Below are 243,793 nucleotides of genomic sequence, written 5' to 3' on the forward strand. Positions count from 1 at the left end.
TTAAGAGCATCCAGATAGGAAAGTAAGAAATGAAGCTCTCACTGTACGCAGATGATATGATGCTATATTTAAAGCACCCTAAAGACTCTACCAAGAAAATCCTAGAAACAATAGACTTGTGCAGTAAAGTCGCAAGCTATAAAATCAATAACCCAAAGTCCATGGCTTTCCTATGCACAAATAATGAAACAGAGGAAAGTGACATGAAAAAAGCAATCCCGTTCACAAATGTGCCCCAGAAAATCATGTATCTTGGAATCAGCTTAACTGAGGAGGTAAAGAATCTCTACAAAGAAAACTATAAAAGACAACTCCACGAAATAAAAGAGCACATGAGGAAATGGAAACATATTTCCTGCTCATGGATTGTGAGAATTAACTTTGTCAAAATGGCAATACGCCACAAAGCATTCTACAGATTCAATGTGATCCCTATAAGGATACCCATGCCATTCTTCAAAGAAATGGAGCAAACACTCCTGAAATTCATATGGAACAACAAGAATCCATGAATAACTAAAGAAATTCTTGGGAAAAATAAGATGGCAGACATCACCCTCCCCAACCTTAAACTCTGCTACAAAGCGGTAATAATTAAAACAGCATGGTACTGGAACAAAGGCAGAGCTGCAGACCAATGAAACAGGGTGGATTATCCTTACACACAACCCCAATATATGTAAATCTAATCTTTGATAAGGGGGCAAGAAATGTGAATTGGCACAAGGAAAGCCTCTTTAAGAATGGCACCGGCATAATTGGACAACTACATGCAAAACTTGGCTTAGACCTCTACCTAACACCATGCACAAAAGTCAGATCAAAATGGATTAAAGACCTCAACATCAGACCAGAATCCATAAGGTACATTGAAGACAAGGTCTACAAAGCCTTCCACGACCTTGATGCTAAAGGTATTTTCAAAGATGCCACTCCACTGACCAACCAAGTGGAAACAGAGATTGGTAAGAAATGGAACTATATTAAATTAAAAAGCTTCTGATTTTAATTCATTCTTGTATTCGCAGCACTGCACTGCACTGTCATCCCGTTATTCATTGATTTGCTTGAGCAGGGACCAGTAATGTCCCCATTATGAGACTCGTTCTTACTGTTTTTGGCATACCCAATATGCCAAGTGTAGCTTGCCAGGCTCTGCCTTGCCAGAGAGTTCCAAATAATCTCGGGTAGTTTTCCTAGCTACCTATGTTGAGAGGGACTGCGGAATCAAACCCGGGTTGGCCGTGTGCAAGGCAAATGCCCTGCCCACTGTGTTATCACTCCAACCCCTTGTATTAGTATGTTGTTGATTGACTTGTGTATATTAAACCATCCTTTCATCTTTGGCTTGAATCCCATGTGGTCTTGATATGTGATGTTTTTGATAATCTGTTAGATTGAATTTGCTAGTACTTTGATGAGGATTGTTCCATCTATATTCATCTGGGATATTGTTTTGTAATTATTCTTTCTTGTGTATTTTCTCTGTCTGCATTTGGTATCAGGGTAATATTTGCTTTATAGAAACTGGCAGTGTTTCTGTTTCTTCGATTTCCTGAATGAGCCTGAAAGAAATTGATAGTAGCTCAATTTTAAAGGTTTGAAAGAACTCTCTAGTGTGCATAGATTTTTGTTTTGGAGGTAAGTTTTCATTACATTTTGAGTTCTTCAACAGTGATAGGTCTGTTCAGGTTTTCCATACCTTTTTGATTCAAACTTGGGAGGTTATAGGAGTCCAAGAATATATCCATTTCTTCTAGCTTCTCTTGTTTGGTGACCTAGAAGTTTTCAAATCTTGACTTTTTTGGTCACACCCAGTAATGCTCAGGTGTTACTCCTGGCTCTGCAATCAGGAATCACTTCTGGCGGTGCTCGGGGGACTATATGAGATTCTGGGGATCGAACTAGGTTTGACCATGCGTAAGACAAATTCCCTACCCGCTGCCCTATAGCTCTGGCTCTGAATTTTTCAAATCATACCTGATGATTACTTTCAGGCTTTTCTTTCATTTTTTTGGTGAGTTTTGTTAGGTTTACTAATCTGGTTTGCATTTTCCAAGAAACAGCTCTTGGTTTCATTTTTCTTGTAGATTTTGTTTTGGGATTCAGTTCATTAATTTATGCTGTATATTATATTATTTCCTTCTCAGAGTCTGCTTTGTTGTTTCTTTTGTTTGTCATTGTCTTGTTTCACAAACTCTGTGGCTAAGGTATTTATGTGTGCCCTTTCTTCCTTCATGATGAATGATGTTTCAGAGTCATGAATGTTCCTCCTAATAGAGAAAGGGGATGAAATATAGCCATACTTATATTGGATAACAATGACCTCAGACCTAATACTACTTTTGCTCTGTTCCACAAGATTTGGTAGTTAGTGTCCTCTGGTTTCTTTCTAGGAATATTTTTATCTTTTCCCTGATTTTCTTTCTGATCCATTGGGTGATGAGAAGCAAGCCATTAAATTTTCAAGTGTTTTAGTTATTAATTTATTTTTGTGATTAACTTCTATTTTCAGTGAATCATCACATGATAACATAGTTAATAAATTTATTATTCTTTTGACTTTATGGAGGTATATTTTTGGCCCAGCATGTGGCCTATCTTAGAGACTGTCCCACATATGATGGTCCTGTCCTCCATTTCATCTTTCAACTTCAATATTTTCATGATGAGTTTTATTCTATTGGATTTGTGAAGTGGTGATAGGGTAGTGTTGATGTCTCCAACTATCATTGTTTTGCTATCAATATCTTCCTTCAAGTCTATCATTAACTGTTTTATGCATTTTTATGCTCTCTGATTAGATGCATATATTTTAGGAGAATGTGGTGTTGTTGATGATGTACATATCCCTTGATCCTTAAGAAATGATTCTGTCTCATAATTTTTTATGCCTGAGGTTGGTGTTATCCAACTTAAGTATTATTATTCTGACCTTTATGTGAGGGTTCTTACTTAAGATATTGTCTTCCAACCTTTAACTTTGAGTTAGTGCTTCCTTTTACAGTTAATTATGTTTCTTGTAGGCAGCAGAAGGTTGGAATAGTTTTTTAATCCAGATTCTGTGTCTCTGCCACCCAATTTCTCAGAGAACCATAGAATCAGGATGGGATGAGGAATTGCTCTTTGCAGAAACACAAAATCAGTCTTAACCTTATCCAGGTCTTTTGGTTTCATCCCCTTTCTCTCACAGAAAATCATTTCTGGACTAGACAAAAGTGAAGCATATATAGCACGTTTATTTTTAAATAAAGGAGAAGGAGGAGAGGTAAATTAAGATATATGCTCAATAGAAAACACAGAATTTTCTAGAATGAAGAGAGCCCAAAGTTCACATCTACAGAAGGGATATTTGTGAGACATGTGCATGGGTAACATCTATCAGGCAACAAGGGCATGGGCAGCAATGGCAATGCAAACAGATGGTCCAGCATCATATGCACACAGGCCACATGGACACTGGCAACATGGGCACCAGTGGTATGCGTTAACAACACATATGTTCAACACAAATAAGTCTAGAATTGACTGAAATTTTCTGAGAAATCACTCATATATAAGTAATCTGCAAATTATCATGCTAAGAAAGGAATTTAAACAATACTTAGTACAATAAAGATTCCTCACTCTGAAAAATGCCTCTCAAATCTAATCTACATCCATAAGATATAATCTTCATCCCATGTTCTTGTCATCATTATCCTTCAAACCATTTACTGTGCTATATTAGCACTTGAACACTTAGCAGGGTCATGAGAGGGGATATAAAACATGTACCTTACAAATAATTTTCTGCATCTATATAATGCCCTCTGAGCTGCAAAAAAAAGCTCTTACACACATTATCTTGGCACCACGATAAAGTTTTGGGATTATTTAAAGAGATGAATATTATATCTATCAGAATATATAGAAATTGAACATGGCTCTAGGTTTAAATTATTTATTGCAAAACTGCTAAGGAAATTTAATAAATATGTTAGCCCAGATTTTTTATAGTATTTTCTCTACCATCTCTCCAATGGGAATGAGTAATCTTTTTAATTTTTTTAGATTTATTTTTATTTTATTTTTAAATTTAGTTTCTATGGTTTACAACACTATTAATAATATTTCTCATGCAACTAACTGCAACACCACTCACATCATTAGTGTATCTAGCTCTCTCTCATAGGAATTCACAGCAACTGTCCTCTCTTATCTGCCTCCAACTCAATTGTGTAGATAAATTTTACAATATTTTTCCTTTGAAACTTTGTTGCTACCTCACTGTGTATTTTTATGCTCCACATGAGAGAAAGAAGCCCTCATACAATATTGTTGGGAATGTTGTCTGGGAATGAGTCACTGTCACTGTCACTGTCATCCCATTGCTCATCAATTTGTTCGAGTGGGCACCAGTAACGTCTCTCGTTGAGAGACTTATTGTTACTGTTTTTGGCATATCCAATACTCACAGGTAGCTTGCTAGGCTCTGCCGCGCGGGCTCGGTACTCTCTGTAGCTCTCCGAGAGGGGTGGAGGAATCAAACTCTCGGCCGCATGAAAGGCGAAAGCCCAACCACTGTGTTATGGCTCCAGCCCTGGGAATGAGTAAATTTTTTAAGTCGGGTTACTGTGAGATAAAGATACAAAGCTTTCATGATTTATTTTCAGTCATACAATAATCGAACACCCATGCCTCCACTAGTTTACGTTTTTGTCCACCAATGTCCCCAGTATCCCTCCTTCCACTCTCACCCAACGCCAAGCCATGCCTTTGTGGCAAGCACTCACCTTCTTTTTCTCATTCTACTTTAGAGCATTATGGTTTGCAGTACAGATACTGAGATGCCATCAAGTTTGGTTCTTTTTCTACTTTCAGCACACATCACTGTCCTGGCGATGCCACCAACCATAGTTGACTTTGTAACCCCTTCTCTATCCCAACTGTCTTCTCCCCCAGCTCATGAGGCAGGGTTCCAAACCATGGTTCTATCCTTCTGATCCTTGTCTCTACTAATATGTTATGATATATTCCCCAATATGTTAACCTAATATGTTACGATATATTCCCCAAATGAGAGCAGTCATTCTATGTCTGTCCCTCTTTTCCTGACTCATTTCACTTAGTATGTCGATCCACTTATAAGCAATTTTTATGACTTCATATTTTCTAACAGCTACATAATATTCCATTGTGTAGATGTGCTAAAGTCTCTTTAACCAGTCATCTCTTTTCAGGCACTCAGGTTGTTTCCAGATTATGGCTATTGTGAAGAGTGCTGCAATGAACATACAGGTGCAGATATAATTTATCTATGCTTCTTTTACACCTTCGGGATATATTCCCAGAAGCGGTATTGTGGGGTCATATGGAAGCTCAATTTCTAGTTTTTTTAAGGAATGCCCATATTGTTTCCTAAAAGGCTATACCAGTCGGCATTCCCACCAACAATGAAAGAGAATCCCTTTGAAAAATACAAACGGATGGGGCTGGAGTGATATCACAGGGGGTAGGGCGTTTGCCTTGCACACGGCAGACCCGGGTTCAATTCCCAGCAACCCAAATGGTCCCCTGAGCACCGCCAGGAGTAATTTCTGAGCAAAAAGCCAGGAGTAACCCTTGTGCATAGCCAGGTGTGACCCAAAAAAAGCAAAAAATAAAAATACGAATGGGCACACTCGAGGGATGGGGTGATGTGGTGTGTGTTGTGTTGTTCACGGGCTCTCAGGCTGCGCTCTCTCTCTCTTTTTCTCTCTCTCTTTCTCTCTCTCTCACCACCCGTGTTTGGTGCTCTTGATCTGCTGTGTATGGACCGGGTCAGGATAGCTCCTCCTTCTTCTCTGCTTCTGTGTGTGCTGCTGTGCTCTCTTCTGTCTGTCTTTCTATCTCTGTCTCTGTCTCTGTAGTCTCTCCTCTGGTCTCTTATGACCTCTCTCATCTCTGCTTCTGTGTCTTCTCTCTTGCTTCTGTGTCTTCTCTCTTGTTTCTGTGTCTTCTCCTGTGTCTTCTGTCTTGCCTCTGCGTCTTCTCTCTGCTTCTGTCTCTTCTTGCTTCTGTCTTACCTCTGCCCTTCTATCTTGCCTCTGCCTCTACTTGTCTTCAGTCTTAGTTTATATAGCAATCATATAGGGTGGTGACACAAAGGTGGGCTGAACATTAACAAATCAACAATGAAGGGTAAGATCATTTCTCCCAGAGATTAACAAAATATCATCTAAGGAGATTACTCCAGATTGCTAGGAGATCCGCTCAAGGGTGGGATCCAAACAAGGGTGTGTCACTTTCTTCCTTCCTCAGCTAGTAATTCACTTAAATGGTTGTAGTAAATCTCCTTCAAATATTTCTAGCAATGCCATTCTGTATGGGCACAGTAAGAGATATATTAAACTTAAAGTTTGGTTCTTTCTGAGGACATCTCACTATAAATTCCAGATCACAGTCCTCAGACCAGGTTAGTTTTCCTAACCCCAGCAGTGTCTTAGTCTTGTCGTTACTTTTAGATCATGAGAACATTTGTCTATGACCATGCTCTCAACTTATAGTTGAGTACTGCGGTGCTTTGGCCTGGCCCATTTTGATGCAAGGGTAGCTCACAGCTTGCCCTGGGTCCATTCTGTCCCTCGTTGAGACCCTGATTTTGGGGAGCTAGGAACTAAGGGCAACTGAGTTGAGAAAGCAGATGCCTGGAAGTAAATATTATTGGAGTCAATCATCTCCCAAGTTACATAACTGTCTTCCTGTGTCCATACAGAAAGGACATTGCTTTAAGGTAAACTAAATTCCCTGCAGCTAGGCTGAAAGGACAAACACAATGTTATCCTACAAGTCCTTATCTCCCCACATCCGCGCCAGCATTGGTTGTTCTTGTAATTTTTGATATGTGCCAGTCTCTGTGGTGTGAGATATCTCATTGTTGTTTTGATTTGCATCTCCCTGATGACTAATGATATAGGTCAGTTTTTTATGTGCCTTTGTCAATTTGTATTTCTATTTTGGAGGAAACTTCTGTTCATTTCTTCTCCCCATTTTTGATGGGATTGGAGTATTTTTCTTGTACAATTCTACTAGTGTCTTGTATATCTTAGATATTAACACCTTGTCAGATGGATATTGAGAAAATATTCTTTCCCATTCATTAATGAATCCATCTGGACCTGTGCTTTTGTTTTTGGGAAGACTTTTGATTACAGTTACAATTTTCTTGATAGTAATAGGTATATTCATTACTCCAAAGATAGCTGTAGCTCTCTCTTATTTAGACCTCTGTTAATGACTTCTCTTTCTCTTTGATAGTTGGCATTTTCATCAAAGTCCTTTATTTAATTTTTTGCAAACTCACATTCATTCAAAGATTTCTAGCTGCAATATAGAGAAAGAGATTTTTAAATAATGGTGATTTAAAATGTGATTGTTGAATCTTAGACATACAATATTCCAAAACCAATCTATCACTAGAGTCAATTTACTACCCCATCCTGCCTCTTCCAATCTCCCCAACCCTGCCTTGATAGGCACATTTGAACATTCAGTGGTTGTATTTCAGATCTCACTTTTTCACTGCTGTTGTGTTTCAGTGACATATCATTCTCCCACATCACCAGTACAACAGAGGTCCCTGACTCCTGTTCCCTCATCACTTCCCTTTCTCATCTTCCATATCCTTTATATTTCTTTATTTCTCTGTCCTCCTCCTTCCAATATTTTGTCATCAAGGATGGTCTAAGTATCCCCCTTTACCACATTACATTTCCACATCCAGTTATTTTTTATATAGCACAGATATATGAGGCCATCCTGGTTTTCCCTTCATCTGGCTTACTTCACTCAGCATGATATCTTCAAGTTCCAAAAACATTGCAAGAATAATGGCGTGTATATTTTATTTTGAATGAATTTCTTTTTGTCGTGGGGTTGATGCCCATAGATGGAATTTCTGGATTATATGTCAGCTCAATTCCAAGTTTAGTGAGAACATTTAGGAAGAAAATTTTTATAACAAAAGTTTTTAAACTTTTATAAACATTATAAAGACAATGTCAAGAAAATCAATCTTATGTTATACATATAGATATAGTCCAGTACATTTTGCCAAACTAATCCTCAAATTCAATCTTGATACTTTATCCCAGTGCTCATAATTAAAGAGATGTTTGTGATGTTTGCGGTCTGTGTGTCCATTAACTGAGTCCTCTTTTGCAGTAAAATTATCTAAACTATCCACATAAACTTTTCCTGGGCTTCATCCTAGTGCAATGTTTTCTGGTTCTATCTTACTGCATAAAACATTTGGAAAGGAGGAGTGATACTGTGCTAACCTTGTACTATTTATATTCAATCTATCTTCTGTAATAAAATTTCCACCTCATGGTGAGAATATTTGCCTAATTATATGTCTTTGATGACACCATTTTATCTGAATCACTATCATTATTTCTCTTACTGATGCACATAATGCAAGAGTAAATTTAAATGATCATGGTGCTTGTGTAGAGGCTTAAGTATTTAATTACTCTAAACATTGTGTAACCAAAATGAACCCGAAATTTTTTCATTAATAGACTTAACAATTGTTATTATGGTAGTCAATTTAGCATTTTTTTTAAACTGAAGACCTGATAGGAATTAGTTGTTCACATTTATCTTCTTTGTAGCAGCAATATGATATAGAATTTATCTTCCCTTTTAGCAGTGTGGATAGGGCATATGAGAATATTATTGCAGATAATTGCAGTTATTTTCATTCCTTGACCACATGTCAAGTGCTTATAATATCCTTACCTGTTCGCTTTTGTCAAATTTGTATATCTCTTTAAGTTGTGGCTTATACTGTAGAATTACTAATAAGTGATATAATTTTAAAAATAAGCGGATAAGGACTTGCATTGCATGTAGCCAACTCAGGTCCAATGCCTGGTACCCAATATGATTCCCTGAGTCTTCCGAGAGTGATCTCTGAGCTTAGAGTCAGGATTAATCCATGAGCACAACTGTGTGTGACCTCAAACCTCCCAGATTTCAAAAAAATCCTTCTCTGTATCAATTGATATAACCGTTTGGTTTTTATCTCTTTTTTTTGTTTACTGATGTGGTACATTAATTGATCTGTGTATATTGAAACACCCTTGCATATATGGAATGAACCCAAGTAAATAGAGGTATATATTTTGTATGTTTCTCTGAATTTGTTGAATGAGAGTTTTATAATGGATCTTAACATATATATACACATGAGGGATATTGGTCTACAATTTTCCTTTTAGGACTGGAGCAATAACACAGCAGGTAGGGTGTTTGCCTTGCATGCGGCCCACCCAGGTTCAATTCCTCTGTCACTCTCAGAGAGCCTGGCAAGCTACTGAGAGTATCCTGCCTGCACTGCAGAGCCTGGCAAGCTAACTGTGGCGTATTTGATATGCCAAAAACAGTACCAAGAAGTCTCACAATGGAGATGTTACTAGTGCCCGCTCGAGCAAATCAATGAGCAATGGGAAGATAGTGCTACAGTGCTACAGTAGTGTCTCTATTTTCAGTGTGAGTGTGCTATTGTCTTCATAGAAGGTATTTCAGAATATTTCTCTTTCCTTTATATTTAGGAGCTTCTTTAAAGTTATGGTAGAACTTGCTAGTGAATCCATCTAAAACTGGGCTTTTGTTCTTGGGGATATTTTTAATTACTACTTGAATTTGTTAACTTGAGATTGGTTTATTCAGGATTTCTGTTTATACATAGTTCAAATGGGAGAAGTTCATATGATTCTAAGAATTCGTCCAATTCTTTCAGGTTCTCAGGCCTGATGACATAAAGTTGTTTGTTAATAACCTCTTTGAGAATTTTGTATTTTGAGGTGTCTGTTGTGCTTTTTCCCTGTAATTTCTGATCCTTAACTGATTAATTAATTAATTTCTGATTCTTACCTTCTGATCCTTATTTATTAACAAAATATTTTTTCCTTTTCTCTTTTCTTTCTATCTATTCATTTCTTCCTTCCTTCCTTCCTTCCTTCCTTCCTTCCTTCCTTCCTTCCTTCCTTCCTTCCTTCCTTCCTTCCTTTCTTTCTTTCTTTCTTTCTTTCTTTCTTTCTTTCTTTCTTTCTTCTCTCTCTCTCTCTCTCTCTCTTCTTTCTTTCTTTCTTTCTTTCTTTCTTTCTTTCTTTCTTTCTTTCTTTCTTTCTTTCTTTCTTTCTTTCTTTCTTTCATATTGAATCACTGTGGGATACCAGCTACAGAGCTGTTCCTGGTTAGATTTCAGTCATACAAAATTCCATGACCCATCCCTTCACCAGTTTACTTTTTGAACCACCAAGGTTCCCAGTTTCCCTCTAGCCCAGGCCCTAAGCCTACCTCTATGGCAGGGACTTTTCATTATCTCTCTGTTTCACTCTCTCTTTACTTTTGGGCATTAAAGCTTGCAAAAGAGGTACTGAAAGGTTATCAAGTTTGTTGCTTTACCTACTTTCAGCACCTAATCCTTGTCCAGAGTAATAATTTCTGGCTATATTTGGCATAGTGGTCCCTTCTCTATCCTAGCTGCCCTTCCTCCCAAAGCACTTGTGGGAAGCTTCCAATAATGGACCATTCCTCCTGGCCCTTGTTTCCAAAACCTTGGGTTTGGTCTCATAATGTATATTTTTATATCCAAAAATGAGTTCAATCCTTCTATGTATGTCTCTCTCACTCTGACTTATTTCACTCAGCATAATACTCTCCTTGTCCATTCATTTATACATTAATTTAATGACTTCATTTTTTCCTGGTAGTTTTGTAGTGTTCCATTGTGTAGATGTACCATGGTTTTCTTATACAGTCATGTGTTTTCAGGCATTGGGTTGTTTCTAAATTGAGGCTATTGTCAATAGTGCTGCAATGAACATACAGGTGCAAGTGGTTTATTTGCAGTGTTTTGTGTTTTTTTTGGGATCCTGGGATAAATTCTGAGAAAGGGTATTAGTATGTTTTTATTTAATCACCATGAGATAGTTACAATGCTTTTATGATTGAGTTTCAGTTATACAATGATCAAACAGTGCTCATTTTTCTGTGACTCCAGTATCCCTCCTACCACCCCCACCCCATCCCACCCCCTGCCTCTATATCAGGTATCTTTCTTCTCACTCTCTCTTTACTTTTGTGCATCATGGTTTGCAATACAGATACTGAGAGACCATCATGATTGGTCATTAATCTACTTCCAACACATATCTCCCATACCGAGTGATCCCTCTAACCTTCAGTGACTTAGTGGTTCTTTTTCCATCCCAGAAGCCTTCTCCCCCAGCACATGAGGCAGACTTCTTAACCATGGAGCTATCCTCCTGGCCAAAATCTTCTTATTGATTTTTCATACCAATAAGAAGAGAAGGAAAGTAGAACAAGAGGATAGATTACATAGTGATTGAAGTGCTACTTTAAGTTTATAGGACCACAAAAATCCTAGGGAAAAAATTGCTGGCAACCTGAGTAACGGTGTGTGTTATGTAAAAACAGTGGAGAACTTTTCTCATAAGACAGTGTAAGTGAAATATCTATAAAAAGGCAATAAATTTTCAGTGAAGACGGAGGAAAAGAAGGAACAAAAAGGACAGTGTAATGTAGGATTCCTGTTTTTCATTAGTGACCTAATTTTTTGTTTGGGGAGGACAGAGAAATAGATGTATTTATTGACTTAGAGGCTTCCTTTCCTTAAACACAATTTTCCTTTTTAATTTTTTAGTTTAATTACTATGAGATACACAGTCAATTTTTTTCATGATTAGTTTTCAGTCATACAATGTTTCAATACCCATCTCTTTACTAGTGTGTGTTTCCCACCTCAATGTCCCCATTTTCTCTCCTGCCCCCTCATCATCCTGCCTCTATATCAGATGTTTTTTTCTCTCCATCTCTCTCACACATTCACATTCTATCATTCCTCTTAACCACTGTGGCTTGCAATACTGTTACCGAAAGGTTATCATGATATCACTTGATGAACAGAAACTTTCTCAAAGAATAAATGCAAATGGACAAAAGGTGTATAAATAATATTCTACATCACTGATCATAAGGAAAGTGAAAATCAAAACATTGAGATATCATCTCATGACACAGAGATAGGCACATTTTAAAGAACAAGAACAAGCAGTGCTGGCATGGATGCAGGGAGAAAGGAACTCTCATTCACTTACTGATGTAATGTCGACTGGTTCAGTCTTTCTAGAAAACAATATGGATGTTCCTCAAGATATTAGAAATAGACCCTACATACAATCCAGCAATACTGTTCCCTAGGTCCCCCAAACCACAATACAGAAAATTTATTTGCACTCATATTTTCATTGCAACACGTTTCACAATTTCCAGAATCTAAACCGCTCAAGTACCAAGAATAGTTAACCTGATTAAGAAACTATGGTATATTGACACAGTGGAATACTATGCAAACATTAGGCAAAATGAAGTCATGAAATTTGTTTATAAATGGAGGGACATGGAAAGTTTCATGCTGAGTGAAATTAGCCAGAGGGAGAGAGACAGACATAAAATGATCAAACTCTTTTGTGGGATATTAAAAGAATAGTATTAAAATAATATCCAAATACAGTAGAAATAAGGAACAGGAAGACCAGTCCCATAGTAAGGCATTTGCCACAAGTTTTCAGAGAGTGCTGTTAGGACACAGAAGGGACCACTATGGCAAGGATAATTGGAAATAGTTACTCTGGAATAGAATTGAGTGCTAAAAGGAGGTAAAGTGATATACATGACAGGGACCTCTCCTTACTTAAGAAATTTTGGCAAGATACTTGTTATACTGTTATACTTAATATTTTACATAATAAAATATAAAGAAGCTATGACATAGCGAGCTAGGGAAGAAACAAGTGATGGGAAATTAGAGATAAGAAGATTTAGGACATTTTAATTAGTGTAATGATAAATGGTGCTATAGTCTGCTGTTAGGATAACGTATAAGAGAAGAACAACAGTGGACAACAAGAAACCATATAAAATGCTTTTGCAGTAGTTAAAGTTATAAGTGATAGTGACTTTAACAGGTACAATAGTAAAGATTGCTTAGATTTGGCACATATTATGAAGTTACAAGCTATATTTTTGATCAGGAAGATAAATTTAATTATTTCTTTTTATACTCTGGTTTCATATATGTAGTCTTTAATTTTTGGACAAAAATATACCTAACTAAGGTCACCTTTCCCTATATTACTTCAGGTGAATTAATGTGAAAACTCATCACAGATTGGTAAAAATCAAAAGGAAGTTTTTCCTTTTTATTTCTTCTTTGAAATATTTCTAACTCAGCCCTCACTCTTCCCTGCAATCTGAGTCATCAGTGACTTTTCATGTGTGCCTGGACAGAGAAAGCCTCTCTCACAGTACTCTGGACATGCCCCAAGGACCCAGAAAAATGATACTTGCCTCTTTAGGATAACAGAATGAGGCAATGCAATGTTTTAAAGAAGGGGTGACCTAACCAACATTGCGCCAAGAGTATAGTAAGGAGAAGGAAATAGAATGGAGCACAAGGGGAGAAGAGAAACATGAGAAGCAACAAGGGTCAGGAAAGGGACCCAGGTGCAAGGTGGTACTAAGAATTAATAGAACCAAATATACAAACAAATGAATAAACAATAAAATAAAGAGACCCAAACTTTAACTATCAAACTTCGAAAGGTAACTGTCAAGAGGGCAGACTGGGGGGGGGGGTTATGGTAGTGAACCTGGGAACATTGGTGGAGGGAATTTGACCCTGGTGGTTGGATCAGTGCTGCAAGACCGTATATATAAATTTCAACTATAAATAGCATTATAAATCAGTGCTTTAATAAAACAACGTGGAAAGAAAAATATATATATTATATTTTGGCAATAACGTTCCTAATTGGCCATCAATATATAATCTTTATTGATATGCATTGATATGCATATTTGACCTTTTCTCCAACTATATGCATTTTTAGTTTCTTTTAATTTTTTAGTTATTTAAATAATTTTGATATTAATCCATTTATAATATATACTTTAAAATTACGTCTCCCTTTCAGTCAGCCACTTTCCCACTTTAATTTTTCACTGTATGCAAACTTTTAAGAGTAATATAGTCCATTTTTGTTTGTCTTCTCTTTGTTTCTATTGCCTCTGTAGATGAGTTCATAATGACTCACTTATGCCACCTCAATGAGTTTATCACCTATGCTTTATATATTGCTTTACACACACACACATATATATATGCATATATATGTATATATATATATATATATGTGGGCTGGAGCGATAGCACAGCATGTAGGGAATTTACTTTGCATACAGCTGACCCGGGTTTGATTCCTCTGTCCATCACGAAGAGCCTGCCAAGCTACCGAGAGTATACCACCCCGCACGACAGAACTTGGCAAGTTCCTCGTGGTGTATTCAATATGCCAAAAACAGTAACAACAAGTCTCACAATGGAGACATTACTGGTGCCCACTCGAGCAAATTGATGAACAATGGGACGACAGTGCTACAGTGCCATATATATATTATCACTGTCACTGTTACTGTCATCCCGTTGCTCATCAATTTGCTGGAGCGGGCACCAATAACGTCTCCATTGTGAGACTTCTTGCTACTGTTTTTGGCATATCGAATATGCCACTGGTAGCTTTCCTGGCCATATAAAATATATAATCTATATTATATATAATATAGTCCATTACATGTAATATAGATTATATATATTATGGTTTGAGGTCTCATATTCAAGTACCTAGTCCATATGTATCCAAACAAAATTAATTGTAGTATATGATTCAAGAAAGTTGTCTAGTTTAGTTTCATTCTTTTGCATCTGTCTAGTGTTCACAGATATATTTGTTGCAACTTTCCTTTATTGTACTTTTTACTCCCTTTTCAAAGAAACTTATTGTCCAAGAGCCTCAATAAATTATTTAAAATAAATCAGTTGTCCTTATATATACTTGCTTCTTGGCTTTTGATTATGTTCCATTTATGTGCATAACTTTTCTCTCACTATCATGCTGCTTTGTTTGGAATGGTTTTATAATACAGCTTGAAGTCATGGAACATGATGCTGTCATTTTTAATTATTTTGCTTTTTGGATTACACCCAGAAATGCACAGGGGCTGCTCCTGGCTCACTCAGGAATTACTCCCTGGCAGTGCTCAGGGGACCATATGGGATGCTAGGAATTGAATCCGGGTCAGCTGTGTGCAAGGCAAATGCCCTATCTGCTGTGCTATTGCTCCAGCCCCGATGCTGACGTTCTAATTAATTAAATTATTTTTGGTTAAGGTGCTTTATTTCTTTATACTTTTATTATTGAATCTTAATTTAATAAAGTCCCATCTGTTTATTTTTATTTCCCCTTGCCACTTGCTTGGCTAATGGTGCTGCATTCTTAAATATGCATCCATTTTCAACAACTTGGAGAGTATTGTTATGTTTAACTCTATGCAGCTTATGAATTCACATCTGATATTAAGGTGTTTAGTCCATTTTTAGTTTACTTTTGTATATGGTATTAGAAAATGGTCTGAGTTCATTTTATTGCACCTGACTGACCAGGTTTACAATCACCACTTGTTGAAGAGGCTTTCCTTGCTACACTTCATATCTTTTCCCTATAACACAGATTAACTGAACCATACTTGATGATCTGCTGTGGGTTCAAACTGTGGTTGTGCTATGTGTGAGTTCAGGGCTGAATCACCATTCCTTGACCACAGCCAGCTAACGGTAATGGATGAATGACAGAGGTAATGGGTCGGCCAGGCTGGTTGGTAATCAGTCAGTTAATTCAAGTCTCACAGTGTTAGTTATAGAGAAATCATGAAGGCATGGGGGTAGCAATTACACATAGGTGTGGTTGAACATTATCTCAAACAATGAAAAAATATAAAAACCTTCCCTCAGGGGAAGTTCTAAGATATACTCAAGGACAAAATCTCATCCTGCTAGAAGATCTGTCCACGGGCAGAATTCATTGTAAGGGTGTATTACTTTCCCCTTTCTTAAACCAGTAACCATTTTTTTAAATTTATTTATTTTTAATTAATGAATCACCGTGAGGGTACAGTTACGGACTTATACACTTTTGTGCTTATGCTTCCCTCATACAAAGTTCGGGAACCCATCCCTTCACCAGTGCCCATACTCCACCACCAGTAAACCCAGCATCCCTCCCATCCTCCCCAATCCCATCTCCCCCCACCCCACCCTGCCACTGTGGCAGGGAATTCCCTTCTGTTCTCTCCCTCTAATTAGCTATTGTGGTTTGCAATAAAGGTGTTGAGTGGCCACTGTGCTCAGTCTCTAGCCCTCATTCAGCCCGCAACTCCCTTCTCCCGCATGGCCTTCGACTACATTATAGTTGGTGACCCCTTCTCTGAGTTGCCCTTTCCCCAGAATGTGAGGCCAGCCTCCAAGCCATGGAGTCTACCTCCTGGTACTTGTTTCTACAATTCTTGGGTGTTAGTCTCCCACTCTGTTATTCTATAGGTTCTCCTGTTTCTATAGGTTCTCCTGTTTTGTGGCATATAGACTTTCGAAGTAGTCTCTAATGATCTTTTGAATCTCACTGGTTTCTGTTATGATGCCCCCCTTTTCATTTCTGATTCGATTTCTTAGGGTTCTCTCTCTTTCTTTCTTTGTGAGTCTTACTAGCGGTTTATCAATCTTATTTTCTCGAAGAACCAGCTCTTTGTTTCACTGATCTTTCGGATTGTCTTTTTGGTTTCCATGTCATTAATTTCTGCTCTAATTTTTATTATTTCTTTCCTTCGATCTGGTCTGGGTTCCTTTTTCTGGTCCTTTTCTGAGGTCTTGAGTCGTGAAGTCAAGCTGTCTATGTAGGCCCTTTCTTCCTTCCTGAGGAATGCTTGGAGAGCTATACATTTTCCCCTTAACACGGGTTTAGCTGCGTCCCTTAGGTTTTGGCAGCTCGTGTCTTCATTCTCATTTGTTTCTAAGTATTTTTTTATTTCTTCCTTGATTTCCTTCCTGACCCACTCATTGTTCAACATTGAATTGTTTAATTTCCAAGTGTTTGATTTGATTCTCTGTGTCAGTGAGTGGTTAGAAACCAGTAACCATTTAAACAGTCATATTAAGTGCTGTTTCATCCTTAAAGATGCTGAAGCTAAAAGCATGATACAGCACTAAACTTGCAAGTGGGAGCAAACATAAACAAATGGGACTACATCAAACTAAGAAGCTTCTACACTTCAAAAGAAACAGTGACCAAAACACAGAAAAAGCCCACAGAATGGGAAAGAATATTTACCCAATACTCATCTGATAAGGGATTAATATCCAGGATATACTAGACACTAGTAGAATTGCATAAGAAAAAACCTCCAACCCCATCAAAAATGGGGAGAAAAAAATGAACAGAAGTTTCCTCAGAAAAGAAATACAGGGGCTGGTGCGATAGCACAGCAGGTAGGGCGTTTGCCTTGCATGCGGCCAACCCGGGTTCGATCCCCAGCATCCCATATGGTCCCCTGAGCACCGCCAGGAGTAACTCCTGAGTGCAAAGCCAGGAGTAACCCCTGTGCATCGCCAGGTGAGACCCAAAAAGCAAAAAAAAAAAAAAAAAAAGAAAAGAAAGAAATACAAATGGCCAAAAGGCACATGAAAATATGCTTCACATCACTAGTCATCAGAGAGATGCAAGTCAAAACAACAATGAGATATCATCTCACACCACAGAGACTGGAACATATTCAAAAGGACAAAAGCAACCAGTGCTGGCGTGGATGTGGGGAAAAAGGGATGGTCCTTCACTGTTGTTGGAAATGCCGACTGGTCCAGCCTTTCTGGAATAAATATGGACAGTCCTTCAAAAACTAGAAATTGAGCTTCCATATGACCCTGCAATACCACTTCTGGGAATATATCCTGAGGATGCAAAAAAAGCACAGTGAAAATGGCATCTGTACCTATATATTCATCGCAGCACAACCCGAGTGCCCTAAAATAGATGACTGCTTAAAGAAACTTTGGTATATCTACACAATGGAATACTATGCAGCTGTTAGGAGAGATGAAGTCATGAAATTTGCTTATAAATTGATAAGAATGGAGAGTATCATACTAAGTGAGATGAGTCAGAAAGAGAGGGACAGACATAGAGGGACTGCACTCATTTGTGGAGTATAGGGTAGCATCACATGAGGCTGACATCCAAGGACAGTAGATACAAGGGCCAGGGGGATTGCCCCATTGTTGGAAGACATGAGAAGAGGGGATAAGGCAGATGGAATAGAGAAGGTATCACTAAGAAAATGATGGGTGGAGGAACCAGTTGGGATAGGAGGATGAGTGCAGAAAGTAGATAATGGACCAAACATGATGACCTCTCAGTGTCTGTGTTGTAAGCTATAATGCCCAAAAGTGGAGAGAGAGTATGGGGAATATTGTCTTCATGGAGGCAGGGGGAGGATGGAAAAGGGGGGATATACCTGGGATATTGGTGGTGGGGAATGTTCACTGGTGGAGGGATGTGTGTTTGTATCATTGTGTGATTGTAACCCAAACATGAAAGCTTGTAACTGTCTCACGGTAATTCAATAAAATTTTAAAAAAACAATACCTTTCCATTTCTTCCCCTTTAAACTTTTTATCTACTGATCAACAACTGTCTCAAGTTTTAACTGCTACATGGAACATTTTATCCAGCATTCTCACCTCACCTATGTCTTCAGTACCAAAAAGATGCATTTTACGATTTCATGGCTGATCACATGATCACATACTTTATTTTGTTTCTGCCTGTAAGTTGTAAGTTCTCATCTGAATAATCTCATAATTTCTGTTATAGCAGAGAAAAATTTATTTGGTATCTATCATATTCTGGAAGGTCCTTCAAATGGGTGATAACTGATATATAATTCAAGGCGTTTTTTCATGTAATGCTATAATTGTGATCATTCAAAAATCTTCTTTCAAAAATGTGTAAGTTAAGATGAACAGAACCCATTATTATTTTTTGAACCCATTATTTTAACTTCTTTCTTTAGTCACTAGAGTTATCTTGTTACATATAACAACAGGACACTGGATCTTATTGACAAATTCTAAAGGCTCTACAGACATCATCTTGATTTGAGTTAACATTGATTTTTTTTTTCTCATCTTAACACTGATCACAAAAGACTATCTGCATTTGTTAATTCGATTCTGGCAGTTGGTAACAATTTTGCTGAATGGAAATCTCAGATTGGACGACTAAGCAGCACCTGTTCAAATGTCTGACATATAACTTGCATAGTCACAAGGATGCTGGGCATTCAGAGTTTTTTTAGTAAGGAAGAGTTACAGAAAGGCCAGGCCTTGATTGCAGCTGATTAAGAAAGGGAAGAGGCTGCCCCTATTCAGCGGACTCTCTCTCCTCTTCCCCACACCCGCCTGCCACTTTTGGGTTCTGTGCTGAGGGCAGGGACTGTCCTGAGCTGATCTCCGGCTCCCATTGGCCGCTGTCTTTTGTGACGTCACGATCATGATGAGAATTGATGATCGGACACGCTGATTTCATTGTTTGAGAAGGCAGTGAAGAGCCAGGAAAAATCTCAGTGGATCTGCCTGCCCCAGAACTGGCCTGATTTGGGATTCTGTGTTCCCTTCAGTGACAGCACCACGCCCGAGGTAAGTACCCAACCTGGCTGGGAGTGAAGCGGTCGCGGGTGGGGTGGGGGGCGAGTAAGGGACTGAGCTAATGTGCTCTGGAGCCCTAGGTTCAGAGGCCTTAAAAGACTATTCATAAACTGTTGCGGCTTTTGAAGAAACAACTGCCCCTACCTTCGGATCGAAGGCTGACTGCAGCGTGAGCCGACAGCGGAGCGGAGACTAGAGGTACAGTGGGCACTGTCAGCGAGCAAGAGATATTGTTCTAAGAGAAAGCAACATTTCACACTCACTTCTGGCCGGAGTAAGAGGAAGTGCCGCCTCTGCCTCCACCAACACCCGCGCCCCCCCCGCCCCCCGCGCCAAAAAAAAGAGGAGGAGGGGGTGAATTCTACCGCTTCTCGATTTCACTGGACAGTAGATTTCTCACAATCCTATTCAAACACACAGAGTGCTGCGCCTGCGCATAAACGACCGGGGGGTGGGAATGCGCTGTGTGTGTGGGGGGGGGCGGCGGGGAGGGCTGTGGGGAGGGGAGAAAGATCTTTGCAAGGAGAATGGGCTCAGAGTATGCGCAGGCGCTTTCCCCCTTTTCTCCGCATGGGGTGGAGCTAAATTCTAACTAGGCTGAAGAGAAGGTTTGGGAGTTGACCCTGGGATGCTTCAAGAGCCACTTCATGCGGCGGAATCTGCGAATTATTTGCATATTCTGCCCACACATAGACCCGATGAATTTTAGGCTAATAAGTACTACGAAATCTAGGATTTAGAATGATGGGCAAAGCTCTCTTAAGGAGAGTGTGTGGGTTAAAAATTGCTGAAAGGAGTATCTGGAGGGAAAAAAAAAACTCCATTATTCAAATGAATTCAAACCCTTACCCCGCCGCCGCCAAAGAACTCTGATTTGGAGTACACTGAATGATTTCGAAATATAAGTCCTTAGGTAGACCTAGGATTTGCATTGTACAAACGTAATGTTAGAAAAATTTCCTTTCTGATTTTTTTTCTTTTAAGATGTCTCTTAGAATGCCTTAATTTCTACTTCGTGTTTGATGCGAATTCCTTCCTTTGTTTTCTCTGTCCCTGATAGAATAAACATAATTAAATCTTACTTCAGGAGACTCTCCAACTCTACCTCTTAGGAGGCTGGTACTGGGGGAGCGGGTATATATTACTCAGCAACGGTAAGGAAAGAACCGCCTGTCTTTGGTGGAGCAATAGCACAGAAGTGTTATTAATTCTTCTCAACTATCTGACCAAGAACACGCACTATTTCATAGAGAAATCTGGATTTTTCCAGGTTGTTGGAGTCAAGGGATTATCAACAGCTGATTTCTATTTTGAACATCATCATTATTATTATTATTTTATTTCAGTCTAAATTCTCTTCATCAATTCAACCATTTTTGAAACGTTTTAGCAAGTTCTCTCTACTTTAAATCTCTAATTCAACCTGTCAGACTAATTGTTTTATTTCTCTTCCAAAATGTTCTTGATTTCATATTTTTTATTGGTTTAAGCCAATTTCCACTGGTATTTCCTGGTATTCTGGTTTGTATACTAAAACCGGGTTTGCTTTATTTTTCAATGTGTTGTTCTTCTTTATGTCCCTTGCATTCTTTTCTCCTTGAAACTCTGCCTCCAGAACTTAGCTACTGGAACATCCACCACACTTTACATTAGGATTCCCTTTCTTTTCAGACATTACCTATGTTGGAAGTTCACTCAGGCAATATCTCTCCACGATTGCCCTATTTTTGTTAAGCTCACCTTTCCTAGAATTCCAACATTTATTTTTATGTTTATCATTTTTGCATAGGCTACTTTATATTGTTTTTCTATTGTGTATGTATGTTTTTTGAGCTACAACTGGCAGTGCTAAGGGGTTACTCCTGTCTCTGAATTCAGGAATCACTCCTGGCAGTTCAGGGTAACAATATGAGATACTAAGGATCAAATTCAAATTGGGCATGTTCAAGGCAAGCACCTTACCCGCTGTACTCTCTCTCTGGTATCTGTGCATATGTTTATGTACTATACTAGACTCAACTTTTAAGGAATTATACTATTTTTTAAAATTTTCTGCCCACAGTACTTAGATAAGTATTTGAAATTTGTATGGCCATTTATGGTCAGAAAGCAATATCCTGAGAAATGAAATCGTACTATTATATAGAGACCGTGTATATGTGAAAATTTATTTCTCATTTGTCAGGTAAGGAATTTTTGTAAATATACATGAATACAAAGTAGAAAATGTGGAAAAGGAAACATTTGTGTACAATGGGTGACCTCCAAACATATTTTGTTCTTTATAAGCAATATCAAAGGAACAGTATTTCAGAAATGGGCCTATGTAATTCTCTCAGCTTGAAAAATACTGAGATTTTTAAAATTTTATATATTTTCATGACACATATAACTTCTCTTTAAAATCTGTTATTCACTTTTATTTAATTATCTATTGGTATTATGCTGCTTTACATTGACTATCACTGATAGTTTTAATTCATGTTTCTCCTGACTAAGAAAGAGCTAATTATTGCAATCACTTGATGACAACTAGTGTAAAAGTAAATCGATTGTCATATTCCCACCCTCTGGGCTTCAAACTACATTATTCCTTGAAGCTACTTTTTACTTGAAAGATAGTGTCATCATAGTTTCAGATAGAAGATTTACACAGATTTTATTTTTATGCTCTATGTTGAGGCATCATCCCAATATGACATCAAAGTTTGTAATTTATGAAAATTGATAAAAACAGTCCATACGATAACAAAAATTAGCAATCAATAAAACAAAAATAAAACCTGTTTAGTACTATAAGCTATAAATTTGAAAGTGTTTGGCATGCATTATTATAAGTGAATCATGAATGTCACTGTAAAGAAAAATCTTTCCACTTTGACATTATTTTTTATCTACATTATGAGTATCTCTCAAAGTTTCTTGGTGAGTTTGCATAGTAAGTAATAAGATTTACCTGCAAATTTACATATATGTCAATACCGGTAACAGCTCAAAAACTAGACATAATGCAAATCTACTTATTTTGAAAATCTTTACATAGGATACTTTTAAAATGTGTTATTCTTGTTTTATGGTTTCTTAATGCCTGTCTAGATGAGAGAGTGATATTGGACTTTCTTAATCTAAATAGTAAGTTTCTTCCTTAGATATTTGTTTTTCTACATTTTAATTGAAATAAAGCTGGTTGATAAGACAATATGATTTAGTCGTACAATTATGCAGTTACTTACAACATATGTTACCACTTATACCTGTAACTGAATGGATTACTAATATTCATCTAATTCTGTCCTTTGTATATTTCCCTCCTATAGATACCTCAGTTTTGTGGCCTGGATTAGTTTTTTTTCTTTTTGGGTCATACCCGGCAATGCTTAGGGGTTACTCCTGGCTCTACACTCAGGAATTACTCCTGGCACTGCTCGGTGGACCATATGGGATGCTTAGGATTGAATCCAGGTCGGCCACATGCAAGGCAAATGACCTACCCACTATATTATCACTCTGGCCCCGGCCTGGATTAGTTTTTATGTTTTTCTGCTACTTGCTTTGTTTTGCTATAGAACACATATGAAAGAGATTGTACATTTTCTCTTTGTCACTTATCTTGCTTAGCTTGACTCCATCCATTTTCATTCATGTTTTAGCAAAAGTCAGAATTTTATCTTTTCTAATGGCTGAGTAGTATTCCATGGTACACATATAGCTCCCATCTGTTAGTGGTCACTTGGAATATTTACAGATTGTGGCTATCCTACATACCACTCCAATGGATAGAAGTGTGCAAACTAGTGCATTGGGTTTCTTCGTATAGATACCAAGGGGTGAAATTAGCAGATCACACTGTATTTATACTTTTAATTTTTAAATAAATCTCCATATCATTTCCCATAGAGGCTATATCAATATCAATTTATATTACACCAACAGTGAATGAGGATTACTTTTTCTTCACATTTGTTGTTTCTGTTTTTTTTATATAGGCCATTCTCAGAGGTTGGAGGGAAAAAAATCAGACCATTTGCATTTGCATTTCCCTGATAACAAGCAGAAAATTCGCATTTTTATACAACTGTTGGTCACTTGTTTGCTTTCCTTGGTGGAATGTCTATTTCGAACTTGTCATTTTGTGTGTGTGTGTATACATTGTCAGGGGTCAGGGACAAGTATGCTCCAAGTGGTGTTCAGAAATTTCCAGGAATCTTACAGGCAATTCTCAGCCAACAATGCTAGAAATTCAGTACAAGGGCCCAAGAGTTTAGTGCTGCACAGTCCTTCAGGACACTGAGGACACCCTGGTGGTGCTGGGAACTTCCTGTACTGCACATGGTGATACTTGGGGTGCATTGAATTGCTAGAAATTAAAACTACTTCAGTGCATATGAGTCTGAACTTCTGTATTATCTACTGGTCCCATTTCTCATTTTATATGGAGCTTATATAATTTAAAAAAAATATATTGTTGTTATTGTTTGGCTATATCCAAACTTCTTCTTCTGGCTCTAAACTCAGAGCTCCCTCCTGGTAGGGGTCAGTTTTATTCTGGCTTTGCACTCAGAAATCCCTCCTGGCAGGGCTCATGTGGTCCTGTATGGTGCAGGGGGTGAGGAGGACAGTGAACCAGAGACTGTTGAATGCAAAACAAGTGTCTTACCAATTGTATTATATCTTCAACCCCTTTTTGGATATTTCTTTTCTTGTAGAGATTTTAGTTCCCAATTTATATTTACTATGAATGCATATATAACTTACTATGCATGCACATATATTTATCAGATGTATGATGTGTGAATATTTTTCTCCTATCCAATAGATATCTTCTCATTTAAATGGTAGGCTCTTTTTTCCAGAGGCTTTTCAGATTTAAAAAATTGAATTTGTTTATTATTGTTAGTCAAATAGCAAATGCACCATGCAAGTCAAAATCATGGAATGTTTGCCTGCATTTTATTCAATGCATTTAAGTGGTTCGGTTTTAACATATAAGTCTTTAATTCAGCTTGAGGTAATTTTTTAGTGCATGGTGTGGGATAGTGATTTCCTTGGTTAACATGTGGATTTCCAGTTTTTCCAATACCATTTATTGAAGGGAGTTGTCTGCTGTATTTGGGCCACACGTGGCTGTGCTCAGGGCTTTCCCCTGGGTTTGCTCTCAGGGATCTCTTCTGGTGGGGCTCAGAGGATCCCCTATGCTGTGCAGGGGATCAATCCTGGGTTTCCTATGTATCCTACCTGCAGTACTGGTAGTACTGTAAGGCCTCTGGAAGGAATTCACTACAAGTCAGCCTTCCCAATTTACATATGATGAAGGACAAAGAAAGGAAGTACCTGACACACATTAGTTTATCTTAAAATTCTAAGCATTTAATGCCAGACTTTGTGCTAACAAATTTATATATATATACACATATATAATCACATCTAAACTTCACAAAATTACACTAATATAGTATCTAGAATTATTTCCCATTTGTCAAATAAGTGACTCAAAATAGTTGACCTTTCCAGAATCAAAAGCTGCAAAATATTAGTCAGGATATAAATAAAAGTTTATTAGATTCTTAATCACAAAACTATACATGTCCAAAGTAATATGCAATAAATGCTTAGCAGAGCTTTAGTGTGTATTTAAATCTCTGTAATCCCAGCCAAGTGCAGTGATCTCTATGTGTGCACAAATTTGTATATATATGCACTCGTTTGGGTGTCTATTTGTGTGTGATATGCCATAATGTGTTCCATGGAACACCATCTTCCTTCTACAAAATAAAGATAGTGGAGGAAACTAATGGATATTTTGATGGTGGTAGTGTGCAGTGATTCTATATGTCAATACTATAATCCTAGATATTACTTCAATCTATATTACCTAAACATATAGGCATATAAGTATATTGCCTATATATACTCTAAACTATAATTAAATTCAAATTAAAAACTAAAACACAAACATAAGCAAAACCAAACAAAACCAAAATGTCTCTAATTTATCAGATTTCTTAGTCCAAATAGTTTAGACTTGGATTTACTTTTATGTGTTTTATTAAAATACAAGTTCAGTTGCAGGGTCAGAGTACAGTGGGTTAGGCACTTGTCTTGTACGAGGTTGACATGGATTTGATTCCCAGTATGCCATATGATTCCCCAAGCTTACCAGGAGTGATTCCTAACTACAGAGCCAGGAATAAGCTTTAAGCATTGCTGAATGTAACACAAAGACTTAATTTTTTTTTGTTTGGAAAAGGTAGCGTATTTAAACACATTATTTAAATAGATATACAATTCTACTTTTTATCTTACATTTTCAAGGGGAATTAATTTCTGTGTAGTGTAATACTCAACAAAATAAGCTATTTGAATTAGTTTTGAATTTATAGTTGAATCAATTAACCTAACATGAAATTAGTGCTGTCTTAAAATAATTACATTGAGTATACCATAAGCAGATTGGCATGGAAGCAAACATTGAAAATTCTAGCAAAATATATTCTGCATGGGTAGGGAAATAACAAAGGAAACATAAAAGGGCTTCTAAGGACTAGAATACATGAATGTAGAAACTCTGGGTTCTATTCCAGTCACCATTTAGTCCCTGGAGCACCACTGGAAGTGGTCCCCTGAACAATGAAATGGGAGTACATCCTGGCCAATGTTAGGTGTAACCCCAAAACACAACAAACATAAAAAAGTAATTGGAGAGGTTAATATATTCCTATGCTATCATTGACTCTGTGAAAACTTTGTGGTATAAATAAAATTTCAAGACAATAAATGAAACCTCAGTAAGCAAATAAGCCATCCATTTGCTGTTATCAAAATTGCCAGGAGTAGTGAATGACTTAGAACAAACTACTAAATAAGTGAGATATTATTATGTGCTGAATTTTACATCTGACATCTATAAAGAAATCTACAAAAGCAACTCTCCTGCGATCGTGGTCTCATATTTGCTGTAGAATCATTAAACATATTGTTGTCAGCATGGCAAAACTTCCAGAAAACATTTATATTTTCTTCCCTTTGAGTTGGAGGTGATTTATTTTAATAGTCTTAACATAGAAACATAAATATGTGACTTACATGCCTCATGTAGGCACTTTAATTCTTGTAGACAAGCATTTATACAAGATGTCTGCCAAAGGTCTTATGAGCAATAAGACTAAGAGCTAAGACTTCAACCGTTATTATCTGAAGGCTGTACCCTTAATTACCAGGTCATAGTTTAGAGAGAATGGAGTTTGTATTTTTTAATGTGTGTGTGATTTCCCTTTAATTCATCTCTCTGAGCATCTGGAGTTTATGGCACTTTTTCCTGAGTGAAGAAAAAGTATTTTTGAAAGTCTGTATTTTTAGAGTGATGGATCCTTGTGTTGACCTCTACTAACTTCAGTGACAGAATAAGATGTAGTATTCAGCTATGCTGATACAAGGAACAGTGAGATCATGTAATTTGCTGAAAACTGATTGAAACTGGAAGATACATTGAGGGAAGTAAGCCAGAAGAAAAATAATTTCACAGGATGATCTCAGATGTCTTTGGTATATAGAATAACTGGATGAGGAAATGTATTGTAAAGGGGGCATACCTAGATAATCCTTTACCCCAGAGTTTAGAGAGTAGGAAAGAATAGGAAAGAAATCAAGTGCGGAAAAGAGAAAAGAAAGGGAAATAATGGTTGAACAAGGGTTAGGGCATTAGTTATACGGGTGATGTGGAAGAATACTATAGCTATATAGGTAAAGCACAGACTCAGTATCACTGAAAATATATCTAAGCAGCAATCACCAGAACTTTGTAATGTGTCTGTTAAGTTGTTGGGGTATAGGATAGGGGACTGTTGTTGAAAGAGGGAGGGAACGGAATATGGGAACACTGGTGGAGGGAAGTTGAAACTGGTGGTGGGATTGGTATTGAAATATTATATGCCCCAAACTCAGCTATCAATAACTTTGTAAATAATGGTTCTTTAATTAAACTAAACTTAATGAAAAAAGTTTTAAAACGTATTGAGTGGCAGTAGACATGTGGAACATGAATACAGCATTACTTGAAAATTACCAAGGAAAATTACCATGTGAGAAAATATTTAGTGTGTTTTGTGAAAAGATACCTTATAATTTTTTAATTCCACTAATATAGTCCTTTACATATTTCTTTATAATTTATTATGTTTTCATATATGTTTGTTCTATCAACAAAATACCTGTAATACTTATGAAAGTAATTAACTGATAACTATTTTCCATATAGTCATAACCTTTCTTTTCCCTAATTTGTTTTAAATGTATTGATGCTGAGTTAATATTAGTTAACAAGAGTGCAGATGTTTATAGGTCCTAAGAGTAAATGTTATATCACCAATCAATCTATGTCAGCATTCCTATATCCTTCCACCACAGCCCGTTTCCAACTGCCCATGGAAACTCAGTTCTTGATCAGAGTGTGAATATTTTCACGAAACATTGTTTTCTTGCTTCGTTTCTCTGTAGTCAAGATGTGAATGAAATAATCTTGTTTTCTATCTTTCTCTTTAATACTTCATTTGCTTAGCATGCCACCTTTTAGTTATATCCATGTCACAGCCAAAGGCAGCATTTCATCTTATCCAAGAGCGAAGTATTATGTCAAGATCCCACTCTCCACTCCTTCTCTCTAGATAATATATACATACATATAATCACTCAGTTATTATAGATCTGCATATATATATAGTTATGTACATCACTCTGTCATGACACCCTGTGATATGTGGTTAATCACATGAGTTGTTTCAAGATTGTAGCTATTCTAAATAGAATTGCAGTTAACTTAGGTGTGCTGTATCTTTAGTAATTAGTGTTTTTTGTTCTTGGAGTATTTATCTAGAAGTGGAATTGGTGGATAACATGGTATTTTACTTTTATTATTTTTTAGTATCCAGGTTGTTTTCTGTGGAGACTGGGCCAATATACATTCCCAACAATAGTGTATGAGTATTTCTTTTAACAATTATTGTTTATGTCCTTATAAACAAAGCTCATCTCATTTATTTCTTATCATTTTAATTTGCATTTCCCTGACAATAATTATGAGTATTTTCCTGTGGCTGTTGGCTACTTGTATGTCTTCCTCAGTAAAGTATCTGTTTATTTCTCTGCATTTTATGTTACTTTTTTATTTTGGGTCACACCTGGTTATGTTCAGGGATTATTCCTGGCTCTGGGTTCAGGGATCACTCCTGTTAGTACTCAAGGTATCATATGTGATGAAAAAAACAGATCCTATAAGGGCAAAGCAAGTACCTTCCCTGCTGTACCAGCTTTCTGGCACTCTTCTCCATATTTCTGATGGGATTTCTTGTTTTCTTGAGGTTTATGAGTTCTGTACATATTTTGTATATCATCATTTTCTCATATTTATAGTGTGCAAATATTTTTGTTCATTCAGTAGGATGATGTTCTTTGGTTGTAATGATGTCTCCTTTCAAAATAAAAAAAAGCTTTTTAATTTAACATAGCACTGTAGCACTGTTGTCCCATTGTTCATCGATTTGCTCGAGTGGGCACCAGCAACATCTCCATTGTGACTTGTTGTTACTGTTTTTGGCGTATCGCATATGCCACAGGTAGCTTGCCAGGCTCTGCCGTGCGGGCTCGATACTCTGGGCTCTCTGAGGGATGGAGGAATCGAACCCAGATTAGCCGCATGCAAGGCAAACACCACACCTGCTATGCTAGTACCAATTATTTATAGCTATTCACTTTCCCTCCGGCCAATGGAATTAAAACACTGAAGACAACACATAAGTCAATATTATGGAATTTTTTGCCTGTGTTTTCTTCTATGTTTGTTATTGATTTGAATCTGATAGGTAACTCAATCTATTTTGAGTTTATGTTTATAATTGTATGAGATAGTGGTCCAATTTTATACTTTAGCCTGTGACAATCCAGTTTCCTAATATAGTCTATGGAAGACATTTCTATATCCTCACTTTATGATATTGTCATTTATAAATTATCTATATATCTGAGGGTTTATTTCTGCTCTGTCATTTCTATTCTATTAGTTTGGATACGTGCCTTTTAAACTTATATGGCAAGGGATAATTTTGATTTCTGTATTCCTTATATTTCTTTTAGTAGCGATACAGCATTTTAGATATTAATCTGTGACTAAATTGATTTCTTGGTTCTTGATTGATTTTGATGCCATATAAATGGTACTGTTCTCTTGATTTCTTTTTGTAGCTTGGTGTTTTCATACAGAAATACAACAGAATTCCTTTATATTAATGAGTTATCTGCCATTTTATTAAATTGGTATACTGTTTATAACAGGTTTTTGGTTGAGTTTTTAGGGCTGTCTATGTAAGTTATCACATCATCTGCAACAACTGATAACTAGACATCTTTGCCAGTTTCTATACCAAAAAGTAATTTTTTGCTTGCTTAATTGTTGTGATGAGGTCTTCTAATGCAATATTAAATAATTGTGATGAGAGAGAGTTTTCATGTCATGTATTTTGCCTAATCTCTTAAAGGAAAAGCCATCACTCTTTCACCATTGACTATAATCTTTTTATTTTCTTTTTGAGTCACATCTGGTAATGCACAGGGATTACTCCTGGCTCTGCACTCAGGAATTACTCCTAGTGGTACTCAGGGGACCCTATGGGATGCTGGGATTCAAATCCTGGTCGGCTGTGCTATTACTCCAGCCCCCATTGACTATAATCTTAACAATGAGTTTTGCAAAAGGTCTTTCCTGTACTGAAACATGTTCCTTCTACCCTCATATTTTTAGCCTTTTGTCATAAATACATAATGAACATTACCAAAGACTTTCCATGAGATAAACTCATATGTTTACCACAGGTGGTAAACATGAGTTTATATTTCCTTTTGTTGATGTGGAATTTCCCAAAATGTTATAAAATGTTATTTTATTAAAGCATAGTGAGTTACAAAGTTACTCATAGGTGGATTTTGACATATGATATTCTATCACCAACTCTAATGTTAACTCCAATGTTAACTTCCCTCCACCAGTGTTTCAGGTTCCCTTTCCTACCTGCCCCACACCTCCACCCTGCCCCAGCCCCAATCAGCCATCTTGATGGGCATCTTTTAAAATTTTTTATTTTATTTTTATAAGATTGTTCACATAATTTCTACATCCAACATTTCAACACCAATCCCATCACCAATACACCTACCCACCACTATTATTTCAAATTTTCCCAACTACCATCCAAGACTCCGCAAATTGCAGGCCCTAAATAATTTATTTTGTATTGCTTGCTATGAATACTTATCTAAACGTGATCAAAAAAGATTTTCTTAGAAGAAAGTGTGTGAAGATTGTTGTATCTAACCCTGGGTCCGTTGAGCCATTGAGCCCTTGTATAAGAGTTTACTAAGATGTTATTACAGGTTGAGACTTATACGATTTTACTTTTTAAATTGAGATTGGTTGCCTTCTACCTTGCATTCTATCCAGTGTGTGCTACTCCTGGTATATCAGTGGTATATAGTATGAGATATCGTGTGGCCACAAATGTGGTGGTGTGCTCCAGTAAAATTTTAAATTGTAAAATTTTAAATAAGGTGATAGAGTTGGAGTTAAATTCTTAACTGGATTGTCATTTTGGGGTCTGAGGCATCTCTGCAGCTTGTTGATCTCTTACTAGATTTATTTGTGAGTCTCTGTATCATGGCCAATTAATGAGGTTATATGGCTCCAGGGGTAGTTTGTGGGCATGAATGCCAGGCTAATGGAAGAACAGAGGTATGTGGGGAGATCACCCAGGCCACTGGAAGAACAGAAGTATATTGGAAGATCACCCATCTCCAACTCCATGAGAGCCTGAAGATTTTAGCCACCAAACCTGGGTACACTAGTTTTTCAATAGATTGATTCATGGATGAGCCCTATGAAGATTGGCTGTGAGCATGGGACAGATAGGGTTCTTGAGGTTTTTGGCTGCCAGGGCTTTGGTTGGGTGGGTGGTAGGACTTAAGATGGGTCTCTTTTAAGTTTGATTGTTAAATTTTGGGTCCCATGATATTCCAAGACCAAAAACCCCAGTATACCTCCCACCCCCACCCCCCACCCCTGCCTGTATAACTGATAAATTTCACTTCATTTTCTCTTTACCTTGATTAAATTCCATATTTCAACACAAAACTCACTATTGTTGTTGGAGTTTCCCCCCCAAAAAAACAGCCCTACTGACCAGGAAGCATTTGATAATTAGTTTTGCATTGCTGAGAATGAAGAGATATGATTTTAGGATTTCTGTATTTTAGTATTTTAGTAATTAAGTCCAGGGAGATTTATGTTAGAAATTGCATAATTTCCCTTCCTGGGGCAGTATGGGGCAATGGCTTAGATCACAGTCTAGAGACATGGCTGCAAGCAGTTTCTGGGACCAAAAGTAGTCTATCTGGCCTCCCGATCGTGGTCAATCAGCAGCAAAGCGACCGCACCCAAGTGTGTCTGCTTGGGTTGAGTCTCAGCAGATTGCGAGCCGGTATTGGCCCCGGCTCGAGGCTGCCCAAGCATCCTGCTGTTCCAAGTACATAACTCTCTATTTTTTTCTCCTTCCCGCACCACCAATTTCATACCTGCTTATAATCCTCATAATATGGCGGATGCCACACCGCTTCTCCCCGAAAAAGGAAAAAAAACGAGAAAGAGATATTTCCCCTCATCTGCCGGCATGGGGCAATGGCTTAGTTCACAGTCTAGAGACATGGCTGCAAGCAGTTTCTGGGACAAAAAGTAGTCTAGTTGGCCTCCGGATCCTGATCGATCAGCATTAAACCGGCCACTCTTTGTGACCACCTGGATCGAATCTCGGCGGAGCGTGCACCGGTATCAGCCCTGGCCCAAGACTGCCCAAGCGTCCCGCTGTTCCAAGTACATAATTTTTTTCTTTTTTTTTTCTCCTTCCCGCACCACCAAGTTTGTACCTGATTAATAGACCTCATAATATGGCAGACGCCATGCCACTTCTCCCCGAAAAGGGAAAAAAAACTGAGAACGAACATATTTCCTCTCTTCGGCCGGCATGGGGCTATGGCTTAGTTCACAGTCTAGAGACATGGCTGCTACTTTGATTACCTTCAATATTTCAACAAAAAACTCACTATTATTGTTTGGAGTTTTCCCCCTAAAGTCAGACCTGCTAAAACGGAACCATTTCACATTGCTGACACTTAAGAGATATTAGGTCACGTGGCCGCTGTCGCAGCTGTGCGGTTTTGGATTTCTGTATAAAGTTCAGGGAAAATTCTGCCAGAAATTGCATCACTGCAAGCTTTTACTTTCCTTTTGTGGTGCTCATAAGATGGAAAAGCCTGGAGAGAAACCCTTCCCCCCCTGGTGCCACATGGGGCAGTGGCTCAGTTCACAGTCTAGAGGCATTTCTGTGAGCTGCTGGTGTCCAAAGTAGTTTAGTTGGCCTCTGGGATCATGCTCGTGCAGCAGTGGAAAGGCCACACACCTGTGACAGCTGCGCTTAAATCTTGGCAAAGGGCGGGGCCGATACCTCCCCCCCCCACCCCCGGATCTCCTGCGCATCCCGCAGCAGCCAGCTGGTACCTCCATTTTGTGCTCAAAAAGCGGTGATCGCCATGCTGTGCCCGGAAAGGAAGGGTTGAGAGAGAGAAACCCTTCCCCCCTGGCGCCACATGGGGTAGTGACTCAGTTCACAGTCTAGAGGCATTTTTGCGAGCTGCTGGTGTCCAAAGTAGTTTAGTTGGCCTCTGGGATCATGCTCGTGAAGCAGCGGAAAGCCTTTAACTGTTTCTTTTTCATTGGGGTTGCCTCCCTGTCCTTCTCGTATTCCTATGATTCTTATGTTGTTCCTCTTGAGTTCATCCCCTGGGTCTCTGACTTTCCCTAGATCAATTTTGAGGACTTTTCCTACTGTATGTTGTTGCCTGCATGTTTTCTTCAGCTCATCTTCAAGCTCACTGATTCTCTCTTTGGCTGTTGTCATTCTACTGTTAAGGACACTCACTCTGAACCTCGTGGATTTGATGATAAGATTATAAGATTATCAGAGTTTTTTATTCCATCTACCAAGTCCTTTATTAATGATAGACTATTCTTTGTTAGATGTCTATTATTCAGCACTTTGGATATGTAGAGTTTTGCACTTTTGTGCATGTACAATTTCATTTGGAAAACCATCTGTGAGACTATAAGACCAACACCCAAGAATAGTAGAAATAAGTACCAGGAGGTTGTCTCCATGGCTTGGAGGCTGGTCTCTCATTCTGGGCAACTCAGAGAAGGGAACACCAAGTAAAATGTGATTGGAGGTCATGTGGGGGAAAGATGATGCGGGCCCAATATAGACTAGAGACTGAACACAATGGCCACTCAACACCTTTATTGCAAATCACAACACCTAATCAGAAAGAGAGAACAAAAGGGAATACCCTGCCATAGTGGCAGGGTGGGGTGGGGGGAGACAGGACTGGGGAGGGGGGGGAGGGATGTTGGGTTTACTGGTGGTGGAGAATGGGCACTGGTGAAGGGATGGGTTATCAAACTTTGTAAGGGAGAAACATGAGCACAAAAATGTATAAATCTGTAACTGTATCCTCACGTTGACTCACTAATTAAAAATAAACTATTAAATTAAAAAAAATAAAATAAATAAAAAAGAAAAACCATCTGTGAGATTTATGGGTTATATATATTAATGGGTTTATATTACATATAATTATGTTATATTCACTTTTCTTTTTATGGTTTTAGGATTTATCTCTATCTTTGATTTTCACCACTTCAATTATAATTTATTATATATCTGAGATTAGTTTGTTTTGTTTTCTGGCTACACCAGTGGTGTTCAGGGCTTACTCCTGCCTCTGCAACCACAGGCAAGGCAAACACCCTACCCACTTTACTATTTTTCCAACCCTACTTTCAGATTTTTCTTTTAATAATTTCAGTGTTATTGACCTTGATATCCATGTTTTTTCTCAATTATATAAGTGCTATGCTATCATTTTAAACATTTTTTCTTTCCTATTCTCTCTTTTCTCTCCTTATATAAAATGCATTATGATAATGCTTTTCTTCTTGGCATTGTCCCATCAATGCCTTCTGTTATCTTTATATAAAATTCATTTTTTCAATTTTATATGCTTTTTTAATTCCCTCAGCCTTACTCTGAACCTCGCAAATTTGATTCTAAGAATATTTTTGAAGTTGATTCCCTTTAATATGCCTTGTTTGCAGCTCAGTTACCGTAGTCTTAGTTTAATTTCCGTTTGGAGTTGTCCAATAATTTTACTATCCTTGCTGAAATTCTCTTTCACTAACTTCCTTATTTCAATATACATTACTAAGTTATTATTTTGAAGTTTTCACTAGGAAGTTTAAAGGGCTTTAATGTACTAAGTGTTCGTCCCCGACTTTTGTCTTCAAACACAATTACAGGTGAGTTAATTTTTTTCATTATGCTTTATGATACCTCAGGGCTATGCTAGAGATTTTATGTAACATCAATTATGTAGCATCTATTAGGGGTTCCCACTTCCAAGCATTGAATGTGTCTTTGTGCTTCTGTGTGCCTGGACAAGCTCTGTAGATTTGTGTGAATTTGAGCTGCTACAGCTACAGTAAAGCAGCCCTGCTGTCCTGTACAATGACACAGTGATTATGGTTACTAAAACCTAACAATAGCTGTGATATATAAGTTAGTTGCTGGAGCAAGATCACAGTGGATAGGGCATTTGTTGTGCATGCAGCTGACCAGGGCTCAGCCCCCAAAACTACATATGGTCCCCAGAGCCCTGCCAAGAATTATCTCTGAGTGCTGTGTCAGGAGTAAGCTCTGAGTATCACACGTTGTATCCCCCAAACCAAGAACAACATAAAAAGAACTCAAGTACAAAGTTACTGAGGAGCAAGTAGATGTCACAGCCATGAGGGGTTTACTGCAACAACTACACTGAGTTATATGCATAGCTACCTGGGAAGTTGCACTGGCCAGAAATGTGCAGGAACTCTAGTGCTAAAGTAATGGCATGAGGCCACCAAAAGGTAGCAGATTGAAGATCAAGATTAAGATGTGATAAATCTAAGTTTCAGTGTAGATTTTGCAGTGATTGCAGGCAGATACAAGACACAAGTTCTCCCTATTTGGTCCTCTTGGTTCCACATGTTGCCCTTATGTAAGGTGAAATCCGGGAAATACCTGGAGGGGCTTGAGAAACCATATGTGATACTGAGGACTCCAGCCAGTGTTTGCTGAATACAAGGCAAGAACCTTACCTCCTACACTATATCTCCAGCTATCTTTTGTCAATCATATGTTAATTTTAAATTTCAAAAATGGGGCAACAATTTAAAGAAATCTGTTGGGACTGCAAAAAAACACAAGAATAAGTATATTCTGCATTAGTTTGAACTTATACATTTGGAATAAAGCACTCAACATTGACTCATTCCCACCATTAAGAGTTATTCCGTAAAATCTGCATTAGGTATTAAAATAGTAAAACATTTTTATTTAAAATGTATAAGCTAATTTTTATCACAAAAAGTGTTTAAAAGTGCTATAGTTTGGTGTGAACTATTTTTTATTTTGTCAACTATTAGTACTTAAGACTAATTATATAACTATGAGTACTTAAGTACTTAAGACTAATAGTTGAAAAAAAAGAACTAATTGGATTAGTACTTAAGTACTAAAGACATTTATGAGCTCAGCATGATCTGTGATATGGATCCTATTTGCTTTTCTGATAGGGTTTAGTGCTTCCATTATTTATTAAATCCTTGCTACACAAAGTGTGTTTTGTGAAGTTGAAGCATAGCCATCGCTTGGAAACTTCTGAGAAACTGCGATCTCTGCCACTAATCAAAGGCTACTGAAATAGAATTTACATTTTAACAAGATTTATGGTCATAAAAAAAATCCCTGAATTCTGTTCATTTTTACATAGGAAAAGAAACACGTGATCAAAGTATTCTCTAATACACACCAGTTTTTCTCTATTCTGGAGTTTACATTTTTTTCATTGAAAGTGTGGTTATAATATGATTATAAAATTGTTAAAGATAGAGCAAATTTACTTATTTTGGTGAAATAATGTTACTATTCAAATACTTACCCTCACTACTCCATTTTTCAACAAATTATTGCAGAACAGTATTGAAGCATTTGGGTAACTGTTACTAACATCTGCAAGGGAAACTACATTAGTTTTCTATTTGCTGAAATAACAAAGTTGGTGTCATTAAACAATACATTTACTATCTTGTAGTTTTGGTTTTTAAATTTAAAAATAGACATTACTGGGTTAAAAACAAAGGTTAGCAAAACTATATAGTCAGATGATTCTATAATTGAGCAAAAGAATATGTTTCCTTAGGTTTCTAAGCTGCTAGAGGCCAATCAGATTCCTTAGGTTATGGCTTGCTAGTGTCATCAAAATTAACAGTGAATGATTAAGTCCTTCTCACATTGCATCACCATACATGTACTCTCCTGCCTATATCTGTCACATTTAAGAAATCTGTGACCAAATCTGGTGGGTCCACTCAGAAAACCTAGAATAATATCTTTATTTCATGGTCAATTTATCCAGACATTGAAATAGAGATAGTATTCTGAATTATTTGTATTCTTTATAAGAGTATTGAAATGTTTATTGCTTTTGCAACTTTACTTTTCTTTCTGATTACTTCACGTGTTCACATATACTTTTCTTTTGCTGTGGAACTTCATATGTTCACATATTTCCATTTTTAAGATGTAGACATCTCTGGCAGAGGTGAAAGTCCAGGAATGTACAGCCTTTTTGATAATAAAAAAATCAGCTTCTAATATGTCTTTTGGAATAAACAATTGGGCAATAGTATAGTTGAGTTGTCCCCAACACTGCCATCACCATATATACATACAGTAATGTGTTGAAGTTCTAAAATCTAGTATTGCGGAGTGTAATCTTATTTGAAAGCTGGTCAGTGCCTATGTAGTGAATTAAACTCAGATGAGGTTATAATAGAGCAAAATGAGCCTCTAATCCAGTATGAATGGTGACTTTCTAAATGCCCACTATGTGCAAGGAGAAAATTTGGATACCAGCATATGTACAGGAGGAATATAATGTGAATATAAAGTTGATCATTTACAAATCAAGGATAGAGAGATAGAGTGAGGATTTATTTTTTGCAGTCTTCAAAAGGAACCAAATATACCAACATCTTTATTTCAGACATCCAGCTTATAGAGCTACAAGACAATAAATCCCTGCCTAAGCCATTCAGTTTTGGGTATTGTATTATAACATACAGATTAAGCTACTTGGGATTGTCCTTTTAATTAATATGTAAGTATTGTTATCCTCAAAAGCACTTATTCATTAATTTCATAATATAATAAGCTATGTATTCAACAAAGGGAATGAATGCGTATTATAGAAATTATAACATACATTAAGAATTTTCATTAAGGAAAATTTCACTCAAGCTGCTCATCTTCAGCCTTTAGTTTATTCAGCTGTCAGATGAGATGATATTGTTCATTATATTTAAGGTATTTTAGGCTAAGGATGCTATCTTTAATGTGGACATTTTAATAATTATTGAAATAGTGAAATTTCATTAAAGATATTTCAAGATTCATTTATAAAAATTCTATTACTATTTTTACTAGGCTTAAAAAAGAATCAAATGCATATATTCAAATATATGTAGGCAAAGATCTCAAAGTCGTGTTAACTTTTCTTCAGGAAGTGACATCCTATTATCTGCTGCAGTTTATTTCCCAGTCAATTTTAACTTTAACCCTTGTAGAAATAAACACACTATTGAGAAACGACTTTGTTCTTTTGACTCTTTAAATTGGCTTAAGGCATATTCAGGGCACAGTAAATTAATATATACAATATGTTAATACAGTTAAAAAACTAATGAATTATCAGAATACATCATTGATAAATTTATATATTAGTAATGTTTAAGAGCAATGACTTGGAGAGGATTGTTTTGCAAAAAGTATTGCTCTATTATTTTTATTACTCAAAGCATATTGGAACAATGTATGTTTTTCCAATTCCTATTATTCCTAAGAAGTCTTTGGAGTCATTTTGTGAATGGTTTTCAGGTTAGTTAAACTAAATGTTAGTTGTAAAACAGCAATTACTGATTATTGTCACAATTAAGGCTGTAATAATATATTCTGAATATATGACCTGATTACCATCATTGGTATAATTATATAATACTCAGAAGATATTGGTTGTATAACACTCTCTCCCTTTGTGCATCATACCTACATGAGAATTGTTACTATGCAGGAAAAATGCAGTGCAGAAAAAACAATACAAATATAATTCTTCAAATATGTATATGTCTATGATTTGGCAATAAGTCTTCTATCTTTTTCTTTTTTTAAGCCAAAATTCATTATTTACTTCTTAGATTACAATAACCAGTGATAAATAATTTCTAAAGACCTCATTAACAGTAGGAGTAAGTAAAATACAGAAACATAAACTGAGTTTGAAACATCCATACTAAGAAAATCTCAAAATATTTCTGAGAGATTATTTTTGTGTGCTTGGTGGTTCTGTATTTTGCTTTCCCCCCACCCCTGCCTGTGCAGCTGATAAATTTCACTTTACTTTTTCTTTACTTTGATTAAGATTGATTCAATATTTCATCAAATGTCTTCTATATTAATTTCACAGGTAAAACGCAATGCCACTCAGATTGAGGTTTGGAAATCTCTACCTAGGTCAGGTCTACAAATTTTAGGAAAATTTTTCTCTTGTTGTATTTTTATTTTACTAGAAACTGGAAGGAAGTTGACATTGGTGATGGGATTGGTGTTGAATATTGTATGCCTAAAACCCAACTATCAATAACTCTGTAAATCATGGTTCTTTAATTAAAATTTTAAACAGAAAAGAAAAATCCACAATAGGCTCAGACAGTCTTCCCAACATATATTACAATGAAAATCCTCTTTTCTAATCATAAATCATAGTTGAATATTTGGTGAATTGGGGAAAATTACTTAGAGACCTAAGTATAAATGTTAGCAATATAGGAAAGATTATGTTTCTGCTTCATTTTTTTTAATGAAGAGGAAAGAAGGACTTTATGCCTATAAGACTTGGCTTATACTCCATTAGGATTTAAGATATTAAGCATTTTCTTTCTTTACATATATTTTATGTAAAATATTATTGAAAGGATACACTCTGTGCACTATTTGATTGATTAAATATAGTTTATATTGGTTCAGAATTACTTATTTGTGTATCTTCATATATTATACCACCTTATTACGAGGTGATCTGCTTTGAGGAATATTTTTATAACATAAAGAACTGATTAGTAAAAGATAGGAGTAATTTATTTGTGCAGTTTGCTTGGTGCTAGAAATATAAACCAAAATACAATTTATTCAATAGATATGTGTGGATCGAGTTATTGTTTAGTTTATCAGGAAATGTGACAGTTGCAAATATTCTATATAAATGCATGCACATTGAATTGTATGAAAGCATTACTAAAGACAACAAGAAATTAATTGTCCAATTGAGATCTTGTTTGTGCTTCCAACATTAAACTGTTTGAAACTGGTCTTTTGATTTTTTTAAAACTGAATTATCTGAGTTACTATATATTTGCTGTTTAAAGAAGTTTTATTAGTTTAGCCCTTTGATAATAAAACCAAGTATCATTAACTGATAAAGCAATGTGATCTAGGATATTTACTTTATATTGGAGGAGTTTAAACAGATATTAATTCTTCTTGAATTCAGAAATGAAAATGTAGTGTAAACATATTTCTCTGTAGAAATATATCTGTTCATATATTTATATGTAGGATGCGTAAAACTGTCTCACAGTTTTTGCCTTTTTCATTACGAATATATAGTTTTTATACAGAAGAGACATATGAATATTAATTTAAAAGATTCTAAAATTCTTTAATATTTAGCGTGTTCTTGCTTTTGACATAGGGGCAATACCAAAAGATGCTGGAGGCATCCAGTGGTGGTACTGATTTACCTAGACTCTCATATTTACAGGAATTTTGCTCTATATAGTCTTAAACTAATAAGAATATTTTAAAATCAAAACTCTTATTGCAGTATCATGATTTACAATAATATTGATATTAATGTTTTAGGCCTTTATACATACTATTGCAACAGAGATACCACCAGAGAGATAATATCCATCCCTCCGTGACTGTTTATGGATCTTTTTTGTATCTACCTCCTGACACACTGGCAGGCTCAGTTATATGGACAGACTCTCAGGCGTTTCCATTGGTCATAGACTATTCCCTTATGCCCCCCCCCTTTGCAAGCATATTACAAATTTATTTCATATTGCTTGCAAAAAAACTTAAAGAAATGACAAATGAAATTATCAGAAAATAAATCAAGATAAATCAATTTGTAGTGATTAATTGCAACAAGATTTTAACCAATGTAAATTAGGAAATTAAATAATGTAATACAATATAGTATACTGCCTACTCTCATTTTCAGAATGTTCTTTTTTACCAAAACCACACCAGTACACATTGTTTCCAGACTTTTTGTGATTTACAAAGCTGTTCATAGTAGAATACAATGTTGTAACATCAATCCCACCAATAATGCTCCCAAATTCTCTGCCATCTCCTAGCCTGCACCCTTTCTTAATCGAGGATAGTACATCCATATACACCATTAAAGGGTGCCATATTCAATACCACATGATGGGAAACTTCTCTTGTGTTTTAATGGAGCTCTTTTAAAGCTTCTTGCAAAAGTAGTTTCAAGGCAATAAATTCCTTTAGCTACTGCCTGTCCATGAAGCTCTGTATAGTTCCTCAAAATATGAATGATAATCTAGCTGAATAGAGTATTTTTAGTGAGATATTTAAATTATTTTTGGTGAGATATTTAGTTTATTTACTTTTTTTAGTTAATTTACTTTTTGCAATAGTTCTTTCCATATTCTTCTGGCTTTTATTACATTTGATAGATCTGCTGTAGATCTTATAGGCTTTCCTTTGTATGTAGGTTTCTGTTTTCATTGTGCTGTTCTCAATATTCTGTATCTATCTTAAGATTATGACATTTTGAGTATAACATATCTTGAAGTTTTCCTAATTAGATGTATTTTTACTGGGACCCCTTGGGCCTCTTAGATTTCAGTGCCTGTAATGCTCAACTCTGCAAAATTCTTATTGATGATTTCTTTAACTATTATTTTTTCACATTTGCCTTCTTGTTCTCCTGAGACGTCAATGATACTTATATTGTTTCTCTGGAACTCATGTCATATTTCTCTGATGTGCTGAACATTTATTTTCAGACTCTCCATTTTCTGTTTCCTAGCAGTTTCCTCCTCATCTTGGAGTTCCTCAAACTTTTGCTCAGCTCCTGTTGCTTTTTTTGTTTGTTTGGTTGTTCTTTTTTGCATTTGGGGTCACACCCGGCGATATTCAGGGGTTATTCCTGGCTCTGCACTCAGGAATTACTCCTGGCTGTGCTCGGGGGACCATATGAGATGCTGGGAATTGAATCCGGGTGGGCCGCGTGCAAGGCAAACACCCTACCAGCTGTACTATCACTCCAGCCCCTAAGAGCTTCTACAGACTTTTTAAATATTGCCTACCATGTTCTTCATTTGTGTCATTTCTGACTGTAATAGCTTTCTAGTGTCAAATCTCATACTTTCATGTGCTTTGGTGATTACTTGTGCTGTCATTTCTTTGAACTCATTGAACATTTTCTTAATAGTGTTATTAAAGACACTGAGCATTTACTGTCTCATGTGATAATTGCTTTTGCTCATTGGACTTGCTAGGTTTCTGTGTGTTTTCCGCATTGGTTTTCTAGTGTTCCTGTGGCAGGGGTGAATTTTTGTAGTTAAGCCCCAAAGATAATGGTAAGGGATTAGCTAGAAGTTGTTTTGCTTGTCCTCACAGAATGATGGGAATATAACTGTGAGCAGCATGCAATTTGTTGAGTAGATCTACACAGTCGTGTATTTCTGGAGCTGTTTTGTGGCCCTTAATATGACACAGGCAGGATGTGGAGGCTTTGGGGACTCGTTCGGGAGGGAGTGGGTCTTCCTCCTGCTAGAGCTTTGTCTCTTGCTCGGAATAGGCAGAGTGGTATCCGCCAGAGGCGAGACTCACCTGGGATGGTTGGAGCTGCAATAAGGTCAATAGGCAAATTACATTGTTAAAAAGTTGGAAGAAAAATTACAACTTGTGATGCTTTTGAGTAATTACTGCCCAATTAAAAAGTATTTAATATCCTATCATAGTATTAGAAGAAATTATATTACTCAACTTGTGCATAGAATGTGGACAAATGTATTTTTCCAATGTCTTCAAATTCTGGCAAACTTCATAAAATAAGTAATGAGAACTACTTGTCAAGACTACTAACATTACAGATTAAAACAACTGCTTCTAAAGTAGATTTACAAAGTTAATTATTTTGCACATGTTAAAATGTTATTTCACTGAGTTTGTGATTACACTATTTTATAGGCTTTGTTTAATCACAGTTTTCAGTGGAAAAATTCAACTAGTTTAATATGACATTCCTTTATTTTATATATTAAGTGTGTATGCAGAATGTTTCAGCAATATTCATAGTTTTAGACACTTTGTCCATTGGTGTTGTGGTTAATTTTTCCATCAAACATTTAAAAAGTTCAAATTCTCATCACATAGAAGGTGATTCACATAGAATTATTCTTATTTTGCCATGATAATGTAATAGTATATAACTCCTTCGCTTGAGATTTTGGTACAAAATGGTTTGTGAATGGATTGGAATATGTCTGAATATTTCTAATAAGAAAGAGCAATTTGCCACATAAATATTAATGGTTTTTTAAAAGGGGCTAGAACAAAGTACAGTTGGTAAGGCACCTGCATGTGGCTAACTCAGGTTCAATCCCTGGCAGTCCATATGGTGCCCCAAACACACTGTCACTGTCATCCCGTTGCTCATCGATTTGTTCGAGCAGGCACCAGTAACGTCTCTCATTGAGAGACTTATTGTTACTGTTTTTGGCATATCCAGTACGCAGGGTAGCTTGCCAGGCTCTGCCATGCGGGCTCAATACTCTGGGTAGCTTGCTGGGCTCTCCGAGAGGGGCAGAGGAATCGAACTCTGGTCAGCCACGTGAAAGGCGAATGCCCAACCGCTGTGCTATCGCTCCAGCCCCAAACACAATCAGGAATAATTCCTGAGTGCAGAACTGGATGTGGCACAAAAAAATTTAAAAAATTTTATGGGCTAGCTCTCTAGATAGCACAGTGTGTAAGATGCATGTAGACCTTATTTGCTGATGACTGTAATTAAATTCCCAACTTCACACAGTCCCCTAAGAATCTGTGGATACAGACCTGGAGGACCCTGATTACCCAACACACCAGGTTGACTCAGAAAATCCCATATACTTCAGGGCCCAATCAGTACTTTGTTCTTGGGCTCTCACTTTAAACTAGTGGTTCAGTAAGCCTGGAAGTGGCTTACTACCTCACCCTAAAAACTAATTTCAGTAACACCACAATGCATTTTATATAGAACATTGCAGTCAGTCAAGTATTTTATGATTTTAGCTCATCATGTGAAAAGTGCTGCATGGCTTTGTTTCCCCATCTTCCATATGAAGTGCCTCAAAGCCAACAGGTAAATTATCTCTCTTAAGATAGTAAAAATATAAATAAATGGTTTGATTCCCATTATAACTTCATTATTTAAAAAAAAACAGCTGATTTTTTTACAGCCAAAGTGAATTTAAAGGAACAAGATTAACACTCATTATGTTTGTTTCTGGGACATACCCAGCACTGGTGGAGAATTTTCTTGTCTCATTTTGATATTTATGTAAGAAAATTATAAGCTAGAACAAAAAGAAATTAAAAAGACAATTCTTTTCACAAAAATATCACCCCAAGACATAAAATACCTAAAAATCAATATCACAATGGAGGTGAAAGACATATATTCATAAATCTATAAGGCACCACTAAAAGAAATAGAAGAGGGAACCAGGAAATGCAAAATTATTTTATGCTCATTAAAAATTTCTTAAAAGGTGGGCCAGAGTGATAATCCAAAGGGTAGAGTCATGAAGCTGACCCAGGGTAGATCTCCAGCATCCCACATGGTCCCCTGTGCACCACCAGGAGTAATTACTGAGTGTCGAGCCAAAGTAACTTTTGACCATTTCTCTGTGTGGCCCCAAAATAAATGAACAAATTCTTAAAGCATCCAAAAGGGAAAAGGAGACTTCTTATGTACAGGGGCAAACATTCCACAAAAAGAGTTGTATTACTGAAAGCTAAACACCCCAAGAGACAATACGGTGGTATTCTTAAAGTACTAAAAGTGACAAAAATGCACATTTTATTCTATAATCAATAACAAATTAAAGGCATTTCTGCTCATGTGTAAGAAGAGACATGTTGTCAGCATATGTACACTATCAAAAATGTTTACAGAACCAACAGACATATAAAAATGCATTTCAAGCAGAAAAAATAACTAATTCACATTCAGACACAAAAGAGTAAAATGGACAATAATAATATTAAACAGGTTAATATAAATTACCTTTAATAATTTTAAGTTATTGGGAGTTTTATTGCATATGTGAAAGCAAATTATTTAATAATTTAATTATTTTAAATAACTAATATATTATTTTAACAATATTTAACAATAATTCAGAGGTCTTTGAAGATAAATAGAAGTATGATATTGCAAGAATATTTTTATATATGAGTTATACATAATGTCACAGTAACTTTTTTTTAATAAATTAAACATGTATCTTATGTATCTTATGGCCATGAAAACATTACTCAGTCAGAGATAAAGTACAGGGATTTAGGTGTTTGTTTTACATATGTTCCCCCTAACATTGCCATAAGTTATCCCTGAGCACAGAACAATAGTAAGGCCTGAGTACAGCCAGGTTTGGCCCAACACACCTTCTCTTAAATAAAATAACATGATAGCAAACCTGGGAATAGTGTGACCCTTTTGCACTCTTTAGTGGTAGTATGAATTGGTGCAACTATTTTAGAAACCAGTATAGATGTAATCAAGACACTATTAACAGTTACCACAATATCCAACGACCACACTGGTTGGTATTAAGCAGAAAAAATGAAAATATTAACCTCAAATTTACATCTATCCTAATAGTTATTGCAGTGTCATTAATAATAGCTAAAATGTGGAAATAACTGGTGTCTGTCATAAATTATTTGAAAAAGAAGATGTGGAAAACATGGAATAAGCTCATTATCACCTGTAATCAGGTAAATACAAATAAAAGAAATAATTATACATTATTTTATACCCATGAGAATGACTTGTATAAAAAGATGAGAATTAATAAAAACTGTGAGTTTGTGAATAAAAAAGTGTGTACATATTTATTATAGTAATGTAAATTCAGTTTCTATGTAAAAACACTGGAGATTTCTCAGAAAATAATAAAAATAGGTGTCAGAGAAATAACTCACTTGACTGGAATGTAAGCATTGTATATTGAATGTCTAGATTCAACCTGTCATTACATGGTCCACCAAACACCATCAGGAACAGGAACAGCCTCCAAGCATAGATCCAGAAGTAAACCGCTAAGCATTGCTGTGTTTGCCCACCATCAAAGTGAAAAAGTAAATATATCATATCATCCAAAAATTCCACTTTTACTGCTATGCTTAGAAAGCACACATTGTATATGTATGCACACATATATGCATACAAATATTTACATGTATAATATGCATATGTACATCTATGACCACTGCAGTATGGTATACAATGAATAAGCTTTGATAATAGCCAATTTCCAGGGACAGATGAGTACTGTATACAATATGGAGTATTGTTTTCTGTTAGAAAATATGAAGTGATGCTTTTTACTACAACACATAACTGAAGAGGGTGATAGACCTTGATAGAAGATGATAGAAATGGAGGAGATCCATTCTAAAAGAAGCAGCCTGAATGGGGAAGAGAAATACTGGTTAATATTACTTATAAATGGGATATGAAGAACTAAAACAAGGAATCAGAAAGTGTCTTATGAAAACAAACTCATGGACTGACCACAAAATTGAGGTTACCATGAGTGGGAGTGGGATGAAAGTTTCCAATGAACTGTGGTAGAGTAATATTGGTACTTTTATGGTAGAGATTATTTGGTAACATTGTGCCCTTAAAACAGGTAAGCAATTACATTTTTTATAAACTAAGTTAAAACAATAAAAATAAATTAAAGTGATATATATACATAATGGAATGTTACTGTGCTATACAAAAGTAAATCAAAGAAATACAGAGACTATAGAAATTTTCATTATATTATGAAAAAATGCTACCAAATTCAATAACACAAAAGTAACAGATAAATTCTTGGAGTTGGTAAATTTTTGTACTCCTAATGTGTTAAAACTGAATCAGGAGGAAATGGGGCATCTGAACAATCCAATTACTAGAAGAAATCAAAATTATAGTAAAGAATCTTTCCCAAAACAAAGTCCAAGTTCAGGTGTGTTTATTAGTGTTTCCCAGTATAATTTAAGATAATATGCAGATTTAAGAACATCAAGGTTTTTTGAAACAAAACAAGCTCATAGAAAACTCATTACTAATCATATCATGATTAAATTAATGGAAACTAGAGATAAATAAATGTTTGAAGCTGCTATTATATATAGAAAATCTTAAAGATACCACAAAACTATGAAAAATGATAAACAAAGATGGAAATGTGGTGTGCTATGAAATCAGCATACAGAAATTAGTTACATTTCATTTTTATCAGTATTTTTGGTTTTGAGGGCATACACAGTGGTTTCCAGGGCTTACTCCAGGCTCTGCATTCAAGGATCACTCTTAGTGAGCTCAGGGACCATATATGTTGCCAGAAATTGAACCTGGGTAAGCTTCTTGCAAAGCTAGTACCTTACCTGCTTTACTATATCTCTGGCTCAGTTATAAGTTTCATTTCTAAACACAAGATATAAATGAGAAAGATATAACACAATGCCATTTATATTTATAAATCACCCAAACAAGTATCTAGAAATAAATTGAATAAAGGGTGTAATTTGTTCTTGGAAAACTATACCACTGTTAAAAGAAATAGAGGACATAAGGGTATGTAAATGATATCCCATGCTCATGAATTGGAAAGATTAACAATGAAAAAGTAGCTATCACATCAGAGCATTATATAGATTGAATATAATTGTTATCAAAATGCCCAATACTCATCGAAGGACCTTTCCCTAATATAGTCAAAGCCATCTACCAAAAACCCACAGCAAGTATAATTCTCTATGGGGAAAAACTAAAAGCCTTCCCTCTAAGATCGGCTACAAGGCAAGGTTGCCTGCTTTCACCACTCCTATTTAATATAGTACTGGAAGTCCTGGCCATAGCAGTTAGACAAGAAAAAGATATCAAAGGCATACAGATAGGAAAGGAAGAGGTCAAGTTATCACTATTTGCAGACGACATAATACTATGCTTGGAAAACCCTAAGGACTCCACAGAAAAGCTCCTAGAAACAATAGGTCGATATAGTAAAGTGACAGACTACAAAATCAACACCCAAAAGTCTATGGCTTTCTTATATACAAATAATGAAAGAGAAGAAAGAGACATTAAAAAAAATCCCGTTCACAATAGTACCTCAGAAAATCAAGTACCTTGGAATCAGCTTAACCAAAGAGGTGAAGGACCTATACAAGGAATATTACAAAACACTACTTCAGGAAATAAAAGAGGACACTAGGAAATGGAGACACATCCCCTGCTCATGGATAGGGAGAATTAACATTATCAAGGTGGCAATACTGCCCAAAGCACTATACAAATTTAATGTGGTCCCTATCAGTATACCCATGACATTTTTCAAGGAAATAGACAAAACACTCCTGAAATTCATATGGAACAATAACCCCTCATGAATAGCTAAAGCAATCCTTGAGAAAAAAGAAGATGGTTGGCGTCACCTTCCCCAACTTCAAACTCTACTACAAAGCAGTAGTAATTAAAACAGCATGGTATTGGAATAAAAACAGACCTGCAGTCCAAAGGAACAGTTGAATATCCTGTCTTCACTGGGGCCCCTCGGAGTGAAGCGGGTAGAGTTTTCCTCCCCATTATGAGTACTGCCTGGGTATCAGAAGACCTCAGGAACCCAGGCACAGCCATGCTCAAGGCCCCTCTCCACACATTAGGACAAGCCTCACGCATGAAGGAACAGGCAGAGGAACCCAGCTGTGCGGAACCTGGGGCTGAGATTTCCAAACCTGCTTGGATCAGGACTGAGCCTCCTCCACACAGAATCCCCCATTTTCCTGTAGCTTGGCAGCCACACCCACAAACTGCCTCTGGCGCTGTGTAATTCCATCAGCGGCCAAGATCCGTAGACTATAAAACAAAGCTCCAGAAGTGACCTCTTATAGCCTAGTTCTCTCGGAGAACCTGGCAAGTTACTGAGAGCATCCTGCCCACACAACAGAACCTGGCAACCTCTCCATGGTGTATTCAATATGCCAAATACAATAACAATGATGGGTATGATTCCCCTTACCCTTAAAGAGCCTCCAATGTGGCACTGCTGTGAAGAATGAGTAAAGAGAGGCTGCTAAAATCTCAGGTTGAATAAAGAAATTACTGGCACCCTCTTGAGCAAATCGATGATCAAAGGGATGGCAGTGATACAGTGAATTAAAATAAGCTGACATGCCCAATTTTGAAGAATGGATGAAAATATTCATACACCGTACAACTGAAAAACGGTTAATACAAGATCAACAGGGAACTCATAAAACTGAGCACAAAAACAACCTCAAACATGGGAAGGGATGCTGCTCAGATACATTACCAAATAAGATTATTTGAAATTTACAGAAACAGAACTCAACAAGACTAAGATAGTTGTGCTTAAAAAATGGGGGAAAGTGATGATGCTCAGACATTTTACCGCATAAGATTTACTTGTGCCAAATAGTCACATAAAAAAACTTGTTATCACAGTACTCCAGTGAAATGCAAATCATAAAATCATGAAATGTCATTTCATGTCTGTTAGAATGAGATTTGCACACATCATAAATAACGAAAACAACTATTGTGAATGAGTGGGAAAGAAACCCTTCATCCATTGCTGATTTGTATGTGGGCTGGCTAAAGCTTTTTGGCAAACAATACAGACACTTCCCAAGAAATGAAGAATTGAGCTTCCAAATGTCTCAGAAACTCCACTTCTTAACATCTACTCCAAGGGCTCAAAACATTCAGAACAAACATCTGTAACCCTGTGTTTGTTGAAGCATTGTTCACAATGGCTAAAATCTGAAAATAATCCAGGTGTACAAGAACAGATGACTAAATTAAAAATATATATATATAATGGAATATTACTTGCCTATAAAAATGACAGAATCATGCTATTTGTCAATATGTGGATTAAACTGTTGGGTATTATGGTGATTGAAATGAATCAGAAAAATAATGCAGATAGATATCTCATGTGTGGTATATGAAAAGGAATAGCAAGGGAACAACAAATGAACCAAAAGCAACTGTATCTGAGACGAGGTCTACAGAACTGAGCTTATTATCGTGGAGGGAAGGGTAGAGGTAAGGATTTGAAGTGGGGACCCGGTGAAAAACAATGCCACTCTCATTGTGTGTGGAATGTTGGAACATTTTACACAAAAAACACTTATTAACAGTATTGTAAATCATGGTGAATAATTTTAAGAGGCCATAAATAATAGGCATATTAAGTAAAAGAAATCATCAGACATTGGTGGTGGATATATATAGTTGATCAAATCTCTATGAAAAACAATGGAGATAAATTACAAAATTGAAAATGTGTTTACTATATGGTCTTTATCCTAAGGACAGAGAAACATTAATCTGAAAATGTATATGCACACCCTTGTCTGACAAAACCCTATTTGCAATAGCAAGATATAAAAACAGTCCAAATGCCTAGTTAAGGGTAAATGTATAGATGTAATGAGTTATGTAACAACACCCAAGAATAATAAAAGATGACATAATGTTTTTGCAACAGTATGGATGAAAGTGCTCAGAGTAATGTTAACTGAAAAAACTCAGAAAGAGAAAGATGGTTATCAGATGAATTTACTTTGATCAGAAGTGTGGTGTGGTAACAATATTTTATTTTATTATGTTATTTTTTAAAACCTTTTTCTTTTTTTAATTTTATTATTTAATTTTCTTTTTTGCTTCACACCCGGCAATGCAGAGGGGTTACTTACTCCTGGCTCTGCACTCAGGAATCACCCCTGGCAGTGCTCAGGGGACCATATGGGATGCTGGGAATTGAACCCGGGTTGGCCGCCTGCCAGGCAAATGCCCTACCCGCTCTGCTATTGTTCCAGCCCCAATATTTTATTTTTTAATTAAGTAATTTTATATTATTATTATATTTAAAGTGTTAGGCGTTACTGATGCCCACTCGAGCAAAGTGTTGGATTGCAATATAATTCAAGTTTCTAGTATTTACAAAGTGAAAAGCTCTGCCATCAAATTTACCTTTTACTCTATCTCTGAGCCACCTCTAGTTCAACACTTCTCCCCAACCCTGTCCCCATTATCTGTTGATTATCAGTTATGGTTTTATTACATGTTGGGTAAGATAGTTTATAATAAATCTGACTTTAGATTGTTTCAATAACATTTCCTGTTCCATGCATGAATAATAGAGTGTACCCAGAAACCACATTTCTACTTTTGGATTTCACGCTAAGAAGTTCACATCATTGGTTTCTAATGAAATCAACCAGTGATTTTTAGTGTTCTTAGACACATTTGTTCAAAAACCACCAATATATCGTGTTTCCAGTAACCTACTCTGATATCTGAGTTTGGCGAAAAAGCATATCCTTCCACCACTTTACCACTTGCACCTTACATGAAGTAGAGATAACTCTTGCCTATAAGAAAGTATATTAATGTTGACATTGACCTAACTCCAAATGCCAAGTCTGCCAGCTACTAGCACTGTAATTTTAAATAAAGTAAATAATATTTCTGTCTCCATTTTTTCTTTGTAGAACGAGCAAACTCATTTGCCTCTCAAGATTAGTTGGGAAGTAGAATAGTATGGGGAAATGGGCCATGTGATTAATTATATACAAATAATTATATACAAATAATTAATTATATACAAATACAGGTTTAATACAATAGAATTCAACATACTCACTTATATGTATATGTATATATATATAAGTACATATATATATCACTGTCACTGTATGATTGTCATCCAGTTGCTCATCGATTTGCTCAAGCAGGCACTAGTAACATCTCCATTGTGAGACTTGTTGTTACTATTTTTGGCATATGGAATATACCATGGGTAGCTTGCCAGGCTCTGCCTTGCGGGCAAGTTGCTCTTGGTAGCTTGCTGGGCTCTCTGAGAGGGGTGGAGGAATCGGACTGGGTTGGCTGCTTGCAAGTCAAACGCCCTACCCGCTGTGCTATAGCTCCAGCCCATATATACATATGTATATATATGTATGTATACATATATATATACATATACAATAATTTGATCGCAATGGGGGATTGGCTTTCTAGGCAGTCTGTTCTAAGAAAATAAATATAAAATCTGTGATAATCAAATATCTCTAAAGGTTTTGCCTTTGTCTGTTTGTAGTTGCCTTAGTAATTTTTCCCAAAAAAAGTAGTGTTAAAAATCATAGAATTCCAAGTGTTAACAGAAATCCTATGTAATCATTGAGGTAATTTCACCTTATGTTTTGAATTTTTAGTAGTAAACCCTGAGTTCAGGGAATAATGCTGATGGTAATTTAAAAAAATAGTTTTTAATAGGTTTTAATTTATTTTCCTAAGAAATATATAGCCATGTACATAACTATTATTTTTTTGTTTTTTAATTTGAAAAATCTGACTCTGACCAAGAAAAAGAAATACAATTGACTGAAAAAAAATCTTCTGACTGAAGAATTTTTAACAAGGCTTTGGTTTAGTTTTAAAACTCATTGTATGAGCCAAAAACCATTGTGTCCAGGATGCTGAGGGCCTCCTGCTGGCTGATCCCAGACCCAAGATTAGGGAGTCTCACTATTCTACTTCAACTCTAATTCTCCAAACCCAAAACTACCTATTTATGAACATATCATGCAAGCCTATTATTGCACACACATCAGATTACTGCCATTATACAGGCATAAGTCTCAGTTAACTAAACAAATGACTAGTTGGAGACCCCTTTATCATACTTAAATAGCACTACATGGTTAGATAAATAATCTGAAAAACAGAGAGATTATCATTAGCGCTCTGGTATGAATAACTGAACAGATAAATTTAAGTAATTGGAAGTGTAAACCTCCACAATTAATCTATATCAAACTTAAAGAAAAACAAAGAATATAAGGAACCCAATGGCTCTATCAAACAATAATTAATCCTTTTATAATGGTTTATAAAGACCTAAAATAAACTCACTACATTGGAAATAGAAATTATATAAGCACTGGCCAGTGAAAATAAGAATCATTAGATGAGAAATTCAACCATCTCAAAGAATAACTGATTCAGATGATGAGAGATTTCATACAAAATGAAAAGAAAGAACTAAAAAATATAACAGTTGGGGCTGGAATGATAGCACAGCGGGTAGGATGTTTGCCTTGAACGCAGCCAACCTGGGTTCGAATCTCAGCATCCCATATGGTCCCCTGAGCACTGCCAGGGGTAATTCCTAAGTGCAGAGCCAGTTGTAACCCCTGTGCATCGCCGGGTGTGACCCAAAAAGAAAAAAAAATACAACAGCAAGCCATACTTGCAGAATTACAAAGGAAGAGAACAGTATAGACAAATTTGAAGACAAAATCCAAGCTGGCATTGATAAGAAACAAGCAAAAAAATAGAAAACAAAACATTAGCATAGAAGAAAATGTAAGATAATTAATGGGTAACAGCAAGAAGAGTAATCTTTGAATTATAGGAAATTAGAGGAAAACAGGAAAGGGAAAGAAAAAGTGGAGGGAGAGATGATAGCTGAAAACTTCCACACTCATTCAAGAGTCTTTAGGTGTACCACGTAAAATAGACCATACAGAACAACATCAAGACATAGTAATCAAAATGGCAAAATCCAAAGAGAAATACAGACTTTTTAAAGCTTCTAAAGAGAAGAGAAACCTTAAATATAAGGGAAAGAACATATGAAATAGAAAAGATCTCTCATATGAAATGGTTGGTATAAAAGAGAAAGAAGCAAAATTACATATTAAAATTACTAACTGAAAAAAAGCCTTTCAAAATGAGCCCATTATGCTGAAAAGCTCTCATTTAGACAGAAAAAAAGGATAGAAACATCCTCAGACCAACAAGACTTGAAAGCATTTCCTGTAACTAAAGTGCCCCTGAATGAAATGCTGAAAGAACATTTATATATATATATATATATATATATATGAAATAGTCAATTGTAGAAACAACAATCCAGTCATAAAATGGAGATATAGCCCTTTACATGAATAATTTCTCTGGATGTCAATGGACTGAACTTCCCATCAAAAGATACGGAATGGCCACAATAGAATTCTACTCAATTGTCTGGAATTATGATATGCAATATGCTACAACATGTATGGAACTGGAAGATAATATGTTAAATTAAATAACTCAGAAGAAGAATAAATGCAGGGTGATATCACTTATATGTGGTAGTTAGAAATGTAATTTTCAAAAGGGGGGAAGAAAGTGCCTAGATCAACTTTGGTCCCAAAGGATGGAATTTGAAAAACAATGAGTTAAAGTAAAGTAGAAGCAGCAGATGAGTAGCAACTGGGGTCAAAGATCAGGGTACATCAGTGGTATTAAGTAATGATGCAGCTAAATATACACATTGCAGATACAACAACACTGAAATCAACACTCTTTAAGTTTGGGAACTTAAATAGACTTTAAAATGTGCCTGTCCAGTTGGCTGGCTGGGGTGCAGGATAGGAGAGGGAACCTGGAAACACTGATGGAGGGAAGATGTCTAAAACCCAAGTATGAATAACTTTTTAAATCAGTGCTTTCATAAAATGAAATTTAGGAAAAATGCATTATTTAACTTAATGCATAGCAAATTTATTTGAATTTATTGTTGATTAGTTTTATTTATTCTTATTTAGTAGAATTTTACATGACACACAAATGTTATAGTTAAGTAAAATTAGCTACAGGGTAAACACGTCAAAATTCCATTTATATAAAGTAAATTATTGTCAAACTCACACAATTAGATAGCAGACTAGAAAAGAACTGGATTAGTGATAAGAGTTTAGTAGGCATACAGTTTCAGTTATGCTGAATGAATAAATTTTAGAGATTTGTTGTAAAATGTACTGTTCATATTTAACATTACAGTATTTTACACTTGAAATTTTGTGGAAGGGTAGATCTGAGGTATTCTTACTACAGACAATGGATCACAAGGACACATTGGAAGGTGTTCCATTTTCTGATTACTTAAATTATGGTGATTTTATCATGGGTTTTTGCATTAGATTAAACTCAACTAATTATAGACATTAGATGTTTAGCTCTTTACATATCTATTATATTTCAGTATTGATGTTAGAAAGGAAGTCTATAAAAATTGTAGAATGGTCCCAAAGCAGTAAATTTATAACATTTTCTTATAATAAGGGAAGAAAGTTTCTATAGAAAGAAAATCAGACGATCAAAATAAATCTAAATAAAAATAATGAAAAACAATAGTAAAGTTGAGAGCAGAAATGCATGAAAATGAAGACAGGAAGCAACAAACAAAAGTCATTGAAACATGCAATTTGGTTATGACATCATCCGGTATGTTGATAGGTGTATAGACATTTTACATATGCCATATATCTATTTATATAATACACACACACACACATATATATATACATACATACATATAAAACTATTTGTGTCAGTGGGGAAGGATCTACTGTAATTTTAAGGATTTTATAATACTTTGTTAAGCAAATAGTAATAACCAAAAATATTCCTATATTATTGTTACCCAGCACCCAAGGTATTTCACAGTAGGTATAATCATGTAGAGAAGTAGTAGTCATTGCTCTTAATCTATTAATGAATTAAAATTTACCACTATACTTATACCTCATTCCAAAATAGTGTTATAAACCCATAATAAATGAGATATTTCAGGTATTTGATCCCGAATTTCTGACTCATCTCTTAACTCTAACTGAGCCTTTAAGCAAGAGATTTAGTAAAAGTAAGAAACAGAATTAAGGAAAAGTAAATAAAAGTGTAAACTTGATTTATAAAATAAGTATCTTAAGTAAAAGTAAGATAGACAGATATGTGGTTCCTGCCTTTTGATCCAAACATTCTTGAAAAATCAGTGTGGTCAAATATATAAGGTTGAATGATCTCCTTCAATACATCAGTGAGTATCTAATCTTTCCTGAGTCTTCATCCACATCTGATATTCTCTAATCACATTTCTTAATACTACATAGTATCACTGTATCACTGTCATTAAACTCAACTAATTATAGACATTAGATGTTTAGCTCTTTACATATCATTATAGACATTAGATGTTTAGCTCTTTACATATCATTATAGACATTAGATGTTTAGCTCTTTACATATCATTATAGACATTAGATGTTTATAGCTCTTTACATAGGCGTTTTCTTTGGGACAGACTTTATTTCATTCTGTTATTTTTTTTCTGAATAGCAATTTCAGTCTGATATGTTTTATAAATAACTGTCATTCCATTGATCTTCAATTTGCTCGAACAGGCCCAATAACGTCTACATTTATCCTACCCTGAGATTTTAGCAGCCTCGCTTTACTCGTTCTTCCCAATGGTGCCACATTAGAGGCTCTTCAGGGACAGGGGAATGAGACCCATCATTGTTAATGCATTTGGCATTTAATATGCCACAGGGAGCTTGCCAGGCTCTCCCCTGTGGGGGCAGTAAACTCTAAGTAGCTTGCCAGGTTCTCCAAGACGGAGAACTAGGCTATCAGATGTCTAGTTGAAGGTGTCCTGGTGAAGGCAGCCAGGCGCGAGGACTAGAGACTCTGTGTCGCTCTCTTCTGGGAGCTTAGTTTTGTAGTCTCTGGATGATGGCCATTGGTGGGATTACACGGCACTGGGGGTAGTTTCTGGGTGTGACTGCCTAGCTACTGGAAAATGGGGAATCTGGATGGAAGAGGCCCAATCCCGATCCGAGCAGCCTTGGAGGTCTCAGCCCCAGGTCCCACACACCTGGGTTCCTCTGCCGGTTCCTTCATGCATGAGGCTAGATAGTAAGAGGTTTTATTAATTGTCAAGAAAGAGATATTCAACTGTCAATAGTTATGAATAATTTTCTTGTTAGAGCTCTTTATTGCCCATAATGTACATAGGGAGAGGGCAATTATACTTTATTTCCATGTTGTAGTACTAGCATGCTTGAATTTCTGTTTGATTTGGCTTGTTGTGTTTTTGGTTGCAGTTTCCTGCTTTAAATAGGCGTTTTCTTTGGGACAGACTTTATTTCATTCTGTTATTTTTTTTTTCTGAATAGCAATTTCAGTCTGATATGTTTTATAAAGAACCAGGTTGCATTAATTTATTCCATGAGTTATTTATAAAACTCAATATGATAATTATGTTGTTTCTTTTTTAAAAATGTCTTGAAGCCAGAGTCTGTAGTGGGATCTTTCAAGCTTTCAACCTTCTTATGTTTCCTGGCACTGCATATGTTCCCCTGATCATGACCAGGAGTGACCCCTGAGCATCAGAAGTTGGTCCACATGCCTTCCAGATCTCAAAAAAAAAAGATGAGTTTCATCTTTATCTGTGACAGATTTAGTTATTTTCCAGTAAGAGCAAAATTTTTGCTCATTAGTATGAAGAGTGATCTTGAAAAAAAATCTTTTATGTTTTTCTGTGATGTCAATTAAATTAAAAGGTACATTAATTTAATTAAAAAGTGCAAAGTTCCATTAAAATATGTTTTAGTATCATAAGTTAATTGTAATTTTAATAAATACTTTATTTAGAAACTTATGTGAAATATTTTTTAAATAAATTTTCATAATGACTACACCTTCCTATTTATTTTTAAACTTTAAGAAGAGGTTCTGTTCTGATGTATAAAATGAACTCCATTGTCCCAGAAAGGGAAAATAAAAGTATCTTTTCGTTCCAGAGCATAGCTTCTGCTGACATATGTAAGATGTTTTGTATGACAAAGAACAGTGAGTATCCCTGTTGATAATTGACCGTGTGTGGTTACCACTTTCTCAGAATTTACTAGACATAAATATTTATTTTGTTGGAAGAACTTCTTCACCCCCATGGTGACACTAAACAAAGACTTCCTTCCCTTCAAAAAAATTGATTTTAAAGTTGTCATTTTTTTTCTTAACAAAATTAATGATTGCATTATAATCTATAGCTTTCAATGAGAATCTGTCTTCCTGTTAGAAGACACATTATTAGCCATTACTGGGATTCATTTACTTAAGGAAAATTTTGTAAAAAATTTTAAAAAATGAAAGCATACAAATTCTACATAATCTCAAATTTTACTTAAGATTTCAGGGTATCTTCTTTTATTTTTAGATGAATCTCCGTTCTGTATTTACTGTAGAACAACAAAGGATTTTACAGCGTTATTATGAAAATGGAATGACAAATCAAAGTAAAAACTGCTTTCAGCTCATTTTACAGTGCGCACAAGAGACTAAACTGGACTTCAGTGTAGTTAGGGTAAGTATTGAGGTTTTACACTCCTTCTAATACTTTTTATTACAAGTATTAATTGCCTTATACAAGAAAACCTATCAGAATATTAAGCCATTATCTTTATAAATACCCTTATTTCCTTGATATAAACACTAGTTTGTAATAACTAGAAATAAAAATAATATATACATATTTGTTTATATGATTGCCTTGCAAGCATATATGAGTACCTTTAAGATATGCTTAAAGGCATTTTATGCTTTCATTTTATTATACCATTTTCACTGAGATTTTTTTAACTGACATAGTTCTTAAGCTGTAAAAATCAGAGCTCTTACAGGTTTATGAACATTATAAGAATATGACAGCGAGGAGGCAAGAGATAAATCTAAGTGAGTCAGTAATATATTTTGACTCTATAAGTTCTTTTATGTTGTTGAAAAATGCTCTAAATAATTTTGGCATGTAACCTTAGCTATTCAAGGTTAGAAGCATTCTCATTCCTGTCATTAGTTAGGCTAATTTGGGAACAAGAAAGACATCTGTTTTCAAGTTTATTTTTCCATCCAAGTAACCTTCAGAGACTCTAAAGATAAATATATCTTAGCAAGCAGAATTCTTTGGAAAATATATTTCTTAAAGAATAAAGTAAACAGTTGCTTTCAAATAGAGAATTATTCTTTTAATGCTTGTCGGAGAGTAAGAATATTTGTTTCTTGTTTGCTGAAATCAATGATCATATTCAAGATTAATATAAAAACTTAAATTATTTATACTAATAGAACTAGTTAATGCCCCCTTTCAAGAAACCTTAATAAAACTAAAAAATGCTTAATATCATTAGAAAAATATGATTTATGATGTGTAATATTGAAATTTGGTAAAAGTACACTAGTTTGCACTCATGCTATTTTTTCCTGTAGTGATTTTACTTTCTGTATTATTATGACATCTCTTAGTTAATTTTTAACAGAAAACTGCCTTATAATTTCATTTAAAATAAATTCAGACATGTCATTCCAAAAGGAAAATGACATCATATTTATTCATGGTCTTGCCAGTACAAAAGTCCCAATCCACAAAATATTCCAGTGGTACACAAGGGCTACTCAAAGTCAGGCAATCATATATATATATATGATGTTGATTTCTTCAAAAACCGTGGGAAGTCTTCTCATGCAGCTGTACTTTGTAATGACCTTTCATTTTTCCACTGTGTTATTTCAGTCTTCCCTTAGTATTTCAGCTTCCTTATACTAAATAGAGTATTGAATACAAAAGTTATATCTGAGCCCCAATTGGCATAACTTAGTATAAAGTTATGTAAATCTTAAGAAATTGTGTGAAATAGATCTAGTCTCTCTGATCTAGGAGCATATAAATTGTATAGAAATTCAGTCTTCATCATTTAGAAGCAATTTTGTTGACTTTTATAGTCCTGTGAGAAGGAGCTTGTTTATAGACTCATGAATCTAGACCCTCAATCAGCACTTATGTTTTGCTAATTCTATAAGTTCCACCGAAAAGAACTTTATTATTTATTTTTAGTAGACTATTTATTACTATAATATTTTCCTCAAATTAACTTAAATCACACTGTAATAATTTGTTCCAAGTATAGAAAGAACTTAAAATATTAAAATGGAACCAGGAATTTAGTTTACATGGTAGAACATATTTCTTCCACGTGCATAGTCATGGGCTTGATCTTTAGTACACAATGGTATTCTAAGAACCACCCGAAGGATTCCTGAGTCCCAAAGTACCATTGAATGTGGCTTTTCCAACGAAAACTTTTATAATGTAAAGAAAACAAGTATAATTGAGTAAAAAAAAAGAAAAATGATGAGGTGCAAAATGTAGAAAGATAAATAAAAGGAAGCAATAAAAATAGAAGAGAAATTTATGTACATCAAATGCTAATGAACCAATGTATTTTATCCTAAGTAGTACCATACATTTTACAAATCTCAAATCCTCTTTTTTATAAATATTTTTAAATGAATCACCATGAGATACAGTTACAGACTTAAAAACTTTAATGATTACATTTTGGTCATATAATGATCATCATAATATAAATTTTTTATCCATTTTTTATTTTACTGATAGGTGCTTGGAATAAGAATAACTTATATCTTATAAGCATTGGTAAATTTTGGAACCTAAAACTAAATGTGTTTAAGTAAAATTTTATTTAGTTATTCCTACTCAGGAGATAGCTCAATGAGTTGAAACATATCTGGCTTGCTTAAGAACCTAGGTACAATCCCCAGCACCACACAGTATTCTGAGCATTCAGATGTATCCCAAAGGCCATAAATTATAGAGAAACATCAGACAATACACTTTATTTTATCTTTATTTTAATCATTTGTGGGGTGAGTGGGAATTGACCTATATCTAGTTATTCTGAGGACCTAATCCCTGGCTATGTGCCAGAGATCACATGTAACAATGTTTGGGGTGAGCATATGCAATACCAGAGATTAAAACAGGCCAGCCACATGCAAGGCAATTCCCTCACCCTCTATACTATCACTCAACAACTACTTTCAATATTTTAATTAGAAAAATGGTTTAAGTATGTGCTTTTCTATTTTAATTCAAAATAGTATTGAAGTTACTGAAGTTGGAGAGATGATTAAGTGTTCTTAGGGGACACTTCATATGCACAAGTCTTGGATTTAATCCCTAGCATAACATAGTTCCCTGAGCATCAGTGGTTCCCATATTACTGTCTAAGGAATATCTTCTGAATACTGCCAGTGTGGATCAAAATCTGCAACACACACATACACACATATTGAAAATAATTGATCCTTACGTTTCGACCCCATTCAGCACAGAAACCAATTGTTAAACTGTGCCTTAAAATGTTTGCAAAACAGTAGAGTATATAGAATAATTTTTTCCTTTACCAAGAAGCCCCAAACTATTTATTGATTTCTCACATCAATTCTCCTGTGTTTTTACTTTCTTTTTTTTATTTTTTTTTTTTTTATTTTTTTTTTTATTTTTTAATTTTAAATTTATTTATTTTTAATTAGAGAATCACCGTGAGGGTACAGTTACAGATTTATACACTTTTGTGCTTATACTTCCCTCATACAAAGTTTGGGAACCCATCCCTTCACCAGTGCCCATTCTCCACCACCTGTAAACCCAGTGTCCCTCCCACCCTCCCCAATCCCATCTCCCCCCCACCCCACCCTGCCACTGTGGCAAGGCATTCCCTTCTGTTTTCTCTCTCTAATTAGCTGTTGTGGTTTGCAATAAAGGTGTTGAGTGGCCGCTGTGCTCAGTCTCTAGCCCTCATTCAGCCCGCAACTCCCTTCCCCCACATGGCCTTCGACTACAATGTAGTTGGTGATCGATTCTCTGTGTTGACCTTTCCCCGGAACGTGAGGGCAGCCTCGAAGCCATGGAGTCAACCTCCTGGTACTTATTTCTACAGTTCTTGGGTGTTAGTCTCCCACTCTGTTATTCTAAATACCATAGATGAGTGCAATCTTTCTATGTCTGTCTCTCTCTTTCTGACTCATTTCACTCAGCATGAAACTTTTCATGCCCATCCACTTAACTACAAAATTCTTGACCTCCTTTTTTCTAACAGCTGCATAGTATTCCATTGTATAGATGTACCAAAGTTTCCTCAACCAGTCATCCGTTCTGGGGCATTCGGGTTTTTTCCAGATTCTGGCTATTGTAAACAGTGCTGCGATGAACATACATGTGCAGATGTTGTTTCGATTGTACTTTTTTGCCTCTCTGGGATATATTCCCAGCAGTGGTATTGCTGGGTCAAATGGGAGCTCAATATCTAATTTTTTGAGAGTCGTCCAAATTGTTTTCCAGAAGGGCTGAACCAGTCGGCATTCCCACCAGCAGTGAAGAAGGGTCCCTTTCTCCCCACATCCTCTCCAACAGCGGTTGCTTTTGTTCTTTTGGATGTGTGCTAGTCTCTGTGGTGTGAGGTGGTATCTCAAAGTTGTTTTGATCTGCATCTCTCTGATGATTAGTGATGCAGAGCACTTTTTCATGTGCCTTTTGGCCATTCGTATTTCTTCCTTGGTAAAGTTTCTGTTCATTTCTTCGCCCCATTTTTTGATGGGGTTGGATGTTTTCTTCTTGTAGAGTTCAACCAGTGCTTTATATACCATTGATATCAACCCCTTATCTGATGGGTATTGTGTAAATATCCTTTCCCATTCTGTGGATAGTCTTTGTATTCTGGTCACTGTATCTCTTGCGGTGCAGAAGCTTTTTAGTTTAATGTAGTCCCATTTGTTGATCTCTGTTTTTACTAGATTGCTTAGTTCCGTGTCACCTTTGAAGATACCTTTATCTTCAATATCGTGGAGGGTTTCGCCAACCTTGTCTTCAATGTACCTTATGGTTTGTGGTCTAATGTTGAGGTCTTTAATCCATTTTGATCTGACTTTTGTGCATGGTGTCAGGTCAAGGTCTAAACCCATTTTTTTGCATGTGGTTGTCCAGTTGTGCCAGCACCATTTGTTAAAGAGGCTTTCCTTGCTCCACTTCACATCTCTTGCTCCCTTATCAAAGATTAGATGGTCATACATTTGGGGTTGTGTGTAGGGATATTCCACCCTGTTCCATTGGTCTACGGCTCTGCCTTTGTTCCAGTACCATGCTGTTTTAATTGTTACTGCTTTGTAGTAAAGTTTGAGGTTGGGGATGGTGATGCCTCCCATCATCTTTTTCCCAAGAATTGTTTTAGCTATCCTTGGACGTTTGTTATTCCATATGAATTTTAGGATTGCTTGATCCATTTCTTTGAAGAATGTCATGGGTATATTTATAGGGATCGCATTGAATCTGTATAACGCTTTAGGGAGTATTGCCATTTTGACAACATTGATTCTCCCTATCCACGAGCAGGGTATATGTTTCCATTTCCTCATGTCCTCTTTAATTTCATGGAGTAGCGTTATGTAGTTTTCTTTGTAAAGGTCTTTTACTTCCTTGGTTAAGCTGATTCCGAGGTACCTGATTTTCTGGGGCATGATTGTGAATGGGATTGCTTTTTTCATGTCCCTTTCCTCTGCCTCATTGTTTGCATATATGAAGGCCATGGATTTTTGGGTATTGATTTTGTAGCCTGCAACTTTACTGTATAAGTCTATTGTTTCTAAGAGTTTCTTAGTAGAGGTTTTAGGCTTCTCTAGATATAGTATCATGTCGTCTGCAAATAGTTAGAGTTTGATTTCTTCCCTTCCTATCTGGATGCCCTTAATCTCTTTTTCTTGTCTAATAGCTATCGCAAGTACTTCCAGTACTATATTGAAGAGGAGTGGTGAGAGTGGGCATCCTTGTCTTGTGCCCGATCTCAGAGGAAAGGCCCTTAGTTTTTCCCCGTTGAGGATAATGCTTGCCGTAGGCTTGTGATAGATGGCTTCGACTATCTTGAGGAAAGTTCCTCCAAATCCCATTTTGGCGAGGGTTTTCATCATGAAAGGATGTTGGATCTTGTCAAATGCTTTCTCTGCATCTATTGATATGATCATATGGTTTTTATCTTTACTTTTGTTGATATGCTGGATTATGTTGATTGATTTCCGAATGTTAAACCATCCTTGCATCCCTGGGATGAATCCCACTTGGTCGTGATGTATGATCTTTTTGATGAGTTGTTGGATCCTATTTGCTAGTATTTTGTTGAGGATCTTCGCATCGGTGTTCATCAGGGAAATTGGTCTGTAATTTTCTTTCTTAGTGGTGTCTTTGTTTGCTTTTGGTATTAGGGAGATATGTGCTTCATAGAAACTGTTTGGGAGAGTTCCTGTTTTTTCAATTTCCTGGAAAAGTTTGAGGAAAACAGGCAATAGGTCTTCTTTAAATGTTTGGAAGAATTCGCCAGTGAAACCATCTGGGCCTGGGCTTTTGTTTTTGGGGAGGTTTTTGATTACCGTTTCAATTTCCTTAACATTGATGGGTCTATTCAGGTATTCCAGGTCTTCTTTCTTCAGTGTTGGGAGATTGTAGGAATCAAGGAATCCATCCATTTCTTTTAGGTTCTCCTTTTTTGTGGCATAAAGACTTTCAAAGTAGTCTCTAATGATCTTTTGAATCTCACTGGTTTCTGTTATGATGTCCCCCTTTTCATTTCTGATTCGATTTATTAGAGTTTTCTCTCTTTCTTTCTTTGTGAGACTTGCTAGCGGTTTATCAATCTTATTTATTTTCTCAAAGAACCAACTCTTTGTTTCATTGATCTTTCGGATTGTTTTTTTGGTTTCGATGTCATTAATTTCTGCTCTAATTTTTATTATTTCTTTCCTTCGGTCTGGTTTGGGGTCCTTTCTCTGGTCCTTTTCTAGGGTCTTGAGTCGTGAAGTCAAGCTATCTATGTGGGTCCTTTCTTCCTTCCTGAGGAATGCTTGGAGAGCTATAAATTTTCCCCTTAACACGGCTTTAGCTGCGTCCCATAGGTTTTGGTAGCTCGTGTCTTCATTCTCATTTGTTTCTAAGTATCTTTTGATTTCTTCCTTGATTTCCTTCTTGACCCACTCATTGTTCAACATGGAATTGTTTAATTTCCAGGTGTTTGATTTGATTTTCCGTATTTGTGGGTGGTTAGCTTCTATCTTCAGTGCATCGTGGTCTGAAAAGATGGTTGATACAATTTCTATTTTTCCGATTCTATTGAGGTATGTTCTGGGGCCCAGTACATGGTCTATTTTTGAAAATGTTCCATGTGCACTGGAAAAGAATGTGTATTCTTTCTTTTTGGGGTGTAAGGCCCTGTATAGGTCTATTAGGCCTCTCTCTTCGATTTCTTCATTCAGAGTCAGTGTTTCCTTGTTGAGTTTTGTTCTTGTGGATCTATCTAGAGGTGATAAGGCCGTATTGAAGTCTCCGACTACAATTGTGCTGTTAGTGATGTCCTCTTTGAAGTCTGTTAGGAGTCGTTTTAAATATTTAGCCGGTCGTTCGTTAGGAGCATATACGTTTAAGAGTGTGATTTCTTCCTGTTGTACATATCCCTTGATAAACAGAAAATGACCTTCGCTGTCCCTTTTGATCTTTTTCATCCTGAAATCTATGTTGTCGGATACCAGGATGGCCACTCCAGCTTTTTTAAGGGGGTTGTTTGCTTGGAGGATTGTTTTCCATCCTTTGACTTTGAGTCTATGTTTACTCTGTTTGTTCAGGTGTGTTTCTTGCAGGCAACAGAATGTTGGGTTTAATTTCCGGATCCATTTAGCCACTCTGTGTCTCTTGATAGGTGCATTTAGGCCATTGACATTGAGAGAGATTATTGTGATGTGGTTTTGTGTCATCTTTCTGTGGGATTTGTTGTTCTTATGGGGCTCCTCCTTGTCTTACAGTAGCCCCTTTAGACCTTCTTTCAAGATTGGTTTTGAGTCTATGAAGTTCCTGAGCTGTTGTTTATCTGAGAAATAGTGTATGGTTCCTTCGAGTTTGAGTGAGAGTTTAGCTGGATAAAGTATTCTTGGTGAGGCATTCATTTCGTTGAGTTTTTTCACTATGTCCCACCATTGTCTTCGGGCTCGGAGGGTTTCTTCTGACAGATCGGCCGTAAATCTGAGGGGTGCTCCTTTGTATGTGATTTCCCTCTTTGACCTTGCTACTTGTAGAATTGTGTCTCTATCTAGAGCATCCGCCATTCTGACTATGAGATGCCTTGGAGTCTTTTTGTTTGGGTCTCTTTTTGCTGGCACTCTTCGGACTTCTTGTATCTGGACGCCTGCCTTCTCCAGCTCTGGGAATTTCTTAGCGATGATGTCTTTGACTATGTTTTTTTCATTGGCGTTACTTCCCTGTGGTTCTGGTACTCCAATGATTCTTATGTTGTTCCTCTTGAAGTCATCCCCCAGGGCTCTGATTCGCTCTATAGCCATTTTGAGGTCTTTGGCCATGATTTGTTGCTGTCTGTAAGCTTTCTGCAGCTCATCCTCAAGCTCGCTGATTCTGTCTTCGGCTGTAGTCATTCTGCTGTTGAGGGCATCTAGTGAGATTTTTATTTCATCTACCGATTGCTGTATTTGTGAGACTTCCGTTCGAAGGTTTGAAATTTCTGCTCTCATTTCTGCTCTGATTTCTTCCTGTATTTTCTTGGTAGACCGTTCGAGCGCTTGATTCATCTCCTCCCTTAATTTATTGGATGTCTGTTCCATAGTTGCTTGGAGTAGGTCGAATCTCCTCCATATTTCCTCTCTGAATTGTTTATCTGAGAGGTCGTAGATGTTGGGAGACTCTTTTGAGGTTTCTAGTATCTTTTCTTCTCCCTCTCTTGGTGGAGGGGATTTTCGCTGTTTCTTCATATTGTCACGGAAGTGCAGAGTTGGAACCTTGTAGTTATTTATTCCTCTTCCTTTTTGTGGGAAGAAGGGGCTCCGATTGTGCTAAACTTCCGTTATTCCCTGATAGCTTTTATAGTGTCAGCCTAAGCTAATGGCTATTTTACATAAATGTTTGAGATGGCAAAAGTGAGTTTTCAAAGGAATACACAGTACGGATTGAGCTGAGGTAGCAAAGAATAACTGCGGCCGCGTTAGCGGCCTGTGCTCCTGAAAGAGGCCACGCCCACTTTTAGGCCACGCCCCCTGAGATGAGGACACGCCCCTAAGCAGCAGAGTGGGGATTGGTCAGGATCCGACGGCGGCGGCGGAAAGGTGCCAGGCAGGGGCTTCAGGAGAAGCCCCGAGCCGCGGCGGGCAGGGGGCGGGGAGGGGGCTTCTCCGCGCTGAGGCAGGCTCTCCAAAGGATTGCCTGTTTACCTGCAGGATGGAGATTGGTCAGGATCCGACGGCGGCGGCGGAAAGGTGCCAGGCAGGGGCTTCAGGAGAAGCCCCGAGCCGCGGCGGGCAGGGGGCGGGGAGGGGGCTTCTCCGCGCTGAGGCAGGCTCTCCAAAGGATTGCCTGTTTACCTGCAGGATGGAGATTGGTCAGGATCCGACGGCGGCGGCGGAAAGGTGCCAGGCAGGGGCTTCAGGAGAAGCCCCGAGCCGCGGCGGGCAGGGGGCGGGGAGGGGGCTTCTCCGCGCTGAGGCAGGCTCTCCAAAGGATTGCCTGTTTACCTGCAGGATGGAGATTGGTCAGGATCCGACGGCGGCGGCGGAAAGGTGCCAGGCAGGGGCTTCAGGAGAAGCCCCGAGCCGCGGCGGGCAGGGGGCGGGGAGGGGGCTTCTCCGCGCTGAGGCAGGCTCTCCAAAGGATTGCCTGTTTACCTGCAGGATGGAGATTGGTCAGGATCCGACGGCGGCGGCGGAAAGGTGCCAGGCAGGGGCTTCAGGAGAAGCCCCGAGCCGCGGCGGGCAGGGGGCGGGGAGGGGGCTTCTCCGCGCTGAGGCAGGCTCTCCAAAGGATTGCCTGTTTACCTGCAGGATGGAGATTGGTCAGGATCCGACGGCGGCGGCGGAAAGGTGCCAGGCAGGGGCTTCAGGAGAAGCCCCGAGCCGAGGCGGGCAGGGGGCGGGGAGGGGGCTTCTCCGCGCTGAGGCAGGCTCTCCAAAGGATTGCCTGTTTACCTGCAGGATGGAGATTGGTCAGGATCCGACGGCGGCGGCGGAAAGGTGCCAGGCAGGGGCTTCAGGAGAAGCCCCGAGCCGCCTACTTTCTTTTTTTTAATTAACAATATTTAGCGATTAGTTATGATGTTTGACTGGAGTGGTACCACAGTGGGTAGGGCGTTTGCCCTGCACACAGCCGACCTGTGTTCAATTCCTCCATCCCTCTCTGAGAGCCTGGCAAACTACCGACAGTATCCTGCCTGCACGGCAGAGCCTGGCAAGCTACCTGTGGAGTATTTGATATGCCAAAAACAGTAACAACAAGTCTCACAATGGAGACGTTACTGGTGCCCACTCAAGCAAATCGATGAACAATGGGATGACAGTGCTACAGCTCATGATATTATCAGGGTGAGATGCTTCCAAAAGCAATCGCTATCTCCAGTGTTCCTTTAGTTCATTGTTTTTAATTTTTTTGTAGATTGGTATACTACATTTTATTAAACTAAGTATGAAATCACAGAAAGTGTGCTGCAAGGTCATGGGCTGTCTTTCTAGTAAAGTAAACATATCTTGGAATATTTTTTGTTAACTGCATTCTGGATAACTAATGTTACTTTTTAAATACATGTGTTATTTTTTCACTGTAGTTTAACGGGAAAATTATTTATATATATATGTATATATGTATATAATTTGGGCTCCACACGTGGTGGTGACCAGGGATTTCTCCTGGTTTTGTGCTCAAGGATCCTTTTGGCAGAGTTTGTGGGACCATATGTGTGTGGTGCCAGAGACTAATCCTGGGTAGGGCACATGTAAAGCAAGGGCCCTGCATGCTGTCCTATCACTCCATTCCACTATGTAAGCTCTAATTACCACCTGGCATAGCCTAAAATTAAAAAAAAGTCAAATAAGAATAAATATTGTATTGAGTACATTTGATAAGTCAGTATTTTTAGGGTTTTCATTCTTACCTCTATTTCCTTTGACATTTATATTCATTCCCCCCTCTATTTCATTTCTTACCTCTGTTTTTTAGAGAAACTAAATCAGAGTAAGTTTAGAATTACTACTTTCCATGTGAAGCCAGGTGTCCATGTCAGTCTCTAGGCTATGTTTTCTTTGGCGTGGGTCACACCTGGCTGTTCTCAGGGCTTTCTCTGGGCTCTGCACTCAGGGATCAATTCTGGCAGGGCTCGGGGATTGAATCTGCGTCAGTCACCATGCAAGGCAATCACCATACACACTGTAATATTGTTCCAACACTATGGAACATTAATTATAAAGTAGACAATAATAATGACAAGTTTGGTGTTGTATTACCGTAGTTGAATAAGAATATACTTGAGGTAGGATTGATTTTGGATTTTTTCTCTGAAACTTGCTCGCTGGATATACTTTCACAGACTGCTTATCTTTTCTGATCTCCATTTTCTTCATTTATTCAATTAGAAATGAGACCAATCAAGTGAGCTAATATCTACTAAAATCACATAATAGGAGTTAATTTGGTTAACTTTTATTTATACCATTACATTACTAATCTATTACATAGATTAGTGCTATATGTTCTATAACATTTAAGTTTGACTAAATCAATATAGCACTTCAGATATATAACACACAGCACCTAAACAAAAACTGTCAATCAACAACAAATAATGGGTTTCGGTGAGAGTAGAAGGAAGATTGAACGAGAAGTCACATAAGGAGAGGGTTGGTGGGCCATACACACTTTAGTGGCATTGGTGGCTGTAACTGTGCACATCAATACTATAAATTTAAACATTACTGTAACTATATTACCTAAACTAGAATAAAATACCATATAAGAGTAAACCAACTACATCCCATGCACCATGTTTGTGTAGCATTCCTTAATGTAATTAAAAAATATTATTTTTAGTTTTTAAATTGAATTAACATTGGTTTGCACAACTATATGTTTCAAGACTATAATTTCACATTTCTTAATAATACATTACCATATCACAACACCAAATTACCAATATCCCTCTGCCACAATTCATTGAACCCAAACCTCATGTGGTAGGCATTTTGGAAAATAATTTGTTTTAATGCATAATTTAAATGGAAAATGATTCAGCAAAACAACATAAAATAATAAAATAATAAGTTAGTCATAATAATGCACATATTTACCATAAAGTTTTGTAAGTAGATTAAAGTATATAGGGGAAAGCAATATCATAAATTAATGGATGTGAAAAATATTTGCAACTTGTGATGAGATATTATCTCTATTAGAAAATTGTTCCTTTAGTGTCCAAGAGATAACTTAATGGATTAAAATGCACCTAGGGCAAACATGGAAACATGAATTTTTTTCTTGTTGCTATGATATACACTGAGGCAATCCTGACAGCCCTGTGATCTAGGATGCCTCACAAAGGGCCTGCAAACTACTCATATAAATTAATTAAAAAACAAATTCCCCAACATATGAGTAAAATAATGTATGGTTTGAGATATTAGCAATAATTATATAGGATTAATATAGTTAATAGTGAATTTCAAGTCTAAACAACAGTTTACGTATCTTTATTAACTCCCAGACTACTAAAAATATCATTAAAAAGATAATGCAAAGCATTATATGTGGAAATCAAAACTCTCATATATTAGAAGTTCTTTGAAAATACAAAAAACTACATGCAAATAATAAATAACAAAAGACATTCAAACAAATAGCAAGAAAGATGTTTGTATACTAATGTGCATTGCAGTATGGTTTATAATAGCAAATATTTCTAAATGTAATCTAAATGCCAGGTAATATGATATTAAGAAAAGTCATCATAAATTCAAGTATTTGTTCAACCTGAAGATTGCAACTGCATATTTTGAATAATATGAGCATTTTCCAATATTATAAAATATTTTTGCCTTTACTATGGTTTAATTTTTTTACTATTATAAACAAATATGTGATAAACTTTATCACATAGAAACTGTGTTTACCTGTCACTAGTTTTTAAGGTAACTTCTCAGAAGTAATTTCTTAGGCTAATAAATACAAACAATTTTAGAGTTCTTGATTCATAGTAATATCCTGATTTTTAATAGGAGAGGAGTAATATCATTCTATTATCAGAGCTCCTAGATATTTGTTAAGTACAAGTTCCTGGTATATTTGACCTTATATTTCACTTAAAATTCTTAATTCTAGTAACATTTTTTTCTTTTAAATTTGTATAGACCTTCAATCTATGGCATATGAGAATACAGTTTTTTCACATGGAAAGGGAATTTTTCTGGTTCTTGTTAAGAACCTTTCCATAATACCATTTTTTATCCTTCCAGACGTGGGTTGGCAATAAGAGAAGAAAAATGAGTAGTAAGAATTCTGAATCAGGAACAGCAACAACAGGAACTGTTTCCGGTCCCTCTTTGGGAACTCCAGACATTACAGTCAGAAATGTGGTTAATATTGCTCGATCCTCAAGTCAACAATCTTCTTGGGCATCTTCCAATAATGATGTCATAGTAACTGGTATATACAGCCCAGCCAATTCATCAAATAGGCAAGGAGCAACCAAACATACAAATACACAAATCACAGAAGCACATAAAATCCCTAATCAGAAAACAGCCAGTAAAAATGACACTGAGTTTCAGTTGCACATTCCTGTTCAAAGACAAGTGGCACACTGTAAAAATGCCTCTCTGCTCTTAGGTGAAAAAACTATTATTTTGTCAAGACAGACAAGTGTGTTGAATGCTGGAAACTCAGTATACAATCACACAAAGAAAAACTACGGTAACTCTTCAATGCAAACTTCTGAAATAACAGTACCTCAAAAGCCATCAGTGTGTAACCGACCTTGCAAGATAGAACCAGTTGGAATGCAAAGATTATATAAACCCGAACACATGGGTTCACGTAACTTATGTGGGCAAAAGCCAACTATTAGAGACCCTTACTGCAGAACGCGGAACTTGGAAATCCGTGAAGTATTTTCACTGGCTGTTAGCGATTACCCCCAGAGAATTCTGGGAGGAAGTGGCACACAGAGGACCAATTCAGCAGAAGGAACGTGTTTGTCTATTGCAATGGAAACTGGGGATGCTGATGATGAGTATGCCAGAGAGGAAGAGTTGGCATTGATGGGAGCACAGATACCAAGCTACTCAAGATTTTATGAAAGTGGCAGTTCCCTTCGAGCTGAGAACCAAAGTACAACTTTGTCCGGACTAGGAAGAAATATGCCAAATTCACAAATGGTTAACATTAGAGACCTTTCAGATAATGTGTTGTATCAAAACAGAGACTGTCACTTGACACCACGGACCTCATTGCACACAGCATCTACTACAATGTACAGTAATGCAAATTCATCACGGAGTAATTTTTCTCCTCATTTTTCATCACCAAACCAATTGAGGTTTTCACAAAACCAAAACAATTACCAGGTAATGTGTAAGTTTATTTCATAAAGCTTATTTTTGTGTGTAAAAAGCTGTGTTGGTATTCAGTTAGACTTCAGAGGTGCATTCCTTTAGTAATATTTTGAAGTTATTTAAAATATTTGTTTCAAAGTCATAGATTGGGGTCAACTCTGAAGAATCGTATGCCTTTTGTTATATTTTAAGATGTTGAGTGTTTACAAAATTATTTGCATCTTATGGTAACTTCCTCTTACATTTTTAATGATTTTTCTTCTGATTCCTTATCACTGAAATAGACTTAAATCATTTAAACTCATACTTCGAACATAGGTTATTCTTGTAATCATTGTTGTTTGCAGTTTCTGATGATGCCACCAGATTAGTGGTAATTCCTGCATATATAGACAGGTAAGTCAGTGATTTCTGCTAGGTAATTAGTGGTTCTTTCCTGCATATATAGACATGTAAATCAATGATTTCTCTAAGTAACAATAGCTGAGAAGTCACACAATGCAGTAGTTCAGTCAACTAACCTATTTGAAAGGAAATGGATTTTTTTAAATTTCGTGGACCATTAATCAAATAATCATAGTAAAATGTTTATTTGTTTAGGTTCATTTCAAAAATTTCATCAGTGGAATATAAGCCTACATGTCTTGAAGCCATCAACCTTCTCTCTGAAAAATCTGCTTTAGTTTAAAAATATCTAATAGAAGGACACCCTGGTTTGACATTATTCCTTGCTAATGGCTAAACCTTTAATGTGAACAGTTGTTTATATTTTGTCTGGCTCTAAGATACTTCTGGGCTATTTTTAACCAATATAAAGAACTGACTTCTCTTAGTTCCAATTTATAGCTACCTCATCAAAATGAAAATCAGATGGACTGGAGGTACCATTAAGAAATTGGTGGAGGGTCCTAGACACTTTGGGGGCAGGAGAGATACGGTTAATATGTACAGGAAGACTACAAGTTTTTACACAATTGTAAACATATGAGTAAATGATAATTAAATTTAGAGTTTGCCAAAAGAATGGCATGGGAGGGGTTGAGAGAGGACTATGAGACATTGTGGAGAGACACTAATATATGTGTGGGACTGGAATATTGTATGCCTGAAACTCTGATAGCCAAGCTAACTTCTATATTCAATTTCAAGCAAAATATTATCTATTTCACACAAATCCAAAGTAGTTGAGGAAGAAGCAGCTTTTGTATAATAGAAGAATAGAAATCTTTTATCAGTCTCACTATAATTTGTGTATTAAATTTGTCTATTAAAATATTTTCTATTTGTCTATTAAATATATTCTATTTGTCTATTAAAATATATTCCCCTTATCAAACCAGACCTAGTCCAACCTGACCTTGACTAGATAGTATTATTTGTAATACTCTTGGATTACTATTTTGGTATATGTTTATTTTAATTGAGATCAGATAAAATTGAGACCAAATATTTGAGATTGGTCCCTAGGGATGTATAGTCATACATTTGGGCTGCTATAGCAAAAATAACATAGGTTTGGTGATTTAAAAATACAACAAACATTTTATTCTTATTGCCATGATGTTTGAGCTGTCCAAAATAAAGAGGCTTTCAAATCCAGCGTATAGTGAAAGTCTGCTTCTTAATGCATAGAAAATAGTCTCGCTGTGCCATCATTTATTAGAAGGAACCAAGGACTGTATAAGGGCACTGATCACATTAACGAGAACAGCAACTACTTCACAATGGCCCTACATCCACCTACCATCATACTGGGGATTAGGGTTCAGTTTATATTCTTCTGGGAAACAGCCAATTAGTCTATCGTTGTGGTAATTATCATTCTTGATAGTTTTGGATTTGGGGCCACACCTATCCATACTTGGACTTAATACTCACAGCACTTGTGGGACCATATGTGGTGCCAGGAATTGAACCTGGCTTGACTGCATGAAAGACAAATGCCTTACTTCATACTATTTCTCTTGTCCCATCCTCCCAGATTTGAAGAAGTTATATTACCAGGCTATATTACTATTGTATCAGAAGGTAGAAAAGTGGATCTGTGAATATCTTGTCAACTTTTAGCAATGTAGTGTAAGCAAGCAATTTAGTTTTCTGGCACTGGGACTATATTACAGGGATATCTGAAATATCCCACTTCTCTCTGTTTCAGCGTATATCTTCAAGCAGAGTGCTTCTTTCTAGAAGATAATCTACTTTCAAATTTTCTCAGGGAGTAATAAATGAGGAAATTTTAAATGATGCTAATAATTTAAGAGGGGAGAAGGCAGATGGAATAGAAAAGAGATCACTAAGAAAATGATGGCTGGAGGAACCAGTTGGGATTGGAGATGCATGCCGAAAGTGGATAATGGACCAAACATGATGACCTCTCAGTGTCTGTGTTGCAAGCTATAATGCCCCAAAGTAGAGAGAGTATGGGGAATATTGTCTGCCATAGAGGTTGGGGGGTGGGAAAGGGGGGTATACCCAGGATATTGGTGGTGGGAAATGTGCACTGGTGGAGGGATGGGTGTTTGATCATTGCGAGATTGTAACCCAAACATGAAAGCTTATAACTATTTCACGGTGATTCAATTAAATTTAAAAAATTTAAAAAAAAGAACCAGTTCTGTTTTGTAGACACGGGAAAATACCATGTTTTGTTTTTAACCATACTCATAGATGTGCAATATAGCACCGTTATTTTGATTTTCATTTCCATAAATACCTAATAATTTTACCTGTTTTTATCCATCTTACTGTACATTTAAACTTGTGGGACTTCTAACCTCTACTCAGATTTGGAGATCACTCCAAGAAATTCTCAGTTAACCTTGTCAGAACTTCAACACAGCCTGATGATGCAGTACTTCTCTGGTCCTGTGGTGCTGGGGAATTACATGAACTATACTGTTGGTGCTGGACTGGAGCGATAGCACAACAGGTAGGGTGTTTGCCTTGCATGCAGCCGACCCGGGCTCCATTGCTGTCCCTCTAGGAGATCCTGGCAAGCTACCGAGAGTATCCCACCCACACAGCAGAGCCTGGCAAGCTACCCATGGCATATTCGATATGCCAAAAACAGCAACAACAAGTCTCACAATGGAGATGTTACTGGTGCCTGGCCGAGCAAATTGATGAACAACGGGACGACAGTGCGACTGTGCTATGCTGTTGGTGCTATCTTTTAGGGTTACATCCACACATGTTCAGGGGACCATATGTTGTCAGGGATCAAACAAGTTTGGCTAAATGGAAGGTATGAGTTTTAACCCTTGTGTTATTTTCCTTGGCCCAATTTGAACATCTTATTTGAGAGAAGGCAATTCAGATAAGGACTCTCTCTGTGTCTGTGTCTCTGTCTCTCTCAGTAAAATAGTTTCATTTTGGGAATGAGAGAGAGGAAGAGAGAGCAACATACTCAAGATAGTATGCAGGGGTGGGGTGCGGCACAACCAGAGTACAGATGACGGGGCATTTGACTTTGACTTGGCAGACGCAGGTTTGATCTCTTGTATTCCATATGGTTCACTTCATTGCCAGGAGTGAGTCCTAAGTGCAGAGTCAGATCCCTGAGCATCGCTTAGTGAGCCCCTCCCAAAATTTACAGTATTTGAGTTTCTACAGGAGGGAGATTGCCACGGGTGTCCCATAAAAGAAAGGAATTAAAGACTCCAAGTTAATATGTGGGCAACCCCTGAACAAAGATTACTGTATCACTGTATCACTGTCATCCCATTGCTCATCAATTTGCTCGAGTGAGCACCAGTAACTTCTCCATTGTGAGACTTTTTTTTACTGTTTTTGGCATATCGAATACACCACGGGTAGCTTGCCAGGCTCTGCCATGTGAGCGGGATAGTCTCGGTAGCTTTCCGGGCTCTCCAAGAGGGGCAGAGGAATTGAACCTGGATCAGCCGAGTGCAAGGCAAACACCCTACCCACTGTGCTATCGCTTCAGATTGCTTCAGCCCCTGAATAAGGATACACCTACTAATTTATCCATTTTAGGGTGTGGTAGGCCATACACCTGGCCATACTCAGGGTCATTCTTGGTGGTGTTGGGAAACCATAGGCAATACTGGGAATGAATGTATCCATTTTAAAAACTGGGTTTTGGGGGAGTTGAAATTATGCAGTTTTTAAATATAAATTAGATACTAATCATTAAAAGATTAAAAAAATTAAGATTTGCAATTACTTTCTTCAGCTTTAAACATTGCATATTCACTTTCAGGAGGATATGGTTTGTGCAAACATTTCACATTGTAATAAAATTTAATTAACTGATTTTTCTGTTATAACTTCTCCCTTCCATATTGTATCTGAGAAACTGTGTCTAAGCCAAAGTGACAAACATGACTCTTATGTTTCTTCTTCTAAGAATTTTATGCATGTGTTTCTTACATATCAGGCTCATTCTGTTTCTTAGTTTTTGTTTGTTCTGTAATAGGTGTTCACCTAGCTATTTGGAATATTGAAATCTAATTCTTCCAAAACATTTCTGACAAGATTACACATTCAGTATTGAATGGTCTCATCATCCTTTTCCAAAAAAAACAAACCACATATAAACACTAATTTCTGGGTTCTGAATAATATTCCGTATATATACATATATGACTATCTCTATGCTGGTATTGCAGTTTGATTGTTGAAGTTTTGTGGTAACTTCTGAAACTTAGAAGTGTGAATTCTTCAAGATTGTTCTACTTTTTCTAAATTACTTTGGGTCTTTTGGGTGTTTTGAATTTAATACTTGTTTGTGATTAGTATGACGATTTCTGCAAAATATATCCACTTGAATTTTGATTAGATTGTATTCAATCTTTAGATTTGTTTCTGAAGTTTTGCTGTGCTAGTAATATTATTTCCCTATGAACGTAAGATGCATTTATACTTCTTATATCAACTTAATTTTTCCAATAATGTTTTATTTTTCAGTAGATACTCATTGAAATAAATATTGTTAAATTTGTTTAAATTGGAGTTTCATAATTTCATTGTAGAGTTACTGATTTTTAGTTTCATATTTTGCTTGATTTATGTTCATAAAAATGTGTTTACATAAAAAAATTCTGCTCCTGGATTCAATATTCCAGGGCCTACATATGGAGGTATATATGCTTCACAACTTGATCCACATCTCTGGCTTTAGGTTTTTACATTTTTTAAGCATATACATTAAAAAGTATTTGCATTTCATTACTAAATGAAAGACTCAATACACAATCTACCTGACTTTAATAAAAGTTGTATAAAAACATGCTGTGTTTCATGAACAGGGTACCTTGTACATTGGAGGAAAATATGCATTTGACTTTGGGGTGCCAAGGAGAGTTATGCAGGAGAAGAATACATCAAATATTTGTTACTTCCAACTCTAAATATTTCAGTTTATTTTGTTTTTTAGAGAAATCATTTCGCTTTTTACTTGCTCTTGCAATTTGTGAGAGTACAATGGTTTTACTACTATTGTGTTTTTGTTGATATCTCTATGCAGGGCTATAGTAGTATGTTTATGTCCTTGGATGCACCATCATTTGGTGCATAAATATTAAAGAGTGTGGAGTATTCTTGATCCTTTAGATAATACATATCCTTTACATAATTCTTTATCTATTACCTTTGTTCAATATCCATATTTCTGATACAAATTAGATCATCACCACACTCTTTTATTGAATCACTGTGAGATACGCAGTTACAAAGTGTTCATAGATTGCTTTTCAGTCATACAATGTTTGAACACCTGTTTCTTTACCAGTGTATATTTACCACCACTAATGTCCCCAGTTTCTCTCCGACCACCCCCATAGTCTGCATCGATAGCATGGCAGGCACTTTTCTTCTGTCTCTCTTCCTCTCTGTCATTCCCCCTCACTCTCTCACTTTCCTTTTGAGCATTATGATTTGTAATACAGGTAACAAAAGTTTATCATGCATATCCCTTTATCTGTTGTCAGCATTCAGTTCTCATTCAGAGTGACCATTTCCAACTAGCATTGTCATAGAGGTCCCTTCTCTATCCTAACTGTCCTGTCTCCCACCACACCACACACACAAACTTGTGGCGAGTTTCCAACTGTTGAACCTTTCTGGCTCTTGTTTCTACTATCCTTGAGTACTAATCTGATACTATGTTTTTTTTTTATATCCTGCGTATCTCTAAAAGGGAAAGTTACCTTTTTTCAGGCCTCTTATCTCAAGTCTGCAATCATTCTATGTCTGTTGCTCCTTCTAACTCATTTCACTCAGCCTGATACTCTCCATGTTCATCCATGTATAAGAAATTATCATGACTTTGTTTTTCCTAATAGCTGCATAAAATTCCATTGTGTAGATGTACTGCAGTGTCTTTATCTAGTTTCTGCTATTGGACAATTTTGTTGTTTCCAGATTCTGGATACTGTGAATAGTGTGGCAATGAACGTAAGGGTGCAGATGTCTTTCTTCAGTGTTTTGGGGGTGCTAGGGTATATTCCTAGAATTGTTACTCCTGGGTCTTATGCAATCTCAATTTCTAGCTTTTTGAGGAATGCCCATATTTTTTTATAAAAAGGCTAGACAAGTCAGCATTTCCACCAACAATGAATGAGAGACCCTTTTAGCCATATCTGGACCAGAACTGGTTATTCTTGTTCTTTTGGATATGTGCCAGGCTTTGTGGTATGAGATGATATCTCATTGTTTTGATTTGCATCTTCTTGACCATTAGTGATATAGAGCATTTTGTCCTGTGCCTTTTGGCCATATGAACTTCTTCTTTGAGAAGGTTTATGTTCATTTATATTATCAATTTTTGATGGGTTTGGATGGACTTTTTTTCTACCAGTGCCTTATTTATTTTTGATTTTAACCCTTTATCAGCTAGGTATTGGGTAAGTTTTTTTTTTTCCATTCTATGGGCTATATTTGTGTCTTGGGCACCATTTCTTTTGAGATGCAGAAGCTTTCCGTTTAATGTAGCACAATTTGGTTATCTTTGCTTCCACTTGCTTGGACAGTGATGTTTTATCTTTTCATTTTAATTAATATTATGATAAAAACTAACAAAAATTTTAGTTCATATATTTGTTCACTTAATAATAACAAATTAATTTTAGTTTTTTTTATTTTAAAAAAATATTTATTTTATTGAATCACCGTGAAAAAAATACAAAGCTTTCAGTTTTAAGTCTCAGTTATATAATGATTAAACCCCATCCCTTCACCAGTGCACATGTTCCACCATCAAGAACCCCAATATACTCCCCTCCCACCCACTCCCCACCTAAGTAGCTAATGATCTTCACTTTATTCTCTCTATACTTTGAATACGTTCAATATTTCACTAGAGAACTCACTACTATTGTTTGGAATTTTCCCCCAACAATCAGGCCTGCTGAAAAGGCATCATTTAATAATTTCTTTTCATTGCTGAGAATGAAGACTCTATGAGCTCGCGGCCACACGGTTTTGGATTTCTAATATTTAGCTCAGTTCACAGTCTATATGCATTTCTGTAAGAAGCCACTCTGGGTGCCAAAATGGGTCAGAAGACCTCTCAGATCATAGTCTTTAGGAGCAGAGGGTCCGTTTCATGTGCGGCAGCTCCGGATCTCCATTTTAGTTTTTAAGGACTAATTTATAGAAACAAACTTGATAGTGTCATGGACATAAAGCACCCCAAAGTTTTCTGTTTTCTTCTTTTTGCAAGGTTGGGCATTTAAGTCCTTGAATGTGTACATTCAAGGCAAATGCTCTACTTCTGTTTTATATCACTGACACCTTTTGTATTAAGAAAGGTATTTCCTAGATTTTTAGTTGTGGTATATTTTTATTTAAAATTATGTTAAAACATTGTATGCACAAACCTGCAAACAAGTTTGTATTCTAAACAAATACAACAAACTTTAGAAAACATGGCATCAATTCTCATTGTTAAAATTTAAAATTAATTGCTAAAAATTCCCCCAAATTTGGGTATAGTGATTCTTAACTTGATAAAGTTGAATATCTTTAAGGATTTAAACCGGAGGAATTAGAAGGCTTTTCAAAGTATAGTCCAAAGGTCCATGAAGATAAAGTAATCTAGTTCAGAACTTTACTGTGCATCTTGTTAGGAGTAAGGGAAAGTTGTCTATTTCAAACTCCTTTTCTCAAGCCTGAAGTTTATAAAATCTTCATATTCTACTTCAGAGTTATTGTAATTTTATCATAGCCATTCTCTGGATGTTAACTTATTGTGAATGGGAAGATACCAGAAAGGCTTATTCCTTCATTTTAGGTAATGTCTCTGCTGTTTACATTTTAAATTACAGAATTAATGTAATAATTCATATCATGTTAGTCCAGCAGACTATCAGAATATTTGAGTTCTTTAATTGCTTAGCTTTTTGTTCAACAAGGAGTCATGTAAAAAGAAAAAAATAGCTAATTGTGGTTTATGATAAGACACTAGTTCTTTCCAGCAAGGACATGATAGTAATTATGATTATTTGACTATTGTTCAAAAAACTGATTGTTGGCTGATCATTTAGTAAATACTTTGTGTTTCAGTTGCAAGATTATATTTATAACTTAAAGTTATAGTTTGACAAATTTTTTCCCTTATTTTGAGAACAGAAGCCAAACTTTATTTGTAGCATTTGATGTATTTCTTAAAGACATGCTTAACTAGGAATTCTTTTTTTTTTTATTTTTTTTTTAATTTTATTTATTTTTAATTAGAGAATCACCGTGAGGGTACAGTTACAGATTTATACACTTTTGTGCTTATACTTCCCTCATACAAAGTTCGGGAACCCATCCCTTCACCAGTGCCCATTCTCCACCACCCGTAAACCCAGCGTCCCTCCCACCCTCCCCAATCCCATCTCCCCCCCACCCCACCCTGCCACTGTGGCAAGGCATTCCCTTCTGTTCTCTCTCTCTAATTAGCTGTTGTGGTTTGCAATAAAGGTGTTGAGTGGCCGCTGTGCTCAGTCTCTAGCCCTCATTCAGCCCGCAACTCCCTTCCCCCACATGGCCTTCGACTACAATGTAGTTGGTGATCGCTTCTCTGAGTTGACCTTTCCCCGGAACGTGAGGCCAGCCTCGAAGCCATGGAGTCAACCTCCTGGTACTTATTTCTACAGTTCTTGGGTGATAGTCTCCCACTCTGTTATTCTATATACCATAGATGAGTGCAATCTTTCTATGTCTGTCTCTCTCTTCCTGACTCATTTCACTCAGCATGAAACTTTTCATGCCCATCCACTTAACTACAAAATTCTTGACCTCCTTTTTTCTAACAGCTGCATAGTATTCCATTGTATAGATGTACCAAAGTTTCCTCAACCAGTCATCCGTTCTGGGGCATTCGGGTTTTTTCCAGATTCTGGCTATTGTAAACAGTGCTGCGATAAACATACATGTGCAGATGTTGTTTCGATTGTACTTTTTTGCATCTCTGGGATATATTCCCAGCAGTGGTATTGCTGGGTCAAATGGGAATTCAATATCTAATTTTTTGAGAATCGTCCAAATTGTTTTCCAGAAGGGCTGAACCAGTCGGCATTCCCACCAGCAGTGAAGAAGGGTCCCTTTCTCCCCACATCCTCTCCAACAGCGGTTGCTTTTGTTCTTTTGGATGTGTGCTAGTCTCTGTGGTGTGAGGTGGTATCTCAAAGTTGTTTTGATCTGCATCTCTCTGATGATTAGTGATGCAGAGCACTTTTTCATGTGCCTTTTGGCCATTCGTATTTCTTCCTTGGTAAAGTTTCTGTTCATTTCTTCGCCCCATTTTTTGATGGGGTTGGATGTTTTCTTCTTGTAGAGTTCAACCAGTGCTTTATATACCATTGATATCAACCCCTTATCTGATGGGTATTGTGTAAATATCCTTTCCCATTCTGTGGATAGTCTTTGGATTCTGGTCAATGTATCTCTTGCGGTGCAGAAGCTTTTTAGTTTAATGTAGTCCCATTTGTTGATCTCTGTTTTTACTAGATTGCTTAGTTCCGTGCCACCTTTGAAGATACCTTTATCTTCAATATCGTGGAGGGTTTCGCCGACCTTGTCTTCAATGTACTTTATGGTTTGTGGTCTAATGTTGAGGTCTTTAATCCATTTTGATCTGACTTTTGTGCATGGTGTCAGGTCAAGGTCTAAACCCATTTTTTTGCATGTGTTAACTAGGAATTCTTTATTAACTTTTAAATATAGTTTACAGACTGTTTCATAAACAGGCTGAACAAAGTAACTGTGTGAGCATTTCTTTTTGCCACATCGCTGCCATCACTTCTTCCAAGAGTTTTATATAGATCATTCTTTTGGTGTAAGGTTATTGCTATTTTGGTTTGAATTTCCCTGAGAATTAGTGACAATGAATATATTTTTCTCCTCCTTAGTTTGCTTATTTTAGTCAGACTTTCTTTTGCCATGAACATGTTTTAATTTGATGTTTTCCCATTTATTTATTTCTGTTTTTTAAGTGTTTATTGATGGAAGCAAATAATTGAAATCTCTTTGGGGGTACATATGCTGGAGAGTTCTACCTATGGTTTCATCAGTGTATTTTATAGATTCTAATATAATTTCAAGGTGTTTGAATTGACTTTGTGAAATATGTGTTCAGTTTCAGTTTTACAAGCTTCAGTTTTCCTAGCACCAATTGTTAAAGCTGCTTTCCTTGCTCCATTTTGTTCACACAGTTACTTTGTCATAGAAAAAAGGCAAATCTGAGTGTTTATCCCTGGACTCTCAATTCTACTGGTCTGAGAGTCTACCTTTTCCCATTACGATCCAGTTTTTATTTCTGCAGTTTTACAGAAAAATTAAAAATTAGGAAAACGAACTGCTCCCATCTTATTTTTTTCTAGAATAGCTTTTTTTTGCAGTTTATACATGTTAAAGAACATATACTATAAGTCCTCGAATAATGTGATTGGGATTTATGGGAAATGCATTAAATATGTACTTGGACAAAATGATCATTTTGACAGTGTTAATTTTTCTAGTTAATGAACATGAAATATTCTCTACTTTTTGGTGTCATCTTTATTAAAAATAAAGATTTAAAATATTTGACATACAAGTTTTTCACATACTTTGTTAGGGAAACTCAGATATTTGATATTTTTGGAGACTGTTTTACATGACACTAATTTTTTATTTATTTAACAGATACTTTATTTATTTATTTTCAATGTATCACCGTGAGGAACAGTTACAGACTTACAAACTTTCATGTTTATGTTTCAGTCTTACAGTGATCGATACCCATCCCTCCAGTTGTGCCCATTGTCCACCACCAATGTTCTCAGTGTCCTTCCCACCACCTCCACCCCATCCACCGCTGTCTCTGTGGCAGACACATTCCCTTTTGCTCTCACTATCCTTCTGGGTGTTGTAGTTTGCAATACAGATATTAAGTGGCCATTGTGTTCAGTCTATAGTCTACTTTCAGCACACATCTCTCATCCCGAGGGGGATCTCCAAGCATCCTTAAATGGTGGTCCCTTCTCTATCTGAACTGCCTTTCCCCAAGCATGTAAGGCCAGGTTCCAAGCCATGAAGCAATCTTCCTGGTCCTTATCTCTACTATCCTTGGGTTTTAGTCTTCTCTTCTGTTACTTTATATTCCACAAATGAGTGCAATCTTTCTGCGTCTGTCCCTCTCTTTCTGACTCATTTAACTAATATGTTACTCTCCATATTGATCCACTTATATACAAAATTCATGACTTCAACTTTTCTAACAGCTGTATAGTATCCCACTACATAGATGTACCAGAGTTTCTTTTTTTTTTTATTAATTCTTTTATTGATTCACCATGTGGAAAGTTACAAAGCTTTCAGGTCAAAGTCTCAGCTATACAATGCTCAAACACCCATCCCTTCACCAGTCCAAAGTTTCTTTAATCAGTCATCTGTTCTTGGGCATTCGGGTTGTTTCCAGATTCTGACTATTATAAACAGTGCTGCAATGAACATACAAGTGCAGATGTCATTTCTACTATACTTTTTTGCATCTCCGGGATATATTCCCAGAAGTGGTACTGTTAGGTCAAATGGGAGATCAATTTCTAATTTTCTGAGAAGAGTCCATACCGTTTTTCAAAAGGGCTGAAGCAGTAGGCATTCCTACCAGCAGTGAAGGAGAGTTCTTTTCTCCCCACATCCACGCACACACAGGTTGCTTTTGTTCTTTTGGATGTATGCCAGTCTCTGTGGTGTGCGATAATATCTCATTGTTGTTTTGATCTGCATCTCTCTGATGCTTAATGATGAAGTGCATTCTTTCATGGGCCTTTTGGACACTAGGATTTCTTCTTTGAGAAAGTTACTGTTCATTTCATCGCCCCATTTTCTGATGGGATTGGATGTTTTCCAGATAATTAACTTTTTGCACATAAATATGCAACTGACTTTTGTGTATTTATTTTGTATCCTCTTACTTTGCTATATTGGACTTTTCCCCATTGTTTTTGTTTGAATAACCGTGAGATGCGCAGTTACAAAACTGTTCATGATTGGGTTTCAGTCATAGATAATCCAAGAAGTTTTTAGTATAATCTTTAGTGCTTTTTATGTATATTATCTTGTCCTCTGCAAACAATGATAGAGTAATGTATTATTTTCCACTTGGATCCCTTTTACTTACCTGCTTGCTATGGTGTGGACTTCCAAGTCCACTATATTGCAAATAATGGAGAAAGTGTGCATCCTTCCTTTGTGCCTGAAATGTGAGGAATGGTTTCGAGTTTTTCTTCATTGAGTTTGATGTTGTATGTTCCTTGGGAAAATCTGTTATTATCTTGAGGTATGTTTTATTAATTCATATTTTGTTAAGTTCTTTTTGTCATTACATGTTGAATGCAGTTGAAAGCTTTCTCTGCATTGATCACTATGATAATATGTTTTTCATCTTTCCTTTTGCAGGTATAGTGTAATGTCATTACATGTTGAATCCAGTTGAAAGCTTTCGCTGCATTGATCACTATGATAATATGCTTTTCATCTTTCCTTTTGCAGGTATAGTGTAATGTATAACATTAAACAATTTGCATTCTTGAACTAAAATTGAATCCCTGGCATACTAGATCTAGTTGTTTCAGGCATACTAGATCATGACATATAATCCTTTTCCTATATTGTTAGATTCAATTTGTTAAGATTTTGTTTGGGATATTTGCCCTCATATTTATTCAGATTAGCAGTCTGTAATTTTCTAGTTTATTGCTATCTCCACCTGCTTTTGAAAGTAAGGTAGTATTGACTTCATCAAAGCTATTAAGAAGGATTCTTGAATCTGATATTTTAGAAGAGCTTGAGGAGTATAGAAGACACATCTTCTTGGAAAATTTTGTAGAACTCTTTATTGAACCTACTTGGATCTGGCTTCTGTTCTTGAGTAGATTTTTAATTATTATTTCAATTAATATACTAACGATATATTTGTCTATTCACCTTTCTCCTTCCTTCTGATACAACTTTAAAATATAATTCTAAGTGTTCATCCATTTTTTCTTGATTGTCTAGTCACTGGTACAGTTTTTAATAGTACTGTACTATGAAATATATTTTTGAATTTTATATTATAATTTATTCACTTCTTAATTCTTTGCGAGACTAGCTAAGGAATTGTTCATATTGTTTATTCTTTTGAAAACTTTTCTGTTTTAATTGACACATTGTGTTGTTTTCTTAATTTATTTTAAAAATCATTTAATCATTATTTCTGAAATTTAAATTGTTTGTGTTTATTTTTTTTTTTAATTTTGGGGTGGAGTCACACCCAGCAATGCTCAGGGGCCTCTACTGGATTTGCACTAAGGGGTTACTCCTGGTGGTGCTGGGGAGCAAATGAGATGTCAAGGACCAAAAATGATCAGTTGCATGCAAGGCAAATGCCCTCCCCACTGTATTACTCTGGCCGACGGGTTTATTATTTTTAATCTAATATTAATTTTATTATACTATGATTTAAATCGTTGTTAGAAATAGAGTTGTTTCAGGCATCCAATATTCCAAAAGCAATCCCACCATCCCCTTCCCTCCACCAGTGTCCCCAGGTTTCTTCCAGTCACCCAGCCTGCACTTTTGTCAGCCATATAAATATTTTATTTCATCCTACTTGCTCCAAGAAAACAGCACTGTAGAACTGTCACGCTGTTGTCCCGTTGTTCATCGATTTGCTCAAGCGGGCACTAGTAACGTCGCCATTGTGAGACTTGTTACTGTTTTTGTCATATTGAATATGCCAAGGGTAGCTTGCCAGGCTCTGCTGTGCAAGCGGGATACTCTCAGGAACTTCGCAGTCTCTCCAAGAGGGATGGAAAAATGGAGCCCGGGTTGGCCTCGTGCAAGACAAACACCCTACCCACTGTGCTATTGCTCCAGTCTAAGGGTCAATTTATGCTGGTTGATTGCATATGATTTTTTAGTGTGTATATATTTTTAATTTTTATTAATTTATTTTTAATTTTATTGAATCACCATTAGATAGTTATAAGTTTTATGTTTGGGTTACAATCACACAATGATCAAACACCCATCCCTCCACCAGTGCACATTTCCCACCACCAATATCCCGGGTATACCCCCCCTTTCCCACCCTCCTCCTGCCTCCATGGCAGTATTACCCCTACTATCTCACTACTTTTGAGCATTATGGCTTGCAATTGCATATGATTCTAATCCATGTAACTAGCACCGTAGCACTGTAGCACTGTCATCGATTTGCTCTAGCGGGCTCCAGTAACACTCCATTGTGAGACTTGTTGCTACTGTTTTTGGCATACAGAATACGCCACGGGTAACTTGCCAGGCTCTGCTGTGTGGGTTGGATACTCTTGGTAGTTTTCCAAGCTCTCTGAGAGGGATGGAGGAGAGGGATGGAATCAGTCGGGATGGGAAATGTGTGCCAAAACTAGATAATGGAACAAACATGATGACCTCTCAGTGTCTATGTTGCAAGCCATAATGCCTAAAAGTAGAGAGAGAGTATGGGGAATATTGTCTGCCATGGAGGAAGGGGGAGGTGGGAAAAGGGGTATATCAGGGATATTGGTGGTAGGGAATGTGCACTGGTGGAGGGATGGGTGTTTGATCATTGTGTGATTGTAACCCAAACATGAGAGCTTATAACTATATCACGGTGATTCAATAAAATTACAAAAATAAAGAGAGGGATGAAGGAGTTGAACCTGGGTCGGCCGCATGCAAGGCAAACACCCTACCCGCTGTGGTATCACTCAAGTCCATCAGCAGCAGTACTAACTAAAGTTTACAATGAGAATAATTATTAATATTTGTTATCCATTTGTCAATGGGTACACAAATAGATTTGTTCTCTGGATTACAGACAATCACTAAGTAATCACCATGTAACTAAAGAAATTTAAATTATTTAATACAATGTAATATACTGTCCATTCTCATTTACCATAACCAAGTTTTCAACTTTTCGAGCTAAAATACATTTCATTAAATTTTGTTTCATACCTATATCATATTGTGGTAATTATCATGTATTCTTTGTTTAAAATAATGCTTTTTAAAATTCTATGCTAATATACTTTAGTTTTCATAAAATATGATAAAAAATAAATTTTAAACTAAGAGTGAAGTAAATTAAGAAAATTTATATGGAAAATAATGAATATGTCTATAAAAGCACAGAATTTTTAATACTATAAAGGAAATATTAGTATTATAATGGAAATATTATAATATAGAACTGCCTAATTATGTGCATTAAAATAAAAGATTTCAGTAAAAATATCTTGATATAAAAGATTGGACATAGAAAAATCTATGTCAATGAGATATTTATTAATAACTGAAAATATAATTCCTTAGGAAGGATAGAATACACATACCTATCTTAATCTAGTTGTGGATAACCATATGCATTATTAATGAGTGCCGTATTCAGTGCCAAATTTTAGAAAATATGACCTGTCCTTTTAAAGAAGGACTTTTATTGCTTCTTTAAAAAGCTTTTTCTTTCTTTTTGGGTCACACCCTGTGATGCACTGGGTTTACTCCTGGCTTTACATTCCGGAGTTACTCCTGGCAGTGCTTGGGGGACCATATGAGATGCTGGAATCAAACCTGGGTTGTGCAAGCCAAACGGCCCTACCCTCTGTACTATTGCTCCATCCCCCCAAACCGCTGGTTTTAAGGCTCTTTAATCTTTAGGCTCTTCCTGTTCATGAAGCTTTGTATTTACCTTCTAATGTGAATGATGACCTATCTGGATAGAATATCTTGGTGAGATGTTCATCTTGTTAAATTTTTGTGCTGTATTCTTCCATAATCTTCTAGTTCAGAATCTCATTTGATAGATCTGCTGTTAATCTTATATATTTTCCTTTATATGTATGTTACTTGTTTGATCTTTCTGCCTTCAATGTTTTGTCTATCCTGACTTTTTGGACTGGAGCGATAGCATAGCAGGTAAGGCATGTGCCTTGCACGCGGCCGACCCAGGTTTGATTCTTCAGTCCCTCTTAGAGAGCCCAACAAGCTACCGAGAGCCTGGCAAGCTACCTGTGGTGTATTCGATATGCCAAAAACAGTAACAACAAGTCTCACAATGTAGACGTTACTGGTGCCCACTCAAGCAAATCTATGAACAACGGGATGACAGTGCTAGGACAGTGCAACAGTGCATCTTGACTTTTGCTTTGATTACAGTGTTTTGGTATTTTCCTAATTGAGTCTATTTTTGCTGGGATTTGGGGGGCCTCTTGGATCGCAGTGCCTCTGTTTTTCAACTCTGGGAGATTCTTATTGATGTTTCTTAACTACTCTTAGTTAAAATGGTTAAACTATTCTTAGTTTCTTGGTTAAATTTGCTTTTCTCTTCGTCATGGACTCCTGTGAATACTTCTTTGTTAATCTTGAAATTATCCCATAGTTTTCTTTTATGCTGTTAATTTCATTTTAGATTATTCATTGTTTTATTATCTGTTGCTTCTTGGTGGTTTCTTTCTTCTCATCTTGGAGCTCCTTGATCATTTGCTCAGCTGTTATTCTGCTTATTAAGAGCTTCTATAGAACTTTTAATATCACATGCTCATCATTCCTGTCATTCTTTATTATAATAGTCTTATCATTTCAAATCATATTTTCTTTTTACCTTTTTTTTCTTTTTCGGTCACACCCGGCGATGCACAGGGGTTCCTCCTGGCTCTGCACTCAAAAATTACCCCTGGTGATGCTCAGGGGACCATATGGGATGCTGGGAATCGAACCCCGGTTAGCTGCGTGCAAGGCAAACGCCCTACCCGCTGTGCTGTTGCTCCAGCCCCATCAAATCACATTTTCTTGTCCTTTGCTGACTAAATGAGCAGTAGTTTTTTTGAGTTCATTAAACATCCTTCTCATGGTATCACTAAAGTCATCATAGGAGGATTTGCTGAGCTGGTCTCTCTAGTGATAAAGTTTTTACTCATTGAACTTGATGAGTTTCTATGTGTTTTTTCCAATCGGTTTTCTAGTGTTCTTGTTGTTTGGGGGCTAAGTTTTTGTAGTTATCCCCCCTGGAAGGTGCTGAATGATTAGGATGGGATTTATTGTTTTTCTACGCTACATATATTCACCAAATGACAGGACGTATAAGTGTAAACAGCTCGTAATTTGATGAGTAGCTATGGTATGGACCATTTAACATGGCTGTGACCATGCTAGAAGGGAGGGTCTCTGCCCACTGCTCTGGTATAGGCCCAGTGATGTCAGCCTTACTGGAATGCCAGAACAGTGAGCAGAAGCCATGTTTCCTTAATTTCTACATAATTGAATTTTCACCACTTTCATTGTATTCTTCCTTCTACTTTGGGATTTATTTGTTGTTTCTGTTTTTTTACTAGTTTCTCAAGTTGCAATTCTTTGTTTTATTTTGGGTGTGGGCACACTTGGCAGGATTCAGGGCTTACTCCTCGTCCTGCCTCCAGACATCACTCCTAATGGTGCTACAGTGATGGGGATCAAATATTGGTCTACTATATGCACAACAAGTATCTTGCCTGGTTCACTAGATCCAGCAATAACATTCTCAAGTTGTAAGGTTAGGTTGATTTGAGTTATTTTATGTTTCCTGGTGTATACACATATAGAAATGTACTTGTTCTCAGTAGTGTTTTATGGTGTTACATAAGTTATGGTATTGTCTTTAATCTTGTTTATTTTGAGGAATATTTTCATTTATTTTATTTACTTTGTGACTAAATTGTTATTTAAAAGTATCTTGAGTAGTTTACAATATTGGAACTTTTCCTGGATTATTTTGTACTTTTTTCTACTTAATTTTAGTGTGTAATCACTTCATTCATGTTTACATTCTGGCTCTTTGTTCAGAGACGACTCCTCGCAAGGCTCCAGGGACCAAATGGGGTGCCAGATATCTAACCTGGATCAGCTATATGCAATACAAGTGCCTTGCCGACTGTACTATCTCTCTCACCACATTGCCTTCCTTTTTTAGGTATCATTTGCCAGTTCAGTTTTTCAGACATATATTTGAGTCTGTGTTTATCATCACACTTTAAATATGTCTATTGTAAACAGTAGCGGGTGTAATTCAGTTCTCTCGTCTAGTTAGTCGCTAGAGCTTTTGATTGGTGAATTCATGTCATTGACATTAAACAAACATATTTAAATATAGAATTTTAAATGTTATTTTCATGCCAAATTATGTAATGTCATCTTTTATATGGGTTTTTGATGTTCTTGTACTCTTTTTCTTTTTAAAATCCTTTTTACAGCGAGATCATTTAGTGCATCGTCTGGCACCAGGTTGGTGAACATTAACATTTTTTTGTTATTTTTTATTTCGGGCAACGCCCAGCTATGCTCTGGGATTACTTGTGGCTATGCCCTCAGAGATCGACCATGCCTGGCGAAATTATGAAACCATATGTGGTGCTCGAGATCAAACCTAGGATAGCCTGGTGGAAGACAGTGACTGTTCACTAAACTGTGGCTTTGGCCACAAAACTATCTTAGCTATTGTTTTTAAGTGAAGTTTTGTATTGCACCACCAAATTTGAGTGATAACCTAGCTGAATTATGTATTTTTTTAGGGTAAACCATTCAATATATCACACCCATCCCTTAAGACCTGCAGGTTTTTATTGGAAAGAGCTGTTATGATTTTGTGGGAGCTCCCTAATATGTAATTTTTGGATTTGCTCTTACTACTCAAAGGATGCTAACCCTTTGAATTGCTATATCTTGGTGTTTCTATGTTTGGATCTATTTTGTTTTAAACTCTTTAAGCTTCTTGGATCTCAGGGTTTAAGAAGATCTTTGGATTGGGGAAGTGTTGGACTATAATTTTTCTCTCATAACTCTCAATCTTCTCATTTTGGGACCCTTATAGATTTCATAGACTATCCCTTAGATGTCTGATGTTATTTTTATTTTTCTCTATTCCTCGTCCTTCTTCTATTCTTCTTAGGTACTTTCATACATCTTGCCTTCTATTATGCTGAATTTTTCTTTTGCTTCTGACTTCTTTTTGGAGGGGAATATCTTTGGAGGTATAACCCATAGTGCTTAGGACTCACTTCTGTCTCTGCCATCAGTGATCACTCCTGGAGAGGTTTGGAGGACCAGGTGGGATTCCAGGTATCAAACCTGGGTCATTTGTGTTCAAGACAAGCACCCTATTTGATGTATTCTCTCCAGCCTCTGCTTCTGTCATTCTGATCATATTCACTCTAGTGTATTTAGTTGTATTACGTTCTTGAAACCAGTGATTTCTGTTATTTTTTTTCATAATTTTCTTTGTTGGAACTATTCTCTATTGTTTTCCAGTTCATTGAGCAAGCAAATCTTTGAAACTTTGAATACCCGCCTGGAAGTTTAGAAAAGTCTTGTGTTCTTCGAGTCCTTCTAAAAAGTAGTTCATCAATATTAGTGCAGGTGATATCCTCACCTTCTCTTCATCATGTGGTCATGTAGCAATGCAGTGGCTGTCTTTGACTGTACTCCCTCCTAGGGTCAGAGTGTTTGGGGGTTGGGGGAGCATTGAAAAGATCTTTACAGTTTCTTTCTGTGGCGGATGGCTTTTATTGGAAAATTAAAACATGAATGTCTTAAAGATGAATATTGCCAGGATACAGGTTATTATCTTAGTGATTGTTAATTTAATGGCATTCTAAATTAATAATATACTCAATTTTCCCAGATTACATAAACTATAAAAACTTAAAATAGGAACTGGGTTTAAGGTGTGAAAGTAGAGGCATCAGTGGTGTCGGTGTCCTTGTCAACACGAACTTGGCATGAGCATTGATTCATTTGAATATTTAACAACTCAAATCAGATGCTTACATTTGAATAGATGTGGCTGTTGCCGGCAGTTTTTATTCTAGTCTTCTACGCACCAACATTCAACTATGATGATGAAGAAATAGAGAAGTTCTACATGGAGCCGGAGAAGTTCTACAAAGAAGACCACACCTTCTACAAGGTTGTTGTCGGTGATTTTAATGCCATGATAAGACCTAGAAGGTCACATGAACAACTCCACATTGGGACCCACGGCCTATAATGGAACGAACAGGGTGAGAAACTGTCTGAGTTCATCATGTCAACCATGACCATCCATGGTAACTTGCAGTTCCAGAAGGCCGAATCTAAACATTGGGCATGGGAGTCTCCCGGTGGACAGATCAATAACAAAATTGACCACATCATATTCAATCAATGGTTTTGCCTGACCGATGTCACTGTTGTCCCAAATTCCCAAATGGGATCAGACAACCATCTTCTTTGTGCGAAATTCTATTTCACGGAGCAGGGAGAAAGGACTTCAAAGTTTAAGAAGAGATTACAACATCCAAAAGGAGAAATAACAAAAGGGAATGCCCTGCCACAGAGGCAGGGTGGGGGGGGTGGGGGGTGGGGGGGTGGAGGTGGTGAGAGGGATAGTGGGAACATTGGTGGAGGAGAATGGGTACTGGTGGAGGGATGGGTAAGTGATCACTATATGTCTGAAATGAAAAACACGAAAGTTCATAAGTTTGTAACTGTACCTCACGGTGATTCACTAATAAAATTTTTTAAATAGTAAAAAAAAGAAGAGAACTCCCAGAACTAACACCAACTGGGAGCTCTTTGGTACTTTTACAGCAATATGGGAAGATGCTGTCATTGACAACAACAACGAGGAATACGATTGACTGGTACTGTATTGGTATTGGATTGACAGCACCACCATGATTGTGCGAGGAACACCAAGAGAGAAAGTCACAAAAAGAGGCCTGCCTTCGGAAACTCTCGAATTCATTTGTCAACGTGCTTTGGCGCGAGCCTCAAGCTAACATCCGAGCTCGCAAAGCTGTGCAGAGAAGCGATAAAGGAAGACCTCGAAGAGAGAAGAGCAGCAGTGTTGGCTGATGCAGCAGAAGTCAGGAAAAGTATTCACAATGCCCGCCTGTCCTTCACCAGCTATAAGACAAAGATGACTGCCCTCCAATGACCTGATAGATCTATCACATCTTCCAGAAGGGCAAAGGAAAATGTTATCCAGGACTTCTACTCAGATCTCTTTTATAGCCACTTCCACCTGCCCACTTACCAAATTCCGCAGGATGGATATGTTTTTCCTAGCATTCTCCCTTCCGAAATATGGCACTCCTTTTCTTTGGTAAAGAAGCATACAGCACCCAGTCAAACAGGGTCAGACCTGAACACCTGAAGAATCTGCCGCCAGTACTCATCAATACAGTGGTTTGGCTCTCCACATGCTACCTGTCTGAATGCAAGGTTCCATCCCAATCGAAAACCAGCAGGTCCGTCCTGTTGTACAAGAAGGGAGACATCCACAGTATCGGCAACTATCACCCTATATGCCTGTTGTCCGTTGTCTACAAGGTGTTTACTCAAGTAATCCAATAGGATTGGCAAAACACTAGACAAAGGACAACTGTGCGAGCAAGCCAGGTTCTGAAAAGGATTCATGATCAACCAAGATCAAGATGCCACTCTGTCTAATGCTCATTAGCCAAACAGGGCCTTCAAATTCAGTACATCAGGATCCTCCATGAGCTGTATTACGGATTCACCACCAGGATCTCACCATTCTACAAGGAAGTGATCATTGATGTAAAGAGAGGGGTTCGGCAAGATGATACCATTTCACTGAAACTCTTCAGTGCCACCCTCGAGAATGTCATGCGACGACTGGAAAGGGAAGGAATGGGAGTGAAGATAGACGGTCGGCAACTACACCACCTCCGCTTCACTGAAGACGTCATTCTAATAACACCAAACATTACCCAAGCAGCATGAATGCTGGCGACTTCGACCATGGGTGTGGAAAGGTCGGACTGCAGTTGAATCTCACAAAGACAATGTTCATGAGAAATGGACTAGCTCCTGATGTTCCATTTGCTCTCAATGGAATGAACATCTCTGCAGCAGTTATGTGTATATACCTAGGTCGAGAAATCAACGTGACAAAAGACCTGGCACCTGAGCTGCGCAGGAGGAAGAATTCGGCATAGGATGCCTTCAATAGCATCAAAGAAGTTAAGAGGATGATGAACCTCTGGCTCTGGGCACATCTTTTCGACTCCACCATTCCTTCCTGCATTAACATATGCCATAGAGACCTGGGCCCTAAAAAAACAGGATAAGAACGCTATTCGGTTCTACCAAAGAGAAATTGAAAGAGCTATGCTTGGAATATCATGTTTCACTCAAGTGAGAGAAGAAATCCGGAATTCCGACCTCCATCGGTGTTCGAGAATCAGAGATGCTGTCTCATTTGCCAAAGCGCCGAAAATCAGATGGGCCGGACACATAATGCGATTTGAAGATAACCGCTGGACTAGACATCTTACCGACTGGATTCCATGGGATGTCAAAAGAACGCGTGGCCGCCCACCTACAAGATGTTCAGACTTCTTCGTCAAGACTCTGAACGAACAGTTTGAGGTTGTCCGTGTTCCTGGAGAGAGCAGATGCCATTGGGCTACACTAGCATGCGACAGGGACAAATAGAGACATTATTGGCGCCCGCTCAAGCAAATCGATGAGCAGCAGAATGACAAGTGATACAAGTGATGTCTCTGAGGGGTGATATTGAAGTTTAGATAGTGATTGTTTATAGTTTGTATGAAATTTTATGTAGGATAGTCATTTTAATTGTATTTATTCATCTGCTCCTTAGACATGGGAGAATTTGCTATTTTCTTGTGTCTTCTTTATCTTTTAAATATCTTATCATTTTTACTATATACATTTTTCCTTTGCTGATTTGACACTTGGTACTTTAATTTTTGAACAATTGAAAATTCCTTTTTAATAATTTCTTCTCCTATAGTTTGTTCGCTACAGAAATACAACCAATTTTTATGTTGATATTATAACTTGTAACTTTAATGTATAAGAAAATTGTTCGCAATATTTTGAGGGGAAATTTCAGGGTTGCCCTTGTAAATTATTAAGATATTTGCAAATAGTAATTTTTGCATCTTTTTAAATTTATATCTTTGTAATTGCTGATTTTGGGTCAGGGCTTACTCATGATTATGTGACCATGATTCTTACTCAGGTTATTCTTGGTGGGCTTGGAGGTCCATGTGGGGACCATGGATAAAACCTTCGTAAGCTACATGCATGGAAAGGACCCTATACACTGTGGTATCATTTTAGCTCAAGATCACTTAAATTTCTTTTGCTGGTCTAAATGCTGTGACTATCATTCACTATTAATCATATTACTTTAAGCAATAATGATGAGAGTGAACATCTTTGTCTTACACTTGATATTAGAAGAAAAAAGCCATTGACTATTTTGCCATTGACTATGATGTGAGTTTATTATATGTGGTCTTTATTATATTTTTATATCTTTCTATCCTAATTTTATTATATTTTCATCATAAGCAGATGATATATATTGCACAAAGATTTTTCTCTTCATATATTGAAATGGTTATGATTCTATATTCCATTTTATTTTTGTATAATGAATCATCTGTGAATCTGTCAAATAAGTACTACTTGGTCACTTGGTCAGGATTTAGTATACTTAATATGTTGTTAAATTCTGTTCATTACAATTTTTATGAATGCCTTTGAATTTATGTTCATAAAGGATATTGGTCTATGGTTTTATTTTTCAGTATTATCTGGGTAAGTGTTTTGTATCAAAATAATATTAACGTTATAGAAACTGAAATAATTCTTGTCTCTTCATTGGTTTGAAAGATTTTAAAGCTTTGGTAGAAGTCCACAGTAACTATCTCATTGTGGGATTCTTTGGGGCAGGGAGGGAGAATTTTTATTATCATCACAAATTTCTTTACAGTAATTAGACTTCAGATATTATATTCCCTCCTGATTTTATTTGGTGTTAAAAATGAATCTACTTTTTTCCTGAGTTTTAAAATTTAACTGCATGATTATTTTCAGAGTATTTTCTAGATCTTTGTAATTTTGTGGCATGTATTATAGCTTCTTCCTTTACATTTCTCATCATATTAGGGCTTTATCTTTTTATCCTTTATGAGTAAGTATAGGTAAGTGTTTGGCAAACTTTCTTATTCTTTAAAAGAACCATATTTTAGTGTCATTGATCTTTACTATTATCTTTCAATTTCTATTTCTGTACTTTTATTTTTAGTATTTCTTTACTTCTACTGACTTTGGAGAAAGAGAGAAATAAATTTGTTTATTTGTTGGTTCTTTGACAGTGAAGTTGATAATTTATTTTTGCCTTTTCTTATTTTCTAATGCAAGCTTATCTTGCTCTGAAATTTTTAGTATTGCGTTTTCTCTTCTCCATGTATCCTAGCATTATTCTCCTTTGCTTTCATAAATTTCATAAATTTCTTTATTCTTCTTTGCTTTTGTTTTATTTTGAATTTATTTTACCAAATACTTATTCAAAAAGTTGTTTGTTTTCAAACTGTTGAGATTTTACCCAATTTCTTAATTTTTGTAACTTTCTACATCTTTTGTTTTTTTGTTTTGTTATGTTTAATATTTTTATTGAATCACCATGAATTACAGTTGCAAAATTATTCATGATTGAGTTTCAGGCATACAATGTTCCAAAAACAATTGCTTCACCAATGACCACATCCCTCCACCAGTGTCCTCAGTTTCCCTCCAGCCCCCTCGCCTGCCTTTATGGGAGGCACTTCTTTCTTTCTCTTTCCCTTCCCCTTACCCCCTACTTTTAGACCGTGATTTACAAAACTGTTATTGATAAGGTATCATGCATGTTACTTTACCTCTGTTCAGCACCCAAACCCTTGTCCAGAATGACCAGAGTTCCCTTTACCATTGTCTTAGTGGTCCTTTACTTGACCTCTTCTCCTCCCTCAAGTGGCAAGATTCCTACTAAGGACCGATCTTCTGTTTTTTGTATTTAGTTTCCTTGGGCTTTAATTTCCCCCTACTATGTTTATATCCCAAATATGATTGATATCATTCTGTGTATGCTCTCTCCCTCTGACATATTTTACACAGCACAACTTCTACAGGTCTGTCCATGTACCAGCAAATTGAATGATTTCATATTTTCCTTTATATTTTAATTTTTTATCGAGTAACCATGAGATAGAGAGTTACAAACCTGATCATCGTTGGGTTTCAGTCACACAGTGTTCCAACACTCATCGCTCCAACAGTTTACATTTCCCACCACCAATGTCCCAAGTTTCCCTCCTGTTACCCTTCCTCCAGCATGTCTTAATGAAGGCACTTTCCTTGTCTCTCTCTCTATCTCTATCTATCTATCTATCTATCTATCTATCTATCTATCTATCTATCTATCTATCTATCTATCTATCTATCCATCTATCTATCTATCTCTATCTCTATCTCTTCCTCTTTGGGGCATTGTGGTTTTTGCATAAAGGTACTGAGACAGTATCATGTTTGTTCCTTTACCTGTTTTCAGCTGAGGTTTCTTGTTCAGAGTGATCATTTACAACTTATCTTTGTCATGGGGGTCCCTTCTCTATCCCAACTGCCTTTTCCCTCAGCACTTGAGGTAGTCTCCCAACCATGGACCAATCCTCTTGGCCCTTTTTCTACTTTCTTTGAGTATTGGTCTCATACCATCATATATACATATATATGTATATATACATATGTGTATATATATGTATATGTCCCACAAATGAGCCAAATCATTTTATGTCTATCTTTCTCTTTCTGACTCATTTCACTCAGCATGATACTCTCCATGTCCATTCATTAATACGTGAATTTTATAACTTCATTAACAGCTGCATACAATTCCATTTAGTATATGTACCATAGTTTCTTTAACTAGCCATCTATTCTCGGGCACCCAGGTTGTTTCTGACTATTGTGAATAGTGCTGCAATGAACATAGAAGTGCAAATAACGCTTCTGCTGTGTGTTTTGGACCCCCAGGGTAAATTCCCAGAAGTGGTATTGCTGGGTTGTATGGAAGCTCAATTTCTAGCTTTTTGAGTAATGCCCATTTTTTTTCAAAAATTCTGATTATTTGGCATTCTTTTCATTGTGGGAATGCTGACTGGTCCAGCCTTTATACTTCTTTAGTGTAATAGTATGTGGTCTATCCTGAAGAATGTTTTGTTTTGTTTTGTTTTGTTTTTTGGGTCACACCCGGCATTGTACAGGGGTTACTCCTGGCTCATGCACTCAGGAATTACTCCTGGAAGTGCTCGGGGGACCATTTGGGATGCTCAGAATTGAACCCCAGTTAGCCGAGTGCAAGGCAAACACCCTACCCACTGTGCTATTGTTCCAGCCCCTGAAGAATGTTTTATTTGCAGTAGAGAATCATATGTATTCATACTTTGTTTCTTGTTATTGTATTTTAGGTTTGGAGCTTTGGCCTAACATTTTATTGATAGATTTGTGACTCTTTGAGAGTTGCCTTATATGTGATCTTTATGTTTTTGTGTGTTTATTTTCTTTTTTTTTTTTTTTTTTTTTTTGCTTTTTTTTTTTTTTTTTGGGTCACACCCAGCGATGCTCAGGGGTTACTCCTGGCTTTGCACTCAGGAATTACTCCTGGCGGTGCTTGGGGGACCATATGGGATGCCGGGGATCGAACCCAGGTCGGCCGCATGCAAGGCAAACGCCCTACCCACTGTGCTATCGCTCCGGCCCCTGTGTGTTTATTTTCTTTGGCTTTCTTTGGACTTCCTAGATGTGATTATGCTACTCCTTCCTCAGCTTGGAGAAAATATTAGTTATAATTTCTTCAACCATTAACTCATCTCTTTTTTCCTACTTCTCTAGCCCATATTTTGTTAACGTTATTTCTCTTGATGCCACACCACAAAATCTCTTTTATTTCCTTCATTTGAATTTTTTTTATTTATGATTTATCTTTTGATAGTGTCCTCTCTCTTACCCTTTAGTTCACTGTTGCTTTTTAACTTCTTCCTTTCTGCTAATAAGGGCTACTAGTGTATTTTAAGTTCAACTACTGTATTTTTTTACGTGTAGTCAAGAATTTTTTTTTATTTTATTCTTTAATTAGTGAATCACCATGAGGGTACAGATACAGATTCACACATGTTAGAACTTGGTTTTCCCTCATACAATGTTCACAAACACATCCCTCCACCAGTGCCCCTTCTTCATCTCCAATAAACCCAGTATCCCTCCCGCCATCCCATCTCCCCCCCACCCCACCCTGCCTCTGTGGCAGGGTACTCCCTTTTGATATCTTTCTCTCCAATTGGGTGTTGTGGTTTGCAATAGGGGTATTGAGTGGCCATTGTGTTCAGTCTCTAGTCTACTTTCAGCTACTGTATTATTTTTTTACCCCAATAACTTCTGATGGAAATTTCTCATACTTTCTCTATTCTTACTACATTTCTCAACCATTGATACCCTCCTATTAGTGAGAAAATAAATATTAGAATAGTTCATTTGCAGTTATTGGGGAATATGGAAAGCTTTTATGAGCTTGAATTAAATTTTAATTTTTGTTATCTATTAATGCAGGTTAATTCTTCCTGCATATTATCTGGTGGTATGTGAGGTATCTTGTTCATTCTAATCTCAGCATTGATTAGGTGTCCATGATTACAAATTCTCAAGTCATTGTGGCTCTAATCGTATATGTTAATCTGCATAACTTTATGGAATTTGTGATCTTTCGCACTATGTATAAGCTACAGCATCAAGGTTTAGCATGACTTATACAGTAACTCAGGCTTAATAGCTGCCCAATGCTTGCCATTAGTTATGTCAAAACCCAAAAAACGTGGATAATGAGTAGTGTTCGCACTCACAGGCACATAATGACAGCTCTAGCACTGACTAACCTGAGTACATACTGGGGGATTTGATTTTACTAGTGCCCAACAGTAGTTGTAGTGCCAGTGTCAAATACACAAAGCTATCATAATGTGGCACAGCTCTGTGTTATGGCTGTATCTCCAAGTTTATGCAGGGCCAGTCTATATCTCTATGTTCAAAAATATGGGTTACTCAGAATACATATTAATTATGATTGGGCAGTACTAAAGAGTGAAGGGTGTGACATAGTGTAGTTTTCTAGTGGCGGAATTTAGCCCAGTTTAAATTGTTCTGTATAGTGTAGCACACATAATCAGCACCTGAGCTCCATGTGATCAACATGTGCAGTCCACGTGGTCACAAGTAATAAAAAGAACAAAAAAAGAAGAAGAAAGTGACCTCAGGAATAAGATTTTGAGTCCTTTGAGGCATCTTAGCACCAAGGTCCAAGAATCCCCAACAGAGTCGTCTAGGAATCTGTGCTTGTATGTACTTAAGGGTAGCTATGTTGCAATTTCATACAATCCTGGGTAGTAACCTGCTCTTTGCAAGTTCTCTGAGGCTTCTGAGTATGCACATTGAGAAGTAATTGAGTGGGTATGATGTTTCAAATTTCCAGATCCTGACATTCCACCGATAGCCTTGTTTCGTACACACCACATACCTGTGTTTGTGTGAGTGAAAAATGAACAACTAAGATTTCAGTAATAAAGCAGTTCTCTATGGGTGAAAGCGAAACAGGCAAAGGACTTAGTCTCGCACACTGGGTATGCTTTGGGAGGAGTGATCTACATAATACATGTCTATTAGGAGCTGGATCTATTTGACAAGTCAAAACAAATGTTTTTGCCGTTAGTCTGTGATGCTTAGAACTCATATTATGAATTTACCCTTAGAATTTGGCTCAAACAAGAGGGAAGGGAAACGGTTTCACCCATTTAAAGTGCCTAGTGTTTATTCTATTTCATGCAATTTGTGACAACATGGATGAAACTGGAGGACATAACTCTAAATGAAGTAAACCAGAAGAAGAATAAACATAGGAGGATTTCATTTTTATATAATATTTAGAAAAACTGAGGGAATGTAGTGTTTTAGTCAAGGGATGCCCTGATCAACTTTGGTCCTACAGTATAGGTAGAAGAAAAGAAACTGTGGACAAAAGGCATACAGGACAGGTGACAAGCAACGGGGGCCAGATCAGGGCAGTCAGGTATAAAGATGTCATTAAGGAATGAGATAGCCAAATATCCAAACCATAGATTCAACAAAACTAAAGTCAAGAGACCCAAACTTTAACAACCAAACATAGAAATATGTCAATAAAGAGGGCAAGCTGGAGCAGGATAGGATATGGGAGGGAACCTGGAAACATTTGGGAGTCAAAATTGACACTGGTGATTGCAATACTGTATGTCTAAAATTCAATTGTGCATAACTTTGCAAATCACAGACTTTAATAAAAATCTGGGAAAAAGAAAATAAGTAAAACTATAACTACTATCAGATGACATAATAATATTCATAGAAAATATTGGATACACAATTAAAACAGTATTTTGTTTCTTTTTTATTAGTGAATCATCATGAGTTGCAGTTGCAAACTTATGAACTTTCATGTTTGCATTTTGTTTATATCCCTCCACCAGTGCCTAGTCCCCTCCTCCAATGTTCCCAGAATCCCTCCCACCCTCCCACCCCATCCCCCTCACCCAACCCCACCCCACCCCACCTCTGTGGCAGGGCATTCCCTTTTGGAAAAGTATTTTAAAAAATGGTGCAGAAAAGAGACAGGCTATAAAACAAAACAAAAAAGTGTCTGAGTGTCTAATGCTAATCGGATTGGCTCCTTATGCCTTCTTTCAATAGGGACCAGTCACAGAGAATGAGACAAAAACAGGAGACCAGCACACATGGACTTTCTAAAATTTAGGGTTATTTGGGCAGTCATCAGTGTTATCACATCTGGGCCATTTATTCAATACATATTATTCCCCACAAGGGCTCTCTAAAATTTAACGGAGACATTAAGAACAGTTAATAAGTACAGTAGTGCATGGAAAGCAGAAACTGGGATATTTTACATAACTAGTCAGCAAGCATCTATAAGAACTGAAACTATGTATTCTGTTCTTTCCTTAGAACTTCTTTGTTGGCCGTGTTATTTATCCTATTCTTCCTGGGTGCAAACCCTTTTGATTCTAAGACCTAAGCTATTTTTCCCAGGGCAATAGCACACTTTTTTTTAATAGGAAACAATTTTCCACACCTTAAAACATTGAAACTTTATGTGCAGATCATTCTGACTCCTGTATATTCTAACAATCTTTCCCTCACTTCAGTGTTTAAGAATAAAATTATAATGTTGGGATACTGAGAGTTTCCTGTATCTTTGTTTCCCAGTGCAGTTTTTGATACCTTAGAAATTTCTTAGGATACTTATTATTTCTAATGTTTTTATTAAATTAATATTGTCTCTATGTAGATTCACCTTGTAATTCTTCCAAAGTCATTGTTTATTTAAGCTAAGTTATATGGTCACAGTGATAATGCTGGGGGTAGGGCTCTTGTGTTTCCAGGAATTTCTCACTCTATACAGTCATCATACATTGTTTACATTAATTACCATAATAATTCATTTATCATTTGAAGTGTTCTGTATGTAAAATTTCATAAGTTATGGGTATGTCATTTTCTATTTTTGCTTTTTATCTGGCTTAACATATTTTCTCTAGTGATTTTTATATTGCCAGTTTTCTGTTATCCTCATTAATATGTCGGAGATTGCACCACTTATAATTAAATTGGTTGGATATCTAATTTTTAAAGAATATATTATGTGATGGTTTTAACATATATACAACCTTTATTGATGCTAGAAATTAATTTACTTTATAAGAACTATAGTATATGCCAAGTATTGGCAAAAGACTCTTGTCTATAGAGAGTTCATTATTATTCTCAGTTCACAACATTGTTTTTATTTTGGGGTCAAACCCAGCACTGCTCAGTGTTTACTCCTGGCTCTATGCTCTTGGCGGTGTTCTGGGTGTCCATGTGAGGTGCTAAGATCCAGCCCAGGTTATCTATAACCAAGGCAAGCACACTTCTCTATTCAGTACTCAGCTCACAATTTTGAAATATCAGTTACACATTTTCATGGCTATTATGCAATCTATTTAATTACTGGTTTGCTTCAATAGGGTTTTACCTTAAGAATTAAAGTATTTCTTAAACATATCCTTTAAATTATTATATTATTTATACAGGTTAATGGTGATTTGATATCATTTTAGCTTATTTCTTGTGATTGGTATATTTTGGTGTCAAAGTAAAATAGATGGCCTATAGACTAAGGACAGTAGTAATTTGCCTGACATTTGAATAATTTAAGATATTGCTTTACATTTACACTGACTGATCTCTCATCTGTAGTTATGTTACCATTCATAAATTACCACTAACTATAGTTTATCAAAAACAACAAATATTTGATTGACAAATTCTCATAAACAGCACTTAGGGAAACACCCTGCCAGTCTTTCAAAATGAATATAATTATCAGGCAAATGATAAATTTAAAGTACTTATTTATCCTTTTGTATGCCATTGTTAGGTCAAGGTTTATCTGAGTGGCAGCTCCAGGGTCAACTTGGTCTCTCTAAGCATTCCCCAGAATTCTAGTGAAGTAATATATTTTTCCTTATGTATCAATGCTACATAAAGAAACAGAGTTTCCTGTAACAAGGTCTGCTAACTATTTGACTATAGTCTACCTTAAAATATAATTGCAGTCATGCAAGATGATTAAACCTAGGAAAAGTATATACAGCATTCTATCTACTTAATTTAATATATGTAATTCACTTATTCCACAAAATACTGTACTTCTATTTTAATAATTTTAAGGTAAATAGGTACCTCAACAATGCTTTGAGATCCCAGCAATATACTATAAATTTTCTTAAATTAATGGATCTTTGCACCAATTAAAAATTTTCGAATGAAGGTCCTTTAAATCTGTTGTAAACATTAAAGAAGCTGCATTATCTATGTGAGGGATATGTTCAAAATGCATAACAGTCTTAACATCTTTTATGAATTATCTAGTATTGATCAACATTCCAAGTAGCATTAATGCATACCTCACTAAGATTCCATTTGTTGTTTCCACAGATTTCAGGAAACCTTACTGTGCCTTGGATTACAGGGTGTTCTAGAAAAAGAGCAGTAAGTAATCTTTCATTTAAAGCAGCAAATGGGTATTCCCATGTATTTTTAGCAGGGATTGCATTGAGAAATTTTGAAGTTAGCATATAGATTCTCAGTAAGATGTGTTATCTTAAAGGTCTTATTCAGTATAAAAATAGTTTATACATGTTCAGATAGTTTAGACAACCTTACATAAAATGTAATAATTATAGAATATTATACTCCAGTTTTAAAAAACATTCAAAGATAATTGATTTTTAAAATGTTTTACTGCTTTAATCACCCCATAATATTCATCATATGATTTCATCATTATCTTAGAATTAAATAGCATACTATTCATTGTTAATGCATTTTAGTATTAAAAGTAAGAAAAAACTAATATTTTAATTATCTTATTCTGTTTTATTGACTGTCCACCACAATTACTATGATTTCTGGAATGTTAATAAGACAAAACTTCATAAATTGTCTTTTCTCAAAAAATCATATTCAATGTTTCTTTTCTGAACTGATTTTTAATGAGAACCCTTGTAAATTTTGATGTAACTGTTTCATAGATGGGAACTATTAAAGGATTTTAGTAATGAAGGTTTGTAGTGCTTGCCTTGCATGCATTAGATCAAGAGTTTAATACCTGGTACCTTGTGACCCATGGTTACTGCCATGTGTATTCTTCAAGACCCTTAAGCATTGAGGGTTTAGCCCTGGTGGACCCTTGCCTTGCTAGGTCTTAGCAAAATCATATCACTGGAGCACAAAATTACACCACATTAACCAAACCAATTGACTATGTTTGGAATTAGACCATGGGCAATCTGACATTTGTTTAATAATTACCAAAATAAAAATAAAACATAAACATATTTTAAAAACGACTCAAGGGGACATAGAGATAGTACAGGGAATAAGGCAAACCTTGCATTTGGATGACCCTGGTCCAATCCTTGGCCATGTATATTTTCCCTTCAAATACCACCAGAAATAATCCCTGAGAACCCAGCCAGAAAAGAGCACTAAACCTAAATCTTAATTATAAGAAGATTCCACTTCTTATAATTACTTTTTTATGGTAGATAGACATGAGGATAACAAAACTGAAGCTGGGGCCAGAATGTAAAACAGTGGGTAGAGTATTGGCTTTGCGTGTGGCAAATGCAGATTCAATCCTCAGCTTCACTTATGGTTTCCAGAGCATGACCAGGAGTAGTTCCTGAGTACAAAGCTCATGAAACCCCTGGGTATAGCTTGGTGTGGCCCCAAAATAAACGAACAAAATAATTAATTAATAAACCTAAAGCCAGAGCACTAGTTCTGGACAAACTTCTTTGTTGCCTTCTCTGCCCCGCCCCCGCAAAGCAAAACTATAAACGTGGAAGTCATGTAGAAGGCTACCAAAGAAGACCTCTGAAAGCTAAAATGAAGGCAAATTGGTTGGAATCTCCGTAATTTTGAGGTACTACAGAGTTTAACGTATTTTCAGCATGCAGTTCTAATGCAGAGTGATCATTTACAATTATCTTTGTCATCATGGTCCCTTCTCTATACTAAAAGCCTTTTCCCCACAGCACTTTAGGCAGACTTCAACCATGAACCAATCTTCCTGGCCCTTGTTTCTATTGTCTTTGGGTATCAGTGTCATATTATGTTTTTTTATATCCCACACCAGTCCAATCTAAAACTAAAACTAAACCAAACATTCCATTCTTCCTTTGATGTGTTTTTTTGAGGGGCCACACTCAGTGGTACTCAAGACTTACTCCTGGATCTGTGCTCATTAATCACTCCAGTCATTCCTGGGTTTTTTTGTTTGTTTGTTTTCGTTTTTGGTCTACACCTGGGATGCTCAGAGGTTACTCCTGGCATTCAGGAGTTACTTTTTATGGTGCTTCTGGGACCATATGAGATGCCAGGAATCAAGCCTGGGTTGGCTTTTTGCAGGGCAATTTCCCAACCTACTGTACTCTCTCTCTCCAGCCCCTCAGAAATCACTCTTGGCAGAGCTGAGGGACCATATGGGGTGCTGAGGATCAAACCCTGGTTGGCTGTACAGAAGACAGATACCGGGTTGGCTGTACTCTCTTTCCAGGCCCTCCATTTTGACTTGATACCTAGACAAGGGTAGACTCTGGAGTTCTGCTTTATGTTTTCCAAGTTTCTGTTTACTCTGTCTGGTCACTGATGGGATTTGTTTTCTGTTTAATTGTCTCTGGTCACAGTCCCTTCCTCTGTATCACCATTTCCAGGACAGGATTTCTACATCCTTAATGCTTATTTGCTGAAATGATTAAGTGAATGTCTAGCTCTGCTGCTTTTTTTTCTTTTTAAATATTCTGTCTATTCAAAATTTCGGCAAGCTACCGAGACTATCCCGCCAGCATGGGCAGAGCCTGGCAAGCTACCCGTGGCATATTCGATATGCTAAAAACAGTAACAATAGGTCTCATTCCCCTGACTGTAAGAGAGCCTCCAATCATTGGGAAAGATTAGTAAGGAGAGGCTGCTAAAATCTCAGGGCTGAGAGGAATAGAGACTTACTGGTGCCCGGTCTAGTAAATGGATGAACAACAGGATGACAGTGATACAGTGATACAAGTCCAATCATTCTATGTCTATCTCTCTCCTGCTTATTCATTTTACTCATCATGATACTCTCCATGTACATCCATTTATACGTGAATTTAATAATTTCACTTTTCTTAATAGCTGCACAGTATTACATTGTGTAGATGTACCATAGTTTCTTTAACCAGTCATATGTTCTTGGGCTCCTGGGTCGATTCCAGATTCTGGCCATTTTGAATAGTGCTGCAATGAACACAGAGTGCAGATAGCATTTCTGCTCTGTGTTTTTAGGCCTCCAGGGTTTATTCCCAGAAGTGATATTACTGAATCATATGGAAACTCAATTTCTAGGTTTTTGAGAATGTCCATATTGTTTTCCAAAAAGGCTGGACCAGTTGGCATTCCCACCAACAATGAAGAAGATCCCCTTTCTACCCCAAACTGCAGCACTACTGATTGTTCTTGTTCTTTTGAATGTGCATCAGTCTCACAGTCATGTGAGATGGTATAGCATTGTTGTTTTTATTTGCACCTCCCTAATGATTAGCCATGTAGAGCATTTTTATATGATTTTGACAGTTCTATTTCTTCTTTGACAAAGTTTCACTTCATTTCTCTTCCTGATGGGGTAGGATAATGTTTTCTTAACCCAAGAGTTGTTTCTTACAAGTTTGGGGAGGGGATGAGAATGGGCACAAGTCGCAAATAATTTTGATTTTTTTTTTGCTTTTTGGGTCACACCCAGCAATGCTCAGGGGTTAGTCCTGGTTTTGCACTAAGGAATTACTCCTGGCGATGCTTGGGGGACCATATGGGATGCCAGGGAACTGTGCTATCACTCCGGCCCCAATTTTGATTATTTTTTGAGAGTGACCAAGATATTATGAGAATCTAGCTTAAGAATTACCCTAAAGTATGGAATATAAATGTATTTTCTAACCTAGTATTGATTTCTAACCTAGGTGCACTCAATAATTACCTCAATAATTACCTGGGCTGTAGAAAGAATTTCTACTCTCTCAGATGTCATTATTAGAGATAAGTGAATTTCAAGTGGAGTTGGAAAAAAGATCAACCATATCAAAATAACAAGAGAATCTCACAGTTCTAAAAATTAATATCATAGGAAGAAAAGTTATTAAATTTAGGCATGAACTCTGTCCCAACCATATCAACAAATAAACAGTACCATTAAACATAGGAGAGATGAACAGATATTTCTTTAGAGAAAACATGCAGAGGACAAGAGATATGAAAAACTGTTGTTCAATAAAAACAACAAGAAAATCAAAACAACAATGAGTTATCACCTCACACAAGTCAGATTGATATACGTGGAAAAAGAACAGAAAGAAAATCAGCTCTAGAGTAGCTGTAGGAAGAAAGGAACCAACTGATTCAAATTCTTTGGAAAACAATATGAACATTTCTCAAAAATATAAAAATTGAAGTTTCATGCCACAGCATTATTCTACTTGTCAGAATTTTCCATAAGATGCAAAAATATGATATCTGTAGCTGTATGTTTATTTCAGCCATTCACAATAGCCAAGATCTGAAAGCAATCCATGTGCCCAGGAATATAATATATGATATGATAAATATATTGTAGTATATATGTATACCAAATGAAATACTATTTGCCTATAAGAAAATATTATGTCATTAATTGTTGCTATGTGTGCAGAACTAGAGGGTATAATTGTGAGAGAAGTTAGTCAGAAGGAGAGGTACAGATACAAAATGATCTCTCTCATGTGTGGTAATATAAAGAAACATAATAAAGGAGAGACAAAAGGACAAATGCAACAGAGCTAGAAAATTGGTTTACAAAATTTAGCTTGTCACAAAGGTAGAGATGGGAGGAATCCATGAGACATTATTGGAGGAAAGTAGACACTCTGGTGGAAGTGATGCTGGAATGATGTGTGCATAAAAATATCATTAACATCATATATATATATGGTATCTCAATAAAAGGGGACATACAATTAAAATATTCTGTCTTGTTCATTTGTATCACTTGTCATCCCATTGCTCATCGATTTGCTGGAGCAGGAGCTCAAAATGTCTCCATTCATCCCTGTCACGTGCTACTGTAGCCCAATGACCCCTGCTCACTCCAGGAACACGAAAAGCCTCAAACCATTGGTTCAGGGTCATGATAAAGAAGTCGGACCATTGGTAGGTGGGTGGCCAGATGTTCTTTTGACGTTCGGTGGAATCCAGTCAGTAACAGCTCTAGTTCAGCAGCCATCTCCAAATCGCATTACGTGTCCAGCCCATCTGATTTTCTATGCCTTGGCAAATAAGACAGTGTCCCTGATTCTTGATTGTCAAGGAGGTCAGAGCACCGGATTCCTTCTCTCACTGGCGTGAAATGCGATATTCCAAGCATAGCTCTTTCGCTTCCTCTTTGGGAAACCCGAATAGTGTTCTTATCCTGTTTTCTTAGGGCCCAGGTCTCTGAGGCATGTATTAGTACAGAAAAAAACAGTGGAGTCTTTGTCCCCTTAACCATTTATTCAACATTCTTGAAGGTGTTCCACACTGCTCTCTTCCTCCTTCGCAGTTCAGATGCCAGGTCATTCATCATGTTGTGTTCTCGACCTAGGTACACATAACCTCTGCATTCAGAGATGTTTGTTCCTTTGAGAGCAAATGGAACATCAAGGACTAGTTCATTTTTTATGAACATTGTTTTGGTGAGATTCAGCTGCATTCTGACCTTTGCACACTCACAGTCAAAGTCGGCCAGCATTCATGCCACTTGGCAAATGTTTTGTGTTATTAGAACGATGTAATCAGCGAAGCGAAAGTGATGTAGTTGCCAACTGTCTATCTTCACTCCCATTTCTTCCCATTCCAGTCGTTGCATGATGTTCTTGAGGGTGGCACTGAAGAGTTTCGGTAAATGGTATCGCCCTGCTGAACCCCTCCCTTTACATCAATGATCACTTCCTTGTAGAATGGTGAGATCCTGGTGGTGAATCTGTAATACAGCTGGCGGAGGATCTTGATGTTTGAATGCCCTGTTTTGCTAGGACTTTGATGACTGCTTCAGTCTCAACAGAGTTAAAGGCCTTCTTTAAGTCGATGAACATTAGACAGAGTGACATCTTGAACTGTCTCGAAATTTCAATGAGTTTGGTTACCATGTGGATATGATCAATCATGCTGAATCCTTTTCGGAACCCGGCTTGCTCGCATGATTGTCCTTCATCTAATGGTCTACCTATTCTATTCAGGATGACACGAGTGAACAACTTGTAGACACAGACAGCAGGCAGATTGGGCGATAGTTGCTGATGTCGTGGATGTCTCCCTTCTTGTACAACAGAATGATCCTGCTGTTTTTCCACTGGGATGGAACCTTGCATTCAGACAGGTAGCATGTGAAGAGCCAAGCCAGTGCATTGACAAGTACTGGTGGCATATTTTTCAGGTGTTCGGGTCTGTCTTTATCTGGAACAGGTGTGGTATGCTTCTTTACCAAAGAAATGGCGTGTCGGATTTTAGAAGTGAGGATGCTGGGAATGACATATCCATCCTGTGGAATTTGGTATGTGGGCAGGTGACATGGCTATTGAAGAGATCTAAGTAGAAGTTATGTATAACCTTCTCCATTGGCCTTCTGGAAGATATGATAGATCCATCAGGACATCCGAGGGCAGTCATCTTGGTCTTATAGTTGGTGAAGGTCAGGCAGGCATTGCGAATATTTTTCCCAGCTTCTGCTGCATCAGCCAACACTGCTGCTTTTCTCTCTTTGAGGTCTTCCTTTATTGCTTCTCTGCACAGCGTTGTGAGCATGGACTTTAGCTTGTGATAGCCTAAGGTTCACGCCAAACGACGTTGGTGAATGAGCTTGTGAGTATCCAAAGACAGACGTCGTTTTTTAGCTTTCTCTCTGTCTCTCTCTCTCTCTCTCTCGGTGTTTCTCATACAATCATGGAGGTGCTGATCCAGTCAATCATATTATTCATCACTGTTTTCAATGATGGCATCTTCCCATACTGCCGCAATAGTGCCAAAGAGCTCCCATTTGGTGGCTGTTCTGGAAGTTGTCTTCTTAAACTTTGAAGTCCTCTCTCCCCACTCCGTGAAATAAAATTTTGCATGAAGGAGAAGTTGGTCTGATTCCATGTGGAATTTTGGTATAACAGGCAAAAGCTTCGGTTGAATATGATGTGGTCAATTTCATTGTAGAACTGTTCACCAAGAGACTCCTATGTTCAACGTTTAGATTCGGCGTTCTGGAACTGCGAGTTATCATGGATGGTCTTGGTCAACATGATGGACTCAAATGATCTCTCACCCTGTTCGTTCCATTCTAGGCTGTGTGTCCCAATGTGGAGTTCAAGCAACTTTCTCGGTCCTATCTTGGCATTAATATCACTGACAATGACCTTGTAGAAGGTGTGGTCTTCTTTATAGAACTTCTCCAGCACCATGTAGAACTTCTCAATTTCTTCTTCTTCGTAGTTGTATGTTGGTGCATAGATGACTTGGTAGAAACTGCTGGCAATGAGCCACATCTATTCAAACGTAAGCATCCAATTTGGATTGTTAAGCATTCAAACGAGTCAATCCTCATGGCCAAGTTTGTGTTGAAAAGTAGACTGACACCACCATCGCCTTTACTGTCACATGCTTGAGGAACAGTTCATCTCCAGTGTCAAAAATGGCATAATGTGATCGATGCTTTCTCATCTCAGTCAATCCAATGACATTCTATTTGATTTTCTGCACTTGCACCATCAGGTTCTCAATGGATGCTTCCAATGCCAACTTACATGCATTAAAAGTGCAGACAGTCATTTTAGTCCTTCTTCACTTTGGCAGCCTAGTTTGGCCCTGAGATTTTAGCAGCCTCTCCTTGCTCGTCTTTCCCAATGTCTCTTTCATGAGACCCATTATTTTACTGTTTTTGTCATATCGAATATATCACGGGTAGCTTGCCAGGCTCTACTGTGTGGGTGGCATGTTGTAATGATCTGCACACTGACAAACACGGCACACACCTTGTGTATGGACATGCTGCTCACGTACAGAAAGTACTGGCCAGATTGACACAGTCAATGCAAGGAGTTCAGCCCTACACCTACCTGCATCTCTGGCAAGCACCTGTTGGTTTGCTCTTGCTGGTTGGCACCATTGCCACACCCTCGCCAGAATGAGGCAGTGAACCATCGAGGGAGATTCTGTCTTTTAGGCAATAAAATATTAAAATATTTGTATAATTGAACCATTTTAAAATAAACAAACGATACTGTAGGAATTAAAAGTTAAGTGGCTGAAACCCTATCAAAGTTGGAAAAATATTAACCTGAAATTTCAATAACTGATCAATTTTCAAACGTGAGTTTAAAGAAATTCACATCCAGCATGTCATAGAAACCAATCTTGAGCACAGCTAAAGAAAAGAAATGCAGTAGCTATATGATAACATCATAAAAAGACAGGGTTATTCTTCTTAGACTTAAATTCCTGAAAATAATATTTTTTTTCATATGTAATAAAATTGTCTTCGGTAATGAAGGGAAAAATCTGTCACTGTCATCCCCTTGCTCATTGATTTGTTCAAGTGGGCACCAGTAATGTCTCTCATTGTGGACTTGCTATTACTGTTTTTGGCATATCGAATATGCCACGGGTAGCTTGCCAGGCTCTGCCGGGTGGGCACAATACTCTCGGTAGCTTGCTGGGCTCTCTGAGAGGGGCGGAGGAATCGAACACGGGTCGACCACGTGAAAGGTGAACACCCTACCACTGTGCTATCGTTCCAGCCCAAATGAAAAATAAAATACAAAATAAATGAAAGATATTTATTTCTTGGTGGCTGATGTACTCTAAAAGAATGTTTAATGAATTATTCTTTTTTTAAATTAAAATAGGCTTAATTTGGAAGTCTTGAGGAAGAGGAGATAAAGAGAGAGAGTGAGAGATAAATATCACACTAAAGATTAATGAACTCTTACCTAGATAATGTATATTACTAATGTAGAAAGAAGATGATAGATGGAATCTTTTGGACCCAGAAAGCAACAACCTCAACAGAAACAGTGGAAATATGCCTGGTTAATTTTGAGTGCTCTGTATTATATTTAATAATGAAAACATAAATTGTAGCATCATTTGCTATTCAATATTATATTACCTGAAACTGTTAAACATATAAGAAACTAAGCAGAAATGTTTCCACATCACTATAAATAGCAAAATCTTGACATATTTTCAATATTATTCATATTATGTACATTATAATAGTCATAAAAAACAATAAAAAACTGTACAAAATGGCAATGATACTTCAAATCACAAATCAAGATTGAATTCTAAAGATGTTTTGGCAACATGCATAATGGAAAAAATAAAATAGAATGAATGTAAAAGAGGAAAACTAGAAAAAAATGTGAAGTTACAGATATAAACCCCAACTTATCACTTGACTTGGTTTGTTTCTATCTGGAATAGAAACATACTGGTTTGTTTGTATTCCAGATAGAAACAAACCAAGTATAAGATAGATATTCGTAGCATGAATTAAAAATATGCCCCATTTCAGCTGTTTCAACACTTAAGGCTCATTAACATAGATAAATTGAAAGTTAAGGGTTAGGTAAGTATGTAACACAACCATTAGTGCTTAAAGTCAGGAAATACAGTTAATGTTACTCTCAAATATAATAGATATTGTAATAAAGAGGATTACTAGAGACAAATAATGAATTGTAAGTTATTAAATGATAAATCCGCAAAGAAACATTATAATCCTAATTGTTATGTTCAGAAAATGTTAACTAATGTTTCAAAAAAAACAACTTCAAAGTAATGGAGCAAGAACCGTTAAAAAAAGAAGAAATGAACATTAAATTACAGTTGGAGGGGCTGGAGCAATGGCACAGAGGTTAGGGCATTTGCCTTGCACACGGCCGACCTGGGTTCGATTCCCAGCATCCTGAGCACCGCCAGGGGTGATTCCTGAGTGTAGAGCTAGGAGTAACCCCTGTGCATCGCCAGGTATGACTCAAAAATAAAAAAAAAATACAGTTGGAAACTTTATTTTATAGAAGCTCATAAAACTATTCGACAGAAAATAATTAAGTAGGTATTCAAATAACACATCTTCCAAAGATCTCTGATTAAAATATATAGACCATATATAAAGCATTCCACAATACAGAAATATATATTTTAAAGATGTATTGAAAAACAGTGATCTTGTTACAAATCATAAAAGTCTTCATTACAGGTTAAAGTTTTACTTAATACATAATGATGTACTACATAAAAATTGAATTAGATGCCAATACCAAAAGACATGATTACATTCAGTACAGAGAAATTAAGCAACATTGTCCTAAATAATACTTGATTCTAAGTAAATCTCAAAGGAAATAAATGAACATGAAATTATTTCCTTAAATTAAATCTCAAAGGAAATAAATGAACATGAAATTCTTAATGAAAACGAAGATACAATGGACAACAAATATCAAAAGAACAGTCAAGTGCTTACAATAAGCCTATTTACTAAATGGTGTGAAGGTAGATATGTTTTTATTTATTTATTTATTTTGTTTTTGGGGTCATACCCAGAAATGCTCAGGGGTTATTCCTTGCTCTGCACTCAGGAATTACTCCTGGCCGTGCTTGGGGTCCATATGGGATGGCGGGGATCGAACCGGGGTCAGCCACTTGCAAAGTAAACGCCCTACCACTGTACTATCACTCCAGCCCTGTGAAGGTAAATATGTATGTGGAGAATCACCACAATAAAACCAGTCAAATCAGTACATTCAACTCTATCCAGCAAGGTCAGTTGCATAAGCACAGTGGCTATTTAGGTAGCAAGCCAACCTTAACAGCCTTGCACAAAGGGCTTCTTGACCTTTTATTAGGTTCAACCATGATATTCCCCCTCCTCTGCATCACATACACCAATTGTTAGGAGTTAATACATAGAACAAAGCATAGACTGCTAAGACAACTATGAACATGGGGACCTAGGGCAAACAATCAATAGCTTTGATTTGACATAATGTGTGACTGTTCTACTCTTTCTGGCAGGATTTTCCACTGACAGAATGTTCGTGTTGTAAACTTCACAAGTATGTTTTTTTTTCCTTTTCAAAATTATTTAATTTTTCCTTTATTTTAAAGACAATACCCCTAGACATTCAACAATAAATACAATATTTGTATAGTTTTCAGTGCAGACCTTTATCAGGTTAAGAATTTTTTTTTTTAAATTTTTTATTGTGGAAAGTTACAAAGTTACAAAGTTTTCAGGTTTAAATCTCAGTTATACAATGCTCGAATACCCATCCCTTCACCAGTGCTCATATTCCACCTCCAAGAATCCCAGTATAGCTCCACCCCACCCCCTCACACCCCAACCCCCCCACACCCCTAGCCCCCCCCACCCTAAGCCCCCCCCCGCCTGTGTAACTAATAAATTTCACTTTACTTTCACTTTGATTGCATACAATATTTCAACAAAACTCACTATTATTGTTTGGAGAGTCTCTCCCCCAAAGTCAGACCTGCTGAAAAGGAAGCATTAGATAATTTGTTTTCCATTGCTGAGGATGAAGAAGTATGAGGTCGAGTGACCACACTTAGCGGCCTCTCAGTTTTGGGTTTCTGTAATTTAGTAATTTAGTAGTCCAGAGAGATATCTGCCAGAAGTTGCATCGTTGCCAACTTGTACTTCTCAGTTACATTATATTCCACATATGAGTGCAATCTTTCTATGTCTGTCTCTTTCTTTCTGACTCATTTCACTCAACATGATACTTTCCATGTTGATCCACTTGTATGCAAATTTCATGACTTCATGTTTCCTGACAGCTACATAGTATTCCATTGTGTAAATATACCAGAGTTTCTTTAGCCAATCATCTGTTTTCGGGCACTCTGGTTTTTTCCATATTGTGGCTATTGTGAACAGAGCGGCAATGAACATGGAAATGCAGATGTCATCTCTACTATACCTTTTTGCCTCTCCGGGATATATTCCCAGGAGTGGTATTGCTGGGTCAAATGGGAGCTCAATTTCTAACTTTTTGAGAATTGTCCATATTGTTTTCCAAAAGGGCTGAACGAGTCGGCATTCCCACCAGCAGTGAAGGAGAGTCCCTTTCTCCCCACATCCACGCCAACACCGGTTGCTTTTGTTTTTTGGGATGTGGGCCAGTCTCTGTGGTGTGAGATGATATCTCATTGTTGTTTTGATCTGCATCTCCCTGATGATTAGTGATGTTGAACATTTTCTCATGTGCCTCTTAGCCATTCGGATTTCTTCTTTGGGGAAGTTTCTGTTCATTTCATCAGCCCATTTTTTGATCGGGTTGGCAGTTTTCTTCTTGTGGAGTTCAACCAGTGCATTGTATATCCTTGTTATCAACCCTTTATCGGATGGGTACTGCATAAATATCCTTTCCCATTCTGTAGACTGTCTTTGTATTTTGGTCACTGTTTCTTTTGAGTTGCAGAAGCTTCTTAGTTTGAGATAGTCCCATTTATTTATCTTTGTTTTCACTAGCTTAGCCAGTGGTGTGTCAGCTTTGAAGATACCTTTGGCTTCAATGTCGTGGAGGGTTTTGCCGACCTTATCTTCAATGTACCTTAGGGATTCTGGTCTGATGTTGAGGTCTTTAATCCAGTTTGATCTGATTTTTGTACATGGTGATAGATGGAGGTCTAAGCCCATTTTTTTGCACGTAGCCGTCCAGTTTTGCCAGCACAATTTGCTAAACATGCTTTCCTTGCTCCACTTCACATTTCTTGCTCCCTTATCAAAGATTAGATGATCATATATTTGGGGGTGTATGTCAGAGTATTCAACCCTGTTCCATTGGTCTGCTGCTCTGCCTTTGTTCCAGTACCATCCTGTTTTAATGACTACCGCTTTGTAGTAGAGTTGGAAGTTGGGGAGGTTGATTCCTCCCATTTTCTTTTTCCCAAGGATTGCTTTAGCTATTCGTGGGGGCTTATTGTTCCATATGAATTTCAGGAGCGCTTGCTCCATTTCTTTGAAGAATGTCAAGGGTATCCCTATAGGGATCGCATTGAATTTGTACAATGCTTTGGGGAGAATTGCCATTTTGACAATATTAATTCTTCCAATCCATGAGCAGGGGATGTCTTTCCATTTCCTCGTGTCCTCTTTTATTTCCTGAAGTAGTGTTTTATAGTTTTCATTATACAAGTCCTTTACCTCCTTTGTTAAGCTGATTCCGAGGTATTTGATTTTTTGAGGCGCAATTGTGAATGGGATTGCTTTTCTCAGGTCACTTTCTTCTCTCTCATTATTTGCATATAGGAAAGCCATGGACTTTTGGGTATTGATTCTATAGCCTGCAACTTTACTGTACGAGTCTATTGTTTCTAGGAGTTTCTTGGTAGAGGTTTTAGGGTTCTCTAAGTATAGTATCATATCATCTGCGAATAGTGAGAGCTTGATTTCTTCCTTTCCTACCTGAATGCCCTTAATGTCTTTTTCTTGCCTAATCGCTATTGCAAGTACTTCCAGTACTATATTGAACAGAAGTGGAGAGAGTGGGCATCCTTGTCTCGTCCCTGTTCTCAGAGGGAAGGCTCTTAGTTTTTCCCCATTGAGGACAATGCTTGCCATAGGCTTGTGATAAATGGCTTTGACTATATTGAGGAATATAGTCAAATATTCTATACCTATTTTGGCTAGTGTTTTCATCATAAACGGATGCTGGATCTTGTCAAATGCTTTCTCTGCATCTATTGATATGATTATATGATTTTTATCTTTTGTTGATATGGTGGATTATGTTGATTGATTTCCGGATGTTAAACCATCCTTGCATCCCCGGGATGAATCCCACTTGGTCGTGGTGTATGATCTTTTTGATGAGTTGTTGAATTCTATTTGCTAATATTTTGTTGAGAATTTTTGCATCTATGTTCATCAGGGATATTGGCCTGTAGTTTTCTTTTTTTTGTGGTGTCTTTGTTTGCTTTTGGTATTAGGGAGATATGAGCCTCATAGAAACTGTTAGGGAGGGTTTCTGCTTCTTCAATTTCCTGGAAGAGCTTGAGAAGGACTGGCAAAAGGTCCTCTTTAAATGTTTGGAAGAACTCACTAGTGAATCCGTCTGGACCTGGGCTTTTGTTTTTGGGGAGACTTTTGATTACCATTTCAATTTCCTTGATGTTAATTGGACTATTCAGGTACTCCAGGTCTTCTTGGTTCAGCCTTGGGAAATTATAGGAGTCGAGGAATTTATCCATTTCTTCTAGGTTCTCTTGTTTCGTGGCATAGAGATTTTCAAAGTAGTCTCTGATGATCTTTTGAATTTCATTGGTTTCTGTTGTGATGTCCCCCTTTTCATTTCTGATTCGGCTTATAAGGGTTCTCTCTTTCTCTTTCTTTGTGAGTCTTGCTAGTGGTTTATCAATCTTGTTTATTTTCTCGAAGAACAAGCTCTTGGTTTCATTGATCTTCCGGATTGTCTTTTGGGTTTCCATGTCATTAATTTCTGCTCTAAGTTTTATTATCTCTTTCCTTCTGCCTGGTTTTGGCTCCTTTTGTTGGTCCTTTTCTAAGGTCTTGAGCTGTGAAGTCAAGTTATTTATGTGGGCCCTTTCTTCCTTCCTGAGATATGCTTGCAGAGCTATAAATTTTCCCCTTAAAACGGCTTTAGCTGCGTCCCACAGGTTCTGGTAGCTCGTGTCTTCATTCTCATTTGTTTCTAGGTACCTTTTGATTTCTTCCTTGATTTCCTTCCTGACCCACTCATTGTTCAATATCGAGCTATTTAATTTCCAGGTGTTTGATTTGGTTTTCTGCATCTGTCCACAGTTAAGTTTTATCTTCAGTGCATCATGGTCTGAAAAGATAGCTGATACAATGTCTATCTTGTTGATTCTGTTGAGGTATGTTGTGTGGCCCAGCGCATGGTCTATTTTGGAAAATGTTCCATGTGCACTGGAAAAGAATGTGTATTCCTTTTTTTGGGGATATAAAGCCCTGTATAGATCTATTAGCCCTCTCTCTTCTATTTCTTCCTTCAAAGCCAGTATTTCATTGGTGAGTTTTAATCTTCTAGATCTGTCCAGAGGAGACCGTGCAGTGTTGAAGTCTCCAACTACTATTGTGTTGCTCGAGATGTCCTTCTCGAGGTCTCTTAGCAGCTGTTGTAGGTATTTGGCTGGTCCCTCATTGGGTGCGTAGACATTTAGGAGTGTGATTTCTTCCTGATGAACACATCCCTTGATTAATAAAAAGTGCCCTTCACTATCCCTTCTAATCTTTTTCAACCTGAAGTCTATGTTGTCCGATACTAGTAAAGCCACTCCGGCTTTTTTGAGGGAGTTGTTTGCTTGCAGGATTGTTTTCCATCCTTTGACTTTGAGTCTGTGTTTGTTCTGGCTATTCAGATGTGTTTCTTGCAGGCAACAGAATGTTGGGTTGAGTCTCTGAATCCATTTTGCCAGTCTGTGTCTCTTAATTGGTGAATTCAGACCATTGACATTAAGGGAGATTATTGTTATGGGATTTTGTGCCGTCTTTGTGCAAGGGTTTGTTGTGCTTGTAGAGGTTGTTCTTGTCTTACAATAGCCCCTTTAGTGCTTCTTTTAGGTTTGGTTTTGAGTCTATGAAGTTCCTGAGCTGTTGTTTATCCCCAAAGTAGTGTATGATTCCTTCAAGTTTGAATGAGAGTTTAGCCGGATAAAGTATTCTTGGTGAAGCGTTGATTTCATTGAGTTTTTTCACTATATCCCACCATTGCCTTCGAGCTTGGAGGGTTTCCTCTGATAGATCTGCTGTGAGCCTAAGGGGTGCTCCTTTGTATGCGATTTCCTTCTTGGACCTTGCTGCTTGGAGTATTGTGTCTCTCTGGAAGATGTCCATCATTGTAACTATGATATGTCTTGGGGTTTTTCTGTTAGGATCTCTTTTAGCTGGCACTCTTCGGGCGCCTTGAATCTGGATGCCTGCATTGTCCAGCTGTGGGAAGTTTTCCGCAATGATTTGTTTGACTGTGTCTTTTTCGTTGGTGTTGGTTCCCTGTGGTTCTGGTAGTCCAATGATTCTAATGTTGTTCCTCTTGAATTCATCCCCTAGGACTCTGATTCTGGCTAGAGCTATTTTGAGGTCTCTTGCCATGGTTTGATGTTGCCTGTAGGCCTCTTGCAGCTCATCTTCAAGCATACTGATTCTGTCTTCGGCTGCAGTCATCCTATTGTTGAGGGCAGTCAGAGAGTTTTTGATTTCATGTACGGAATCCTTCATTTCTTTTTGAAGGTTTTTTATTTCTGCTCTCATTTCTTCCCGTATTTTGTCGGCTGTCTGTTGTATTGTTTCCGCCAGGTCTTCCTTGAAGTTGTCCATCTTTGCATTGAGTTCATTGAACATGTTGAGGATTTCAAGTCTAAATTCTTTCTCAGAGAGGTCAAATTTGTAGGAAGCGCCCATTGAGGTTTCCAGACTCCTTTGATCGTCCTCTGGTTGCAATGGGGATTTTCGCTGTTTCTTCATGTTGTTTGTGGTGATATGAAAGAGGGCCCTTGATGATGAGTGTCCCTGTTTCCTTTTGTTGCGAAAAAGGATTGTGGATAGGCTCAGTTAATAGTGGTTGGCTTTTTACTTGCTGGTTGTAGAACCTGGTCTCCTACTGAGATGTTTCCTTCAGTTCTTATGTGAAGTCTTGTGATTTATTGTCCTACTGCTTGCGAATAGCTAGGATGTTAGTCTTGGATAGGATGTTGAGGAAACTACTTGCCGCCGCGTGAGCTTTGGCCGCCGGCAATGAGGCCACGCCCACTTTTCTTAGGCCACGCCCCTGGTGGTTAGGCCACGCCCCTTTCCCACAACCCGACAGTGGTCAACGTGCTGGGGGTGGCGTGCCGGCCACTCGGCCGGCAGTCCGGAGGGGAGGGAAGCCCGGGGTGCTCAGGGCCGCGGAGCAGGCTGGGTCCGGAAGGGCGGGTCGAGGGAGCGTCACAGACCTTTGCCGGAAGACAGGACGGCGGCGGTGCTTGGGGTCGGCGTGCCGGCCACTCGGCCGGCAGTCCGGAGGGGAGGGAAGCCCGGGGTGCTCAGGGCCACGGAGCAGGCTCCACAAGTATGTTTATGCTTTCATCTTCCTAGCAAAATGATTCCACTATATATATGGCTAAACTTCTCTAGCAGAGCGTTTTGTGCTCTACAACAAGTTTACAGCCCTTCTGTCCTTGCCCTAAACTTTCTTTCCCAGGATACTGCCAAGATCTTGAGCCTTGCATTTATGTGACGATTTCCCATTCCACCCCCGTTTTATAAAGAGGGAGTAAGCTGTAAGACAAGTGATTTATGTTTCAGAAGTAATAGAACATGGAACTTACATGAGATACAGTCCTGTCAGCTGTGGGGGCAGCAGCATAATCGCTACATCTGAAAGTTTCTAAATTCTATAGTAATCAATAGTGAGGTTAATATTCCAATTCTTATTAGCATCTAGATTCTATGGTATGCAAATGCATTAACTTCGGGTAATTGATGTTACTTCACCAATTATTAGAAGCAATTCTTTCTTTCTCCAATTCATCTTGCATTTTAATCATTTTGTCATGTAGCAATATGTCAAGATTTTACATTGTTGCAGATAGATTGATTCTGGCAGAGTACTGTGCTTAAATGTCTTTCTACCACACTCCATGGCATTAATTATAAAAAAGGTGGAGTTAGGTATTTGTGAGTTAAAGTGGAGTCACAGGAAAACCTATATTTATGAGAAGTTTTTGTAGATGATTGTGATTTTTGACAACTAATTTGAGTTTTTCTAGTTGAGATATGATTTGTTCATCAAGAGGAGTTTGAATAAACTTCAGCAATTTTTTGCATTTAATATGTGTGCAGAATGAATAGAGTGGTGCAGACTGATGCTTGCAATGGAGGTAACAGCAGTCAAGATGCAAAATGCTGCAAGGATGTCTGGGATCAATAGTTCCCCAAAATTTTTGGAGCAGGTTCTCTGTTTCTTTATCTCTCTTTTAATAGCCTGAGTCATGATGGTTGAACACACTCTAGGATTGCAATACTAGCACCCATGCCTAAGGGTTTTGACTGGTAATAAAAATGGTATGGAACTTAAACATGAATAATGTTATAAATTTATGATTTGGGAAAATTCAACTAAGGTTTAAATAGCATGGATATTTGTTCAATTTATTAAATCGGCATTAATTACATAGTTATTCATGATTGAGTTTTAGGCATACAGTTTTCCAACACCAATCTTTTTGCCAGTGTCCTCTTCTTTCCACCAATGTCCACAATTTCCCTCCTGATCCCTGGCCTGCCTTGATTCCAGGAACTATTTTTTTACATTTTCCCCTTTTAGTCACTGTGGTTTATATTACTGTAATTGATAGGGCACCTTGCACATAACTTTACCTTCTTTTAGCACCCAGTCTTCACCCACAGTCATCGCTTCCCTCTATAATTTCCAGAGTGGACCCTTCCCTGAACTATCAACACTTTCCCTACAGTACCAAACTTTCTTTTAAAGATCAGTTCTCCTACTCTTTATTTCTATTGTGTTTTGGCATTAAATATTCCACTACTATGTTTTTTTTGGGGGGGGCTGGAGCGATAGCACAGTGGGTAGGGTGTTTGCCTTGCATGCGGCTGACCTTGGTTTGATTTCTCCGCCCCTCTCGGATAGCCCCGCAAACTACCAAGAGTATCCTGCCTGCACAGCAGAGCCTGGCAAGCTACCTGTAGTGTATTCGATACTCAAAAACAGTAACAACAAAGTCTCACAATGGAGACGTTACTTGTGCTCACTCGAGCAAATTAATGAGCAACAGGATAACAGTGATACAGTGACACAGTGATGGTTTTTACTTACAGCACTTTATGTAAGTAATATCTGAATGTCAATGGACTACACTCACATATGTAAAGGCATAGAGCAACTGGATGAATAGGAAAGAAAATCTGTCCTTTCCGAAAAGGATAGAAAACATTCATACAAGCCAATAGAAATAAAAAACAAAAGCTGGCACAGCCATACTTATATCAGACAAAATGGCATTTAACATAAAGAAAGTAATTAGCAACAAATGGACACTAGTTACTGGATAATAGAACAATATATCTAATTGATAGTACTGTCTAATAGATAATATATTATCATCAACATCTATGCACCAAATGAAAGCACAGCAAAGCCCATAAAGAGTCCGCTCACAAAACTAAAGCACTTGGACAGAAACACAATAGTAGTGGGAGACTTCAACACACCTCATTTCCCACCAGACGGATTAACTAGACAGAAAATCACTAAAGAGATTAGAGCCCTAAATGAGAAGCTGAAATAAATGGTATTGTTGAGCATATACAAGGCTCTATCCTCCAAAACAAGAGTACAAATTCTTCTTTAATGCACAAGGATCATTCTCCAGGATAGATCATATATTAGTGTGGAACTCAGACATACATAAATTTACAAACGTGGAAATTATATAAACTAAAATCTCAGACCACAATGCCATGAAAGTAGAAATTAATCATTGAAAGAAGATGGAAAAGGTTCCAACACTTCGAAGCTGAAAAAATATTGATAAAAAATTGAATCAGAGAAGAAATCACGGAAGAAATAAAAAGATTCCTTGAAGCTATTGAGAATGCAGACAGAAGCTACCAGTATCTATTGCTTACAGCAAAAGCTGTAAAGGGAGAGCTGCAAAAAGGGAGGTTAATAGCAATTCAAGCCAATATTAAGAAAGAAAAAAATCCCGTCAATAAATTAAACATACATGTCAAAAAATATGAAGAAGAAAGAATAAGCAAATGCAAAATATAACCTGAGGGAAATAATAAAAAACTAGATAATAAATCAATATAGAAGCCAAGAAAGCAATTCAAAGAATCAAGAAACCAAGAGTTGGTTCTTCAAAAATATAAGCAAAATACAGAAATATTTAGCTAGACTCACTAGGAAAAAAAGACAAAATATTCAAATAAATTGGAAGGGGATAAATTACAGCGGATCATTCACAAATTCAAAGTAAAATCAGAATAACTTTAAGCTCTTAAACTGGAGAACCTACAAAAAATTGATAAATCCATAGAGTCCTGTAATCTAACAACACTGTACTAGGAGGTAGTAGAACGCTTAAACAGGCCAATTACAAGTAAGGATATTGAAGCAGAAATTAGTGTTGAGGGGCTGGAGCAATAGCACAGTGGGGTAGGGCGTTTGCCTTGCACGCGGCCGACCCGGGTTCGATTCCCAGCATCCCATATGGTCCCCTGAGCACCACCAGAGTAATTCCTGAGTGCAGAGCCAGGAGTAACCCCTGAGAATCGCTGGGTGTGACCCAAAAAGAAAAAAAAGAAATTAGTGTTGAAATAAAACAGGGTCATGAGGAAATAACATAAATTTTCAGGTCTAATAAATGATAAACTCCAAACTAAAGCAGTCAGATGCTAGATTCCGTTAACTTAGTTCAAATTATTTTTCCCAAAAAATTATTACCTTATTTTATTTTACAGGTAAGGTTATTAGTTTTTTGTTATGAAAAGGATCTTATTTGAATTTTAACTAAATTTTAATCACAAATTTTAGATATTTTAAATTAAAGAACTGTGATTTATAAAGTTATTTATCAATGACTTTTCAGCATTTAATATTTCAACACACCCAAAGAACAGAATTCCCAGTCCAGATGGGTTCACTGGTGACTTCTACAAACTTTCAAAGAAGATTTACTGCTAACACTCCATAAGCTTTTCCAAAATATCAAAGATACAGTAATTCTTCCTAAACCTTTTATGTAGCTAACATTACACTAACACCCAAAGAAGACAAAGACACATCCAATTCTTTTTTAAAAAGTCAGTGGTATATCAAAAAAATCGTACACCCCGATTAATCTTGATTCCCCAGGGATGCAATATAATTCAATATATGAAAATAAATTAACATAATATGCCATATTGATTGCATGAACAATAAAAATTTTATGATCATATCTATTCTTGCAGAGAAAACATTTGACAAGATGCATCATCCAGTCTTGATATAAATAAGCTTCAACAAAATAGGGGATAAAGAAAGCTTCCTCGTGATAATTATGGCCATCTATAGCAAGTCCATGGACAGTATCTTCTTTAATGGTGAAAAATTGAAATAACTCTCTCTGAGATCCGGTAAAACACAAGGATGTACACTCACTCCGTTTCTACTCAACATAGTATTAGAATTCCTGGCTATATCAATTATGCAATAAAAACGAATCCAAAGGATCCAAATTGGAAAATAATTCAATTTTTTTCTATTCGCAGGTGACATGATTATATACACAGCATACCCTAGATTCCACAAAAAACGTTCCTAGAAACAATAAGCCAATACAACACAGAGATCAAGTACAAAGTCGATACAGAAAAATCAGTCACATTTTAAAAAATTGAATCACCTGAGATAGAGCATTACAATGCTGCTCATAATTGGATTTCAGTCATACAATGTTCCAATACTCATACCCCCACCAGTGTAATTTCCCAGCGCACCCTCCAAGCATCCTTTAGTTGGTGGACCCTTCGCTATCTGAGCTGCCTTTTCCCCCAGCATAACATTTTTCATGTGTCTGTTTGCCATCTATTTGTCTTCCTCAGAGAAGTGCCTGTTCATTTCCTCTTCCCATTTTTATGAGGTTTTAGGATTTTTGTTTATCTTTGTGGATCTTTATTTGTACTTTATGTAATCTACACACCAATCCTATATGTTTACCACAAATATTTTACCTCATTAACTTATCTTTTAGTTTTATACCACCTTTCTTTTCCCATTCAGAATCTCTGTAATTGGGTGTAGTCTCATTTGTTTATTTTTTATTCTATTGTCTTTGCCTTGGGCTGGAGCGATAGCAAAGAGGTTGGGCATTTGCCTTTCACGTGGCCCTACCCGAGTTCGATTCCTCTGCCCCTCTCGGAGAGCCCGGCAAGCTACTGAGAGTATTGAGCCCGCACGGCAGAGCCTGGCAAGCTACCCGTGCGTATTGGATATGCCAAAAACAGTGACAATAAGTCTCTCAATGAGAGACGTTACTGGTGCCCGCTCGAACAAATTGATGAGCAATGGGATGACAGTGACAGTGATTGTCTTTGCCAGTGGCATTGTGTCATTGAAGCTACCTTTACAGTACAGATCTTGGAGAATTATACGCATATTTACCTCAATATGTTTTATAGAGTCTGGTCTGATACCAATGTCTTTGATATGTTTTGAATTGATTTTTTGTGTAAGGTATGAGATACGGATCCAGTTTTAATTTTTTGCATGCTGCTATCCAGAGTTTGGCAGCATGTTTTGTTAAAGAGGCTGTCTTTATTGAATCTTATGCTCTCAACTCCTTCATGAAAAGTTATTATCACATGAATTCCTTCTCTTACCAATTCTTTGTCTTACCAACCCCTCGATGAATAGATAAATTTTAAAAATATATGTCCATATATTTGGGGAGGTTGTACTTAGATAATATATTATGACACACTAGTCATATAGCCTATCCTTATTTCAATTGCATGCTGTTTTGATGACCATGCAATCATAACGTAGTTTCAAGTTAGATAAAGAGATACCCCAGTTTCTTATTTTTCAGTATAGCTCTGGCTGTATGGGGTCTTTTATTACTCCACACAAGCTTTCTAATGGACTGTTCTAAGAACTTGAGAAGTGTCATCTGAATTTGTAAAAGATATGCATTGAATCAACATAATAATATAAGTAAGGTAGCCATTTTGACAATATTAATTCTATAAATCCATGAGCATGAAATATTTTCCAGTTTCTGAGGTCTTCTATTTCATTTAAAAATGTTTTTGAAGTTCTTATTCTGTAGATATCCCATCACCTTTGTTAAGTTGATTTCTAGAAACTTAATCTTTGTATACACTATTCTCAATACCATGGATTTTTCCCCTCCTCCTGCTCCTTTTTCTTCTTTTTAAATATTTTATTATTTTAATGAATCAATGTGAGATACAGTTACAGAATTACAAACTTTTGTGCTTACATTTTAGTCATACAATGATCAACTACCCATCCCTCCACCAGTGCCCATTGTCCACCACCAGTGTCTATCCCACCACTCCCAACCCATCCACCGCTGCTTCTGTGGCAGGCACATTCCCTTTTACTCTCTATACTTTTGGTTCTTACGGTTTGCAATACAGGTACTAAGCAGTCATCATGTTTGATCCATAACCTACTTTCAGCATGCATCTCCCATTCTGAGCGAGCCCTCCAAGCATCATTTAATTTAAAGTCCCTTCTCTATCCAGCTGCCTTTACCCCCAGTACATAAGGCCGGCTTCCAAACCATGAAGCAATGCTCCTGTCCCTTATCTCCACTATCCGTGGGTGTTAGTCTCCTACTCTGTTACTTTATATTCCAAAGATGAGTCAATCTTTCTATGTCTGTCCCTCTCCTTCTGACTCATTACACTTATCATAATACTTTACATGTCAATCCACTTATATGGAAATTTCATGACTTCATCTTTTCTAACAGATGCATAGTATTCCACTGTATAGATGTACCAAAGTTTCTTTAACTAGTCATCTGCTCTGGGATACTCGGGATTTTTCCATATTCTGGCTATTTTAAACAGTGCTGCAATAAACATACAAGTGAAGATATCATTTCTAGTGTACATTTTTCCATCTCCAGGATATATTCCCAGAAGTGCTATTGCTGGGTCAAATGGGAGCTCAATTTCTAATTTTTTGAGAAACGTCCATATTGTTTTCCAAATGGGCTGAACCAGTAAGCATTCCTACCAATAGTGAAGGAGAGACCCCCTTCTCCCCAAATCCAAACCAACACTGGTTGCTTTTGTTCTTTTGGATGTGGGCCAGTCTCTGTGGTATGCGATGATATCTCATTGTTGTTTTGATTTGCATCTCCCTGATTAGTAACAAAGGGTATTCTTTCACGGGCCTTTTGGCCATTAAGATTTGTTCTTTGAGAAAGTTTCTGGTCATTTCATCGCACCATTTTCAGATGGGATTGGATGTTGTAGAATTCAACCAGTGCCTTATATATCCTTGATATTAACCTCTTATCAGAGGGGTATTGGGTGAATATCCATTCCCATTGTGGAGACTGTCCTTGTTTTCTGGTCACTGTTTCTTTTGAGGTACAGAGGCTTCCAATTTGTTTATGTTTGTTTCCACTTGCTTAGTCAGTGGTGTTTCATCTTTTAAGATACCTTTGGCTTCAATGTCGTGAAGGGTTTTGCCGACCTTTGTTTCAGTATACCTTATGGATTCTGGTTCGATGTTGAGGTCTTTAATCAATTTTGATATGACTTTTGTGCATGGTCTTAAGTAGGGGTCTGAGCCCATTTTCATCTGTTTAGCTGTCTAGTTTTGGCCAGCACCACTTGTTAAAGATGTTGTCCTTGTTACACTTTCTATTTCTTTTTTCAATTTTTTTTAAAAAAATTTATTAGGCATATTGGCAATAGTGCCGATATTCGTGGATGTCTCCCTTCTTGTACAGCAGAACGGTCCTTCTGGTTTTCCACTGAGACGGAACCTTGCATTCAGATAGGTAGCATGTGAAGAGTCAAGCCAGTGTATTGAAGAGTACTGGCGGCAGATTTTTCAGTTGTTCATGTCTGACCTTGTCTGGACCAGGGGCTGTACTCGTCTTTACTGATGAAATGGCGTGTTGGATTTCAGAAGGGAGGACGTTGGGCATGACATATCCATCCTGTGGAATTTGGTATGTGGGACGTTGAATGTGGCTATTGAAGAGATCCCAGTAGAAGTCATGAATAATCTTCTCCATTGCCCTTCTGGAAGATGTGATAGATCCATCAGTATGTCAGAGGGCAGTCATCTTGGTCTTGCAGTTGGCAAAGTATAGGCGAGCATTGCGAATACTTTTCCCGGCTTCTGCTGCACTGGCCAACACTGCTGCTCTTCTCGTTGAGGTCTTCCTTTATCTCATCTCTGCACAGCTTTGCAAGCTCGGACGTTAGCTTGTGGTTACCTGAGGCTCGTGCCAAACCACGTTGACGAATGAGCTTGAGAGTTTCGGAAGACAGACATCTGTTGTACAAGAAGGGAGACATCCACAACATCGGCAACTATGGCCCAATCTGTCTGCTGTTTGTCGTCTACAAGTTGTTCACTCATGTCATCCTGAATAGAATAGGCAGAACACTAGATGAAGGACAACCATGTGAGCATGCTGGGTTCCAAAGGGCATTCAGCACAATAGACCATATCCACACAGTGACCAAACTCATTGAAGTTTCAGGAGAGTTCAAGATGCCGCTCTGTCTAACGTTCATCGACTTAAAGAAGGCCTTCGATTCTGTTGAGACTAAAGCGGTCATTGAAGCCCTGGCCAAATAGGGCGTTCAAACTCAGTATATAAAAATCCTCCTCGAGCTGTATTGTGGATTCACCATCAGGATCTCACCATTCTATAAGGAAGTGATCATTGATGTAAAGAGAGGGGTGCAGCAAGGTGATACCATTTCACCGAAACTCTTCAGTGCCGCCCTTGAGAACATCATGCAACGACTGGAATGGGAAGGATTGGGAGTGAAGATAGATGGTCAGCAATTACATCACCTCCGTTTCGCTGATGACATTGTTCTCATAACACCAAACACTAGCCAAGGGGCACAAATGCTGGGTGACTTTGATCATGAGTGTGGAAAGGTCGGATTGCAGCTGAATCTCAATAAGACGATGCTCATGAAAAATGAACTAGTCCCTGATGCTCCATTTTCTCTCAATGGAACGAACATCTCTGAATGCAGCAGCTATGTGTACCTGGGTCGAGAAATCAATGTGAGGAAGGACTTGGCGCCAGAACTGCGCAGGAGGAAGCGAGCAGCATGCAATGCCTTCAAGAGCGTCGAATAAGTGGTTAAGAGGATGAAGAACCTCCAACTCCGGGCACATCTTTTCAATTCCACCATTCTTCCTGCACTAACATATGCCTCAGATATGCCTGGGCCCTATGAAAACAGGATGAGAACGCTAGTAGGTTATCCCAAAGAGGAATCGAAAGAGCTATGATAGGAGTATCATGTCTCACTCAAGTGAGAGTAGAAATCCGGAGTTCTGTCCTCCATCGACAGTCAAGAATCTGGGACGCTGTCTCATTTGCCAAGGCATCAAACATCAGATGGGCCGGTTATGTAATGCAATTCAGAGATGACCGCTGGACTAGAGCTATTACCGACTGGATTTCTCCGGATGTCAGAAGACCTCGTGGCCGCCCACCAACTAGATGGTCAGATTTCTTCATCAAATCCCTGAATGAACAATTTGAGGCTCTTCCTGTTCCTGGAGCAAGCAGATACATTGGGCTGCACTAGCACGTGACAGGGACAAATGGAGATGTTACTGGCGCCCGCTTGAGCAAATCAAAGATCAATGGGATGACAAGTTATACAAGTGAAGAAATTTTATTAAATCACCGTGTGATGGTTACAAGCTTTCATGTTTGGGTTACGATCTCACAATGATCAAACACCCATCCCTCCACCAGTGCACATTCCACAATTTTTATTTCTAGCTCCCTTAACAAAGATTAGATGATAATATATTTGAGGGTGTATGTAAGGATAATCAACCCTATTGCATTGGTCTGCATATCTCTCTTTGTTCAAATACCATGTTGTTTTAATTATTACTGCTTTGTAGTAGAGTTTGTGGTTGGGAAAAGTGATGCCTCCCAACAATTTTTTGCCGAAAATTGCTTTTGTTGTTCATAGGGGATTGTTGTTCTATTTGAATTTCAGGAGTGTTTGATCAATTTTTTTGAAGAATATCATGAGTATGCTTATAGGGATCCCATTGAATCTGTAAAATGGTTGGGGTGTATTGCCATTTGACTATATTAATTCTCCCAATCTATGATCAGGGGATATGTTTCCATTTCCTGGTGTTCACTTTTATTTCTTGAAGTAGTGCTGTAGTTGTCTTCGTATAGGTCCTTTTCCTCGTTAGTGAAGCTGATTCTGAGGTACTTGATTTTCTGAGACATAATTGTGAACAGGATTGTTTTTCTCATGTCACTTTGTTCTCTCTCATTATTTGCCTTTGGGAGAGCCATGGATTTGGGGGTATTGTTTTTATATCCTGCAACTTTACCATACAAGTCTATTGTTTCTAGGAGCTTCGTGGTAGTCTTTAGGGTTCTATAAATATAGTATAATGTCATCTGCAAATAGTGAGAGTTTGATTTCTTTCTTTCTTATCTGGATGCCCTTAGTATCTTTTTCTTGCTTAATTGCTATGGAAAATTCTTCCAGTATTATATTGAATAGAAGAGGTGAGAGTGGGCATCATTGTCATGTCCCTGATATTAGAGCTCTTATTTTCTCCACATTGAGGATAATACTTGCCATATGCTTCTGGTAGATGGCTTTGACTACATTGAGGGAGGTTCCTTCAATGGCCATTTTGGTGAGTTTTCATCATGAATGGGTGCTGGATATTGTCAAATGCTTTCTCTGAATCTATTGATATGATCATATGGTTTTTATCTTTACTTTTATTGATATGATGAATTATGTTGATTAACTTGCAAATGTTAAACAACCCTTGCATCCCAGGGAAAAATACCACATGGTCAAGATATGTGATCTTTTTGATAAGATTTTGGATTCTATTTTCCTAATATTTTGTTGAGGAGATTTGCATCCTTGTTCATCAGTGATACCAGCCTGTAATTTTCATTTTTTGTGGTGTCTCTTTTCTTTTGGTATTAGGGTGATATGTGTTGGGAATATTTCAGTTTCTTCAATTTCCTGGAAAAGCTTGATAAGACTTGGCAATTAGTCTTATTTAAATATTTGGAAGAATTCACATCAGGATCTGTGCTCTTCTTTTGGGGGAGACTTTTGATTACTATTTCAATGTCCTTGATAGTAACAGATATATTCAGGTACTCCAAATCTTCTTGGTTCATCCTTGGGAGGTTTTCATAACCCAGGAATTTATCCATTTCTTCTAGGTTCTCCTGTTTCATTTTCTACAGACTTTCAAAGTAGTCTCTGATGATCTTTTTAATTCCTTTGGTTTCTGTTTTGATGTCCTCTTTTTCATTTCTGACTCGGTTTGTTAGTGTTCTCTCTCCCTCTTTGTGAGTCTTGCTCATGGTTTATCAATCTTGTTTATTTTCTCAAAGAACCAGCTCTTGGTTTCATTAATCTTTCCGATTTTTTTTTTTAGTTTCCATGTCATTATTTTCTGCTCTAAGTTTTATTATTTCTTTCCTCCTGTCTGGTTTAGGCTTCTTTTGTTGGCCTTTTTCTAAGATGTGGAGCTGTGAAGTCAAGTTACTTATGTGGATCCTTTCTTCCTTCCTGAGAAATAATTGCAAAGCTATACATTTTCCCGTTCCCACTACTTTAACTGTGTCCCACAAGTTCTGGCAGCTCGTGTCTTCTTTCTCATTCATTTCCAAGTATCTTTTGATGTCTTCCTTGATTTACTTCCTGACCTACTTGTTGTTCAACATTGAGTTGTTTAATTTCCAGGTGTTTGATTTTATTCTCTCCACTTCTGCATGTAATTAATTAACTTGTATCTTCAGTGCATCATGATCTGACAAGATAGTTGATGCAATTTCTATCTTCTTGGTTCTATTGAGGTATGTTTTGTGACCCGGCACGTGCTCTATCTTGGAAAATGTTCCATGCGCACTGGAAAAGAATATGTATTTTGGGGGGAGGGGATAAAAGCCCTGTATGCATCTATTAGCCCAGTCTCTTCCATTTCTTCCTTCAAAGCCAGTACTTCCTTGTTGTGTTTTAACCTTGTTGATTTATCCAGAAATGATAAGACCCTGTTGAAATCTCCAACTACTAGTGTGTTGCTACCAATGTTATTTTTGAAGTCTATTAGCAGTTGTTTTAAGTATTTTGCTGGTCCCTCATTAGGTGTGTATATTTAGGAGTTTGATTTTTCCTTTAATTATTAAAAATGGCCTTCGCTGTTCCTTCTAATCTTTTTCAGCCTGAAATCTATGTTGTCGGATACTATTACAGCCACCACAGCTTTTTTGAGGGAGAAGTTTGCTTGATGGATAGTTTTCTATCCTTTGAGTCTGTGTTTGTTCTGACTGTTCAGATGTGTTTCTAGTAGGCAACAGAATGTTTCGTTCAGTTTTTTAATCCATATTGTCACTCTGTGTCTCTAAATTGGTGCATTTAGGCCATTGACATTGAGAGAGAGTATTGTCATGGCGTTTTATGCCATCTTTCTGTAGAGGTTTGTTGTGCTTGTAGGGTCTTGTGTTGTCATACAGTAGCCCCTTTAATCCTTCTTGTAAGGTTGGTTTTGTGTCTATGAAGTTCCTGAGCTGTTGTTTATCAATGAAATTGTGTATCATTTCTTCAAGTTTGAGTGACAATTTAGCCAGATAAATTATTCTTGGTCAGGCATTCAGTTCACTGAGTTTTTTTTTTTACTATATCCCACCATTGTCTTCAGGCTTGGACAATTTATTCTGATAAATATGCTGTAAATCTAAAGGATGCTCCTTTGTGTGTGATTTCCTTCTTTAACCTTGTTGCTTTCAGCATTTTGTCTCTATCTGTGGTATTCGTCAATGTGATTATGATATGTCCTGGAGTCTATTCATTAGGGTTTCTTTTAGCTGGTACCCTTCAGGCTCCTTGGATCTGGATGCCTGCACTCTCTAGCTCTGGGAGTTTTTCAGCAATGATATCTTGACCTGTTGCTACTTCATTGTTGTTGCCTCCCTGTACTTCTGGTATTCTGATGATCCTTATGTTGTTCTTGAGTTCATCCTCTAGGTCTCTGATTCACCCTACAACTATTTTGAGGTCTTTTCCCATTGTACATTGTTGCCTGTATGCCTTCTGCAGCTCTTCTTTAATATCACTGATTCTGTCTTTGGCTGTTGTCATCCTATTGTTGAGGGCACTCACTGAGTTTTTTATTTCATCTACTGAATCCTTTATTTGTGACACTTCTGTTTGTAGGTCTCTTATTTCTGCTCTCATTTCTTCCTGTATTTTCTTGGCTGTCCATTCCACTGTTTCTTTCATGTCCTCCTTTAATTTACTGTATGCCTATTCTACCATTTCTTTTAGTTCATTGAACATCCTCAACATTTCATCTCTAAATTATTTATCGGAGAGATTGTATTTGTGAATATTCCCTGTTAAGTCTTATGGGCTCTTTTCTTCATCCACTCCTTGTGGTGGGAATTTGTGCTGTTTCTTCATGTTGCTGTGGTAGTATGAAGGTGGGAATCTCCAGTTCACTATTAGTGTCCCCCTCTCTCTGTGAGAAAGGATTCTGGATGAGCTCGGCCTATAGTGGTCACCATTTTCCCCTTCTAGAATACTAACTTACTCTTTGGTGTCCCTCTGTGACTTATGTGAGGCCTCTACTGCAGCTAGAAGTGTTCTTTTATATTATGCTTGTTCAGTTTCCTGTGTTCACTGTTGTTTTGGTGAGATTAGAATATGCTAGTGGACTATTGACCTAATGAGTTTGGGTAACAAGGCTTTCCTGCACATAATTGATTAATGGAGGTAAAGATGTGCATCCAAAATGCTGGGAAAGGGTAAATAACTGGGGCAGGCTGTGTGAGCAGCTACTGCCCGGGAGTCCATGCCTCCCCCGCACCGCCCACCACAGCTGTAACTGTGTGGGAGTCACCTGCTTTTGTGCCTGAGCAGGTTTAAAGTCCAACTTATTATGCAGTCCTAAAACTTGCCAGAGATTGGCTCTGACCTGGGTGCTCGGGGGCACCTTGGCCAAGAGCAGGTGGGTGTTGCAGTTCCCTGGGTCGATTTTCTGGGCATCATGCCCCGGAAACCACGACCAGCCCCCGCCTCTCCTGTACCTTTTGGGAAGTTCAGCCGTGTGGTGCCTGAGCAGGTTTAAAGTGCCACTTTTCCATGGTGATTCAATAAAAAGTAATTAAATAAATAAATAAATAAATAAATAATAAAGTGCCTCTTCTGATGTAGTCCTAAAACTTGCCAGCAATCATCTCTGGCCTGGGTGCTCGGTAGGCACTTTCTCCAGGAACAGAGGTGGTCTTCCAATTCCCTGGGTCCTAACATAGATGTTTTGATCTCTTTCTCCTCTGAATCATTAGTTGTGTATAAAAACACAACTGACTTTTGTGTATTATCATTGTAGCCAGGCTTTGATATGTTAGCTTTTTGTTTTTAGAAGGTTTTGGGGACTCTTTTGGGTCTTTTATATATATTATCATGTGATTTGCAAATAGAGATAACTGGATTTCTTCTTTTCCATTTAGGGCCCCTTGGATTTTTTTCCCATACTTGATTGCGGTTGCTAAGAACATCTATTATAATGTTGAATAAGAGTGGAGATAGTGGGGCTGGAGTGATAGCACAGCGGGTAGGGCGTTTGCCTTGCACGCGGCCGACCCGGGTTCGAATCCCAGCATCCCATATGGTCCCCTGAGCACCGCCAGGGGTGATTCCTGAGTGCATGAGCCAGGAGTGACCCCTGTGCATCGCCGGATGTGACCCAAAAAGCAAAAAAAAAAAAAAAAAAAAAAAAGAGTGGAGATAGTAACATTATTGCCTTTTACCTAATTTCAATGGGAATGCTTTCAATTTTACTATTATATATATTTGCTCTGTGCTTGTTATAAATAGCCTTCACTATCTTGAAAAATATTTCCTTCCACTCCTATTTTGTTGAGAGTTTTTCTCATAAATAAGTATTGAATCATGTTGAAGCATTCTTTGAATCAATTATAGGATATTATTTTCATCTTTTTTTACTGTTGTATTATGTATCATCATACAATCATATAATGTTGTATTATGTATTGTGTTAATTGATATGTATGTATTGAACTATCCTTGCATCCTTGGGAAAATCCCACTAGGTCGTGGTGTATTTTTTGATATGCTGTTGGATCCTGTTTGCTTAGATTTTCCTCAGGATTTTTTCATTGATATTTATCAAGGAAGTTGCTCTGAAATTTCCTTTTTTAGAAATGTCTATTTTTGTGTATCAGTGTAATATTAGCATCAGTATGTTGTAGGAAGGATTCCTGTTTCTTCTATATTTTGGAAGAGCTTAACAGTTAGTGGCAGTAATTGTTTCCTGAAGGTTTGATAATACCTACCAGTTAACCCATCTGGACCAACAATTTTGGTTTTGGGGATATTCAACATGCTGTTATGTAGCAGCATGTTGTTTGGTCTCCAGGTGTTAGAATTTGTCCACATCTTTTTTTTAAGATTAATTTTTATCTCTGTAGTACTGTGGTGTAATAGGATAATTGTTATGATTTTTATGCTTGTGAATTTATCTAGGCTTGTTTTACACCTTAATATATATACCTTAATATATATACCTAGGAAAATATTCCATGTGCACTTGAGGATATTGTGTCTTTCTCTTTTTTTAGGATATATGGCCCTATATATATTCACTATTCCCAGGTCTTCTAGTTCTTCACATAGTGCTCTTGTGTCTTTACTGGCATTGTATCTAATAAATTTGTCTGATGGTGACAAGTGGACTGTAGAACTCCCCAACTATTATTGTGTTTCCATCCATATAATTCTTTACGTTTGCATCAAAAAGCTTTATATATTTTGTTGAGCTTAAGTTTGGTGCATGTATGTTAATTAAAATTAGTTTTTTTGATCTGGGCTGGAGTTATAGTGCAGCGGGTAGGGCATTTGCCTTACACTCGGCTGACCCAAGTTCGATTCCTCCACCCCTCTTGGAGATCCCAGCAAGCTACTGAGAGTATCTGACTAGCACATCAGAGTCTGGCAAGTTCTCTGAGGTGTATTCGTTATACCAAAAATAATGACAACAAGTCTCACAATGGAGACGTTACTGGTGCCCGCTCGAGCAAATTGATGAACATCGGGATGACAGTGACAGTGACAGTGATTTATTGATCTATTATTACCATAACCATTAAGTAGTGTCCATTTCTTTCTCTAATTACATTGTTTATTTTGGATGCTGTTTGGTCTGATGTAAGTATGGCTGCCCCAGCCTTTATCTATTTACCATTGGTTTGTATGATTGTTTTCTATCCTTTCAATCTGAGCTCATGTCCATCCTATGATTTTAGATGTTTTATCTGTAATCAGCAAATGGACGGATTTTTCTTACTGATCCATTCCGCTACTCTGTGTCTTTTGACAGGAGAGTTCAGTCCATTGATATCCAGAGAAATTATTTATATAAAAGAATGTGTTTCCATTTTACTCTTTGGAGTTGTTGTTTTCAGAAATGGCTGATTTAGGGGCTGGAGCAATACCACAGAGGGTAGGGCATATGCCTTGCATGCGGCCGACCCGGGTTCGATTCCCAGCATCCCATATGGTCCCCTGAGCATCGCCAGGAGTAATTCCTGAGTGCAGAGCCAGGAATTACCCCTGTGTATCACTGGGTGTGACACACACAAAAAAAAATAAGAAACTCAAGTGGCCAGAAAGCAAACGCTCTTAATCACTAATCATCAGGGAGATGTAAACCAAAACAACAATAAAATATCATCTTACAACACAGAGACTGGCACACATCCAAAAGAACAAGAGCAACCAGTGCTGGCACAGATGTGGGAAGAAAGGGACTCTAATCATTATGGGTAGGAATAAAAATAAAAAAAGAAAAAATAAAGAAATGGCTGATTTATGTAAATTATCTTTCAGTATTTCATTGCAGGCCATAATGTTTCTTTTTATCTTATTGAAAGCTTTGCAGAGTAGTAATTGAAAGTTTTTTTCAAATAGTAATTTTCATGTTTTATCACTACTGTCTATCCTCTACCATTTAATATAATATGATTCATGTGATTTGTATGCTGTTTCCCTTATATTTAAGGTTTCTCTTCCCTCTTGAAGATTTCAAGAGTCGGTCTCTTTGGATTTTGATTACTATATGTCTTGATGTTGTTCTGTTTTGTTTATTACTTTGTACTTTTGGGACCTCTTGAAAGAGTGAGGAACCCAACTTCTCTGTCAGAGATTGAATTCTCAAACCCATTAAAAATCTTCAGAGCAGGTGATTAGGACCTAAAATCAAGACTTACTACATGGCAATAAAAATTAGCTAAGTGTTGGTCAGTGAAATTAAACAATCACTAGAAGAGAAATTCTTATTTTTTAAATTCTATTGAATCACCGTGAGATAGTTAAAAGTTTTCATGTTTGGGTTACAATCTCACAATGATCAAACACCCATCCCTCCACCAGTGCACATTCCCCACCACCAATATGCCTGGTATAACCCCTTCCCCACCCTCCCCCTGCCTCCATGGCAGACAATATTCCCTATACTCTCTCTACTTTTGGGCATTATGGCTTGCAACAAAGACACTGAGAGGTCATCATGTTTGATCCATTTTCTACTTTCAGTATGCATCTCTCATCCCAACTGGTTCCTCCAGACATCATTATCTTAATGATCCCTTCTCTATTCCATCTGCCTTCTCCCCTCTGCTTGTGAAGCAGTCTTCCAGCTATGGGGCAATCCTGCTGGTCCTTGAATCTACTGTCCTTCGGTGACATCCTCATGTGATGTTATTCTATACTCCACAAATGAGTGCAGTCTACTAGAAGAGAAATTCGATCAACTGAAAGAACATATATATAAGATCACAGATTCCATAGAAAATTATCTGAAAGAACTAAATAGCAGAATAGCAACCCATAGTTGCTGAATTGCACAAGTAGGGAACTATATGGTCAGATTGAAGAGAAATACAATCCAGAATTGATAAGAAACTGGCAAAAGAAAAAAGCACTAGAATGAAAGAGAATACAGGGAACTGTGAGAAGGCAGCCTTCAGCGTTCCTGTTCCAAAGCTTTCCATACAGTGCCCGGCCATAATAAGGGGGAACAGGTTGGCAGAATCCTAATATTCTGGAACACACACCTGGTTTTGGAGTATTAGAGCTGATTTCAGATGGGCAACTCCATGATCTAGGGGCTGGAATTGCCGAGATAGGAGCCCTCAGGTTCTTAGGTCCAAGGCAGGAACCTGCCAGTGGTAGCAGAAAGTGGGCAGACTCCCCAAGAAATTATTTTTATAAGCAACTTTATGCTCAAGCCGTCTATAATTTTAAACCACAGGATGTAAGAGTTGAGCATATAAAAGAGTGGAGCTTCACAAAGAAGCCATACAGATAAAAACTGATATTCAGATTAAACATACTTGAGAGCTCTTCATATTTTTTCCATCATCTCCATATAAGAACTTAGGGCCAAGTAAGGCTTTATGAAATTTAAATCAGCAATCGATTGGAACAATGTTTCACCATTAATCATTCTATCCTTGTGGCCAGAGCGATAGCACAGTGGGTTTTAGCATATTTTCCTTGCACGTGGCCTACCTGGGTTCGATCCCCAGCATCCCTTGTGGTCCCCCAAGCACCACCAGGAGTAATTCCTGAGTGCAGAGCCAGGAAGAACCCCTGAGCATCACCGGGTGTGACCAAAAAGCAAAAAAAGAAGATCCTATCCTTGATGTCATAGGTTTTCTAATTAACTATGCAAAGGTAAAAACATAAAAATGGTGACCTTATATGTCATTTTGTGCTCAATTTTAAGCAAGAGATAAGTGAATGAATGAGATGCATGAATAATATTTTCTATCATAAGAAGCAGGAAAGTAAAAATTTTTCATAGTTTTGTTGTTAGGTCACCTGTCACATAAGTTACTATATTGATTTAGTGGAATAAATCAGTAGAATAAATATTTTGTTTTCCTATATTCATTTTCCCTTCTCTATCATCTTATCTTTAGAGAGACATATGTCCCCACCTCTATGAATATAAATTGCAAAGTATATTTATTATGAAGAACATAAAGCATCTCTGTTATTTTATCCTTTTCCCCGAGTCCATTCTTTCAGATTTATAAAACTCCTGTTCTCCTAGGCAGTTAGAAATCCTTTAGGAAGTCCTTTAGGAGATCCACCCAAAGGCGGAATTCCATATAAGGGCATATTGACTTCTTCTTTCCTTTACTAATAGTCCATTTAAATGATCACATTAAATTTACTTCTAGTAATTTTGTATGAACACAGCAAGAGATATATTATGCATAAAGGGTAGCTCTTCCTGGGTACATCTCACCATACATTCCAGATTGCAGTCTTCAGCAGGGTCCTTATGGGGAGTCATGGCAGATTTTGTTCCATAAACATGCTCTTAACTTATTATATTTCTTATGATGCCTATCCTGTCCCTTTTATAAAGCCATGGTAGCTTATGGCTTGCCCTCAGTCTATCCAACTCCCTTGGTGGGATCCCCTTTCGGGGGTGTAAGTAACTCAGGGCAACTGAGGCTAAAGTCAAGTAAATATGATAAATGCTCAGGAGTAAATATTATTTGGAAATAATTAACTCCCATGCTATAAAAACATGGCATTGACTGTCTTCCTTTGCCCATAATAAGAGGACATTGCTCTAAAATAAACTATGGAAAGTACATAAAAGAAAGAGAAAAGCAATATTTCATGTACATACACAAATTCCAGAGCCCTTGGAAGATTTAACATTACATGTTACAGTGTCTGATTTGGGGATGCTTGTAATCAACAAATAAGGGAGGAAGATCACAATGGAGAGGTTAAAGATAAACACGGGGCATTGGGAATGTCCTGATAGAACTGGGTGTACTTCGGAGAACTGTGGTGGATATAATATAGCTGGGAATTGTCACATGTTGGATAAATGGTCATGAGGGGCTCATACTGCTGAACTGTAAATTGATGGACAGTTATCCAAGTCATTTCCCAAAGACATGTTTGAGCAAATCTAACCAAGCAAGGGGATATGGCTAATAGAGAACCACAATAAAAGGGGTCGGTAAAGCAAGTATCCTGAGCTGGACTGAGGCAGTGGACCAGGGGAAGGGCAGGTGGTCATTGAAGTGTTCCCTAAGATTATCACGAATTTTAACCATTTTCTTGATATTATCCTCAATGATCCTAGACTCATTGATAAAATAGCAACATTGTTTATCAAGGAATACACAGACTCGCCTCCTTTTTTCTACTGTCATCAAATCAAGTGCTCTTCGATTCTGAAAAATGACCTCAGCCAGGGAATTAATCTGACATTGCAGTGTCACCAGGGATATTGTAGTGGAGTCAATCACTCCCTGCAGCTGGATGGCAAAGTCCCAGGCCATCAGGAGCATTTTGGCCAGGGCACCAGAGGGCTCTCCCACTGAGTCAGCTAGTCCAGAGACAGCCAAGAGGGGCAGGAAAATTGCATGCTTCTGTTGGGTTTTAGGCAAGATCCAGGCAAGTGCATCTGAAATGAGTAAACTGGTGGACAATTTCAGTGAAAAAGCAAGTTTTTTACCGAGGAGGGTGGAACAATGTCGTACAATGGGGAGTCACAAGAGTAAGAGACTTTCTACGGTGGAGGGGGCTCTCACTTATGGTTGCCAGAAGCAAGTCTCTCACATTTCTCCAGAGTGTCCCTCTCTGCATAAGGCTTTGTTCTTGTTCTGGAGGGAGCCATATCAGGCCTTGTTAGCAGAATAGCCACGACAAATTTAAAGACAGTGCTACAAACAGTGGCCATGAGAGGGAAGCACAAAAGAAACAGTTTCTGCCACCTGTAGAAATTATGTCCCTCAGAAGATTAAGAGTATATTGTAGATAGTAGGACCAGAAGGTAGCTAGGTGGCCAGATCTGATGACCTTTTTCAGGGAATGTTCAGATTCTTGGTCCTGGAACATTGGTCCTGGAGACCCACAGCCTGCTGGTGTACACATCCAGTTAGAGGTGTATAGTAATCCATCAGTTCTTGCCTGCCAACATTGGTGCCAGGGGCCCAATATCTGTAATCAATTTTTTCCTGTTTGTATAAGGGATAGACTCTATTAGAGAGAAAAAAGTTCTATCTGGATATTTTTAAAAAATTTAATGAATTACCATGAGGTACAGTTACAGACTTACAAACTTTGGTGCTTACACTTCAGTCGTACAATAATTGAGTACCCATTCCTTAATCAGTACCCATTCTCCACCACCAATATTCCCAGTATCCCTCCTACCACCCCTACCGATCCACCCCTGCCAGCCTCTGTGGCAGGCACATTTCCTTTTACTCTCTTTCTCCTTTTGGGTCTTATGGTTTGTGATACAGATATAGAGGTCATCATGTTTGGTCTATAGCCTACTTTCAGCACGTATATCCCATTCTGAGTGAGCCCTCCAAGCATCCTTTAGTTGGTGGTCCCTTCTCTATCTGAGCTGCCTGTTCCCCCAGCATGTGAGGCCTGCTTCCAAGCCATAAAGCAATCTTCCTGGTCCTTATCTCTACTATCCTTGGGTGTTAGTCTCCCATTCTGTTACTTTATATTCCACAAATAAGTCCAGTCCTTCTGTGTTTGTCCCTCTCTTTCTGACTCATTTCACTTAGCATGATACTCTCCATGTTGATACACCTATATGCAAATTTCATGATTTCATCTTTTCTAACAGCTGCATAGTATTCCATTGTGTAGATATACCAGAGTTTCTTTAACCAGTCTTCTGTTCTGAGGCACTCAAATTTAGACAAAGCAACATAGTGCCATGAAGCATAAAAAAAGAGAAAAGTGGGTATTTCACTTTACTCACAAAGAGATGCAATATACCCATTTTAAGGGTCCTAGTCAAAAGAAACATTAAGTTCTGTAAAGATGGAATGTACAATTTAACAACATCTTGTCTAACTCATTTAGTTCCATGTTGAAAGCCTTGATTTCCAATTATCTAAGGGCACTTTAATAGGAGTCTGTATAAAAATAATTCTGCAGATAGAATTTAAAGAATATCTTACAAAGATATAGTTTGATCACAGTTTCTTTCCTTAAAACTCACCCTCAAACTTACACATTACTTTACATTCTCAAGCCTTCTACACATTTCTTTATTTTCCTTCTGTCCTGTATCCTTTCTTTATTCTGTTTCAAAACCATTCCATTTAACAGGATTCCTTTCCTTTTCCCCATTAATGATATCTCCATTCATTATTTTTTACTTAAAATACACACCTATATTCCTTCCTTATAGTCATATCTCACAGGTTTTAACCTCTTTATTTTACTATAACTTAATACAGCTTGTTCTACCAAGAAATTTGGAAACAAGTTGCTAATCATGATCTCATTTAACATGACTAAGATGTACTCTAACATTTTAAATTGCTGTCTTGCATATCACTCTGACCTCTCGTGATGATGCAGCTTGTCCAGATCTAAATATTTCATTTAGAAGCATTGCAACAGTCCTATAGAAAATCAAAGGCTTTACAATTCTCAAAATCAAAGATCTTATAACATAGAATTCCAAATTCCAGGAAAATATGGATTAAAACAGGTAAAACACTCACAAAATTCATACATTTCATTTTCCTATGTTTTCCTTTCATCTTTGCCCACTCTATCTCTTAAAGTGGACTGCATTTTGTATTTTTAAAATGACTTTAATCTCACTTTTTAATGTTCTTTCCAGTATACAACACAAATAGTCACATAAACAGTTTAAGCTTATATCTTTAGACAGTCCTTAAAACTAACATAATATAGAAAAAGGGAAAAAATTTAGATTGTCTATGTTTACATTAATTTGAAGGTCAAATATTCCTTCTAGTTTTCTGGATTTTCTTTTCTTTTTGTTTTTTGGGTCACACCCAGCAATGTACAGGAGTTACTCCTGGCTCTGCACTCAGGAATTACTCCTGGCGGTTCTCGGGGGACCATATGGGATGCTGGGAATCTAACCCGGGTTGGCCACTTGCAAGGCAAAAGCCCTACCCACTGTGCTATCACTCCAGCCCTTATATTTCTGTTTTATTTCCTTCTTCCTTTCATTTCCCTTGAGATAAAACTATTCAACCAGAACATTTTAAACTTTAAATCCTTTTTTATCCCCAGTAGAGATTTCTTTTCTGGATATACTATATGGGAATACATTATAATATTACTATTGTTGAACTGCTGATTTTAAAAGCTAACTTTAAAAATTGCAGCCTAGCTGGTGTAGATAGGAGCACTGCAGCCCACGTATGTAGACAGGGGCACTGCAGACCAGCTGATATAGATAGGGCCACTGCAGCCCAGCTAATATAGACAGGGCACTGCAGCCCAGGTGTGTAAACAGGAACACTGCAGTCCAGCTGGTGTAGACAGGGGCACTGTAGCCCAGCTGGTATAGACAGGGGCACTGCAGCCTAGCTGGTGTAGAGAGGCACACTGCAGCCCAACTGGTGTACACAGGGGCACTTCAGACTAGCTGATATAGACAGGGACACTGCAGCTTAGTTGCAGGGTACCAGGGTACAGGTGTGCAAAGGCTGAAGAACGCTGCCCTCAACTCAGGGGGTGGGGGAAAGATTGGCAGACAAACAGCACAACGGCGGCAGAAAGAGTCACAGATCTGCAGCAGATGTAACTGATGCCTTGAGTTTTTGTCATTTGTTAAAAAACACCTGTAAGACAAGGGAGAGGGGGTCCTCAATGTCTATATCAGTTGGGCTGCAGTGGTCCTTCTATACCAGCTGGGCTGCAGTGCCCCTGTCTACACCAGCTAAGATGCAGTGCCCCTATTTACACCAGCTAAGGTGCAGTGCCCCTGTCTACACCAGCTGGGCTCCAGTGCTCCTGTCTACACCAGCTGGACTCCAGTGGTCCTGTCTACACCAGCTGGGCTGCAGTGCTCCGTGGAGCTGTGCTGAGATGCTGATCTGTATCCAACAGTTTTATGTTCTTGCGAGCTCCTCCACTTTCTCTCTCTCTCCCTTTCCCTTCTCCCCCCACCTTCTTTTCTCCTTGATTTTTGGGCCACACTCACCTGTATGTGGTCGCATGTTTCCTTCAGCTCTGAGAACATCGTAGAAATGATGTCTTTAACAGTTTCTTCTTCTTCAGGGTTTTCTTTCTGTCCCTCTGGGACTCCAATAATTCTTATGTTATTCCTCTTGGCTTCATCACGATCTTCTCTTGCCATCTGTTCCTGGATTGTGAGTCTCTTTTCCATTTTCTGCTCTTTTCTAGAGAGTCTCTGGACTTCATCTTCGAGTTCACTGATTCTGTCTTCAGCAGCTGTTACTCAGCTGTTGAGGCTGTCCACTGAGATTTTAATTTGTCTACCAGATTTTTCAGGTCTGACATTTCCATTTGTAATTTTGTTTGCATTTTCTGCTTTTCTACCTTCAAATCCTCTTGTATTTTATTGGCATTGCTTTACATTGTTTCTTTTAGCTCCCTAAGAATCCTCAGTAGCTCCCTTCTTAATTCCCTGTCAGAGAGATTGTCTAGTACTCCATTGCTGTTGGGGTCTTCTGGGCTAGCCTCTTCAATAAGTAAGCTTGGTGGGGTTCTGCATTGCTTTACCATTGTGACCCATGTGGGTTAGCCCTTAACGCTCACTATTACTATTCTGCTCATGACGCAGTATTAATTGAGGTGGGTTTAATGAGTTCTTGGCTAATATGTTTCTGGTGGTGAAGCTAACCCAGTTAAAGTTACAACTAAGATAGAAACGTATTGTTCTTACGGGATATAGAGGGGAGATAATAATTCACAGTTGCGTTTGCGGCCATGGCTCTAGGAAGGGATGAGATGGGATGAGCAGAGGGTGCCCGGAACATTGCAGCTTTAGATGCCTAATTTTAGTGTGCCTCAATTCCTGTTCCCCACAGATCAAGCATGAAAACTGGCTGTCCTGGGGTCTAGTTAGAATCTCGGCTCCAGAACAGAGTCCTGACATGGGCCGGAGGTCTATCTACAAAATCACATTGAATAAGATTGGTGACAGTGTACAACTTTGCTTTGTACTTGATCTCAGGAAAAGACTTTCAGTTTTCACCATTGAGGTTCTAGTTGATGAACATTTCTATATTGAGGACCCAGGTTTGATTCCTCCACCCCTCTCAGAGAGCCTGGAAAGCTATCAAGAGTATCTCAATCCCACAGCAGAGCCTGTGAAGCTACCTGTGGCGTACTTGATATGCCAAAAACAGTAACAACAAATCTCACAATGGAGACATTACTGGTGCCCACTCGAGCAAATTGATGAGCAACGGGATGACAGTGGCAGTGACACTGATAGTGATATAATGAATATTATCAAAAACATTTCCTGTGTCAATTGATATGACAAGATGGTTTTAATCTGTCTTTTTGTTTATTATATATATTGTTTATTGACTTGGATATTTTGAACCATTGTGCATACCTGCGATGAACTCCACTTCATATAATTCTTTTGATATTTTGCTAGACTAGGCGCACTTGTGTTTTGTTGTGGATTTTTGCACCCGTGTTCATCAAGGATATTGGTCTATAATTTTCATTTTTAGTTGTGCCTGTCTATTTTAAGTATCAGTGTGATATTATCTTCATAGATGCTGTTAGAGAGGATTCCTGTTTCTTCAGTATTTTGAAAGAGCTTAGGAACATGGACACTGAAGTATTTGAAGTTTTGATATAACTCATTTGTGAATCCATATGTACCTGTGATTATGTTTTTAGGGAGATTTTTTAATACTGTTTCAATTTAATTATTCAATATTCATCTATTTAGGTTTTCTGTTTCCTCTTAATTCAGTCTTAGGAGTTCATATGATTCTAAGAATTCATCCAAGTATTTTAGACTCTCAAAGTTTGTGGTATAAAATTGTTTATAGTAACCTCATAACTTTGTGGTTTGTGCTAATGTTAACATTAATAGAATATATTATAATAGAAAAGTGTGTTCCTTATGGTTTAATATTGTGGAGACTTGGAAGATGAATAATTTGAAATTGAACTTCTAGAGATAAAAATTGCTAATTTGGAGGTGAGGTGGGTGAAGAACACATTATAAGAGATTCATGAACTATTGTATGTTGCAAATGAAAATATTGGTGAATTTAAATGTTTAAGAATAAAAATATGCAATGATGTTTGGATGACTTTAGAGGAAATAAATCCCTGAATTTGCTCCACAGAATCACAATGTTAATATAATTATTTTTAACAAGATAGTAACACTAGTATGTGGATTTTATGACATAAATAAGTAGAATATGTGCCAGAAATAGAAGAAATGCTGGGAGAGCAGGTAATGTTCATTGCTCTCATTGTCACTGTCACTGTCATCCCGTTGCTCATTGATTTGTTCGAGAGGGCACCAGTAACGTCTGTAATTGAGAGACTTATTGTTACTGTTTTTGGCATATCCAATACACACGGGTAGCTTGCCAGGCTCTGCTGTGCGGGCTCGATACTCTCAGTAGCTTGCCAGGCTCTCCAAGAGGGTTCATTACTATATGATTTTCAATTTGTACACAAAGTAGGTTATCATGTTAAGACAAACTACGTAAGTTGAAGATATATACTGTAAACGCCAAAGCAATAGTTGGCATCTGGAGACTATTCAACCACCCAGAAAACAATTGTTTGTATCTGGACACATTTTTTGCAACAACTTGGAGAGGTGCTACTGGCATCAACTGTCAGGCTCCGCATAAGTGTTTTCCAAAGTTTCTTGTGTTCTGCTGTAATGATCCAGAGGTCCTTGGGACAATTTACTCAGCCTACCCCAAAATGTCATATTGATATATTGATAAATTCTGCTCTAAAGAAACAGAATAATATCAACACAAAGAGTTATAACTAATAAGAAAATAGTAATAATATGGTAAAAATATCTATGCTACTATTTTTAATTCAAAAAGATGTGTTTATTTAAAAGGCTAGTTAAAAAGGAAAAATAAATAGTATGTTGAATATACGTACCCAAGTCAGTTATAATGTTAAATGCAAATAATTCAAATACACCAATTAAACTTCATATATACTGATTGAATTTAAATGTATAAACACTACCTACAAAAAATCATTTTATATACACAGAGAATGTTAAATGTCCATATTTTTCAGGGAGAAGATTATCAGGCATAAAGTTTACCATTTCTTATTAATAAAAAGGTTAATGTGTTAAGAGACCATAACATTTGAAATCACTCGTTTACCTAGTAGCGGAGTTTTAAACTATGTGGAATCAAAACTTGTAAATCTATTAGAAAAGTAGAAGTGCAGAAGTATATTCAGATTTTGATTCTCCTCTCTCAAATTATGATAGAAATAATAAATAAAAATCAGATGACATGAATGAAAGCATTGAACAATTTGACCTATTTGATAATTATAGAACTCTGTGGCCTACAGCAAAAAAATAAAAATAGTTTCTATGCATACACATACTAAATTTTCCAGCATTATTTAGATATCTAAGCCTGAAAAGTATTATGAAAACAGAAAATGATATATTGTATTAATAGAGAGAAAACATCATCCAAAAAGTTTAATATCAAGAGACATTTATTAATATAAATACAAAGTCTGATTTAACATTAAAAATTAATGTAACTAGGGCTGGAGAGAAAGTAGAGCATGTAGGAAGCAGTCAGTTTTGGTGAGGGTATGGCAAAAAGGTAACTCATTCACTGCTGGTGGAAACACTGTCTTATGCAGCATATCTTCATTCACAATAGCTATTGCAACAACCTGCATTTAAATTCTAATAAAATAATGGATAGTTTTGTCTCATATCTACATTTTTTACACAGAAAGATAGCTTAAAGAGCAAGTTAGGGAATGTGTGCATCTTTAGTTTAGGTATTGGTAAGGGAGGCCTCTCAAACAGTGCTCAATTGGCCTAGTGGCCCCTCCCACTGATACTTGGCCAATCTGCCTTGGGGTTTAGTACTTGGGCCAGAGGATGCAGAGATGTAGTTTGGACACCATAGTGTCGTGTCATTACAGGGAATGAATCAGGGTTGGTGTAAACAAAGCATTCGCCTTTACTCCTACACTATGACTCTAGCCCAGACGTTCACATCTTAAATATGTTTAACAATTAGTTACTCAAAAGGAATCATTTTCATAGATTTAAATCAAAAATATTTATAAATGTAATTGATAAGGCAAATAAATATAGTATTTGAGAACTTCCTTAAAGTCCATTTTATTTTAAAAACCAAAGGATTTGTGTAAGCTCTAACATATGGATATTGGTAGAGGATTTTAGGCACTTTCTTGGTGGTGAGGTGAGGTAACTATGTACACCAATACCATAAATATCAACACTACTGTAAACACATAAAGTATAAAACATTAAATAAAATTATAAACCAGTGGAACTATTTTACTTCATCACAATAAGAAACTCCTCTGTATTTAACATCATTCTTAATTATAAACAATTGAATCCTTATCCTAAGTTTACAAGACACCGATGGTCACTCTTTTCACTTACCTTCAATATTCTGTCTAAGGCTCTAGACAGAGCAGCAAGATAACCAACTTGGTTTTATGGGGGATCGTCACACTTAGCTATGCTCGGGGCTTATTCCCGACTCTTAATCCAGGAATCTCTCCTAATGGGTGAGGTTTCAGGAACCAAGACAAATCTGGGCCTTGAGTCTAGGAAGGCCACATGCAAGCAGAGTACCTTACTTCATGTACTATCTCTCCAATCCTAATACCCAAATATTTCTGATTTGCAATAGAAGTGAAGGTAGTTTTACTCCTGGATGATATAATAATTTCTGCTAAAAATTATGAAAATACAGTCTGTGAGAAAAAGACTAAAACTAAAACTTAGTAGTGCTCAGCCCTGAACATGACATAGTGGCAGTGGTAGAAGGTGGCGCTTTGATGTAGTGGAATTTAGTAACCTTGTCAATACCATAAACTTCAATACCATAAACTTCAACACTGTTGTAACAATGTTACCTAAACCATGCTTAGTTTATTAAAAATGAAAAACAGAGAATTTAATCTGCTACATATAATGATTAAGCTTAGTAAGATTATAGGATACAAGGTGTGGCCTAAAACAAACACACAGAAAAACATTCTGCTTGAGAATAGACAGCACAATGTCACCTTGCATGTAGTTGCCCCTACTTTGAAAATATACCCACCCTAAAGTGCATCTAATTTAAGAAATATTTGTCCAAGAGAAATGATAACCCAAGTCTACACAAAATTTTTGTAAGGAATGTTCTTGTCTGCTTTCTGAAATATTTTAATCTTATTAGAATCATGATGGTTTAACAAAGCCATTAATGATGGTGTTTCATGTACACATTGTTCCAATAGCATAGCCGTCACCAGAGTGCCTGCTTCCACAAAGATGTTTCCAGGAATGTTGATATGCAGTTTATTTTAATAGCCAAATTGGAAACAAATATAATGTACATTAACATGTGAACTAAAAATGCTTTACTCATGGGCTGGAGCAATAGCACAACGGGTATGGCATTTGCCTTGCACTCGGCCAACCCGAGTTCAATTCCCAGCATCCCATATGGTCCCCTGAGCATGGCCAGGAGTAATTCCTGAGTGCAGAGCCAGGAGTAACCCATGTGCATCGCCGGGTGTGACAAAAAAAGCCAAATAATGTTTGGAAGAATTTGCTAGTGAATCAAACTGGACCTGGGCTTTTGTTTTGGGGAAGACTTTTGATTACAGTTTCAATTTCCTTGATATTAATAGCACTGCTCAGATATTCCTGGTCTTCTTGGTTCGTTCTTAGGAGATTGTTGGAATCCCGGAATTTATCCATTTCTAGGTTGTCCTGTTTCATGGCATACAGCTTTTCAAAGTAGTCTCTGATAATCTTTTGAATTTCTTTAGTTTCTGTTGTGATGTCCTCCTTTCATTTTTGATTCTGCTTATAAGGGTTCTCTCTCTCTCTTTCTTTGTGAGTCTTGCTAATGGTTTATCAATCTTGTTTACTTACTCATAGAACCAGTTCTTGGTTTCATTGATCTTTCGGATTGTCTTTTGGTTTTCCATGTTGTTGATTTCTGCCCTAAGTTTTATTATCTCTTTTCTTCTGCCTGGTCTGGGCTCCTTTTGCCAGTTCTTCTCAAGATTTTCCAGGAAATTGAAAAAGCAGAAGCCCTCCCAAACAGTTTCTACAAGGCTCATATCTCCCTAATACAAAGAGCAAACAAAGCACCACAAAAAAAAGAAAACTACAGGCCAATATCCCTGAAGAACACGGATGCAAAGATTCTCAACAAAATATTAGCAAACAAAATTCAACATCGCATCAAAAAGATCATACACCACGACCAAGTTGGATTCATCTCCGGGGTGCAAGGATGGTTTAACATTCGGAAATCAATCAACATAATCCTTCATATCAACAAAAGAAAAGAACCTTATGCTCATATCAAGAGATGCAGAGAAAGCATTTGACAAGATCCAGCATGGGTTTATGATGAAAACTCTGGCCAAAATGGGTATAGAAGGGACTTTCCTCAATATAGTAAAAGTTTTTTCTACAAGCCTACAGCAAGCATCATCCTCAATGGTGCCTTCCCTCTGAGATCAGGGACGAGACAAGGATGCCCACTCTCTCCTCTCCTGTTCAATATAGTACTGGAAGTACTTGCAATAGCGGTTAAGCAAGTAAAATGTATTAAGTACATTCAGGTAAGAAAGGAAGAAATCAAGTTCTCACAATTTGCAGAAGATATGATAATATACATAGAGAACCTAAAACCTCTACCAAGAAACTCTTAGAAACAATAGACTTGTATACTAAAGTGGCAGGCTATAAAATCAACACCCAAAAGTCCATGGCTTTCCTATACGCAAACAATGAAAGAGAAGAAAGCGACATGATAAAAGCAATCCCGTTCACAATTGTGCCTCAAATGATCAAATAACTCGGAATCAACTTAAATAAGGAGGTAAAGGACTTGTATAATGAAAACTACAAAACGCTACTTCAGAAAATAAAAGAGGACACGAGGAAATGGAAAGATATTCCCTACTCATGGGTTGGAAGAATTAATATAATCAAAATGGCAATACTCCCCAAAGCATTGTACAAATTCAATATGATCCCTATAAAGATACCCTTGACATTCTCCAAAGAAATGGAGCAAGCGCTCCTGAAATTCATATGGAACAATAAGCTCCCACGAATAGCTAAAGCAATTCTTGAGAAATAGAAAATGGGAAGAATCAACCTCCCAAACTTCCAACTCTACTGCAAAGCAGTAGTAATTAAAACAGCATGGTACTGGAACAAAGGCAGAGCTGCAGACCAATGGAACAGGTTTGAATATTCTGACACACCAGCCCAAATATATGATTATCTAATCTTTGATAAGGGATCAAGAAATGTGAAGTGGAGCAAGGAAAGCATGTTTAACAAATTGTGCTGGCAAAACTGGACGGCTACATGCAAAGAAATGGACTCAAATCTCCACCTATCACCATGTTCAAAAGTCAGATCAAAATGGATTAAAGACCTCAACATCAGACCAGAATCCCTAAGGTACATTGAAAACAAGGTTGGCAAAACCCTCCATGATATTGTAGCCAACGGTATCTTCAAAGCTGACACGCCACTGGCCAAGCAATTGAAAACAAAGATAAATAAATGGGACTACCTTAAACTAAGAAGCTTCTGCACCTCAAAAGATACAGTGAGCAAAGTACAAAGACAGCCTACAGAATGGGAAAGGATATTTACCCAATACCCATCCGATAAGGGTTGATATCAAAGATATACAAGGCACTGGTTGAACTCCACAAGAAGAAAACTGCCAACCCGATCAAAAAATGGGGTGATGAAATGAACAGAAACTTCCCCAAAAAAGAAATCCAAATGGCTGAGAGGCACATGAGAAAATCTCGACATCACTAATCATCAGGGAGATGCAGATCAAAACAACAATGAAATACCATCTTACACCACAAAGACTGGCCCACATCCGAAAAAAACAAAAGTGACCTGTGTTGGTGCGGGTGTGTAAAGAAAGGGATTCTTCTTCACTGCTGGTGGGAATGCCGACTTGTTCAGCCCTTTTGGAAAACTATATGGAGGATTCTCAAAAAATTAGAAATTGAGCTCCCATTTGATTCAGCAATACCACTCCTGGGAATATACCCCAGAGAGGCAAAAAGGTATAGTAGAAATGACATCTGCATTTCTGTGTTCATTGCAGCACTGTTCACAATAGCCACAATCTGGAAAAAACCAGAGTGCCCACTGGTTGAACTCTACAAGAAGAAAACATCCAACCCCATCAAAAAATGGGGCGAAGAAATGAACAGAAACTTTACCAAGGAAGAGATACGAATGGCCAAAAGGCACATGAAAAAGTGCTCTACATCACTAATCATCAGAGAGATGCAGATCAAAACAACCATGAGATACCACCTCACACCACAGAGACTAGCACACATCCAAAAGTACAAAAGCAACCGCTGTTGGAGAGGATGTGGGGAGAAAGGGACCCTTCTACACTGCTGGTGGGAATGTCGGCTAGTTCAGCCCTTTTGGAAAACAATATGGACGATTCTCAAAAAACTAGAGGTTGAGCTCCCATTTGACCCAGCAATACCACTGCTGGGAATATATCCAAGAAAAGCCAAAAAGTATAGTCGAAATGACATCTGTACTTATATGTTTATCGCAGCACTGTTTACAATAGCCAGAATCTGGAAAAAACCCGAGTGCCCAAGAACAGATGACTGGTTGAAGAAACTCTGGTACATCTATACAATGGAATACTATGCAGCTGTTAGAAAGAATCAGGTCATGAAGTTTGCATATAAGTGGATCAGCATGGAAAGTATTATGCTAAATGAAATGAGCCAGAAAGAGAGAGACAGACATAGGAAGATTGCACTCATCTGTGGACTATAGAATAACAGACTATAAGACTAACACCCAAGAATAGTAGAAATAAGTACCAGGAGGTTGTCTCCATGGCTTGGAGGCTGGTCTCTCATTCTGGGCAACTCAGAGAAGGGAACACCAAGTAAAATGTGATTGGAGGTCATGTGGGGGAAAGATGATGCGGGCCCAATATAGGCTAGAGACTGAACACAATGGCCACTAAACACCTTTATTGCAAACCACAACACCTAATCAGAAAGAGAGAACAAAAGGGAATACCCTGCCGTAGTGGCAGTGTGGGGTGGGGGGAGACGGGACTGGGGAGTGGGGAAAGGGATATTGGGTTTACTTTTGGTAGAGAATGGGCACTGGTGAAGGGATGGGTTATCAAATTTTGTAAGGGAGAAACATGAGCACAAAAATGTATAAATCTGTAACTGTAAAAAAAAAAAAAACAGAGTGCCCAAAAACAGATGACTGGTTAAAGAAACTTTGGTACATCTACACAATGGAATACTATGCAGCTGTTAGAAAACAATAAGTCATGAAATTTGCATATAAGTGGATCAACATGGAAAGTAACATGTTGAGTGAAATGAGTCAGAAAGAAAGACATCTGGCTACCACCACCCTGTTACCCAGCTTGACGGGAATGTTAGGTAGATAATCTGCTTCCATGAAGAAATGCCAAGGGCACGTCTAGAGCAATGAACTGTTCTGGCCAGGAAACATTGGACAGGGGTCTGAGTGGAGCTTCAGGATAAAAATCTGACCTGGCTAAAAGTCAAATTGAATCCTAATAAACTTTAAGCAATCTAAAAAAAAAGAAAGAGACAGGCATAGAAAGATTGCAGTCATATGTGGAATATAATGTAGCAGAGAGGTACGAGCTAGCAATGATGCAACTTCTGAAAGAAATCCCTCTGGACCTAGTTACTAAAATACTAAAATACAGAAATCCAAAACCTCGCGGTTGCTATTGTGGCCACACTATCTCATATCTCTTCATTCTTAGCAATGGAAAACAAATTATCAAATGCTTCCTTTTCCAGCAGGTCCGACTCTGGTGGGGGGGGACTCCAAACAATAATAGTGAGGTTTTTGTTTGAATTAATCAAAGTAAAGAGAAAGTAAAGTGAAATTTTCAGCTACACAGTTGGGATGGGGGGCTGGGGAGCTGAGGGGGTGAGGGGAGGTTTACTTTGGTTCTTGGTGGTGGAATATGTGCACTGGTGAAGGGATGGGTGTTTGAGCTTTATGTAACTGAGACTTTAGCCTGAAAGCTTTGTAACTTACCACTAGGTGATTCAATTAAAAAAAAAGTGTTTTACTCATAAAGGGAAGTACTACACAAAAATGAAAAGAAATTATTCACAGTAGATGATCAGATCTCAAAATACATAGGCTAAGAGATTACAATGTAATTAACCAGTTTTGAAATTATTATATGCTTCATGCTCATATTTATTAGCATTTGATGAAAATGCAACTAAGTGACATTTCTGTGATGAAGTAGGAGAACAAAAGTTAGAAAAATGTACTTGGAAATGACAATCTAATTCCTCTTTCTTCTTTGAAGGATTAGAGGAACTTGCTAGTAAGTCAATCTAGTCACAAGAATTGTCTGTTTCTTTTTCATTTTTATTGAGGTATCATGATTTATAGCACTGCTAAATGATAGTTTCGTTCATGAGTCTTTTCAACACCATATCCACCAACAGATTTTCTGCTTTGTTCCATGGAAGTCTGAAGGAACACTCCTGTCCCATATTCCATCCAAGGTAATCTCAGTTTGGTACAGCAAGTCTCCACTTCTGTTGTCTTTGGCCATCTTCTACTTTGTTCCTATGGTTTTTATGAGGCAAATCTATCCAATGACAAAGCAGAATCATAGTAAAATAAAATAAAAATGTACACCAATATCCAAAATGAAAATAGATCTAAATATTCTCAACTAAATAATAGTAAATCCAATCCACCAATAAATTACAAGAATCTCATACCATGATCAAGTAGGATTTATCTGAAGGATGCAAAAATATTTTAATATATTTGAGTAAATCAATGCAATATACCATACCATCACAAGGGAAATTAAAATTATATTATAATACCAATACATGCAAAGAAAGCACTTGACAATTATCAACACCAATTCATGACTAAAACTTTCAATAAAATGCTAATGGAAGTAACTTTTCTCAATAAAGTTAAAGAAATTTATCACAATACTTCTGATAAAGGGTCCGAGATCTATAAAGCACTAACTAACTAAACTTACCAAAAAAAGTCCAATGACCTCAACCATAAATGGCATAAGGAGATAAACAGACACTTCCTCAAAGAAAACATACAAATGGCAAACCAGTATACGAAAAACTGGTCATCATCACTCAGAATTCGAAAGATGAAAATCAAAACAACAATGTGAGTCATCTTATGCCTGTGAGAATGGCACATATAAAAGTACCGGAAATAGCCAGTGTTGGTGGGGATGTGGTGAGAAAGGAACACATACATTGTTAGTGGGAATTTCATCTGTTTCAACTTCTAACAAAAACAATATGGTTGTGTCTCATAAAAATGGGAGTAGAACTCTCATATAATCTAGTGTAGGATAACATGGGGTTTTTCCTTTAAGCCTTGCCACAGGGAACTTAGTTTACCTTAAAACAATGTCTTTTCTGTATGAACACTGGAAGACAGTTAATATTATGCTTTGTAACTTGGGAGCCGATTGAATCCAATAATATTTACTCCTGGGCATCTGCTTTCTCCACTCAGTTGCCCTTGGTTCCTAGTACCCCCAAAGCAGGGTCCTGATGAGGGACGGAATGGACCCAGGGCAAGCTGTGAACTACCCTGGCATTGAAATGGGCCATGCCAAAGCGCCACAATACTCAACTATAAGTTGAGAGCATGGTCATAGACAAATGCTGTCATGATCCAAAAGTAAGGACGAGACTAGGACCCTGCTGGGGTTAGAAAAACTAACCTGGCCTGAGGACTGTAGTCTGGAATATATAGTGAGTGACCTTAGGAAGAACCAAACTTTAAGTCTGATATATCTCTTACTGTGCTCATACAGAATGACATTGCTAGAAATCACTGTCACTGTCACTGTCATCCCATTGCTCATCGATTTGCTTGAGAGGGCACCACTAACGTCTCTCATTGAGAGACTTATAGTTTCTGTTTTTGGCATATCCAATACACCACGGGTAGCTTGTCAGGCTCTACCATGCGGGTGGGATACTTTTGGTAGCTTGCCCGGCTCTCCGAGAGGGGCTGAGGAATCGAACACGGGTTGGCCACGTGAACAGCAAACACCCTACCACTGTGCTATCGATCCAGCCCTTGCTAGAAATATTAGAAGTAAATTTATTATAACTATTTAAGCAGATTACTAGCTCACACCCTGGCACACCCTGGTTTGGACATCACCCTTGAGTGGATCTCCTAGTAATCTACTTAGTGAGTTTTTGTTAATCTCGAGAAATGGTTTTACCCTTCTTTGTTGATTTGTTAATGTTCAACCCAACTTTGTGTTACTGCCCTATGTAAAAACTGAGACTGAGTCCCAGAAGCCATAAAGGAGAGACTGTCCTGCTGGTGGTGTCTATGGAGATGATGGAGTCACCCACCACATTACACACGAGTGTGAGATGGGAAGTTTCAGATAACCGAATGTAAATCCTTTATCAGATTTTAACTTGTGCAGTACTTGAAGTGAAACACAATGAAAACTTTAACAGAAATTGTCTCTTAATGCATTTACAGTCTTGTATTTACAAGCTAAATATATAGGAAATCACAAATAAATCCCTTTTAAGTTTGAAAAAAAACTGAGACTGAAGAAGATGAGGGCACTGATGGGAGACAGAAGAAGACAGAAGAGACAGAGAAGGAGACACATGAGAGGACACAGGAGAAAAACAGAGAAGACACAGAAGCAGAGATAGAGAGAGGTCGGAAGAGACCAGAGGAGAGACTACAGAGACTGAGAGACAGACAGAAGAGAGTACAGCAGCACACACAGAGGCAGAGCACAAGGAGGAGCCATCCCGATCCGGTCCTTAAACAGCTGCTCGAGAACACCGAACGCAAGCGGCATCTGCGAGAGAGAACTGCCCTGAGTGCCCGCGGACAACAGAACAACAAGACACACATAGCATCTCCCCCTCCCATGCATGCCGCCTTTGTAAATTTTTTATAGTCTAGCAATAGTACTCCCTGGCATCTATCCCCAAAATGCAAAAACATTAATTTGAAAGTGTACATGCATAACTATGTTCATTGCTACACTTAATACAATAGCCAATCTATGGAAACAACCCAAATGCTCACCTATAGATGAATGGATCAAGGTTTTTTTTAAATATATACACAATAAAGTACTATGCAGCTGTAATAAAGAAAAATAATCATGTAATTTTCAGAAACATGGATGGATGTAGAGTATGCTGAATGAAGTCAGTCAGAATGAAAGGGACAAAGAGAATGATCTCTCTTATGGGACTTAAGATACATAATGAGGAAGCAAAAAGACCTAATGGAAACATAATGGAGGGACTGACCTACACAATTGAATTGGAGAGGGGAAGAAGCTTGGCAAAGTGGATGAATACACTTCGTGATGAGTGTGGTGTCAGAATTATGTCCAGGGAAGCCATCATTAATAGTATTGTAAATAAAAATTCAAAAATGGTAAAAATAATTTAAAATAAATAAATAAAGTCTTTCATCTCAAACCCACAACAAGTATCATGCTAAATGGGGAAAATCAGAAAGTCTTCTCTCTATGATCAGACACAAGACATGGTTTTCCAACTTTCACCACAATTATTTAATACATCATTAGTAGTTCTTGACAATAAATTAAATAAGAAAGGGATGTTAAGAAAATTCAAATCAAACTTGTAAATGAAATCATATTACTATTTGCAGGTGACATAATACTATATCTAGAAAACACTACAGACACCAAAAAACTCTTACAAACAATAAATGCATAAAGGAAAGCAGCATATTACAGCACTAAAAGCAAAATTCCATGGCATATCTAAATGTAAAATATGAATTAGAAGAGAAAAATACTTTTCATGAAAATATTCATAATTGTGACTCAAAAATCAAGTATCAAGTCTGTAAGCCACTATTAAAACAAATAGAAGAGAAAGGGAAATGGAGGCACATTCCATATATATATATGAGCTGAAAGGATTTTGTCAAAATGACCACCATACCCGAAGCACTATACAGATTTAAAGCAGTCCCTCTAAAAACTTGCGTGACATTTTTTCAGTGGTGTGAACCAAAAGCTGTAAAAATTTACATAAAGAAAATTCTCATAATATCCAAAACAATCTAACGGGTAAATGATGGAAGAATTTTCTGCACCCAGTGTTAAATTATATTATAAATCTGTAGTGACCAAGCCTGCATAGTTAGGGAATAAAAACAGATCCTCAGACTAATGGAATATATTTGAGAGCCCTGAGTCAGACTATATTAGGTATATGGACAGCTAATCTTCAACAAAGGATTTAGAACTAAAATTGAATCAAGGAAATGCTCTCTCCTATAAGAGTTGTGAGTAAACTGGGTAGCCATTTTCAAACTAAAGAAAATTACTTGAGAATCCTATTTTACACCTTGTACAAAAATAAGTTCAATATGAAATAAAAGGGGGCTGAAAGGTAGGGTGTTTGTCTTGTATGTAGTCAACCCAGGTTCAATCCTGGCACCTCTTATCATTAGGAGTTATCTCTGAGGTAAGACCCAGGAGTTAGTCCTGGGCATTCCTGTTTGTTGTTGCTCAAAGCCCAAAGGAAAAAAGCAAATTAAAGACTTTTATATCAATTAGAAATCCATAAACTATCTTAAGAAAAATGGGCAGAACTCTTCATGACATTGAATCTAGTGGCATTGCAATGACTTAATGCCATTGACCAAGCAAACAGAAGCAAAAATAAAAAAGTAGGATCAGATCAAATTAAGTCTATTACACTATAAAAGAAATAATAACAAGGTGTCTGAGAGACAGTACAACTGTAAGGCTCTTGCCTTGGACACTGCTGACCTGGGCTTGATCCCCAAGCCCCACTAGGAGTATCCCCAAGTGCAAAGACAGGAGTAAGCTCTGAACACAGTGGGGTGTGCACACTCAAAAAAAATGAGAAGTAATTAGACTAAAGTCAGGGAGAAAATCTGTTATTCATTCATCTGACATTTGTAAAACCTAAAATAACCCATACATAGATGGGCTAAAGGGATTAATAGGCACTTCTTCAAACAAAGACATACAAATGGCCAATATGTATATCAAAAAGTGATATTAATCTCTTACATAAGCAAGTGGAAAATCAAATAACAATGAAATATCACTTCACACCATGGCATATATCAACAAGAGTAGAAAGAACAGTTACTGGTGCGTTGCAGAAATACTCACTGAGTGCTAGTGAAAAACCAGGAAATACTGAAAGTTGGGAGAACTCCAAATTACTTTCTATCACTAGCTCACTCTCAAAAGGCTGGGCCCCAAACAAAGACAAGAATTCAGTTTTATAGAATATCTGATGGAGAGTGTGCAGGCATCTGGCAGGAGAATACATGAGCAGAAATTCTCATCAATGTCATCAAAGAAAACGCAAGAGACCATCTCAAGGACATGAACACATGAGGATATTAGGAGTACATTCCAAGGTTACCAGGATACAATACTAGACTGTGACCATCTCAAAAACAACCCAAATGCATTCTGTGGTAACGTCATGTCAACCTTGGTAGCTTCTGCTCCCTGATGTTAGCCTATTTTAAGTTAGTTCATTTGAAATGTGGATGGGCATTTACTTTGCTCTTCAGTTGCATATGTGAGGAATAAAGAGTCCCTCACCCACTGTTGGTGAGGATGTTGAATGGTTCAGCCTCTACAAAAAAAAATGTGGGAACTTATACAATAATAAGAATTGAGTTTCCATGGGGCCCAGCATTTTCAATTCTTGGCAACTACCCAAGGGTCCAAGAAACCAATTTTGAAAAGATATTTTCACTCTTGTATTCATTATAACACTATTCACAGTAGTCAGGAACTGGAAAAAAAACGTGCATAAGAATATATGAAATAATAAAGATGGGAATTTCATCTTGAAATGGTCTTTGTTGGGCTACTTCAGGAAGGGCTAATTTCTTCTTAAATTGCATAATTTACCAAAGTCTCATTACTAAGGTGTTGTACAAACATTTGGTTAGGCGGTCTGAGGCACTGAGATATGCACCAAAAGAAATTAATGATTCACAGAGGATCACAAATTTTCTCTGGTATTGTGACCCAGAGCAGCCTGTTCAGCCTCCTGAACAGGAACAGACATAGAGGGATTGCACTCATTTGTGGAGTATAAAATAAAATCACATGAGACTGACATCCAAGGACAGTAGATACAAGGGCCAGGGGTATTGCCCCATAGCTGGAAGACTGCTTCATGAGCGGAGGGGAGAAGGCAGATGGAATAGAGAAGGGATCACTTAGAAAATGATGGCTGGATGAACCAGTTGGGATGGGAGATGCATGCCAAAAGTAGATAATGAACCAAACATGATGACTTCTCGGTGTCTGTGTTGCAAGCCATAATGCCCAAAAGTATGGAGAGAGTATAGGGAATATTCTCTGCAATAGAGGCAGGGGGAGAGTGGGAAAGGGAGGTATACCGAGGATATTGGTGGTGGGGAATGTGCACTGGTGGAGGGATGGGTGTTTGATCATTGTGAGATTGTAACCCAAACATGAAAGCTTGTAACTATCTCACGGTGATTCAATAAAATTTAATGAATTAAAAATATATATATTTTGGAATTAAATACCTATGAGCAATAAATCTGGATTAAATGGTCTTACCATCTTTTGTCTTTTAAATAATCTCTATAGTTTCCCCAGAAATTGCATCACTTTTCATCCCACCAACAAGAATTCCTTTTCCTTCAATTCCTCACCAAAATTTTCTGCTTCAAGTCTTTTATATAAGCTAGTTTCACAGGTATGAGATTATATCTCAATTGAGGTTTTGATTTTGATCTTTGTTTCTCTTGCTATTGGAGTAGAGTCCCCCCACCACTACATATAAACACACAAAACTGAATCCGATGTCATGAACCATCTTTTTCTTCAATGTATTTGATGGTATTTAGTATGGCGTCTGAATCTTAGTACAGGTTGAGTTCACTTTCGTGCATAGTATGGCTATTTTTCAGTTTCTTATAAATTTTAGTAACAGTTCTTCTATGTCCTTGCAAAATGTCATTGGAAATTTGAAAGGAACTACACTGAATCTGTATAACACTTTATATAGGATGTTCAGTTTTCGCAATGTTAATTTTTAATTCATGAACATAAATATTTGTGTATTCACCTTCCACTCTCCCTTTTTATCGTTGTTGCTAAAACTAAAGGCACAGACACTTGTTTGTGGTGCTCACGTACCTTGATGCTGTGGTTACACTTGTGGTTTTGGTGCTGCGCACACATTTCAGTTATTGTCAGAAGCTGCATATTTTTGTTGCAGTGTTTGTATATACAAACCTGGTCACGATGTACCAGAAATTATAGACTTTGTTCTCATCTGAGGATTCTAGTTGTAGGTCCACTGTAATCACACTTACTTCATCGTGGTGTGGGAAATTAAACTCAAAATAAACAGAGAAATTTAATTGAACACAGAATTGCAAGGCTTTGAAACTGAGATTTTAAAAAAAGCCTGGGGCTGGAGTGATAGTACAGCGGGTAGGGGGTAGGGTGTTTGTCTTGCATGCAGTGACCTGGGTTTGATCTCCAGCATCCCATATGGTCCCCAAGTACTGCAGGAGTAATTCCTGAGTGCAGATCCAGAAGTAACCTCTGAGCATTGCTGGGTGTGACCCAAAAAGAAAAAAATGGAAAAAAACGAGATATACCTGGAACCCTAAATTTAGAGCTTTGGTTATTTTGACTGTGCCAGGGATCAAATCCATGATCTCACATATTAGAGGTATGTACCCCACTAAGTCAAGTCCATAGCTAGTTATAATTTTATATAGAAATCTACCCCTCTTTTTTTCTGTTTGTGAAACCATCAAAGTGATCCAACCCAGCTGCATCACCTTTATCAACTTTATTCCTAGGAAATAAATTATTTTATGTGACTATAAATGGGATTGCTTTTTTGATCTCCTTCATAGCTCATCCTTTATATGTAGAAATTGATCCTGTTTTTAAGTATTTGTTTTATATACCTTTCTATGTTTTTTGGTGCCTAATAGCTTTTTAATGGGGCCAGAACCTTGCATGTCACAGACCATGTTCAATCCCCAGCATCCCCTTTGAACACATCCAGGAACATGGAGTAACCCCAAAACATCATATGTGGCCCCACAATCCAAAATACAAGTCTTTAAATTATATGCAGATTGTCACTGTTGTATTTACTTTTCAACTTCAATCTGTTTTTTTTCTTTTTCATGCCTAATTTCTCTGGCTAGAACCCCAAAACCTATGTTAAATAACAGTGGTATTAATTTGACTTTTTGACTTGTGCCTGATCTATGAGAAAAAAAGTTTAATTTCACCATCAAATCTGATGCAAGCTGTGGATTTTGTCATATATAGCTTTGACTTCACTACGTTGTAATAATTTTATCCTCATTATTGAGATATTTTTAAATCATAAATGAATGTCTGACTTCTCAGAATATTTCTACACATTTATTGATATGATATAATTTTTATTTTATTGTTTAAGTAGTACACTAAATTTCTTTGTATATGCTCAACATTGTTGAATCCTGGGATTCCACTTAGATTTGGGTTGTACCTCTAGTCCCTCTGGGGAAACAAAAAGAACCCTGTGAAACTTGAAAGTGGGGATTGTGACCTGGAGCATCTGGGCAAAGTTCTTGAAGTAGCACATCAGAGAGACCAGTGAAGCCCTGAACGAGCTCTGAACACGGAGCTGGTTGGTTACCAGCCTGCAACCAGTGTAGGAATCCAACACCCAAGCCAGAACCCACACAACCCTTGAGTTTCAGTATTTGTGGGTCGTTTTTAATACTCTGATGTTTCACTTTGTGTTCTGAAGACCAAATATCTATGAATAACAATATTCTGACTTTTACAGAGGAATAAACATCTACTTTTTTATTATGTGGGGTTTCATTTTTAAAAAATTTTTATTAGTGAATCACAGTGAGGTACAGTTACAAGCTTACAAACTTTCATGTTTGCATTTCAGTCATACAGTGATCGTTTACCCAAAACTCCATCAGTGCCCATTCTCCTCGACCAATGTTCCCAGTATCCCTCCCACCACCCCCACCTATCCCCCACCATCCCACCCTGACTCTCTGGCGGGGCATTCCCTTTTATTCTCTCTCTTTTGGGGTGTTGTAGTTTGCAATAGAAGTATTGAGTTGCCATCAAGTTCGATCTATAGTCTACTTTCGACATGCATCTTTCAACCCAAATAGGTCCTCCCAACATCCTCTACTTGGTGTCCCCTTTTCTATCTCAGCTGCCTTTTCCCCCAACATGTGAGGTCAGTTTCAAAGCTGTGGGGAAAACATCCTGGTCCTTATCTCTGCTATTCTTGGGTGTTAGTCTCCTGTTCTGTTACTCCATTTTTTAACCTTCCAATTCCTTTAATTTGTTTCTTCAAAGCAGACCAAATAGAATGAATTATGTTGTGAATAACCTTTTTTCTATTTAAACGATTAAATTTTAAAAACTACAACTAATTTTTTTGGTGCACTGGGATTTTATTCAATATATTTGCATATCTGTTTACGAGAATTATTGGCCTACAATTTTTTTCTCATTCCATCCTTCTCTTTCTGTGTAATTGGTATCAAAGTAGGCAGAGATATATGTCATTATAGAAAGTATTTGGTAAAATTCTGTTTTATTCAAATGTTTTGAAAGAGCTTGCAAATATATATGTCACATTTGAAGATTATGTGGAACTCCAACTGTGAACTAATTCAAAAAGTCTTATAGAATTACTCATACTTGTAGCACAGGTAACATATATTACTTTAAATATCCTGTCTTAAGAAGTATAAACTTGGAGCTAAATAGGTTTGCTGTGAAGAAGTATTTGCTATGATACTGTGCTGACATTTTGTAAGATGCAACATTGGCAGAAAGTGGTAAATCTGTGAGAATGTAACCCAAACATGAAAGCTTGTAACTATCTCACAGTGATTCAATAAAATAAATTTTTTAATTTAAAAAAATTAAAGAGAAAGTGGTAAATTTAATCAGATATTGGAACTCCCTCTGTTATATTTTTCAAAGTAATAACTTCATTTTTTCCCAAATTTTATTTTATTAAAGCACTGTGATATACAAAATTATTCATAGTTAGGTTTTACACATACAATGTTCCATCACCAATCTCACAACCAGTTTCATCTTCCCTCCACCAGGTTCTCTCTCCTACCCTCACCGCCCAACCTAGCTTTTCATCTTGACAGGCACCCATTTAAATTTTGAAATTGCGATTGGATCTCAGGATTTCAGTGTTGACTCTGTGGTCTGGATATTTAGCTCTCTCATTCCCAACACCACCAATGTACCTTGACCCTTGCCCCATAATCGTTTTCTTCCCCCCTCCATTCTCCACTCTTTGTCTTTCCTTCTCCTCCCTATACTTTGGAACCAAAGGTGATCTAGGCATCCACCTTTAAAACCACTATATTTCCTCATGCAATTACTCTATGTACCAAATATTAGTGATCTCATTCTGTGTTTAAGCATATTCTTTTGTGTTCATTTGAAATGATATCCATGTTGCAGCAAATTGCATGATTCCATCATTCCTTACTGATTCCATTGTATATATACCATATTTTCATAACCCAACTGATAATCTAGGATGATGTTCCTTCTAGATGATGTTAAGACATTGTCCTCAGCAACATGTTGATGTGGGCATCCAGATTGATTCCAAATCTTAACTACAATAAATAAGAGTGTGCATGCATCCTTTTGTATGAAAGTGTTTCTGTCCTTGGGAGAAATGACTAAAAGTGAAATTGGTGAGTCCTATGGCACCTCAGTTTTTTTTCTTTTTCTTTTTATTTTTTAAATTTATTCCCAGTGACATAAACATTTACAAACTTGTTCATGATTGCACTTCAGTCATATAATGTTCAACACCAGTCACTTCAACAGTGAACTTTTTCTACCACCAATCCTGCCAGTTTCCCTCCCTTCCCTCCACCCCATCCCATTGTCTGCCACTATGGCAAGCACTTTTCTTCTCCTTCTCTCTCTTGCTCTCACTCTCTCTCACTCTCTCTCTTCTCTCTTTCTACCTTCTTCTCTCTGTGTCTTGCCTTTTACTTTTTGGCCTTATAATTTGCAATACTGATAATGAAATGCTATTGGGCATATTACTTTACCTGTGCCCTTCATCTCTCACAAACCCCTGTGGCAAGCTTCTAACCATTGACTTGTCCTCCTGGTCTCTGTTTACCCTCATCTTGGATATCAGTCCCATACATATATCCCAAAAATGAATGCAGCTATTCTATACCTCTCCCTCTGCTTTTTACTCATTTCACTGAACAAGATACTTCCCATGTCAATCCATTTATAAGAAAATTTCATTACTTCATCTTTTCTAACAGCTGCATAGTATTCTAGTGTATAGATGTACAATAGATTCTTTATCCAGTAATCTGTTCTTGGACACTCGGGTTGTTTCCAGATTCTGGCTATTTTGAATAGTGCTTCAGTGGACATTAAAGTTCATACAATGTTTTGGCGGTGTGTTTTGAGGCCTCCAGGATATATTCCCAGGAGTGATATTGCTGAGTCATATGAAAGCTTAATTTCTAGCTTTTTGAGGAATGCCCATATTGTTTTCCAAAAAGCCTGAACCAGACAGCATTCCCACCAACAACAAATGAGAGTCCCTATCTCCACACATCTGTGCCAGCACTGGTTGCTCTTCTTCTTTTGGATGTGTTCCAGTGTCTGTGGTTTAAGATGATATCTCATTGTTGTGATCGCATTTCCCTGATAATTAGTGATGTAGAGCATTTTTATGTGTATTTTAGCCATTTGAATTTCATCTTTGAGAAAGTTTCTATTCAATTCCCTTCCCATTTTTTATTGGATTGGATTTTTTTCTAACAGTGTCCTATATAACTTTGATATTAACCCTTTATCAATATTGGGTAAATATTTTTTTTCCATTCTATAGAGTGTCTTTGTATCTTAAACACTGTTTCTTTTGAGGTGCAGAAACTTCTTAGTTCCATGTAGTCCAATGTGTTTACCTTTGATTCCACTTTGCTTGGTTAGTAGTGTTTCATCATTGAAGACGTATTTAGTTCCAATGTTGTGGAGCGTTTTGCCTACATTTTCTGTCATGGACCTTATGGATTGTGGTTTGATATTGAAATTTTTAATCCATACTGTTTTCCATAGGAGTTGAACCAGACAAGAATCCCACCAGCAGTGCACAGGATTCCTTTTTCACCACATCCCTGACAACATAGATTGTTTTTAGATATGTGCCATTCACACAGATGGTATCTCATTGTTGTCTTGATTTGCATTTACAAATGGTAATAAGCATAGATAAGCATTTTTCTTGTGCCTGTTGACCAGTCATTGGTATTTCTCAGAAAGGTTTCTGTTCATTTCTTTTCCCCATTTTTGATGGAGTTTTTGGATTTTTTTTGTTGATCTTTGTGAGTACTTTATATATCTTGAATATCAACCCCATATATGATGTTTTGACTATAAAATTTCTCCCATTAATTATCTTTTAGTTTTAGTCCATGTTCCTTTTGCCATGCAGAAACTCTTCATACAGTCCACTTGTTTATTTTTTATTCTGTTGCCTTGGGCAGTGACATTATTACATTAAAAACACCTGTGAGGTCCAAGTTTTGGTTCATTCTGTCTATATTTTCCTCAATGTATATTACTTCTTTAAAAATCATGTAAAGTTAAAATCATCTTAAAATTTAAAACTCAATTGGATATAAGAGCATATTTATCATATAAAATATTGAATTATTTCCAAATATCAATAGGTTTTGATTTATTGCACGGATTTCCTTATACAAAAGATCTGTTTTCACTTTTATCAATTAATTTTAAATATTTTTAGTCTACATTGTTATATTACCAAATCAATAGTTCCTTAATTTTCTGAGTCAGTAATAGTAGTTAGAGAAACTCTGTCACTTGTATAATTTGCAACTATATCAGACTGGCTATCAATTTAGACGACCATGCAGACTGACATATAAGTGAACTCCAGTGGTAAAGAGACAGCAGTAGAAAGATAATGAACCAAACATGACATCTCAGTCTGTGTTGCAAGCCATAATACCCAAAAGTATAGAGAGAGTATAGGTAATACTGTCTGCCATGGAAACAGGGAGAGGGTGGGGAAGGGGGAGTTTACTGGGGATATTGGTGGTGGGGAATGTGCACTGGTGGAGGGATGGGTGTTTGATCATTGTGTGATTGTAACCCAAAGATGAAAGCTTGTAACTATCTCACAGTGATTCAATAAAATTGAGGTAAAAAATAAATAAATAAATAAATAAATAAATAATCACACTGAAAAAAAAAAACAGTTGCAGTGGAAATAAATGGTGCCATGATACTCATTTTCTAAGTTAGATTGCCTAGCAAAAGGTTTTTCAATCTTAATTACTTTTTCAAAGAACCATCATTGGTTTTATTGATTTGTATTTCTATGATACATATTTCTGCATTTAAAGCCATTGAATGTGACTTTGTTTAATAACATCATTAAATATTTTCATCCAGCTTTATCTAACACACTTCACGTTATAGAAATAAATACGAGATGCAAAAAAATGTCCATTTGAAAACTGAGGAAAACATAGTAAAACTTTTCTTTGAGGTTTTTTGGTTTTCTTTGCAGGGACACGAGGCTCAAACCAATGTTCAGGGGCTATTCCTGCCTCTGTTCTCAGGAGATTTTCCTTGCAGGGCTAAGGAAACTATACGTAGTTCTTGAATTAACGAATTGCAGTCAAGGAGAAGGAATAATAAATTTTAATTTAGCTTTTATGTTCAAATTAGCCTATCGCATATCATCTAATGATCTTCTCTATATCGTATCCTTTTATTTTATTGTCACTATTTTTATATATGTTTTTCAGCTACAAGACCGCACTCAGTTCAGTGATCGAGATTTAGCTACCCTTAAGAAGTACTGGGATAATGGCATGACAAGCCTTGGCTCTGTTTGTAGAGAGAAAATTGAAGCAGTTGCAACTGAATTAAATGTTGACTGTGAAATAGTTCGGGTAAGACATTTAAAAATTTTTATGCTGTGGTTGGTGACTTTCATAAATGAAAAAATGGTTAAGATTTTATGAGTTTTTTTTATAAACATTGCCATCACTAACGTGAAAAGCCAGAGATGGGGAGTAAAACATTTAATGCATGCATCTGAAAAAGAAATTCTATCCATAGCATGTAAAGAAAATTGACACTTCAATAATATAAAATACATAATGGAATTTAAAACTAGGCAAAAAAACATAATGCCCAAAGGAGAGAGAGATTGAGAGAGAGAGGGGAAGAGAGAGAGAAGAAAAGTTCCTGCTACAAAGGCAGATGGACTGGGGAACTGGGGACATTGGTGGTGGCAAATGTACACTGGTGATGGGATGAATGCTGGAACATTATATAACTGAAACCCAATCATGAATGACCTTGTTACTGTGTATCTCACTGTAATTCAAAAAAAATAAAAATTGGCAAAATATTTGAATAAACATTTATCCAAAAAGATATACAAGTTGCCTATATACCCCATAAATATGTTAACATAGTTTGCTATTTTGAAAATAAATCCCCGACTTTGTGACCCCTTGACCTCATCCCTAGTGGCTACAAAATAATACAGAGGGTAACAAGTATGGTATCAAATTCACTTTAGGAGTGTAATAAAAATTATACTTAGATTTTCATAAGAGCACTGTTCATAGTAGACTAAAGTCTATGTAATCCCTGACAAACCAAGTCAAATTTCATCAAGTAAATTGATAAGCAAATTACAATGCATAAAATGTGATACTTTGAAACCATATAAAGTAATGAAATACTTAAGTATACTATATAATAGTTGAGTCTTGAAACCAAATATTATGTAATTTCATTTATAGGAAATGTCCAGGATAGACACATCTATTGAGATAGTAAAGCTTTTTGTCATAGGCTTTGATAGGGTGGAATCCAATGTATTAAATGAAATACAATGTACTAAAATGAAAGCATTTTTGGCATGATTAAAATGTCTTGGAGTTAATGGTAATTGTTGCGCATCTCTGTAACTATATTAAAATCTTATTTTGCACATTGAAAATGAAAATTGAGTAACTCAGTAGCAGTTTAAATTTTTATGAGGTAGCTGGAAATCCTTTACATATATTGTATAATAAATGATACATTTTAATTTTATATGAAAGCAATATATATAAATAGTAGAGTACATGGCTTGTGTGTACTAGGTCCTAAGTTTTATTCTTAGACCACATGTCCCCACAAACACCATCAATATATCCCTGGTTGACCTAGGATTTAGTTGGGTCCATACCACCAGATTGAGTTCTATCAGTAGTGTTTCTCCCAACACTGCTAAGTGTGACTTCTCTTAAAAAAATAAAGTGACTAAAATTTATATTGATCAAAGACCACTATACTAAGTATTAAGCTATCTTTACTAATAGACTTGTCTTTTGGGATTTTCAGATGATTGCATGAAAAATATATTCCTAACCCTATTAGTTTTAAATGGACTTAAATAAAAGGTTTAAACATATATATGTAATGTATATATACTTTTGAAACAGTAGTTTCCATTACATGAAAAATGTTGATATATACATTTCCTCATAACTGTTATAACACAAGACACTTGCCTGAGAAAACTTAAACGTTTCTGCTCATGAAAAAACAAAATATTAAACTAGTTAACCAAGAATTACATGATCAGCACTAATTAGGTAATCTTTCTGGCATTCTCATAAGGCACAATAATTGCATGATCCAATCTGCTTTGTTCTCTAGTGAAGTTTTCTTCTGCCTTTGAATCATTCTCTGTAGTTTTAAATCTCTTAGATTGCATTCCATCCAATTTGAATAGATTTTTCTCAAATGAACTTTTAAAAAGACAAGAATGTACTAGTAAAGATGTAGACCAGAAGTATTTCTTATAAACTACTTTTGAGAATGTAAATTAGTAAATCTATTTTGGCCAAAAGCATGTAGATTCATCAAAAATGAGATTACAATTACTGTATCATATAGTGGTTTATCTCCTATATATTTATCCACATAATGATATTAAAATTATAATCTTAAGATTTGAATGCACCCGTGTCTATTTATTATTATTCAGAGTAGCTAATCATGGGAAATGCCTAGTCCTAAATTGAGGAGGCATAATTAAAGAAGATGATATGTATATGTTAATAGAATAATCTTCGTGTTAGTAGGATCTTGCTAAGGATAAAAGAATAAACATCCCACTGAGCTAAACTTTGAACATTGTTTTATTTCTCCAAAATAAGGTATTTATACAAACCCGGACTGTTGCTCTGGAAACATGGAGAGTTCTCAAAGATGGTGCCTCTACTCCATGTTTATATTACTTCTAGCTAAGAGCATGTCCAGCAATGACATAGGACTTTGCAGTGTTGCAATTTTCTGACTGATCTTATATTCATTTCATGGTCTTCAACTGCAATAGAGTGCTTGATGTATGGCAGTAATTTGAAGGTACACTAATTATTTGCTTAAGGCTAAAACAATTAGGCTTGGGGAATTAAGAATCATTTGAAAAAAATTGATGTACTCTGCAGAATAAGGAATATTAAATAAATATTAACATATATAAGCAATTGCAATATAAATAGACTAAAAACTGGTAACACTAAAATATGTACACAATAGATAAAATTTAGCTTATATTTAGCTTTCATCTTTCATTAAAGATAAAATTTCATCAATTGCATCAACATGGGTGGACTTAGTAATAAAAGTATAACTAAGTGAAAAAATTGTACCTGGTAGGTGGGACAAAAAAGGTTACAATTTCTCGCATATTTGTAGATAAATACAACAAAGAATGAACAAATCACACTGATAAGTGAAAGGGGGATAAGAAGTGAAGGGAAATATTGAGTGGGTAAATGAAATTAAAGGGGCTAATTATATGGTGCTGAATTAAGCTAAATTTTTAGCTTAATTTTACCCCTCATCCCCACCTGCGTAATTGATAAATTTCACTTCATTTTCTCTTTACTTTGATTACATTCCATATTTCAACACAAAACTCACTATTGTTGCAGTTTTCCCCCAAGACAGCCCTACTGCCAAGGAAACATTTGATAATTAGTTTTCCATTGCTGAGAATGGAGAGATATGAAGTCCCGCTGTTTCAAGTACATAGAATTTTTTTTCCTCCATCCCGCGCCACCAAGTTCATGTCTGCTTAATAAATAATCCTCATACTATGGCTGATGCCATACCGCCCGACGAGAAAAAAGGATATTTCCCGTCCTTGGCCGGCATGGGGCTATGGCTTAGTTCACAGTCTAGAGACATGGCTGCGAGCAGTTTCTGGAACCAAAAGTAGTCTAGTTGGCCTCCATATTCTGGTTGATCAGCAGCAACGCGGCCTCACAAAAGTGTGGCCACCCGGGTCGAATCTCGGCGGCACATGTGCTGGTATCAGGCCAATACTGCCCAAGTGTCCCGCTGTTCCAAGTACATAAATTTTTCCCCTCCCATTCCCGCACCTCTAAGTTCGTGCCTGCTTAATAGACCTCATAATATGGTGGATGCCACACCGTGTTTCTCCCCAAAAAGGGAAAAGAACCGAGAAAGGAGGCTATTTCCTCTCCTCGGCCGGCGTGGAGCCATGGCTTAGTTCACAGTCTAGAGAAATGGTTGCTACTTTGATTACCTTCAATATTTCAGCAAAAAAAAAACCTCAGTATTATTGTTTGGAGTTTCCCCCCACAGTCAGACCTGCTAAAAAGGAACCATTTCACATTGCTGACAATTAAGAGATATTAGGTTTTGGATTTTTTTATGAAGTCCAGGGAAATTTCTGCCAGTAATTGTATCACTGAAAGCGTGTACTTCCCTTTTGTGGTGCTCATATAATGGAGAAGCCTGGAGAGAGAAACCATGCCCCGCTGGCACCACATGGGGCAGTGGCTCCGATCACAGTCTGGAGGCATTTCTGCGAGCTGCTCATGTCCAAAGTAGTTCAGTTGCCTCCGTGATCATGCTCGTGCAGCAGTGGAAAAGACCGTACCCGCATTGTGCTGTGCTTAAATATCGGCAAAAGGAGGGTCCGGAAATCCCGCCCCCTGGGATCTCCCGGGTGTCCCGCTGGTACCTGCATTCTGTGTTCTAATAACCAGCAATTGCCACGCTATGCCCAATAAGGAAGAAAACAGAACAGTTTTTTATGGCACTTTACCACAGTAAAGTTGACTGGATTAGCACCTTTGACTAATGTCACTAATCAAGTGAGTCAGTCCAGCAGGTTCAGTCTAGTGGGAGTTGATTAGAAAAAAACGAGACAAACCCACAAAGATTGTCCAACATTTAGGATTCCCTGAGTGATCTCACAGGCTGACCATTTATTCAATATAGCATCTTTCCTTTCCCCTATTATAGTTCCCAACACATGAGTCATTGCTTCTTTTAACAGAGACATTAAGCACAGTTAGTAAGCACATCAAAATTCAGTGAGTGCTTTCAGAGTAGAGGTTCGGATATTTCACATAGCCAATAAGCGGGCACCCTTAAAATATAGAGTCCTGGCAATTTCTTATTCTACTTTTGCCCATGTTGCCCTCTATATATCTGAAAGGTGCTAAACTGTTTGATTTCATCCTTTCCTAGGCACCTGGGCATTCCCCATTTTACTCTACAATGGCCTACACTGTTTCACTCAGAAGACTAGCCTGACCTAGTGTTTTCTGTTAGGGGGGTAATCTCCCACAATTCCTAACACTACTTGATTTCTGTAGTGTAAAAACTCCCAGCATGAATGATTCCATGGCTTATTCAATGTAAACTTCTGAAGAAATGCTAAAGATTCATTTGAGCAAGTATGAATATTGGGGACTCATACTAAACCAAGAGGAAAATTTACTATTAAAGAACAAATGACAAATAAAAGAAAAAATTTTGGTAAGAAATTATTTTGTTCATACTTACACGGAGAAAAACATATAGAGATATGTATAAAACAGATTTCACAGAATACTGTTCTTGTCAAAATAAGTGAAGTCCTGTTTAGAGACTTTTAAAATTGCTTTTTATATCCATATATGAAATATATTCTTTATTTACTGAACATATGGCTACAAATTATATATATTTAACAGGATTGGAAATGCATTGGACACATTTGTATTTTAAGGAGTTTGTTGCTTAGTAAGAGGATACAATACAATACAAATGACTTGATTTGAAGTGGGCTCATAGAATAAGAATCATTTGCAGAAGCCAAGAATAGGATATATGATTCTATTGTCATTATCTTTTTTATGGTTTTGGACCAACCCTGGTAGTTTTCAGGGCTTACTCTTTACTCTATGCTCAGAGGTCATGCCTGGTGGTCCTCAGGGCAATATATGCGATGCTAGGAAATGAACCAGAGCCAGCAGAACGTTCTTTAACCTCTGAACTATCTCTTCAGCACTGGTTCCTTTTATAAATTTATTTATTATATTTAAAATATATTTATTTTATAGGATCACCACGAATTGTACAGTTCTAAAATATAATAGCTAATATGATATAATAATATATAATATAATATAATAGCTAATATTATAATATAATTTAATAGCTAATATCTTAGCTATTGTACTGTGTGGCAATGAATAATATGTGCATATATCCTTTAGTGAGAGTGTTTTTATGTCCTGGGGGTAGATGCCCCGAAGTGGAATTGCTGTATCATATGGCAATTCAATTCTAAGCTTACTAAGAATTTTCCAGACTGTTTTCCACAGGGGTTTGTACCAGATAACATTTCCACCAGCAGTGGATGAGAGTTCATTTTTCACCACATCCCCATCAACACATATTGCTCCTACATTATTTGATATTTGCTCATCTCACTGGTGTGAGATTGTAACTCATTATCATTTTTATTTGGATTTCTCTGATGATAAGTGATTCTGTATATTTTTTCATGTCAACTGGCCATCCACTTGTCTTCCTCTAAGAAGTGTCTATTCATTTCCTTTCCCCACTTTTATAGGGTTTTTGAATTTATTTATGTTGATCTTTGTGAGTACTCCATATACTCTGTATATCAGGCATTTATTTGTTGTGTTGTATGTGAACTTTTTCCCCATTCCATCAGCTGTCTTTTAGTTTTAGTCCATGTTTCTGTGACCATTACTGTCTTGAAGTATGTTCCTTCTATTCCATTTTTGGTTGGCTTTTATCATTAAATTCTTTCATTAAAGTTTTTATCAATTTATATGGCCATATGCTTTATATCTTTCATTTTGTCAGTAATTTATTTGTAAACGCTGAATCATCCTTGCATCCCTGGAATGAAATTCATTTGATCATCATGTATAATCATTTTGATATATTGCTGGATTTGGCATTGCTAGGATTTTGTTGAGAATATATGCATCGATGTTCATCGGGAATATTGATCTATAATTTTTTAATTAGTTTTTCTTTTAGGTATCAGTTGATATTGGCTCATAAAAGAATACTGATAATTCACAGAATTCACAATTCTGTGTGTTTTTTGACATTAGGAAAATCGTGAAGAGAATGGGCACTATGTCTTCTTTCTAGCTTTGGTAGAACTTACAGTGTATTCATCGGAACCTGGGATTTTGTTCTTGGGAGATTTTTAATTTCTGTTTTAATTCATTTTATGTTAATTTGAGGTCACACCCTGCAGTGCTCAGAGCTTGCTCCTGGATATGCACTCAGTGTTCACTAGGGTTCGGGCTAATACTTGAACTTGGGTCAGCCTTGCAAGAAAAATGCCTACCCATTTAAATAGCTCTCAGCTCCCAGCCCTTTTCTCACGATTGGTTTGTCCAGTTGTTCTGTTTTCTCTTGGTTCAATCTTGGGAGTTCAATAATTCTAAGAATTTGTTCATTTCTTATAGGTTCTCGAGCTTTGTGGCATTAGTCATCGCTGCTTTTTAAATTTTTTTTAGTTAGGATGCATCTTATTGTTTCCTACTGCACCTGTATTCTCCTTCACTTTCTTTGAGATGTCATGTTCTGTTCTTGTACCTTCACATTTCTTTGTCCCAGATGTTAAGGTTTTTTTAGTTAACTACAAGATATTCAAGATTTTTATAAGTTTTATGGTCACCATTTTAACAGTTATTACGTTTATGCTCCAAATATATAGTTCTGGTTGAAAATATTTAGTACTATTCTGTAAGTTTAGAAGCAACTTGGAGGGACTAATAGCATTTATCCAAGATACTAAATGACTCTGAAAGCAAATCTCCCATTTTGCAGTTCTACAAATAGTGTATCTGAGGGCCATTGAGGTAAAATTAATTGGCGACTGATTATATGATATGGTTGAATATTTTCACATTTAGGGGATGGAGCAATAGTATAGCAGGGAGGGCTTTTTTCTTGAACATGGCCAAGCCAGGTTCGGTCCCCCGAGCACAACCAGAAGCAATTTCTGAATGCAGAGCCAGCAATAACCCCTGAGCATTGCCGGGTGTGACCCAAAAAGCAAATAAAATTTTAAAAAGAGAAAGAAAATGTTTTCACATTTAAAAAGAAAAATTTTGTTTTAAGTAGGATAATATTTTCATAACTCATAGCTGGAATATAGAACATTTGTGATCAGTCAGATTCAGACTGAAGAACAAAGGGGTTACCATTAATAGGACAATTGATATTTAATCAGATTAAGAAATAAAATTTTGGAAAAAATGGCTATTCAAAAATTAGACTGGGGAACTTTGAAAAGTATCTAATAACATATTCCTGAAGTATTTATGGAAAGGAATGATGATCAGTTATGTCTTTTGTTAGAGAAGGAACATTACATATAACTACATTAGATATAATTTTTAAAAACTTGGTTTCTTCTTGGTACTTTTTATTGAATTAACACTGTGTTACAATATTATATAAATTCCAGGTGTGTATAATTGAAAAGTAAAATGGGTATATACATTGAATTCTCCAATAAAAGTACAATTGTATACTTCACCATGTATATGTTATTTTTTGTCCCTATTTACCTTTCTCCTCTTCCTTCTGGTAAAGGCACTTACTTATTTAGTTTATATGTTTTTTCTTTCTTTCTTTCTTTCTTTCTTTCTTTCTTTCTTCCTTTCTTTCTTTATTTTATTTATTTATTTCTCTCTTTCTTTCTCTCTTTCCTCCCTCCCTCCCTCCCTCCCTCCCTTCCTTCCTTCCTTCTTTCCTTCCTCCCTCCCTTCCTCCCTCCCTTCCTCCCTCCCTCCCTTCCTTCCTTCCTTCCTTCCTTCCTTCCTTCCTTCCTTCCTTCCTTCCTTCCTTCCTCCCTCCCTCCATCCCTCACTCCCTCCCTTCCTTCCTTTCTTCCTTCCTTCCTTGTATTATAGCCACACCTAGCTCTTCTCAGAGTTTACTCCTGGCTCTTAAGATTAATCCTGAGGATAAAATTTGGGTCAGCTGCATGCAAGGCAAACATTTTACCCACAATACTATCTCTATAGGCCCTTATGTCTGTCCCCAACACCTTTAAACCATAAATTAGTGAAATTAAGCTATGTAAGACCTTCGGCGCCTGTGCTCTTTAATTATGCATGATAACTTCAAGTTCACACATGTTGCAGATGATGGAATTTTGTCATTTTTGTAGATGGATAGAATTCTATAGTATTTAAGGATCACACTTTTTATACACTTCTTTTTTCATTTTTTGACTATTAAAATAATATTACAATAAAGATGGGGCTGCATATGTCTGACGAAGTTAATGTTGTTTTTCATTATTTTGGGTAAGTACTCTAAAGTGGAATACCTAAAAAATGGAATTTTTTAAAAAATCTTATAAATCTCTATAATATATTAGCAATAAATATTTCCACCAAAAGCACAACCACTTTAATATATTGTATGATAAGTTTTTCTGAGAATGTATTATTGCTGTTCTCACAGATGTGAGGTGGTATCTCTATGACTTTTACTTCCATAATACTAATAAAAATGGTGATTAGCGTTGCATATGCATATGTACTATTTGTATTCTTTGGAGAAATATCTCTTCAGATCCTCTGATATTGATATTTATTCTTATCAGTGAGTTAAAGAGTTACACTATAAAATTTCCAGCATGTGTCATTATATTTTATGCTTATTTTTAATCTCTTTTGTATTCTTGTGCCTGTGTCAGCTTCTGTAGAAATGTAAGCTTTATATCCACAACTGCTCTTTACCACAACAGGAGTAGTTGTGAAAGTCTCAAACCTATATTTATTATGTGCTGGAGTAGTAACCATAATTTTTGTCTCTGATTTTGAAAATATCCTGTTTTCCTGGGAAATTAGGTCTGAGTTGGTTTTTTATATAATTTAATTTATTTATTTTTAAATTAGTGAGTCACAGTGAGGGTATAGTTACAGATTTACACATTTTCGTGCTTTGTTTCCCTCATACAATGTTCAAGAGCTCATCCCTCCACCAGTGTCCATTTTCTACCACCAATGAAGCCAGTATCCCTCCCACCCCCAATACCACCCCCCCACCCCACCCTGCCTCTGTGGCAGGGCATTCAAATTTGTTCTTTCTCTCTCCTTTTGTGTGTTGTGGTTTGCAATAGGGGTATTGAGTGGCCATTATGTTCAGTCTCTACTCTACTTTCAGCACACATCTCCCTTCCGGCACAGCATATCCAATCACATTTTACTTGCTGTTCCCTTCTCTATCTAGGATGTCTTTCCCCCAGCATGTGAGGCCAGCTTCCAAGCTATGGAGCCAACCTCCCAGTATTATATACTACTATTCTTGGGTGTTAGTCTCCTACTCTGTTATTTTATATTCCTCAGATGAGTGCAATCTTTCTAAGTCTGTCCCTCTCTTTCTGGCTTATTTCACTTAGCATGATACTCTCCATGTTGATCCACTTATATCCAAAGTTCATGACTTCATCCTTTCTAACAGCTGCATAGTATTCCAATGTGTAGATGTACCAAAGTTTCTTTAGCCAGTCATCTGTTCTCAGGCACTCGGGTTTTTTCCAGATTCTGGTTATTGTAAACAGTGCTACGATGAACATATAAGTGCAGATGTCATTTCGACTACACTTTTTTGTTTCTCCGGGATATATTCCAAGAAGTGGTATTGCTGAATCAAATGGAAGCTCAATTTCAAATTTTTTGAGAAGCGTCCATATTGTTTTCCAAAGGGGCTGGACCAGTCGGCATGCCCAAGAGCAGTGTAGGAGTGTCCCTTTCTCCCCCGCATCCTCCTCAAAAGTGGTTGCTTTTGTTCTTTTGGATGTGTGCCATTCTCTGTGGTGTGAGGTGGTATCTCATGGTTGTTTTGATCTGCATATCTCCAATGATTAGTGATGCAGAGCATTTTTCATGTACCCTTTGGCCATTCGTATCTCTTCCTTGGAAAAGTTTCTGTTCATTTCTTCAGCCCATTTTCTGATGGGGTTGGATGTTTTCTTCTTGTACAGTTCAACCAGTGCTTTATATACCCTTGATATCAACCTTTCATTGGATAGGTATTGGGTGAATATCCTTTCCCATTCTATAGATTGCCTTTGTTTCTGGTCACTGTGTCTTTTGTGGTGCAGAAGCTTCTTAGTTTAGTATAGTCCCAGTTGTTTATCTTTGTTTCTGCTTGATTGCTTAGTTCTGTGTCATCTTTGAAGATCCCTTTAGCTTCAATATCGTGGATGGTTTTGCGGACCTGGTCTTTTATGTACCTTATGGATTGTGGTCTAATGTTGAGGTCTTTATTTTATTTTATTTTATTTGCTTTTTGGGTCACACCCGGCGATGCACAGGGGTCACTCCTCGATCTGCACTCAGGAATTACCCCTGGCGGTGCTCAGGGGACCATATGGGATGCTAGGAATTGAACCCGGGTCGGCCGCGTGCAAGGCAAGCGCCCTACCCGCTGTGCTATCACTCCAACCCCTAATGTTGAGGTCTTAATCCATTTTGATCTGATTTTTGTGCATCCTGTAAGGTCGAGGTCTAAGCCCAGTCTTTTGCATGTGGTTGTCCAGTTACGCAAGCACCATTTGTTAAAGAGGCTTTCCTTGCTCCACTTCACATTTCTTGCCCCCTTACCAAAGATTAGATGATCATGCATTTGGGGTTGTGTGTAGGGATATTCCACTCTGTTCCATTGGTCTGTGACTCTGCATTTGTTCCAGTACCATGCTGTTTTAATTGTTACTGCTTTGCAGAAAATTTTAAGGATGGGGAGGGTGATGCCTCCCATCATCTTTTTCCCAAGAATTGTTTTAGCTATCCGTGGGCATTTATTGTTCCATATAAATTTCAGGATTGCTTGATCCATGACTTTGAAGAATTTCATGGGTATCCTTATAGGGATCGCGTTAAATCTGTATAAAGCTTTGGGGAGTGTGAGTAGGGTCAGAAATAAATTAGAGATAGCATTACATAGTTTGCAAACACAAAAATAATATACTACAAACAGTTCGAAATATACAAATATGATGATACAGGTTATGTTGAACAATTATTCAGAAAGCTAACTATCACAGCTATGAAACAAATTATTGATTACACATTGATATTCAATAAATTTAATTCATTATTTTAAAACACTCCCAAAAGAAATATACAAACAAATAAATCCCTTGCAACCAGCAACATAATTGTAGCACTGTAGCACTGTCATTCATCGATTTGCTCGATCAGGCACCAGTAATGTTTCCATTGTGAGATTTCTTGTTACGGTTTTTGGCATATTGAGTACATATCTGCCGAGCGGGCGGGACTCTCTCAGTAGCTTGCCTGGCTCTCCGAGAGGGATAGAGGAATCAAACCCAGATCAGCCTCGTGCAAGGCAAACGCCCTACATGCTGTGCTATCACTCCAGTCCTGCACTGAATCTCCATTTGAAAAAGATTGTACCTTAATCAATCCTCTGCAGTAAAGTAAGGATGATATCCTATAAGCCTGTTTTCTTGGACTGTTAATGTTTCTTTGATTGTATTTGAATCTGTCCATTAGAGGTACCCACTTCGCAGAACCAGAACAACTGGGCAATCATTTTGTGCACAACTAAGTGACTACAAGTCCACAAAGATGCACCTTGGACATAAATGTACATAATTGCACATTGCCATCCACTTCCAGCGTTATTATATGTGCTGCCAAAGCAAACATGATGGCTCCCAATTTGAATATGATCCTACCCTCATAGACCCTCTGTAATACAGCAGAGTTGCCAATCCTCAGGGTCTATTCTCATGTTAATGCTATGTTAGCTATATTTCAATATCTCCCTGCACTGTGCATGCCACCAGTCTCCATCCTTTCCTTTCCATGAGTCTTTTCCCCTCTAAAGCTAAGACACTTGGACAATTGAGATGCAAAATTCTAACCACAAACCCATAACCACAGACTCTAGATAATAACATTTTTTTAAATTTATTTATTTTGAATTAGTGAATCACCGTGAGGGTACAGTTACAGATTTATACACTTTTGTGCTTATGCTTCCCTCATACAAAGTTCGGGAACCCATCCCTTCACCAGTGCCCATTCTCCACCACCAGTAAACCCAGCATCCCTCCCACCCTCCCCAATCCCATCTCCTCCCACCCCACCCTGCCACTGTGGCAGGGCATTCCCTTCTGTTCTCTCTCTCTCTCTAATTAGCTGTTGTGGTTTGCAATAAAGGTGTTGAGTGGCCACTGTGCTCAGTCTCTAGCCCTCATTCAGCCTGCAACTCCCTTCCCCCACATGGCCTTCGACTACATTATAGTTGGTGATCCCTTCTCTGAGTTGCCCTTTCCCCAGAATGTGAGGCCAGCCTCCAAGCCATGGAGTCAACCTCCTGGTACTTATTTCTACAATTCTTAGGTGTTAGTCTCCCACTCTGTTATTCTATATACCATAGATGAGTGCAATCTTTCTATGTCTGTCTCTCTCTTTCTGACTCATTTCACTCAGCATGAAACTTTTCATGCCGATCCACTTAAATACAAAATTCATGACCTCCTTTTTTCTAACAGTTGCATAGTATTCCATTGTATAGATGTACCAAAGTTTCCTCAACCAGTCATCTGTTCTAGGGCATTCGGGTTTTTTCCAGATTCTGGCTATTGTAAACAGTGCTGCGATGAACATACATGTGCAGATGTCGTTACAATTATACTTTTTTGCCTCTCTGGGATATATTCCCAGCAGTGGTATTGCTACATTTTTAATTGTACTTGCTTCAATATTGTATTAAGACTGTGCACGAAGATCCCTTTGGCAGTACACCCAGGGTGGTGTCCCAAAGGCCTCTTTTCTTTTTTTTTATTGAATCACCATGAGATAGTTACAAGCTTTCATGTTTGGGTTATAATTCACAATGATAAAAAACACATCCCTCCACCATTGCACATTCCCCACCACCAATATCCCCGGTATACCCCCCTTTCCCACCATCCCCCTGCCTCTATGGCAGAAAATATTCCCCATATTCTCTCTCTACTTTTGGGTATTATGGCTTGCAACACAGACACTGAAAGGTCATTATGTTTGGTTCATTATCTACTTTCGGCATGCATCTCCCATCCCTACTGGTTCCTCCAGCCATCATTTTCTTAGTGATCCCTTCTCAATTCCATCTGCCTTCACCCCTCCATTCATGAAGCAGTCTTCCAGCTATGGAGCAGTCCCCTGGCCCTCGTATCTACAGCCCTTGGGTGTCAGCCTCATGTGATGCTACCCTACACTCTACAAATGAGTGCAGTCCCTCTATGTCTGTCCCTCTCTTTCTGACTCATTTCACTTAGCATGATACTCTCCATTTCTATTTATTTATAAGCAAATTTCATGAGTTCATCTCTCCTAACAGCTGCATAGTATTCCATTGTGTAGATGTACCAAAGTTTCTTTAACCAGTCATCTGTTCTAGTGCACTCGGGTTGTTTCCATATTTTGGCTATTGTGAACAGTGCTGCAATGAATATATAGGTACAGATGTCATTTCTACTGTGCTTTTTTGCACCCTCGGGATATGTTCCCAGAAGTGGTATTGCGGGGCCATATTGGAAGCTCAATTTCTAGTTTTTGAAGGACTGCCCATATTGTTTCCCAGAAAGGCTGGACCAGTTGGCATTCCCACCAACAGTGAAGAAGCGTCCCTTTTCCTCACATCCACACAAGCACTGGTTGCTTTTTATCATGTGCCTTTGGCCATTTGTATTTTTTTTTTTGAGGAAACTTCTGTTCATTTCTTTTCCCCATTTTTTACGGGGTTGGAGGTTTTTTTCTCATATCAAAGCCCTCTTTTCTTGGCTTATTGTCACTTGGAAGACATTTGAATCTGTTCATTAGAGAAGACGGGCTCTTCTCTCCTTGCTCCCTTGCATATCTCCATTGTTCTTCCCTTCCATGAATGAGGCAGAGTGCCCCTCCACAGAACTAGAACACTTGGTCAACAACATAATTAATAATAAAAATATAACAATGTTGCACAGTCTCCCAAGAACATAAACAAAACAATACATGACCTCTTTCATATTTAGTAGATCATATGTAGTGCTGGGTATTGAACCCAGGTCAGTAGCTTGCAAGGCAAGCACCCTATCCTCTGGATTATGCCTCTAACTCCTCTAATCAGTATTTTTTAAAATGATTGAGTGCATTCTATGTTGTGCAATAATTCATGAAAAAGAAATAAATGACGCATACTATTGATTGTGCAGAAAATCCTATGGAATCTATAAAAACACTTATACAGTGTATTGATTCAGCAAGGTCTCTTGAAACAATACCAATGTACAAAAGTCAATTGTGTGTATATATATATTGAAATTTGAAATTTTACTAGACTTTCCTTGCCTCCTTTCACATTTCTTCCATTTCTTCCCTCAAATAAAATATTTCCATGTTGATTTTTAGTCTAGTTGTTCTATCAAGTGGTGAAAAAGTGTGTTGAAATCTCAACTACTATTGTATTGGTATCACCTCTTTTCAAGTCTATTAGCAGTTGTTTTAAGTATTTTGCTGATCCATTATTTGGTGCATGTACATTTAAACTTGTGAATTCTTACTAAGTTACAAACCCCTGAGTGTTAAAAAATGATTTGTGCTGTCTCATAAACTTTTTTAGCCAAAATTCTATGTCTTTTGAAACTAGTATGTTAACACCAGTGTTTTTGAGGGAGTGTTTGCTTTAAGAATTGTCTTTCAACCTTTGAATTTGAGTCTGTATTTGGTCTGACTGTTTAGATATGTTTCTTTCAAGCAACAGAGTGTTGATTTCAATTTTCTAATCATTCTTGCTATTCTGTGTATGTTAATTAGTGCATTTAGTACATTGATACTGAGAGATTATTGTTACAGAGTTCTGTACCATCTTTATGCACATGTTTGGAGTGTTTGTGAGCATTGTCTTCTCTTAAAGTAGAACATTTCTTTCTTCTTGTAACTATGGTTTTGAGTCTATGAAGCTCCCCAATTGTTGTTTCTCTGAAAAACTGTGTAATTTTCCATCAAATATGAACGAGAGTCATATTCTTGGTGAGGTGTTCATTTCTTTAAGGTTTTTCACTATATCCCTTCACTGTCTTCATGACTGAGGAGTTTCATCTGATAAATCTGCTGTAAGTCTTCAGGATGCTCCTTTGTGTATATAATATTCTTTGATCTTGCTGCTTTCTATATTCTATATATATAGTTTCCATCGTTTTAATTAAGATGTTTCTTGAAGAATTTTTATTTCCATTTCTTCTAGCTGGTACCCTTCCAACCTCCTGGATCTGGATGGGTATACTCGAGCTCTGAGCACTTCTCATTGATGATGGTTTTGTCAGATGCTTCTTCATCACAATTGTGTTCCTGCCCCTCTGTGACTCTGATGATTATTATGTTGTCCCAATTTTATTCATCCCAAAGTTCTATTGTCACCTGTTGGTTTATTTTAAGGCATTTTCCCATATTCTGCTGTTGTCTGGACAATTTCCCACCTCATCTTTTTTTCAAAATTTTTATTAGTGAATCACTGTGAGATACAGTTAAAGACTTATAAACTTTCATGCTTGTGTTTCAGTCATACAGTGATCGAGTACCACCTCATCTTGAAGCTCACTGATTCTCTCCTCAGCAGCTGAGGAAAGTTTTCTTCAGATCTGCTGCTGAGGCCTTCCAGTGAGTTTTTTTATTTTTTGCTTTTTGGTTCACAACCAGCGATGCACAGGGGTTACTCCTGGCTCATGCACACAGGAATTTCTCCTGGCATTACTCAGGGGACTATATGGGATGCTGTGAATTGAACCCGAGTTAACCACGTGCAAGGCAAATGCCCTACCCGCTTTACTACCGCTCAAGCCCCACTTCCAGTGAGTTTTTCATTTCACCTACCAGGTTTTTTTTTCAGATCTCTCATTTCTTTCTGTATTTTTCTTATTTTTGCTCTCATCTCCTCTTGTATTTTTATTGGTGTGTGTTTTGTTGATAGTTGGAGATCTTATGCTTTCTCAATAATTCCTTTCTAAATTCCTTATCAGATAGTTTATTTAGTTTATCACTATGGTTGAATATCCTGGGCTCACATCTTCACTCAGTAAGTCTGGTGGGTATCTGTGCTGCTTTACTGTTCTGACGTTTGTAGTTCGGAGTTATTTCCTGTGTATTGTTGCTTTATTAGTCGCTTACAGTTGGTATTTCTTTGTATTTCTTTGTATTTTTTCAGTTAGTTATGGAAAAGTGAAGAAATGCGATGCCACAGAGCAATCCTGAGTAAAATGCAGGGGCCATGATGCCTGGGCTTCCTCAGTATCCAGGGACTGGGGTTTTGTGGAACCAAGCAAGGATGGCTAAGCAGCCCTTCCCTTCCTTATCCACGTTTTGGGCCAGAGCATATCCTGACGTGAAGGCAAAATGGTGATCCTGATTAAATAGCAGGACCTCCAACAACATACCTTCCTCACTTTCAGGGATCAGGCACCAATATTCTTAGTGGTAAAAAATTGAAAGCATTTGTGCCAAGATTAGGCACAAGTCAAGGATGTCCACTGTCCTCATTCTTAATTCAACATTGTATTAGAAATAGGAGTTTGGTAAGAAAAGAAAATCAAAAGATTCCAAATTAGAAAGGAGGAAATCTAACTATCCTTATTTGCAGGTGACATACTGTACATTGAAGACCCTAAAGAGTCCACATAAAACTCCTAGAAACAACAAAGAGCAAAATGGATGGCTATAAAATCATTACACAAAAATTCAGTTGCATTCCTCATGCAATTAATGAATCAGAGGTGAAAGAAATCAAAGAGTCTATTCCATTTAAAATAGTATCCAAAAATATCTAGTACCTCAGAATCAAGTAAACAAGATAAGTGAGAGACTTGTACCGTGAAAACTTAAAAACAATCAAGAAAGAAATTGAAGAAGATCTTAGAAAATGATGAAATAATTTTTAAATAAATGATAACACACTATGTTCATATAGAATGAAAGATTCTATATGATAAAAACGTTAAATCTTCTAAAGTTGATATAAAAGATTAACATAACAGCTATAAAATTTCAGCAATAATTTCTGTTGATTTAGCTCTTTTTACAGCTGGTATGTAAACAAAATATATCAGTGTATCTAAAACTGGATGAATGGCGTTGGGGCAAGATGATGAAAAGAGCACTAAAGTGAGTGTTCCCTTGTTCTCTTCACAAAAATCACAGAAAAAAATTAACACAGGGGCATGGAGCACCACTAGAAGGTAAAACGGAAATTATTGATCTTTCGGGACTTTCTTCATCATGGAACATAGAGGAACAACCACCAAAATTACAAACGTGTATTCCCATGGAGAGGAGGTATGCTGAGAATTCTAAAGCCATCTCATTGCCAAAATTAGGCGTGATACAAACAAACCTGTGATACAACATTGTGTCTAGGAACTGCATTTGTACACTGGTGGCTCCATGAAAGATGGTAAAGAGATTTGAGCCTTCCCTGACTGAGCAATCATCTCTCACAGAAAAATATCCCTTGAGTGTAATGATCAATATCTGATTCCCAGTAAAATGAAGCTACATTCACATCTGGCTGCCAAACTCATTTTGAATTATTAGTTGATTGCTGAACATTTGGCAAGAAATTGGACCAAGTCAGACTCAGAAACACCATATAGATGTCTTTATAAGCTTGAACCTTACATAAAGGAAGGTTTGGGAAAATGTAGATATTTGGTGCAAAACAAAGCTGTTTTATGGTGTAGGACTTTGGGGAACTTGAGTGCAATGCAATATTTGTTACCAAAACATAGAGATTTTTCTCACCACAGCCATTGTCAGAAGCCAATAACTGTGAAATCTGGGTAGCAGTACTTGCTAGTGCATTCTCATTATTACAATATAACTTGTAATCATGTGATAACAAATATCTATCTATGCTACAGAGAAAGATAAACCAGTGCTAGACTCTGCATAAAATGAAAAAGGAATATTTCACTAATATCTAACTCTGCACAAACCCAGATCCCTAATCCTGGCATAGATAATTCACAAGCCATAACAAAGACACAGAAGATTTCACATGCATTGATAATTGAAGACAAAACCCTGGAAGGACTCCATGCACATGAGTGCTCAAAAGTCCCAACTGAATAACTCCAAGTGACAATAGTGAGGATGTTCTCTGAATGGAGAAAAACCATAGAAGAGAACTTTAATATGAAAAAATGTATATGAAAAAACTCCAATCCAGTATACACAAAGTGGAACAAAGACCTTGATATCAGGCCAGAATCTATAAAATATATTGAGAAAAATATAGACAGAACCACTCCAAGATCTTGACCTCAAAGATGTCTTTAATGATACAATGTCACTGGCAAAAGCAGCAGAATTAAAAATGAACAGATTGGGCTACATCAAATTAAACAGTTTCTGCATGGCAAAAAACTCTGAGGTCAAACTTAAAGATAGCTAACTGAATAGGATAAAATATTTTCAGTCAGGACATCAGAAAAAGGGTTGATATCCAGGATATACAAAATTCTCAAGAAACATTGAGAACCCCTATCAAAAGTGAGGAAAGGAAATGAATAGAATCTTCTGTAAGAAAGACCAACAGACAGACAATATGCACATGAAAAAATGCTCCAATCATCACTTACATTCATTGTCACCAAATGAAGACAATATTAAGATACCATTTCACACCAGTGAAAATGGCACATATCAAAATTACTAGGAACAATCTGTGTTCATAGAGATATGGTGAAAAATGTACTGTTATCCTGAAATTTTTGTGTAGTCCAACTCCTGTGGAAACTGTATGCAGAGATCTCAATAAATTTAAAATTGAGCTGCCATAGACGGAATGGGGTGGGGGCTGCCTGGAGAAGTGGGAGGGAAACTGGGACTGTGGTGCTGGGAAATTATCCTGGTGGAGGGATTGGTGTTGGAACATTGTATGACTGAAACCCTATCATGAACACTTTTTAATGCTCTATCTCATGGTGATTCAGCCTTAGAAAATGAACTGTCATATGACTCAGCAATTCTACCTTTGCATATCTAAACACAGGATAGAAAAGTGTTCATTTAAATAGTAGTATGTGCACCATTCTTCATTGCAGCAGTCAGTACAATGGTTAAGATTTGGAATCAACCTAGCTGCCCAACAATAGACAAGTGATTCATGAAGGTGTGGTGTATGCGCAATGGGACACTGCACAATTACAAGGAACCATGAAACCATCCACTTTGCTCAACATGGATGGAACTGTAAAATATTGTGTTAAATGGAATAAGCCAGAAGAATAATAAAGAGAATGATTGTGTGTGGTATTTAGAGTAACTGGTTGTTGAAATGCAATGGTTTGCAGAAGAGGTGCCTAGTTCATCTTTGGCCTCAGAGAATAAGGAAGAGATGAAGGGATATTGAGTGTTAGTGGTCACTGTCACTGACACTGTCATCCCGTTGTTCATCGATTTGCTCAAGTGGGCACCAATAACGTCTCCATTTGTCCCTGTAACATGCTAGTGTAGCCCAATGGCATATTGGAGGCTCTTTCAGGGTCAGGAGAATGAGGACCATCTTTGTTACTGTTTTTCGCATACTGAGTAAGCCACGGGTAACTTGCCAGGCTCTGCTGTGCGGGCAGGATACTCTTGGTAGCTTGTTAGGCTCCCTGAGAGGGACAGAGGCTTTTGGGGCAAAAATGAGTATGTTTACTTATTTATCTGAGCTACTAGGTTGTCACTCCCAGTGGTTTCAAAGTACCATGTGGTACAGGGAATAAAAGTCAAGATGCAATACATGAGTTCCACCTCTCTGATTCAGTTACTGAGTTTGTATGCTATTAGTAGGGGTGTAAAAAGCCAGAGTTTGGAAAGTCTGTTCCCAGGGCCCCAGCCAGCTAGTGCTAGTGGTATGGGGAACAAGAGCTAGGGGTATATGGTGAAGGGGATTCAGGTGCATTTGGTTGTTAGGTAATGATAGAGCTAAATATCCAATCCACAAAGTCAACAACACTAAAACAAAAGACCCAAATTTTAATAGCCAAAACTAAAATGGTGCCTGTCAGGATGACAATATGGAAGAGGGAGGTTAGTAGAGAGAACCTGGGAACACTGGTGAAGGGAAATTGACACTGGTGGTGGGATCAAAGCTGAATCATTGCATTTCTAAATTCTAACTATGAGTAATTTTGTAAATCATAGTACCGTAATAAAATAAAGATTTTTAAAAAGAATTTCACACTGAGAGCTCTTAACCCAAAAGTTAGAATTCAGTCGCATTTTCTATAGTGGCAGCAGATAATATCCCTCCCTCCATAAACCTTCCCCAGAGACCTCCGTGACAGTGAGGGGAGGAAATTTGGAGGGAGACACAAACAGTGAAGTGGAAAAGAAGCACCTTCAGACTACAAAAGGAACTACGGTAAAGTGGAGCATTACCACAGCATGGGTTGTGGGTAAAGAATGTATTTGTGAAGACTTTATGAGTAATATCCATATGTATAATCTCTCTAAAAAGAATTTCAGAGTGGAAATGCTTAGAATGTTTAACAAGTTCAAAGAACCAATGGGATGGACAGCAAATAAAACACAGAAGGATATGACAGAAGAAATTAAAAGAACTACAAACAAAAATATCAGAACTAAAAAATTCCGGTAGGGGAAGTGAAAAATTCACTGGAAGTCGCCACAAGTAGAGTAATGGCTGCTAAGGATAGAATCAGTGACCTCCAAGATAAAGTGCAGAAACCTCCAAACAAAAGCAGAATTTGAGAAAAGACCACAAAATAAAAGAATCAACAAGAGAAATTTGGTATGAATTCAAGAGGAATGACATAAGAATCATCAGGGTCCCAGAGGGTCAGAAAGGCAAGCACAATGAAGAAAGAACAGTCAAATACGTCACTGCTGGCAATTTCCCAAAACTGGAGAGTGTATGCACCCAGATCCAGGATGCCCCAGCTAAGAAAGGTCCAAACAAATGTATTTCAAGACACATGTAATCAGAATGGCAAAAACCATAGAGATAGAATACTGAAAGCGGCAAGATCAAATGAGGAAATTACATATACAGGAGCATCTTTGAAAAATTGAAAGTGCATAACAACTTTGTATTATTATGAACTATTATGAACAACTTTGTAAGCCACAGCGCTTTAATAAAATATTGATAGAGGAGCATCCTTAATATTTATAGCAGATTTATTAAAGGAGACCTTCTGGCCTGAACTCTATATTGAGATACAATATATAAAACTCAATGAAATTAACACTTCACCAATAAGTTTTCAGCCACACTCTCCTTCATGTATGAAGGAATGATACACACAACTTCACAGACAAAGAGCTCAGGAACTCCAGACTCCAGAGTCTGTTGGCTGTTGGCTTACTGCAGTTGTGTTTCCAGTGAGGTGAGAAGGAGAGAAGTGACTTAGGACCACATTAAACACAGGCTTCTTGGAAACCCAAGAGGTAATCCTACTGTTTTGCTGGGCCATGTCAGAGGAGATGCAGGATGAGGTGATATGATGAGGTGATATGAAGGCTCGATGCTCATCTGGAGAAATTATTTCTTGCAGGTGTTTGTGACTCTGCTGGCCTGGTCACAGGAGAGGTGGGATGAAGTCAAGCAGGTTTTTTTTCTCAAGAATATTGTACAACTTGGCTAATAAGATAGAATAGGAGGTAGGGTGCTTGCCTTCTGTGACTTTGATCTCTGAACCATATATGGTCCTTTGTTCCCTCAAAGAGTGATACCTGACTGCAGAAAAAAAGAGTAAGCCCTGAGGAGCAAAAGGTGTGCCCTCCCCCACAAAAAAATGAGTACCGTGCATTATACCTCTGAAGGCATTTGTTTTAATCCTTTTATAATTTCAAAGTGCATAAATCTCAGGTCTATTATATTATATCATGCTAGTGTGCTCACCCTTTCTCTCATTTTCAGTTTTAGATATCTTACTACTTCCATGTAGAGTTCCTATATCTATTTATATAAGGTCATTTAGTTTATTTTGCAGAACTGTGTTAGTGATCATGAATTTCTGTATCACAACTTCAAATATGAATGACAACCTGCATAGAGTATTGTTGTTTGGATGCCATTTTTATTAAATATGTTAGGTTCATCATTCCATCCCTTCTGGCCTGTCAGGTTTGATTTGATAGCTCAGCTTAGAGCCTTATGGAAGTTTTTTTTAAATTTTATTTTTTATTTACTCTTTCTACTTACAGGATTCTCTTTATTTTTCCATTTTGACATTAAAATGCAATGTAACTTTGTGTCTTTATTTTATTTTGTTTGCAATCTTTTGAGCTTCTCAGATCTGGGCAAACAATTCAATCATTATAGAAGGAAAGCTCTTGCCTATGATTTTTTTCCGTCAATATTTTACCCCATTTTCTCTTTCCTGTTCTTCCAGAAGTTCTTTTATACAGATACTGTTTGTAAAGACAAAGGACAAAGAACAAATCAGTGTGTTTTAGTATACCAATACATGGTATGTTACCTTAAATAATTAAGTTTTATTATTCTAGGTATGCATTATAAATTTATGTATTGGTTTTGAGGTCACACCTGGCTGTGCTCAGGCTTTATTCCTGACTCTATTCTCAGGGACCATGGCTAGTGGTGCTCCGAGGTCTATACGTAGTGTTAAAGATCAAGTGCTATCCAATATACTGTCTCTCCAAGCCACATTTATTATCTTAAATCATGTATAACACAACATTACTTATTTTAATGGACATACTGCTAAATTTTCTACGTTAAAAAATTCCTCTTGTATTTCTCTTATAAAGACATGGATTGGGAATCGAAGAAGGAAATATCGTTTAATGGGTATTGAGGTTCCACCTCCCAGAGGAGGTCCTGCTGATTTTTCTGAGCAGCCCGAGTCTGGTTCTTTGTCGGCACTCACACATAGAGAAGAAGCTGGTCCTGAAGGAGGAGAAGATAATGACAGAAATGATGAAGTATCCATCTGTTTGTCTGAAGGAAGCTCTCAAGGTATTTCACGTGCTGTACCTTCTAATAATAGTTTTTATAAATCTGACTTTTTTTGCTTTCAACTTACTATACTTAAAATCTAAAGTCTTGAAAACACTTAAACATTTAAAATATATATTTAATTTTTATTTCATTATTTTAATAATAATCACATATAAAATATGCATGATGGTATGCATAGAAAAATTATTACTATAGTGAAACTAACATACCCATCTCCTCATGTATATGTTAATATTGTGTGGTAAAATTTTCTGACGTGTACTCTCAATAAATTTCCAGTATACAAGACAGTATAATTTACTATAACCATCATGCTTTTCATCAGATGTCTAGATTTATTCTTCCTGCATAACTCTAACTCTGAACCTGTTTAACACTATTTATTCCTATGCTGCTCCTCGTTACTCAAGAAACTACACTTCTACTTTCAATTTCTATGTGTGTGTTTTGTTTTTCGTTTTAGATTCCTCACAAATGAGGTCATATGGTATTTGTCTTATGTCTTATTTCACTTAGCAGCATATTCTCTACATCCATCCATATCATCGCATATTGCAAGATCTTTGCAAAGACTGTGTAACATTTCTTTATAAGTATTCTCTATTAATCTGTTGATAGATGGTTGTTTCTTTACCCTGGTAAAGGATTGATGAAGCATACAGTATTTCTATTTTTAGTGTTTTGAAAAGCTTCTATGTAACTGCTAATAATAGTTATACCAATTTATGTGCCCCTCAATGGTATGAATTAACATTCTAACCCATTCTTGAGTTTTATCTTTTCTATGTTTAATGTCTCCCACATCAAACCATCACAGAAAACCTCTATCATAACAATCCCTTACATTTAGATATATTTATTACTAGTTAACATGTTAGAACTAATAGATCATATATATTTATTGGAATTCTGATAAGTTGAACCAATTATAAATGCATTGTAATGAATAAGAATGTGACCTATTATGACAAAAAATAGGATAGCAATTAGGTAATCTGGACTTAAATCTTAGATCCTCCACTAATTTTATTGTGTCGTCACAAGCAAAGTAAATCAAATATTTTAGTTTTATTATCTGAAAAATAAAAGACTTATACTAGATCATCTTTACAATACTTCTCAGGGTTTTCATAATGAAAACATAAATAATAAAATAAAGGTCTTTTCTATGATAGAGTGTTCCTTTGACTTCAGTTGTAGAAAGATACCTGATACCTACTTAAAATGAGCAATTTTATTGTTGTTTAACTTATATATCATAAAATTTATCACTGCTAAAATATAATATTATTATTCTTACTAGAGTTTTGTCATCTTCACCAAAATACAATTTTAGAAAATTTTAAACAATTCAGAAATATCCTTGAATAATTCAAAAGTTAATGTGTGTGGTAAACCTGGTTGGTCGCCAGCACTGCCTATACTTTTTTTGAGCAAAGAGACAGAAATAAATAAGGCCTTTGCACCACCATATGTGGCCCAAATTTTTTTAAAAAATATTCCTTTATCCTATTTGTAGACAATCCACACTTCCTCCTCCAAATTCAGGAAACCACTGACCTTTTTCTGAAAGTATAAATTTCTCTTTTCTTTTAATTTTATACAAATTGGGACATATAGCACATAGTCTAGAATGCATGTTAAAATTACCATTATTACGTTGATTAATCCAGCATTTCCAATTAAGTGTAAGATTTTTAAAACTATATTTCATATACTATATGTATAATCATACAGGCACACATATGCACAGTAAAATTCTGGATAAATTTTATATTATTGATTAAAACTATGCTCTTATAATATATTATATATAATTGCTTTATAAAGATTTATATGCCTTTCATTCATCTTAGTTCTCACAGAACACTGATTAATCTACTGATTAATCTTAGGAATTGCATAGCTATAACTTTTATCAACTCCACTAAAATCCGCATAATATTTTTATTGACTGCATTAAATATAAAATGTGTCAAAATAAAGTAAGACTTGCCTGTGTTGAGTTTTGGATGATATATGCATATTAATGAGCATTCAAGGAGAATAAAAAGAGGATTATTAGAGAGAGAAATAAATATAGAAGCCACAAGCATCAGGACCAAAATAAAGTCTAGCCATAGAAAAGAGGCAAAAGGGAGATGAACAGTCTCATAGTGTTAAGAAGTATCCAAATTTGGTGGCTGGTGGAGAATAGAAATATATAGATACAGATTCAGATCTACTAGAATCCAGGATGATATATAATTAATAAAGGCAAGTTAATAAAGATTACAGAAGAAAGCTATTAACTCTCATATAAGGAATCTAAAATAGTGAAAGTTTTATAAGTGGACAATAGAACAGTGGTTACCAAGAAATGGGAGAGGAAGGATATGAGGAGTTATTGTTCAATGGATATAGTGACAGCTATACAAGAGAGGTGAGTTCCAAAGAAATGACTTCTGAATTGAAGTTTTTACTGAACTCTCTGAGTGCCATAGGTCTTACATTTGACAGTAGAGGATTGTATTGATTGTATTTGGAAAAACATATTCTGAATCTTCTTAACACATGTAGAAGACATAGTGAAACTTTTGGACTAATGTGTTAATTACATGGATTTTAGTAGCATAAAATGTGTGTTAACATATATCTCAACTCACCAAGTTACACATCTTAATAATATGCAATTTTATTATAGTAGTTAAACCTAAACAAAGCTTGAAAACAATATTTAAAAAGAAGTAATTGAAATGGTGTTTAAAGTGTTCATCTATGAATGATGAGAATAGCACAAGTGTAATAATTTGATTAATGTAAGAGAGATAAGGGCTGTTAGTATTGAGATGGCTATGTATTTTAAGATCAGGTATTTGAAAAGTTATGCCTATTCAAATCTCTCATTCAAACTTTTCCTTCTCCCTCTTTCTTCTTATTTCTTCTGCATTGTCTTCTTTTGCTATCATTCTCTCCCAATATTTGTTATGTAATAAGACAATAAAAGAGAATTTTTGTACGAGGACAATCCATGTCAGCTTGAAAAAATTACCAGGGAGGAGGCCAGAGAGATAGTACAGCAAGTAAAGCGTTTGCCTTACACCTGTCCAACAAAATTCAATCCCCAGCATCCTATAAATTCTCCTGAGCACCACCAGGAGTGATCCCTGAACCAGAAGTAAGCTTGTCCAGCAGCTGGGTGTGGCCCCCCCAAACAAACCAAAGCAAAAAGTCATCAGGCAAAAGTGATATTCTATTGCATTATTTCAGTAAGTTAGTTTATTCATTAAAACATTTTCCCTCCAATTAGTCATTCTTATACATTCTTGGGGGTCTTTCAGTGCATTCAGTGATTTATTATTGAATCTTGAGAAACTGATGACTGTCAGGTACTTGCAAGTTTGTGGATAAGTATGTATTTGTGTGTTTTTATAAATGGTGAACTATTAGGAATATATTGATGAATCACTGTATCATTGTCATCCCATCGCTCATCGATTCACTCGAGCGGACACCAGTAACGTCTCCATTGTGAGACCGGTTGTTACTGTTTTTGGTATATCGAATACAACAACATAGCTTGCCAGGCTCTGCCATGCGGGCGAGATACTCTCGGTAGTTTGCCAGGCTCTCTGAGAGGGACAGAGGAATCGAACCTGGGTTGGCCGCATGCAAGGCAAATGGCCTCCCCGCTGTGCATAATACTTATTGGGAGTTTTATATCCTCACTCAAATTTCTTTCCTAGTCTAAATTAATTTTAGAAATTTTTCAGTAACGGGAAAATGTGTGCTAACTTTAAGGTTGCTAACTTCCCACTATTCCAAAGTTAGCATCTCTATCATTCACTAGTGTTTTTTCAAAACAGCTGGCATTATAATCTATACTCAATTTAAAAAAAAAGAAACGATACATATATGAAAAAAATGCTTACTAACAAATAAGATTGCCTAGACTTTTTCTTTGTGGCTTTTTCCCAGCTGAATAATAGTCTTTTCATTTTTATTAGAAAATAAAACAGAAAATCACAAAACTTCAAATACAGAAAAACACATTCTTTGTATGGCTTTCTGCAATTTTGTCCTCTTTCCTTACTCATTTTGCTGGTAGAAAATATCAATGTACTGATTTTACTGTATGATTCTTTTGTGATTACGAAATAAGTTTTTGGCGTAATAATATCATGTGTTATCATGTAATAATATGATTAGCATCAAAATATGCTAATGACAGGGGCCACAGAGATATTACAGTGTTTGGCTTGCATGCTGCCTTCCTGAGTTTGAATCCCAGAGTTCCATATGGTCTCCTGAACTCTCCAGGAATGATTCCTGAGTGCAGAGACAGGAGTAATCCCTGAGCATCATCAAATGAGGTCCCCCAAAATATGCCAGTTACAGGCTTTGGTATAAGAATATATTTAGATATGCTTACATTGAAATCACCATTTATTATCACTGTCACTGTCACTGTCATCCCGTTGCTCATCCATTTGTCCGCGCGGGCACCAGTAACGTCTCTCATTGAGAGACTTATTGTTACTGCTTTTGGCATATCCAATACGCATGGGTAGCTTGCCAGGCTCTGCCACGCGGGCTCCATACTCTCAGTAGCTTGCCGGGCTCTCCGAGAGGGGCAGAGGAATCGAACTCGGGTTGGCCGCGTGGAAGGCGAAAGCCAAACCATTAATTATATAAAGTTAGAATTAAAAATTAATAAAAATCTACCATCCTTTATTATATATGTATATGCACATATATATTAATATTCAACAGGGTTAGAATCTCCTAAGTCAAAGAAGAAAAAAAAAGGATATTTTCATGTGAAAGTTGTAAAATGATACTACCAGGCTTCTTTTTTTACTCACTTTATTATTTAAATATCTTGGTTTGCAAAGTTTTTCACATTACAGTTTTTATGTGCTTTTTATGTTCCAACACAAATCCCACCACCAGAGTGACCTTCCACCCATGATCGTCCACTTTTTTCCGAGCACCCCTCAAACCTGCCCCCTTAGCAGGCACACAATAATTGGCTTTCTATTGCTTATTACAACCAAATGGCTAAATAATTTTATCAATAATACATCAGCAAAAGAAAATTTGTGAAAATTGTTGTTCTCATTACATGGTTGCTAAGTCTTTGATGATTCACTTAGCTGTTTATCACTAATTGAGTCGTCTGTGTTGTTTTTATTGTTGTTGAATTTATTGAGCTTAGAGTTATTTTCTCGTCTAACTTTTTGTGTTTCTACTGGAATTTCGGTAAAGTGAAATTAGGAGGTGTTGATTAGTTCAACTTATATTCTACATATTAAAACATGACTAAAATTCTCCATTAAAATTATCTATTAAAAAGTTCAAGCATAAAAAGGAGTTACTTTAAAAAAAAAAGAAGACAGCCAAAGTTACCAAAGATTTTTGTTGATCTTTTAGCAGTTTTATTTCATTTTATTTTTGTCTTTGAAAAACTCAAGTACTTATCTTATATAAAGCTTCTCATTTGCCTATAACTTCCACCTTTGCTACTCCAATTTCTTTTCTATTTTCCTATATGAAAGTAAAAGAAAAGAGGTCCAGTTGTGTTTGGTAAGGAAAAATCTACCTGGATTCACACCTACTCAAACGCTGGCAAAGCTAAGTTAGATAACTCAGTGGCTTAGTCTCACGGTCTACCAAAATATGATTATAATTGAGTAATTTTTATTGAATCACTGTGAACTACAAAGTTATAAAATCATTTATGCTTGAGTTTCAGGCATACAATGTTCCAAAACCAATCCTGTCACCAGTGTTCACTTTGTTCCACCAATATCACCAGCTTCCTTCCAGACTCCCCAGACTCCTCTATGATAGGCTCTTTTTTTCTGCTTTTTTGCTTCCCTTTAGGGACTATAGTACTGTTTGCTGACATCATACTTACAACTTTACATCCATTCAAGCACTACGTTCTCTCCCAAAGTGACAATTTCCCTTCACCACTGTCATATTGTTATATTTTTCCGTTCCATAATTATCCACCCACTCACCCAACCCTACAGTGGCAAGCTTCTTACTGAATATCAGTTTTTCGTCTCTTTATTTCTATTGCCTTTGGGCATTTGTTAGTCATCAACTATGTTTATTTATATCCAGCAAGTGAGAGAGATCATCCTGTGCCTGTTGCTCCCTCTTGAACTTCGGTCAACATGATACTCTTCAGATCCATCCACATACAATACTCTCCAGATCCACCCACTCTTCAGATCCATCCACAAATAGCATGACCTCATCTTTCATACTGCCAAGTAGTATTCCATTGTGTATTTGTACTTTAGTTTCTTTATCCAGTCATCTGTTCCTGTCCAAGTGGATTGTTTCCAGAGTTGGGTTATTGTGAATAGAACCAAAATCATCATCATCATCATCATCATCATCATCATCATCATCATCATCATCATCATCATCATCATCATCATCCCGTTGACTGTGGAATTTCTCAAGCGGTCTCAGCAATGTCTCCATTCGTCCTAGCCCTGAGATTTTAGAAGCCTCTCTCTACTCGTCCATCCCAACAATGCCACATTGGAGCCTCTTTCAGGGTCAGGGGAATGAGACCCAGCTTGTTACTGGTTTTGGCATTTTAATACACCATGGGGAGTTGGCGAGACCCTCCCATGTGGGCAGGAAACTCTCGGTAACTCGCAAGTTTCTCCTAGAGGGAGAAGTAGGCTATAAGATATCGGATATCCAGGAGCTTGCTTTTAAGTCTCTGGATGTTGGCTGTTGATGGGATTGCACACAACCGGGGTCAGTCCCTGGGTGTGACCACCTAGCTACTGGAAAATGGGAAATCTGGGCAGAAGAGGCACAGTCCCGATCCAAGCAGGCTTGGAGGTCTCAGCCCCGGGTCCCACACAGATTCGCAATATAGGAATACAGATGGATTTTCTGGAAGTTGGAAAAGAAAGAGAAGGACTGTACAGCAGCTGAGGTCTTCTCTTCCAATTAGTCTTCTCACTAGGACTGGTGGCCCTGGGGGTGCTTAATTCTTCAAAGTCATGTGGACCATGTGACCCACCACTTATTGCTGTAGCCAAACTCATTGTCATATGAGGAAATGAGCTTGAGAAAGTGGTCAATGAGGGCAATGCCAGCCCCTGCATCAAAGGTGGAGGAGTTGGCGTGACTGTTAAAGTCAGAGGAATTAACCTGGTCTTTAGTGAAGCCCAGGATGCCCTTGACCGGCCCCTGTGAGGCTTGTTTCAAAACTTTTTTTGATATCATCATATCTGGTGGTTTTCTCCATGTGACAGGTCAAATCTTGGACAGTCATGTCGGGAGTTGGGCATGGAAGTCCATGATGATCAGCTTCCCATCCAACTCCTGGATGACCAGGCTCACATCCGTGGTAGCACATGTGGCAGCTGGGATGATTTTCTGAGCTGCCCTTCAGACATCATGCCATGACTTCCCAGAGAGGCAGTCTTCTGTATGGAAGTGATGGCATAAACTGTGATCATGAATCCCTCCATGATGCCAAAGTTGTCATTAATGACCTTGGACAGGGCGGGGAGAGGGCAGGTAGTTGGTGGTGCAAGAGTTGTTGCTGAGGATCATGAGGGAGTTGTCAAATTTTTCCCATCTTTCATACCCATCATAAATGTGGGGCCATCGTCAGAAAGGGCAGAGATAATTACCCTTTTGGCACCTTCCTTCCTGTGACCACGCCCCCCCCACATTCTCCAGGCTAAAAAAGACCCCATGGACTCTACAAAATACTCAGTGCCAGTGTCACCATTTGATCTGGGTGAGATCTCAGATCTGGACAATAAAAATGGGCTTTCTGCTGATAACAAGCTTTCTATTCTCAGCCTTCATTATGCCATTGAACTTGCCATGGGTAGAATCATACTGGAACATGAAGACCATGTAGTTAAGGTTAGAAAAGGTGGAGACATCTGGTTTACACCAAAGACTTAGTTGTTCCCCTGACTTTAGCAGTGACACCAAGTCTTCCTCCTGGCTACAGTTTTCACTTTGCCAAAGTTAAGCCAGGTGGCCAGTACAGACTAAAACGTTCATTCTGACGTTCTGATTGTGTCTCTGGGATGTGGCTGGTGCTGTACAGGAAGAGGCAGCTTCTGTCAAACCTGGAAGAGCAGAGAGCTTATTCCTACATTTTATATTACAATTGCCTCTACCTTTATATCTTGAGGAATAATCAATAACTTAGATGGTTTAGCTTTCAAACGTTCACTAATGTGGAAGTCCTCTGCAAGTAAAAGAAAAAATGACTTTTCAGTAGTATCATTTCATAACTTCTAATATTATAAATTCTCAAGAGTTTTTACTAGAATATTAAATATACATTAAATAAGCATGTAGCCTATAAAGCAAATTTTTCCTTCAATGATATATTTATTTATTTATTTTGGTTTTAATAATGTTTCTCATGTACATAATTCTAACACCACACCAATTGCCAGTTTACTTGTCTCCTTCCCACAAGAAACCTAGCCATCTACCCTTACACATCCCCAACTCATTTGTGTGGGTCAGTTCTTCCATTATGCTGCCTTTGGATCTTTGTTGGCTACAAATAATTGTATATATTTAAGTCCAAGTTTTATGAGACAGATCCTGTATCTGTTCCTTTCATTCCGACTGACTTACCTCAACATAATATGCTCTATTTCCGTCCATGATGCTGAAAATTGCGTGATTTTTTTCTTTATTAGAACTAAATTGTACTCCATTGTGTATATATACAAAAATTTGTCGATCCATTTATCTGTTGTTGGGTATCTGGGTTGTTTCCATATCTTGGCCATAACTTGTTTCCATATCTTGGTCATTCCCAATGATGCAAGGAACATAGGTAGGTGTGTTTGTGTGTGTCTGTCTGTGCCAGTGTGTGTCTGTGCATCCATTCAAAGTAAAGTTTTTGTGTTTTAGGAATAAATGCCAACAAATTGTTTCTTGCAAGATTATATGGAAGTTCTATTACTATATTTTGAGAAATCTCCTTACCACTTTCCATAGAGGTTGGACCAGTTGACATTTCCACCACATTGAATTGCTTTTCACCACAATCTGCCAACAACTGAATATTTCCTGTTTTTTTATATGTGGCATTCTCAATGCTGTGAGATGTTATCTCATTGTTGTTTTGAAATTCATTTCTCTAATTATCAGTGATGATGAGTAGATTTTCATATTCCTGTTGACTCTATGTCTTCTTAGGGAAAGTATCTGTTCATTTTCACCCCATTTATGGATGTGTTCATTGGATTTATTGTTGGTAACTTTAGTGAGTGCTTTACAGATGTTGCATATCAACACTTTATCAGGAGTGTTGTGTGCAAATATATTTTCTCCCATTCAGTAAGGTGTCTTTTAATTAGAGCTTGAGTTTCTTTTGTTGTAAAGAAGCTTTTCAATTTGATGTAATCACATTTGTTTATTTTTGGTTTTGTTCTCTGCCTTAATTTATATGACCTTATGGATTATTTCTATTTTATTAATATTCCATATTATATTAATTGATTTACAGATTTTGAACTGTCCTTGAATAACTGGGATGAATCCCACCTGATCACGCATGGATCATCTTTGGATTTTTAGCTAGATTAGATTCACTTGAATTTTGTTGAGAACTTTTGCATAGATTTTCATCAAGGATATTGGTCAATTATTTTCTTTTTTAGTACTTTTTGTTTAGGTATCAGTGTGATATTGGCTTCATAGAACCTATTAGGGAATATTCCTGTTTCTTCAATATTTTGAAAGAACTTCAGTAGAATGGGCACTAAGTCTTTGAAATTTTGGTAGAACTCACTACTGAATCCATATGGAACTGAAATTATGTTATTTGGGATATTTTAATTACTGTTTCAATTTATTTACCTGAGATTTGTTTACTCAGATCTTCTTTTTCCTTTTGGTTCAATCGGGAATTCATATGATTCTAAAAATTCTTCCATTTCTTTTATGCTCTTAATCTTTGTGGCATAAAGTTGTTCATGATAACCTTTTACATTAGTTTGTACTTGTGTAAGTGTCCGGTGTGATTACTCCCCTGTCATCTCTGATTCTTCTTATTTGGGTTTTTCTCTTACTTTTGTAGTGAGTCTAGTTGAGCTTGTTGATATTGTTTACTCTTTTAAATACCAGCTCCTGTTTTCATTGACATTTTGTATTGTTTTCTTATTTTTCTATATCACTGATTTCCACTGCTTTTATTATTCTCTCACTTTTATTTGCATTGGAATTTATTCGATTTTCTCTTTCCAGTTTCTCTAGTTGGTAGATTAGTTCATCGATTTGAGTCTTCTCTTTCTGTGTTCTGATTTAAATAGCTATAAGTTTACCCCTTACTACTGCCTTTACTGTGTCTCATAGATTTTTGTTTGTATTTTCATTCTCATTTGTTCCAACAATTTCTGATTTCCTCTCCGATCCAATATAATTAATGCTGTCATTTACTTTCCAGGTATTTGTACTTTTGCTACTTTCTTTTTATGTTTGACTCATAACCATGTGATCAGTGAAGATACTTGTTACAATTTCTATTTTTGTTATTTTATAAATGGTTGTTTTGTGTCCAGCATGTGATACATCCTAGAGAATGTCCATGTGCCATGGAGGAGAATGTGTACTAAGTTTTAGGGTGGTGGTTATGCATCCTAAATTTTTCTATTAGATCCAGTTGCTCCAGTTTTGCCTGGTTGATCAGTCCAATGATGAGGTGAAGTTTTGAAGTCTCCCTCCACTATCTTTCTGTAAAGCATAAGTATGTGTGATTATAAAACATGTGAACAGGAATATAAGGCAACCTATAATGAATTATATCAGTAAACATCTTTTAGATAAATAATATGACACCTATTCTTGGGAAACATGTACTATTAGCAGACTTAAGCCTAATGACAATTTTCCGTGTCTTCAGTTTGTAAGGTTCATGACTACATATGAGGTGAGATGCTTATGATTTGGAATTCTAGTAAATATCTATCAAGGAACAACTCTAATAAAATTCTTTTTAGAGAATTTTAAAAGGAACCTCTAAAAAGGAACCACTCTTTAAAAATTAATTGACTTTATAATTGAACTTGTATAAAATCTCATGGATCTTAAACTCTAGTTCACTATTAAATTATATGTGAGATTCTGATTCACATCTTTTTCTCCTGATCATACCCCATGATCACTCAAATAGGTCAACCCGAATTTTCTTTTCATGAGAAAATATGGACTTGGGAAACAGTTTAGGACACCTAATAAGTAGTTTTTGTTGCTGTTTTGGGGCTACAACTGGTGGTATTCAGTTTTACTCCTGGCTCTGCATTCAAGTATCACTTCTGGCAGTGCTCAGGGGACCATAAGTGGTGCCAGAGATTTAATCTGGGTTGACATCATGCAAGTCATGCACTCTATATGGTGTAATTATTTCTCTAGCCACTTGTTCTTTCTAGGCAGAAATAAAATGTCAATTCCCAATGGGCTGAAAAATACCAAAAGTATGTGAGAGAAAAAGAGGAAAATAGGACTGAATAGCTCACTGCAGTGTACACTTACGTGAAGGAGGTCAGGGTTTGATGCTCAGCTTTGCACAGTCCCCAAGACTGCCTAGAGTGACACCTGAAAACAGAGACATAAGTAGACCCTGAGCATAGCTAGGTGAAACAAAAGAACTAAAAAACAAGAAAAATCAAAAGAAAAAATTTTAAAGCATTACCTTACTATTTTTCTAAAGAGTACAAGTGAGTATGACTTATAATAGGCAATTGTCTTGTAGATAATCTGTACTCTAAAATAGTCACTTATCCCAGTCCACCACAGAGATAATTTTAGTGAACTGACTTATCTGAATTGAATTCTTTTTAATTTTTCAACTGTCACATTTTAAAATATTAAAATATGATCATAAAAGTAATATGTTCATTATAGTACATATTAAAAAACAATAAAATAGAAACAGTATTATCAAAATACTATTATTCAATGATAAACATTCTTTAAATGTTTAAGTGGTATACATTTGCCAGTATGTTCTCTTTACATATTCACATACACATTCTTTTTAGGCAATTTGAAACACACCATATTTTTATTTTCTAGTACATTTAAGTTATTTGTTTCTCTTCTTCTTTGAATCACCATGAGATACAGAATTATAAGGTGATCACTGACCGTTTCCCTCCCGAGACCTCCCCTCATCCTCTCTCTATGATAGGCTCTTCTCTCTCTCTCTTTCTCTCTCTCTCCCCGCTTTTGGGGCATTATGGTTTGCAATACAGGTACTGAGACATTATCATATTTGGTCCTTAACCTATTTTCAACACAGTTTTATCCAGAGTGATCATTTCCAACTACCACCATCAAGGTGGTTCCTTCTCTATGCCAACTGCTTTCTTCCCCAGCATTTGAGATAGGCTTCCAAACGGAACCAACCCTCCTGGAGCTTGTTTAAATTGTCTTTGGTTATTGGTCTCATATTATGTATGTATGTATGTGTATACATATAGATATATCCTACAAATGAGTCCAATCAATCTATGTCTATCCCACTTGTTCTGACTCATTTCGCTCAGCATGCTTTTCTCCATGCCTATTCATTTACATTTAAAAGCAAATTTTATGTCTTAATTTTTCCTAACAGCAGTGTAGTGTTCCATTGTGTAGATGTATCATAGTTTCTTTAAGTAGTCAGGTTGTTTTCAGATTCTTGCTATTATGAAAAGTGCTGCAATGAACATAGAAGTGCAGATGGCGTTTCTGTTGTGTGTTTTGGCCCCTGGGGTATATTCCCAGAAGTGGTGTTGCTGGGTCATATGCAAGCTAAATTTCTAGCTTTTTGAGGAATGCTCATATTGTTTTCCAAAACACTGGACAAGTCAGCATTTCCACTAACAATGAAGAAGAGTAACTTTCTCCCCACATCAACACCAACATTGGTTGCTCTTGTTCTTTTAGATATGTGCCCAGTCTCAGTGGTGTGAGATGATATTTCGTTGCTGTTTAGATTTGTTATCTCCCTGATGATTAGTATTGTAGAACATTTTTTCGTGTGTCTTTTGGCCATTTGTATTTATTCTTTGAGAATGTTTCTGTTTTTCTTCTACCCAATTTTGGTGGAAGTGGATGAATTTTTATTGTAAGGTTCTAACAGTACCTTATATATCTTGGATATTAACCCCTTATCAAGTGTATATTGGGTAAATATTTTTCCCAATCTGTGGGCTTCCTTTTTATCTTGATGTTTTTTGCACTTATCTTATTACAATGACAAGTACATATTAGTTGTAGAAAAACTTAAATATATATGAAAGTAAAAAGAAGAAAATAAATAAAAAACAGAACAATAAAATTGAACAAAAAGAAGAGAAAGAAAATAACCTGCAATTCCATCAAGATATGGTAATGGCAATGTTTAGCTGAAAATAGTGTGAACATTTTTTCTTTCCATGGAAATATACATTTTTTCTTTTACAAAATTTATTATGAAATTTGTCACTATTTTATCGCTTTCAAATCAATCATGATTATTTTATTTACGATCAACTTTTATGTAAATTTTATTGGGTTTATAGCATAAGCATTTTAAAATAGGTAATGAATTTTTTTAATCCTCCATTGTTAAGAACATAGGTTGCTCCCATTTCTTAAATTATAACTTGTATAGGGTTAACATACTTGTAAAATGCATCCATACTAAATTATTTAGAACACATAGTCAGAACACATTGCTCATCAGTAGAAAAAGCAAAATACCTTTTTAATGGAAACTTGTTTATTTTATATTTTAGCAGACATGCTTAGTTTTTTTTAATTTTATTGAATCACCATGAGATAGTTACAAGTTTTCATGTTTGGGTTACAATCTCACAATGATAAAACACCCATCCCTCCACCAGTGCACATTCCCCACCACCAATATCCCAGGTATACCCCCTTTCCCACCCTCCCCTGCCTCTATGACAGACAATATTCTCCATACTCTCTCTCTACTTTTGGGATTTATAGCTTGCAACACAGACACTGAGAGGTCATCATATTTGGTCCATTATCTACTTTTGGCATGCATCTCCCATCCCAACTGGTTCCTCCAGCCATCATTTTCTTAGTGACCCCTTCCATATTCCATCTGCCTTCTCCCCTCCACACAAAATGCCTTTTTAATAGTTTATTTTAACTATAGTTTAAGTAACATCACTAAATTTTCAACAGTTATGTTATTGATAACAAAGTCATTGTATCCCACCATCACTAAAGTGCCTAATACTCTCCATGACTGTTCTTATGCAATCTCTTATCTACCTTGTCATTCTTCCTATCTCTCCTTCCTCTGCTTGGTAGTCTGATGTTTTTAATCCAAGCCCAACATTTTATCATGATGATGAAGTAAGCTCTATTTCCTTTTTTTTTCTCTATACCACAGATAATTGAGATCATTTGTTAGTTCTTCTGAATTATTTCACTTAATAAGATACCTTCCAGTTCTATCCCTATTGCAGCAACATCACAATTTCATCACTTTATAGCTGAATTAATATGTTCATGTATTTTATACATAAACATAGAATACTCATATATAGGCTATTTTATCCATTAATCTGTCACCTTTCACTGTACATTTGGATTATTTCCATATTCTGACTATTATACCAACCTGTAATTCTGACCTGTAATAATTTCACATATATCTTTTTTAATTAATGCATTTGTGTCAAGCATTTAAGTGATATCTAGAAAAGAATTTTGAAATCATTAACAAATTAAATAATTATTTTTTCTATGTAGAAGAGTCCAGTGAAGTGGTTCCAAATGAGGAACGGTCTCAAGAGGAGAGACACCATGCATTACCCACAGATAATGTGGTATGTACATTCTGAAATGCTTTCGCTGTTAGATGTTCTATAACAAGGATAATTTTCCAATTGATTACATCACCATTTTATATAGTTTGTGGAACATGGTTACGACAATGTTTAAGTTTATAGTATTGATGTACAAAGTTACTGCATAACACAAGCACCACCAGAGTGTCCATTACCCTCTATTCCTGAACGATAATCTGATCTTCCTTCACCCCAACTCTACTCTCCACTATTTGTTGATTGGCAGTTGTGTTATCAGCGTAAACCTAACTTATCACCACCACTGTGCTCTAGACACTCCACCTATGCCTGTATGTTAATTTCAGTCAGTTTAGTTCGTCCAACTACTTCTACCACAACCTGGTATTCTTAGACCTTAATCTAGTGTAAATCCAGGTGTAATTGACATTGTTTATACATTTTATTTTTGTCTCTATATGCCACAGATGAGTGATATCATTCAATGACTTTCCTTCTGTCTTTGGGTTATTTCAGTAATTTCAGATTGAAGTCTTCTTCACAAATAAAAACAGCTGTATCCGGTAGAATTATGTACATTTGATGGATTGAAAAATAAAATTTGCATATCTATGATTCATACTTCATGCTTTATCTGAAAACCTTATAAATCTAAGAACGAAGTGTTTACTACACTTAAAACAGTTACATAACCAGCTATCATTCCTTAAATACCATGACTAAAAAGTAACAGATTTCTTCTTTGACCAACGGAAGAAATAAAACAAATAGTAGGCTAAAATTTTGAAGGAAGTCTTTGTTAATTCTAGGACTTGTATACAAAGACTCCTGACTCAATCTCTCTCTTCAGACCATAATTATCTATACAATATTTGGAAATTTTTCCTCCTTAGTTAAGTTTAACTTTGTTATTCATATTAAAATGATATTTTTAAAGCAGCTTTTTAGAGCATTATTTATACCCTGGCTTTATCAAGAAAGCTAGACAAGATCCTAAAAATTTAGAAATTAAATTAAATGTCACTTTGCTTTCTGTTTAACTATATTTGTTTTTCACAAAGACAATGTAGTTTAGGATTGCATCTTTTCCATTTCACTTGTTTGAACCTTGAGTATTAAATTCAACAGGGTCGTAAGAAAAGAACTTTTTTCTAAGTAATTCCATTTTGTCATTAACTAGCTAATAATAATGTTTTTTCACAATTAATATATCTAAACTTATATCTCTAATAATCTGAGTTTAATGTTGAGTTATGTTACATAACTTACACATAATTGTTTCTAAGTTAGAAATTATTCATTCCTGAAGGCAGATGGAATAGAGAAGGGATCACTAAGAAAATGATGACTAGAGGAACCAGCTGGGATGGGAGATGCATGCCATAAGTAGATAATGGATCAAACATGATGACCTCTCAGTGTCTGTGTTGCAAGCTATAATGCCCAAAAGTAGAGAGAGAGTATGGGGAATATTGTCTGCCATGGAGGCAGGGGGAAGGTAGAAAAGAGGGGGCATACCCGGGATATTGGTGGTGGGGAATGTGCACTGGTGGAGGGATGGGTGTTTGATCAATGTGAAATTGCAACCCAAACATGAAAGCTTGTAACTATCTCACAGTGATTTCATAAAATTATTTTTTAAAGAGAACTTATTCATTCCTAAATAATGGCTTATTTTATCCCAAATTTCTCTGTTTTACATGTCCCTTATAGCAAACATTTGACGATATGACACATTAATTTGGTTGATTTTATTCAAGAACAGTTGATTTTCAGAGACAGAATTCTAAACCAATAAAGTTTGGATTTCTCTGCATTTAATTTTTATTTCCCCCATTATAATGAGAGATAATAAGGGCTTGTAAGATCTATTTATATGTACAAATCTATACAGTGGTCCTCAGTGCATTCCTCAGCATGTTGTTTAGTTCTTTTTCTCAAGAACTAATCCAAATAGGAAAAGAATTCAAAAGAAACATCAAATAAAGTAGAATGCCTGAGGTTTTGTGAGAGCCAAAATACATTAGACTTATCTCCAGGGAGCAGTAGAAAGCAATTTCATTGTAGTTATCTTCCTGATTCCAAAGCCTGCAGCACGTCAAAAGTCTTATGGTATTGAAATATGTTATATGAAATATATATTTAATTAACACTACCTTATGCAAGGTACTGTAAAACTTGCAGCACCTCCATTTGTAAAACTAAGAGAACTTTAATTTCTATCTCTAACACTCAAACTCAAATTGCTTTATTTTCATTATTATGTTATCAATGTCTGCTTTTAATTCTATAGCCAGTTAACTATAAGGAAAGTGAATTTTTAAAAATATATTTACTTTTGTAGACATGTCTTATTTTTTTCACCTCATTCAAAATTTTTATTATTTTATTTTATTTTATTTATTTATTTTAATTATTTTATTGAGTCACCATGTGGAAAGTTACAGTTTTCAGGTTTAAATCTCAGTTATACAATGCTCGAATACCCATCCCTTCACCAGTGCACATATTCCACCACCAAGAATCCCAGTATAGCTCCACCCCGCACCCCCACACCCCTAACCCACCCATGCCCCTAGCCCCCCCACCCTTAGCGCCCCTGCCTGTGTAACTAATAAATTTCACTTTACTTTCACTTTGATTGCATTCAATATTTCAACAAAACTCACTATTTTGATAACTTATTCTGAAGATGCAAAAAGGTTTATTGGGACTTCAACTATAAACAGCCCTTTATGCAAGTTAATTAAGTAATCAATTGAAAGATGGGGGAATGCTTTTAGACACACATTTACTGTAACAATGAAGAGCCTGTGAGATATCAAAATTTATTCCAGATCATTTAGATTAGATAACCCATCATTCAAAGTGAACATTAAATGTTATATGGTCATCTGTATATTTCTCAATATATATAATAATAATGACCAAGCAAACATATTTATGGTAACTTCTCTACTTATGTTACAGAAAATAGAAATACTAGATGATGAGGAAAGTGACATGATAAGCAATTCTGAAGTTGACCAAGTAAATTCTCTCTTGGATTATAAGGTAAATGTAATATTAAATTCCACATGTATAAAGAGTTGTTGAATGAGGTAATTTAAAAGTATCTGTATAGTGATTTTATTTTAACACTATCTGACAAGTTGAATAACTGGGTTATTTCACTGCTTTGCTCAGGCCACTTGATTATCAATTTGGGTACCAATGTTGACTCTTTAATGGTCATAGTCTTTTATGTTTTGTGTATGTATATTTTACTTTTTGTTTTGTGGGCCACATTCATGTGTCTTCAGGGTTTACATTTGGCTCTGTGCTCAGGGATCATTTCTGGAGAGGATTAAGAACAGTGTTGGGTGCCAAAGATGGAACCTAGGTTGGGCTGTGTGTAAGGAAAGTTCCCTGGCCACTGTACTATCTCTACAGGCACAACTTATAAGTTTTTAAGAGATGATAAAACCAGACTTAGTTTATCTTGAATTTTAATGTATTAATATCATTTTAATAGATATGATAATAAGCTTCTATGTTAAGTTTAAAAAATCCCGAAAAGCAGTCTCTAAACAAATATGGATAAAAATGAACTTTTCCTTTATTTTCCCTATGGTACACAAGATGGAAACCCCAGGACTCATACATGTGAAATTATTTGCTGTGCCATTGAGGTATAGCCATGGCTCAAGCAAGCCTTTGGTATTTTTTATATCTTCTGAAATTTTGGTCACACAAATATTTTCCACATGAAAAATTTTGATGGAGTATTGCAAAATAAAATTTAATCAGGAAAGCAACAGCTGTAATTTTCTCAGTCTTTTCAGTTTTGTTATGATATAAACATGTCATTAAATAGAACATGATTTCAAAGTTTTAAAACATACAAATTATGATACTGAACACTGTAAACAGGAGGAAATTATTTGAAAATATATTTTCAAATTAACAATAGCACATTAAAATCTATATTTAAAATGTGTATGCAACTAGCATGATTATAAAATTCTTGATTCTGAAACACAAATGGTTGTTTTAGTCTTCATTACATAGTTATATAACATTACTGCATGCCCAAGTCATATTTAACATAATTGTACAAGGCACTACTTGATACACGTAACAACCTATAGAGACAAGAGAACTGGATTACACAATTATGAACTATTCCAATCAGGATAGGGTTAAACCCAGAACTCTGAGGAATCTTTCCAAGACCTTTCTCATCTAGGGTGCAGCTGATTTGAAAGGTTTAGGGTTAAAGTCTAAGGTAGGGTGGAGTTTGAGAAATGCTACTAAACATTTTCAGTGATTTCTAAAAGATATTGAATGGTCTTTATTTTCTCCTTGTGGAAAAAAATGGTTTAACGTGAGATTCTTTTCTGCCTCATTAGATATTTTTTGTAAAACATTATCATCCAACATATAGTTCTTAATTTTCAAATATCAGTACCCTTTAGAGGAAATATATCATTTTGTTGTCATTATTAAATTTACTCATTTCATTCAACCATTGAATTGTGTTACCTTATTTCTTATTGTTGCTTTATTTCTTATTGTTACCTTATTTCTTATTCTTACCTTATTTTGTTTTGCTTTTTGGGTCACACCTGGCGATGCACAGGGGTTACTCCTGGCTCTGCAATCAGGAATCACCCCTAGCGGTGCTCAGGGGACCTTATGGGATGCTGGGAATCGAACCCGGGTCGGCCACATGCAAGGCAAACGCCCTACCCGATGTGCTATCGCTCCAGCCCCCAATGTTACTTTATTTCTATAATAGGTGGGAAGTGGAACTTTATATAAATCAGTTTTCAGGGGTCATTTTGGATCTCATTTTAGACAAGTTTATCAGTAAGAAAATGTAATCTCTCTTCTGAGAATATTACTGTACTTTATTTGCATACGTGTGCTAATGTTCCATTCTGGAGATCAAAAATCACTTGGTTAGGCCAGAGAGATTGCACAGCATGTAGGACACTTGCTTTGAACATAGCTAAACAGGGTTCATTCCTGGTACCCAACACATTACCCTGAACACCACTAGGCTAAATCCTTGAGCACAGAGCCATGAGTGAGCCCGAGTTACCACCATGTGAGGTCCCAAAATACAAAAAAAAACCCTCAAAATCATTTGGTTGATTTCTGTAATTATATTCATCAGCAAAAATTTACCTTATTCATTTATGTAATGCCTGGTATAGTATCTAGCTCATAGGTGACCAGAACTAGTGTCAAATTGAGTAAAAAAATCAATTAATTTTTCATTGGAAATATTTTAATACCCATATTCAACTGTTTTTTTTATTTAAAATCAATTTTAAAAATCTGGATCGGTGTACTATGTCTCCATCAATAAAAATTTCTAATTTTCTTGGGATTCTTTGTTGCACATAGAAATACTAATTTTGGGCTTCTGATTGAAATATATTGCTAGAAATATATACTGTTAGACTTCTAATAACTTAAAATGTTTACTGAATGCATTAGTGAACTAAATATCTGATGCATAAGGATCTTTATCATAAAATCACACCACAGATTGGATATCATTAATAGTCTGCTCAGAATTCAAAGCGTCAGTCTACATGAAGTCTTGCATATGCCTTACAATGATTTGGGGTAGAATTACCAAAGTTTAGTTAGAAGTAGGGGAGATTTTGTCAAGAAAATAAAATAGGTATTCTTTGGTGGAATTATGTATCTAATGTTAATTTACTAAATTCTCTTATACACACTTCATTTACTTTTTTAAATGTATGAAAATCCCATATAAATTACTGTAATCTAAGAGGTGTTTAATAAACTTGAAAAATAATCTCTGCAAATAAAATATATGCAATGTTAGATTATCACAAAGATTTTTTAAAGACGTTGTTTAAATATTAAGGAGGAAAGAAAATCTACATGAAAAAATAGATATAGGGATACTGAGAGATGCTTTCCGAGTTTTGCAAACATGAATTGACTTTTCTTATTATTATTATTTTTATTTTTCTTCTTCTTCTTCCTCTTCTTCCTCCTCTTCCTCTTCTTCTTCTTCTTCTTCTTCTTCTTCTTCTTCTTCTTCTTCTTCTTCTTCTTCTTCTTCTTCTTCTTCTTCTTCTTCTTCTTCTTCTTCTCCTTCTCCTTCTTGTCCTCCTCCTCCTTCTCCTGCTCCTCCTCCTTCTCCTTCTCCTCCTCCTCTTCCTCCTCCTTCTCTTCCTCCCCCTTCTCCTCCTCCTCCTCCTTCTCCTTCTCCTCCTGCTCTTCCTCCTCCATCTCCTCCATCTCCCCCTCCTCCTTCTCCTCCTCCACCTCCTCCTCCTCCTTCTTCTTCTCCTTCTTCTTCTTGCAAAGCAAGAAACTTATCTGCTCTAATATATATTCAGCACTTGAGACAATGTTTTAAAAATGTTTCCTATGGACTGTGAGCATAAATCAAAATAACTGTGTGCATTCAAATGCTGAACTTCAATAATTATGATAAATATTACCTGTATTAGAAAGAACTTCCAAAACAGCACTGTTTTAATATGCCAATGAGTAATTAAAAAGCATAACTTTAAAAATAAACATATTATAGAAAAAAATGTTCACTCATTTTTTAATTTAGGCACCATGGTATACACAGTGTGTTATATCTGACACAATTCATAATCACAACCTTCTCCCGAGTATCCATTTCCTACTCCATTGTCTTAGTGGTTCCCTCATCCTAGTCAACCAGTTCCACATCCTATTAAAAATTAGTTCTCTGTTTCTGTTGCTCCTAGATATTTGTTATATCTACTACATTTCTTAAATCCCACATAAGACAGATATTATTCTGTATTTGTCCCTTTCCATCTGACTAACTTTAATCAGTGTGATATTAACCAGATACATCTAATAGTAAGCAACAAATTATATGAACTTATCTTTTCATACTGCCTAGTAGTACTCCCTTTATGTATATACCAAAGTTTTGCTATCCAATTATCTGTTCTTGGACACTTGATTTGTATCCAGAGATTGTGTATTGTGAAGAGCACTACAAAAATAGGAATGAAAAAAATGGGAATTAAAAGGTCTTTTCTGAATACATTCTTCAGCCTCTTTGGTAGATAGATAGAAGTAGGATAGTAGAATTGTTTGGTCATGAATACATAAGGTATATAGCAGATAAGTAGGCAAATCACTCCAGGATATTTAAGCCAAAGACATCTTCAAAAATAAAAAATCACTGACCAAGCAAGTGGAAGCAAAGATTAACAAATGAGACTACATTAAACAAATTTCTGCACCTCAAATGAAACAGTGACCAAGATACAATGACAGCCCATGGAATGGGAAAAAAAAACTATTCACGCAATACCTATCTGATAAGGAGTTAATAACAAAGATACACAAGACATTGGTAGAACTTTACAAGAAAAAACATTCTAACCCCATCAAAAATTGGTAGAAGAAATCAACAGAAACTTATTCAAAGAAGAAATCCAAATGGTCAAAAGAGACATGAAAAAATGCCCCATATTACTAATCATCAGGGAGATGCAATTCAAAACAGCAACATATTATCTCACATCACAAAGATGGCATACATAAAAATGAAAAAGAAAAACCAGTGCTGCATAGATGTGGAAAGAAAGGGACTCCCATTTATTTCTGGTGGGAATGTTTACTGGTCCAGACTTTTTGGAAAACAATATGAACATTCCTCAAAAGAAAAAAAAATTGGACTCTCGTTTGACCCAGCAATACTACTTCTGGGAATATACCCTGGTGATCCAAAAACAACACAGGAGAAACAACATCTGCATCTCTGTTTTCATTGCAGCACTATTCACAATAGCCAGAAACTGGAAACTAACTGAGTGCCCCCAAAACAGAAGAATGGATAAAGAAACTATGGCCTATCTATACAATGGAATACTCCACAGCTTTCAAGAAAAATTAGAACATGAAATTTGCCTGTAAATGGATGAGCATGGAGTACATAACGATGAGTAAAATGAGTCAGATGGATAGGGACAGATATAGAATAACTTCATGCATTTGTGTAACATAAAATATATTATGAGACTATTATACAAGGCCAGAGAAATGAGGGGAAGACAGGCAAGAAGAACTGGTCAATAATTGGAAATTACCACAAGTGTTTTTGGGGGTGCCCCGAGGGTAGTCAAGAAAAAATAGGATCCAGTATGAAAACAATAGTTAGAAATAATCACTCTAGGGACTGGAGCGATAGCACAGCAGGTAGAGCGTTTGCCTTGGTTCGATTTCCAGCATCCCAAATGGTCACCCAAGCACCTCCAGGAGTAATTCCTGAGTGTATGAGCCAGGCGTAACCCCCTTGCATTGCCTGTTGTGACCCAAAATAAAGAAAAAAAAGAAATAATCACTCTAGACTGAGTGTTGAAAGTAGGTAAAAGGATATTCATGATAAACTTTCAGTATCTGTATTGTAAACCATAATGCATAAAATAAGAAAAAGAGAAATATAAGGGAGTTGTCTACCATAGAGGAAGCCTAGGGTGGGGGATTTGGAAGGGTGGGAGGGGACATTGGTGCTGGAAAATTACACTGGTGAAGGGATGCATGTTGGAAAATTGTATGACTGAAACCCAATCATGAACAGATTTGCAATGCTCTATCTTAAGATGATTCAACTGAAAAAAGGAAAAAAAGAGAATTTCTGGGTCATATGGCAGATTGATTCCTAGTGTTTTGATGAGAGCCCATATTGTTATTTATAAAGGCTGGACCAGTCAACATAAAGACCAGCAGTTAATGAGCATTCCTTTTCTCCCATATCTTTGCCAAGATTGGGTGGTTTTGTGCTTTGTGATATGTGCCAATCTCACTAGTGTGAGATAACACCTCGTTGGTTTGTGTGGAAGTCGATGTGGAGGTCTCGTTCTGTTCAGCAGGGAGAACCCCTCGTAGGGCGCAGCCGAAAGAACAGACGCAGAGCCCAGAGGAGGGAGAAAAGGCATTTATTCTATGGCAGTTACAGTATTTATACCTCCCTTTTGGGAGGTGGTGCCAGGACCCCCAATAGGAATGCAGGGTGTGGCATGGGCTTTAGCTAGTAATAAACAAATGCTGATAGGATAAGATCAGTAAGATTAGGAGTGACAAACTTTGCTAGGTGTGGCATGGGGTTAGCTAGTGATTAAACAAATAGTGACAGGATAAGATCAGTAAGGTAAAATGGCTCCCTACAGGTTTGATTTTCATATCCCTGATGTAAGGTTGATGTACAGTGTTTTTCATATAACTTTTTGTCATTTGTATGAATTCATTGAGGGAGTTTTTATTCATCTCCCTTCTATTTTTAATGGGCTTCTTTTGTTTATTTCTTTTTTTAAAATTTTTGTTAGTGAATCACCATGGTGTACAGTCACAAATTTATTAACTTTCATGTTTGTATTTGGTTCACATCCCTCCACCAGTGCCCATTCTCCTCCACTAATGTACCCAGTATCCCTCCTACCACCGCTACCCCAACCCCCACCACCCCACCCTGCCTCTGTTTTCTCTCTGTTGAATGTTGTTGTTTGTAATAGAGATATTGAGTGGCCATCATGCCCGGTCTATAGTCCACTTTTGGTATGCGGCGTTCAACCTGAGTGGGTCCTCCCAACATTCTATACTAGGTGTTCCCTTCTCTGTCTCTGCTGCCTTTTCCCCCAGCATGTGAGACCAGTTTCCAAGCTGTGGGGCAGACCTCCTGGTTCTAATCTCTACTACTCTTGGGTGGTACTGTCTCATTCTTCTCCTTTATATTCCACATATGAGTGTGATTTTTTATGTCTATCTCTTTCTTTCTGACTCATTTCACTCAACATGACACTCTCCATGTTGATCCACTTATAGGCAAATTTCATTACTTCATCTTTTCTAACGGGTTCAGAACTCCACGTATCACCATGTACAAAAGTCAGATAAAAATGAATTAAAGACCTCAACATCAGACCACAATCCATAAAGTACATTGAAGACAAGGTCTGCAAAACCCTCCACGACATTCAAGCCAAGGGTACCTTCAAAGATGACACGCCACTGGCCAAACAAATGAAAAAAGATAAATAAATGGGACTATCTTAAACTAAGAAGCTTCTGAACCTCAAAAGAAACAGTGACCAAAGTACAAAAACACCCAACAGAATGGGAAAGGATATTTACCCAATACCCATTCGATAAGGGGTTGATATCAAGGATATACAAGGCACTGGATGAAATCCACAAGAAGAAAACTGACAACCCGATCAAAAAATGGGGTGATGAAATTAACAGAAACTTCCCCTAAGAAGAAATCCAAATGGCTGAGAGGCACATGAGAAAATGCTCTACATCCCTAATCATTAGGGAGATGCAGATCAAAACAACAATGAGATTGTTTTGATCTGCATCTCACACCACAGAGACTGGCCCACATCCAAAAAAAAAAAACAACCGGTGTTGGCTCAGATGTGGGGAGAAAGGGACTCTCCTTCACTGCTGGTGGGAATGCTGACTGGTTCAGCCCTTTTGGAAAACAATATGGTCGATTCTCAAAAAATTAGAAATTGAGCTCCCATTTGACCCCGCAATACCACTCCTGGGAATATATCCGGGAGAGGCAAAAAGGTATAGTAGAAATGACATTTGCATTTCTATGTTCATTGCAGCACTGTTTACAATAGCCACAATCTGGAAAAAAACAGAGTGCCCAAAAACAGATGACTGGTTAAAGAAACTTTTGTACATCTACACAAGGGAATTCTTCTGTTTATTTCTTGTAAAGTTCTGCTAGTGCAGATATATAATCTTTGATATTAACCCTTTATATGATGACTGCTAAGAAAATATTATCTTCCAGTCTGTTAGATGTACTTTTTTTCTGGTCGTAGTTTCATTACAGTTCAGAAAATTCTTGTTTGATTTAGCCTTATTCGTTTATCTGAATTTCAGTTTTCTTGGCAATGGCACTGAATCATTGAAGAAGATACCTCTTGTGTTAGTGTGATGGAGTGTTCTGCCTATGCTATCCTTGATATAATTTATGGATTCCTTTCTGATATCAAGAATTTTAAACTATTTGATTTAGTTTTTGTACATTGCTTTAGAAAGGAGTCTGCATCCATTTTTAGCTTGTGACTGATAAATTATACCAACAACATCTGTTGAAAAAGATTTCCTTGCTCCACCTCATAATTTTTGCTCTTTTTATCGAATATTAATTGTCCATGAGCTGCTTAAGGACTAATATCTTAATTCTATTCTACTGGTCTGAGAATTCGTCCTGATTGTAGCACCACACTTCCTTGATTGCTACTCCTTATTATAGTATAGTTTGAAGTTGAGGGAAGAAGAGCCTCAATCTATGATTTCTCGGGCTACTCGAGGAGGGAGGTGTATGATTTTTTTACAGTATGTCATTTTGACAATGTTGATCCTTCCAATTCCTGAATAGTGAATGTGTTTCCATTTCCTTGTGGTCTGCTTTATGCTTTTTGCTAGTGACTTATAATTTCTTTTTTATGAGACTTTCTTCTCTTTTTTCAAAGTTGATTCCCACATACTTGATTTTCTGAGGCACACTTGTGGATGGGATTTTTTTCTTAAGTTTCTCTCTTTCATCCTGTTATTTGCATAAATAAAAACCATGAAATTCTACATATTTAGTTTTTAGCCTGCCACTTTACTGTACAATTCTGTTATTTCTAGGACATTTTTTGAAGTCTTTAGGGTTTATAAGTATACAAGCATGTGATTCACAAAAGTGAGAGTTTGGTTTCTTCTTTTATAATCTGAATGCCTTTAATATCCATTTTTTGCCTAATCGCTATTGCAAGGACTTTACAAAATTGAATTATGTGGTGAAAAGGGGCAACCTTTATAAATGCGTGATATTAGAGGGGAAGTTTTTAATTTGTCACCATTAAGTACAATGTTGCTGTGGGCTTGTAGTAAATGACTTTAATTATGTTGTGGTTCCTTCAACTCTCATTATAATATATGCTTAATTATTGCTTAGATTTCTACAGTGTGATTCTGATTAAGGAATTTGGTCTGACTTGTCATTTTCAACTGATTCAATTACCATTTATTTAAAACTTTTATATTGAATCACTGTTAGATACACAATTACAAAGTTGTTTATGATTTGGTTTGAATCATATTAATAGACTGCAGCCAAAAAGGTAAAATAAATTCTAGATTGAGTTACTAGATTCACTGGCACAGTAAATATGTTTTCATATTGAATGTGGTCCATACAACTGTATACTCTCAATTGAAATAGTAGTGCATATAGGGTTAACTACTTCAATTAATTTTTATCTGTTTTTTATTTCCTTTGCGATGGATGTGTTTTATTTTGTTGGCTTTGACTTGGAGGCCACACCAGTATGTGCTCCAGAATGACATCTGTCTCTCGACTCAGAAATAACCCCTTTTGTGGCTTGGGTTATCTGTACTGTGTGCAAAAGATAGAACAGACATCAGCTGTGTGAATGGCAAATGCCTTACTAACTGTATAATATCTACAGCAAATTTACAGTATTTTTTCAAGTTACATTGAATGCTTCTCATATATATATGCATATATACACACACATATATATAATCACCATGAAATACAATATTCCAACACCCATTCCCCCACCAGATTTATTGGCACAGTAACAGTAAATATGTTTTCATATTGAATGTTGCCCATACAACTGTATACTCTCAATTGAAATAGTAGTGCATATAGGGTTAACTGTAGCACTGTAGCACTGTCGTCCCATTGTTCATCTATTTGCTCGAGCGGGCACCAGTAACATCTCCATTGTGAGACTTGTCACTGTTTTTATCATATCGAATATGCCCTGGGTAGCTTGCCAGGCTCTGCCGTGCATGTGGGATACTCTCAGTAGCTTTCTGGGCTCACCGAGAGGGATGGAGGAATCGAACCCGGGTTGGCTGGGTGCAAGGCAAATGCCCTACCCGCTGTGCTATGGCTCCAGTCCATTGAAGGTTACTACTTCAATTAATTTTTCTCTGTTTTTTTATTTCCTTTGGGGTGGAGGTGTTTTATTTGGTTGGCTTTGACTTGGGGGCCACACCAGTATGTGCTCCAGAATGACATCTGTCTCTGAACTCAGAAATAACCCCTTTTGTGGCTTGGGGATCTGTGATGTGTGCAAAAGATAGAACAGACATCAGCTCTGTGATGTAAAGTTACCACCACCAATGTCTCCAGTATCCCTCCCGCCATCCCCACCCCACACTCACCCTTGTCCCCCCACCTACCTCTATGGAAGGGACTTTTCTTCTTTCTCTCTACTTTGGGGCATTATGGTTTACAATACAGATACCAAAAGGTCATCGTGTTTGGTCCTTTATCTACTTTCAGCACATATCTCCCATTCAGAGTGATCCCTCAAATCATCAATATCATAGTGCTTCCTTTTCTATCCCAAATGACCTCTCCTACAGCTCATGAGGCAGGCTTCCAAACATGGACCAATCCTCATGGGACTTGTTTCTACTATCCTTTGGTGTTAGTATCATACTATGTTATTTTATATCCAAGAAATGAGTGCAGTCATTTTATGTCTGTTTTTCTATTTCTCACTCATTTCACTTAGCAAGATATTCTCCATATCCACACATTTATAAGAGAATTTTACTTCTTCACTTTTTGCTAACAGCTGCTTAGTTCTTCCTTTAAGATGAATCTGGGGGGCAGAGGGTATGGTGCACCAGTAGTTCAACCTGTAAATGCAGGGCAAGTACATCATTAGCCTGATGGTGCCTTCAGACTTTCTGATACCCCAAAATTGCCTCTTTGCCTTTGGTGAGACCCCAACAACTTGGGGCCAAGTTTACCAAGAAATTAAACGGCCAAAAGTTAGGTATGTGGGAATCAAATCCACAAACCACCTCTGGCTCAGCTGTACAAGCTTATTTGTTGGCCTTTTTCAGAGACCCATAACTCTCGAAAGAGATCAAAAACCACAATTAGGGCTGACGGTGCAGCATGCTGTCGGCAAATGGGTGTGCCAGGCAGGGCCTATGCCAATAGTTTCTCTCTCTGGAAAAGATGGAAATAAGGGCCATGATCCAGAGACACACAAAAGAATCTTCAAACCGAAAAGCTCGCTGTAGAGATGCCTCTGGACTTTAAGCCAGGCCAACTTCACAGGGTGCCTCAGATCAGGGTAGGCATCTTCCTGCACCTGCACCCCAAAAAACCTGGCAGCCACCAACTTCCAGAACCAAATGAGAAGTGCAGATATGTGGGTTCATTGACGGCAAACTCCAGGCCTCAAGGGATAGAGGATGGGCCAGTTCCTCTCATCCCCTGTCCCCATAGGACCCTGGAGGTCATGCCCACAAACTGCTTCCAGCAACTACTTAAGCTCCTTAATGGCCATGATTCAGAGACACACAAATGAATCTCTGAACTGAGTAGCACCCTGCAGAGATGCCTCCAGACCTTCAGCCAGGCCAACTTCACTGGATGCCTCAGATGGGGGCAGGTGTTATCTCTCCACCTGTCCTCGAAAAACCCTGACAGCGAACAACTTCCAGAACCCAAGAAGAAGTGCAGTTACTCGGTTTCAGTGACGGCAAACTCCAGGCCTCAAGGCATAGCAGATGGGCTGGTCCTTCTCAACACCCCCCTCATTCCCATGGGACCCTGGAGGTCATGCCCACAAATTGCCTCCAGCTGCTACTTAAGCTCTTAACAGTCATGATCCAGAGACATACGAATGAATCTCTGAACCAGGAGTCACTGCAGACATTTCTCCAGAACCTAATTATCTAAAATTTTAGAATTCCAGGAGCACGTAGGCACAAGAGCTGTAGCGCAACATCTTATGCTATTCATAACAGGCAATACAAAAGAGAGTATGGGGGAGATTGTTTGCCATAGAGGCCATGGGAGGGGTCGAATGGGGGGGTTAGTGGGGACCTTGGTGGTGGAAGATGGGCACTGGTGGAGGGTTGCGTGATCGATCATCGTATGACTGAAACTCAAACAGAAAAGCTTTGTAACTGTATCTCATGGTGATTAAAAATAATAAATAATAACAAAATAAAATTAACCTTCTGAATTTAAAAAACTAACATGGAGTTCATGCCCAATTCAATCAGCTTAATCAATGGCTGAATAAACAGTAGTATTCCTAATTTTAAAAATATGAATCCGGGATCCTTGGTTTTCTGAGGCAAAATTGTGAACAGAATTTTTAAAAATATCTCTTTCTTCTCTTTTATTATTTTATATAGGAAAGTCATGGACTTTTCAGTCTTGATTTGGAACCTGCCACTTTACTGTACAAATCTGTTGTCTCTAGGAGATTTTCTGTTGCACCTTTTCGATTTTCTAAGTATAATACTGTATTATCTGTGAATAGTGATAGCTTGACACCTTCCTTTCCTATATGAATGCATTTGATATATTTTACTTGACTAAGTTCTATGGCAATTACTTCCAGTACTATATTGAATAGAAGTGGTGAGAGTGAACAAAGTTGTCATGTCCCCAATCTCAGAGGGATGACATTTATTTCTTCTCAATTGATTATAATGTTGGCTGTGGGCTTGTGGTAGATGGCTTTGACTATGCTAAGGAAAGGTTCTTCAACTCCCATTTTGTTGATAGTTTTTATCATGACGTTCTGTATCTTGTCAAACGCTTTCTCTGCATCTATTGACAGGATATTGCTTATTATTTTTACTATTATTGATATGGTGTGTTATTTTGATTGACTTGTGAATGTTAAACCATGCTTGCAGATCTTTGCATCTGTGTTCATGAGGGATTATCAGCATGTAATTCTCTTTTTTGTGGTGTCTATCTTTATTTTTGTTATCAGGGTGATACTTGCTTCATAGAATATATTGGAAGTTTTTCTGTTACTTCGATTTCCTCAGAAAAAAATTTGGGGGGCCTTGTTAGCTATTTTATTTTTTAAAATAATGTATACTTTATTTTTATTAACAATCATTGCTTTATAATTAGATGATTTTTTATTGAATCACCATGTGGAAAGTTACAAAGCTTTCAGGCTCAAGTCTCAGTTACACAATGCTCAAACACCCATCCCTTCACCAGTGCACATATTCCATCACCAAGAACCAAAGTAAACCTCCCCCCCACCCCTCACCCTCCCAGACCCCCACCCCGCCTGTGTAGCTGATAAATTTCACTTTACTTTCTCTTTACTTCGATTACATTCAATGTTTCAACAAAAAACTCACTATTATTGTTTGGACCCCCCCCCCAAAGTCGGACCTGCTGGAAAGGAAGCATTTGATAATTTGTTTTTCATTGCTGAGAATGAAGAATATGAGGCCGTGTGGCCACAATAGCGGCTGCGAATTTTTGGATTTCTGTATTTTAGTATTTTAGTATCTGAGTCCAGAGATATTTCTGCCAGAAGTTGCATCATTGCCAGCTCGTAACTCTCTGCTACATTATATTCCACATATGAGTACAATCTTTCTATGTCTGTCTCTATCTTTCTGACTCATTTCACTCAACATGATACTTTCCATGTTGATCTACTTACACCCAAATTTCATGACTTCATGCTTTCTAACAGCTTCATAGTATTCCATTGTGTAGATGTACCAAGTTTTCTTTAACCAGTCATCTGTTTTTGGACACTCCGGTTTTTTCCAGATTGTGACTATTGTAAACAGTGCTGCAATGAACATAGAAATAAAATGTCATTTCTACTATACCTTTTTGCCTCTCTAGGATATATTCCCAGGAGTGGTATTGCTGGATCAAATGGGAGCTCAATTTCTAATTCTTTAAGAATTGTCCATATTGTTTCCCAAAAGGGCTGAACCAGTCGGCATTCCCAGCAGCAGTGAAGAAGAGTCCCTTTCTCCCCCCTCAGAAACTTTTAAAAGTATTAGAGTTCAACTTCCTAAAGGTTTGGAAAAAATCACTAGTGAATCCATCTGGGCTAAAGCTTTTGTTTTTGATCACCATTTCAATTTTCTCAATAGTGATAGACCTGTTAAGGTATTCCAAATCTTCTTAGTTTATCTGAAGGATATAGGAATCCAGGGATTTTCCATTTCTTTGAGGTTCTCTTGTTTCATGGCATAAAGATTCTGAAATAAATCTTTGATGATTTTTTGAATGTCTATAATTTCTCTTGGGATGCCCCTTTTTCATTTATGATTCTGTTTATTGGGTTCTCTCTTTCTTTATGAGTCCCTTTAGAATTTATCGATTTTATTTTCTTAAAAAAGAAGCTCTTGGTTTTATTGATACTTCAGATTGTTTTTGAGCTTGCAGATTGCTAATTTTCTCCAAGTTTTATTATTCCCTTCATCTTGCCTTGTTTGGGCTTCTTTTATTGGTCATTTTGAAAGATCTTAAGCTGTGAGGTTAAACTATTTATGTGGCAATGTAGGATAATATTGGTTTGCTCTTCCTCCCTGGCTGCTGGGATCTTGTGTTTGTTGCTTTCCCTTCAACCTGTCAATTACCTTTGTCTCCTGATCAAATTCTGACTTGTAAATATTGTCTTTTTCTTCTCCTTAATTTCCTTTGCATGGTCAGCTATTTAAAAAAATGCTTTTTGTATGGATACAAGAAGACAGTTAAAAAGACAAGCCTGTGGCTTGGGAGAATCTTGGATAATGTCCCATGTACAATGGAGAAGAATGGGTATGCTGCTTATGTGGGATGAAATGTCTTGTATTTGTCTTCTAACCCCCTCTCTCCCATTTTTTTCCCTCAAATAAAGTATATCCTTGCTGAGTTTTAATATGGTTGATCTATTGAGAGGTGACAAAGCAGTTTTGAAATATCCACCTATTATTGTGCTGCTATCAATGTTTTTCTCTTTTTTTTTTGCTTTTTGGGTCACACCCAGCAATGCTCAGGGGTTACTCCTGGCTTTGCACTCAGGAATTACCCCTGGCAGTGCTTGGGGGACCATATGGGATGCCAGGGATCGAACCCGGGTCGGCCTCGTGCAAGGCAAACGCCCTACCATCTGTGCTATCGCTCTGGCCCCTATCAATGTTTTCCTTTAAGTCTATTAGCAGTATTTTTATTGAATCACCATGAAATACAGCTACAAAGCTTTCATTATTGAGTTTCAGTCATGCAATGATCGAATATCAATTCTTCAACCGGTGTGCATTTTCCACCACCAATGTCCCAAGTATCCCTCCCGCCACTCCACCACATTTCACCCCCTGTACTTATGGGGGGCACCTTTCTTCTCAATTTCTGTCTGCTTTGGGCTTCATGGTTTGCAATGCAAACAATTGGAGGTCATCATATTTGGTCCTTAGTCTACTTTCAGCACATATCTCATCTGCCAAGTGATCCCTCCAACCATCATTGACTTTATGGTTCCTTCTTCACCCCAACTGCCTTTTCCTCCCTCCTCATGAGGCAGCCTTCTAAACTGTGAACTGATACTCCTGGCCCTTGTCTCTACTGTCCTTGGGTATTAATTTCATATTGTGTCATTTTATATTTCACAAATGAGTACATTCATTCTATGTCTGTCCCTCTCTTTCTGGCTAATTTATCTTCACATCAAACTTCCCATGCCCATCCACTTATAAGCAAATTTTGTGACTTCATCTTTTCTAACAGCTGCATAGTAGTCCATGTGTAGATGTACCATAGTTCTTTAACCAGTCATCTGTGTGTTTTTCAGATTCTGGGTATTGTGAACAGTGCTGCAGTAAACAGACAAGTCCAGATGTTATTTCTACAGTGGTTTTTTTTTTTTTGCACCCCTGGGATATATTCCCAGAAGTGGTATTGCTAGGTCGTATGGCAGCTCAATTTCTAGTTTTTGATGGATGTGCATATTGTTTTCCAAAACTGCTGGACCAGTCCGCATGCCCACCAACAAAGAATGAAAGTCCCTCTCTCCTCGTATTCATGCCAGCACTGGTTGTTCTTGTTCTTTTTGATGTGTGCCAGTTTCTGTGGTGTAAGTTTATATCTCATTGTTGTTTTGATTTGCATCTCCCTGATGATTAGCAATGTAGAGCATTTTTCATGTCCTTTTAGCCAACTCTATTTTTGAGGAAGTTTCTGTTTATTTCTTCTCTCCATTTTTGATGAGGTTAGAGGGTTTTTTTAATAAAGTTCTACCAGTGTCTTGTATATCCTGGATATTAACCCCTTATCTGATGGGTATTGGTAATTTTTACCATTCCATGGGCTCTCTCTGCATTTTGTTCACTGTTTCTTTGAGGTGCAGGAAATTTTGAGTTTAATGTTTATCTTTGTTTATCTTTGTTTCCACATGCTTGGTCACTGGTGTTTCATCCTTAGAGGTGCTTTTAGCTTTGATATCATGGAGAGTTCTGCCTACATTTTGCTCCATGTACCTTATGGATTCAGGTCAGGTATTGGGATCATTAATACATTTTGATCTGACATTTTGTGCTGGGCGTTAAACAAAAGTCAAGCAGTTGTTTTATGTATTTTCTAGTCCCTCATTAGGTGCATATACATTTAGGAGTGTGAGTTCATCCTGATGTACAGATCTCCTGTTCATTAATAAATTGCCTTAACTGTTTCTTATACCCTCTTTCATCTGAAGTCTATGTGGTCTGATACTAGTATGGCCACCCCAGCTTTTCTGAGGGTGTTGTTTATTTGTAGAATTGTTTTCCAGCCTTTAACTTAAGTCTGTGTGTGCTCTGACTGTTCAGGTGTGTTTCTTAATGGCAGCTGAGTGTTGGGATCGATTTCCTGATTCATTCTACCACTTTGTGTCTCTTAATTGGTGCATTAAGCACATTGACATTCATAGAGATTATTGTTATGGGGTTTTGTCCCATCTTTCTGCTGGAGTTTGGTGTATTTGAAGTAGCCCATTTAGTTTTTCTCATAACCACTGGCTATGTAGTTCCTGAGTTTTTGTTTGTCAATGAATCTGTGTGTTGTTCATTCATATATGAATGAAAGTCTAGACAGGTATTCTTGGTGTGGCACTCATTTCATTGATTTTTTCACTATATGCCACCACTGTCTTCAGGTCCCGAATGTTTCATCAGATAAGACTGCTGTAAATCTTAAGGATGCTCCTTTGTAAGCAATTTCCTTCTCTGATCTTGCTGCTTTCAGTATTCTATCTCTATCTATGGTTTTTATCATTCTGATTAGGATGTGTCTTGGAGTATTATTATTGGGATTTCTTTTACCTGGTACCCTTTGAGCCTCTTTGGATTCTTGTGTATGCACTCAACTCTGGCAACTTTTCAGCAATGATGGGTTTGGTATTTTCTTCTTCATCAGTGTTTTCTTCCTGTCCCCGAGGACTCAATTATTCTTACATTGTTCTTGAATTCATCCAAATGTTCTCTTATGATATGTTGATTTAGTTTGACGCTCTTTTCTATTCTGCTGTTGTCTGGAGATTCCCTGCATTTTATCCTGGAGCTCACTGAGTCTGTCCTCAGCAGTTGGTACTCTACTGCTGACGACTTCCAGTGAGTTTTTCATTTCAGCTACTAGGTTTTTCAGATCTGTTATTTTTGTTTGTATATTTGTTTGCAATTTTCTCATTTCAGCTCTCATGTCCTCTTGTATTTTATCGGATATGGATTTGTTGTCTTTTTGACCTCCTCATGCATCCTTTACATCTTCATTATAAACTCCTTATCAGAGAGGTGTATAGCTCACTATTACTGACTTTTCATCTGGGCTAGTGTCTTCAGTCATTAAGCTTAGTTAGTTTTTGTGTTGTTTTACTATTGTGACCTTTGTAGCTTGGATTTTCACACACTGTTGCTTCTGTGTTTTGATGTAATGTTGGGGTAGGGTTTAATGTTTATTGGCCTAATGTGATTGGGGTGGTCAGGGTGTCCTAGTGAGAGTTACGTATAAAAAGGTAATTTGTGATTCTTATAAAATATGGTGAGGGATATTAAATGGCCACACCAGTAGCCCAAGAGTGGGAATCTACCCCTACCGTTCCTCTGCCAAGTAATTTGAGGTAATAATCCTTGCACCCTGTGGCCCTAGTTGTGCGCTGCTTCCAGGCTGGGGCCCTCCATTCCACACAGCTATTTTTTGGTCCTAGCCCAGCCTGTGCACTGTTACCACTCTACTTCTCTTACTTTAATGATAATTTCATGGAAAGCATATAATTTATAAATTTATTATTTAATGTTTAATTTGAATTCTTACTTTCAATGATTTTTGTCTTTTTATATGGCTAGATCAATCAACATTTACCAATAAACACAGTTAATTAAATGTGATTGCAATTTGCTTATTTACTGTAGATGAAATACATGCATTTTTCACTTTAGAGCCTTTAAAAATAAAGATGCTATGAGAATTCGTTAATGACTTTGTGTATTTTTTCTCCTTGGATAAGAAAGTAGTAGTACTTTTGATTTAATAATCATTTGCCAAAACTTTTTCTGAAGTGGCTGCACTGTTTTACACTACTATCAGCAATATCTGAAACTTCTAATTGCTTCAAATACTGACCAGTAATGGCTATTGTCAATATCTTTAATTTTAACTATCAGTTACCATTGACATTTCATTGTGGATTCAATTTACAGTTTTTGATGACTTGTCTGCACTGTAGCACTATCGTCCAGTTGTTCATCGATTTGCTCGACTGGGCACCACTAATTTCTCCATTGTGAGACTTGTTGTTACTGTTTTTTGGCATATAGAATACGCCACAAGTAGCTTGCCAGGCTCTGCCATGCAGGCAGAATAGTCTTGGTAGCTTGCTGGGTCTCTGAAAGGGACAAAAGAATCGAACCTGGGTCGGCTATGTGCAAGGCAAATGCCCTACCAGCTGTACTATAGCTCCAGTCCAGTCATGTTTTAGATGACAAATGATTTTAAATATTTTTCATGTATTTATTGTTTATTGATATGCTTTTGAATTCTTTGTCAAAATAGCTTGTCTCTTTTTAATTCTACATCTGGATCTATAATTGCAAGATTTGCTAACATTTCCTCAATCAGATATTTAACATAAATATGTTCTCTATTAAGTAGCTTGTGTTTCTCTGCGTTTTGTTGTTGTTGTTGGGGGTGCCACACCTGGATGTACTAGTGCTTACTCCTGACTCGGTTTTCAGGTATGTTTCCTGGCAATGTTCAGGGTAAAATATCAGGTTCCAGAGATGGAACCCGGGTCAGCTCAGTGCAAGGCAAGCTCTCTATACTCTCAGAAATTTCTTAAGCCCAAGAGCAAATATGTTTTTTAATCACTTTCCTTCTTTCTGATAGAAAACACGTGTGCAACATCACAGAGCTAGAGGACATGTACCATCCCAGTAACAACCCTGACTATAAAGGAAATTATTAATGCAAATGTACTTTTTGTTGTAGTGCATGTTGTAACAACCAATACAAACTAGATGTGCCTACTAAGGTGGAAAGGAAGGCTTAGGGTTGGGTGGTCCACTGGGGACATTGGTTTGGGAAAGGTCACTTCTAAAACGATTGATGTTGGGACATTGAGTTCCTGAAACAACAGCATTATGAAAAACTTTGAAAGTCATGTTGTCTCAATAAAGTTAAAAAAAATTCATGTTTTCACATGAGACTGACAGCCAAGGACAGTAGATACAAGGGCTAGGAGGATTGTCCCATAGCTGGAAGACTGCTTCATGAGTGGAGGAGAGAAGGCAGATGGAATAGAGAAGGGATCACTAAGAAAATGATGGCTGGAGGAATCAGTTGGGATGGGAGATGCATGCCGAAAGTAGATAATGGACCAAACATGATGACTTCTCGGTGTCTGTGTTGCAATCCATAATGCCAAAAGTTCAGAGAGAGTATGGGGAATATTGTCTGCCATGGAGGCAGGGGGAGGGTGGGAAAGGGGTATACCAGGAAAATTGCTGGTGGGGAATGTGCACTGCTGGAGGGATGGGTGTTTGTTCATTGTGTGATTGTAACCCAAATATGAAAGCTTGTAACTATTTCACAGTGATTCAATAAAATAAAAAAAACCTGTTTTAAAAATTAATTTTGAATTTTTTAAAATTTAATGCTTTGTATTTATCACAGCACAGAGGGTAGGGTGTTTGCCTTGCAGGCGGCCAACCCATGTTCGATTCCTTCATCCCTCTTGGAGAGCCCGGCAAGCTACCAAGAGTATCCCGCCCTCAAGGCAGAGCCTGGCAAGCTACCCGTGACATATTCAATATGCCAAAAACAGTAGCAAGTCTCACAATGGAGACGTTACTGGTGCTCGCTCGAGCAAATTGATGAACAAAGGGAAGACAGTACTGCTACAGTGCTTTGTGTTTTAAACAAAAGTTTTACTAACAATAGAATAGAAGTATTTTCTCTTCTCTCTAACTGGAAGTTTTATAATCCCTGGTTGCATTCTTATGACTGTGATCCATTTCTTGTTCATTTTTGTAGGATTATCTAGTGTATAAAAATTAAATATTTTCTCTTTTTAAAAAGATATAAGCTTAGAAGAGCTCAACTGCTGCATTTTGAAAATTATCCTTTGTCCCTAAAGTATCCTAAACCTCAGAATTTTTGCAAAAAAAGTGGGATTTTGTATTACTATTATTATTGTTGTTGTTGCTGTTATTTTGCTTAGTGTATCTAGGGGTTCAAAGCTGGTAGTCCTCAGAGCCAGCTGGCTAGAGAGATAGATCTGGTCTATGTTATTCATCTATATGCCAACCATTTTGTTAATAACACATTTTCTTGACTACTGTAACTTGAATAGGAAAAATATAGTGCATTTTCATGGTTGTTTATATAGCCTTCTAATCCTTAAAGCTATAATTGTCAAAGATTACTAGTATTTTGTTTTAATGATACATAGAGTCAGAAAGGTTAATTGGCTTACCCAAGTATACACAGTTATTGATAAAACGGGAACTAAATTATCCCCAAATCCTAGTCTCTTGTGCTTTTCCTATACAACTAAGCCAAAATAGTGAAGGGAGCCTGGGTCAAAAATCTGTTTCTTGAATATCTGCCAGTCTCTGTGGTGTGAGATGATATCTGATTGCTGTTTTGATTTGCATCTCCCCGATGACTATCAAGGTAGAGCATTTTTCATGTGCTATTTGACCATTTGTATTTCTTTTTTGAGGAAACTTCTGTTCATTTCTTCTCCCCATTTTTTGATGGGGTTGGAGGTTTTTTTATACAATTCTACTAGTGTCTTGTATATCCTGGAAATTAATCCCTTATCAAAAGGGTAGATATTGGGCAAATATTCTTTCCCATTCTGTGGGCTCTTTCTGTATTTTGGTCACTATTTCTTTTGAGGTGCAGAAGCTTCATAATTTGATGTAGACCCATTTGTTTATATTTGCTTCCACTTGCATGCTCAGTGCTATTTCATCCTTATAGATGCTTTTATCTTCATTGTCATGGAGAGTTCTGCCTACATTTTCCTCTATGTACCTTATAAATTCATGTCTTATATTGAGGTTGTAGTGAATATTACAATTTGAACAATTGTAATATTTGTTTATTGTTCCATACGAATTTCAGGAGTGTTTTGTCTATTTTTTTGAAAAATGTCATGGGTATCCTAATAGGGACTGCATTAAATTTCATAGTGCTTTGAGCATTGTTGCCATTTTGACAATGTTAATTCTCCCTATCCATGAGCAGGGGATGTGTCTCCATTTCCTAGTGTCCTCCTTTATTTTTATTTTTTTTTTGGTTTTTGGGTCACACCCGGCGATGCACAGGGGTTACGCCTGGCTCTTCACTCAGGAATTACCCCTGGCGGTGCTCAGGGGACCATATGGGACAGTGGGATTAGAACCCGGGTCGGCCGCGTGCAAGGAAAACGCCCTACCCGCTGTGCTATCGCTCCAGCCCCCCCTCCTTTATTTTTCGTAGTAGTGTTTTTTAATTTTCCTTTTATAGGTCCTTCACCTCTTTGGTTAAGCTTATTCCAAGGCACCTGATTTTCTGAGGTACTATTGTAAACGGGATTGCTTTTTAATGTCTCTTTCTTCTCTTTAATTATTTGTATATATGAAAGTCATGGACTTTTGGGTATTGATTTTGTAACCTGCCACTTTACTATATCGACCATTTTTTTCTAGGAGTTTAAAAGAACAAAAGCAACCAGTGCTGGTGTGGATGTGGGGGAAAAGGGTCGCTCTTTCCCTATTTGAAGCAATACCGACTGGTCCAGCTTTTCTGGAAAATAATACGTAAATAATAATTTCAAAAACTAGAAATTGAGCTTCCATATGACCCTGAAATGCCAATTCTGGGAATATATCCCGAGGATGCAAAAAAGCACAGTAGAAATGACATCTGTACCTATATATTCATTGCAGCACTGTTCACAATAGCCAAAATCTGGAAGCAACCTGAGGGCCCTAAAACAGATGACTGGTTAAAGAAACTTTGGTACATATATACATTGGAATACTATGCAGCTGTTAGGAGAGATGAAGTCATGGAATTTGTTTATAGATGGATAGACATGGAGAGTATCATGCTCAGTAATATGAGTCAGAAAGAGAGGGACAGACATACAAGGACTACACTCATTTGTGGAGTATAGAATAAAATCACATGAGGCTGACAGCCAAGGACAGTAGATACAAGGGCCAGGAGGATTGCCCCATAGCTGGAAGCCTGCTATGGGTGGAGGAGATAAGGTAGATGGAATAGAGAAGGGACCACTAAGAAAGTAAAGGCTGGAGGAATCAGTTGGGATGGGAGATGCATGCAGAAAGTAGATAATGAACCAAACATGATGACATCTCAGTGTCTGTGCTGCAAGCCATAATGTCCAAAAGCAGAGAGAGACTATTCGGAATATTGTCTGCCATGGAGGCAGGGGGAGGGTGGGAAGGAGGGGTTATACCGGGGATATTGGTGCTGGGGAATGTGCACTGTTGGAGGGATGGGTGTTTGTTCATTGTGTGATTGTAACCCAAACATGAAAGTTTGTAACTATCTCACAGTAATTCACTGTCACTGTCACTGTCATCCTGTTGCTCATTGATTTGCTTGAGCGGGCACCAGTAATGTCTCTCATTGAGAGACTCATTGTTACTGTTTTTGGCATATCCAATACACACGGGTAGCTTGCCAGGCTCTGCCATGCGGGCTCCATACTCTTGGTAGCTTGCCGGGCTCTCGAGAGGGGTCAGAGGAATCCAACATGGGTTGGCCGCGTGAAAGGCGAAAGCCCAACCGCTGCGCTATCGCTCCAGCCAGTATTCAATAAAATTAAAAAAGAAAAAAATCAGTTTTTAAATTTAATTTTTTTCTTAAAAGAAGACTACATATAGGTGGTGTTAGGACTCAGCAAACCTATTTTGATGTTTCAAATAAAACTAAGAAATAAGTTTTCTTAGTGAAAATTTCAGTCCCTGATTGATACAAAGAATAATCTCTCTAGTTATTGTCATTTGGTTCTGTGAATCAACATTCAATAAAATAAATCTCTGTCACTCTCTAAGGTAAATTTTCTATATTATTAATTTTGATCTAAATGTTAATTTAACTAATAAGAGTCAATATTTAAAGAACAGTATAATTTCCTTCTCTATATTATATTCGTTTATGCTAAAGTTATTTACAATTTTATATATATTAACGATCTAGACTGCATTTTATATTTTTGCATAAGATATTTACCATTCTAGGTTTATATAATTTAATTTCTTTTTTTCAATGTTTTCTCCGTCAGAACGAAGAAGTCAGATTTTTTGAAAATGAGCTAGAAATTCAGAAGCAAAAATACTTTAAACTCCAAACATTCGTTAGAAGCTTAATACTAGCTATGAAAGCTGACAATAAAGAACAACAGCAGGTATGTACCACAAAAGACTAGTAAACTTTATTGTATTATGTTGAAAACTGACACGTGTAACTTTTTGGTTCTTCCTGTTTTTTTATATTTAATAATGAGTTGTCACAAAGGAAGTATGCATTTTGTGACATTCATTAGCAGTTTTTAAAAAAGTATTTATCTTTGTATGCTTACTTAGTGGAAAATCAAAATTATTGATCAATATAGTCATTACTTCTAAGAAAAGTTCAAGTAAGGAAAAATATGTGAACCAGTTTTATAGAAAGTCCTTAATATGTGAGAACTGGAAAGGAACACATTGGAAGGGGGGCTTTTTGTGAAAGAAAGAGATAAGATATTTACCTCTTTCCTAGGATATAGTTACCTTCCAGCCCCCATTAGAGTTCACAGATATTTAACTACCTTTTTTCATATTATGTTGTTACTCAATACTACAAAATATCAAACACATTTATTAAACCTTTTGTGACTACAGTGCATCATTTCTATTAACCAGTATAACAAATATATTGTCATTGTACACCAAACAGGTAATATAATGTCTATTGTTTGTCATTGTGGATTTTATTACAATTTATTGCTAAATAACATTCTCGGTTTTGTATTTTTTTTATTTTTTATTTTATTTTTTTAAATTTTATTTTATTGAATCACCATGTGGAAAATTACAATGCTTTCAGGCTTAAGTCTTAGTCATAAAATGCTGAAACAACCATCCCTTCACCAGTGCCCATATGCCACCACCGAAGACAAAAAAAAAAAAAACACTACACCTCCCATCCCGCCCCCCCGCCCCCCCGCCTTGTAACTGATAAATTTAATTTCACTTTACTTTCTATTTACTTTGGTTACATTCAATATTTCAACACAAACCTCACCATTATTATTAGGAGCACCCCACTAGAGTCAGACCTGCTGTGAAGAGAAATGAGGTCACGCGGCCGCAGTAGCGGCCGCGCGATTTTGTATTTCTGTACAGGGAGATTTCTTTCGGATCATTGCAAGCTGGTAAACCCCATCTGTGGTCGTCATAATATGGAGGTCCCCACGCCCTTCATCCCTGGGATGGGACAGGCGAGAGAGAGAAATACCTTTCCCCTCCCGGGCGGGCATGGGGTTGCGGCTTAGTTCTCTGGCTGGAGACAATCTGCAAGGAGCAGTCCATGTTGAATTGGTTCAGCTGGGTCTGGATTCACACTCGTGCAGCTGCGGAGGAGCCGCACGCGTGTGCGGCCCCCGGGGTCACATCTCGGCAGCAGTCTCGGTTTTGTGTTTTAATGTGAAATTTGTGCAACGACTCATTAAGTCTGCCAAGTGGAATTTTAGAATTGTCTTATTCAAATCCAAATTGCATCAAATTTGTCTCTTAGTTACATCATAAAGTGTTGATTCATTGAGACATAAAATTCAATATTAGTAGTCTGCCATGTAGGTAACTATTAGGAAGAAAGCAAAGACATTGTTATTCAGCCTTATGCCTCAAAAGTACAAAAATGTATCCCTTATATCTAAACAAAATGCCACATATTTGATCTATTCCAGATACCAAACACAAAATATTATTCTTAGCACCTAATGATATTGTCATTTTTTCAAAGCAAAAAAGTCCCTATTTCACGTAGTATTGAACCACAAAAGTTAAAATTAAATAATTTATACCTGAAGTTCAGACCAGTATATACATTATTTGTCCTTTGTCATGATTTTTTTCTTCCCAGCTGGACATATACCCAGGTATTCCATGACTGTAGTCTTTAGTTTCTTTCCCACTTTTAGTTATACATTGTTTCATTATGTGAGTTATGTTTATTAATGTCATATTGAAAATATTTTTGTTTCTTGAGTTTTTACAGATTTTTAAATAGTCTTGGATATGATTATAAGAAAAATAAACTTTTAAACAATAGTGTAAAAGACAATAATTTATAATCATATATAAAATGTGATAGATATGTACTTGGTCCACAGAGTTACAGAGTGCTTTTGAAATAAAAACTGCATTGCCAATGAATTAGCAGCTGTTTATATTTCTTGACATCTAGGAATAGCACACAGATTTTTATTTCCTAATTCTTATCTTAATCCTGACTCTGTTCTATCTTCAATACCACTTACAAATAAGTAAATTAACTATTGTGAACTTTGTTTTTCTCTCATTTTACTTTAATAAAGGATGGATTAATTAAGATGTTATTTATTGTTATATTATAAAAATTAAATATATTATAAAATATAAAATAAATATTAAATATATTATAAAATATAAAAATATATTATATTATAAAAATAACACTGAAAGGAAGGAAAAGTAATTATAAAAATTACGCTCAAAGTCAGAACTTACATAAGCAGCACTAAAATAGAACCACTTTTTTCATAGGTGATCAAGTATAATGGAACCCAAAATATTTTCTAAAAACATACCAAAAGCAGTCCACAAGTGTAATTTAGGAACTTTCTCCAATAATTGATCATTGCACAATTAAATATTTCATGGTTTATACAAAATCAATATTTATTCTACATAACAAAATAGTAAAATTGTGTCATCAGTTTCTATATTTTAAATACCTCATTCTTCTATTAATCTTTATTTGGATAAATTAAATAAGGTGATTAGTCTACAGAATATATTCCCCCAATAAAGCAGTCTATGCATTAAAAATGCATAATAATGTCTAATTGAAATATTAGATTATCCAAAAGTTATATTTGATCAATAAATTCAAAATAGAAATAATAACAATAGTATTGTTACAATTATACTGTCATTTGTTTTGGTCTCTCTTCACCTGATAATTCATTATGTGACCCTTGGTGGGTCAGTTATTTTATTGATTTTTAATTTTTCCACTTTGCAAATAGATACGAATAATTAACATTAAGGAAGCTGGCATTCTCATTGTACAGCCTAGAATAAGTGTTACAGACAGATTGAGGATATATTTTAGAGGTTTTTATTTTGTTTTGTTTTGTTTTGAGGGCACACCTAGTGGTGCTCTTGACTCTGCTCTGAAAAATCACCCCTGGCAGGATTCAGGGGACCATATGTGGTGCTAGGGACTAAACCGAGTTTGACTGTGTACAAGGCAAACACTCTACTTGCTGCACTATCTCTCCATGCTCTTGAATTGTTTTTAATTTTCTTGTGAAGTATGACACAAGTCTGAAGAGAAATAATTTTTTAAAAATCCTGTAGTAAAATGTTAATTACATTTCCTTTGGTACCAATTAAATAGGTATTTCTAGTAAATTAAATAATCCAAAGATTTACTTAGTGTACCAATGGTACAAATCAGTAGAATACTGAAAAAAAATCATAAATTACCTTCAAGCACTAGTAGTGTTTTGATCAGATATTAAAGTTTTTCTATTTAGTATTAAAATCATTTTAGTCATTAAATGCATGTAATGCTAAGATAAATACATAGATAATAGTTCTTTTCTGATTTGAAGATTTCTTCATTAGAATTTATAATGTCATAGAGTGTTATTTATTTCATTTTCCAAGACTAAGCATATGTTTAGTCTCTGTTAATTGGAGGACTTTTGCTTTTTTAATTTGTCTTCTTCAGATTGCGAATTGAACTAGATCTAGTGATATATTTATTAAAGACTATCATTGTCAATATCAGAAATTACTTTGTTTCACTTAGACTTATCAGTAAACCACAGCCAAGAAGAAACCACCTCTGTACCTTATTACTGCAATCTAGAACCTTAGAAATTATGTAAGGCTTTTAGGTAACTTACAAATAGTCTCAATTTCAGCAAAATTAAATAGTGCAATGTTTATAGATTTATAGATTTCACATTTGAGAGATAGAATAATATTTTTATTTTAAGACCATATTTTATATGTTATCCAATAGACCCTATCTTTCTGTTATTTAATTGGTGATGGCTGACTTAATTTGTTAATTTTGCTTTGACTAATTTTGTTTACCACTGAACCCAAAGTAATCTCTACAAATGTTTCTAAATTTGACCATAAACATTATATTAATTTTTATATAATAGCAATAAATTAGTACTTTGATTATTTCTGGTGGTCGAATTGGCATCAATCCACATAAAATTTGATAAATCATGGTTGTTAATCTATTTTGCTTCATTTTTTGTTCATGGCTTTAGAAAGAGGTCTGAGTTTATTTTTTGCATATAGGTGACAAGTTTTTCTAAACTCCCATGTTGAATAGGCTTTCCTTTCTCCACTTCATATTTTTTTGCTCTAAGGAAGATTAATTTATCAGAAACTAATTGATCATTTTTCTTCTCCTGAATAGCCACATGTTCTGCAACTACAAATGAAAGTATTATAACATAACAAAGATTAGTTCATGGACCATAGCTTATATTAATTAATATAAATGAATATTCCTTTAGATACATGATTACAAAACTAGATTAAACTGGTTAAACTCCTTTGGTGAGTGATAAACCATCTCTAGATATGGGTATAACTTATGGAAAAAATAGTTTCCCTTTCAAAGTTGTTATGGTAAAATAGGTGAAATACTTTCCTAATAAAATAATTTGTACTTTCCTAATAAGATAATTTGTAAAATGTCTTTCTCCAAAGAAGAGCATAAACATAAGGGACTATTTTAATAGATAATGTAATTTTAAAGCTCTTATCAATGCTTTATCAATGATCATTTCTTCCTCAAAATTAGTAAGAAAATCATTTCCATTGAACACTAAAAACATTTATTAAAACAATGACTTATTTCACTTCTAATTCACTGTATTACTGTCATCCTGTTGCTCATCAATTTGCTGGAGTGGACATCAGTAACGTCTGCATTGTGAGACTTGTTACTGTTTTTGGCATATCAAATACGTCACGGGGAGCTTGCCAGGCTCTGCCGTGCAGGCGGGATACTTTTGGTAGCTTGCTGGGCTCTCCAATAGGGATGGAGGAATCAAACCGGGTCAGCCTTGTGCAAGGCAAATGCCCTACCGCTATCGCTCCACAATTTATATATCAACATCTAGTAACCGGTTACTTAATAGCATATGAAGAATATTTCTTTGAGGTAAGATACTGTATGATATCCTAATAGAGAAATTTTATTTATAAGAAGTAACCAATATGAGAGGTTCAGGACTTATTAGCATAAAATTAAATAGATATTAGTATACTAATCCAAAAATGATTTTTTTCTGACTCAGGCACTGCTATCAGATTTACCTCCTGAATTAGAAGAGATGGATTTCGATCATGCTTCACTGGAGCCTGATGATACCTCATTCACTGTGTCTTCTTTATCAGAGAAAAATGCCTCAGACAGCTTGTGACTTGAGGGGTGAGGGTAATATATGTAAAGTCTATTGCTTACCTGACAGACGTGCATCTCAAGATAACTGAATTCTGTTGCCCTAAAATTCTTCAGTTGAAAAACAAATGTATTGTCAAAACAACAAATGTGTAAAGGATGGACAAGATATAATGGCTACAGAGCAAAAAAAATGTATTTGAGATATATAAAAGCTTTGTTTGAGAGTTTTTCTAAGCTGATGTAACACTGTAAAAATGAACTTAATTTTGAGCCATTTATCTATGAAATGCATGTCTAATTTCTAAAAGTTTTGTTTTGGTTTTATATAAGAATCTTAGTTTTAGTAAAAGTTTTGACCAGCAACAGAAAAATAAAAATATTTCAACATTGTTTAATACGTTATTGAGTTTGATTGTTTTGGTAGCCATTACATCTTCTTTCTTCCTCTCTCTTTTTTATATTATTAACATATACTCAGGAAAGTTAACTTAGAATTCAAAACAAAACATTAAAAATACAACCTAGATGATCCAGAGGTTATTTTTCAAATCCTATGAAACTAAAGAAAATTTTATTTAACTTGGTTACGGAAACTTGAAATGATTAATACAATGTAATTGTAAATTTTTATTGTCTTCTTTATCTAACTCAAATATTTGGAGTGAGAAGAAAACACACAATGAAAAAAGTAACTCACAGTCATGAAGTAAAAACCTGAAATGCACAACAACAAAATATAAAAGATTAGTCTTAATGGAAAGTCTTCATTGCTGCAAATGACATATACTGATAGTAAATTCATATGAGTAAATTAGATAAAATAATCCAATATTATGAGTTCATCTCTATCTTCACAATACTTTTCAATTCCTATTTAGGAAACAAAAAGTCAAGGCAAACCACTGAGATCTTTTAATTTAGTCATTGCACTTTACCCCAAAAATTTGCCTCATTTTCATGTGAGACTCATAGAAAACTACCAACCTTGGAAAATATATTTAAAAGTTTAAAATTTCAATTCAAAGGTTTTATACAATTCTTTGAGTACATTCTTCACTTGATCTTAGCCAAAAGGCCAAGAAGCGATCTTTGAGTACATTCTTAAAATAAGCCTATCACTCAGTTTTTCTATTACTGTACCAGATATAATGCACTGTAAACAATTCCTTATAGACCTTCTCTTCCAGGGCACAACATGTCATTACCTAGACTCATCCATAGAAAGGAAAGTTCCAGTTACTTCCTGAGTTCACATTGTCATACATTGTGACTTAGCAATGTGAAATTTTTTAGAAGTTTAAGTTACTACCCATACCTGAAAAATTAATGAAGCAGATGATGATGTATTTGCCCATCTAGATTCTGTGTCAGATATTTTTTGTAGTTGGTAAGTAAAACCAATTTTAATCTTGAAAGTCACAGATATCAACTTTTAAATGCAAAAAAAACCTCACTATTTTAATATTTCTCCTCTTATAATACTAGATATGATTAATTAATTTGTCAGCTATTCAATTTGATATTGCTGACATACTACTGTTATGGTTCTTTTGTTAGTAGAAATATTTAAGCATCAAAGTATGCTCTCTTCTAGCTGAGAATCATATGGTTCTTTCCAAATGATTGTTTAATACTCCTTACTGACAAGTCAAATTCCATTCAGAGAAAATAGCGCCGAGTATGAACCTTGGATATTAGGAATACTTTTTTCAGAGCTATCATCTCCTCAAAAATATAAAAAGTCTATGCATACAACAAACAGAATTCCTTTCTTAGAATTACATAAATGATAAGCCTTCAAGTCTCCTATGTTGTTGGAACTATATATTTAAATTTTATTGGCTTGTATCTTAATTTAAACCTTTTGCTATTTTTTTCTAGTGGGGGTATGTTTTGTCCATACCCAGCTATACTCAGGGCTCATTCCTGGGGGACCACTTGTGGTGCCGGGTATCAAAATTGAAATTTTGATTCTTTTATGAATAGATGATTCTCTCCTATATCTTTCAACTCCATTAATTGTATATCCCCCAATACGTACTCCAAAAATGTGCTATTGTTATAAGGCTATAGACTTTTTACTCCTTAGCAAACCATAAACTTCATGACAAACTTTTTTTTTCAATTTTCAATGGTTTAGTTAGATAATTTAAGTAGAAAATTTTAACAAATTTGAGGAGTCGGCTAGGTGTGATTCCTAGAATGAATATTAGTCTCTGATATACACTAAAAGTAAAAATAATATACTTAATCATTGTGTCTAGGTATTTTCTGTTTCTTTACTGGAAGTATCTCTTTTGGTATCATAGGAATTAATACACTTACAAAATGAAATGTGGTTGCTCTGTAGCAGGAACCAAAGGAAATATCTGTATCCTGAAAAAAATACCTGGCAATATTAAATTGCGTACTTCATATTTCGAAAAATATTCCAAGGTCAGCTTTTAAAAGTCTACTATGAAGAAAGAATTTTTTCACATATAGATTGTAACTGGTTGAAGCATTTTAGTCCACGAAAATTTCTACCAGTACTTATTTTTTTTATGAGTATCTTCCTGACTCGAGAGAGAAAAACAGGTAGTTTTATTTAAAGCTTTAAAACACAATATTAAAACAGACTCTTCTATCTGAAGTATCTCTCACAAAGACAGACGCAAATATTTTTTAAAAACACCTTTGTTTTCTTTTTAACTGTGTTTTTATGCCTGATTTCAGCTTTTCTTCTTGCTGTTAACAGTTTCTAAAGTGTTTATCTAAGGGCCCCTACCTTCCAAAAATATTTTTTTTCTTTTAAAAAAGTAGCATTGTCATACTGCCAAGATAATGTTAGTCACAAGAGAATGTGAACTGCAGTTACACTGCAGAATAGAAATGCCTGCAAATCAAAGCAAATGTTCAAAGATAACTGGTCTCTTTGGAACCTGGGGATATCTTGTTACAGTGTTATCAACAGCAGTCCTTTGTACTGCTACTGCAGTCACGTCATAGAAATGTTATTTTTGGAGAAGAAAAGGTTGCATCTCTATATAGTCTGTACACTGTATGTTAAGACCTCAAAAGATGTCCAAGTGATTAGCTGTACAATGACGGCGGCATCAATTTTAAGCCACATTTATAGTTAGCAGTCTGTAACTTTGTAGGACAAAACAGAAGTGATGCTAAGAAGAATTCTAGGCTCCATGATCAAATTTATTTTCATAGGAGAAAACTTCAACCCATTCCCAAGAAAGTTTCCTCATCTTAGACTCACAGCTTGTGATCATCTTAAAGAGAAATTCTGAAAATTCAGTCCTGTATTTTCTGAAAAATGCTGTAATTGTATACCAGAAATATTGTGTGTATGAGATTTTTATTCAAATTTTTAAATGTAAAATTCTGACAATTATGATTTTAAGGGAATTATCAGTACCACTGTGTCTAACAAATGAATAAATGTGTTTGTTTTTAAAGTTGGTATTATCCTAGGCAGACAGCACTATATAGCACTATGTAGAAGCACTGTTAACCCAGAAAATTTTTATAATGTCATAAGGGAGGGTCTACTAACTTGTGAACATACAGTAAGCACCATTGCTCAAATATACCTTTATTAAAATTTGTTAAGGGGATAAAGAGAACAGTGTTATTTTTCATGAAAATATACTTATTATTTCCATTAAATGTACACTGACTATTTGTTGCTGCACACTAAAATTTTATTTTGCGTTAATTTATTGAATTATTCCTCTTAGAAATTTTGTATCCCATTTTGCTGGTACTACCTCTGAAACATGCTATCATCCTAAAACCACATCAGACTGTAATGTGTACTTTTATAGGGTTTTATTTAAGCTTTTATAGAGACAATAAATTATTTCCAATTAACAGACATCTATTCCTTAATTTTAATGTTTGTTTTTCTAAGTCTTTGTTCTCTTACCATTGGTCCCCTTCTAAGTGTTTTTATCTCCCAAAAAAGGCCATAACAAGAAAGACAAAAATATGTAGAGGAAAATATTATATAAGATCTGATAGACGCAAGAACATTTCCACTCAAGGTAAAATAATTTTGATTATTTTAATATTCCAACAATGAAATTCAGTGACTCTTCTGAAATGGACAATATATTTTTC

At 36.8% G+C, this 243,793-nt stretch overlaps 1 protein-coding gene and 2 pseudogenes across 1 annotated transcript; 1 reads left to right on the forward strand and 2 right to left on the reverse strand.

Moving 5' to 3' along the window:
* The first annotated feature begins 19,518 nt into the window (after positions 1 to 19,518).
* Positions 19,519 to 243,536, forward strand: HDX (highly divergent homeobox). The gene is made up of 10 exons (XM_004611643.2): positions 19,519 to 19,633; positions 58,323 to 58,469; positions 71,273 to 72,382; positions 104,780 to 104,833; positions 169,273 to 169,419; positions 192,622 to 192,829; positions 207,593 to 207,669; positions 210,619 to 210,702; positions 234,276 to 234,398; positions 239,574 to 243,536. The coding sequence occupies exons 2-10, from the start codon at positions 58,323 to 58,325 to the stop codon at positions 239,697 to 239,699; spliced, it is 2,076 nt and encodes a 691-aa protein (XP_004611700.2). The 5' UTR covers positions 19,519 to 19,633; the 3' UTR covers positions 239,700 to 243,536.
* Positions 199,833 to 200,731, reverse strand: LOC129399589 (glyceraldehyde-3-phosphate dehydrogenase-like; annotated as a pseudogene).
* LOC129400318 (U2 spliceosomal RNA) lies at positions 240,652 to 240,767 on the reverse strand (annotated as a pseudogene).
* Positions 243,537 to 243,793: the final 257 nt, after the last annotated feature.

This window comes from Sorex araneus, chromosome X (genome assembly GCF_027595985.1).
Source record: "Sorex araneus isolate mSorAra2 chromosome X, mSorAra2.pri, whole genome shotgun sequence".
Lineage (NCBI taxonomy): Eukaryota > Metazoa > Chordata > Mammalia > Eulipotyphla > Soricidae > Sorex > Sorex araneus.

Coding starts and splice junctions, on each gene's coding strand:
- HDX (XM_004611643.2), top strand. CDS start 58,323: ATGAATCTCCGTTCTGTATTTACTGTAGAACAACAAAGGATTTTACAG. Junction 58,470..71,272: donor TGGACTTCAGTGTAGTTAGG/GTAAGTATTGAG, acceptor TTATCCTTCCAG/ACGTGGGTTGGCAATAAGAG. Junction 72,383..104,779: donor AAAACCAAAACAATTACCAG/GTAATGTGTAAG, acceptor TTGTTTCCACAG/ATTTCAGGAAACCTTACTGT.